The sequence below is a fragment of the Tursiops truncatus genome, chromosome 3 (assembly GCF_011762595.2).
Source record: "Tursiops truncatus isolate mTurTru1 chromosome 3, mTurTru1.mat.Y, whole genome shotgun sequence".
In the NCBI taxonomy this organism is placed as follows: Eukaryota; Metazoa; Chordata; class Mammalia; order Artiodactyla; family Delphinidae; genus Tursiops; species Tursiops truncatus.
Window position 1 is genome coordinate 114,635,691 of NC_047036.1, and position 237,017 is coordinate 114,872,707.

General features: G+C 38.4%; 4 protein-coding genes, 3 long non-coding RNA genes and 1 other non-coding gene across 23 annotated transcripts; 5 read left to right on the forward strand and 3 right to left on the reverse strand.

Moving 5' to 3' along the window:
* Window positions 1-31,472: 31,472 nt before the first annotated feature.
* LOC109548233 (uncharacterized) lies at window positions 31,473-56,851 on the reverse strand. Its single transcript, XR_002174271.2, has 3 exons — window positions 56,560-56,851; window positions 44,191-44,215; window positions 31,473-31,625 (listed from the first exon to the last, which is right to left on the reverse strand). It is a non-coding gene; the product is annotated as an uncharacterized lncRNA (long non-coding RNA).
* On the forward strand, window positions 38,897-55,311 carry MYOT (myotilin). Of its 2 annotated transcripts, none has more exons than XM_019924895.2 (10): window positions 38,897-38,980; window positions 41,693-42,253; window positions 46,230-46,404; window positions 47,287-47,391; window positions 49,727-49,776; window positions 50,716-50,848; window positions 51,882-52,089; window positions 53,687-53,852; window positions 54,338-54,471; window positions 54,697-55,311. In XM_019924895.2, exons 2-10 carry the CDS (start codon window positions 41,898-41,900, stop codon window positions 54,867-54,869), a joined length of 1,500 nt encoding a protein of 499 aa, XP_019780454.1. In that variant the 5' UTR covers window positions 38,897-38,980; window positions 41,693-41,897; the 3' UTR covers window positions 54,870-55,311. The 2 variants fall into 2 exon arrangements, with proteins under 2 accessions (XP_019780454.1, XP_073658667.1); XM_073802566.1 differs by having other exon boundaries at window positions 49,730-49,776.
* A 2-nt stretch (window positions 56,852-56,853) lies between the features above and the next one.
* PKD2L2 (polycystin 2 like 2, transient receptor potential cation channel) lies at window positions 56,854-95,632 on the forward strand. The gene is made up of 14 exons (XM_019924477.2): window positions 56,854-56,940; window positions 57,637-57,738; window positions 59,360-59,493; window positions 61,191-61,447; window positions 63,982-64,203; window positions 72,626-72,854; window positions 74,181-74,351; window positions 74,654-74,835; window positions 80,822-80,942; window positions 81,983-82,084; window positions 83,548-83,612; window positions 84,206-84,260; window positions 91,496-91,608; window positions 95,581-95,632. Exons 1-14 carry the CDS (start codon window positions 56,910-56,912, stop codon window positions 95,630-95,632), a joined length of 1,836 nt encoding a protein of 611 aa, XP_019780036.1. The 5' UTR covers window positions 56,854-56,909.
* FAM13B (family with sequence similarity 13 member B) lies at window positions 93,369-182,672 on the reverse strand. Of its 14 annotated transcripts, none has more exons than XM_033853207.2 (25): window positions 182,373-182,671; window positions 166,296-166,462; window positions 164,705-164,896; window positions 164,057-164,269; window positions 158,574-158,751; window positions 158,124-158,265; window positions 152,249-152,344; window positions 150,277-150,437; window positions 137,285-137,326; window positions 136,172-136,327; window positions 134,252-134,384; window positions 115,737-115,801; window positions 113,276-113,324; window positions 112,691-112,838; window positions 109,879-109,944; window positions 108,266-108,476; window positions 107,501-107,630; window positions 106,229-106,310; window positions 104,327-104,556; window positions 101,835-101,918; window positions 101,510-101,605; window positions 98,992-99,075; window positions 98,732-98,829; window positions 97,874-97,975; window positions 93,369-95,835 (listed from the first exon to the last, which is right to left on the reverse strand). In XM_033853207.2, exons 3-25 carry the CDS (start codon window positions 164,859-164,861, stop codon window positions 95,712-95,714), a joined length of 2,847 nt encoding a protein of 948 aa, XP_033709098.1. In that variant the 5' UTR covers window positions 164,862-164,896; window positions 166,296-166,462; window positions 182,373-182,671; the 3' UTR covers window positions 93,369-95,711. The 14 variants fall into 14 exon arrangements, with proteins under 14 accessions (XP_033709098.1, XP_033709096.1, XP_033709102.1 ...); XM_033853205.2 differs by having other exon boundaries at window positions 98,732-98,898; XM_033853211.2 differs by lacking the exon at window positions 101,510-101,605 and having other exon boundaries at window positions 182,373-182,672.
* An 85-nt stretch (window positions 182,673-182,757) lies between these two features.
* LOC141278326 (uncharacterized) lies at window positions 182,758-189,610 on the forward strand. Its single transcript, XR_012330866.1, has 2 exons — window positions 182,758-182,876; window positions 183,076-189,610. It is a non-coding gene; the product is annotated as an uncharacterized lncRNA (long non-coding RNA).
* An 18,059-nt stretch (window positions 189,611-207,669) lies between these two features.
* LOC109548234 (uncharacterized) lies at window positions 207,670-225,246 on the reverse strand. Its single transcript, XR_002174272.2, has 3 exons — window positions 224,988-225,246; window positions 208,538-208,614; window positions 207,670-207,859 (listed from the first exon to the last, which is right to left on the reverse strand). It is a non-coding gene; the product is annotated as an uncharacterized lncRNA (long non-coding RNA).
* Window positions 217,384-217,499, forward strand: LOC117312025 (small Cajal body-specific RNA 11). Its single transcript, XR_004526203.1, has one exon.
* A 298-nt stretch (window positions 225,247-225,544) lies between the features above and the next one.
* WNT8A (Wnt family member 8A) lies at window positions 225,545-231,922 on the forward strand. Of its 2 annotated transcripts, XM_004325149.4 has the most exons (6): window positions 225,545-225,722; window positions 225,827-225,860; window positions 226,091-226,229; window positions 227,374-227,499; window positions 228,355-228,497; window positions 229,646-231,922. In XM_004325149.4, the coding sequence occupies exons 1-6, from the start codon at window positions 225,655-225,657 to the stop codon at window positions 230,192-230,194; spliced, it is 1,059 nt and encodes a 352-aa protein (XP_004325197.3). In that variant the 5' UTR covers window positions 225,545-225,654; the 3' UTR covers window positions 230,195-231,922. The 2 variants fall into 2 exon arrangements, with proteins under 2 accessions (XP_004325197.3, XP_073658028.1); XM_073801927.1 differs by having other exon boundaries at window positions 225,678-225,860.
* The last annotated feature ends 5,095 nt before the right edge of the window (window positions 231,923-237,017 follow it).

The following is a 237,017-nucleotide window of genomic DNA, read 5'->3' on the forward strand; positions in this document are numbered from 1 at the left end:
CCATTCCAATATATTTTCCATTATATCCACTTATGAGCTATGTGACACAGGAAAGTTACTTAATCTTTTTAAGCCTGTTTCCTTATCTGTAAAGAGTGATGAAAACAGTAGCTGGTTTTCATGACTACTGTGTGAGTTAAATTGGGTACTGTATGTTAAAGCCCTCATCATAGTGCTTGGCACAAAGTAAGCACTCAATAAATATTATCTATCATTATTATTACCATCTCTTGCTACATTAAGAAATACTATAGATGAAAGGACTCTATACTTTATTACTCCCTTATCCCTTCCTTCTCCATATCGCCTTTCTTTAGGACAAAGGTAGGAAAATGTGAAACTTCCCCTCTAAAATCTTTGCAACAATGTGCCCACCAGCACAAGCCAGGAGAGAAAGAGCTTGGCTCTCCTCAGAGTCATTGCTCTGGGTCTGGAAAAACAGAGGCGTCACTTTCATCATTTTCAGAATATAGTATGCAGCTGTTCTTCTGGTATGCCACACATCCTGAGGTTGCTCCCAAGGGCTAAAAACAGAGCTCAGGCGATTAGCCCAGGGCAGCCAAGATCATTCTTTTTCAAGGTGGCCCCATTTCAAATATAATGAGCACTTTGTATGTACTCCCTTTTTAACCAAGAGTTGGTCTTCCCCACCAGACTGTGAGCTCCTTGAGGGCAGGACTGTGTCTAGTTTATCTTTATAGCTTATGCTCCTAACATAACACCTGGGACAGAGCAAGTACTCAACAAATATTTGCTGAATGAAAGAATTAACTGTTTATTCTTTTGTTTTATTTAGTGTGGGACAGGAATGGGAAAGAAACATTGATAGGCATACAAAGAGCCAACTGTTGGAAGAATCTTTCTAACAGTATTTGTCAGGGTGTACAAACTTGTTCACAACTTCTAATTCATTTCTTCTCCCTATTTCCCACTACTTCCCACTATGCATCTTTTATAACTTCCCTCCACTCCCATAAACTACCAAATACACCCTGAATATTCTTCCTCCTGAGCCCATTATCATACTATTCCCTCCATCTGTTAATATTTCTCTCTCTCCATCTCTCTCTCTTACTCTCATCTTAATATATGCATCCTTCAAGACTTGGCTCCAGTATCTCCCCTTCCAAGAAGCCTTTCTAAACCACTACAACTTAAAGGGATATCTTCTTGATTTCCTATAACACTTTAGATTAGCTTCAGGCACTCATAATATTACATCATATGCTGTGGTTAGTTGTAAAGGTTTCAAAACTTTTACAAGATTGAGGGAAAGAGTCATCTTTGAATTTCTTAGGCATCCAGTGTAGTGCTTTGTACACACCAGGAATCTGATGAGCGTTTAGTGCATTTACTGGCTAAACTTTGCAGAGGAAGTAATATAATCATTCGACCCAATTTAAAGTATAAAACAACAAGTGAGGGCTTCCCTGGTGGCGCAGTGGTTGAGAGTCCGCCTGCCGATGCAGGGGACACGAGTTCGTGCCCCAGTCCGGGAAGATTCCACATACCGCAGCGTGGCTGGGCCCATGAGCCATGGCCACTGAGCCTGCGCGTCCGGAGTCTGTGCTCCACAACGGGAGAGGCCACAACAGTGAGAGGCCCGCGTACCACAAAAAAAAAAAAAAAAAAAGTGAGCCTTTAAAAGGGTGTTTTGTCTATAAGATCTTTTTCCTTAAAAAGTTAACACATTGTTTTGGAAGTTTTGGTACCCTATTATTACCTGTTCTATTAGGCAATATCCTCTACTTTTAGAAATCAAAGGGAAAAGCGTCACACGGCATATATTTTTTTTTAATCAAGTGAATTTAAAAGAAAAATTCATATCATTAAAAAATAGTAATTTCACATTTTCTTCAAACCCCAGGATGACAGCCTGGAGTATCAAAAACCCAAGATTGAGAATCATTAGACAACTGTATAAGCTTGGCTAGGCCCTTGGTTTTCCCAACTATCATCCCCAAACTACTTCTCAGCAAAGTTACAGGGCACAAAGGAAAGAAAAGCATGGAGAAACTGTAAAATACTAAAATCGTAGGCTATTATGCTTCTCAAAGGTAAGGGTTAGGATAGAAACAAATCTCATTTCTTAAAATTAAGGGTGAGCTGAGGCTTCCTTGTTACTTGGATAGTTGCTTTATTATCTCTTCTAGAAGATGCACTCTACCACTGCCATCATATATTTACCACCTTGTTGCCTTTCCTTTTTTTTTCATTTCTTCTAGATTAAAGATTTATATAACCAATTACATTCCCCACCACCACTATCCTCAGCAAACAACTTCATTGTGGCCTTATCGGTGCTGTTTCTTAAACTTATCATATTTTATTGCAGGAGCATACTTAGATTATTTAGTCTAACTTTTCCATTTTCCACATGAGGAATCCAAAGTCTAGAAAGAGTACATGACTTGTTCAAGGTAGTGTCAAAATCCATAATAGAAACTCATTTTCTTAATTCCCAGTTCTCAACATTACACCCAACAAATGTCTGGGCACACAGATGGCCATTAATAAATATTTTCTTGAACTGAAATGAATTACTGCTTTCTCTTTGTTTGACAAAACTACCTGGCCACCCTGCAGAATGTGGAAGGAAGAGGTGAAAGTGGTGTTCTGAATACTATGGCTTAAAAGGCAACTTAGTATAGACTGGAGTAGGCTGCCCAAGTTCTGATTTAGGCTCCACCACTGCCCATCTGTACGATCTCGGGAAAATTGCTTTACATTTCTTAGCCTCAGCTTCCTCATTTGCAAAATGAAGGTAATCACAGAAACTACCTCAAAGGGTTGTTTATTCATTCAATGACATTTGTTGAACACCTGCTCTGTAACAGATACTCTGTTAGATGGTGGAGATACAATGCACAAGAAAAAAAAGAATCTACCCTTAGGAGCTAATATTCTACTAGGATTACAGGATATAATGTACATAAAATGCCTAGTAGAGAGCTAATAAATATTCAACAAATGTTAGTTGTTGTTATCATTATTATTAAAAACTGTACTATGTATCCACGTTTAAAAAGCAAATCAGCAAATAAATCTTACAAAGAGACAGCTCCAAGCAAGACTTTAATACATGAAACAGCTCACACAGTAGCGTTTCACAAGGACAGATATTATCACCATGGAAACATTTCTCTGAGTTCCTTAAGAGTACTTGCTGGATACTGTGGAAGGTTCAGGCATGGTCTGTGAAGACACCTTATAAAGAGCATCACTTAGGGAGTGGAGAAAATCCTAATTTTGTCCAAAAAAGATAACTTTTTCTATAGAATCATTTAATAAACTTAATGTATAAAATCTTAAATTAAGAAACATAAATTAAGGGATAATTACCTGTATTACAGTGGGAGTTATCAAAGATATCTTTTTAATAGCCAGCTTCCCTAGCATATTCAAAACATGTTACTGTTCAAAATTCTACATGATTAACAAGAACATGAAAAGACAGGCAACATCTTCAGTCATTAGAGAAATGCAAGTCAAAACCACAATGAGATACCACTTCACACCCAGTAGGGTGGCAATACTTTTTTTTTTTTTTTGCGGTACGCGGGCCTCTCACTGTTGTGGCCTCTCCCGTTGCAGAGCACAGGCTCCGGACGCACAGGCTCAGCGGCCATGGCTCACGGGCCCAGCCGCTCTGCGGCACGTGGGATCCTCCTGGACCGGGGCACGAACCCACGTCCCCTGCATCGGCAGGTGGACTCTCAACCACTGCGCCACCAGGGAAGCCCGGCAATACTTTTAAAAATGGAAAATAACAGGGGTCGTTGAGGATGCAGAGAAATTGGAACCCTCATACATTGCTGATGGGGATATATAATAAAATAGTTGTCTCTGTGGAAAACAATTTGGTGGTTCCTCTCAAAAAGCTAAACAGAGAATTACCATATGATGTTGCAATTTTGCTCCATGATACATACCCAAAAGAATAAAACACAGGTACTTAAACAAGTAGATGTTCATGCATGTTCATAGTAACACTATTCACAGTAGCCAAAAGGTAGAAACAGCCCAGATGTCCATCAACAAACACATGGACAAACTGTGGTACATACATACAATGGAGTATTATTCAGCCATAAAAAAAGAACGGATTACAGATATATGCTACAATATGGATAGATATTATGCTAAGTGAAAGAAGTCAGATACAAAAGGTCACATATTGTATGATTACATTTATATGAAACATCCAGAACAGATAAATCCATAGACACAGAATGCAGATGTGTGGATGCCAGGGGTAATGGGGAAGGAAGAGTAGGGAGAAACTGTTTAATAGATAAGGCGTTCTGCTTGGAGTGATGGAAACGTTTTGGAACTAGATAGAGGTGTGGTTGTACAACACTGTGAATGTACTAAATGCCACTGAATTGTTCATTTTTAATATTTATTTATTTATTTGGTTGGTTGGTTGGTTGCACCAGGTCTTAGTTGTGGCAGGCCGGCTCCTTAGTTGCAGCTCACCAACTTCTTAGTTGTGGCACATGGGCTCCTTAGCTGCAGCAGGCAGGCTCCTTTTTTTTAGTTGCAGCTCGTGGGCTCCTTAGTTGCAGCTTGCTGGCTTCTTAGTTGTGGCACACAGCTCCTTATTTCTGGCATGTGAACTCTTAGTTGCAGCATGCATGTGGGATCTAGTTCCCCAGCCAGGGATCGAACCCAGGCCCCCTACATTGGGAGCACGGAGTCTTAACCACTGCACCACCAGGGAAGTTCCCTGAACTGTTCATTTTAAAATGGTTAGTTTTATAACAAAAATTCTAAAAAAGAAAAAAAAGTTTTATGTTACATGAAATTCATCTCAGTGAGTTTTTAAGATGTTATCCACATGGCCTATAAACACAAAAATGTGACCAAAAAAAAATTACAAGTGATGGCTTAGCCATCTCAGAAACCCATGTAAACAGGGCCTATACCTATTCACAATGAAGGAAGAACAGAGAGCTCTTACTAAAATCCTAGTTCCTTCCTGTTAAAGGATAATTATTTAAGGTAAAATTATGACTGTCATATAAATATAAAACAAACACATGTCAACATTTTATCTAACTAATTAATTAAAGACAGAATCAGAAGATGTTAAAAACTGGTTCTAGAGGTAGCCATAAATGCTGAAATTAATTTGTTAACAGATGCAAAACTAGCCTCTTGGAAGAGGTGGTCAACTGCACTTCCACAAAACAAAATTGGTTTGCTTTTTTATAAACAAGAATAATTTGCATTACCCTCAGTTTTCTACAACTTTATAGAGTTTAAAACAGTTCAAAGACACTGAAAGGTACAGATCACTACAGAATCAGATAACTTGGAAGAACACACTAGTCAATGCCTAGCATTCTAAAGGATTCTCAGTAATTTTTTTTTCAAATTTCACAATTTTTCCTGACATTCTCTGGCATTCAAGGTAATTCACTACATTGGCAAATGGCTTCTCTTCTTTGACTTGAGGTCCTTGTCTGTTTTAAAGAAGTTTTTTAAGGAGTAGTTGGCTTGGATGACCTGAAGCTTGCCTTGATCTTTGACAGCCTGGTAAGAACCAACTTCCAGGGGCCAGATGCTCAGTCACAGATTCCTACAGCTAACAGAGCCTTTTAGGCCATCAGCACTCATCATTACATCACATAAATTACTTCCCTTCTGATGGGACATGCCATCCCTTGATGAGGGAGACCGTATTTCTAATGAATCATTCCAAAACAACTTGCCTTTTTGCACTGCTACTGGAAATAGGATTATACTGAATTCCCCCAGCTTCTGTCATGACCAAGAAGCATCATTTAATTTTTAAGCAACTGACTGAAACTAGAGAGAGAAGTAGTCTGGAGCTATGGAAAAAAACAAGAGAAAGTAGTTGGCCTACATGAGATGCTCAAAAAATACTGGCTGAGTGGAATGGCTTTGGAAATTTTTATACCATGTATGTGGAGTTGTGATCAATTGTACTTAGTTTACTGTACTGTAGTAATGCTGTATTACTTACTTATGGATTACTTACTCAGTGACACTAAGGACTGCACTTAGGACACACTTAGTGTAAATGTAGCATGACATTGTTTCTTCCTTTTGTTAGCTCTTCCATAGCACTCTCCAGCTGCTCAGTACTGGGCATACAGTAGGTTCTCAATCAAAGCTTGCTGCTAAATCATAATTTACAACAGTGGAAGTCTATACTTATCACAGAAATTTTCAGCTTACTCATGATAACAAGAAGTTTCTCTATTTATTGGACCTACATTCTTTATATTTTAGGTGTATTGATCAATCCAGCACAATCAAAAGCACATCTACCAACAGCACGTAAAACAGAAGTCTTAAGCTTCAAAGAAAAAATGTGCTGTTCCACATACCTCTCCACAAAGATCTACAACCCTGCATAGATCCACCACCAAAGTCAATGCTGATATTATATGACACTTCTGAAATCAGTAAAATTATAATCCTGACCCAAGCAACCGTGAGCTATCTCCTGTCTTCTGGATTGAGAGGAAGGGCAGCTTGAATTTCCTTGAAATGCCAATACCAAAATTCTTTGCATTCCAGCTAAAAAAACGCTTTGCTCACCATGAGACTTTCTTCTGCCCTGCCTTTTATCTCCTGGTTTCCATTCAGATTTGATGTATAACTATTAGTGGTTAACTCATGGTCACATATTTTTTGGTCTTCTGTTGCAAGGCTGTGCACTCCCCAAGTGTCATTAATACAAAGTTGGGGCTGCACCAAATACAGTGGAATAGATAGACCCTTCCCCAGTCCTTCCAGTTGATACCCTAGCCTCTTTGCCGACAGCTGTCGTTACAGTTTATGCCCCTCCTTGACAGACAACAGGGATCTACCTCAAACAAACCCAGCCCTGAGGGGCTCTTCCTGTGAGGACAACAGGAGAAGAAAAGCACACAGACAACGTGGAGGCTGTGAGTACCTTTGAAACCAAGGCTGCTGTCTGGGTTTTCTCATATCACAGTGATCCTACAGATGAGGAAAATCAAATATTTCTAATTCCTTGGGCTCAGGACAGAGAATACAATCCAGATGCTTTTAATTTATAGGAAGTCAGTACAGTGACTTCCCACCTCTACTCACAGGACCAAATATATTCACTCACTCACTCACTCACACAGTCATCAATATACACTTACCTAATGGCTATTATTAAAGCACTAAGAAAAATGCAAGAAGGGGTTCGAAGATATATTGGAATTCAGCATTTCCTGGCTCCAAACATCTGGAGCTGCTAAAGTCCCTGCACTTCCCAGCACTCCTCTTGGTCAGATGTACCTTCTGAGTGCCAAGGTGCAGGTGTAGCATACTAGAGAAAGAGCAGCCCTTCCATTGTTTCAATGTTACATGGTCCTTGACTCTACATCGGGGAAGCCAGACAGAATTTGAAGAAAGGACTGCAAAAATACTGCTGGTGACTTTAAGACTGGAAATGACAACTTGCCGGGAAAGATGAAGAGAGGTTGTACTGATATAGCCAGAAGGAAAGGAAGAAGGTTGTGTAGAGGAAACAAACAAACAAAAAAAGAGTAATGAAAGGAGGACAGTGAATAGTTGGTCTCTACCAGGGATGCCACCGTTTATAGCTCAGCTCAAAAGGTCCAGAGTCAACATCTACCTGTAAAGGCTCCCTGGAGGCAGCTTAACTAAAATGTCTATAATGTACATTATGCTAAATGCAGGGAAATGGGTAGATACACAATGAGCATTACTGAATACCTATTTCATCTCTCCTTCCAGCCCACAGATTTAGTCAAAAACCTAAGGAAACCCAAGGAATTTGTTTTTGTGTACTGGGTCTGTGGTTGATTTTTTTCTCTCACTTCTCTGCCATACTTTCCAAGTTTTCTAAAATGAAAATGCATTTTTATAGAAACATTTAAATAAATTATTTTATAAAAATAGAACAAACCTCCAGACTTGGAGAGAGGGCCCTGGGTCAGACTGCACATTGCTTAGTGGACCAAGACATTCCAGAGCTCCCAGGGCTCTTAACACCAATTGTTGTCAACATCTGAATCTGTTGGGTTTTCTAAGTTCAGCAGTTAAGAAGAGGATAATAACATCTGCCTTCCTTAAAGACTTGTTCTGAAGGTCACAAGATAAATGTGTGAAAGCGTTTTGTGAGTATCAAGTACTGAATCAGTGTGACACAGTATTATTCCAGTTAAAGGCAACTTTCTATAAAATGAAAAGAGGGTAGGGATAAATATAAAGAAGGTAGTGATTTATATGAATTTCCCCTCCATCTGAGTTTAAACGAAATCCACAGAGTAATTCTGACTGGCAAAGGCTCTCTGCTCAGGACATCCAAAGCAACAACAGAAACAGAAATTCAGCAATAAGAATATTTCTTTACTCCATATCAGGTGACTTGGATGATTGTGAAGTCTTCAAGTCCTAGAAATGAATACCTGAGAGGTCTTACCACTTTTCTAACTCCGGTGGACTCTGACCACTTGGAGGAAACACTGAAACCCAACTGACATGGAAAAGACCTAGCAAAATTATATTTAAATTATATTTGTTTCGAGTTCTCACCTGCATGTATTTAGCTCTCTCCCACAGGAGCTGGAGGGACTAATTAATTGAGTCTGACAAGAAGCAACAAGTACAGGGCTACAGACTTTTACTAACACTAGTCCATGGCCAAATATGTTTCTCATTCTGGCTCCTATTTGCGGTGTGCATTAGAATAGATGATGTCAACACCAGACGAGAAGACAAGTTATCTCAATACTCAACCCCTGGCAGGAGAATTTGTGCCCTGATTTATTTTTAGTGTTTTCTACCTTAGTAATCCAGTCAGCTGAAGAAAAGCTAGCAACCAGACTGTTCTCTGAGCTCACCACCCTTATTTATCCCTTAGCAACTAGCAAGACATTCAGTCACCTGGGGGAGAATCTACTAGGAGTTTGGGGTCCCATCATTTGCAAATTTTTAGAGGCCACAGAGGATTATTATCCTAACCAAAGTGGAAATGTGGGCTTCACTATTTCATTGGTAGCAACTTTTTACTCAAAAGAGAAAGACAAAGAAAGAGAGGTTCCTAACAAAAACAGGTATGTATAGCCTATCGCTTTTATCAGCAGGGTGGAAGATGGGATGAAAAGCAAGAATTGTGCTTTACCTTTTATGAAATGTTCGAACTTAAACTAGAGCACACATTATTCTCCTTATCTTAAGCTTCAAACTGGACTGTTACTAGGAGTTCACAATGAATAAGTGCCTGTTCACCAAGATGCAGAAAGGGAAGATTAATCAATACTTTCCATGTTTTTGTATTTGGATTTAACCCCAAATATTTAACTTTATTTCAATCTTATACAGCTTGTGAGGACAGATTTATCCAACACCAGCTGTCCTCATATTTAAAAGCTGCTCCACAAAGATAAAATTAGAATCAAGGGAGGATCATATTCCTCAGCAAGAATTCTGCTCTATGCCCCACTGATGCCCTGAGCCACAAATGACAAACCAAATACCAGCATTATTGTTGTTTTTCTTGGACATTTCCTAAGAAGCTACAGTGTGGTAGAAACAGTCTACACTGCACAAAAAAGGCATGAGCCCTAAACTCAGAATTGTACCCATGGGTATATATAAATTTATTCCCAAGGTTATTTCTCAGCAAAGTGGGAGGAAGGCATGTACTGTTTTGACAGAGCAGGGAGTGAAGTCAACTATCACACATACCCCCGCCCCTTTTTTTTCTGGAGCTTTCCACTCCAGGAATTTTCCAAACTTGTATGAGGCTCAAATTAGACTGAAGTCTGGGGAAGATACTACTGTTCATTAAATCAAATAGAAAGACCAAATGTCATCACCTTGATATTAAATATTTGGTGTGACAATATATTGTGTAAAAAAAAACAAAAAGAAAAATCATCTCAAGATTCTAAAAGACTATTAAATATTTTCTTTGAATGATGTCTAACTGTAAAAGTATAGCTGTAAAAATACATCGTTAATGTTCTATGTGCAGTTTGGAAGAACATATTTCTCAACAGGCATTTTACAAGAGCAGAAAGCAAAAGTGACCAATAAACACACAAAAGATGTACAACCTCATCCCAGATTAAAGAAATGCAAGTCTACAAAACAATGAGATGCCCAATTATGAGGATTACAAGGAAGTGATTCTCAAATAATTATTGAGAATGTGCCATTTTACAAAAGGGCCATGTGGCCATAACTATTAAACTTCAAAATGCATATGCTTTTTTCCGCTGTAATTCCACTGCTATAGATATACTTTAAAAAGCATGCAAAGGTGTATTTATAAAGATGCTCACTTAAGTATTGTTTTTAACAACCCAGATATTTTTCAATAGGGAACTGATTAACTATTATAAACCATATAAAAATTCTATGTAGGAATTTAGAAGAAAAAATTAGATTTTTATGTGTTATTATCAAATAATGACCCAGATATATTAAGTGGAAAGGCAAGATGTAGAATAATATAAATAGTATGATTACATTTATGAAAAAAGAAAATTAAATTATATACATAGCTATATATATGATTAAATATCAGAAAGAATATTAAAAATTGTTAATAACAGAAATTAGAGACTAGAAAGGGTCAGTTTTAATTTTTATTTTTTATTGAAGTACAGTTGATTTACAATGTTTCAGGTTTACAGCAAGGTGATTCAGTTTCTTTTTCAGATTCTTTTTCATTATAGGTCAGTATAAGATACTGAATATAGTTCCCTGTGCTATATAGTAGGTCCTTGTTGTTTATCTATTTTATATATAATAGTGTGTATCTGTTAATCCCAAATTCCAAATTTAGCCCTCCCCCCCACTTTCCCCCTTGATAACCATAAGTTTGTTCCCTATGTCTGTGAGTCCATTTCTGTTTTGTAAATAAATTCATTTGGATCATTATTTTAGATTCCACATATAAGTGGTATCACCTGATATTTCTCTTTCTGTATCTGACTTACTTCACTTAGTATGATAATCTGTAGATCCACCCATGTTGCCGAAAATGGCATTATTTCATTCTTTTATAGCTGAGTAATATTTCATTGTGTGTGTGTGTGTGTGTGTGTGTGTGTGTGTGTGTGTGTGTGTATCACATCTTCTTTATCCATTCCTCTGTTGACATTTAGGTTGCTTCCATGTCTTGGCTATTGTAAGTAGTGCTGCTATGAACACTGGAGTGCATGTATCTTTTCAAATTAGAGTTTTCATCTTTTCCAGATGTATGCCCAGGAGTGGCATTACTGGATCATACGGTAGTTCTATTTTTAGTTTAAGAAACCTCCATACGTTCTCCATAATGGCTACACCAATTTACATTCCCACCAACAGTGTAGGAGGGTTCCCTTTTCTCCACACCCTCTCCAGAATTTATTATCTGTAGACTTTTTGATGATGGCCATTCTAACTGGTGTGAGGTGATACCTTATTGTGGTTTTGATTTGCATTTCTCTAATAATTAGCAATGTTGAGCATCTTTTCATGTGCCTTTGGCCATCTGAGTATCTTCTTTGGAGAAATGTCTATTTAGATCTTCTGCCCATTTTTTGATTGGGTTGTTTGTTTTTTATATTGAGCTGTATGAGCTGTTGGTATATTTTGGATTATTAATCCCTTGTCAGTCACATCATTTGCAAGTATTTTCTCCCATTCTGTAGGTTGTCTTTTCGTTTTGTTATGGTTTCCTTCGCTGTGCCGAGGCTTATAAGTTTGATTAGGTCCCATTTGTTTATTTTTGGTTTTGTTTCCATTACTCTAGGAGACGGATCCAAAAAAAATATTGCTGAGATATATGTCAAAGAGCAACCTGCCTATGTTTTCCTCTAGAAGTTTTATAGTGTCCAGTCTTACATTTAGGTCTTTGATCCATTTTGAGTTTATTTTTGTATATGGTATTAGAGAATGTTCCAACTTCATTCTTTTACATGTAGCTATCCAGTTTTCCCAGCACCAATTATTGAAGAGACTGTCTTTTCTTCACTGTATATTCTTGCCTTCTTTTTCGTAGACCAATTGACCATATGTGTGTGGATTTTTTCTGGGCTTTCTATCCTGTTCCATTGATCTATGTGTCTGTTTTTGTGCCAGTGCCATACTGTTTTGATTACTGTAGCTTTTTAGTATAGTCTGAAGTCAGGATGCATGATTCCTCCAGCTCCATTCTTTCTCAAGATTGTTTCAGCTCTTTGGAGTCTTTTGTGTTTCTACACAAATTTAAAAATATTTTTGTTCCAGTTTTGTGAAAAATGCCATTGGTAATTTGATAGGGATTGCACTGAATCTATAGACTGCCTTGGGTAGTATGGTCATTTTAACAATATTGATCCTTCCAATCCATGAACACGGTATATCTTTCCATCTGTTTGTATGGTCATCAGTTTCTTTCATCAGCGTCTTACAGTTTTCAGAGTGCAGGTCTTCTGCCTCCTTAGGTAGGTTTATTCCTAGATATTTTACCCTTTTTGATGCAATGGTAAATGGGATTGTTTCCTTAATTTCTCTTTCTGATATCTCATTGTTAGAGTACAGAAATGCAACAGATTTCTGTATATTAATTTTGTGTTCAGCAACTTCACCGAATTCATTCATGAGTAGTTTTCTGGTGGTGCCTTTAGGATTTTCTATGTATAGTATCATGTCATCTGCAAACAGTGACAGTTTTACTTCTTCCTTTCCAATTTGGATTCCTTTTATTTCCTTTTCTTCTCTGATTGCTGTGGCTAGGACTTCCAAAACTATGTTGAATAAAAGTGTCAAGAGTGGGAATCCTTGTCTTGTTCCTGATCTTAGAGGGAATTCTTTCAGCTTTTTACTACTGAGTATGATGTTAGCTCTGGGTTTGTCATATATGGTCTTTATTATGTTGAGGTAGGCCCTCTATGCCCAGTTTCTGGAGAGTTTCTATCATAAATAGATGTTGAATTTTCTCAAACGCTTTTTCTGCATCTAATGAGATGATCATATGGTTTTTATTCTTCAATTTGTTAATGTGGTGTATCCCATTGATTGATTTGCAGATATTGAGAAATCCTCACATCCCTGGGATAAATCCCACTTGATTATCATGTACAATCCTTTTAATACATTGTTGGAATTGATTTGCTAGTATTTTGTTGAGGATTTTTGCATCTATGTTCATCAGTGATATTGGCCTGTAATTTTCTGTTTTTCTGATATCTTTGCCTGGCTTTGTTATCGGGGTGATGGCAGCCTCACAGAATGAGTTTGGAAGTGTTTCTTCCTCTGCAATTTTTTGGAACAGTTTCAGAAGGACAGGTGTTAACTCTTCTCTAAATGTTTGGTAGAATTCACCTGTAAAGCCATCTGATCCTGGACTTACATTTGCTGGGAATTTTTAAATTACTGATTCAATTCCAGTACTGGTAATTGGCCTGTTCATATTTTCTATTTCTTCGTGGTTCGGTCTTGGGACATTGCACCTTTCTAAGGATTTGTCCATTTCTTCTAGATTGTCCATTTGATTGGCATATAGTTGCTCATAGCAGTCTTTTATGTTCCTTTGTATTTCTGTGGTGTCAGTTATAACTTCTTTTTAATTTCTGATTTTATTGATTTGGGCCTAATGAGTCTCACTAAAGGTTTATCAGTTTTGTTTATATTTTCAAAGAACCAGCTTTTAGTTTCATTGATCTTTTGTATTGTTTTTTTAGTCTCTATTTCATTTATTTCTGCTCTGATCTTTATTTTATTTTATTTTATTATTTTTTTTAATTTTTGGCTGCATTGGGTCTTCACTGCTGCGTGCGGGCTTTCTCTAGTTGCGGTGAGCGGGGGCTACTCTTCATTGCGGTGCATGGGCTTCAGTAGTTGTGGCTCGCAGGCTCCAGAGCGCAGGCTCAGTAGTTGTGGCACATGGGCTTCGTTGCTCCGCGGCATGTGAGATCTTCCTGGACCAGGGCTCGAACCCGTGTCCCCTGCAGTGGCAGGCGGATTCTTAACCACTGTGCCACCAGGGAAGTCCCTCTGATCTTTATGAGTTCTTTCCTTCTAATAACTTTGGGTCTTGTTAGTTCTTCTTTCTCTAGTTGCTTTAGGAGGAAAGGGTTAACTTTTATTTTTCACTTTATACCTTCCGTACTCTGCATTTTTAGAATTTTTGCCCTAAGCATCTACGACTTTTTAAAATCTTTTGGCACTCACAAGTTTGTTTCAATTTTCTGGAAGATTCAGTTGCACAGAACATCCCAAGTTCCTAAAAATACATTATGAATCAAAGAATTAAATTATACTCAGGATAGTTTTAGTGCTGACTGTATTTTACGGTACTCTACTTCTCTAAAATTTGGTTATTCCTATAGCTTGGTAGAACTGGCCAGAATTCCAAGGGATGGGCAGGGATCTCTTGGAATCTGGGCAGAGAAAAGAGATTTATGATCCAAACAACTTCCAGCCCCCAAACCCAGGGTCAGTCTTTAAGCAGGTAGCTTCCTTATTGCCAATCTTCTCCTCTCTTTTCTGCAAGTTTCCTCACCTGGCATTAAGGGCCAGGAGTTGAGTCTCTGCTACTTGATACCTAATACGAAACTTCTACCCCATATGTTCTGTACATGATGACAAATAAATCTCCCTTAAGTCCTATCAGGTCACTCTATACCCAGTACAGACCTGCAATGATTCCTTAACCCATATCATCTAAAACCTTACCCTGGCATTCAAAGCTCCTGGGGATTTGATCCTAACCAATCTTTCCAACTTTCTGTCTCCGTTAAAATGACTTATTTGTATTTCCTATGCATGCCTCACATTTTAACCAATGTTAAGACACTTTGCCATGCTATTTGTCAAAGTGTGGTCTGTGGACCAACAGCAGCAGTTTTATCTGGGAGCTTGTGAGAAAAGCATGATCTCAGGCTCCCACCCAGACCTACTTAATTAGAATCTGCATTTTAACGAGATTTTCAGGTGCTACGTATGTACATTAAATTTTGAGAACCACTGTAAAACTATTAAGTGTCTTTCTTTTTTTTTATTAGCTTGTTAAAATATTTATTTATTTATTTTTGGCTGTGTTGGGTCTTCATTGCTGTGCACAGGCATTTTCTAGTTGTGGCAAACGGGGGTTACTCTTCCTTGCAGTGCGCAGGCTTCTCATTGTGGTGGTTTCTCTTGTTGCAGAGCACGGGCTCTAGGAGCAGGGGCTTCAGTAGTTGTGGCACGTGGGCTCAGTACTTGTGGCTCGTGGGCTCTAGAGCGCAGGCTCAGTAGTTGCGGCACACAGGCTTACTTGCTCCGCAGCATGTGGGATCTTCCTGGACCAGGGCTCGAACCCGTGTCCCCTGCGTTAGCAGGCAGATTCTTAACCACTGCGCCACTAGGGAAGCCCTCAAGTGCTTTGCTGTGGTGCCTGAGGGACTATTATCATCATTATTTATTTCCCTGTAGAATATGTAAGCACCTAGAAAGCAAAGGGTTATCCAAATTATGTGCCTAAGATATGCTGTCCAGCCCTCAGAAACAAAGGACTACACTGAGCAGATACTCACTAAATATCTATGGATCGACTAATTTGGTTTCAGTTCTGCAGCTAAAAAAGTAACTAGAATCACCATCCTTCACTCTGTTGTCTGACAAACCAGACCCAACATAGACAACGTATGCACACAAACACACAAGGACATACACACACAGGGTCTTTTATAAACAGGATTTTTCACGGGAGAGGAAACTGCAGAAGAAAGGCATGTTAAAGCCTGACATGAATATCAAAATTGTTTCGAGATCAACTAGACAGTCACTGTAAGTCCCCTTTAAACTAAAACTGAGGGGTTAGATTTACTTGATGGACTCCAAGGTCATATGGAGCTCTAAGAGTCCATGATTCTATGATTCCAAGGGACATCACTTTTGTACTGTCCCAGAAGCTACTGTAGGGACCAGGGACAGCCCTGAGATTAAGTTTGACGCTGCAAAGCCTGACTTCCTCTCTCAGTCCTCTCTAAGCCCCAGCTTCTCTATTACCTCCTCGAAAAGCTCCTGCTCTACACGTGTGTCTACTATCCTAACACTTCCATCTCCTGGCACTTCCAACTGCCCTTGCCTCTACGAGCTTGTCACTGTCACACTTCTCTCTCCTACTCTGTATTCAGCTTCTTGGTCTCTCACGCAGTTCAACATTGCCAAGGTGACAATGAGCTAATTAAACTGTGCTAAAAGAAGAAAGTTAGGGAAGAAAGATGTCCTGATAAGCTGTCCTAATTACCCTTGCCCACTCCCCTTGTGTATTCTTTGGTAACTTTATTTTTTTTTAATTTATTTTTTATTGAAGTATAGTTGAATTACAATGTCGTATTAATTACTGCAGTACAGCAAAGGACTCAGATATACATATATATACCTTCTTTTTCATATTCTTTTCCATTATGGTGAATCGCAGGATATTGAATATAGATCCCTATGCTATACAGTAGGACCTTGTTTATCCATTTTATACATACCAGTTTGCATCAGCTAATCCCAAACTCCAAATCCAACCCTCTCCCACCCCTCTCCCCCTTAGCAACCACCAGTCTATTCTCTATGTCCCTGATTCTGTTTCTGTTTCATAGATAGGTTAATTTGTGTCATATTTTAAATTCCACCCATAAGTGATATAATATGGTATTTGTCTTTCTCTTTCTGACTTACTTCACTTAGTGTGATCATCTCTACTTGCATCTATGTTGCTGCAAATGGCATTATTTTGTTCCTTTTTATGGCTGAGTAGTATTCCACTACATATATGTACCTCATCTTCTTTATCCATTGTATCTTTCGATGGACATTTAGGTTGTTTCCATGTCTTGGCCATTATAAATAGTGCTGCTATGAAGACAGGGGTGCATTATCTTTTTTAATTATACTTTTGGGCTTCCCTGGTGGCGCAGTGGTTAAGAATCTGCCTGCCAGCACAAGGGATATGGGTTCAATCCCCAGTCTGGGAAGATCTCACATGCCGCAGAGCAACTAAGCTCGTGCACCACAGCTACTGAGCCTGCACTCTAGAGTGCTCAAGCCACAACTACTGAAGCCCGTGTGCCTAGAGCCTGTGCTCCGCAACAAGAGAAGCCACTGCAATGAGAAGCCCGTGCACCACAACAAAGGGTAGCCCCTGCTTGCCGCAACCAGAGAAAAGCCTGCGCACAGCAACGAAGACCCAATGCAGCCAAAAATAAAATAAATTAAAAATAAAAATTATAGTTTTGTCTGGATATATGCCCAGGAGTGGGATTGCTGGAGCATATGGTAATTCTATTTTCAGTTTTCTGAGGAACCTCCATACTGTTTTCCACAGTTGGCTGCACCAATTTACATTCCAACAGTGTAGGAGGGTTCCCTCTTCTCCACACCCCCTCCAGCATTTATTATTTGTAGACTTTTTAATGAAGGCCATTCTGACCAGCATGAGGTGGTACCTCATTGTAGTTTTGATTTGCATTTCTCTAATAATTAGCAATGTTGAGTATCTTTTCATGTGCCTATTGGCCATCTGTATTTCTTCTTTGGAGAAATGTCTCTTTAAGTCTTCTGCCCATTTTTCGATTGGGTTGCTTGTTTTTTTGTTGTCGAGTTGTATGGGCTGTTAGTATATTTTGGAAATTAAGCCCTGTCAGTCGCACTGTTTGCAAATATTTTTGGCAACTTTCTTGAGAGAAATGAAGTGGGGTATCATTACACCATATTCTGTAGTGAGGGGGGCTGGACCTAGTAAGAATTTGCCCTTGGGACTCAATATTTTAATTTACTGAACACATTTTCAGTTCTGCCTCTCCCAAGCTCTCTGATACGGGTCTTTGGAGCTTTAACCCAAAGCTATTTCATATCCCCAAAATGGGATCAATATAGTCACCACACATCTCTCTCACACTTTGCAAACAGCTTTTTACACATTGTCCAGTTTGATTTAGCTCAACACCACATCTAATTTCTTACACATCTAAGCAATAAAGAGAGACCACTGTCAGAATTAAGTTTCTGACCCAGTGTCCTGTATATGAGAAGATTATTAATGGACATCTCTGTTCATATCCTTATAAGGTCTCTCCTAAACCCAAAGCTTTAGAGCTACAGTAGGCAAGACAGTGGGGTATTAGAAGAGGGACAGAAACACAGAACAGAAGACAGAATCAAGAAATAGATCCATACAAGAGTAACTAACTGAATTTTGACAAAGGCTAGGCTTTTCATTGGAATTTAGATCCCCTTTCCTCCCATTTCCTAAGGAGTACACAGGTCAAGAAGTATATTTCTTATAGTAGAAGTTAAAAGCCCTCTGCTCTAGATATGGACTGTGCAGATTTTATTCCTGGCTTCACCACTTACCAGCTATGCGTGTTTGGGCAATTTGTATAACCTCTCTAAGCTTATGTTTCCTTATTTGTAAAATGAGAACAATAATATCTCTGTAGCTTGGGGGTTTTATGGGAGTGAATGAGATAATGCATACAAAGTGATTAGTACAGTGCTGGTGATTAACCTCATTTTAAGTTTTTAAAATCAAGCTCAGAGAGGATCATTGTACGTGATCTTTCTTTTTTTTTTAATCTGCGAAGCCTGCTTAATGCTACAGATTCCCCTCTCTAGGACTCTTCTAGTTACACATAGCTCTAGCACATGCCACTGTCCATGTGCTGGGTAACCTGACTCCCAGCTAATGACAGTATGTGGTCTTAGCTGTCCTTGTGCACATAGCATTCCTCTTGGCAATAACTCTGTATGTGTGTGAGGAGGACAAACAGAAATGGAACAGCCTCTTTTAAAAATCGAGCATGATCTTATAACATAGAAACTTATGTACTTAAGCCAGTAGCATCAAAAAGGACAAACATCCTCTTTCTATTTTAGGCTAAATATCAAAGGAAATAAAAATTCTAGGGTTAAATATCAGTCTCTTCTGAATTTAGCAGGATGTGAAAGACATTAGAAGGAATCTAACCTCCCCCACCTCTAAGATGACTTGACAACTGGCTTGTCTGCTTCAGAGTGTCACCACTGGGGAGGGTGTCATTTGTGTTAAAATAATGGCTCTTCCTGTTTAAAGACAAACGGAGGACTGGAATGTCTTCATGGAGAAATCTGTGTCTTTGTCTGAACCAGTCTATCAGAAGATTGGTATAAAACAAGTCAGTACTGATGTGGCCTTGAGGGTGTGATAACTTTGGAGGGCTACATCTAAAGGAAGAAATCACTATAAAGTGTGTGCAAGAAAGGGCTGCAGGGCTGAGGAGAGTTTGCAAAATACAAACTTTGTCAACTTGCCAAAAGTTGGACTGAAAGTTGCTGACTGTTTCCAAGACAGTAAGACTCTTAACTCGAGGCAACTTTTCTCCTAACATCTCTGACCAGCAGTCACTGCAGGTGCTGGAAAATGAGACCAGAAGTGTTGCAGATTATTCTTCTGGAGTCTAGGTCTCTGCCACCACTGCTCCTTTGCCCCAGAGCTGGTTTGGTTTCAGTATTTTATCCTCAAATAAGAAAAAAAAAATCTTAAACCCAATCTTTCACTAAACTTGAAAGTTCTCTAACAAAACAAAGTACAAAGTGGCTTGCCATATAATTCAAACCAAACATCTGTTTATCTTAGTATTTGAGCCCTAAGGTCTGAATTTATTGTATAGAAGGACTCTACAAACTGAGTCTTTTAAAGCTAGTTCCTGTACTGCCATAAATGAGGGACCAAGAAATAACAACAAAACAAAGTGGGGAAAGTTTTTCTTTAAAAGAGAGAGAGATTCTTAGAACACTTGCTCTTAGAGCCTTAAGCCTGCATGTAAGAAATCCAATTACCCTGAGGTCACCATGCTGTGAAAAGCCCAAGCCATATGGAAAGGCCCTGGAGGAAGAGACATCACATGGAAAGAGAGAGAGAGAGGCCAAGTAGCACCAACGTGCCGCACTTGTGAGTGAAGAAACCATCTTGGATTATTGCACTCTCTAGGCCCAGCTGCCCCAGTTGAAAACACATGGATCGGAAATGAACTGCCCAGCTAATGCTTCTTGAATTCCTGACCTAAAACATCAAGTAACAGTAGAAAGATCACATGCCCCAAAGAGCCCCTCAGTGAGCAAGAGTTTCAAGATATGTCCCAGTCGTTTCCAAGCCTACTAGGATCTTAGCATCAGGGGGAGGAAGTAGTGACATTCCTAACTCATGATCAGGCATCATATCCTTTGATGGAGAAGCAGTCTGAGAGAGGCCATGAACAATGTAGACCTTGACAATAGGAAAACAAGTATGGTATAGGTTCAGCCACAGAGATATCCAAATAGAAATCTGTATGCTAGTTAGAGCATAATAGATATCCTTTAAAACAGTTTTATATCAAAACACCATTTAGCTACTGGAGAAACCATGAGAACCAGGACAGTGAGTATTTAACATGGAAAGACATAATTGATAATCTCCTTGGCACTGTATAAAATCAAGAAATTTGACAAAACATTAGGAAGAGGCAAAACATTGAATATAATTAAGTAAAATTTCTAGTCATCTAGAAAATAGCAACCCACCCTTGACATTAGTTTAACTGTGTTGAAAATAAAAAGAAGTGGTTTCTTTTTCTAAAAAGCAAGAGAGAGGGAATTCCCTGGCAGTCCAGTGGTTAGGACTAGGCACTTTCACTGCCATGGCCCATGTTTAATCCCTGGAACTAATATCCCGCAAGCCACGTGGCATGGCCAAAATAAATAAGTAAATAAATAAATATAAATAAATAAAAAGCAATAGAGAGAGAACAAAAGACAGAGAAACATGATCAAACGTGAAGGCAGGGGCTTCCCTGGTGGCACAGTGGTTGAGAATCTGCCTGCCAATGCAGGGGACACGGGTCCGAGCCCTGGTCTGGGAAGATCCCACATGCCGCAGAGCAACTAAATCAGTGTGCCACAACTACTGAGCCTGCGCTCTAGAGCTCACGAGCCACAACTACTGAGCCCACGTGCCACAACTACTGAAGCCCATGTGCCTAGAGCCCGTGCTCCACAACAAGAGAAGCCACCGCAATGAGAAGCCCGCGCACCACAACGAAGAGTAGCCCCCGCTGCATGCAACTAGAGAAAGCCCACGCAGAGCAACAAAGACCCAATGCAGCCAAAAATAAATAAATAAATTTATAAAAGTAAAAAAATAAAATTAAAAATAAAAAGAATGCACCAAATTTGGCTTATTGTGTGAATTTTCACTAAGTATTCTAAGGTGACATTTTGAAACATCTGAAATATTGTACGTTGCTAACCTGCCTTACCTCTCTCTCCTTCCCCAATTTTGCCTAATATAGCTACTATGTGAGTCTTCTTTTGTTCACTTTTAAATAGACTTGATGTTCTATTTCTCAAACCACTGAACCTACATTACATCCATGAAGCCGGTATAACTCTGCAGACATTCTATTCAGGCAGTGTTATAAGGGCCTCACCATTGTTCATGATCTCTATGTATCTTGTCATCTTTCCAGGGTAAGACTGCCAAGGTCTTAGACTCTTCATTTGGTGGAGTCTAATTCTGTTCTCTTTTCAAAGAGCTAGGGTTACACTCAGCAAAGGTTACAATTTACGTGAGACATGAAGCCTGCTAGCGTAACTCATCACCAAAGTAAAATCCCTAGCTATTTTTTCTCTCAAGGACATCCCCAGTGCTACCTAAAGTCAAGAAGGAACACTTCAGGACAGGTCGCATGTAGGGCCTACACATATTCTGAATCCACATTTTCATTTTGATACTCTAGAGGGTGGTATTATTTCATAGCAGTCAAGCAAAAGGGTTTTTTCTTTCTGAAAACCTCCTTTTCTATCCCCTAGAGGGAAATACATGAGAACCAAATGTAATGACTGCAGTGGCTTTAGCCAGAGAAGTCAATATTTAAGAGTGAGCTATTTAAAGAAATATTCCTTTTCTGGAAGGAAGAGGGATGCTCTCATGTTTGGTTTGGTTTTATCACTAACCCAAATGAGTTCTGAAAGATTTGTTTTCATAAATAAATCACATTTTAAACTGTTTAAGTAATTCCTAAAGCGCAGCTCATTTTTCAAACCTCTGCATTCTGGAGTGGCAGTTTAAGCCACAGACCTAAGTGCTGACTGGTTTTGCCTTTAGCGCCAATGTTCATCTTTCTTTCCCTTATGCTCTGATGGAAGTTCATCTACTCCAGTAATTATGAAAATCAGAGATTTTAAAGCAGGATCAAATATTTTAAATATTTAAAAAGAAACCTTCTCACTTCTCATTAGATATAACTGAGACTCTAAAGGGTCTTGCCCAAGTCATGTAACTAATTAATGATAGATCTAGAATCAAAATCTAGATTTCCTCAATCCTGAATTAGTACCCTCTCTCCCATACTATCTGGCCTCTCTATATTTTTATCCATTTCTATATCATCTTCAGACAAAGACTATTTAACTCATGCTAACCAGTTGCATATCCCAAAGTAAGATTCAGGACATTTCATGGTTCTATTATTTATCACTGTCTCCTTTCATTGGCTGGATGATCATGGACAGAAGATGGGAAATCCTGCCTGGCCTGTTCACCGCACTGATTAAATGACAACATGGGCTCTCTGGTGCCTTGCTCATAAAGTTTGATTGTTCATGCTTAGAACAGGAAGCATATGGAATGTTAGGGGGCCTTACCTTCATAAGAACTGGATTTTCTCTTTCTTTTCTCATTAGCCTGGGGGCATAGGACAATTTCAAGGTGGACAAAAACCTGAATCTCATCCACCACTGAAACTATTCTGCTGATGTTTTCTAGCTTCTCCTTCAAGATGTGCCAAGGAGCTTAAAGGAAATTCTAGCTTCTTGAACCAACTGACCTTAATATTTATTTATAACATATGTTTCTTCCAAGAAGTTCCAAATGTTTCATATACACTTTTACTTAATTCTGCTCCTCCCGTAAGGGGAAGAATTTCATTTTTATTTTCCTGCCACAGCCAGAGTTTCCCTGCTGTTTATAAGGGTTTCTTTCCGGGGTCTGATACTTAAAGGTTAGAATCTCTAGAAGCCACAAACATTCTCAACTGATGTCTCAGCCAATATTGCTAACAAATTCATTCATTCAACCAATATTTATTGAGTATCTCCTATGTGCCTGGCACTATTCTAGGCACTAGGGATACAAGAGTAAACAAAACAAACTATGTCTCTGCCCTCAAGGAGCTCATATACAAAGTAAAAAGACTGTTCCATTACCCAGTGAATTCAGAACCGTAAAAATGCTCTATCCTGATAAAAGAAAAAATCACTACAGTTTTAACTACTCAGACTAATATCTGCAGTTTTACATTTATCTGGTAATACAGAGTCAATTTGCTAGAGGCCCATATGGATTGCACTAGAAAACAGGAGATTTTGATTCTAATCCTGACTCTTCAACCAACAGACTGCATGACCTTGAGCAAATACATAACCTCTATGACCCTTAGAGTTTTGTTCTCTGAAGATGTTAGACAAGACTTCCCATGTCTTCTCTTGGTCTGCAATTCTTTTTTGAATTTTTTTTTTTTTTTTAACCGGTACGCGGGCCTCTCACTGTTGTGGCCTCTCCCGTTAAGGAGCACAGGCTCCGGACGCGCAGGCTCTGGACGCACAGGCTCAGCAGCCGTGGCTCACGGGCCCAGCCGCTCTGCGGCATGTGGGATCTTCCCGGACCGGGGCACGAACCCGCGTCCCCTGCATCGGCAGGCGGACTCTCAACCACTGCGCCACCAGGGAAGCCCTTTTTTGAATTTTTAAAAATATTTTTATTTATTTATTTGGCCATGCCGGGTCTTAGTTGCAGCATGCGGGATCTTCATTGTCGTGTGTGTGGGATCTTCCTTGTGGCATGCAGGATCTTTAGTTGCAGCATGCAGGATCTTTAGCTGTGGCATGCAGGATCCTTTAGTTGTGGCATGTGGAACCTTTAGTTGCAGCATGCGAACTCTTAGTTGCGGCATGTAGGATCTAGTTCCCTGACCAGGGATCGAACACAGGCCCCCTGCATTGGGAGCACGGAGTCTTAGCCACTGGACCACCATGGAAGTCCCTGCAATTCTGTGATTGGTTAAATTCACCTAAGATGGCTGGTGTGGTGTGAGGACTTACTTCCAAGGTTAGAAGAGGAGGAATCTTTCTTTTCTTTTTAATTAATTTTTTTCATTGGAGTATAGTTGATTTACAGTGTTGTATTAGTTTCTGCTGTACAGCAAAGTGAATCAGTTATACATATACATATATCCACTCTTTTTTAGATTCTATTCCCATATAGGTCATTACAGAGTACTGAATAGAGTTCCCTATGCTACACAGTAGGCTCTTATTAGTTATCAATTTTATATACAGTAGCGTGTATAGGTCAATCCCAATCTCCCAATTTAGCCCTCCCCCACCTTTCCCCCTTGGTAACCATAAGTTTGTTTTCTACATCTGTGACTCAATTTCTGTTTTTTAAATAGGTTCATTTGTACCTTTTTCTAGATTCCACATATAAGTGATATCATATGATATCCGTCTTTGTCTGACTTAATTCACTCAGTATGACAATGTCTAGGTCCATTCATGTCGCTGCATGAACGAAATAATGGCATTATTTTGTTCTCTTTTATGGCTGAGTAATATTCCATAGTATATGGAATATACCACATCTTCTTTATCCATTTCTCCGTCGATGGACATTTAGGTTGATTCCATGTCCCAGCTGTTGTAAATAATGCCCCAATGAACACTGGGGTGCATGTATTCTTTCAAATTATGGTTTTCTCCGGATATATGCCCAGGAGTGGGATTGCTGGATCATATGGTAGCTCTATTTTTAGTTTTTTAAAGAATCTACATACTGTTCTCCATAGCAGCTGTACCAATTTACATTCCCACCAATGGTGTAGGAGGGTTCCCTTTTCTGGAAGAGGAGGAATCTTTCCATATCAGCTGTTATTATTTGTGGGATGGGGTTGAGGGAAATGGCACAAACCAACACATACCTCCTAGGACAACTATTCACAGCATCTCCTTATGCAATAATCTATAAAATCAATCAGCTCCACGCCTACCATCTGGACTAGATACTTTGGGGATGGGAAACATACGAAAAGACCCCTGATCTTAAGGAACTTCCAGATGAAAGTATGCAATAGTAAATAATTAAAAACAGAAGTGTATTGTAAGGAGTTCCCTGGTGGCCAAGTGGTTAGGATTCCGGGCTTTCACTGCCATGGCCCAGGTTCAATCCCTGGTTAGGGAACTGAGATCCTACAGTTCTATGCCATTGAATGGTTATGGAATGCTTTCCCCACACGAGATAAAGAGAAAAGCATAGTACTGACACACCAGTTAGTGTTCCATGAATGTTACTTCGTTTTTCTACCCATCCCCCACCACTATTCACCGGCTAACTCCCGTCCCCAACTCACACACATATGCACTTTGTCTTTTCCAATTTTAACATTCTTCAAAACCGAAGGTCCACCCTGGGCAGGAAGTTTTCCTATGCTGGTCAAGCTTCTGTCTCCTTTGAAGTCATAGCACTTATTTCCAACAGCCTGTGGGGTGATTACATGCTGTCTTGTGATGTCACTGGCACTATTTAATATCTTATGAGTTCAGTGTTTCTGATGTCTTATGGTATTAATAAGATAGTACCTGTATTATTATTATCATACATCTTTTGCATTAGTGAGCTTTTCATATACTTTCATTGTACCAGCTAACTCTAAACTCCTTTGTGTTTCTCCTGGGGTCTTGGCATAGGAGACATCAGGAAGTATTCACTAATTCAAAAGTTTGAGGTGTTTGTGAAGTTTTCATTCATTACAAAAATGATCCAAGTCAAATAAATACAGCTAACACTTCATGGTTTGATTCTACTCTGTTTAGAGAGTCCATAGTTATAAACTCTTTTTGTGCCCAATTTTGGACATAAAGGTAATCTGTGCATGTTTTCAATCCCTTTAGGTCACAGAACTAAAGCTATCTTCTTCTGAACTACCAAAGAAAAATTCTATCTGTTCTTTGAAAATTAAAAAACAACCAACTAACCCTTTTAAAAAAAGCAGTTCCAGTTCACAGATTTTTTTTTTTAATGTTTATTTATTTATTTTGGCTGTTGCCAAGTCTTAGTTGCGGCACATGGGATCTTCGTTGCGGCATGCAGGATCTAGTTCTCCGACCAGGGATCGAACCCGGACTCCCTGCATTGGGAGTGTGGAGTCTTACCCACTGGACCACCAGGGAAGTCCCCACAGATTTATTTTAATCTTACAAATGTATTATAAAATACTGTATGCTTAGAAAGGAGTAAACATAATATATAAGTAAAATTTAAATAATAATAAAATGTACACTCTGTAGCCATTATCCATCACAGGAAATAAAACATGAAATAGTAAAGCTTTTATATCACCAAAATTTTAGTCTAAAGCAAACTAAGTCCAAAATGGTTATAAGGGGACTGCCCTGGCGGTCCAGTGGTTAAGACTCCCCGCTTCCAATGCAGGGGGCACGGGTTCAATCCCTGGTCAGGGAACTAAGATCCCACATGCCACGCAGTGTGGCCAATAAATAAATAAATAAGTAAAATTTTAAAATGGTTATAAAGCTTCGAGATGATAAAGGGGTTTTTAAAGACTAAAAAAAGACACCAACTATTACAGGATTATACATTGAGATTAGAAGGAGATTAGGTAAATCTTGTCCTAATGACAGTATCAAATACAAGACTTTTTAAGTTGGAACTACTTTATTTTCATTGACTACATAGCCTGGATTTTTGGAATAGTTACAATTTCATTCCATTTCCATAAACCAATGGCTTTTTGGAAATTACAATATTCTGTTATTCAAACTAGGCTACATCTGCCAAACTACCTCTTCTATCTGGAAATAAAAGTTCTTTGTGGGGTCATGTGATCTAAATGTTGGTTTCTGTAAATAAATCAGCATAGATAAAATGAAAAAAAAAAGGCATCAGGTTACAGATTTAGGAAATCCTGACTCTAGTCTCTGTTGAATTACTGGCTTTCATGAAGTGAGCACTAGACTTTCAAGTAGCTAATACAGAAAGAAATACAACCAATATTAAGATCCACAGTATCTATGAGGAAAAACGAAACCAGTAGCACAGGAGAAGCCCAATTATTCCTGATTCTAAGAATTGAGATATATTTCTCTATTAAAGCCTCAAAGAGATAATATGAACATTGACATCCCTTCCTTATAGTAAGCACAGGAATGTGTTTCAATGGGTTTCTTTTTTTTTAATTGAGTTATAGGTGAAGCAGAATATTATATAAGTTATAGGTGTACAATATAGTGACTCACAATTTTTAAAGGTTATACTCCATTTATAGTTGTTGTAAAACACTGGCTATATTCCCTGTATTGTACAATATATACTTGTAGTTTATTTTATACATAATAGTTTGTATCTCTTAATCCCCTATTCCTATATTGCCCCTCCCCCCTTCCTCTCCTCACTGGTAACCACTAGTTTGTTCTCTATATCTGTGAGTTTGCTTCTTTTTTGTTATATTCACTAGTTTGTTGCAATTTTTAAATTCCACATATAAGTGATATCATACAGTATTTGTCTTTCTCTGACTTATTTCACTTAGCATAATATCCTCCAAGTCCATCCATGTTGTTGCAAATGGTAAACTTTCATTCCTTTTTATGGCTGAGTAGTATTCCATATATATATATACACACCATATCTTCATTATCCATTCATCTATTATGGACACTTTGGTTGCTTCCATATCTTGGTAACTATAAATAATGCTGCTGTGAACACTGGGTTGCATGTATCTTTTCGAATTAGTGTTTTTGTTTTTTCCAAATACATATCCAGCAGTGGAATTCCTAGGTCATATGGTAGTTCTATTTTTAGTTTTTTGAGGAATTTCCATACTATTTTCCATAGTGTCTGCACCAATTCACATTTCCACCAACAGGGTATAAAGGTTTCCTTTTCTCCACATCCTTGCCAACATTTGGTGTTTCTGTTCTTTTTGATGATAGCCATTCTGACAGGTGTGAGGTGATATCTCATTGTGGTTTTGATTTGCATTTCCTTGATGATTAGCAATGTTGAGCATCTTTTCATATGTCTGTTGGCCATCTGCGTTTCCTCTTTGGAAAAGTACCTATTCAGATCTTCTGCCCATTTTTTAATCAAGTTGTTTTTTTGATGTTGAGTTGTATGAGTTGTTTATATATTTTGGATATTAACCCCTTATTGGTCATATCATTTGCAAATATTTTCTCCCATTCAGTAGGTTGTCTTTTAGTTTCGTCAACTGTTTCCTGGGCTGTGCAAAAGCTTTTAAGTTTATAGGTTCAATGGATTTCTTATAACAAATATGCTGAAGACTTGAAATCAAAATGCAAATTCAGAGACACTAACATATGCCCTCTGAAATGATGTTTTTGGGAAATAACTCAGCACTTCTTTTGGGTGCAAGCATAACTCCGTAAAGGTAAACATCTGGAATTTTTACACTGCAAACATTAAAGAAGTTCCATCCTTAGTCAAGAATTCAGATGTTCTGGATTGATCTGCTATTTGTAATTAATTTGCTGGTCCTAGTGTGAATACAGTATACTTGAACTAAATTTCATTAAATTTCCATCAGATTTAGATAGAATTTCGTTTTCTCTTTCTTTTAGGTAAGTACCCAGAGAAGTAAGAAAACATTTTCTCTCTGGGATTATGCTTGGAACATGCAACAGAAATGTCAGAGTAAGTACAAAATGTGAATGTGCATTTGTTGCATATGAATATAGGGAGAATTCTACTTTTAAAAAAATATACCAATTATCAACTTCCCTAAGTGCAAAGTGATTATTTGCTTTATAAGTTATTTTTTCTGCACAATAGTGACAGCCCACTGATTACGGGACTAAGACAAAGGAAATTTAAAGCAAAACTACTAGGAGGCATAATCCACTAATACTTGCTCAAAAACAAAAATTACTTGAATTATTATGCAAATCAAAAGAAAAATAAGGACTAAAGGTAAAAAATGTCAAACATTCGAATGTATTTTCAGTGAGGCACTTCTATCAAAGCCACCTCTAACCTTTCTTTAACTGGATTGTGTTTGGTTTTGTTTCCCCCACAGGATAAAGAAGAAAACCACTAGAGTTTCTCTGACCATCAGTTCCCCTGTTAATGAAACCTCCAATATCAGATCAAGTTATTCTACCTTAGTTCAACCACTGTGTATTGACCCCCAGAGGGTAGGTTCAGTTTTAAAAGCTTTCTGAGGGGTTCCAGTAATGGAGGCACAGGCCCAGAGAGGAAGGAATCAATGCAACTTTCTTGAAAAGCACACATAGGGAGAGCCTCCAGGTGCATGACCTCAGAAAGAACAAGAGAGAAATCTATGGGTCTCAAAAATAACTCCACGGTAGTTCTGTGGGTTGGCCATTTGTCTGTGTGCCAGGCCATAAGGGACAGTTGGTTTCTAGGAGCTCAGTCCCATAATAGAATATTCCAACTATCCAAGGAATGAATTCCCTTTTAATTAAAAAAAGGGGGAAATGCTTTTTCAAAAATCTAAAAGATACAACAAGAACAACTGTATGGAGAAAGGAAAAAAATCTAATCAGTAAAATTTAGAAGTTATTTAAACCTTTAATACACAGTCTCTAAATACTCATTTCTCAAATGTAATCTCCCAGTGTTGTATTTCACCATCTCAGCTAATGGAATGCTGGAGGAGAGAGAAAAAAGGGTGGCATTGGAGCAGACATTCAAACTGACATTTACATTAGGAGCATCATCCTTTTCAGAAAGTAAACTTAGGGTGTGGTCGGTAACAGCTAAAAATGATCCAGTTAGTCCATGCCCACCATGCACCTACGTTTTGGGGCCTTGACAATATGGATGATAGTGTCTCTTCTATTTCTTAAACCAGATGCAGAGTCCCTGCAGCAGCCTGTCGGGATCCACTTGTGTAGTAGCCCCTGTGTTTACCAAGGTAACCTATCCACACTGCATGACGCAGTTTGGATTTTATAGATAAATTGTGGGGATTATCAAAGGTGAAAGAAGAAGGAAAGAAAACTAGAAAAGGACCTCAGAGATTATAATTATTTTATATATGAGAAAACTGAGTCCCAGAAAGCATAAAATTATTGTTCAGTGTCACAGAGCAGCTCATGGTTTATCCTACGCTCTTTAGATTTTTGCTCTGTGTCAGTCCTCCAGCTCTGGAAGGAAATGCTTAGACTGTCCTTTCCAAGCAGACAATGCTCTGCCTGACCTCAAGATTCATCAGGTTCTCTTAACTGGCCATAAGATGCCCTTCTGAAGTAGTCAACAAGCAAAGCCATATCTACTTCCTGCTTGGGTCACAGTCAGAGATCAGGATTGAGAAGCCTCCTCTATCACTCACTGGAAACAGCAGGATTCAGTCAGTTAGGTCAAACCAAGCTAAGATTGATATCTTCTCTGGGCTCTCTGTTCCAAACCTAACAGAACTGAAACTATTGCCATTGCTGGCCCAAGGTATGAGAAGCATGGCAGGGACTTAACCAGATACAGGATGGGAGACACAGAAAACAATGTCATTAAGAGTAAGGAGCACTACTATCAATTCTGGAAGCCCACTTTCAGCAGATGCCACCAGGCACAAGCGTCTATTATTTCCACAAGTCTCCTGCTGCATTCCTTCCCTGTAATATGCAGCCCTGGGCATCAGGCTCAAGGGTGGGGTTGGTGGTCATTATGTCTTAACTAGGTCTCACCTGATAGAAGGGCCTCTGAGCCTCTCTCTCTCTGGTCTGAGGGCCAAGTTATAATCTGAAATGTAATTCTAGATTCTAGAGGACCCTGGAGCTAAGAATAGGAGAGGAGAGAGATTAGGATTTAAATTTAAGGGGTAAATTTACAACAAATGCCACTCGTTCATATGCATTATGAGACTATACTAGCGTGTTAATAAACACTTCTTATATATATATAACTCTTCATTCTTTAAAGAAAGTTTTCAGACTATTTCTCTGAAATGAGCCTCAAAACCTCAAGTTGGCTGAGCATTTTACTAGCCCTATTTCACAGACAAAGAACATGAGTTCTACAAAGGTTAAGAGTCTTCCAAGTTCCTATGATAAGCTTCAACCAGCTAGTGGCAAAGTTGTGATTTTGGCCCAATCCCTCAAAGTCATGAATCAGAATCCTTAACAAATTACAATACTGCCCATGCTGCTTGACCAATAATAAAGATTAAATCTGTGACTTCACAGGTACTCAATAAAATAACACAACAAAGTGAAGACTTTTCAAGTAATTGGTTTTCTATCTTGAAAAATGGCTCTTGGGGAAGTAAAGAGCCAACTTTCTCATTAAACTCCATGAAACTGAGATTAAAGACTTATACCCGACTGTAAAGCACACTATAAAGCACAAAAGATGCCCAGCAAGCTCCTTATTTTGATTAAGGTACAGTCAGTAGTCAATAATTATGATGAAAAGCATGCACACTTACTGCAATTGGCACCCCAAATCATTGTATATGGTGAAACAGTTTCTTCCATTCCGTGAATTCTGTGTTTATTCTTCAGCATCTTCAAGACATCTCTACAACCAGAGGTCAGTGTGTCGTGTTTGAATGCCGAGTCCAGGCCACAGCCACAGTTCAAGTTCACTGGTACAGAGAGAAAGAGCAGATAGCAGACTCAGATGACTTCCGAATTCTGAGAAAAAGTACAGTGATAAGCTTTTGAATTTACTTTTCATTCTGATTAACCTTGAAATATAATTCATGTTTTAATGTTTAACAGCTGATTCGTTACAGGCTCAAATATTGCTACTGCTAAACAATTACTTAAAATCCAAATGATTCCTCAACATAAACAGCCAAAAAAGAAAACAAAACAACTGTTTTGTTCTGATTAAACAATAGTTTTAATAGCTGTAAAAAGACTAGTTTGTTTTCAGAGATTAACCTTATCTTCCTAAACAGTTCTTAGTATACAAACAAGAAAAAAATGTGAGAATAAACATATTTTTTAAAGAGCAAAACAAATGAAAACTGGTGCGTAACTTTCTAAATACTTTATTGTGTAAGTTTCCTACCAAATAATTAATTTAGGGAAGGGTAACAAGTATGACAATCTACCTCATGCTAAACACTGAGTTTATACTTTATAAACAATTTCTCATTTAATCCTCACATCAATATTTTGAGGTATGCGTTATCATCTGCATTTCATAAGCAAGAAAACTGAAATAAGAAATATGAAACACCTTGCTGAAGGTCACAAAGCTAGTAAATGCTGCAGCCAAGGTTCAAGCCAAGGTATTTCTTGCATCAAGTGAAGAAAATATACTCACTTAAATATTAATTCAAAACAAGTGAACATTTGCACATCACATTTAGAAAGAAACACCTCTATTACACAACGTGGTATTTCTCTTAAAAATAACATTTATTGCATTTTCTGAACCTAAAGTAATACATATTTATTATAATAAATCTAGAAAAATATAAAATATACAAGAAGGGCTTCCCTGGTGGCGCAGTGGTTGAGAGTCCGCCTGCTGATACAGGGGACACGGGTTAGTGCCCCAGTCCGGGAAGATCCCACATGCCGCGGAGCGGCTAGGCCCGTGAGCCATGGCCGCTGAGCCTGCGCGTCTGGAGCCTGTGCTCCGCAATAGGAGAGGCCACAACAGTGAAAGGCCCGCGTACCACAAAAAAAAAAAAAAGTACAAGAAATTTAAAGTTACATTCTTACCACCCAGAGAAAACTATTAACCTTTTGTGTAGTTTTCTACAGTAGTACTACAGTATTTTTATGATGTAATATTCAACTTTATTTTAATTAGAAAGAGTAAAAGAAAAGGATTTTCTCAGGAGAAAAAGGCCACCTCAGGATTAATGTTTCAGCAACAGTTCACATTCAGAGAAGAGATATATCTGGTCTTACTTCCTATTAGAAATGAAGAACTAAAGCCCAGAGAAGTAAAGTAATTTTCAAAAAGTCACAGAGCAATCTAGTGGTAGAACATGGCTAAAATACAGTTTTTTTTTCTAGCACCTTGCCAAGTGTTCATTCCATTATGTACCTTTTCTGAGTTTCTAGAGAATTTACAGCCTGTGACTCAAGATTTCAGTCAATGTTGTATTTGCTTCAAGTTATTTCACACATGGCTCCTTCTCCCAACTAAATTGTCATCATTTAAATTCTCTCTCTATTCTTTTGTTTTATCTTTCAGAAGCTTGTTTATCATCCATTCCTGGTAAGCACAATTTTTCAACATCTTGATAATAAATAATTAAACCAAATTTAGCATCAGAAGACTTTGGCTCCTAAGCCACTTTTGCCTTCAGGAGCAGTTTTGAGGCTAACCTATGCCAACTCTTGAACTGATACAACAGAAGAAGCAAGATAACTGGGATCTATCAGTGTATTTATTCGTTTATTCATTCATTCAACATGTATTTACTAGACACAGGCTATGTCCTGTTCTGTTCTTCACACTGAGGAGTCCCTGCCCTCACAGGGTACAAATTCTTCCTCTAATTCCATTTGGGATATTATTTGTGCCTCATGAGCAACATACAGAGGCAGTAAGGAGGTGTCCTGACATCATACATCCAAATTGTTGACTGTCCAAGAAGTATGTGTGGTGCCCATCACACAGTGGCCATCACTGTCTAACTACCATGGCAATAATAATTTTTAGGTCAGTTCAGAAAATCTTTCTATAGGACCTTTATGCTAAGCGCTAAAGCTACAGAAATCTAGAATTCAAGAGATAAAATATAATCCCTGCTTTTAAGAATCTCACAGTCTAGTAGAGAAAACAGATGTGTCTAAGAAGTAGGTGTTAGGGACCAAGATGGGATTATTTTAGGTTGTATTTTTAAGATTTATCTTCATGAGCCCACTCAAAGACAAAAAAACTAATCAGATGGATTTTTTTAAATCTTAGGAATACAGTATTTATTCCTAGTACGTACTCTCCTTGACATCCTCCCACACTGTTTGTTAACCTGAGGGATCCAAATACTCTGGTCAAGTTGACTCTCTCCCCTTTCCAGAGGAAGTGTGCAGCTTAATTATCGCAGAAGCATTTCCTGAAGATTCTGGGGAATTCAAGTGCATTGCAGAAAATGAGGCTGGGACTGTTGTCTCCACAGCAAGACTCTTTGTTTCTCCAGGTAACTCCTCAGGATCACCCTGCTCAAATTCAGCCCTGAGCCAAGAGGAAGATTCTGTTTCTATCTGAACTGGTGACTAATTATATTTTTCAGAAGGAAAAGAAGTGGAGAAATCAGACAGTTCTCCAAAGTCACTCATGAGGACATTTTCTCCAAAACTGGCCTCCTTTCCCTGGAGCAGTGAGAGCTACACAAAGGGCAAAAATCCAGACAATACTCCAATAAACCTTATGCCAACTATTCCTGAAACAGCCAGTCACCATGAACATGAGATCCAGGTTCCAAAGGAGGATTTCTGTACCATCAATGAAAATTCCTCTGAGCTACAACCACAATGGTAAGGGCAGACAGACCTAACATTCACTCAATCAACAAATGTTCTTGGCTCTATATATAGAACAGTGAACATGACAAAGCTCCTGCCCTCAGTGAGCTTGCATTCTGAGATGACTCACTTTACCTGTGTCATTTCTCCCTTGCCCTCCATCATGCATTTCACCAGGGCCGAAATAGTAAGTCATGTGCTTAGATCCACATTTAAGGGTTTGGTACAGAAACTTAGTAAAAAAAGAAAAAAACACCAACAATGTTGAAATGGCAAAAGATTCTGAAGAATGGGATCTTTTCCTGAAACAGAATTCAATGTCCTATCTCAATACAAATTGGTAAAACATTTTGTGATACAGGTTTCTTCACAGTTAGTCTTAGAATACAGACACAATTGTCCTTGCATTTAGAGGACAAATTGTAAATGGAAAGATAATTCAGTAAGCGAATTTGCCAACCAGGCTATGTTTAAAAACAACATAATCCACCACCATTCCCAGCCCCCAAAGACAAACCTCAAACGAAAATATTGATTTTTTAAAAACCTAAAAATTGATACTTGGAGACTCCAAGTCATTGGAGGGACTTCCCTGGTGGTCTATTGGCTAAGACTCTGCATTTCCAATGCAGGGGGCCCGGGTTCAATCCCTGGTCAGGGAACTAGATCCCACATGCCGCAACTAAGAGTTCGCATGCCGCAACTAAAGATTCCGCATGCCACAACTAAAAGATTCCCGCATGCCGCCAAGTAAAAGATCCCGCATGCCGCAACTAAGACCCAGCGCTGCCAAATAAATAAACATTTCTTTTTTTTTAAGTTATTGAAGACTAACAGACCTGGAACAGTGCGTGAAGTACATAGTAGGAATTCAATAAATAGTAGCTATTACTTCACTGCATTGTTCTTTTATCGAGATCAGTGTTATCTCCAACAACAGCCTATGACTGTGATTTCTCAGTTGGTCTCCTGGAATCCCTTTAGCTTATAGGATCACTAGTCACCTGGGCAGTAGCCACCCCTATAAATAAAGATTCCTCATGGGATCAAGGAAGAACGGGTGTGTGGAAAAATAAATAAGACTGCAATTTATTGAACAAACATCTATTAAGCACATTGTATGTGTTTTGTCAGTTTCTGTGCCTTGGGAAAATAGCCAATACTCATATCCAAAATTTTTCTCCATGAGTACCTGTGTTTATCAGTGAGCCTTTAGGACTTAAAAAGGCCTTGAATTTATAATATAATATCTTTCATATGAGACTACTATCTTTTTCATTAATAAAACCATTTGTGGGGACACTTATCGGGCAAAAAAGTTCCATGAACGTTAACAAGTTTTTTACTGAATGTCTACCATGAGCTAAATTGTCCTAGACAAGATAGATATATAAGCAATAAAGAATCCCTCCCTCAGAAAAAAAACTTAACCTAGTTGAGGAGATACATTATACCACATAATAGTCCACTGTATGATTTCCTGTTTCATTTGAGTCTCTCAGCAACCCTGATTTAGGTTCGTAAAACTGATACTATCTTTGTTTTTTCAGTTAATTATTAAAGCTCAGAGAGTTGAAGCAACTTGTCTAAGGTTACACAGCAAGTATGTGGTAGAGTGGGCACTCACACTCAGGTCTCCAAAATAGATAATAAAAAGGTTAATGTCTAGAAAGCTGTAGAAGATCAACCAAATTAATGTTATCATTTTTACTGTTTGACTCCAAACCCAGTGTCCATTATTATTTCTTGCTTGAGAAGCATAAGATTGAGTCAACTACTACAATGGGACTCCCTTTTGCTATAGGTCTATGCAGAACTTCAGTAATCATAGTGATTAATGCATAACCTGAAAATGAATAAAACATTCTTCATTTTTTAGTCCTTTCATCTTCAATATGACATTTTCCTTCTCAGTTGAGACAGCAGAAATTAGCCTCATCACACACATCTGACCTCTGATTTTAGAAGCAGCTCACAGCACCATTTTTACAATCGCATATATACTTCACATTTTAAAAAACAACATGGGATGAATGAGTGACAGTTAAACAGCTACCCTTCCACTGATGATGAGACAAGAAGGAATTCCCTGGACATGCAGCAAGAAACATTTCAGTAGGAAACATGTGAGATAGTAGGGAGTTACCTACATCTTGTGAGGCATTAGAATGATTTACCAGAGGCCCTTACTGATAATTTAGAGATAGAAATGGAAAAGGCTGTCTCTGGGGCTTCCCTGGTGGCGCAGTGGTTGAGAGTCCGCCTGCCGATGCAGGGGACACGGGTTCGTGCCCCGGTCTGGGAAGATCCCACATACCGCGGAGCAGCTAGGCCCGTGAGCCATGGCCGCTGAGCCTGCGCGTCCGGAGCCTGCGCGTCCGGAGCTTGTGCTCCGCAACGGGAGAGGCCACAACAGTGAGAGGCCCGCGTAAAGCAAAAAAAAAAAAAAAAAAAAAAAAAGGCTGTCTCTGGGGGGCAGGCTGGAATATGGTCCACCCACCTGACATCTTAATATTTCATTCAGTTTTAGGATTATTTTTCTCAAATAAGCAACTAAACCATTCAAATAGCCATATTTGTGACAAAACATAAAACACCACTCAAAAAAGCAAACCAAATATTAAAAAGTAGAAAAACAGATTCATGGTAAATTACTGAATACAGACCCTTAACTTTTGAGAATGGTGTTACAAGTGATCTTACTTACCTTTCCTAAACTATCCCTTGATCCCCTAATTGTAGCAAGAACCTTAGCCTAGATGTACCGTGGGGCTACCGCACTGTAACAAACGTTGTACCTTACAAAAGTCTAGGGAAAAGAAGAGGCAAAGCTTAAAGGATAAAGAGTAAATAAAACTAAAATTCTTCCTCAACTATGGAACATTTAGAATCTGCCCTAGGCAAAATTGGGGATTTCAGTTTGTCCTGAGCATCTTCCCTACTTGGCTGGTAGGGTGTATCTCAATCAAACCCTGTTCTTGGGAAGAACTAAATATCAGTCACATACACCACATTTAAAGTGCTCAGAATAGGGCCATACTCAAAGTAAATGCTGTATGTATCAGTTATTCTTGTTATTTTTATTGTCACTTGCACTTACATTTTAGGTCTCTCTAATTTAGATTGAAAGGCTTTGTCCCTATTAATGGAATCTGAAATATCAGTGAGCAGATGTGGAGAAATATTTTGGGTGATTCCTGAAATAAAACTTTGTAAGCGAACGCCTACTCAACAAGTCTAGTATGCTTTTTCTACTAAGTAACGGCTGTGTGCCCAGGTGGCAGTTATCAAACTTTCTCTGAACACCAAAGGAAGGTACACCTACATGGTCAGCTGTGAAGAATTTTAAACAGCTCACATGTGCTCAAACATCTATTTGTTGGATCCTAACGTACATGATAATGACATCAAGACTGGAGTACGCATGAGGGAGGGGAATAAACAGATATGCTTTAAGCAATAATACCATACCAAAGTTAAAGCCACTAAATAGGGATAATTCCACCTGATTAGCCTGATCCTCATGCCACCTACCCCTCTTCACCACCTCTTGTCGATTTGAAGGTTTCTTCCTCTGTAATTATTTACTTCCCTGCACAAAAATGGAAACTTAAATGCTAAGATGGTCTCCTTGATGAAAAGAGAAAGGAAGCTGTGTAACTGTAAGGAGTAAGGGAAATAAAGAGAGCTAACAACACAGAGCCCTAACTGTAAACACTGCTCGTTTGGTAGTTTCTGAAGTGTTTCAAACTCTTTTAGAATGAAAGTATAAAGTCAAGGAGGCATATGCTATACAGATTCAGAGAACTTGCTAAAGAAAGCAAATCACATTTTTCCACTTCCCCACCTTCCCAGTGACATAACACCATCATCCTGCTCTCCTGCCTTTGCCCAGACACACTCCCTCTCTTGAAACAAACTGCTTGAACCCCACTCCATTCCCCCTCCCATTTGGCAAGAGAAAAAAAAAGGCCTTCAGATGAACAACTATCCAATACAAATCAGTTTGGAGCCCATCCATCACTGGTCTTATTTCTGGAGAAGTCTTAGCAGTTAGAATGTCAGTCTTAGAATACTACTTCCCTTTTAGTCCTTTCTTCAACAGGGAAGATCAAAGCCCCCACCACAAAAAAGAAAATAAGTTTTCTTTATATTTTTTCCCATTTCCCAATTCTTTGCTCTTCCCCCTATATGAGCTTGCTAAAGCTCATAGTCAAAGCTCACATCTAAAATAAAGAGGCTTGCAAGAGAAGCTCATGTAATCCCACTCCTTAAATATCACTAAGACATCTGAGATATTGTTTAGATTGTGGACTCTTACTTTGACATGCCAGCATAGGTAGATGGACAGGCAAGCACATCAGATGTCACTGTTTGGCAGCTGATAAAAGTCAGTGGTGCTATAATACTAAGCACAGAGCCACTAGATTAGTCTGTGAGGGAAGGGGATGCCTCTTCCTTCCCTTTAGTAGTAGGTTAAACCGAGCAGGCACTCTCTGGAACTCGGGTAAGTCCCTTCTTTATTCCTGCTTCAGTTTGGGGTTTTGTTTTTGTTTTTTGTCCAAATCAGAACAGTATGTAAAAGGTGATCTTCAGATAAAAAGTTCAAAAGCCAGAAGATCATAATGGCATTATACAAGATTTGAAAAGAATGTAACCTGTTCATTCCACTGAAATTGGAAGGCATTACAGAAAGGATAAAAGGAAAGATAGTTGTGTGTCATTATTTTTAAATCATCATTTTTCTTTGAAAAGGGACACTTGATCTAACTGTAATTGTGGTAATGTCCTACAGCTTCAAAATATCCTCAGTTTTTTGTGCAAGTCTGTGCTATATTAGACATGAGGGGGAAAGTCAAGATTTTTCTAAATAGGAGACTTAATAGTACTTTATTCATAAAATCTTTGAAATTTATTTAACATTATTTGGAATAAATTGATACTGTCATATAATAGAAGGCATTATAGAATTGAATTGTTGAACAGTAACTACTACACATGAAGAAAAACCTTTCAGAGTTACCTGTGTGAACATCTGTGTAAAATTTTGTTGAGACATGAATAAAATGAAACTTTTGAAAGAACATATTTTTAATTGAATTTTTTTTAAATAACAGTAATTGTTAACTATGTAGGCTGATACCAAAATGTACAAGATAGTTGACCTTCTAAAAATATATGTAAAGAAAAATAGGGAATTTTCTGGAAAATATCTACTGGCTATTTGTTAAACAGTTTATTCCTTCCTTGGTATTTGAAATTAATCTGAATGATTTGCCTGCCCCAAAAGGAATTTAAAACCAAACACTGGATTCAATTCTGCAATGGAAAAAATAAACCCATAAATATGAAACTATTTGCCTTGAAACAGAGTCTTTTTTCGTTTTTTTTAGAGTATCTAATTAAAGCCTCCTTCTGGATGTTTTTCTCCAATAATTTAAAGGCCTAATATAGTTAATTACTAAAATGCACTCTAGTTGAATGTGCTTGTATTCATAAACTCAAAATTAAGAAATGTATGACTTTTTAAGTGCCTTTTTCAATAGAATCTTTCTCTTGGCTGTTTAGTTGCATTTTTGTTCTTTCCTAAAACTGCTAATTTTAATATAACTCTAAACTACATGCACAACCTGAGGATCAAGTTATCTGGTTTAGAAGTTTTTCATTAAAAATGATACTTTCTTCAAGATAGGAAACTGAATAATTATAAGACTATGCTTCAATGATGACAAACAATTTGGTTAATTTTATTAGTTAAAAGTTTGATTTATCATTACCTCAGAGTTGGTTTATATTATATGAAACAAACTAAATGTATTTTGAACTAAATTACTTGATATTTTAAATAAAGACAAAAGCAGTATTACAACAATTTATGGCGCTAGTTTTTGTGTATAAAGTCTATATACAGTCCTGCCCAGATTTACCTTACTAATGGAAGAAATCAGAAGCAAATATAATTCTCTCACTTCGCTATATAGTAGAAACTAACACAACATTGTAAAACAACTATGCCCCAATTAAAAACAAAAGAAGCAAATATAATTCTTTAAGGTTGATTATAGTGACAAATGATTTATCAAAGGAAAAATGGGGAACTACTGTCGGAAGTCAGGACTGCCAATGCAGAGCTAAGTAAGAAAAATGGCACCCTTCTTTTCTTGGGAAACTATAGGCTAGCTTCACAGTTGCCTTACTTCCCTTCTGTACATCCTGTTTGCCATTTCAAAAGGAAAAATGATATAGGAACTAAAGCAATTTCAAAATTAGTCTGAAATACATATTAAACATGTAAAAATAATTTAAAGTGAAACTAAATAACTAAGAGACCATCGAGACCAATAACTAGATAATACAATCTAAAAATAACAAAAAATTACAAAGGGCTCTGGAATACTGTCGGTAACATATATTATATACACACACAGAGACACACGAATACAGTCACTCCTTAATATCATCTAGTTTGGTACTATGGTCAATTGGGAATCAAAGGGAGAAAAAGAAGCAGTGAATTATAAGGTAAAACAAAATCCACTCAAGGTTGACAATAGTGAAGAACAGATGTTTGCTCTACTTTGTGAAACTGTAAAAGGGTGAAGGAGCAAATACGGACAGTAATGTTCTTTACCAAAGAAGCACATTGCTCCCCTTGATTCACCACATCATTCATCACAGATCACCAGGGCATGAATTAACTGGAGTATCAGAAGAGCTGTTCATCGGTTTTGATGAGCAAGGGGAAGAATTCAGACTGAATAGAAGCTGACATGTTATATATTTACCTGCTAATAATTTTAAACCATTAACTCTCTGTGGTTAATGAAACTGTAGCCTCTGGGCAAAAGCTAAACATGAAACCATAAAATTATCACATTGAGCAACATCACAGGTTTTCTTTTCATAAATAACCACTTGGCAAACTTAAACTTTTCCTACATCTTGAAGGCCCTGGGCGTGCTTTAAGAATCACCCAGAGGCAAACAAACACTAATGAATTCTTTTTTCTTATTCTCAAGGGGAAAGTCACTTGTGCAAAGACAACAGATAAAGGAATGGGAAGTCTAGAAGCCAGGAAAGTTCCACCTTGAGGTGACTTTGAAAGCACATAAGCTTTAAAAAAACAAGGAAAAAAACAAAGCACAAAAACTCTTAAAGATCTTAAACGGTACTGTTTTTTATGCAAATACTGTAACTGAATCATCTTCTTCTTTTGAAGGAACAATATTCTTCAAGAGAAGGCCACTCTATCAAAGCCAGGAGCACAGTATCCCCAGGATATCAACAACGAGGTGCAGACCAAGGTTGCTTCTGATTCACTGCAACCTTGTATAATTCCAGGCTTGCAGCCCCAGATTCGGGACCCCACCCTTCCAGGAGCAAATCATTATAAGTTGCCTTCAACTTCCATAAACCAGCTAAGCATGTTTAACTACGAACGTCCAAAACACTTCATCCAATCCCAAAACCCATGTGGCTCCAGACTGCAGCCTCCTGGACCGGAAACCTCCAGCTACTCTAGCCAGACCAAACAGTCTTCTATTATAATCCAGCCCCGCCAGTGCAAAGAGCAAAGATATTCTGCCTCCTCAACAGTGAGCTCTCACATCACTATGTCCTCCTCTGCTTTCCCTGGTTCTCCTCAGCAGCTTGCTGGCTCCAACCCAGGCCAAAGGGTTACAGCCACTTATAACCAGTCCCCAGCCAACTTCCTCAGCTCCATATTACCATCACAGCCTGATTACAATAGCAGTAACATCCCTTCCACTGTGGACTCCAAGTAAGTGAATTTTTAAAATATATAGAGAGAGACAGACAGATAGAACTGTGTATACCGTGAGCTTGTATCTGGGGGAGAAGGGAAGATAGGTTATGTACGTCATTCTTCACTATCTAAAAAGTCAACGTGATATCAGAGTCTCATTCCATATTTCTCCTAGAACACCTTAAACCAGGGTACTGGCAATAAGTCATCTGACCCATTCTCCAGTGTCCAGGTTGAGCTGAACCCAAATCACCTATTACATAACACAATTACTTACCTACTATTTTCCATCTTCAAAAAAAATATTTCTAACATACCCAGGAACAGTGAACTATTCCCCCACCTCTAAGTTACGTTCCTCATGCTGTAAATTTAATTGCTCTGGTTCTGAGCTTAGCTGAGGTGAACACCTGTCTGCTCTTCTTCAGATAGGATTTCCTCTCACATAAGCAGAGGCTATTAAGTTTCTTCTCAGTCTTAGTCTTTTCTTCCTATCCATTTTCCCCTCTGATCCTGAACAACCACTTGGCTAAAAAGAAAATATGGGATTCAAACACTGAAGTATATGAATTTTCCCTATGATCAGAAGGAAAGACTGAATAGGTAAAGGCTCATGATCTTAAGGTTTCCTCTGGTAATTAAAACTACACTTTGTTCAAATTGGTTAGACCAACCTAAATACAGGGAAGAATAACTGAAGCCTTATGCAAGCATGTACTATTTCCACAGCCCTAAAACTGTCCTAGGAGAACCTGATATGAAGAAGGACAAAGTGGTTGTGCTTTTTTTAAAACATGAACTGAATACTTTGTGCTTATGCAAACTCTGGGCTATCAGTTTTCCTATTCCTTGGCTGGCTAGAACATCAGAGAATTAATCAGAGGCATCTGAAAAACTGTGTGATGAAATATATTTTGTTGGTTACAGACTTATCAACAGATTTGCTGAAATTCTTGCTAATTTCTCTCAGTTTTCTCTAGAGGCTAATTTTTCTAGAGATTCCTATTTTTGGTGACAACTCTGGAAACCTAGGTGAACTCACCAGAGCAATTCAACTTGCAAAGAAACCTTTTCAATATTTTTAAAAATAAAAACGAGGAAAACCAAAAACATTTGTTAGAATCCTATAGATACTAGGTTGAACCATTTGAAATGGCTGATAGTTAAAAATTTTTGACTGACAAAAAAGGCATTCTCATAGGTTTGGCCTAATGATTTTAAAAGATGCCTTCAAGAATTAAGAGCCCACTCTTTCTCTTCTATCTCAAATTCCCATTATACCCATTATCACATATTGTAGATTTTTCTTACTTACATTTTACCCACATAATCTTTTTCCATCTAGCTTTCAATTATTTACAAATTTCCTGTATAAGCATGTTTAAATCTAAAATAACTCTTTCTCACTAAAATATTTTTCTTAGTAAAGGCTCTAATCCTATTCCAAATTCCTGCCCAGAAAAGAAAGCCACCAAATAAATACTAGTGAGCCTCAACCATGTACCTAGCTCTCTGCACAGAACTAAGAGAGGAAGGAAGGAAAAAATAGAGAGGATAAGAAATAAAGCACAGAAGGACCCCAAACCAGAGATCAAAGATCCAGCTTTAGCTGCTCCATTTTCAGCAACCATAGATAACTCTTTTAATCTTCCCACAGCCACTTGATACCAGTTCAGTGTCCAGCTGCACAGGTGGAAAGCTCTGGCCCTTTGAACATTTGTGCACAACTCCCTCATTTTTATGATGGGCTGAAGTTTGCCCTGTCTTCTATAATAATCCCTTGGATTCTGACCTAGAGAGGTTTGAAAGCTTTATTTAGCTTTTCATCAGTAGAAAACCCTTAAGCAAATGTTTTATTCAGTTTATCAAACCACAGACTAGAAATTCAGGGGAACTCTTTAACTATTCCTTTCAAAAAGCTTGCTGTGTGACATTCCTCAAGTTTTCCTTACCTGCTCAGTGATTCAGTTTTCTGATCTGTAATAAAAGTAAGGATTTAGGTGATTAATGATAGGGGGAGAAAAAAAAACCTATAAAGCATTGTGCAAGTATAATATTAGTTTCTAATTACGAACAGATATCAAGTCCTAACACTTAAACCATCTAAACTGGTAATAATGCAGGTATTCAGTAAATAAAAAGGTGACTGAGATTACATATATATCAGTGATTCTCAGGCTTGGTTTTGATAGTCCTTCAGGATTTCTCAGATATATTACATCATATTATGACAGTCTGACAAAAGAATTATTTAATGCTAATTCACTTTAACCAAACACATATGACTGGTTTTTTTTTAGCTGGAAAAACAAAAAAACAAATGGGCTATTCTAACTTCATACAGTTGGAGACATAGTAGATCTATGAAACCAAAGACATTTTACCACTTTGACCTGGGAATTCAATCTTAAAACAAAACAAAAACATCTCACTATTTATTTAAACACTTGGTTTGGCTATTTGCTTCACTGAACAAATCAGATACAGACAATCCTGAATATCTGAAATACAAGGAGGGAAAATGTATATAATCAACTTTCAATACAGAGCATCTTGAATACAATGGAAAATATTCATTCACTGAACTGATAGTGAGTATTACCTCACTATTTTGCAGGCTTTGTGTTAGTGGATACAAATAATACAACAGTGAGTAATAAAACATCTTTTTTTTCTTCAGTGTATTTACAATCTAGAGATTACTAACCAAGACCCCAAAGCCTGCAAAAATTAAAACTCTGGCTCCACTCAGAGGAAATGCATTTCCACTTAGCTTACAAGTTCTTTTAATGATCCCTGCGAATTTTTGAACAGGGACATGTCAAAGAACAGACCAAGGCTGCCTCATCTGGATATCTGGATTTATTATGATAATGGTAAAATATTCATTGAGGGCAGTGGCCAGTTTTCCCACATTAAGTAGATATAAGCTAGCACCTTCAGAGCCCTAAATAAATAAACTAGGTAAAATCTGAATAAACCCTGTGAAAAGTGTGAGCTACCTAACAGATCTAAAAATATAGGACTCCCTAAATACCACCCCTGTCCTCTATCAGAATCAGCAGGGGAACACCAGGAGGGGGCAAGGACATCTTGGAAGAAAATTTAGGGTTGGAATTTGAAATAAGGATTTAAACCAAACTCTTCAACTGCCGATCAAATTTGCTTTTTTTCCCCAAAACTCCTTTTTTTCTCAGTTTACATTTCTTTCTCCTTCCTCCTCTAATCACCCCTTTCTCTAAAAATCACTTATGCAATATTGAAGAAACTGTTATTACTGTACAAGTTGTTATATAGTGCCATACTTGGATTGTCTAGAATATGAATAGGAAGTAGAAATTAAAATGTAAACTGTAGACTCCATTCAAAGCAAGAGAATATTCACTAAATACCAGTGGTTATGCTGATAAATGTTTAACAATCAGCTCTGGAGGAAAGAGCCATGATTTGTGGTATTTACCAATTTCCCTGGTATAGATACTCCCACCACCACCAATTTCAAACTTTCAGCATGAGATCACAGTGAGCTGGGAAGAGACACTAAAAATCAGTTCTCTTAAGCCCATATGAGTCAGCTCCAGCACATCGCTGCTTACTATCCACCCATAAATCAAACTCAGGAAATTCAGTTGGAATATTGGAAGAACTCTCAAGCTGCCAGTAACTAGACTTACTCTCACTTCTTTAGGGAAGATCTTCAAGGAAGGACATTTCTCCTTATGTCTAATCTAAATTGCTCCTCCTGCTACTTAATTTTCATTTGCCAAGATGAAAAGAAACAAAAACAAAAATAAAAAACAGCTAGTAACCATTCTTATAAAATCCTTCTTGACTGTTATTAGGGCAATTGGTGTTTTAATAACACCAGCAGTACTAAATGGTAAATTCAACCTACCTAAACGTGACTGACAAAATGATGCCAATTCTATTTTACATACCACACCTTACTTTAAAGATCTTCTTTTTAAAAAATCTTTTTTTCTTTTTAAAGCTATCAACAACCCTCAGTTGGCCAACCTGTAAATGCTAAGCCATCCCAAAATGCAAATACTAAGCCCACACCAAGGACTCCTGACCATGAAATACAAGGATCAAAAGAAGCTCTGATTCAAGATTTGGAGAGAAAGCTAAAATGCAAGGACAACCTTCTTCATAATGGAAACCAAGTGAGCAAGATGTCTATTTTGTATTAAAAAAAAAAAAAACCAATAAAACTATAAAATCTAATCTCAATAAGAATGTTGTTTCTGTCTCACAGATCTATGTCCATATAATCAGCAAGGGAGAGGAGTATCTAAAAAAAGGGAATATTTGGATCCTATTCTGTATTTCTCTGCATGAAATCCCCTCTAGGAGTTCAGTAGTAAAAGAATGAAGCAAATGAAAAAAAAAAAAAAAACCCAATCTGAATGATTCAATTTTGTTTTAAGCATTACCATAAAAATACGTCTGATGACCAAATAACTAATGGGAAATGCTGTCAACCTGACTTCTTCATGTACTTTGGTATATATTATTGATGGAAAAATAGCTATAATTCTTATTATACACATTGTATTAGTCACTGATCTCTGAAAGAGTACTACTATATGCCTTTAATCCAAATACATTTAACATACAAGTTGCACTGCTCTTAACCAGAAGTTAGTAAATCAAATATAGTGTTCACTTAATAAAAGTTATTTCTGAATCTGAGGACATACGGTACTATATTCAAAGACAGAGCCAACAGGAACATGCAGAACAAGGAGGAAGACAAAGAATTTCCCTTTATTGGGGAGAGAGAGCCTTATTTAAGGGTGATTATGCTTGCCTTTACTAGGAGAAGAAAGAAAACAGAGATGAATATTACAGATGAGGGAAGTGGCACTAGAACGAAAGGAAATTGCTTTGAATGAAAGAATGTTTTTTTATGAACATAGTATCTATCATTCAATAGGCGTAACTATACTTGTTTGGTATAATTCTTGGTGGTTTTAAGGTAAAGCTATACAAATAACTTTTATTAAATCTCATTACTATCTCCTTTATGATTTATTTCTTTAAAGCGGCTAACATATGAGGAGAAGATGGCTCGCAGATTGCTAGGACCACAGAATGCAGCTGCTGTGTTTCAAGCTCAAAATGACAGTGAGGCACAAGATCCAGCACAGGTAAATTAAAATAATCTTTATCTAACTGGAGCACTTTTCTTTTGTGTGATTTTTAAATATCTGCTTTTCTAAATGCTTATAAATAGCATTTGAAGCAAAAGTCAATTACTTCCATACTCCATTACATATAAAAAGTAGAGGCCATGATGGGTTGAATATATACACAAAAATTTTTAATTTTACCTCATTTTCTGGTGGTTCTAGTATCTGCATATGAAATGTTATAAAGTCAAAACACCAGAAGACTAATGGTGTCACTTTTCATCTGGACATTTAGGGGTCAGTTAAACCGAGGACTCTCCCTACAATGTCTACATGGACAGAAAATTTATGAGTTGTAAATCTTTCACAGGACAAAAGTTAAAACTCTAAACCAAAGTAATTATAACCTTTTCTCATAAGCTGTTTATCATTTCAATGTTTTAAAATAAACTCATGTACTAATGAAACATCCAATTTCTTCTGTCATGTTCCTGTATCTTAAAATGATTCTTATTAAAAACAAAACAAAATAAACAACAAAAACCTTATGAGTAATAGCTCCAGGATTAAGAACAGCATCCTTTCCAAGGGATTAACTTTATCCAGAACATAAAGTGAATATCCCACAGGCTTGTTCCTGATCAACTTCATTTTAACAAGTTAACCTCAAAGAGAAGTGTACAGCTGGAGAGGCAAAATGAACTGCTATTGCTCTTCTATCTTGCTTCTGTAGTTACCTCTCATTCCTTCCTAAAAACTCCACAAGAAACTGGAAGCCAAACCGAGCATTCAAGAATTCCAACCTTCTACAGTATAGGAAGATGAAAATAAGACTTTTGTTTCTGTTAAATGTAACTAGATCTACTGAAAAGGATAGAGCAGGGTCTAGCACAGCAAGTAACTAGAACCTGAGAACAGAACTTAAATCTCTTTCGGCTACTGAGGAGTTCACACACTCATTTATTCAACTAATTTATATGAAGTACCTACTGTGTGTTGGGCTCTGGAGTTGGTACAGGAGATTACAGCAAGAATAAGACACAAATATATCTCTATTAGAAGAAATAACCCAAAGTAACATTAGATTGATGATGGTTTATGTTATAAATTCACAGTGTATGATTTCAAGGTCAAGGGTGTATTGTTTTTCTCATTCATTCTTTAAAAACTTTAAAATGAAGGTGAAGGTACCAAGAAAAGAGATAGCAGCAAAACATATTATGAAATCAGAAAAGAAAAATCTTACGTTTTTTGGTACACTTCAAACAGTCTACTTAAATAATACAAAATGTCATCAAATTACATATAACTGAAATATCACACCTATGAATATGAATACATACATGTTCAAACCACTACAGGAAAAGGTGAAAAACTTAATTTAGATATTATGAGTTTAAGTGGATTATTCTTATTTTTTACCAAAAAATTCACTGATCTTTTGACATTTGGCTTAGAGAAACTCAAAGCCCAGCCAAAAATTATTACAGAGTTGTAAGAATTTTGTTTTAGAATGACAAAATACATTAAAGTTCATCCCAAAATAAATTATTTGTACTGATTTGCTATGTTGTTTTTCATATACTTGGGTAAGGACTATATTTTCTACTTCTTTGTATCTCTCACTATACCAAGCACAATGAAATATATGGAATAGGCACTAAATATTTAATCAGTTAATTCTATTATAAATTCATCAATTCCTGATTTTATCCTCAAATATGAATAATTTTCTGGTGCTCAGATATAAATTCTAAAAGATGACTGCTTAAATTAAATACACCCTTATTAGGCAGGAAGTAAGTAATGTTGTTTTTCAAAGGCTTTTCATAACTCTACACATAGCTTCCACAGTGTCCATCAGGATTTTGTGCCATGAGCTAAAAAGAAAAGTATTTTCCAGTCTAGTATGTGTTTACTGCTGTTGGTGCCACTTATGAGCAGTAGGCATAATACCCTGTATCTACTGCCAACACAAATGACTTCATAACTATTCCTGTTTTACCAAAGGACAATCTGTACTATGTGCTCCCATTTCAAATACACCAGGGGGACTCATCATCCTTTGTCATAAAATCGTCATCTAAAAAATGAACCACCACCAATTCAAAGTCTAGTTAATTTTCATAAATCGTATCTATTGAATAGTCTTAATTCTGGGTATTTCTTGCTAGAGTATTAGAAGGTTAGTGTACTATATTTTAAATGCTTAACAGCTAAATATATAGAACTATCCATGACAGTACAAATACAGCCACAACAGAAATGTTCCTTTCAACTACGACTACTAAATTCTGCTTCATTTCAAGCTAACAACAGCATGTTAACATTATCACTTTGTTTTAACTTCAAGCAGCACAATTCAGAACATGCACGACTGCAACTTCCTACATCACAAGTAAGGTAAAAAAAAATTTTTTTTAATTTTAAAGAAATATACATTTTGCTACCTAAAATGTTTGCAGCTTAAAAAAAATGTAATATTTACAAAGCCCTCAAGCTTCTTACATACTTCTTATACAAAGCAATGTGACCAGAGGGGATAGCAGGTTAGAAGGGATAAATCAGGAGTTTGGGATTAACAGATACACGCTACTATGTGTAAAATAGATAAACAACAAGGACCTAGCATATAGCACAGGGAACTATTTTCAATGTCTTATAATAACCTATAATGGAAAAGAATCTGAAGAATCTATATATATTTAATATATATGTTATATATATATAACTGAATCACTTTATTGTACACCTGAAGCTAACACAACATTGTAAATTAACTATACTGCAATAAAAAAATATGGTTATAAAAAAAGAAAATAATGTTTATACTGCTTTAGAACCAATTGAAAAAAAATAATGTGAATTTTCTAATGTCAAAGATGACAATAAAAATTTTTATCTGTTAATTATCACAACTATCTCAGAGGAAACTGTTTTTAATGTTTTGGTGAAATAAGCCAGGACCATGTTTCCATGCTAAACAACTTTTTCATAACAATGGAAACCTGATTCTAATTATACAATCTTTGCATGTGACTACAATTGTCCATGGGGTACTCTGCATTTTAATAGATCAGTTTCTTCATCAATTCATGGCACTGAAAAAAGAAACAAAGATGTATAATTTGTATCAGGTGTTTCTAAATTGCTACCACTTCTAATAGTCATCAAATATGCCACAGCTAAATACAGCTCTGCAGCCTCTCTCCATTGTTACTACACTATCAGATCAAACAGCATAGACTCTAGGGTTTCAAATTTGATGGCTAAACTATATTTGCATGAAAGGAAGAGCAATGACGACTCTTCTGCATAGTGATTATTAAAATATTTTTGTAGAAGTAGATCATCTTCAAGGGGAGATGTGAATGATCAGGATGCAATCCAGGAGAAATTTTACCCGCCTCGTTTCATTCAAGTGCCAGAGAACATGTCAATTGAAGAAGGAAGATTCTGCAGAATGGACTTCAAAGTAAGAGAAAAGTTCAAATATACTGGAGAAAAATTAACAATGGGATACTAAGTTTTGAAAAATGTCCTCCTCCTCTTCATAACTTTCTACACAGCTTGACAAGAAATATGTATAATAGATAAGAACACAAACTCTGGAGCTAAGTTTACCTGGGTTAGAATCCTGGCCCTGCCACTTTACAGCTGTGTAACCTGAGACAAGTCACTTAACAACTCTATGCTTTTGTTTCTTTGGGAATAACAAATATATCTACCTCAAAGCTGTGTGAGGATTAACTAAGTAAACAGGTATAAGGTACTCAAAATAGTGCCTACCACCTAATACTCTATATAAATGAAGCTTTCATAGCAATAGGATTTCTAAAGTAGAACGCCTCTTTAAAGAAATTCAAGTCACCCTGCTCTCTCTTGGCCTAGAAGAATTCTTCAGGCTAAAATAACTTATTAGAAAGGCCTACATTTTTATTATCCTCATTTGGGAGAACTTTTTCTTATAAATGTTTTTTCAGATTCCTTATGAATGAAAGTCAGTGTATGGATTTAATTGTCAAGACTTACGAAAACACTTAACAAAATGCCATTTATACACCAGAACTACAGCTCAAGAACACTCAGTTTTGGAAAGGTTATTTGGAATGGTTATCAGCAAGTCTCATATATATGGGCCTCTGGGACTTCATTCACACTTGCCATTAGCCAGAAAAGCCATATGACTTCCATATTCCTTGTGGAGACCAATATAAGATAACTTAACGTCCTTAATATAGTAATTAAGAGATCTTAAGGAGCCTGAGGTTGTTTACAAAAGAGCTAGATGTGTTTTCAGATAGTATGAAAATACTGTATTAATTTCAAGTGTTATAGTTTTTACTATTTTGTTAAAATTTATTGAAAGAAAATATCTTTTAAGCTCTTGTTTTGCATTTTCAATCACAAACCCACTCAGATACTGAACTGTTAAAATTCATAAATGGACAAATGGGTCCCAGTGATCTATAATGTAAAATTCTATCTCCTTGTGTTTTCATTTCTAGGTTAGTGGACTACCAGCTCCTGATGTGTCATGGTATCTAAATGGACAACCAGTTCAATCAGATGATTTTCACAAAATGATAGTGTCTGAAAAGGGTTTTCATTCACTCATCTTCGAAGTGGTCAGAGCTTCAGATGCAGGGGCTTATACATGTGTTGCCAAGAACAGAGCAGGAGAAGCCACCTTTACTGTGCAGCTGGACGTCCTGGGTAAGCTTTCAAAGAGATCCTACAGAGCTCCTTAAAATTTTGTAGAATCAAATAAGAAAGCGTTAAAAAAGAAAAACCCCAAGGACTTTATATTTAAGGTTAACGTCTATACTATACAACCCAGTAGAACACGAATTTTTATGTAAAAGCCACGGTGGGCAGGGGTTAGTGCTCTTGAGGGAAACTCAGTGAAACTAGAATGACAGATCTACCACTAAAGCTTTTCTGGAAGAGAAATAAAGGTAAAATTTCAGACAGACCAAAGGAGGTAGTATATTCTAGGTATATTTCTAGATGTACAGTAGATGTACAGTATTTGTAGATATGATTAAAGGGTCTTAATATGAAAATTTTTAGTCTAATCATTTATCTGGTCTACAGTCTAAAATAATCAATCTGACTCACATTTTCACAGAATTGCTATAATCACACATAGTTTAAAACTGAAGGGTAAATGTCAACTTTTAGCCTTAGACTATGCACTGTTTACCAGGAAACCAGTCTCTAATTATGACAACAAAAACATGCTTACTTGCTTTAGAAAACAAGTATGGTAAAACTCTTATCTCATATTTGTCTTTAGTAGGGCAGTTGTCATAAAACTAATGTCCTGTCTTAAAATATTACAATTCAAGTGCTCTAAATATATCACATTTGCAATGACTTAAGCCACAATATACTGCATAAGCAATATTTTGCTATAATTCACTGCTTATTATATAAAAACTTAATCAAGTTCAAGGATGGGCAATCTTGAGTTTGTATTCTACCCAGATGAATGAAAAATCTTTAAGATCATTCTATGATATAATAAGGGCCCTCAGACTAAGGGAAAAACTAGTGATCTGGGAATTTATACACACACACACACAAAATCCAAGTGATTAAGCTTATGGCAAATCCTTTCTGTGCCAATAGCTCCAAAAATACTATAATGTTAGAGCTGAAAAAGACTTTGACAGGCATCCGTCCAATCTCCTCCTTACTCCTTCAGAAAAGTTAGGGTTATAGTATTATAGTATCAGTTCCTCTTTTCCCTCAGGTATTTGAAGAAAACTAAAGAGATAATTATTATTGGCATTTGTATATTATTTTATAGTTTACAAAGTGCGTCTTCATTCATTATCGCAATTGATCCTCACAATAATTTTGTGCTTTGGTGGGCACAGCAGTAACTATTTCTTGGGTATCATTTTACAATAGATAAAATTTAGCCTCAGAGAAACTAAACAAAATTTTCCCCAATGTGGCATGGCTGGTGGGGCAAACAGAATTCGAACCCAAGTTGCTGGTACTCTTTCCACCACTCATGCTGCCTCTCTATAGCTGAGATGATCTCAACTTGACTTAAATTCTTCCAATGAAACATGATTATAAATTCAACGCATCATTACATTACTGTTTTAGAACTATAAATAGTATACAATATACAACAGTATTGCATATTATTTTAACTACAGCTGAAACATAAAGCTTCCAATCCTGTCGTTAGTACTTTTTTAAACTTTTACATCAGCATACAAACTTCATAATACTTTGGTTTGACTTAATATTGTTTATAATATTTCAAATACGTGATTTTTTTATTAATATGTAGCAAAAGAACATAGAAGAGCACCAATGTTCATCTACAAACCACAGAGTAAAAAAGTTTTTGAGGGAGACTCAGTGAAGCTAGAATGCCAAATCTCAGCTATACCACCACCAAAGCTTTTCTGGAAAAGAAATAATGAAATGGTACAATTCAACACTGATCGAATAAGGTAGGATAAGTATTTCTAGACTTAACTATACTGTACTTGGGTGAATCCAGTTATACTTTTAAATGTATTATAAATGGCATGCATCTGTGACCTCAATTTGTCTAATTTTAAAAACATATAGATGAAACTAACACAATATTGTAAATCAACTATACTTCAACTTTTAAAATATATATATATAGAAATATAATAAGCCTCATTAAGCCAGATCCCACTAATGAGAAATTTAAGGGATAAAGTAGGCTAGGATTTACTTTTTTACTAACAATAAAAGAAGATGGCTCAAGGAAATATGATACAAACAAGACTGGGGGGATGTTTAATTCAAAAAAACCCATAGCTATTTGGCAATGACTAGCTACAGACTCAGAATTTCCAAATGCTTTTTTTCTTCCTATTAGTCTGACTCTGTAGGTCACAGGCATCATAAATAAATTCTCACAGGAAAACTAATTCCTTTACTTTCAATTTTTGTTTCTTTCCAGTTTATATCATGATAACTCTGGAAGAGTTACTTTACTGATAAAAGATGTAAACAAGAAAGACGCTGGGTGGTATACTGTGTCTGCAGTTAATGAAGCTGGAGTGACCACATGTAACACGAGATTAGATGTTACAGGTATCTCACGCTGTTATACAGTGCTATGTCAAGTGTTATAAAGAACTTAACTGGAAAGATTTAATAAGAAACATAAATTCCAGCATAGCATAAATTCTGAAGGATTCTCCCCATACATAATCAGTTTTGATTTTTTTTTCTCTCCCTGTCCAATAATGACTACCTAGTGCAACCCATTTGTTTAGGACAAGTTTTCTAAATTAACGTTTATTTGATCCATTTCAGCCCGTCCAAACCAAACTCCTCCAGCTCCTAAGCAGTTACGTGTCCGACCAACTTTCAGCAAATATTTAGCACTTAACGGGAAAGGTTTGGATGTGAAACAAGCTTTTAACCCTGAAGGAGAGTTTCAGCGTCTGGCAGCTCAATCTGGACTCTATGAAAGTGAAGAACTTTAATAACTCTACCAACATTGGAAAACACAACAACTACACTATTAGCAATATTTTCAATTAAATTTTTGCAATAAATCCATAGCTGTATTAACAGATTATGGTTTTAATTAGGTAATACAACTAATATATATTTATAATGCGTTTATCCTTTGACTCTTGCACATTCTGTTTACCTCTCTGGTTTGTGAAGCCTACAGAAAATCTGGGTTTGCAACTGTAGATGAAGATCTTAAAAAATGTGGGATTTTAATATTTAAGTCATACACATTTTACGACTACAGGTTATAAATGAATATCAACGTTTTAAACACATCTAATGCGTAATAAGATTTACTGGTACTGCTTTCTAAATACTGTTTTACCCGTTTTCTCTGATAGGAATACTAACATGGTATAGATTATCTGAGTGTTCCTTAGTTTTATGTCAAAAGAGAATAAAATTTCAAATATTTAAAACAGACTGTCTCATCTTCACAAAAGTCTAGATCTTTAAGATAAAACTGCTGGTTTGTATCTATTAAGCGACACACAGCAAAACCTATGAATAACAAGTTCCAAGAGACCAACAATATTATACTCTAGAACAGCCTGTCTTGGTGAAGCTCACTTACAGCTAATTTCTCCAGAGAGGGAACTAAACTTTTTACGGTTTGCACTTCGAAGGCAACCAGAATAACTTAAACCATGACAGAATCTCTCCTGAAATTGTGATTTTGTTTTAACCAAACAGGTTTCTAATTCTTTAAGATCTTTGAGTCTACTGAGCTCAATGGATTAAGAATAGACTGCAGAGTCATCTACCTAATTCTTATATTTAATGTAAATTTGAATACCTGTATTTTGGGCTTTTTTCCTCCTACATTTCTAGTTCAGATAACCTACTACTTTAGAAAACAATTTTGCCAGCCTCTGAGAGTCCAAGTACAGGAAAGGGCAAATCCTTGTATTAAACTATTCTTAAGCTAGGCCAGTAGCCCTTTCTTCTCAGGTCTCATCTCCACTGGCTGCTGGCCTTTCGCTACACCTCTCCTATTCGTTTTATCATTGGTAGTCTTTGACCCTCGCTGCTGTGTGGCCTAGTTTTCCTTTTTACCTGACATGAAACAGCATTTATCAACATCACCCTACATCTCTTTCCGAGAAATAACAGAAGTGGCTTTATCTTTTACTTTCAAAACAGCTTGAAGGGTTTCTTAGCTGGCTACCCTGGGGCTTTCCACTGAATTCCTTTTTTATTTGCCTTTTTACCAACCTAAGAATCCCTGCCCCCCTCCCCCCCTCATATTCTGGCGGGCTTATGGATGCCTTAATTTACAACCAAATTTGGCCTTTTCTATAGCTGGTTTACAAACCTTCTCACTTTTGCAAAGCTGCTGGGTCAGATGTGAGTCTGGGCTCCCAAAGACTACTGTTTTGGGCTACGCTTTTACCTTATCACTGCAGAACTTTTTTTTTTTTTTTAATCTATTTCAACGTTCTCTTAAGCCATATTGGGTGGAAAGAGGGGTGAAAGCTATTTCCAGCAACAGCTCTCGATTACTAATAATCAGTATCTAAAAGCTGCAGCGGCGGAGTGGGGTCTTGGTTACAAATTCGGGCTTTGGCGTCGAGCAAACCTTGCCCCAACGAGCCTTTGGTAAGTAATTTATTCTCCTCAGTCTCTTCAGGTCTAAAACGAGGACAAAACACATACCTTTCAGGAAAGGGCGGTGTGAAGACTAAACAAGCCAAAAGATGTTAAAAGTGAAGAATGGGTAGCCCATTATAATTAATTACTACGATTTTTATGATTAACCCCAGGCCTAAAGCCAGGTTTGCCCTAGAAGTTGGTCCTCCGCCGGAGACAAACGCCACCACGCTCAGGCCCGCCTCACGCAAAGCCTTTCCGTAAAGGCCTCGGTGCGCAGGCGCGCTGGCATCTTCTAGCGCCGCTTGTTCCCATCGTGGAGCCTGGGGCTCGCGCAGGCGCATGAGCAAGGCGCGCACCGTGTGAGTATCGCGCAGGCACCGCCGGCGGAACGGGCGTTGTCGTCCAAGTTTGCCATGGCTGAGGCGTCCCGGTGGCACCTAGGCGGTGAGGGGTTCCTCTAGGGAGTGGGTGGGGCAGAGCAGAATGGGCTATTGCAAATATCCTGCAAGGAAGTCTGTAGCCCCACGTGTATTCACGTGAGAGATGACCTCCAGAACGGTTAGCCGTCGCAGACTCCCCTTGAGAAGCGGAGAGGAACTGTGGACCCATTTCACAGACAGGAAAAGTGAAGCCCTGAGGGAACATCTCGCCCCTTGCCGGAAGCTGGAGCTGGGCGCTGCCACATGCTATATAGTAGCCTTCTCTAGGCCGGCCTTAGAAAGCCTTTGTTGATCTAGGGAGTAGTGGCCTTGGCAGAACCCCAGGCTAAGTCCTTTTACCCCCTCCAGCAGGAGCCAGCCATCCCAAGAAGCAGAGTTAACAGGAGGAGAAAACGATTAGGGACAGAGGAGGGGGTTTTGTTTGCTTTGTATTTTGCTTTTTCATTTTAAAACAAGACTGGTGAGGAAACATCCGGGTTATAAAATTCATTATATACGGTCATAAAATGATTGCCCACTATCACCATGGGAAAATGTTAGTAATTAGTCCTTCTTCATAAAAGTGAGAGTAAAAACATAACCAGAAGCCATTGGAGCTTTCCTTCACACAGTGTAAACAGCTAAAAGCGCCTGTGTTTTTCCATCCCTATTAGTTATATATATTATAAATTAAGGAAAATTTTTGTTTTATATCTCACAGGAACTCCAAAACATAAGCTGCATTACAGAAAGGAAGTAGAAATGAGAACCACACTTCAGGAGGTCTTACTCTACCTTATTTTTTTAATAAACTTATGTATATGTAAGTACACAGATGTAGATGAAGACACTGTTTGAACTAAGAAGTTATGTGCAGATGAAAAACAAAACATATGGATTTTATAAAACCATACGCTTTCAGACTACTGAAACCCCTCAAAAAATAGTGACACATTTTAAACATCTTAAATTCATTTAGGTTGACATTATTTCCAATTCTTAAGGGGCACAACTTTAGGTCACAGAAGTAATAAAAAGCTTTCATAGTCAACACTGATTTAATTAATTATTCCTTTCTGTTGGCAGTTCTGTCTTGAATATAATTATTCCCTTGAGTTGCCAATTCTTGATTTCTTTTAGAGCGATACAGATACATTAGCTTTGCTCTAGTTTCATAGGTCAAACTACAAATGAGGCCTAAGAAGTTAGTCTTGATGTCTGCTTTGTTCTTTTCCCTGGCCTGTTGCAGAGTTAATAGTAAAATATGCTAGTTCTGAGTCACAGAAGATATGAATCAATGCAGATCTTTAGGGAGAACCAGGAAAACATCTCAACCTACATTCCTCCTATCTGTGGGTCAATATCATTGACTTAATCAGTATTAAAGAGCATTTTGTCTTTACAGCACCCAACATATAGTAGATGCAAGCTCACTGACTGGACTTATGTTGGTACAGCATACATAGTGGCAATTATATATCGCTTAACTAATTAATTGATATTGTAGGGGTGAGCTTGAGTCAGATCTGGATTAAAAAGACAGCTTTAACCAACCTTATAAATTAAGATATTTTAGATTGCTTTTTAACTGCTTATTACAAACCATTTGGGGAGTGGAAAAATATTTAAAGATTACTCATAATCCCATTATTCAGGGATTTTTTTAAAAAAACACCTTTTCATAATTAGGAAAAATTGGAAACAAATCTCGAACAGGATTTGTTTAATTTTCGGTATATACAGTGAAATACTATGCAACGTTAAAGAATGGCATAGGCTCATGTGTGCCATGGAATGATGTTGAAGATATATTATTTCTAAAAATAAAGGCCTTCTAGCAAAAAAAAAAAAAGACATATTTAGTATATACCCTGCTCTAAAACGCACCCACCCACCCCTAGGAAGAGTGAGAAAGAATACTAGTTAATGTTCTTCTCAATCTTATCATGTGCCAAAACATAGTTTTAAATGTTCCACATGAATTATCTCACTTACTTCTCATAACAAAACTATGAGGTAGGAGATATTATCCCTATGGTGGGACTCAAACCATTATCTGTTTGATTTTAAAGTTCATAGCCTAAACTACTCACTATATTATGTTGCCTACTCTCAATATTGGAAAAAAAACCCATCTTGCAGAATAGTATGTATAATGTGATCTCAGTTTTATAAAAATAAAGTTATTTTCTCTGTAAGTGTCTATGCATTTAGAAAAATCTGAAGAATATATGCCAAACCTAATTCTAGCAGTGGGATTACAGGAAACTTCTTCCTGTTTTGTATATTTCTATTTTAGGTTTTTTTATTATTGCTCTTATAATTAGAAAAATAAAATTGAATTTTCAAAACAAAATTGAGAACAAATTACAAGTACATTTTTAATCCTGATAAAAATTGTGTTTTTAAATGTAAATTTTTAAACAAAAAATTCTTCTCCTTAGTGACTTTTGGGATGGTAAACCCACATATGTATTACTTAAACAAAGTTATGTCATCTCTATTTTTGGACACGTCTGTGCATGGTGAAGAAAGAATCAACTTTAAGTCTATTCGCAGCATAACTGACTTTTGGAAGGTAAGATGTCATGTGACTGTGGATGAAGTAGCTTTAGGCATTGCATAAACAAGCCCTTGGCACACATAGTAGGCACTTGATACATATTTATTGAAGGAATGAATAAAAATGTCATTTCTTTAAACTATTAGAATCAATCAACCACTAAGTGTTTATTGAGAACCTGTGTTCTCAGTGTGATAGAGTTCTTGTAACTTTAAAAAAGTGATATTTGTTTTTTTAACATTATCGTTGCATTTGGGAAATAGATTTCTTATGTGGGAGTTAGGATCCAAAGTCAGTCTAAAATTGTATACAGTGAAAATTACCGTTAAAAATTCCTTAAATTGGGCTTCCCTGGTGGCTCAGTGGTTGAGAATATGCCTGCCGATGTAGGGGACACAGGTTCGTGCCCCGGTCCGGGAAGATCCCACATGCCATGGAGCAGCTAGGCCCGTGAGCCATGGCCGCTGAGCCTGCGCGTCTGGAGCCTGTGCGCCACAACAGGAAAGGCTACAACAGTGAGAGGTCGCATACCACGCAAAAAAAAAAAAAAAATTCCTTAAATTGCCCATAAATTAAAATATATGTGATTTTGGTATACAGGCCTATACTCTTGTGTGTGTGTTACAGTAATGTACAGTATATAATAAAGAGTACATTTACAAAATATAATTTTATAGTGTTTTTAATTGCATAAGAGTATCATTCCTTTAGCATTAGAACAGACTTGTTTTTTTTGTTACACTTAACTTAGCAAGATGTTCACATTATGAGGAAAGAACAATTAAGGGAACAGCAGTTTCAGGTATCCTATGTCACAAACATTGGGACATACAAGGAAGAGGTAGGGAAGGCTTTCCAGAGGTGATCACAATTCAGTTGAGTTTTAAAGGATGAGTAACAGAAGACCATCCTAGGAAGAAAAAACAATATGTACTATAAGTAATGCATCATGTGGAACTATGTTTTGGCATTATAGGAATATAGGAGATGAGGTGGAAAAGACCAAACTATGAATTGAACAGAGGTCTAATCATGAATGCCATGCTAGGAATTTGAAACTTATCAAGGAGACAATGTCATTTCCTGAGAGTGAGAGAAGTGTGAGATAAGGCAAATGATTAGAAGTCATTGGCTTAGGCCAAGTGAAATATGAAAGAATGATAGGAAATTTTCCCTGAGACAAGAAGTGGAGCCCAACTGCTTCTTTTTTACTGTGCTGTCTTGAGGTATGTATGTGGCCAATGGCAAATAAGACAAAGGCAGGAAAGAAAAAAAATGAACCCTAGGCTTAGGATCTCTTAGAAGGAGCACATAGTGACAGAGACAGAAGAAGCAGTCACCACCGCCAGAGTTGGAGAGGAAAGGGGGGACACAGATAACTTCGAGGTGAAGCCATGAATTGTGGCTATGACCAGTCCTGATATTCATGTATTGGGGGAGAGTTTTCAGTATACCTCTCGGAGAAGAAGGGTTATGGAACTAAATGAGTTAATACCCGTAAAGTGCTTAGAGCAGTACATAGTTAGTACTCAAGAAATGTTAACCATTTTCGTTATCATCATCAACATCATCATTTACCATTACCATTATTAATGGTAGCTTGGCTAAAATCACTGATTTTTATATTCTTATGGATAACATTATGAATGTAGATTCTGTTATACACTTGACATGAAATATTTTTCCCATAACATTTATTTTTCTATATGAAGTTTATGGAAGGACCCCTTTTGGAAGGCCTGTACTGGGACTCATGGTACAATAACAAGAGTTTGTATGACTTAAAGAACAGCAGTCGCATCTACTATGAGAACATACTTTTAGGAGTCCCCAGAGTCCGTCAACTAAAAGTCCGCAACAACACGTGCAAGGTCCATTCATCCTTTCAGTCCTTGATGAATGAATGTTATGACAAATACACTTCTGAAAATGAAGATCTGTCTGATTTTGGCCTTAAATATGATACTGAGTAAGTAGTATAAAATTACATGTAACTTTTTCTAGCAGTTACCATTGTATCTTCAAACAATTGTGAAAACATATTTATTTTCCAAATAATACCAACAGGGGCCTGGCAGGTAAGGAGACTGTTTCAGTAATAGTATCAAAAGAAGACTCCGAGATGCAGTGTTTAGAAAAGGAAGAGTAAACCTGGTTTTTTTGTTTTTTTTTTTTTTTGCGGTACGCGGGCCTCTCACTGTTGTGGCCTCTCCCGTTGCGGAGCACAGGCTCAGGACGCACAGGCTCAGTGGCCATGGCTCACGGGCCCAGCCGCTCCGCGGCATGTGGGATCTTCCCGGACCGGGGCACGAACCTGTGTCCCCTGCATCGGCAGGCAGATTCTCAACCACTGCGCCACCAGGGAAGTCCATAACCTGTTATTGTTTTTGTTTACCAAAGGATGTGAAGTGTTTTTTTTTCCAACTGTGGTAAATGAAGTGCTAAGTCATATTGGACACAGGGCAAAGCGCCCATTTTTGCTTTTACAAAACTCAATCAGCTTTTCTGGCTCTGGCAAGATGCCCTCAAACACATTCCAAATGCTTCTTGGGATCCCTAGGGAGTGTCTTTGGTGTACTCTGTTGCTTTCTCACTCTGGCTTACTTCAGTGATATCTTCTATTGTCGCCAATGTTGAAAAGGGGCAGTTATGTTTTACAGACACTGCATCTGATGATACCCGCCAAAGATCTTATGGCCTTTGTTCTCCAAAGTGGCTGAGGCTACTGCTAGTGTAGACTCATGTCTACACTTTATATTGAAAATGTAAAAGCCCAAAGCCACTGACACTACCCCCACTTAACACAGAAGCTGCTGGTATCATTGCTTTTAGGGTCATATGAAAATCATAGAGGCAAAAAATATATCTTTTTTAAAATTTGATATTTATCAGTGATGAAATATTTACAAAGTCCACCCTTTCCTACTCATAATTCCCACTCCAGAAGCAGCCACTTTTAGTTGTTTCTTCTTGTATATACTTCCTATTTCTGAATAATATGCTTATACTATTTCTTGATTTTATAGTTTTATATATCTATTGTCTCTGTCATGGAAAGTGTCTGTCATATATCCCTCTTATGCCACTCCCTCCACATACACACTTCCTGTTCCTCTTAGCCTGTAGTTATACTGTAATTTTTGTTAATCATTAGTCGATGTTTATTTTATAAATATGAACAGTGATTACATTTCCTTTCTTGAACAACTACCTCTCTACCCCTAGGATTGATCATTGCTTTGTGGGTTTTGTTGACTTATTTTTTCTTTCTATGAGTTTTGGGTGTTCTTGAGGGCAACAAAGTGCTTGTATAATTCTTATAAACCTAATAAATTCATAAGTATGGTGACACATTCTCTTAAATATTATACTATTATAACAGTACTACACACTATTTCCCTTTCAATGAAAAATTACAAGATAAGTCAACTATTAATTACACATTTAAATTTGATCTCAAGACTAATCTGTTAGGTATTCTAATATTCCAAATTTTCATAACAACTACAAATAATTTAAATACCAAAATTAACATTATGGATTTAGAATTTTAATGTGTCATTTCCTGACAAACAAAATAAGAATCAATTTGTGCTTGTTTTTCTTTCTAAAATGTAACATTCATTAATTAAAACCAGTATAAAAAATTGGAAGTAGGAGAGGGTTGGTGTAATAAATGTTCTTGTTTCAATTTAACAATCATATGGAAAATGCTCAAACATACAACTATGGAATTTTCATTAAAAATGAGTATTTTATCTTAGTGTTGTCACTTTTCTCTGCTGAAAACAAACATGGTGTTACTAACAGAAAAACAAGTTTAAGCAGAGGATCTTTGGATAATTGTTCAGGTCTGTTTTAGGAGACTGAATAGGGACTAAAATGAAGAATCAAAGCTTTACTTTTTGATATTGCATAACTAAGTTAAAAGTAGAAAGAATGGAAACAAAATTTAGTTATACAGATTTTCCTTTGTGTTCTTTCATTAAAATAAGATACCTATATAACAATATAGACATTGTAACAAAGTTTTTATTTATTGGGCATTTATAAATGGTATATGATCGTTAAAACACAGACTGTGAAGCATCTTTTTCCCCATACTGAGACAGATATTTCTGAATCAAAACCCTGGATATTTTTGTCCTACTCAAAGACTAAAGATCTCGTCAGATAACAGAGACAACATGTTAAAGAAAAAATCCGTCATTATTTTCTAGATTTCAAGTTCCCTGAGGCAACAGATGGATTAAAAAAATTTTTTTCTCATAGTATGTAGTCCAGTGTGTTGCCCACAATAAGCACTAAACAATGAAAACATACTCAATCTTAATCCTTTTAGCTTAATCCTTAACTCACCATCTTACTTCAAAATTACTATAATACTTATGAACTTAGTACTTTTTTTTTAACTACTACTTTCAACCAAAGGTTAACTTAAATTCTTAGATACTTCTCCGTCAGGCTTTCTCATCTCTCCATTATTCTTTTTATATCTAACAGATGGAAGTACTCTGCTCCTATTATCAACTCCCCTTGGCATTGGGGATTTACTGGTGTTTACCGAAATGGGGGATATATTTTCACTTTATCAAAATCAAAATCTGAAACCCTAAACAAGTTCATTAATCTTCGAATGAACAGCTGGATCACAAGAAGCACTAGAGTTATTTTTATTGATTTTTCATTATACAATGCTAATGTAAATCTGTTTTGCGTCATCAGGTGAGTTACTCAAAACCTCTCATTAGTATACTGAATTTAAAAGGCACCCAGAGCCCTCATTAAGGTTTCCAGTTTGTGCATGTTTGTACTGAGATTAAAATCATAAGCTCCAAAATAAATATAATGTAATTCTTCCAATAATGATAAAGAAGAAAGAGCAACATCATATTCATTGTTTCAGGATATGTTCCGAAACATGGAGAATTACATACAATAGGTTAGTTTTATATTGCTTAAGAATATGTAGTCTTATTTATTGCCATTCTGCAGTTGGACATATCTAACATTTAGTCCTAATGATTTCTTCCTTTAAATCAGATCATTCAAATCTGTTGATTTCCTTTCAGAATAAGCTTCTTTATTAAGTTACTCATTTTTGTCTCAAGAATGAACAATTTAAAATTCAAACAATATATAACAGTAGCCAGCATCCCAGAAATGATTACAGCCAATGGTGATTTGCAAAAATAGCCCCAATTCTTCACATCTTTGCCATGTAAATTTGCAGTGACCTGTCACCCAGGGCAGGGTGCACTGCCCCAGAACTTGATTCTGGGTTCAACCAGGTGACTTTCTTTGGTCAATGGAATGTCAGCAGATATGATACAAGCAGAAGCTTGAAAAGGGTTTGTAAATTAAAACGTGCCCTCTTGCACTTCTGCTATTGCATGAGAAGGACATGCCTGGGCTAACCTGTTGGACCCAAGAAAAAGATGACAGACATCCCCTCTCACAAGGAAGAGGACAGAGAACCAACCAAAGAGAAAAAATTATTTCTGTAGGTCTGATTACCTTAGGTAATCTGCCTAACCTGGACCATGCTATTTGGCTTAGGCCTGGGTTCTAGAATCAAACACTGTCAAAGCAAATAGGATTACTATGATTGAATCTGCCTGGGGATTGAATTGGCTTCTGCAAAGGGATCTGAGAATGAGTGAATGCCTGATACAATTAGGGTTCTGTTAGAAAGGAGGAATGGGATAATGAACGCTAGGCAGGCAAACAATAGTGTCCACTAAGTCTCAGTGAGCCACTTTTTTCTCATGAGTCTTACATTTTTACTCTGGAATATGGAATTGGCATTTACTCTGATAGGGGAATTTTTCCCCTGTGCAACAGTGATGGTGAAACATAATCATGGCCTTTAAAATTTGTAAAAATGAAAACAAATGAATTACCATCAGCAGCCAATGGACATTTTACCTTTTATGTTATAGTATTTTCTTTCAGGGAATCAGCTTCTTACCAACATTTCCACCCTTCCCGATAGTCCTGGTTAGGGATAAAGTGAAGAATACAAATCACTTCTATGTCCTAAATAAGAATAGAAACAGTGGGGTAATTGGCTTAAAGTCAAATGAAGAACTCCTTGTAATACTAGATTAAGTCCATATTTTCTGTCTCTAGGTTTTGTGCTTATTCTATGTTACCTTTAATTTTTTTGCATATTTATTTATTTATTTGTCTCTGCTGGGTCTTAGTTGTGGCATGCAGACTCCTTAGTTGCAGCATGCATGTGGGATCTAGTTCCCCCACCAGGGATCGAACCCAGGCCCCCTGCATTGGGAGCACAGAGTCTTACCCACTGGACCACAAGGGAAGTCCCATCTATGTTACCTTTTAAAATGTTATTTCTTAGAAACTTTAGCAGATTTTGAAACTTTTAACTGGTAGTATATCTAATCAGTAGTTGTATGGGAGCATATTGCTTACACTAAGACTTTATCCACTTATTTTCCCTTTGTACACATATCTGGCAAACTAAACTGAATACTCATCATTTTTTGCTTTTTGTTTACTAGTCTACACTTCAGATCAAAATACTGAGTTTCTTTCACTTCACTCACTTACCCAACATTGCGCACATACTATACGCAAGGTATAAAAACAAATTCCTGTTTTCTATTTGTTAACTGGTTGTTTTGTTCTTGGTTTTGGTGGTTTTTTGCTTTTGGGGCCACACCTTATTCCAGTACCAATAAGATTTGCTAATATCTTTAGGTAGGAATAATTACATCATGGCATTGTGATAGAGATGCTGGTTCCTTAAATTACTGTCAATTCTTAATTATCTGCAGTTGTGGGAACACTAGAAATACAGAGAACTGCCTCAAAATCTTTTTATATTTAGTATTGGAATTAATTTTTATATTTCTATTTGCATATAGATCTTTGTATCCAACATCCAGTGCCTAAAGTTAAACAGAAAACGTTTGCTTTAGTAAAATATGTTATCTTGACATTTAGAAGCAAGAAGTATCTCTGATAAGCTAAAGGGGGAGAGTGTATTTCCCTCCTCTGAAATATTAAAAAATTATATATTTTGTGGGGGGAGTCCTGACTAATAACAGTAACTAACAGTATAGCATGTTCTTGAACATCATCTTGTTCTCCTGTAGGGATAAATTAGTATCCCAGTTATGAATGAGCAATCAAAACACAGAGTAAAATGAATGTCTAGCTAAAAATCACATCTTTCTTTCTCATTTACATTGGTCTTTGACCACTGGGAATTTTCAGAGTACCAAAAAAAAGTGGAGCATTAAAAAAGAAGTAATGGAGAAAGTGACGTCACGCCAAGGGCACTGGCTCCCAGAGGCGCAGGCAGGAGTTGAGGGGCTAGGGCTCTTTGGCACCTAGGTTGAAACTAGTTTTGTGTGTCTGAGGTCTCAGCTGGGAGACTTGAAGACTGGGTCTGTGATCATCTGAAGGCTCATCCACTCACAAGTTGAGTGGTTGATGCTGACGGGTGCTGAGGAACTCCATGTGATATTTTCACGTGGACTAGTTTGCACTTCCAAAGAGCATGGTAGATGAATTTGAAAGGGTGAAGACTAGAAGTAGATTTGCAATATTTTCCTTTGGCAGAACAATTCCATTAGAGCAACTTTCATTGTTAGAGAGAGGAGAGAGAGAGAAGCCTCGTTTGTTGACGTCACTTGGTTCATGAAGCCTTCACCTAGAAGTGAAGCTGCTGAACAAACCCTGAGAAGAATCATCTCCTGCTTCAATCTGCTGCTGGATAGGAACTAATCAGAGAGACAGAGAGGCAGAAGACGGAGAGGACGGCGTCCAAGGCTTTCGTGATCACAAATCTCGCCTCCACTCCAACTCCCTTTATACTTTTCTTGCAAAAATAATAATATAAATAAGGAGGTGGTGGGGTTTCCAAAAACAAAAATCATAACCTTCAACCATCTGGGGAAGGCAAAAATCCCATCCACCTCAACTCTCAGTTCGAAAGTAAAGTTGTACCGCACGCAATCAGGATGTTACTTAAGAGTGCTCTTAAAAGAACATATGGGGCTTCCCTGGTGGCGCAGTGGTTGAAAGTCCACCTGGTGCAGTGGTTGAGAGTCTGCCTGCCGATGCAGGGGACACGGGTTCGTGCCCCGGTCTGGGAAGATCCCACATGCCGCGGAGCGGCTAGGCCCGTGAAACATGGCTGATGAGTCTGCGCGTCCGGAGCCTGTGCTCCGCAACAGGAGAGGCCACAACAGTGAGAGGCCCGCATACCACAAAAAAAAAAAAAAAAAAAAAAAAGAACATGTGTGTGGCTGAGAGGGTCATGGTGCTCTGGGGTGGAAGAGCCGAGTTCAGGACATTGGTCCACCAGAGACCTCCTGGCTCCACATAATATCAAACGGCAAGAGCCCTCCCAGAGATCTCCATCTCAATGCTAAGACCCAGCTCCACTCAACGACCAGCAAGCTACAGTGCTGGACACCCTGTGCCAAACAACTAGCAAGACAGGAACACAATCCCACCCATTAGCAGAGAGGCTGCCTAAAATCATAATAAGGTCACAGACACCCCAAAACACACCACCAGACGTGGACCTGCCCACCAGAAAGACAAGATCCAGCCTCATCCATCAGAACACAGACACCAGTCCCCTCTACCAGAAAGCCTATACAACACACTGAAATAACCTTAGCCACTGGGAGCAGACACCAAAAACAACGGGAACTACGAACTTGCAGCCTGCGAAAAGGAGACCCCAAATACAATAAGTTAAGCAAAATGTGAAGAAGGAGAAACACACAGCATATGAAGGAGCAAGGCAAAAACCCACCAGACCAAACAAAGGAAGAGGAAATAGGCAGTCTACCTTTAAAAGAATTCAGAGTAATGATACAAAAGATGATCCAAAATCTTGGAAATAGAATGGAGAACATACAAGAAATGTTTAACAAGGAACTAGAAGAACTAAAGAGCAGACAAACAATGATGAACAATACAATAAATGAAATTTAAAATTCTCCAGAAGGAATGAATAGCAGAATGAGGCAGAATGGATAAGTGACCTGGAAGATAAAATAGTGGAAATAACTACTGCAGAGCAGAATAAAGAAAAAAGGATGAAAAGAATTGAGGACAGTCTCAGAGACCTCTGGGACAACATTAAATGCAACAACATTCAAATTATAGGGGCCCCAGAAGAAGAAGAGAAAAAGAAGGAACTGAGAAAATATTTGAAGAGATTATAGTTGAAAACTTTCCTAATATGGGAAAGGAAATTGTCAGTCAGGTCCAGGAAGTGGAGAGAGTCCCATACAGGATAAATCCAAGGAGAAACACGCCAAGACACATATTAATCAAACTATCAAAAATTAAATACAAACAAAAACTATTAAAAGCAGCAAGGGAAAAATAACATACTAGGGAATCCCCATAAGGTTCACAGCTGATCTTTCAGCAGAAACTCTGCAAGCCAGAAGGGAGTGGCATGACATATTTAAAGTGATGAAAGGGAAAAACCTACAACCAAGAAACAAGAAACATCTCAAATAAACAACCTAACCTTACACCTAAAGCAATTAGAGAAAGAAGAACAACAACCAAAAAAAACCCCGCAGTTAGCAGAGGAAAGAAATCATAAAGATCAGATCAGAAATAAATGAAAAAGAAATGAAGGGAACAATAGCAAAGATCAATAAAACTAAAAGTTGGTTCTTTGAGAAGATAAACAAAATTGATAAACCATTAGCCACACTCATCAAGAAAAAAAGGGAGAAGACTCAAATCAATAGAATTAGAAATGAAAAAGAAGAAGTAGCAACTGACACTGCAGAAATACAAAGGATCATGAGAGATTACTACAAGCAACTATATGCCAATAAAATGGACAACCTGGAAGAAATGGACAAATTCTTAGAAAAGCACAACCTCCAAGACTGAACCAGAAAGAAACAGGAAATATAAACAGACCATTCACAAGCTCACTGACCACTCACTGTAATTGAGACTGTGATTAAAAATCTTCCAACAAACAAAAGCCCAGGACCAGAATGATTTACAGGCGAATTCTATCAAACACATAGAGAAGAGCTAACACCTATCTTTCTCACACTCTTCCAAAATATAGCAGAGAGAGGAAGACTCCCAAACTCATTCTACGATGCCACCATCACCCTAATACCAAAACCAGACAAAGATGTCACAAAGAAAGAAAACTACAGGCCAATATCACTGATGAACATAGATGCAAAAATCCTCAACAAAATAATAGCAAACAGAATCCAACAGCACATTAAAGGATCATATACCATGATCAAGTGCGGTTTATCCCAGGAATGCAAGGATTCTGCAATATATGCAAATCAATCAATGTGATAAACCATATTAACAAATTGAAGGAGAAAAACCATATGATCATCTCAGTAGATGCAGAAAAAGCTTTCAACAAAATCAACACCCATTTATGGTAAAAACCCTCCAGAAAGTAGGCATAGAGGGAACTTTCCTCAACATAATAAAGGCCATATATGACAAACCCACAGCCAACATCATTCTCAATGGTGAAAAACTGAAACCATTTCCTCTAAGATCAGGAACAAGACAAGGTTGTCCACTCTCACCACTATTATTCAACATAGTTTTGGAAGTTTTAGCGATAGCACTCAGAGAAAAAAAAGAAATAAGAGGAATCCAAAACAGAAAAGAAGAAGTAAAGCTGTCACTGTTTGTAGATGACATGATACTATACACAGAGAACCCTAAAGATGGTACTAGAAAACTACTAGAGCTAATCAATGAATTTCGTAAAGTAGCAGGATACAAATTTAATGCACAGAAATCTCTTGCATTTCTATACATTAATGATGAAAAATCTGAAAGAGAAATTAAGGAAACACTCCCATTTACCATTGCAACAAAAAGAATAAAATACCAGGAATAAACCTACCTAAGGAGACAAAAGACCTGTATGCAGAAAACTATAAGGCACTGATGAAAGAAATTAAAGATGATACAAATAGACGGAGAGATATACCATGTTCTTGGATTGGAAGAATCAACACTGTGAAAATGACTATACTACCCAAAGCAATCTACAGACTCAATGTAATCCCTATCAAACTACCAATGGCATTTTCACAGAACTAGAACAAAAAATTTCACAATTTGTATGGAAACACAACAGACCCCGAATAGCCAAAGCAATCTTGAGAAAGAAAAACGGAGCTGGAGGAATCAGGCTCCTGGACTTCAGCCTATACTACAAAGCTACAGTAATCAAGATAATATGTACTGGCACAAAAACAGAAATATAGATCAATGCAACAGTATAGAAAGCCCAGAAATAAACCCACGCACATATGGTCACCTTATTTTTGATAAAGGAGCAAAGAATATACAATGGAGAAAAGACAGCCTCTTCAATAGGGGTGCTGGGAAAACTGGACAGCTACATGTAAAAGAATGAAATTAGAACACTCCCTAACACGATACACAAAAATAAACTCAAAATGGATTAAAGACCTAAATGTAAAGCCAGACACTGTAAAACTCTTAGAGGAAAACATAGGCAGAACACTCTATGACATAAATCACAGCATGATCCTTTTTGACCCACCTCCTAGAGAAATGAAAATAAAAACAAAAATAAACAAATGGGACCTAGTGAAACTTAAAAGCTTTTGCACAGCAAAGGAAAACATAAACAAGACGAAAAGAGAACCCTCAGAATGGGAGAAAATATTTGCAAATGAAGCAACTGACAAAGGATTAATCTCCAAAATATACAAGCAGCTCATGCCGCTCGATATCAAAAAAAACAAAAACCCAATCCAAAAATGGGCAGAAGACCTAAATAGACATTTCTCCAAAGAAGATACACAGACTGCCAACAAACACGTGAAACGATGCTCAACATCACTAATCATTAGAGAAATGCAAATCAAAACTAAATGAGGTATCACCTCACACCAGTCAGAATGGCCATCATCAAAAATCTACAAACAATAAATGCTGGAGAGGGTGTGGAGAAAGGGGAACCCTCTTGCACTGTTGATGGGAATGTAAATTGATACAGACACTATGGAGAACAGTATGGAAGTTCATTAAAAAACTAAAAATAGAACTACCATATGACCCAGCAATTCCACTCTTGGGCATATACCCTGAGAAGACCATAATACAAAGAGTCATGTACCACAATGTTCATTGCAGCTCTATTTAAAATAGCCAGGACATGGAAGCAACCTAAGTGTCCATTGACAGATGAGTGGATAAAGAAGATGTGGCACAGGGCTTCCCTGGTGGCACAGTGGTTGAGAGTCCGCCTGCCGATGCAGGGAACACAGGTTCGTGCCCCGGTCCGAGAAGATCCCACATGCTGCAGAGTGGCTAGGCCCGTGAGCCATGGCCGCTGAGCCTGCGCGTCCGGAGCTTGTGCTCCACAATAGGAGAGGCCACAACAGTGAGAGGCCCACGTACCGAAAAAAAAAAAAAAAAGATGTGGCACATATATACAATGGAATATTACTCAGCCATAAAAAGAAACAAAATTGAATTATTCAATTCAATTGAGGTAGATGGACCTAGAATCTGTCATACAGAGTGAAGTAAGTCAAAAAGAGAAAAACAAATTCCGTATGCTAACACATATATATGGAATCTAAAAAAAAAAAAAATTGTTCTGAAGAACCTAGGGGCAGGACAGGAATAAGGACGCAGACGTAGAGAATGGACTTGAGGACACAGGGAGGGGGAAGGGTAAGCTGGGACGAAGTGAGAGAGTGGCATGGACATATATACACTACCAAATGTAAAATAGCTAGTGGGAAGCAGCTGCATCGCACAGGGAGTTCAAAGTGGTGCTTTGTGACCACCTAGAGGGGTGGTTTAGGGAGGGTGGGAGGGAGACACCAGAAGGAGGGGAATTGGGGATATATGTATATGTATAGCTGATTCACTTTGTTATACAGCAGAAACTAACACAACATTGTAAAGCAATTACACTCCAGTAAAGATGTTTAAAAAAATAGTAATGAATTGAGCCCATAACCCTGAGAAAACATATTTTGTACAAAATAAGTGATTAAAGTACACAACATCACTGACTAGAAATATCAATCGCGTTAGGTACTGAAATATAAATCCTTGAAATGCAGTGACTTTCACAAACCTCATTTTACAGATTGGTGGCAGAATTCCCTGCAACTGGAGGAATACTTACTTCATGGCAGTTTTACTCTGTGAAGCTCCTTAGATATGTTAGCTACTATGATTATTTTATTGCTTCCTGTGAAATCACATTTTGTATTTTTCTTATTGTCTTCACAACACAAGAAGTCCTAAAAATAAAAGAATTTAAATCTGCCTATTTCAAAAGTAGTTGGAACTGGCTAGAATTACTACTTTTGGTGGTAAGTATATATTCACAGATATGGTTGAAGGGAATCACATCTGAACCCACCAGTGAGAGAGGTTTAAAAAGCACCTCCCTCATCCAGGACTTATTTTAAAAGCTTTAAGTATCAATAATAAAATGAACTGTCATAGTACATACTAATGGTGTGCCTCCAAAAGGGAGAAATCTATTTTTTTCTCTCTGATTTGGTCCTTGGCAGGACTAGCATAAATCTAGAGGAATAAGTGATTCCATGCGTATTATGATTTAGGGGGCACAGTAGGTCTCCCTACTCCCACTCAAAAAAATGTATTCCTCTCAGGGCCTCATGTTGAAAATAATGATTCTTTTGGGACAAGGTCCTTTAAAATGTACTCTTGTATGTTGCCTAAATCTGCTTTCCTCTTTACACTGGATTTTTAAATAGGCAAAAGACAAGCCTAGGCAGAATACAGAAGGGGGGATAAGGTTTGAGCAGCCAGAGCATAGCTTGTAGGCACAGAGGATGCCACCAGGATTGGGGAAATAATCCTTGAAGAAACTCCAAAGACTGCCAGTTCTTATCACTGGAAACTACTAAAATAAACATAGAGGTGTGGGTAGGGTGGAACAAATCGTAAGAGCTTGGTTTTAGGAACAATGAACAAATATTCTGGCTTATACAACCTGATCTTTCACTCTTATTAGCCCTTAGTTATAGCCAATCCAGTATCTATATATATTTGTTTCTCAAAACCAAATTGAAAGTTTCTCAGAGTCAGAAAGTGTGCCATCTACCTCTCTGGTAACCACAGTAATGCTTAACATAGGGTACAGCATTAAATGTTTAACTGAGTATTTTAGGGAAGAGAAATCAAAGGAAAATTTTCATGACAGAAAACTCTGATACCTAAAATAATCTGGTTCTAAAATCCTCTTCTAAAAGAGTTGTTAAGAAGATCTAAAGGGGTTTATTTTTTTGGAGCTGTAAAAAATTTTTTCTTGGAGTGTTACATAGTGAAAAATATTAAACTCTTAGGTATCATGTAGTTATATGGAGCAGAAACCCTTACAGTCTAGTCAGAATTATATAATCATTTTATACATTTGTGTTTTATGACTCAAAGAAACAAAAAGTCATATAGATTAGGATAGCCAGGCAGTCAGTATTTTGCTACTTTTATGATAATTATGCTACCTTAAACCTCTATAAATTAAGGCTTACTTTCATTTAAGTAAAAACCTGTCTTATCTCTCCCTCCCTTTTTGTTGAATTTTGATGAACTTTTTCATGTGTTTATTCATAAGCTGCAGGAGCTTTAGAGGTAATCTCTAATTTAACCCTTCTTATTTTCCCATTTAGTTGTGTTTTGTGGCCGTTTTCTTCAACTCATACTGTAATATACAAACTTCTCTCTTGCTTGGACAACTGTTAAAAAGTACTGAAAAATATTCAGACTTCTATTTTCTTGCACACTGGCACATTTATTACAACAATATAATTGCCATAACCATCTTCTTTGCATGGATAAAGGTATTTATATTTTATCAGATATAACAGATTAGATATATTTTATTATATTAGATAATAAAATGGGAACTTAAACTACAAAGTTATGAAAAAACAAAAGGATATTCTTACCTATACAGTAATTTTTTTATACAGTAAATTTTAAAGTAGTTTGGCTTTGTAATGATTGCCAGCGAATCCTCAAACACCCCAACTGTCATGAAGCATCTCTTTTAATTTCAAGCAGATTTCTTCTGAAATTAATTTACTCTAATCATTATAATTTTTAATATTCTCCTATTTCAATTAACTTTGTTCTTTTTCAGATATTCAAATTCATAAGCTTTAATAAGACAATGTCTCAGCTGTCATCAACCTTGTCCCGCTGTATCAACGACATAGTAGGATTTGCCATCATGTTTTTTATAATATTCTTTGCTTACGCTCAGTTAGGATTTCTTGTTTTTGGATCACAAGTTGACGACTTTTCCACTTTTCAAAATTCCATGTAAGCTCTTAGCATAAATGTAATTTATGCAGTTTTATCCAGTTTATAACAAAAAAAGCATGAAAAGGCCTATAAGTACTGACATAAGCTTTAATAAATTAAAAAATGGTTTGATATTTTCACTGATGGCTAAATATCTGTCACACTCAAAGTACAGTTAGGCATTGAAAGATCCAAATGGATGGTGTTATCCACTTTTCAAGTGTTACCAGGTCAAGCTAGAAAAATATTTTTTTACTTTTCAATAGAAGTGAAAATTTTACCTAAGATAAAAGGAACTGGCTCCATGTCTCTGTAGCATTTATTCTCTGGGCAAAAGAAATCTTAAGCGTTTTCTTTAGAGGGCTCTACCTTTAGAATCCTTTTATTGATATTGACCTGATTATCCTTTGCTGATCTGGCAAAGCTGAATTTTAAAAATAGCTTTATACACGTAAAACAATCAGCAGATAACTAACTTATAGAACCGATTAGGTAGAATCCCTAGAAAAATATTGTCTTTAAAAGTGAATAATTTTATTAAATTTACTTTCGTTTTTGAGTAGGTAAAACAAGTTCTGTCTGTGTAAAAAAATTATGATAGTCTAAAATATCAGTTCTCAAAATGTGTCCTGTGCAGTCTAGACCAAGAAAGACCGTCTGGGGGAAATGGCTTCACTTTGCATCACTCTTGGAAATTCGTAGTGCATGGTAACATATGGCTCTGAGAAAAACTGCAATAACTTTCCCTTTAGTTAAGAATTCCTCAAACTTGTCCATGGCCCTTTTACTCAATTTGGGGTAAATTCTGGTCTGAAAAATTACTTAGGTTGCCCTCTTTTCATCATCCACATGTAAATACTGTATTATCTAAGTACCAATTAATTGCATGAAATTTAGTAATATTTTTCTGAATAACCCTTTACTAAATTAGTAGTGGAAAGAGTGGACTAGCAACCAAGAGGATATAATTCTACTTTCCAATTCTGCCACTAGCTATTTAACTTTTCTAGACCTTAATTTCTTTATCTGTAAATGAAGGGGCTGGACTAAATCACTCCCAAAGGTCCTTTCCAACTTCAAATGACCTATAATTTGAGAAGTCTAATTACCTTATCCAGAGTGAATAATGTTTGCAGTTCCAACAATTTCTTGGTCCTTTCCTAGGATCTTAATTCAAGTGTTAATAATAAAACTAAGTAGTATTGGACATTAAATATAAATGTAGTTATTTACAGAACCTTGGAAATTTGTGTTACTTTGGATAATGGGAGGAAAGAAAGTATAAGGCACAAAGTAAACAGATAGAAAAATTTGAAATGGATTAATGAGGGGGCTTCTGCTTTTGGTAATGATGTGCTAGGTTATTCAAATCAACCTCTTCACAATTTAAAAAGCTGGATGAAATATAGGAAACATTTAAGAACTAACAAAAAATTGAGTGGCCAAAATCAGAAAGCAAGAACCCGGAAAAGTAAACTCAGCATCCGAAGCTACTTCTGCCCTGAAGGCTTTTTTTTAAAAACTGATAAAAATTTTAAATTGTGTATAACATAACATAAAATTTACCATCTTAACCATGTCTTTTTTTTTAACCGTTTCTAACTGTACAGTGAAGTACATTCATATTGTTCAATCATCACCATCATTCATCTCCAGAAATCTTTTTATCTTGCAAAACTGAAACTCTATACTCATTAAACAGGAACTCTCCATTTCCCTCCCTACCCCTGCCCCTGGCAACCATCATTCTACTTTTTGTCTCTATGATTTTGATTACTCAAGGTACATAGTGGAATCATACAGTATTTGTCCTTTTGTGACTGATTTATTCCACTTAGCATAATGTCTTCAAGATTCAACAATGTTGTAGGATATGTCAGAATTTCCTTTTTGAAGCTGAATAATATTCCATTGTATGTACATACCACATTTTGTTTATCCATTAATCTCTCAATGACACTTGGGTTGCTTCCACGTTTTAGCTATTATGAATAATGCTATGAGAACATGGTATACAAATATCTCTTTGAGATCCTACTTCGAATTCTTTTGGGTACATACCCAGAAGTAGAATTGCAGGATCATATGGTAATTGCATTTTGAATTTTTGAGGAACTGCTATACTGTTTTCCACAGTGGCTATTCCATTTTACCTTTCCACTAACGGTGCGTGTTTCAATTTCTCCACATCCGTATCAAAAATTGTTATTTTCTGGGTTTTTTTTTTTGACAGTAGCCATCCTAATGGATGTGAGGTGATATCTCATTGTGTTTTTGATTTGCATCTCCCTACTGATTAGCAATCTTGAGCATCTTTTCATGTGCTTATGCATATGTTGGTTCACTTGATGGTATCCCACAGGTCCCTTAGGCTCTGTTCACTTTTCTTGAAACTTTTTTCTTTCTGTTCCTCAGACTCAATAATTTCAATTGCCCTATCTTCAAGTTCACTGATTTTTTTTCTTCCGCCTATTCAAATTTACCTTTGAATCTCTCTAATGAATTTTCATTTATTGTACTTTGCAGCTCTAGAATTTTTTTGGTTTCTTTTTAGGTTTTCTATCTTTTTATTGCTTTTCCATTTTGTTCATACATAGTTTTCTTGACTTACTCCATGTCTTCTTTTAGTACTTTGAGGATCAGCCTGAGGTGTAAACTTAAGGTCTTCTCAGGTCTTTTCTGAGCCCGTGCCATTCCTTGGGCATGCATGGTGACTGTCTAATTTCCTCCATATATGCAGTTGTTGTTTTTTTTTAATGTCCTAGTCTTTTTTTTTTTTTTTTTTGGCTGTGTTGGTTCTTTGTTGCTGCGCGTGGGCTCTCTCTAGTTGCGGTGAGCGGGGGCTACTCTTCCTTGTGGTGCATGGGCTTCTCATTGTGGTGGCTTCTCTTGTTGTGGAGTACGGGCTCTAGGCATGCGGGCTTCAGTAGTTGTGGCTCGCAGGCTCCAGAGTGCAGGCTCAGTAGTTGTGGTGCACGGGCTTAGTTGCTCCGTGGCATGTGGGATCTTCCTGGACCAGGGCACAAACCCGTGCCCCCTGCATTGGCAGGCGGATTCTTAACCACTACGCCACCAGGGAAGCCCCATGAATGTCCTAGTCTTTAATATCTGGCTCCCAAAGGGGAAAAAGAGAAAAATGAAGGAGGCAAGAGCATTGGGCCTCTCAATCCCAAGGACATTGCTTCAGCCGGAGAGGGAGGGGCTTGCAACAATGCAGGGAGATGCCTGCCTCTGTGATCAGAAGCAGCAATCAGCAATCAGAACACAGACCCTGATGTCTGGACAACAGGGTCCTTCTTGTCCACCCTGGCTCCCACAAGCTGTGTACAAGCTGCTCTAGAAATACATGCAGGGCTACCTGCCATAGGCTGGGGGGTAGGAGATGGGTAGCTGCTGCCAAACTAAAAGTTTAAATTGACCCAAACTGCCCAATCCTTTCCTGGAAGTTGTAAGCCTTCAACAGACTCCAGAGTTCCAAAATAGTTTCATCAGAAAGATTGTGCCACTGTGATTGTTGTCTAGGTGGTGAGACAGATTCCTAGTGCTTCTTACTCCGTCTTCCCCAAAACCTCCACCATGAAGGCATTTTTGTTGATCCAGAAGAAACAGTTGAGAAATTGTGTTTCTAGTTACCTCTCAAGGATGAGACAGAAGACAAACCCAAGGCCTGTGTGTGTGTGCTGGGGAGTGGGGTTGGGGGAGAGGAGGAGTGTCTGATAACCTCTCCACACATAAAGTAGGGAGCCTGAAGTGCTACAGCCTCAAGTTAAAAGTAAATCCCTCAGTGACTTGACTTGAAGTCTGGGTTTAGTCACCTAGGTATCCAGGGAACCTCATGTCTTGAATTTGGATTAAGATGGTCCCAGGCTGGAATGCCCATATGCACCTGCAGACACACACACAAAAATACCTCTCTGGAGAAATATATTTCATCCTAAGCCCTTCAAGTATAATTTACTGCTCATGGTCAAAGATAACTTGGTACATAAGGAGGAAAAATTCGTAAGCAAGAACCAGCAGATACAACAGACAACAGAAACGGACTCAAAGACTTCAAATATTGGAATAATCAATAAATACTATATTTAGAGAAATAAAACACAAGTCAGAAAATATCTTTAGAGAGAGAACAGGATAGTGTAAAAAGTGACATACTTGAAAAAGTATCAAACAGAATTCTAGAACTGAAAATTAAAGCAACTGAGAATAAAAGCCCAGTTGACAAGTTTGATAGCAAATGAGACATAGATGAAGAGAGAATGAGTAAAATGAAAAATAGGTGAGAAAAAATTTTAAAGTGGCACAGAGAGGCAAAATGTTCAGAAAATGACAGAAAGGGTAGAATGAGAAGGCCTAATATATGTTTAACCTGAATTACAGAAGACGACACAGTGGAATAGAGGCAATATTTGGAGAAGGCTTAGGAATACCTACCACCCAGTCATGCCTGCAAGTGAGACTGGGAAGTCAGATTAAGCATAAATGGTACATTATTATGAAACCGTCTGTAAGCTATTTTAATTCAACAAGAGAGAACTGTAGAAAGTTAACAGGGGTATCAAGAAGTTAAAAAAGTGTTTTCATTCAGTATAATCTGTATCCTGAAGAGTCATGGTGTTCCTTTTAGCTTGGGGAGGGGGAGGGGAAAGGCATTTGTAAGTCTCCAGTTCCTATGTGATTATAACCATTCAGTAATTGCTTAGGTTTTTGTTATTCACACTATTTACAGAGCAGAGGTATGTGGACACTTTCTGGAGAGGAGAAATGCTGACTTGAACTTATATAAACACAACTTAAGGATAAAAAATTAAGTTAAAAACACTAAAACAGAACCTCATATTCTCCTATGCCAGAGAGGAAAAAAAATTTTTTTGATGTGCTGAGAAACTTTGGTCTCCTAATTCAGCATTTCTCCTTCTATCTTGTGTAGAAGAGCATTAGAATCCAGTATTAGAAGCTGGATAAACACTGTATGTAAGATTTAGTCAGGTCTCAGGTACTGAGGATGAAATTCCAGAAAACTCTGAGTCCTAGGACTCCAAAAAGCTGATTTCTTTGAATACATTTTCTTCCTTCATTGTACATAGTCCTATGCTCCCTTCATGTGATTGGCAAAAGCAACAAGGAACAAGAAACATTCTGCCCTTTGACCAATCATGCAAAGTGTCTACATACTATTAAAAACTCCTTCCCAGATCTCCCCTTAAAATAAAGAACTCATATATATATAATTTATAATATATCCGTGGTGTGTATGACAATACCACTGCAAACTAATGATGAGAAAACAAAATAAAACTTCAGGTTATGAAATCCTAATTCTACCTCTGCTACTACTATGCTCATTCAAAGCCTTAATTTCTTAATTTTTCCATCTTTAAAGTTAATAAAATGAAGATTTATAGTATTTTCAATGCTATTTCACTTCAAAGCCAAGCTTTTATACTTATTGGAGAAAATAAAATAAACCTCGGGATCATATTTGAGGATCACTACCAGCACTTGTTTGAGACCTAGCAAGTGACAAATTGTTGCCATTTTTATTTCAGCAGAAGAGATGCAAAAATTAAGCATACCATTGATATTAGAAATTGTAGGGCTCTTGGGTCTATGTACAAGTTGAAAATCATTTATTGGAAAAGGTCAAAGTATTCTAAGTTTTATAAGGGCACAGGAATGGCTAAGGAGGCCACTGTCAAGACAAGCTGGTAAGCAGGCATCTCAAGGTTCAAATCTTGGAGGTGAACATTGGGTTCATATTGATTGAATAAATTGAAGCCCATCATTTCCTGAACTATCTGTTCAGCTATTAAGTCTTGGCTTTCTTTAGGGGAATATTCTACATCCAATTTTATAGAACTCTGTGCTAACAAAACTAAAGCCAGAGAACATATGCCATATGCAGCTAGGTACTTTCCTAGGCACATTAGTAACCCCCATCTGTTGTCATGTATGTATGAAGAGATATAGTATTTTCTAATGGTTTTCTTTTTTCCCATAAAAGATTCACACAATTTCGTATTGTTCTTGGAGATTTTAATTTTGCTGGTATTCAGCAAGCCAGTCGTATCTTGGGACCCATTTACTTCATCACTTTCATCTTCTTCGTGTTCTTTGTCCTGCTGGTAAGAATGACCATATATGTTCCCCTTTTTTGCTTACATTTTTCAGAATAAAAAATACAATTACCAATTTAGAAGAAATTATAGTATCACTGCTTAGCTGTCAGAACACTTTACATTTATTAAGAATGGTGTAGATTCCTAGTAATCCAGGGGGTCCAAATGTTTTCAGGCTGTCCAATGGAGAATGTGATCATAATAGTTACCATCTGGGTGGTTATTGTGTGCCAAGAGTGTACTAAATCTTTTACACGTATAACTTGAAAGTTCCAGGTCTCTCCAGCCTGGGACATTTCATACCAGTAGGTATGAATTAGGCCATTCATATTCTGCCCATATTGCAACAGCTTTTGGCCCTTATGGATGAAAGCTCACACCCTGGTAATTTTTAGGAGTCCCCAGGATGGGTCTCTCACATGTGCTCAGGACAAATCTATTTGGCCTTCCTAATCAAGGAACCTTGCCTTTCTACTCAAGGCACTGCTACTGTCCTCCATGAAAACATTTTTTTGTCACACACAGCAGTTATCCCGATTGTGGGCAACAGTCCTCACAGTGACAGATCTGAGCCACAGTGAAAGGTGGAGAGGTGGGCTGGGAGTTGGAATACCCTCTCCACAGTTCTGTTTGTGTTATCTGGACATTAATAGTTGTAAGAGCCCTAGTAAAACTGTGCATTTAAACAGCTCTATAGAATTTTAAAGAAAAAAAAGAAATACCCTTATGAACATATATTATTCTAAGTTTTCTTCTGATATGTAACATTAATACATTTTTATATATATATATAATTAACCAATGTATATGCACTATTTTACATTCTGCTTTTCCCATTTACCATAAACATACTTGCCCATATCCACACACTACACATTTCCCATTCTACTATATTATATATAGTCTGCATAGTCATATCTCTTATTGAGCACGAGTTACGTTTAAAATTTAAATCTAATTTTACAAATCCCAGCACTTGTCAAAGTCATTAACAACATTTAAACTAAATTTTTATTGAAATACTTCATTTGAATATTTCTCCCCAGAACATGTTCTTGGCAATAATTAATGATACCTATTCTGAAGTGAAAGCTGACTATTCAATAGGCAGAAGGCCAGATTTTGAACTTGGTAAAATGATTAAAAAGGTATGTCAAATTCTTCTAATCAGAATTCTAAGACCAATCTTGTTCAGTTTATACTCTTGTAGTTTGAATAACACCTAAACCCCAAGTGGTAGTGCAGGGAGGACATTTGGGGTTTTTTGTTTTGGTCCACGGTTACTTATATTTGTATTATTTCAGTACCAGGAGAAATGTTCTCTGGCTTCAAAAATGTGACCAAAATTATTTCAGAGTTCAATGTATCAAAAAGCTACTGAGCACTAAATGCAAAGCACTTACTCTCTTCCCTCCCAAAGTTTTCAATTTAGATGCTGGTAAATTCCTATGAACAATCTGAACTCAGAACTCCTTTTGCCTTACCTTCCTCACTTTCTGTAGTGGCAACACTCTCCTCAGTCACCCCTGGCTCAGAACCCTTGAACTTTTTCTTTGTCCCTTATAATGGTCTGTTGCCAAGGCTTGTGTGTAAAGTTCACCTCTGTAGTTTTTGCTCACATTTGTGGAACTCAAAGACACTTTGAATTCTAACTGCCACCACTACATCAGGTACTCAGTACTTTTCACCCAGACTTCTGTATGGTAACATCTTCTTAACTGTTATAGCCTCCTTCCTGTGCCAGCCCAGTTTTGATCATATCACTTCTCTGCTCAAAATTCTTCAAAGTTTCCCTGGGCTTGTCAAAATAAGTCCAAATTCTTTATTCAAACATTCAAGGGCCTTTTCTAGTCTCACAGTCTCAACCTATCTTTATTCACTATCATTGAACTAACTATACAATTTTTACCTTCTATGCCTCCATTCACAGCACTGTATGCCCCAGCTGTTTTGAGCACAGTGCTGTTTACCATGCTTGCTCTCATTGTCTCCTCTGGGCCTCTGCTCATGTCATTCCCTGACTCCCCAGGAATTCCCTCTGCTCTCTTCGCTGACATTCTGTTCTCCCTGTCAGAGCAATCTTCCTTGTCCTCTCAATACCGACCTCACTGTGAACTGTAGCAGAGTCATGTGTGTACCATCTTGCCCATCTCTGCATACCCACAGCTCTAACCATAGCATTTCACACAGAAAAGGTCCTATAAGCTGTGGGGTTAGTGGGGCTTAAGAACTCTGTCCAAGAACTTATCTGTAAACTACTAATATGTCCCCCAATGAACTTAACTGTGGGTTTTTTCATCTTTTATCTCTTGATTATGATGTTGGTTATGTGCATTAAAGTGTTAATATCATTAATGCAATAAATGTTAATAATATTTTTTAAAGATTTTTTTTTCCAAGTTCAAGTGTGATGCCTTCCAGCTTTTTCACCAGCAGGCAGAAACCATAAGTAGTGACAAGGTGAAAAAAAATAATCATAGTATTTGCCTCTACATTTCTTTAGGGCAGCAGTCCCTAAAGTCAAGCATTCCCTATTTCCTTTACCTTGATCAAAAATTGACAAGACAGAATATTATTTTTATGAACTTTTAAACTTTTAAATTATGCTCAGAGTTACCACAATGCTCTCGAAAAACTCAAACTAAAGAAACCTGAAACAGATGAAGACAAGAAAAGGTAAGATGAATTTTCTTCAATTTTTAACTTACCATTTTAAAGCTCTGTATTATATTAGAAACTTACAGTGAGAGTAAGGTTTTGATTGCAAAACAACCACCATTCAATGTGCTGATTCTAAATAAACTGTCAAAACATCCAGTAGCACCTCATAATTTCTGAGAGTGTCATGAAACTCTAAGCTAATTTAAAATTAATATAAGGCATGCCATGCCACTCAGAAAAAGGTTTAACATAAAGCTGCACAGGATAGTAAAGTCCCTCTAAAAAAGTAGGAAATGATTTTAGTCTACATTAAGTGCATACTTTTAGCTATCAAAGTAAAACAATTTTTAAACAAAATATTTAAGAATGTATTTACATTTATTGCATAATTTTAGTGTCAAAATCTGGCAGTGGGACATAATAGAAACATGTTTTATAGCTAGAGATATGATATAGAGAACTTATTAATGACCACATTTTCCAAATAATTAGTGTTATTAGAAAGAACAGAAATTAATTCAGATCCTTAATACAGATCTGGTTATATTTTATACTGTCATTTTCCTTTTTACTGTCATATACCTCTGATTTTTATTTTATATTCTCAGTAGGAAAAGCAGAGATTTGGCTGAACAAGCCAGAAGAGAAGGCTTTGATGAAAAAGTAAGATTTTAATTTTCTCGTAAAGAAGTGATAGCTTTATTAGAAAAAGTTCTGATTTAAGAACTGAATGATTTGCTTTTTTCAGAGCAGTAGTTGCCACCTCCAAATTTCTCCCAGAATCTAGATCCTTTCTTATTTAGGACAAATTGTTTGGATTCCAGATGCTCTGTCTCTCTTATTGGTGCTCTTAGCCAGATACCCTTGTCCTACAGCTGTACCTTCACTGTGGGATTAGCACACAGGGTTTAGTGAGTATACTCTATTGAGATGATTATATAATTGTTCTCTTGTAATCATTAATGTGCTGAATCACTTAAATGATTTTTCTTATATTTCAAAACTGTAACATATATTCAAATGACTAAACATATATGTTTAATAAATAATTATGAAGCAAACCTCCACATACCACTACCACCCAAGTGAAAAAATAGAACATTGCTCTACTTCTGGATGCCTCCCACCCCCCAATATATTGAGAAAGAGGACAGCAGGGTCAAGAGATTGGAATAAGCAAACAAGTATGTATAATGGAGTGAGGTTTCTCATTATCAGACAATGGAATTGCAAAAATGGAAAGGCTGAAGGTTAAAATGAACCTTGTGGTGTTGGATTAGAATTGCAACTGTGTGTGTGTGTGTGTGTGTGCGCGCGCGAATGTATCTTCTAACTCTGTCCACTGAGAAAGCTAGAGTGACATCCTAGTAGCAATGACACAACGAGCGTCCAGATCTTGGTTTCCAAATACCATTCTCCTCTAAAAGGAACCCGGGCTCCTTGGAAATACAGTTAATTCCAGGACTGGAAAGTATAGGTGCTTCATACTGTACTCCATATAGAATGATGGAGATCTGTTAAAAGGACACAAAAGTCAGCTTGAGTGGGGATCCCGCTGGCCAAGTGTGGGATTTTAAGCACTTATTTAAGCACTTAATGAATATTAATTTAAACCCACGGAATAAAATAGGATTCCATGAGTCCACACTGATCTAAACATATACATGAATGAAAGTCTGAGGAAGAACAGAACATTTCCATACCTCTCCACAAAATACTTACTAATTACAAAAAGAAAAAGAATAACATTACGGTGAAAAAGTCTAGAAAACAGAACCTTAATCAGTACTGGAACAAGCTGAAATTATATGCCACCTGACAAGACACTAAGAGAACACAGGATCCCTTCTGTAAAATTTCTGCCGAAGATGCATAACGCAACGAACCATCACACAATAAGAAACTGAGGGACATTCTATGAAATACTGGCCTATAGACTTCAGAAGTTTCAAGGTCATGAAAGTCAAGGTAAAGCTGAGGAACTACACCAGACTGAGATTAAAAGATGGGTAAATACAATGCATAATCATGGACTGGATCTTTTTACAATAAAGGGCATCATTGGGACACTGGTAAATTTGAATAGGGGACTGAGGATTTAGATGGTAATAATCTATCAATATTAATTTTCTGATTCTGATGATTATACTGTGCTTATATAAAGGAGAATGTCCTTGTATGCAGGAAATACACACTGAAGTATTCAGGGACAATAAGGCATTCATGTTGGCAACTTCAAATACTTCAGAGGATAAAAACTATTTGTATTGTTCTTATAACTTTTCTGTAAGTTTGAGATTCTTTTAAAAAACAAAACTATAATTCAATAAACCATTTCTGAAATAAAAGACAATGTATATTGAAAGACATACTATGTACCTGGGAAAAATTACCTAAAATGAACATGAGACTTATCCAAGCAAAATTTGGATTTACTTACAAGGAAAAGAGAATTAGGTTAGCATAACACCATTCAACACCATAAATCAACAGAACAACACCTACAATATAGCAAGGAAAGAAAATGTAAGCCAAGGCTTTTTTATATGCAGCAAAGCTGTGTTTCAAGTATAAAGGCTCTAACAGTTTTGAACATGTAAGAACTTGGGGAATCCCACTGTATTCCTGAGGATTCCACGTGAGGATCATCTTCAGCCAAACAAGAGATGACTGAGAAATTTTAGAAAAAAGAAGGAAGAGAGAAGGTATAAAGTAAAAAAAGCTGACTGATTATTTCATATGTAATAGCTAAAAAGTTGAAGAATTATCATTTAGAGTTAATAGCCCAAAAGAAGAAACTTTAGCATATTTAAGAGCACAGTAGTAAATTTAAAAGATATTGTTTTATTAATTTTAAAACACATTTTTCCACATTTTAATATCTCTGAAATCAAGATGTGCCTTATATTTGACAATGTGCCATATTTTAACTGGTGGCATTTTTTTTCCTAAGTGGTACATAAAATAATGGTGTAATGGTCTTACGATAGACTCCATCTCTCAGATACAACAAAATACAGTAATATGATTAAATATACTTGGGTAGTAGAGGGAAAAGAAATGAGGAGGAAGAAATTATAACCTAATTTTTTTGTTGAACTTGTTTGGTTCTTGTTGAGGGAACCAAAACGAGAAAGAGATGATGGAGGATGTATAAAAAGATACGTGAATAAAAACAGACCACTAAAACAAAAATACATACATTCTTAAAGGGAAGCAGTACCAAATCAAAAAAGAAAACTGATAATATGCCACATGGTAGAAGACTGTAAATATACCTTAAAACAATATAACTGTGACCAGATATATCTGACATATCAGTAAAGACAAATAAGCTTAATTTACTTAAAAAGAAAAAGAAAATATTTTCAGATTGAATCACAGAGTAACACCCAATTCTACGATATAGCCTAAAATATATACCTAAAACAAAGTGATTTAGAAAAGTATAAAAGCATGAGCCAAGGTATAAAAGGCAAGGAAAAGTTATCAGAGGACACAATATAAGTCAAGGTAGAATTCTAGAAAAAAGTTCTAAATGAGATGAAGGGCACTTTATAAGGCTAAGATCAATTTTAATAGTTATGATTATCTATGCAACAAATAATATGGCATAAACTTCCATAAAGTAAAGACTACTAGACTTATAAAAGGAAAAACATACAAGAATACACTAAAGAACAGATCAAGAAAAATGAAAGGATTAAAAATATATATATAATGAAGTGATCTTACAATTATGTATTAAACTCTGTACTCCCAGAAGATACACCTGTTTTTCAAAACCCCTTCATGAAAATAGATATATTGGGCCAAAAAGAAAACCTCAATAAACTGAAAATAAAATTTATCAAAACTGAGCCCAAAAGAGATTTTTAAAAGCTTAAACAAATCCATTCTGTAGAAGAAATGAAGCCATCAAAGAGCTACCTCTGAAATAAATCAGGCCCAGATGGTTTCATATGGAAATTTTACCAGATTTTTAAAGAATAAATAATTTCAAGCTATTTGAGCTGTTCCAGAGCAAAGAGAAAATTGAAAATTTCCAAATTATTTTTATAAAATAATTTTAGAATCACTATATAGTGATTCTAAAACCTAGTAAAGATTGTATCCTCCTCAATAAAAATAAAAAAAAAAACAGAAAAAGAAAATATCACTTATAGGGACTTTCCTGGTGGCGCAGTGGTTAAGAATCCGCCTGCCAATGGAAGGGACACGGGTTCAATCCCTGGTCCGGGAAGATCCCACATGCTGTGGAGCAATGAAGCCTGTGTGCCACAACTACTGAAGCCAGCGTGCCTGGAGCATGTGCTCCGCAACAAGAGAAGCCACCGCAATGAGAAGCCCGCGCACCACAACAAAGAGCAGTCCCCGCTCACTGCAACTCGAGAAAACCCACGCGCAGCAATGAAGACCCAATGCAGCCAAAATTTAATTAATTAATTTTAAAAAACAAAATATCACTTATAAATCTTGAAGCAAAAATCCTAAATATTAGCAAACAGAATCCAACAGAACACAATACCATGATTCAGATAGGGCTTATTCAAAGAATGAGAAGATGATTCAAAACTGTATAATCAACTAATTACCATAATCCGTTCTATTTATAGATCAAAAAAAGGAAAACTATTATTTTCCATAGATGCTGGGTATTTGATAAGATTCAACATCCAACTTTGAGGGGGAAAACAAAACAGCAATCAATGGACTCCTCCTTGACATGATAAAAACAAATTTATCTCACCCCAAAGCTAGCACCTGATCTAATAGGGAAACATTGGACATGTCAAGGACAAGACAAGGATGTATTGGAGAGATCAGACAAAAGAATTAAGCAAGAGGGCTTCCCTGGTGGTGCAGTGGTTGAGAGTCCACCTGCTGATGCAGGGGACACAGGTTCGTGCCCCGGTCCGGGAAGATCCCACATGCCGCGGAGCGGCTAGGCCCGTGAGCCATGGCTGCAGAGCCTGCGCATCCCGAGCCTGTGCTCCGCAACGGGAGAGGCCACAACAGTGAGAGGCCCATGTACCGCAAAAAAAAAAAAAAAAAAAAAAAAAAAGAATTAAGCAAGAGAAATACATGAGAAGTACAAAAGTAGAAAAGGAAGAGGTAAAAACTACCTCTGTTTGAGATATGATTCTCTTTCTCAGGTATACAATGAACTGAAAAATTATGACAAAAAGAGATTAAGTAGTAGGAAAAAATAATTTACATAGTCATGTCATATATGCAAACATCAACCAGCTCATTAAAAATTATAATAGAAGAAACTACAATAGCAACAAAATAGAAAATGCCCAGGGACTAATTTTTAAATGTTTAAAACCAAGATATGGAAAAATTTAAAACATTCCTTAAAGGCAAACATACATCTGACCAAATGACATACTTATTACATGTATGAGGACCTAGTCAGGAAAATGGAAACCATACTATACATTTCAAACAGAGAAAATTTATTACAGGGAATTGGTTACACAGATATTGGAAAATAGAAAAAGTAAAAACACTGAAGCAACTCATAAGTAATAACTGTAGGAGGATGCTACCACTCCCATGGCTAAGGTTACAAAAGGTGGGTTTATTGGAACCTAAGACACCTAAGGGGCCTGAAGCTGCTGCTCAGACCTCTGAGGTCACCCTCATCCCACCCCTGCTGCTCCTGATACTTCTGAGGGAGTATGATGAAGCTGGTGCTGGGTATGCCAAAAGAAGCTGGACAACTGCAGCCTGGAGCCAACTACCATTCTATCAGCAATGCTGATAGAAAGAAAACAAGAAGAACCTTCTCCCCTCCATCATCCAGTGAGGCAGAACCCAACAAATCTGGTAGCAAGACAGTCTAGGGAATGAGGTTTGCAAAGCCTGAGATCCAGCATAAAGAGCATAAAACAGCATAAGAGTTTAGGAGGGCAAATTTTGAGTTGAGAGATATTAGCTAAACAGTCAGCTGAATTCACCCGCTTTGGCTATTTAGTACACATCTGTACTTCCATAAAATGACAATAACTATTTCTAGCTTCCATCTAATAAGACAGAACTATCCTCTATGAAAATGGAGGCCCTCTTATTCTCTCCCCAAAAGTGGAGAAGTAAAGTCCCAAGAGTAATTGTATCCATCTCTGGGTGACGTTAAGACCTTTTCTACTCGAATCACAATTCCTTAAGAATTTAATGTTTAAACTACAGAGTTTTAGACATGGAAGTATTAAGAGGCACCCCTCAGAGAATTCCCTGGGTTCCAAACAGAGCCCTCTCTGAACCCATTTTGTAGCAGCACCAATTTCCCCTTGGTAATTGGGATCAGTCACCTCAATCACTTCTTAGCCTGCTGGTTCGGTAGCCTGAGGAATCCCAAATAGCCAGGCGGTGGTCTCAAACTTTAAGTCAATTGTTGTGTCCCTTGGTGGAGGCACGCTGTCTATAAGGGTCTGTTTCTTTGGACCTTCTCTGCTACCAACCAGTCATCAGTTAGGGGCCAGTCAGAAAAACAGAAACACACGAGGTAGCTCAAAAAGAGGGGGTTTACTTCACAGAATTCATTTCTGAGGCATGAGAGGTCTGTAAGAAACATTGCAGAACACTGAATTAATCCAGAAACAATTATAAGCAGCAGCTACCACCTGCAGGGAAGAGGTGGGTTGACTAGAACCTAGGAGCTTGAGCAAATGCCCCCACATAGTTGCTGCTCTATGAGGAAAGGTATTACTTTCCTGTGAATGTCAAGGAAGGCTTCATAGAAAAAGCGATGGTTGAGATGGGTTTTTTGAAGGATGCATCGTTTACCAGGCAGTCTATTCAATGCATATTACTAATGCATCCGCATTTTAATAGACCTGGTCATTTAGAAATATTTGTGGGGCCCACCACTTTTTTAACATCACATTATAAGTACTGGTAAATATGTCAAAACATAGGTGCTGTAATGTGGCTGAAATAAAACTAGAAAGATTGAAAACCACCCTTTCCTACTTCGGATATGTTGGTTTAAAGACAAACACTTTCTGATATATAGCACAGCTCCTCTGGCCAGAACAGCATCCATTTATCAGGTAAACAATGTATGAACTTGGGCATCACCATTCTCTCTGAGGAAGGTAATCAGAACCCTTATACAGGGATCCACTTTGCTACTTAACATTACTGTTGGAGCAGGGCAATAGCATACCGATTTACTGAAAAGTCTTTGCGTCGTATCTGGGTGCACTGTCTCTTCTTTCCCTCTTTTTCTAGGGCTGTTTCTATTTTCCATAACATAACAGAGCATTTTTTCTAAAGTTGGGAAAAAGGTATTTGGACACTAAAAGGAAAATGGGTGGGTAGTGAGCACAAAGCACAGAAAGGGCTCTTTAGGATCAGAGAAGGATACAGCAAGAATCTTCTGGTATGAGGAGCTTATTCTGGGGTATGTGGACAGATTGGAGTACACAGATTGATGCAGTAATTATGAAGAGGAGATTGGGAATTGTTAGGAGTCTGGCTGAGAAGCAGCTGGGAGGGCAAATAATACCCACAAATGTACTTTGATGTACACTTGCTTCATTATAGAACAGAGGTACAGAAAAGAACATCCCAGCTTTGGCCAAGTGAAGAATGGAGAATATCAGCTGGAGATGCAGAGGGGAAGAGGCAGTGAAAAGGGAATAAGAAGATATTCATAATTTAAAAATCCCCTAACTCTGCTAAACAGTTTTAACACCAAGTTCTCTGAGGTGACTCTGCTAATGCATAGACCCAAAAATCAGGCAGGGCAAAAAGCCAGTGGGGCTCAAAATCACAGCCCTGGAGAGTAAAGTTTAAGATTCTCAACCCTGTGATGCTTGTGTGCCATGGGCCTGCAACAGAGAAAAATTTAAAGATTGCAGCTTATGCTTTTTCCTCTAACTTTACAGGAGATTCAAAGTGCAGAGCAGATGAAAAAATGGAAAGAGAGGCTTGAGAAAAAGTATTATTCTACAGAAATTCAAGATGACTACCAGCCTGTCACTCAACAAGAATTTCGAGAGTAAGCATTTGTTCTAACCAAGGTGCTATGGGATATCGTGATATGGGGACTGGGGACATTCCACAATTTTCCTGAACCCAGAATCTCATTCTGTTAAGATGCCACTTTTTTCCCCCAATTTTTTACCCAACTTTAAAATGACACAGAAAGCACAAAACTCCATTTGTTTAAATGCAAGGTGAGAGCAAGACCAACTGCTTTTGTCCTTACATCTCTAAATAATAGACTGCCATTTATACTTGACACGCATAGCAGATACTGTGCTCCACACAGCTTTAGAATATTAGATCCATAACTGGCCATACTAGGCATATTTTGGGAGCTTAAAATACTATCTTCCCACTCAAAGTATTTCACAATAGGTGTTAATAACCTGCTGTCTCTTTATGTACAAAAATGTTACTGACTCATTCTCTACTTCCTTCTAAATTATCCTCTAGCCTCTTTTTATATGCTGTGGAGCTGGAGAAAGAATTACACTACGTCAGTTTAAAACTAAACCGAGTGATGAGAAAGGTTTCAGCTCTACAATATTGAGGCAAGTGGAGGTGAGAATCTGTGATACAATCATGGAACATTTCTAACGATTTATTCCTGTACTGAATTATTTCCTAAATTTGTCCCCATTTGGGGTACATTTTAAAAGCACAAAACTAGCTACCATCAAACTATCATCAGGGTCAATGATAATCATCAAATGATTTCTAGGAATGGGACCCAATATATAATCCATGTGTATTACAACACGCCTCCACAGTATACACACACAGGTACACATGAAGACTTTTATAATGAGATTTATTATTAAAATCTAGGAATGTGAACGGAAAGTATAAAATAATATTGCTTTTAGTTCTTAGGGCAGGTCTCTAATTAATAGTTCGATAAGTCAGTAAAGATAGTTTTCTCAATGCTACACAGAGTATTAGAACTGTTGGTATTCTCATCATGTGCCATGTTCTAATTTCTCTAGCCAAAGGTAAATTAATAAATGCTTAGGATTCTAGAAAACCATTATATAAGACCCCAAGTAAAATAATCTCACCTCCACTCTTCCCAGTTGGAAGTCTCCTGGAAAAAGGCAAAGTGTAGAAGAACAAACTTCCCAACCACCTACAGAAATTTCACTAATATCTTCAAACTAGAACTTCATCTAGACAGTTTCTAAAGTAACACATTTGAAGTTTCCCAAAAGTGCTTCCTCGACTACTTTAAAAGTAAACTATCCTTTAAAACATAAAATAAAAGAGCCAGGTAGGAGTATCAAGGTTATAAGAAGTTATGTTTGAAAAGTGTAAATGAGGGTGTTGCAAAAGCCCTGTATGGATGGCTGGCATTTTGGAAATTGGAAGGAAACTCTTCTAATATAGGTTACATAAGCCCTCCTAGAAGAGCCATATGTTATACGTTCTCTTAGCCCAAGTAACATCATTTGACCATAGACTTCCACATTGTGCTCAACAGTCCCTGGACTGTAAAACTCAAATAAAGGAATTGTTAAATATACCCACCTTCCTTAAGCCAAGCTCTTCTCTTAGAGACTGCATGTCAAGTTTTCTTAATAAGATAATTCACTGCAACAAGAAATGCTGACTATTCTCTCTGCATCTTCTCCCTAGATTTCCAAAGAGAATCAACAACATGGCCTTTCCTTGTCTTACCACTCCCTAGAGCTGTAGACAGTCACAGTTTAGTAACCTTGCTGTCTCCCCACATGGTCCCTGGTTGGGGTAATTCAAACAAAGCCTGAGAACATTAAGGCAAGGGAACACTTGAGGGTTTTATTTCTTCTTTTTAAACATCTAGTGAAAAAAGCAAAAAACATTTACAATGACTTAGAACATTAAAGTTCTTTTATTACAAAAGTCTATACAATGAAGTGCCAAACACAGCAATGCAATTATACTTGTAGTCGTATATATCTATATACTGTTTGTATATAGATATACAGTTTTTACTTGTACCAAAGTAAAATTATCACAAACTGCCTAATTCTACCACTTACTACTGAACTATGACACACAATACTGTCACATAGCATAAGTGCTGCCATGCCACTTTTTATCTATTCTACTCACAGCCAAACATTAACAGTGAATAACCAACATCATGAAGCAGCTGTTAATTCTAAAATGAAACCAGTCAGGCCACTGACTTATAAAAATATGGTACTCATATAGATTTAGCATTATAAAGAAGGAATATATTATTTAAAACATTTAAATAGTGCATATGGACATTTTTGCATGTGGTATATAAAATAAAACATTCATATAAAACAATATACAGTGCACATTAAATAAGATGTTTGGATATACTCCTGTTGGAGACTGAAAGAAATTAACTAAATGTACACTGCATGATGAATTCAAATCAAAATGATAACATCTTTTGGTGTTCTCAATTTCACGTTTCTAGGTGTACATTATGAATAACCTAGCTGTATCAAAAGGAAACCACACGAAAAGGGCTGGATTTAGTGCTTTATTCCCCAATGACACGTTCACTACCAAGGAACATTCCCTCCCCCCAAAAAAGGCATTGCACACACAGGTGAAATGTGAAGTACTAGAAATGTGAAGTACTAGAAATGCTACTTATTATCAAGCTACTTCATGTGCTATGTAATAGTGCCAGAAGTCTGAGGTTCATGCTTCCCTCACCTTATTAAAGGATGCTGCAAAAGTCCATTTTTGTATGGAACAAATTATGAATATTAGCTAGTTAAGAAAACCATGCATGAGTCACTGCATGCAAAACATGGGCACAAAGTGAGACACTCATCAATCCAAAAAAGCACCAGGAAAAAAATGAACACTTAGATTAAGCCTGATCAGAATATGCTGTTAATGACTATCATATTGTTAGCACAAATAAAGTCACCATTCTGTGAAAATAATTAGCAGAATTATACCAGGAAAGAACCTGAAGAAAAGCCATGCAAAGCCAGAGAAAAAAAGATATGCTTAGAGTGTATGACAAGGGGCATACCACAATACACCTATAACCAGCTGCTTTAAACAGCTTGTGATTGAGCAAAAGGTGATCCCTCTAGAGGATGTTTTCTTTATGGATTTTGCTGATTAAAAAAGAAAAAAAAAATGATGCAACCCCTTGAAGGTACATGTAAAAATGCAGTGGTATAGCCCTTGTTAAGAATAGATTTACTTCAGGCATAATGATTCTTTTGTCAATTTAAGCCCATTTGATTGAACACACAAATCTGAGCACCATCAGAGTTCCTACATACTGACATGGCTATTTTCTCACATTATCTGGAGGTGGGTAGGGGGAAAAAATGCAGGATCTAATCCAGACAAATCACATCATCACCAACTGATAAACTGTAACTGAGGAAACAAACAGTAACTTAAGTCCCAAAGGCAGCATGTGATATTAATTCAGTTCTGTGTGTGATGTGTGCTGTGTGTTTTCACTATACTAATAAGCAAGGTCACTTTTTGGTCTACCCGCTGTTATCTTCATCCAGGAGCTGTGTGACCACTGAATTGCAAAATTCTGCTAACATACTACCTGTGAGAAAGTGTCACTTTGGGAATTTAACAGAAATATGTTCCACAGTAGGACTTGAAATTTCACTTGATTTTGGTTTTCTAAGAAAACAGAGAACATAGTTGCATATGTGCACATTTATAGGCTTTTCTTTCAAATTTTCAGTCATTCTGTAAGAAAAAGGCAACTGAAGAAGAATTCAATGTGAAGATTTTCCTCTCAATTTTCTTGAGTAATGAAAAACAAAATAATAAAGTTGGTAATAACAAAAAGCTTCTATCTCCAAAGTTCTTAAAGTTGAAAAGATAAAATATTAGTCTTCTACTAACACGATGTATCTGTAGTACAAAACAATGAAGAAAAGTGGATGTTTGCTAAAGGTAGAGGGGCAGTCTGTGGTTAACATGGAACATCGCACTCCCTAGACAGGGTCTACTTACCCTCCCATCATTTCTCTAGTGGCACCACCAGCAAGTACAAAATGAGACTCTGTGAGTGCCTGACAAAATGAACTTAAGTACCAGCCAAGCACACATGATGATAGCTTCAGGGAATACAACTGATTTTATGATGTTTTCAAGGACCATATTTTATATGGATTTTGAAGAATCTTGTTTGCTGATAAGAACTTCAAGAAGCCTAAGCTTGGCTTTAATTTTCTTGTACTCCCTGTACTCCTCAAGCACTGGAACACGATCCTCTTTCTGGGCATTCCTAGGGGAGAAAATAAAACCTAGAGATCATCTGGAAAATAAAGTCCCAGAAGTTGTCGTAATGAGAGACAGAATATTACCCAATACAAACTCAAATAAAAAACTGTTCTGCAAGAAAAAAGAAGATTATTGGACGAATTCCCTTCATCCCAATGGAATATTCCTAGAACACTTCTAATTTTGATGTATTTCTCTACTGACAGATTAATTGATGATATTAGTATCAATGATGATTGCAGGTAACTACAGATAATCAAATGTTTTAATAAAACATGAGCTACTAGACTCTGTCAGGTCTGTGAGTGTATACTAAGTGCTAGAGGCTACGCTGAGTCATTTCATACATTCCATACATTACTTAACTCTGGCTTCAGTGAATTAAGATGTAAAAATATAACATCTTAGTGGTAGCGAAAAAATCATTTTTCTCACTTTATATTACTGACCCAAAGCAATTCAGTTTAATAACCAGGTAAAGCATCAAACTACCCTAACTACAAGCAAAGTTTTTTTCCAATAAGACAAAGAATTAGAAGGTACTTGGAAAACACACTTGAGATTTTTTTAACCATATATGCCAACCTACGTAGAAGACTCTCAAACACAGTAGTCCCCCTCCTTATCCGTGGGGATACATTCCAAGACCCCAGTGGATGCCTGAAACCAAACCCTATATATACTATACATACATACCTATGATAAAGTTTAATTTATAAATTAGACACAGTAAGAGATTAACAATAACTAATAATAAAATAGAATAATTATAACAATACTCTGTAATAAAAGTTATGTGAATGCGGGCTCTCTCAAAATATCTTACAGTACAAGTTTAAAGCCTTTTCCATACTAACTAAGCACTTATCATGCACTGTGGCCATAACTTCTGCAGTTTGAGGTATGACAGCAAAACTAGTAGGAATTTCCTTTTCCTTCTTCAAAATTTCATGGATAGATTCGTTATTATAGATCGGAGCACCTCAGCACATGATTTTTTTCGTAGCCTCACTGAGTAAAGAACTTTCCCCTTTTCACCTGAAGTACTCTGTGGCTTCTCTTTGGCATATCTGAATTGCTAGCATCACTACTCTTGCGCTTTGGGGCATTAACTAAAGTAAGGGTTACTTGAGCACAAGCACTGAGATACTGTGACGACGGATCTGACAAACAAGATGGATACTAACTGACTAAAGGGCAGGATATGCTGGACAAAGGGATGCTTCACGTCCTGGGTGGGCCAGCACGAGATTTCATCACACTACTCAGGACAGTGCACAGTTTAAACTTTATGAATTGTTTATTTCTAGAACTTTCCGTTTAATATTTCTGGACCGCAATTAACCATGGAGTAATTGAAACTGCAAAGAGAAACTGAAGAGGGGGGACTACTATAGAGCTATTGGCTTGGTAAGACCGTCTGGTAACATGGAAAAACTTTTCTGAGGCCTGAGGTAAATAATCCTCATTTCTGGCCACAATCTGAATTAGAATGTATTTTTCTTACTTTTAAAAGAGTCCCACTGGGTCAACTGTGTATTACCCAGTTAGATAAAGGCACTTGCCATATTGTATTATAGGGGAGCCACATGACTGCCACACTGACACACACCTTGGAAATACGTGCCCTAGAATGACCCAACATGCAGCCTAAGCAGCAATGGTCTCAGTATAAGAATCCAAACTAGTTAGGATACCACTCATATTTGGGACCCTTTCTAAAAGGAGATCTCGTTTCACAAACACTTCCAAAAGGATGAGGATACTGAATTAAGGAACATAAAATAACTGCCACTCAACCAAGCATTCTCTAGGACAATCCTGAAATATTTTGTCAGATGTTGTTTACTCCAGCTCTGACTTTTTCTTTCCATTAAGAGCAGGGCTGCACAGTATAAAGGAATGTTTTTTACCGTTATTTTCAATGCTAACATCCTTATACGCACAATTTATTTCTATTCTTATATATTTCTTTATTTCAACATATGGGCACTTGGGAGTTTAAGAAGAAAGAAGATTCAATTTTGTGATGCTCAACAAACCTTCCATTTTGTTGATAAAATGCTTCTTCAAATTCCCGTAACGTTTTACGTAGTTTCTTTTTTTCAGCTCTGGCTTTCCAAAGTTGTTCCAGTAATTCGGGCCTAAAATTGAAATGGGAAGAAAACATTTCAAAGGGCACTTTTGATTCATTATGTTCTTAACAGTGTTTCTAACCCTGGCTGCAAAATCAAGCCAGCTGGGGAGCTTTTAGAATATACCAATGTCTTAGGTTTCACCTTGGAGCGACTAAATCAGAATAGCTGCTGGTAGGGCTCTGCATAAGTATTTAAAACAAAAACAAAAACAAAACAACTTCCCACACGATCCTAAAGTGACGCCAGGGCTAACAACTAGAACCAAAGGCCACATCAGGTAAAGAAGCTCAAAGAGCACAAACTAACAGACGACTCTCAGCTGGCTCCAGCACTTTGTCATACAGCAAACGTAGGATTTTAGGTTTGTTTATTTATTTATTTTTTGCGGTACGCGGACCTCTCACTGTTGTGGTCTCTCCCATTGCGGAGCACAGGCTCCGGACGCACAGGCTCAGCGGCCATGGCTCATGGGCCCAGCCGTTCTGCGTCACGTGGGACCTTCCCAGACCGGGGCACGAACCCGTGTCCCCTGCATCAGCAGGCGGACTCTCAACCACTGCGCCACCAGGGAAGCCCGTTTTTTTTAATTTTTAAAACACACTAATTTTCAATAAAGAAAATGTGAATCACAACATGTATTTGTAAAGCACACTTTTCAAAATGGGTGTATTTCTTTTCTTTACTCAATTATTTAACACTGAATTTCTTTGCATATAAATTTTATTACATGAATAGGCTAAAATCACAAACCAGGATACATACATAGAAGCTGCTCGAGTACTTGACAATCGGAGATCTAGAGCCAGTTTTTCTTGATTTTCTTCCATATCAGATTCTGAGTTTTCCAATGAAGACTGTGCCTGTACAGCAGTTTTCAAGATATCAGTTAACTCAGAGGACAGACTAACACCATCTTCTTCTTCTTCTTCCTAAAAATATATCCAAACAGAGAATCAAACATGCCATGATTTCAATTTTTCCTTTAGGAAAAAGATCAGAGAATAATTTCTCTTAAGGATTACCTTGATTTCTTCAAAAAAATGTGCAGTTTCTCCTTCTATGATTGGCTGTAACATCTGACCCCTTCGCTTGGTGGATGGAGATCCCTGTAACAATAAACATATAAGTGGGTTACATTTTAAGTATTTAAAATGTTCAATGAAGATTCACTTCACTATTACAGTTAAAATAAAGTTTAATAGATCTTAAAACTTTATTTTCAAAATTCTAACCATATGCTTTAAAATTTTTTAGGAATTCTTTACTAAATTTATTTTTGCTTTTTTCTTGTTATGTATCCATAAGAGTGACAAATGATAATTTATGTCTAGGTAATTCTAAGAGCTCATTCAATAAATGTTTTTAAAATTCTAAATAATAATGTGTGACATATTATTTATTTAATTGGGAGCATTTTTCTTTTTAACCAAGCTGTCAACTTTTTTGGTCTGAGGACCCCTTTATACTCCTTTTTAAAAAATAACAGCTTCATTAAGATATAATTCATATACCATAGGTACTTCCCTGGTGGTTCAGTAGCTAAGACTCCATGCTCCCAATGCAGGGGGCCCGGGTTCGATCTCTGATCAGGGAACTAGATCCCACATGCCGCAACTAAGAATTTGCATGCTGCAACTAAAGATCCTGCATGCCGCAACTAGAAGATCCCACATGCCACAACGTAGATCCCGCCCGTGTGCCACAACTAAGGACCAGCACTGCTAGCTAAATAAATAAATAAATAAATAAATATTTTTAAAAAGATATAATTCATATACCATAAAATTCACTCTTTTAAAGTGTACAATTTAGTGGTTTTTAGTATATGCACAAAGTTGTACAACCATCACCACTATGTGATTCTAGAACATTTCATCACCCCAAAAGGAAACCCTGTACTCATGAGCCCTCTCTCCCCAGCCCATGGCAAACAACAATCTACTTTCTGTCTCAATGGGCTGGTCTATTCTGGATATTTCATATAAATGGAATCATACAATATGTGGCCTTTTGTGTCTGGCTTTTTTCACTTAGCATAAATGTTTTTAAGGTTTATCCGGGTTGTAGTGTGTACCAGTACTTCATCCCTTTTCATGGCTGAATAATATTCCACTATACAGATATACCCCATTATGTTTATCTATCAGTTGGCTGAACATCTGGACTGTTTTTACACTTTGGCTATTATGAACAATGCTACTCTGAAGACCTGTCTACAAATTTTTGTGCGGACATGTTTTCAATTCTCTTGGGTATATACCTAGGAAGAGAACTGCTAGGTCATATGGTAACTCTATGTTTAAACTTTTGAGGAACTGCTAGCGCCATCTGTTGGAAAAACGATTCTTTCCTATTGTCTTGGCTTAATTTTTAGATTCCCAGTTTCTCTTTACGACAGTCATATTTAGGCATCCATAAGATCTAGAAATGCTTCCTATAGACCCAGTTTTTAAAAACAAATGTGTGGAATTCTAAGATGGTTTTCATAAATAAATTCAAAGACTATTTATACTATTATGGAATTATGAAAATGTCAGTGACACACAAAAAATACCTTGTAATCAAAAGATAAAATCTGTATTAAACTATCTTATGTGTGAAAAGAATATAAACTATACAGGATTCACTGTTCAAAGAAAACTGATTATATCTAAATACTGTTAAGAGATGGCCAACTAAAAAAACAGCCAGTTAAAAAAGAATGTTTATATAAGGGCTAAATAAAAGGTGCTCAGAAGGCCACTGTGAACATTCTAATAATGAGTAGCCAGAGAGTCGAAGCCTAAAGGGAACCCTTATTTCAAGAGGCCATCAACATAAAAATGGCCTGCAAGCTTAAGCAAACCATAAGCTCCAGAGAATTAATTCCTAGGAGATGATGCAGAACGGGCACATGCTGTTTTCTATTTGAGCCTGAGAGACATCTAGAGCCATACTATCTAATGGTTAATTTGGAGACAGCACTTAATATGCACGTAAGCATTTGAGTTTTCATTTTTTCTCAAAAAAAATGCACATATATATGAATAAGTATTATTTTAATAGACTTTTTTGTTAAAAAAGATGAACTTGAAAAAAAAATCAGTTTACATTATTGTGCAATTAAGTGAACATCATCATGATGGCCATCACAAAAGTAATGTAGTTTCAAAGGCATGAATTTAAATGGAAAGAAATAGGCAAGGGTCTGAAATATGAGTTTTTAATTCTACAAGTAGGTAACCCTGGGTACATCACTCCTGAGTTTCAGGTTCATCAACTGTGAAATGAGGCTACCGTCCTCTCTACCTGTTGTGACTTAACTTGTCAGGACTTAATGACATAATCATAAGTAAAAATGCTTATAAGAGTGCCTGGGAAGTAATAGTAGGCATTTATTATTAACTTCCTATTCTTTTAAAGCAGTAACCTCACCTTACATACACAATTCTTGTTACCTTGGCTGTGTATTTCTCTAATATACCACCATAATAATAATTTTTTTTTAAAGAGTAGGTTTTGGTAAAATGAACTATATAAATATTCGCATGTTTTACTTACAAGGACAGGAGTGATGCTAGCTCTTGTCAGCATCTGTTTTACAAGTCTGTATCTATCATAAAGAGGTTTAACAATATGCCTTTCTTCCCTGGTTACCTGAAGCAAGAAAAATGGAAATCACCTAGTCATCAGAAATCTAAAATTTCTAAAACATTGAGCAATATCACTTTCCCTGCAATTTTTAAAAAGTAATTTTAAGTAAGTAGGCAATCTCCCAAATGTAGGAAACAATGCTCTATGAAACATCTCTGAAGATGTGGGCCACAAAAGTGATTCATGTTCTTGAAGACAGAAAATCAAATCTTTTCAGCAAGAGAGACATTACCGGCCTTCCATGTTGACTTTCATAATAAAGAAGACTTTTCTGGAGAGAAGTTTTCTCTTCTACCAAATGATCTTTTGTCATTTTCTAGAATAAAAACAAACAAACAAAAAAACCCTTCCATTAGCAGCATCATTCCCTTCCCCAGCACAATGTAAATAATTTGGCTGAAAGGGCAGCCCATTACCACTCTTGCTTAGGTTAATAAGAACACATCTTTTGCTTATGGATTTGCAGGCAACATTTTTCAGTCTCTTGGAGAATCTGGTCTTCTAAAACTAGGTACCAACTGCCTTTGGTGGTTTGATTTATTATATTTTATCTGAATAAGTGATGAATACCAGAGCTTAGTACCTTGGGTAAGTTACTTAACCTCTTTTTGTTCAACATCCTGATCTGTAAATGGGGATACTTCACCTACCTCACAGAGCTCTAATGAGGACTAAATGAGTTAATACGTTGTAAAGGCATTTACACAGTGCCTACTCAGCACACAATAAAGAAAATAAATGCCTATTAGTTTATTTAATTTTGCACATAATCTTTTTTTTTTTTTTTGCGGTACGCGGGCCTCTCACCACTGCGGCCTCTCCCGTTGCAGAGCACAGGCTCCGGACGCGCAGGCTCAGCGGCCACGGCTCACGGGCCCAGACGCTCCGCGGCATGTGGGATCCCCCCGGACCGGGACACAAACCCGTGCCCCCCGCATCGGCAGGCGGACTCCCAACCACTGCACCACCAGGGAAGCCCTGCACATAATCTTTTATTAGCATTATAACTATAATTTTGTTGTGTGTGGGCACATACACAAAACACAGGCACACAACAAGCACAGGTCTTAAACCTGGTGTTTCTCCTAAACTGTTAAAATCTGGCAGCAGTATAGTGGAAAGATCCTGAAAAAAGCTCAACAATGTCAATTTGTGACCCTAGCCTTCTACTCTATGACTTCAGTTCCCCTTCATCTGGCACTTTCTTTATACTGAAAGTAAGATACTCTTCTCCCATCTTTCAGTACTCTAATGGTAGTAGGCAGGAATCCCAAATTTATTTGCCCATAACTCCTTCTCCCTTTGTTCCACAGCACGACCTTTTAACATACCAATGAACCAATGTTCCACAGAATACACTTTAACCCAAATAAAACTCTCCAATTACTCCTAGGACTAATTAAAATTACCCTGTTTGTCATCAGAATGAAAACTAGAGGTACAAAAAAAACTTCAGTGGATATGTACTTCCTATAACAAGCATTTTAGATTATGTACGTTCAGTAGAGGACAGCCAGGTGAAGACTCTGTAAAACATTGTGATTTCAACCTCAAGCTTGTACCTTAAACCTAGGAAAAGGAATTTGAATAAAGCTAATCCAATCAAAATCATTTATAGGAAAGGGGTTGAGGAGGAGAGGAGGCTGGTATAACATAAAAGTAAAACCAAGAAAAATTGGGGGAACTTCTCTGGTGGCACAGTGGTTAAGAATCCGCCTGCCAATGCAGGGGACACGGGTTCGATCCCTAGTCTGGGAAGATCCCACATGCCGCAGAGCAACTAAGCCTGTGTGCCACAACTACTGAGCCTGTGCTCTAGAGACTGTGAGCCACAACTACTGAGCCCGCGAGCCACAACCACTGAAGCCCAGATGCCTAAAGCCCATGCTCTGCAACAAGAGAAGCCACCGCAATGAGAAGCCTGTGCACTGCAACGAAGAGTAGCCCCCACTTGCCACAACTAGAGAAAGCCTGCATGTAGCAATGAAGACCCAATGCAGCCAAAAATAAAGAAAGAAAGAATGAAAGAAAAACTGGGGAGGGGAGCAACTAGAATTTCTAATCCAGCTCTGTTTGAAGGGAGAAAGACTCCACTATTTCGATCATGAGGTATACTCTGTTGTCAAGATAGGAATGCACATCAGGATTCATCACTGCCTGGACAAAAGTTCACCTAAGACCATCTACCTCTGTAGTCTCCCAGCAAATTTCATCTGATAAATGATCTTGGTTGCCAAGTGCTTTGACCAGGACTGCCCTAGGCATAGGCTATACTAAGTAATGGTTCTTCATAAAAATGCATTCAATTAGTCCTCTTAACCATATTGTGTTAGTACTTTAACGGACATAATCGCAGTCACATGGCTGTTGAAGGGACTCAGCAGCAGAATGCATATAATATAACCAGTCAGGAACTGGCATAAGCTAAGAATTGAATACATACAACTACTAAGACACAAGGCCAAGATTGAAACTCTGGTATATTTCGTGCTCCTAACACACTCATCTTGCTAACTGCCTCCAATATAAGTGAACAGACCACATTCTAGTTTTTTTAGTTTTATTATTTCAACTCAAGCACTTCTGTTGTGCTGATAAAAACATGCTTCTATAACTACAAACCTGGAGAGTAAACTACCTAGACATCTTTATGCCACTATTGTAATTATTTTATTTCAGGTATTCTAAAGGCTAGTCTGGGCAAAAACCATAGCTCAAGATTACTTTGATATCTTCTGGAAGACACCTCTCAACACGTTTTTCTTTCAGTCTTTTCAGAATAAGTTCAAGTGTTGCTTCCTTAGATGGCTTCTTCTCCTTCTGAATGACCCGGGATTCATCTTCATTCTCTTCATCTTCATGGTCTAGAGAAGAGCCAAAGCTTTTTGGAAGAGTGTTACTACGTGGACGTGTCTGAGGTACAAACTCTCCATCAGAGGTTTTGTGTTTTGCATCTACATTTCAGAACCAAGAGGGTAGATCAGTAATACTGATTTTAGCTAAAATGAAGTTAGGTCAAAAAAGGTGCAAGAGATGCAAAAGCAAAGTATACATCAACAACACACAGGCTCAGATATTTCAAAGTCACATGAAATATTTAAATTATATATATACACTGAGAGAATTATATGGTTTTCCTTTCAACCAATATTCATAGAAAGCCGACTAAAGTGATGCTCTGATGAGCATACAGTAGTAAACAAACAAACATGGTCTCCGTTGTCATGGAGCATGTATTCAGGAAGTAAAAAAACAAAAACTAAGTAATCAGATTAATAAACAAAATAATTTCAATGATTGCTAAGTGCTATAAAGAAGATAAAGTAGAATGATGTCACAATGTTAAAGAAGTGTGCTTTTTGGAAGAGCAACTCCTTTGGATGGAATTGACAAAGAAGGCCTTTCTGAGATGGTAACGTCCTAGTTGAACATGGATTTAAAAGGAGCTAACCTAGCATAGAAGATTTAAGGGAAGAACATTTCTCCCCAGTTGAGGCAATAGCCAGGGCAAGGTCCCTAAATCATGACATATTTAAGGGACAGAAAATGAGGAAAAGTGATAAAATGGGCAAAGGGCAGAGTATAAAGGGCCTTGAAAGCCTGGGTAAGGGGTTTGGACTTTATTCTAAGTGGAAAGGGAAGTCCACTGAACAGCTATGAACAAGATAGTAACATAGTTTTTATAAAAGATAATTTTGGCTGCTATGCAGAGAAGGCACTGTAGGACAGTAAGAGTGGAAGAAAATTGGGAAATTAGTTAGGAGGCTAATAATTTAACGGCACTCATTAGTAATATATTCAAGGTAGTGATTCTCACTGATGGTTGGAAACTGGTGTTACACGAGGAAATTTTTGACAGAATTTTAAGGGAAAATTCTAAAGAAGTAGGAGAACTTATTTAACCATAAGAATGTAAATAAACTCAATGACAATAGGGACCCTGTTTGTCTTGTTCACTGCTACAACCTCAGATGTCTTCAAGTACTTGGTATTTACAGACACTAAAATTTCTGTTGAATAAATTCAAATGAATAAACCAAAATGTGATGCTCCAGATTACAAACCCACACTCGGTACAGATAATTTTTTAGGTATTAACAATTATTAAAAAGCATGTTCACTGAACAGCCACAAAGGAAATAAACCTTAGCAGGTGCTATACTGGACTGACACCCAGTAACACACGACCTAGTTTTTGATTCAAGACGACTTACAATTTAGTCTTTGTAGTATAAAAGGCTGATGATTATGCTTAGCCTTGGATGAAATACCCACCAAAAATTCTTAATACCTACCCAAACCCAAAACTGCTTAATATTTGAAATATGTTTCATATAAACTTCATAATACAATACCACCTGTGAATATATAATCTAGGGTACCCTTCAAAAGACTATTACTAATAAAAACACATGAAAGACATTTGGAAGAATGTAATATAGTATTGCAACTTTGACTACTACTATAGTATTGCAACCATAACTACTAAAAGAACAAGAGAACTTTTATTTTGCCAGATAGTGTCCAAGATTTAAAATTATCAAAAATTATAACTATAATTCTCAGATATTATTATAAAGAATATTTTAAAATGCAATTATATTAGAAAAATGGCACATTTTATACCTTTGATTTGCTTTCGCAGTTTGGTGAGCTCTGTCATCCATTTTAATACCTTTGGATTGGCTGCTATATCACTGTAGGAGGGCTGAAAATTAAGAAAACAGAATCACTGATTAGGCACTCATCAACCCCCTACCTGCGCTAAGTCCCTCTCTGATAATTGCCTTTGCCCAAAGGAGCTGCCTGGCCCAAGGTTACAACCCCTCCTCCAGAGCAGCCAGCATCCATGACTGGTTATGCGGGATTAAAAAGGCCTGGCGCCCTCATCTCAATTCAGGTCAATCCTGAGCAGCCATCCTAGCTTGAGACCCCATGGAACCTCCTCTACTAAACCATGCTGGCCTCACTCCTTACAGCTGCGATTCTCCCTAAACACTCTCTTGGAAATCGCATGCACTGAAATCTCTGTCTCAGAATGTTTCCCAGATGATCCAACCTAAAACAACTCTACCACTATAAATCTACTCATAGATAGACGCTGTTCTTTCATAAAGATAGTATTTTAAGAGATTTGTTAACACATCAATAAAATTAAGATATGAAATTCTAAAAAAAGAAAGAGAATCCATTTAAACCTTTGTGGGTAAGCAATGGTTTTTGTTTTTTGTTTTTTTTGCCATGCCGCACGGCATGCAGGATCTTAGTTCCCCGACCAGGGATTGAACCTATGCCCACTGCAGTGGAAGCGTGGAGTCTTAACAACTGGACTGCCAGGAAGTCCCAATGGTTATTTTAATTTATGCCCAGATAGTATTTTATAGTTCTCCTGGCAGAGATTTCACTCAATCCTCATTTCATCTTATTTTAAGTAGACAGGGCAAGATATTAAGTAAAGCTCTCTTGGAGGAGGGCCTATCAACTGGCAGAAGCCAGATTTGAATATGGGTCTTCTGACTCCAAGTATAGGGCTTTTTCCACTTCACATGTTCTAATTATTAAACATCTCATCCCTCCACCCCCACATCCCCTGGCTACCTGTGGTTTTTCAGAGAGCACAGCATTAACGTGATTTGTCAATGTAAAGTATTTGCTTTAAGAATTCTACAAGCTGTTTTCCAATAGAAATATAAAAATGCAATGGTGCAATGGCAAGAATACTGGTCTGGAATCAGAAGGCTAAGGACCTATATAATCTCAGATCTACATGATCACTATTTCTCTGGGCATCTTAGATTCGTTCTCTCTCGCAGGAAAGAGATGGAGGACTTTCTTGGAGAGCATTAGTCTCCAAGTTCCAACAGATCTACCTCACAGTGGACAATGCTACAAACTTACCTTGCTATTTCTTTCCCTTTCAAACTGTTCCTCAAATTGTCTGATTTTTTTCTGAAGTTTCTTGACTAAGTGGTATGGTGTTCTGTCTTCTCTTTTTTCATCTTTTGAACTAAAAGATGATCTTCGAGTCCTGAATGAAAACAAGAGGCAAATACTGTTAGTTAAATCTTTAAGTTATCGACACCATCTCTCTTATTATCCTGATAAAACATGATACTATTACCAAGAAGTATATTTTTAAAGTGAAATTAAGTCCCTAACACTAAAGGACAGGTAGTAAAAAGAAACTTAAACTATGTTAGAGACCACAAAATTAGCTAACACAAGTAGCAATGAAAACAATTGGGAATCATTCAAAAGTTGTCTGGGCAAAGGTAGAAGAGAAACAAAGACATCTAGCAGCTCAGAGCTCTTTTGGTGTTCAAACTGCAAAGGAAAGGTTCTAACTTTCAGGATCAATTTTAAGTTTTGGTTATAAAAACATCTAGGATTGGTGAGCTCCACTTGCAGCTTCCCTTCCAGAGTTCTACATTTCAGTCACAAGTGAATAAAAACACCATGGAAAGATGTCTTATTGGACAGCAAGCCCCCAAAATACCTCAGTGAACTCAGAATTTAGGGGCAGCCAAAATAAAAAATTACAAAAGCATGCTTCATGAAATAGGGGAGAAAGCTCTCAACTGCAGGTCTGGAGGATTAAAATCTCTCAAAGGACCTGGGTATGTGATAGGATTCACCTCCCATAAGAACATAAAAGTCATATACCTAGCAAAAGAAAGTGCTTTCGATGAGGAATCCAATGTTTCTGGATCATGTAGGAAACGCTGGCTTTGCCCAAAATCTAAACTCCGGTGTGATAATACTGGAGGACAGTCCTCTTCCAGAGGATGATGATTCATTCTTCCAGCTTGTGGAGAGAGTTGAGCTTCTCCAGACTCAGAGTCTTCCTGCCAAGACTTAAAAGCAGGAAATGGCTCTGCAAAACAAACACAAAGAATAGTACCATGGGTCTCTTGGTTCCACATGGAAAAAAAGTCACGCAATATCAGCTATATATTCTTTAAACCTTTATCACTATGTAGTGGTTCATATAATAATTATGGGTTACTAGGGTCTTCATAAAGCCTAATATAGTTTAAAATTGTCTGAGCTTCATTTTTCAGCTCAGAGTTCTAATTTCACATAAGGAGTTACACTTTAAATTTCTGAACCCAGTCACAAAGTAAGAAGGGACACTGTCAAGCTCTTTAAAATTAAAATGTTATTTTTCAAGTAGGGAAAAGTCTTCTTTTAGAAACAGTAAACACTTAACAGTCATCAGTTAGGAATTTAACTTAGCCAAATGCTGCCAGGTGAATAAATCATCCCTCACTGTAAAATTACTGTGTTAAGAACTGGAAGCTATTCCCCATGCTATTCAGAACACTTACCAAATGGAGTTCTTGGACTCCGAAAGAATTCTAACCTTCCCAAACAAAAGCAGCTAACTCACCTGACAGTACCTGGCCTCTAACATTAAACTGTGGTGATTATTTTCTGCTACAGGATTCCTGTGTATAATACATATTTTAATAATTAAACACCCCAAAGTATGACCAAGACAAAATTTAAAAGCACTACTCCCTCTTAAGCACATCTATTTTATTGGAGTTATCCTGTATGTTCTCAAATGAAGCCATGTTAAGATATTTGATGTCTTTGCACAAATAAGGTTTGATTACATACAGAACACATATAGATAAACACACAATCCACAAATATACTCCAAATACAAAATTATCTTCAAGTATCACTGGATTCAGGGTGGGGATTGGGACTTTTCCATCTACACGTTAACTTTATAACTACAGCGTAAAACGTTGATACTGTGGCTTTTAACAGCAAAAAATAGTTAAGTATTTCTGGATGCAAAAATGGCTTGACAGTGTCAGAAATCAAGAATGATGTTTTCTTTTTCTTCACACAATACCTACGCATTGCTACTAATTTAGTTTAACTTTATGCATTAGCAATTTAAAGCATTACTTTTTTTCAGGGTAATAACATAATTAATTTAGTTTTTAAAGCCCAGATCAATCTGATAACTAAAAATTGAGTACTAAGCGTGCAATCCCATAATAAACCCAGCAATAAAGTGATTTTCAAAACAACCCTTGTACCTGCTTCCCAGAAAATAAGTAACTGGTAATAAACATTTTATGAGAAATCTCCTGTTTTAAGAAAAGAAGGAACTAACAAAAACAATATTTTCTGGGTATCATCTTTAACCCAGAATAGTTTTCCTAATATATGGGGACAGCAGGAGAAGGGCTAATAAAAAGGCAAACAAAGTGAACCATAAAAAGGCAAAAAGCTAAACTATGGCGAACCATACTTACCCTCCCCATCTCTCTGCAGATGCATTGTTTTGAAATCAATGAGGGGAAAAGTGATAGGGCATGACGCTAATAAAATGGAAAAAATGGCAAAAAATACTAAAGTGAACACACAGCACAGTCAGAACAAACCATACACATAACTAACACAAAGCCAAAGATACCAAAAACATTTCCCTAAAACCAGTTAGGCATTCTGCTCAAAAACTTTATTCAAAGAAATTACTACTAACCAAACTTTAAAAACAAACACAAACATACATTTCTGTTTCAGCAAGCAAGGCAAAAAAAAAAAAATCAAAGTAGTGCTGTTCTATTAAAACTCAAACATAAAACTGAAGAAATGGAAACTTAATCAGGTACTGTTGAAACTTTTCAGTATAAATGATTTGACAGAAAAATATCTCCTTTAGTTTGCTCTTTGAAAAGATCTTACTGTATTTCATTCAAGAGTCAGCAGGAAAGAATCTGAAGTAAAGATGTTGTCTACTTCCATTAAAAACCAAGATCTTTGGATGGCTGCTACAAATGCATACTGGTGGCAGACATGTGCTACCTGCTTGCTAACTGCATTCTGCGGACTACCATTTGAACAATACAAAAAAACAAAACCCACATACTTAGGAAGAGTGAGGTGGTCCTCCATTTGAAGTCACCCTACTTCTCTATTAAGAGTCATTTCAAATGGGGTATGTCTCTGATTCCAAGGTATGTAGGGTCTAAAGTAATTTGGTCTCTTAAGGAAGACTATTATTTAGAATATCTTGACTCCCAGTTGTAGAAAATCAGTCTCTGTATTATGGGGCACAGTTGGAAAGAACATGGTCTGCTAATAGCTACTCTCCCAAGCACATGCAGAGTTCATGACTGAGAAGTTTACTCAGATGTCTACTGCTCTTGGCTCTCTGAAAGTCACTGACCCTTACTCCTGGAGGAGCCAGAAGGAGGTCTACGAGGACTTGTCACAGCCAGGTAGCTAACAGGGCAGTTCAGACACTGAAAATCAGGGATCAGGAGTACATAGTGACCTACTTTCCCTACCACCACAAGTTGTAAAGGATGGATTCTGACAAAGCAACAAAAGAGAGCCTACCATCAGGGGATGGTCTCTTTGGGGAAGCCTCCAGAAAGCTGAAGCTGGACAGAGAATGTCCTATCTCCTCAGACAATGGAAAACAAATGGTCTTCTATGCTTAAAACTTAAGATCAGAACCCTTAGGACAAAGATTGTAAAGGGCTATTTATCTGCATCCTCCAAAAAGAAGGATTAAATCCTCTGTCAGAATCCCAGCTTTATCTTTCACAGACTCTTTTCCTACTACAGCTCAAGGGATGCTCTATTGACCACCACTCCTTTTCAGTGACCATGCCAGGATAAATAACTAAAATGGACATCTGATCTTCACTGCCACCAGAATGCTAACGTATCCCTAACTCTGGGGAGCATCTTCATAAATTCCAAACATCCTGAATAACCCAGAACAAAGTAAATGGAAGACAACTTCCTGATTTAGTCTAAGTTAAGACACATAATATGCCATTAGGCATGCCAAACACCTAGACCAAAAAAGGGGTAGGAGGGGGAGGAGGAAAGACAGCAATAAAGATTGGCACAATGATTTGTTTGGGGCTTTTAGAAAATTGGCTATACCTTAAAAATAAATAAATAAAAATGCTCCTACTGTGATCAGGTACATAGACTTGAGGTGGCAAAAGGAGTCCGTGGTATTGGCATTACAATTCGTCTTGTTATTGCTACTGTATGTCACTGGCTAACTTGCCAAAGGTGAGATTACCAAGGGATCTTCATCCAAGTGAACAAATATACAACTTTAAGATTTCTGAGTGGTCTCCTTGTCTCTTTACATAGGAAGGTGTATGATCCAGAGGCCTCCTGGATCCAAATTTGCTTCTTACTTCCACTCCCAACCGCAACATTTTATTTGAAAGTTTACAAACACACAGCAAAGTTGAGAGAATTTTAAAGTGGACTTCTATATACCAATCACCTAGATTCTACCATTAACATTTTACTATACTTGCTTTATAACATTCCCATTCCATTAACCATCTTATTTTCTTCATGGATTTCAAAGTAAACTGTAGATACCTGTATACTTCCCCATAAACACTTCTGCATGCAAATCATTCACTGAAGTTCAGTATTTATTTATACTTTTTGCTTCTTTTGATTAAAAAAAACCTTACATACAATGAAACGCAAGTCTTAAGTATATATCTGCTGAGTTTTGACAAATACATATACCCATGTGGCTTGCCTTTTTAAATTAAAATTAAAATTTCTCTCCTTTGTAAAATTTGTTAGGACCCTGCTCCCATACCTTCATAACCTAATACAGAGATACAGGGATACAGTACAATATGTGCTTACAAATAACCTTGAAGACAATTTCTTTTTAAATGTATTCCTGATGATTATAAAGAAAAGGTAGCTATATATAAGCCCTCTGTTTAAAGTGGTGAGATCCCCAAGCCCTAACATACCAGACTTTCAAAAACTGGGAGACAGCACCTGGTTTAACAATTAACAAAATCCTATCCTTGATTTTATTTTTTTCATCAGTAAACATCCATCTTCAGAGCTAATGGATAAAATAAGAACTTCTAGTTCAAATGAGATAGTTGCCCCATAATTTCATTAGTGCATTTGAGTAAAAATAGTCACTCACTCTTACATGAACCAAATAAAAATGAATAATGTTGCTAAGAAAAGGGCAGTAATCTCATTACTGCCTTGGGTAATTTCAGTTACAAATAACATTATCAGGAAAATAATGTGTGTGGGTAAAATTACCTTCCCATTTATCACCGTCAGAAACATTCTTCAGATCTAAATGTGGAATTTGGACACATGCTGCCTCCCCTTGAACACCAACACTTTGACCTCCTGGCACTTCTGATTCAGTGTTGGCATTCAAATCACATATCTTGCTACTAGAATCCTGTATTTTAAAATAAAGAATACATTTCACAACAAAGAAGCTTTTCACACCCAGCTTAAAGACAACCAGCATATATCCTTGTGTAGTCTTCATTAGTTTACTGTGCCTACAGTTAACTGTCCCACTCCCACCATTCAAACTATTTTCAAATACAAATGTGCAGTTTTATAATACATCTTACTGGAACACAAAGTTTGGACCCCAAATTGAGAAAACTGTTTTCATAACTAAGTTTCTTGTAACCAAAAGTGGCAAATAACACAAAAACAAACAAAAAAACTAAAGTGGCAAATCAAGTTGCTGCTTAACTGTAAAACATTTGGTAAGAGTATTTACATTTCAACCTATTAAACCCAAGAGTTAAAGGTCAGATACAATAACTGGTAGATTAAACCTAGTCGAACTTTTAAGAACCATAAGAGAAAAATAATTCTTACCAGAATGAAGTGTGACAATTTATCACTGTCAAATGACAAACATTCTTTCCTAAAAATCAAGTGAAGTTATTAGTCTTTTAAGAATAAATTGGTTCCTATCATTGCATATTTCTTACCTAGATTCCTCTCTTCCTCATACAGTTAGGATTTACAGGGTGAGAGCATAAAACAACAACTGGACATATGCCCATTCTTTGGAGCCTTATTATCTGAAAATCACACACTACTGAAAAGATCCACAGAATCAGTTCAGGTGTAGAAAAATTAAGTAACATTTACCACCCCTTTACACAGCCACTACCCCAAAAGAAAAACACTTTAAAAGGAAAAATATAATCCACAATAAATAAAAGCCAAAAGAACTGAATATATAATGGAAAAGATTTTATAAAAATAAATATTAGTTTTAACCAAATAACTTTATTCTCTCCCACTCTGGGACACTTTTTTCCTTTTTAAAGACTTCTTAAAGGTATAGCTATGTGTGTGTGTGTATATATATATATATATATATATATATTTTTTTTTTTTTTTTTTTGCGGTACGCGGGCCTCTCACTGTTGTGGCCTCTCCCATTGCAGAACACAGGCTCTGGGCACGCAGGCTCAGCGGCCATGGCTCACGGGCCCAGCCGCTCCGTGGCATGTGGGATCTTCCCGGACCGGGGCACGAACCCGTGTCCCCTGCATCGGCAGGCGGACTCTCAACCACTGCGCCACCAGGGAAGCCCTATGTACCTATATTTTAAATCTGATGGTATTCTATTACAATCAAAACAAGGTTACTACTTCTAAACCTCTCCTTCCTAAAAACATAATGGTAACATGTAAAAAGGAAATTTATAAAATCTCAATTCACTTCTTATTCCCCCATAAAAACTAACCCCCATCTAGAACAAGTGTTAAAGCAAGCTGTCACAAATGATCTCTACCTATTTGACCAGTCAACACAGTATCTAGTATCACAGTAGGTTATCAATATGCCGACTGCGGGAAAGTTCTCCTCCCCAAAGACACTGTGGCAATTTACAAAGATACTCACTGGTGCTGCTCCTACCCTGCCATAAAAGAGTGTGCATAAAAGAACTGCAAGAAGACAGGTCTTGATCTAAATATGGATTCTTGCTGAGCATGAGAAACAAACTAAATTCCCTGGGAAGCAAAAGCCCTCTTTTGCTTAGAGTGGGAGCAAATGGGGGGATGAGCTAAATTCTACCCTAACAGACTAAAAGACCTAATCACCTAAATTTGAGAAACATTGAGTGTTAAACATGCAAAATGTAATCCACTTAACCAAGGAAATCTTTGGGTCTAAAAACAAGTTTGCTAACCTATACATAAGTTGAAGGGGAAAGAGCTTTCTTGAAAAGATTGAGTCCTCACTAAATGGATCCTTATTGTTCTACCAAATCCAGATGTCATCATTCTGGGGATGCCTGTTAATGCTGTTAATCTTTTATCTTCAGCCCATAGCTCCAATATTCCCTGGGCTGGAAGAAGATCATTCCTGCCTCCTGAAAGGAAGCACAAGGAACTGCTGTAAGCAGGAAATCTGTGGACCTTCAGAGTATGGGGACGCTCCAGAGACATGGCTCCAAAGAATTTACGTGCCCTCAGAGAACAGGTTTCCTACCCACAATTAAGAGAGACAATGGCATTAATGCAGGTTTACCCCTGCCAACAGGCTATCACCAAATTAGTAATGCTGTATGGGACTTCTCAGTATTTACAATCTAGTCTCCAACTTCATTACTAATGTGTTTTTAGAATATCGAATCATCATTCTGAAGAAAATTATAACACACTTCTTAGCAATGTCTTAAAGAATCATAAGAAGAGTAACGACACCCACAACCTACTTTAAAACATTCTAGAAAGCTTCTGTTTAAAGGGACTTTATGTATCGAGTAACTATGGGGACTACATATGGCTGAAATACTCATTGCCTCAGGGATCCCCCTTCCATTACTGCTGGCCAAGGACATAAACAAGCACCAACGGCATAGGACTGTACTGGGACACATGGAGGAGTGGTTAGAAGGGGAACAAAAACATCCCTACATATTTGTTGATGCAACTATGTTACAAACTTTCAGTTAGCTATCCATAGTTCCAAGACTATGAATTAACTCACTGAAATGTATTCAAAATATCAATAAACTCCCAAATTGTTCTACAAATCAGCTGAAAGTTTTAAGTGTCTCCAAGAAGGCTGTGTTCTTCCTTCTGAACGTTTTCCAAGTTATAACTAATGTCTGTCTGAACCTGCATCTACTTTCAATATTTATGGACATTTAATATGCTTTATACTTACCATCAAAACAAAACATTTGGTTTTTTAGATCATCTAAAATGTATGTTATAATGGATAGCTTCATCTAAAACATTCACCCCAGAATCTGTAAAGAACTCCAATTCTCAAAATGAATAATTAATTAGCAACAACAAGAGAAAATGCTTACCTCTCAAGACAGCCATCTTCACCATCACCATGATCACCGCATGGCTCTAACAGTATACCTACAGTCTGACAAAAAGAACACACCACCGTATTAATGGAGTTCCCATCACTTACATATGAGACGAAGTTTCCGATCTAAATTAGGATATTAGATTATAAGTTAGTCAAATGCCCCTCTTTAACTACTACTTATAATAGTCTATAGATGTTAGCATCTCTTTTTACAGAGAGTAATTTATCTTCCTCAAAACCTGAGTCTTATGTGTGTTTGTGTGTGTGTGTATAAAATGAGGACCCTGCATTTCTTGCTACCCCAGTGGGCAATAGGTACTGCTACTACTATCACATTCTTTTTCCTTCCTTAGACTTCTCTCCTCTGAAAATGATGGTCTGCTACTTCTCTTTCTCCTCAGCCATGAACATACAGGTTGGTTAACTTCCTAGCAGGTAACAGAGGAGTCATGTAGTTCACCAGATCCCTTTATTACATATAATTGAAATAACACCTCTGAACCTCAGAAACACATGAGAAGGCTCCTGCATTTTCCAATGGGCTTAGTGACATCATCCCATGCTTATTCCTCCCTTAAAATAAATACCTCCCAAGTCTAATACAAATGTCTTGTGCATTACTTCAAACTATGTAAACTTTTTAGTGTCTTTGATGATCACCTCTGAAATCAACAAAAGCTTTGATCTTCTAAGATTCTTCTTAAGAAACTACCACTTGTGCAGTTTTGTTTAATATGAAAGACAGTCTGTAAGGAGCTATTAAAATACTTCTCTCTTTTCCAACTAGATATCTCTGTGAAGCTAAACTGGCCTCATGCACTAGAAACAAAAGAACCTATAGAACAGAGAGAATGCAGAAGCAGGTATGAGAATCCAGCTGACTTCTGTTAAGTCAGACAGACATTAACCAGATTTGTAGATATGTATAACAATGCCGTACCTCAAATTAACTATTTTTAAAAATAGCTGCTTTTGAGCAGAAGTAAGAAGCACTACAATCTTGCAGCCTGTGGAACAAAAACCACATTCACAGAAAGATAGACAAGATGAAAAGGCAGAGGACTATGTACCAGATGAAGGAACAAGATAAAACCCCAGAAAAACAACTAAATGAAGTGGAGATAGGCAACCTTCGAGAAAAAGAATTCAGAATAATGATAGTGAAGATGATCCAGGACCCTGGAAAAAGAATGGAGGCAAAGATCAAGAAGATGCAAGAAATGCTTAACAAAGACTTAGAAAAATTAAAGAACAAACAAACAGAGATGCACAATACAATAACTGCAATGAAAAATACACTAGAAGGAATCAATAGCAGAATAACTGAGGCAGAAGAACAGACAGAATGGTGGAATTCACTGCTGCGGAACAGAATAAAGAAAAAAGAATGAAAAGAAATGAAGACAGCCTAAGAGACCTCTGGGACAACATTAAATGCAACAACATTCACATTATAGGGGTCCCAGAAAGAGAAGAGAGAGAGAAAGGACCCGGAAAATATTTGAAGAGATTATAGTTGAAAACTTCCCTAACACGGGAAAGGAAATAGCCACCCAAGTCCAGGAAGCACAGAGAGTTCCATACAGGATAAACCCAAGGAGAAACATGCCAAGAAACATAGTAATCAAATTGGCAAAAATTAAAGACAAAGAAAAATTATTGAAAGCAGCAAGGGAAAAACGACAAATAACATACAAGGGAACACCCATAAGGTTAACAGCTGATTTCTCAGCAGGAACTCTACAAACGAGAAGGAAGTTGCATGATATACTTAAAGTGATGAAAGGGAAGAACCTACAACCAAGATTACTCTACCTGGCAAGGATCTCATTCAGATTCGATGGAGAAATCAAAAGCTTTACAGACAAGCACAAGCTAAGAGAATTCAGCACCACCAAACCAGCTCTACAACAAATGCTAAACGAACTTCTCTAAGTGGGAAACACAAGAGAAGAAAAGGACCTACAAAAACAAAACCAAAACAATTAAGAAAATGATAATAGGAACATACATATCGATAATTACCTTAAATGTGAATGGATTAAATGCTCCAACGAAAACAGGCTTGCTGAATGGATACAAAAACAAGACCTGTATATATGCTGTCTACAAGAGACCCACTTCAGACCTAGGGACACATACAGACTGAAAGTGAGGGGATGGAAAAAGATATTCCATGAAAATGGAAATCAAAAGAAAGCTGGAGTAGCAATACACATATCAGATAAAATAGACTTTAAAATAAAGAATGTTACAAGAGACAAGGAAGGACACTACATAATGATCAAGGGATTAATCCAAGAAGAAGATATAACAATTATAAATATATATGCACCCAACATAGGAACACCTCAATACATAAGGCAACTGCTAACAGCTATATAACAGGAAATCAACAGTAACACAATAATAGTGGGGGACTTTAACACCTCACTTACACCAATGGACAGATCATCCAAAATGAAAATAAATAAGGAAACAGAAGCTTTAAATGACACAATAGACCAGATAGATTTAATTGATATTTATAGGACATTCCATCCAAAAACGGCAGACTACACTTTCTTCTCAAGTGCGCACGGAACATTCTCCAGGATAGATCACATCTTGGGTCACAAATCAAGCCTCAGTAAATTTAAGAAAATTGAAATCATATCAAGCATCTTTTCTGACTACAATGCTATGAGATCAGAAATGAATTACAGGGAAAAAACGTAAAAAAACACAAACACATGAAGGCTAAACAATACGTTACTAAACAACCAAGAGATTACTGAAGAAATCAAAGAGGAAATCAAAAAATACCTAGAGACAAATGACAATGAAAACACGACAATCCAAAACCTATGGGATGCAGCAAAAGCAGTTCTAAGAGGGAAGTTTATAGCTATACAAGCCTACCTCAAGAAACAAGAAAAATCTCAAATAAACAATCTAACCTTATACCTAAAGGAAATAGAGAAAGAAGAACAAACAAAACCCAAAGTTAGCAGAAGGAAAGAAATCATAAAGATCAGGGCAGAAATAAATGAAACAGAAACAAAGAAAACAATAGCAAACATCAATAAAACTAAAAGCTGGTTCTTTGAGAAGATAAATAAAATTTGTAAACCATTAGCCAGACTCATCAAGAAAAAGAGGGAGGGGCTTCCCTGGTGGCGCAGTGGTTGAGTCTGCCTGCCGATGCAGGGGACATGGCTTCGTGCCCCGGTCCGGGAAGATCCCACATGTCGCAGAGCGGCTAGACCCGTGAGCCATGGCCGCTGAGCCTGCATGTCCGGAGCCTGTGCTCCGCAACGGGAGAGGCCACAACAGTGAGAGGCCCGCGTACCGCAAAAAAAAAGAGGGGGAGGACTCAAATCAATAAAGTTAGAAATGAAAAAGGAGAAGTTACAACAGACACCACAGAAATACAAAGTATCCTAAGAGACTACTACAAGCAACTCCATGCCAATAAAAGAGACAACTTGGAAGAAATGGACAAATTCTTAGATAGGTATAACCTTCCACGACTGAACCAGGAAGAAAGAGAAAATATGAACACACCAATCACAAGCAATGAAATTGAAACTGTGAATGAAGATCTTCCAGCAAGGGCTTCCCTGGTGGCGCAGTGGTTGAGAGTCCGCCTGCCGATGCAGGGGACACGGGTTCGTGCCCCGGTCTGAGAAGATCCCACATGCCGCGGAGCGGCTAGGCCTGTGAGCCATGGCCGCTAAGCCTGCGAATCCGGAGCCTGTGCTCCGCAAGGGGAGAGGCCACAACAGTGAGAGGCCCACGTACTGCAAAAAAATAAATAAATATATAAATAAATGCTGGAGATGGTGTGGAGAAGAGGGAACCCTCTTGTACTGTTGGTGGGAATGTAAATACAGCCACTATGGAGAACAGCATGGAGGTTCCTTAAAAAACTAAAAATAGAACTACCATATGACCCAGCAATCCCACTACTGGGCATATATCCTGAGAAAACCATAATTCAAAAACACACATGTACCCAAATGTTCACTGCAGCACTATTTACAATAGCCAGGACATGGAGGCAACCTAAATGTCCGACAACAGATGAATGCATAAAGAAGATGTGGTACATATATACAATGGAATATTACTCAGCCATAAAAAGGAACGAAATTGGGTCATTTGTAGAGATGTGGATGGACCTAGAGTCTGTCATACAGAGTGAATTAAGTTAGGAAGAGAAAAACAAATATCGTATATTAACACATATATGTGGAATCTAGAGAAATAGTACAGATGAACCTATTGCAGGGCAGGAATAGAGATGCAGACGTAGAGAACAGACTTGTGATGTGGACACAGGGAGGGAATTGGGAGATTAGGATTGACATATATACACTACCATGTATAAAATAGATAACTAGTGGGAACCTGCTGTATAGCTCAGTGCTCTGTGATGACTTAAATGGGGGGATGGGGGTGGAGAGGTGGGAGGGAGGTCCAAAGTGAAGGAATATATGTATACATATAGCTGATTCACTTCATTGTACAGCAGAAACTAACACAACATTGTAAAGCAACTATACTCCAATAAAAAGAAAAAATATATAGATGCAAAAATCCTCAACTAAATATTAGCTAATCAGGGCTTCCCTGGTGGCGCAGTGGTTGAGAGTCCGCCTGCCGATGCAGGAGACACGGGTTCGTGCCCCAGTTCGGGAAGATCCCACATGCCGTGGAGCGGCTGGGCCCGTGAGCCATGGCCGCTGAGCCTGCGCGTCCGGAGCCTGTGCTCCGCAACAGGAGAGGTCACAACAATGAGAGGCCCGCGTACCGCAAAAAAAAAAAAAAGAAAGAAAGGAATATTAGCTAATCAAGCACCTAAAAAACTACTAAAAAGAACTATACACAACAACCAAGTAGGATCTATCCCAGGTATGTAAGGCTGGTTCAGAATTTGAAAATCATATAATGTAAGCTATCATCAATAGGCTGAAAAAGAAAAATCACATGATCTTATCAAGAAATGCAGAAAAAGCATGTGACAAAATCTAACACTCACTCATGATAAAAACTCTTAGTAAACTAGGAACAGAGGGGACTTTTTCAACTTGATAATGCCTGTCTACAAAAAACCTACACCTAACATCATACTTATTGGTGAGAAACTCTATAAACTTTCTGAGTTCAGGTACAAGGCAAGGATGTCCCCTCTCACCACTCCCTTTCAACACTGTATTAGAAGTCCTTGCTAATACAGTAAGGCAAGAGAAGGGAAAAAAGGTTAGCAGATTGGGAAGGCAGACATAAAACTATCTTTGTTCACATATGACATGATTGTCTACGTAATGTAGAAAATCTGAAAGCATTAACAAAAACAATCTCCTGGAACTAATAAGTGATTATTAGGTCACAGGATACAAGGTTAATAAACAAAAGTCAATTGCTTTTCTATACACCAACTGCATTCTGAAATTAAAACACAATACCATTTACATTAGCACCCAAAAAAGTGAAATATTTGGGTATAACATTTACATGAGGGGGACTTCCCTAGTGGTACAGTGGTTAAGAATCCACCTGCCAATGCAGGGGACACAGGTTTGAGCCCTGGTCCAGGAAGATCTCACATGCCGCAGAGCAACTAAGCCCATGCGCCGCAGCTACTCAGCCTGCGCTCCAGAGCCCGTGAGCCACAACTACTGAGCCCATGCACCACAACTACTGAAGCCCACGCACCCTAGAGCCTGAGCACTGCAACTACTGAGCCCACACGCCACAACTACTGAAGCCCGAGCACCCTAGGGCCGACGTGCCACAACTACTGAGCCTGCGCTCTGCAACCACTGAAGCCCATGCACCTAGAGCCTGTGCTCTGCAACAAGAGACGCCACCGCAACGAGCAGCCCACGCACCACAACAAAGAGTAGCGCTTGCTCGCTGCAACTAGAGAAAGCCCGCACACAGCAACAAAGACCCAAAGCAGCCAAAAAAATTTTAATTAATTAATTTTTTAAAAAACATCTATATGAGAAAAACTACAGAACTCTGAGGCACCAAGTCAAAGAAGAACTAAATAAATACAGAGATATCCCATTTTCATGGATTGAACACTCAATATTGTCGAGATGTCAGTTCCTCCCAATTTGATGTACAGATTCAATGCAATCCCAATCAAAATCCCAGCAAGTTGTTTATGGATATTAACAAACTGCTTCTAATCTTTATTGGGGGAGGTAAAAGACCTAGAACAGCCAACACAATACTGAAGGAGAAGTACAAAGTTGGAGGACTGATACTACCTGACTTCAAGACTTATTATAAAGGAATAGTAGTCAAGACAGTGTGGTACTGATGAAAGAATAGACAAAGAGATCAATGCAACAGAATAGAGGTCCCAGAAATAGACCCCCATAAGTATAGCCAACTGATCTTTGACCAAAAAGCAAAGGCAATATAATGGAGCAATGATAGTCTCTTCAACGAACGGAATTGGAACAAATGGACACCCACATGGAGAAAAATGGATCTAGGCAGAGATCTTACACCGTTCACAAAAATTAATTCAAAATGGATCATAGACCTAAATGTAAAACACAAACTATAAAACTCCTAGAATATAACACAGGAGAAAACCTAGATGACCTTGGGAATGGTGATGCCTTTTTAGATACACCTCCAAAAACACAATCCATAAAACAAGTAACTGATAAGCTGGACTTCATTAAAATTAAAATCTTCTGCTCTGCAAAATCTGATATCAAGAGAATTAGAAGACAAGCCACAGACTGGAAGAAAATACTTGCAAAAGACACACCTGATAAAGGACTATTATACAAAAAAGCAAAGAACTCTTAAAACTCAATAATAAGAAACAACCCTTGAGACACAGATGTAGAGAATAAACATATGGACACCAAGGGGGGAAAGCGGTGGGTGGTGGGGGGAGGTGGGGGGGTGGGATGAATTGAGAGATTGGGATTGACATATATACACTAATATGTATAAAATGGATGACTAGTAAGAACCTGCTGTATAAAAAAATAAATAAAATAAAATTCAAGAATTCAAAAAAAAAAAGAAACAACCCAATTGAAAACTGGGCCAAAGACCTTAAAATACTTCTCAACCAGGGAACTCCCTGGCGGTCCAGAGGTTAGGACTTGGCACTTTCACTGCAGGGGCCGGGGTTCGATCCCTGGTTGGGGAACTAAGATTCCGCAAGCGGCAAGGCACAGCCAAAAGAAAGAAAGAACTAAAACTCAATAACAAGAATACAAAACCCAATTAAAAAAAAAGACTTCTCACCAAAGAAGATACACTTCTTTATACAGGAGATGGCAAAGAAGCATATGAAAAGATGCCCCCACATCATATGTCATCAGGGAAATGCAAATTAAAACAATGAGATACAACTACCTACCTATCAGAATGGCCAAAATCTGGAACACTGACAACACCAAATGCTGGTGAGGTTAGAGAGCATTAGGTACGCTAATACAATGCTGGTATGAATGCAAATTGGTACAGCCATTTCAGAAGACAGTTGGCAGTTTCTTACAAAATTCATACTGTATGATCCATCAATTGCGCTCCTTGGTATTTACCCAAAGTAGTTAAAAACTTAAGTCTACACAAAAACCTGCACACAGATGTTTATACCAGCATTATTCATAATTGCCAAAACTTGGAAGCAACCAAGACGTCCTTCAGTAGGTAAATGGAGAAATAAACTGTGGTACATACAGACAATGGAATACAGTTCAGCACTAAAAAGAAATGATCTATCAAGCCACAAAAAACACACAGAGGAACCTTAAATGCACATAACTAAGTAAAAGAAGACAATCTGGAGCTACATACTATGTGATTCCAACTATATGACATTCTGGAAAAGGCAAAACTATAAAGACAATAGAAACATCAGTGGTTGCTGGTGGGATGGGGTATGAACAGGCAGAGCACAGTTAAAAAAACCGGTATATTATATATTTTTCCAAACCCATGAAATGGACAACACCAAGAATGAACCCTAAGGTAAACTAGACTTTGAGTGATTATGGTATGTCAGTGTAAGTTCACTCTTGGTAAGAAATGTACCATTCTGGTGAGTGATGTTGATAATGGGGGAGGCTATGCATATGTGGGGGCAGGGAACATATGGGAAATCTCTGTACCTCCCTCTCAATTTTGTTTGTAAACCTAAAACACCTCTAAAAATAGTCTCTTAAAAAAGAAAAAGAATTCCTGCTTTCTTAAAGTAACTAATACACCAACTTCATTCAGCAAATCTACTGAGTTGCCTACTATCTGCCAGGTGACATTTATTTGTTTGGTCATATATTCCACAAATACTTAATGAATACATACTATGTGTTCTAGATAAATGGGGATGTAATAATAAACAAAACAGATGAAGATCTCAGCCCTCATGAAGTTTACAGTCTAATGATGGGAAACAAACTAACAATAGATATGTGCAATGGTGACAGAACTATTAAGGGGTAAGAGGGGCAGACAGTGAAGGACAAAAAGTTCAGAGACTGGATAGAGGCAGGTCAGTGAGAGGGCCTGTTAATACATACATACAGAGTAATGAGGTTTGGCCTGAGAAGGTAAAATTGAGGAAAAATCTGCAGGATCAGATGAGGAAACAAGCCATAGGGATATCTAGGCAAACAGCAATCCAGACAGCACCTTAAGACTGAACTGTCTCAGTCCATGTTTCCCTACTGCCTATTGCTATATTTTTATACCTAGATGGCACTGGAAGGTTCTGAGATGAGAACTGACATTATGTAATTTTCATTTTAAAAGGATCACTCTAGCTGCTGCTCAGAACAAACCATAGGGCGGAAAAGATAAGATCAGTTAGGAGGCTGTATTAATCTAAGTGAAATGATTGGACCTGTGTGGTGGCAACGGAAACATTAAAAATGGTCAGATTCTATACAAACTTCGAAGGTACAATCAATAGGTCTTTGTAACGGACTAGATGTGCAGTAAAAGAAATCAAGGACGACCCAAGGCTTTTGGCCTATGCATGTGGAAGGAAAAACTGCCGTTTACTGAGATTTTAAAGACAAAAGGAAGAACACATGTGTCAACAAGATTACAAGTACAGTTTGGTGCATGTTAAGATGGATATAAAATGTTTATATGATGTTTATGAGATATTAAGATGTTTATAAGATATTCAATGTTGGGTACAACAGCTGGGTATAGGAATCTATAAAGTTCAAGAGAGAGATCTGGACTAGAGATAGAAACCTGGGAGCCTTTAGCATAGTTGTAATCACATAGCCAGTCTTTTCAGATTGGCTTCTTTTACTTAGTAATGTGCATTTAAGGTTCCCCCATATTTTCTTTGTGGCTTGATAGCTCATTTCCTTTTAGTGCTGAACAGTATTCCATTGTCTGTATGGTATTTAAAACCATTAGACTAAATGAGATTACCAAGCGAGTGAATGAAATAGAGACCTGAGAACTGGGCCCTGGGCCATACTAAATTTGAGAACATGAAAAGCAATCAGCAAAGGGATAGAGCAGCCAGTCAAGGAGAAAAAAAAACCCAGAGGAATGCGATATCCTAAAAGCCAAGTGAAGAAAATGTATCCAGGTAGTAGGCATAATTAATTGAATCAAATTGTGCTCTTAGGTCAAGTAAAATGTGCAAAAGACATAATCAGTGATTTGCAAGAACAGTTTCAGAGGAACGTTAAGGGTAAAGGTTGCCTGGAGGGGATTCAAGCCAGAATGTGAGAAGAGAAATTAAACAGACACAGACAATTCATTCAAGTAATTTTATTATAAAGGAAAGCAGAAAAATGGTGGTGTGGCTAGAGTGGGAAGAAGGGTCAAGAGAGGGTTTTTTCCTAAACATGGGAAAAGTAACAGCCAAAATATTCTACACTGATGGGAATGATCCAGTAGACAGGCAGAAACCAATAAACCAGGAAAGAGCAAAGAGACAACAACAGAAGCAATAACCAAGAATAGATGAAAAGAGATTAATCGAATACACCAGTGGAAGTAAGAATATTAATACACAAGTAAAATACAAGTCCAGTAAAAGTAACAACAGCAGCTTAACTTCTGTAAAATGTTCTCCAGCTTATAAAATAACTTTATACTTTTACTTCTTTGGATATTTATAACAATCCTCTAACAGAGTTATTACCTCCCACTTATATAAAGAAAAGCAAAGAACAACTCAGAGAAGTTAGGTAACTTGGTCAAAGTCACACTGCTATTAACAGGCAAAGCCAGAATACAAATCTCTATAAATTCCTTATTACAGGTATGTTAGCTTATGATTTAGAATGAAAACATGCTGAAGAAAATTTCCTCATTCATTAAGTATATTATCTTAAAAAGTGTTAACAAGGGACTTCCCTGGTGGTCCAATGGCTAAGACTCCATGCTCCCAACGCAAGGAGCCCGAGTTCGATCCCTGGTCAGGGAACTAGATCCCACATGCCACAACTAAGAGCTCACAAGCTGCAACTAAAGATCCCGCATGCCACAATGAAATCCCGTGTGCCACAATTAAGACCTGGCATAGCCAAATAAATAAATACTTTTTAAAAATAAGAATAAAAAGTGTTAACAAAACTAAACTTTGAAACATGTCTTAGAAAAAGGTTGTTTTGTACATCTATTGAAATTATTTTAAAAACAACGTTACTACTAAAAATTGTGACAGTGAAAATTTACTTTTTAAATGATGTTCATGGGTTTTCCATAATTATGAAAAGATCTCATGTTCTTCAGGAAAAAATCTGGGACATACAGGGCTTTTAAAAAGAACAGGATCTAGGGCTTCCCTGGTGGCGCAGCGGTTGAGAGTCCGCCTGCCGATGCAGGGGACACGGGTTCGTGCCCCGGTCTGAGAAGATCCCACATGCCGCGGAGCAGCTGGGCCCGTGAGCCATGGCCGCTGAGCCTGCGTGTCTGGAGCCTGTGCTCCGCAACGGGAGAGGCCACAGCAGTGAGAGGCCCGCGTACCGCAAAAAAAAAAAGAACAGGATCTAGGGGAAGATGGCGGAAGGGTAAGACGTGGAGATCACCTTCCTCCCTGCAGATACATCAGAAATACATCTACACGTGGACCAACTCCTACAGAACACCTACTAAACGCTGGCAGAAGACCTCAGACCTCCCAAAAGGCAAGAAGCTCCCCATGTACCTGGGTAGGGCAAAAGAAAAAACAGAGACAAAAGAATAGGGACAGGACCTGCACCAGTGGGAGGGAGCCATGAAGGAGGAAAGGTTTCCACACACTAGAAGCCCTTTCGTGGGCGGAGACTGTGGGTGGTGGAGGGGGGAAGCTTTGGAGCCGCGGAGGAGAGCGCAGCAACAGGGGTGCAGAGGGCAAAGTGGAGAGATTCCCGCACAGAGGATCGGTGCCGATCAGCACTCACCAACCCGAGAGGCTTGTCTGCTCACCCGCCGGGACGGGCAGGGCTGGGAGCTGAGGCTCGGGCTTCAGTCGGAGCGCAGGGAGAGGACTGGGGTTGGCGGCGTGAACACAGCCTGCAGGAGGTTAGTGCACCACGGCTAGCCGGGAGGGAGTCCGGGGGAAAAAGTCTGGACCTGCCGAAGAGGCAAGAGACTTTTTCTTCCCTTTTCGTTTCCTGGTGCGCGAGGAGAGTGGATTAAGAGCGCTGCTTAAAGGAGCTCCAGAGACGGGTGCGAGCCGCAGCTAACAGCGCGGACCCCAGAGATGGTCATGAGACGCTAAGGCTGCTGCTGCCACCACCAAGAATCCTGTGTGCAAGCGTAAGTCACTATCCACACCTCCCTTCTGGGGAGACTGTGCAGCCCGCCACTGCCAGGGTCCCGGGATCCAGGGACAACTTCCCCGGGAGAACGCACGGTGCGCCTCAGACTGGTGCAATGTCACGCTGGCCTCTGCCGCCGCAGGATCCGCACCCCCGCACTCCATACCCCTCCCTTCCCCCGGCCTGAGTGAGCCAGAGCCCCCGAATCAGCAGCTCCTTTAACCCCGTCCTGTCTGAGCGAAGAACAGACACCCTCAGTCGACCTACACGCAGAGGCGGGGCCAAATCCAAAGCTGAACCCCAGGAGCTGTGCGAACAAAGAAGAGAAAGGGAAATCTCTCCCAGCAGCCTCAGGAGCAGCAGATTAAATCTCCACAATCAACTTGATGTACCCTGCATCTGTGCAATACCTGAATAGACAACGAATCATCCCAAATTGAGGAGGTGGACTTTGAGAGCAAGATTTATTATTTTTTCCCCTTTTCCTCTTTTTGTGAGTGTGTATGTGTATGCTTCTGTGTGAGATTTTGTCTGTATAGCTTTGCTTTCACCATTTGTCCTAGGGTTCTATCCATCCGTTTTTCTGTCTGTTTTTACTTTTTAAAAAAAATTTTTTTAATAATTATTTTTTTATTTTAATAACTTTATTTTATTTTACCTTACTTTATTTTCTTTTCTTTTATCCTCTTCCTTCCTTCCTCCCTCCCTCCCCCCTCCCTCCCTCCCTTCCTCTCTTCCTCTCTTTCTCTTTCTCTCTCTCTTTCTTTCTTTCTACTTTTTCTCCCTTTTATTCTGAGCCATGTGGATGAAAGGCTCTTGGTGCTGCAGCCAGGAGTCAGTGCTGTGCCTCTGATGTGGGAGAGCCAACTTCAGGACACTGGTCCACAAGAGACCTCCCAGCTCCACGTAATATCAACGGCAAAAATCTCCCAGAGATATCCATCTCAACACCAGCCCCCAGCTTCACTCAACGACCAGCAAGCTACAGTGCTGGACACCCTATTTCAAACAACTAGCAAGACAGGAACACAACCCCACCCATTAGCAGAGAGGCTGCCTAAAATCATAATAAGTCCACAGACACCCCAAAACACACCACCAGATGTGGACCTGCCCACCAGAAAGACAAGATCAAGCCTGATCCACCAGAACATAGGCACTAGTCCCCTCCACCAGGAAGCCTACACAACCCACTGAACCAACTTTAGCCACTAGGGACAGACACCAAAAACAACGGGAACTACGAACCTGCAGCCTGCAAAAAGGAAACCCCAAACACAGTAAGATAAGCAAAATGAGAAGACAGAAAAACACACAGCAGATGAAGGAGCAAGATAAAAACCCACTAGACCTAACAAATGAAGAGGAAATAGGCAATCTACCTGAAAAAGAATTCAGAATAATGATAGTAAACATGATCCAAAATCTTGGAAAAGAATAGAGAAAATGCAAGAAACATTTAACAAGGACCTAGAAGAACTAAAGAGGAAACAAGCAATGATGAACAACACAATAAAGGAAATTAAAAATACTCTAGAAGGGATCAATAGCAGAATAACTGAGGCAGAAGAACGGATAAGTGACCTGGAAGATAAAATAGTGGAAATAACTACTGCAGAGAAGAATAAAGAAAAAAGAATGAAAAGAACTGAGGACAGTCTCAGAGACCTCTGGGACAACATTAAACGCACCAACATTCGAATTATAGGGGTTCCAGAAGAAGAAGAGAAAAAGAAAGGGACTGAGAAAATATTTGAAGAGATTATAGTTGAAAACGTCCCTAATATTGGAAAGAAAATAGTTAATCAAGTCCAGGAAGCACAGAGAGTCCCATACAGGATAAATCCAAGGAGAAACACGCCAAGACACATATTAATCAAACTGTCAAAAATTAAATACAAAGAAAATATATTAAAAGCAGCAAGGGAAAAACAACAAATAACACACAAGGGAATCCCCATAAGGTTAACAGCTGATCTTTCAACAGAAACTCTGCAAGCCAGAAGGGACTGGCAGGACATATTTAAAGTGATGAAAGAGAAAAACCTACAACCAAGATTACTCTACCCAGCAAGGATCTCATTCATATTTGATGGAGAAATTAAAATCTTTACAGACAGGCAAAAGCTGAGAGAGTTCAGCACCACCAAACCAGCTTCACAACAAATGCTAAAGGATCTTCTCTAGGCAAGAAACACAAGAGAAGGAAAAGACCTACAATAACAGACCCAAAACAATGAAGAAAATGGGAATAGGAACATACATATCGATAATTACCTTAAATGTAAATGGATTAAATGCTCCCACCAAAAGACACAGAATGGCTGAATGGATACAAAAACAAGACCCATATATATATGCTGTCTAGAAGAGACCCACTTCAGACCTAGAGACACATACAGACTGAAAGTGAGGGGATGGAAAAAGATATTCCATGCAAATGGAAACCAAAAGAAAGCTGGAGTAGCAATTCTCATATCAGACAAAATAGACTTTAAAATAAAGACTATTAGAAGAGACAAAGAAGGACACTACGTAATGATCAAGGGATCGATCCAAGAAGAAGATATAACAATTGTAAATATTTATGCACCCAACATAGGAGCACCTCAGTACATAAGGCAAATACTAACAGCCATAAAAGGGGAAATCGACAGTAACACATTCATAGTAGGGGACTTTAACATCCCATTTTCACCAATGGACAGATCATCCAAAATGAAAATAAATAAGGAAACAAAAGCTTTAAATGATACATTAAACAAGACGGACTTAATTGATATTTATAGGACATTCCATCCAAAAATAACAGAATACACATTTTTTTCAAGTTCTCATGGAATATTCTCCAGGATAGATCATATCTTGGGTCACAAATCAAGCCTTGGCAAATTTAACAAAACTGAAATTGTATCAAGTATCTTTTCCGACCACAACGCTATGAGACTAGATATCAATTACAGGAGAAGATCTGTAAAAAATACAAACACATGGAGGCTAAACAATACACTACTTAATAACGAAGTGATCACTGAAGAAATCAAAGGGGAAATAAAAAAATATCTAGAAACAAATGACAATGGAGACACGATGACCCAAAACCTATGGGATGCAGCAAAAGCAGTTCTAAGAGGGAAGTTTATAGCAATACAAGCCCACCTTAAGAAACAGGAAACATCTCGAATAAACAACCTAAACTTGCACCTAAAGCAATTAGAGAAAGAAGAACAAAAAAACCCCAAAGTTAGCAGAAGGAAAGAAATCATAAAAATCAGATCAGAAATATATGAAAAAGAAATAAAGGAAACGATAGCAAAGATCAATAAAACTAAAAGCTGGTTCTTTGAGAAGATAAACATAATAGATAAACCATTAGCCACACTCATCAAGAAAAAAAGGGAGAAGACTCAAATCAATAGAATTAGAAATGAAAAAGGAGAAGTAACAACTGACACTGTAGAAATACAAAAGATCATGAGAGATTACTACAAGCAGCTCTATGCCAATAAAATGGACAATCTGGAAGAAATGGACAAATTCTTAGAAATGCACAACCTGCCAAGACTGAATCAGGAAGAAGTAGAAAATATGAACAGACCAATCACAAGCACTGAAATTGAAACTGTGATTAAAAAATTTTCCAACAAACAAAAGCCCAGGATCAGATGGCTTCACAGGCGAATTCTATCAAACACATAGAGAAGAGCTAACACCTACCCTTCTCAAACTCTTCCAAAGTATAGCAGAGGGAGAAACATTCCCAAACTCATTCTACGAGGCCACCATCACCCTGATATGAAAACCAGACAAGGATGTCACAAAGAAGGAAAACTACAAGCCAATATCACTGATGAACATAGATGCAAAACTCCTCAACAAAATACTAGCCAACAGAATCCAACAGCACATTAAAAGGATCATACACCATGATCAAGTGGGGTTTATTCCAGTAATGCAAGGATTCTTCAATATACACAAATCAATCAATGTGATACACCATATTAACAAATCGAAGGAGAAAAACCATATGGTCATCTCAATAGATGCAGAGAAAGCTTTTGACAAAATTCAACACCCATTTATGATAAAAACCCTCCAGAAAGTAGGCATAGAGGGAACTTTCCTCAACATAATAAAGGCCATATATGACAAACCCACAGCCAACATTGTCCTCAATGGTGAAAAACTGAAAGCATTTCCACTAAGATCAGGAACAAGACAAGGTTGCCCATTTTCACCACTCTTATTCAACATAGTTTTGGAAGTTTTAGCCACAGCAATCAGAGAAGAAAAGGAAATAAAAGGAATCCAAATCGGAAAAGAAGAAGTAAAGCTGTCACTGTTTGTAGATGACATGATACTATGCAGAGAGAATCCTAAAGATGCTACCAGAAAACTACTAGAGCTAATCAATGAATTTGGTAAAGTAGCAGGATACAAAATTAATGCACAGAAATCTCTGGCATTCTTACACACTAATGATGAAAAATCTGAAAGTAAAATCAAGAAAACAATCCCATTTACTACTTTAACAAAAAGAATAAAATATCTAGGAATAAACCTACCTAAGGAGACAAAAGACCTGTATGCAGAAAATTATAAGACACTGATGAAAGAAATTAAAGATGATACAAATAGATAGAGAGATATACCATGCTCTTGGATTGGAAGAATCAACGTTGTGAAAATGACTCTACTACCCAAAGCAATCTACAGATTCAATGCAATCCATATCAAACTACCACTGGCATTTTTCACAGAAGTAGAACAAAAAATTTCACAATTTGTATGGAAACACAAAAGACCCTGAATAGCCAAAGCAATCTTGAGAACGAAAAACGGAGCTGGAGGAATCAGGCTACCTGACTTCAGACTATACTACAAAGCTACAGTAATCAAGACAGTATGGTACTGGCACAAAAACAGAAATACAGATCAATGGAACAGGATAGAAAGCCCAGAGATAAACCCACGCACATATGGTCACCTTATATTTGATAAAGGAGGCAGGAATGTACAGTGGAGAAAGGACAGCCTCTTCAAAAAGTGGTGCTGGGAAAACTGGACAGCTACATGTAAAAATATGAGATTAGATCACTCCTTAACACCATACACAAAAATAAGCTCAAAATGGATTAAAGACCTAAACGTAAGGCCAGAAACTATCAAACTCTTCGAGGAAAACATAGGCAGAACACTCTATGACATAAATCACAGCATGATCCTTTTTGACCCACCTCCTAGAGAAATGGAAATAAAACCAAAAACAAACAAATGGGACCTAATGAAACTTCAAAGCTTTTGCACAGCAAGGAAACCATAAACAAGACCAAAAGACAACCCTCAGAATGGGAGAAAATATTTGCAAATGAAGTTACTGACAAAGGATTTATCTCCAAAATTTACAAGCAGCTCATGCAGCTCAATAACAAAAAAACAAACAACTCAATCCAAAAATGGGCAGAAGACCTAAATAGACATTTCTCCAAAGAAGTTATACAGACTGCCAACAAACACATGAAAGAATGCTCAACATCATTAATCATTAGAGAAATTCAAGTTAAAACTACAATGAGATATCATCTCATACCAGTCAGAATGGCCATCATCAAAAAATCTAGAAACAATAAATGCTGGAGAGGGTGTGGAGAAAAGGGAACACTCTAGCACTGCTGGTGGGAATGTGAATTGGTACAGCCACTATGGAGAACAGTATGGAGGTTCCGTAAAAAACTACAAATAGAACTACCATATGACCCAGCAATCCCACTACTGGGCATATACCCTGAGAAAACCATAATTCAAAAATATTCATGTACTAAAATGTTCATTGCAGCTCTATTTACAATAGCCAGGAGATGGAAACAACCTACAGGAGATGGAAACAACCTAAGTGTCCATCATCGGCTGAATGGATAAAGAAGATGTGGCACATATATACAATGGAATATTACTCAGCCATAAAAAGAAACGAAATTGAGCTATTTGTAATGAGGTGGATGGACCTAGAGTCTGTCATACAGAGTGAAGTAAGTCAGAAAGAGAAAGACAAATACCGTATGCTAACACATATATATGGAATTTAAGGGGAAAAAAATGTCATGAAGAACCTAGGGGTAAGACAGGAATAAAGACACCGACGTACTAGAGAATGGACTTGAGGATATGGGGAGGGGGAAGGGTAAGCTGTGACTAAGCGAGAGAGTGGCATGGACATATATACACTACCAAACGTAAAACAGATAGCTAGTGGGAAGCAGCCGCATAGCATAGGGAGATCAGCTCAGTGCTTTGTGACCACCTAGAGGGGTGGGATAGGGAGGATGGGAGGGAGGGAGACGCAAGAGCGAAGAGATATGGGAACATATGTATATGTATAACTGATTCACTTTGTTATAAAGCAGAAACTAACACACCATTGTAAAGCAATTATACTCCAATAAAGATGTAAAAAAAAAATTAATAAAAAGAACAAAATTCGTCCATAATACCACCAACCACCTTAGCTGACAAGGTAATTTGTTTCCTTCCAGAAAAGTATTTTAATATAAGGTGTTTTATATTTACTTCTCTACTCAATGATGGTTCCTGACCTCTACTGAGAGTATGTATGTTCCTGGGACTTATAATCAAGGCAAACATGTGTAACAGCAAAGATATTGAACTATGGCTTCTGGTATCAAAGGAACACATGAAGCAATCAGAATTGTAATCTAGTACACCTAACACAGAGATTTTTTTAAGTCTTAGCATTTCTTACCTGGTTATTTTCTTCATCCTCAAATACAAAATCTTGCTGCATAACTTCATTGTCTAAATTAGTGCTAGCCACAGGTTCTGAACAGTCTCTGTTACATTCACTGGCATTAATAATACCATCAGCAATATCAACCCTAGTAATGAAGATTAAAAAGTCAGATCAGGCCACATGTTGAATACGTAATGCTTTAAAATAAATAAATAAAAGTAACAATCTGAAACTTTTCCTTGTCAAAGAAAATTTGTCTTTTTCATAAAGAACCACAGTTTCTTTATCTTGCCAAGTTAGATTATTAAGTGTACAAAGTTTATTTTTGTCTCTCCATGGGATGTTGTGAGGAACCTACCTGGTTTGCTATCCACTTTGAATATTTTCAAAAGCAAATAAATGGTTTTAAAAATAATTTATGTGCCAAAATAATGATTTCCCTTATAAATGCATACTCTAAATCATAATAATGACCTGTTTACTGATTTAAGAAAAGTCTAGCACTAGGTACCAGAGTGTCCAACACCTTATCAAGTACAACAGGAATAGCTTCCTACTGCATATTTTTTCATCTTATATAATTTAGAATATGCACAACACTGCAGGTTTTTGTTTACAAAGATGATACCACTATTAATGAGAATATGAGTTATTTCCATAATACTGTCTGAGTATGGGCATAGGTTTTCAGGATCTCTAGCTAACTTAAGGGCAAACTCCAAGGAATCTGCTTATATTATATCCTTTGAAACATTTTCCTACTACTTCCAACTTTTAGATACTGCTTCTTTCCTTCATATTCAACTCAAATACTCCCTAGATCCACTTGTATAGTTCAAATCATGCCTTCAAAGCACATAAATCGGGGCCATCATATCGAGCTGCACAGGCTGGTGATGCCATCTATGCAGACTACATGGCACACCTGCAGTTGTACAATACGGTATTCCATAAACATATTCCAAGCATTGGTTTTTATATCCATTAATTTTTCAGTTTTATTTCATACTATTTGATAGCTAGTCTAGTATACTTGACACATTTGGCCTTTTAAAAATCTAATTCTTAACAACAAAAACAGAATTCTACCCAGTCATCAATTTTTTTTGCCTTCCTATGAATTCTCCAAATTTGGGTACATCTTTCTTAAGATCATGATCGATGCTGCTCTGTAGATCTGTCCCCAGAACAAAAACTGATCAACGCAAACTATGAAATCATTGCACTGTGGTCTCAGAGAAAGGAACCTATATATCCTAAAGTGCAGGGCTGAGGTAACAGGAAAGGAGATGAAGTTTTTGTCATTTAAAGGTAACAAGTCAGATGAAAAGTGGATTAAAGGTAACAAGTCAGATGAAAAGTGGAGTAACATCACACATCACACAGTACATAGAGTACTTTTAACTTACACAAATTCAATTATTAACAGCTAACCTAAAACAAAGGCATGTAGGGAGGGCAAAGGCTGGAGGCAGGTGATAAGTTAAATAGCAAAGGATGATTCCATCTACCATTTCACTCAATGACCATGTGCACTAGGAGTGATGTCAATCTGCTGTCCCTGTACCTATCTGTCTAGATAACTGCATGTCATGGTGTGACCATTTGGAGAACAGACTACAGTTCTACTTTTTTAAAAGTTATTTTTCATATAACATGGATCCTAAAAGTAAGCTTGCTACTTCATCTGGTGTTCACAGGCTGTGTTGGACTTAATGCCTACTACCTTAATGGAAGACTTATGAGATTTTCAATGTTAAGAAGTATACACAATTTATATGCAAATATATACAAAGTCACTTTTCACACTGACTTTCAGAAATGCTCAAGTAAGATGACACCCCATCATTTAAGAAAAAATACAGTTTTTTAAAAGAAAAAACAATTTTATAACTCAATAAATAACAGTAAAATGTTTTAAAAGTTTCTTACTGGTTATTAGATCCTTCCCCATCACAATTAACACTTCCTGCTTCATTATTACACACCAGACTTTGCTGTTGTAAATTCTTAAGATCATGATCTATGCTGCTCTGCAGATCAAAAAGGTGCTGTTCCACAGCTGCTCTAATTGTTCTTTCTAAAATGCTATAAAACAGAACACATTTTAGTGAGAAGCAGTCACCCTAACTAGTTATTTGGTCACATAAACACAAACTTTAAAATATACAACCAGTTTAAAAAAAAAATGTATAATGGTATATAAATGAACAGGCTAGAGGGGAAAAAGAAATAGGAAAACATAATATTGGCTTAAATTTTTAAATGAAATTTGCCCAAATAAGATATACAAATCAATCATAATGTCACTATTACTACTGAGGCATGAATGATCACTTGGCCCAGTAATTCACTCCTCACCTCAATACATATAAAGCCATTTAAAAAGACTTCAGGGAATTCCCTGGCGGTCCAGTGATTAGGACTCCGCGCTTCCACTGCAAGGAGCACGGGTTCGATCCCTGGTCAGGGAACTAGGATCCCGCATGTTGTGTGCCACGGCATGCATGCATGCATGCATACATACATACATAAATAAAGCAGCCATTAAAAAAAAAACTTCATAAAAAAGCTCTTTTGACATTTTCAATCATTTCAGAAGATCAAAAAAAATCAACTGAGGGGCTTCCCTGGTGGCGCAGTGGTTGAGAGTCCGCCTGCCGATGCAGGGCACACGGGTTCGTGCCCCGGTCCGGGAAGATCCCACATGCCGCGGAGCGGCTGGGCCCATGAGCCATGGCCGCTGAGCCTGCGCGTCTGGAGCCTGTGCTCCGCAACAGGAGAGGCCACAACAGTGAGAGGCCCGCGTACCGCAAAAAAAAAAAAAAAAAATCAAGTGAAAAAAAGTTCATCTTTATTCTGTATGTGAGTGTAATTCATTCCTTCTTCATTTGTTCTGACTGAAGTACATAAAATACTGGTTTCACTGCCTTATGTACAATCCTTCCTCTAAAGTAAGTAAAATAAATACATGATTTTAATTTCTACAGTTTAGTAATATTTTTTTTTAATTTTTAAATTGTCTTCTGTAAGTATACTACTTACTCCACAGAGGCTGGTAAGATGCTGATAGGAGATATATGGGCACTGTAATCAAAGAAATAAATCAGCTATAAAATTTTCAATACTAAATGACTATAAAATGTGGTGAAAACTGCCACATTTACACTACCCTTGATACACCCAGGAGAACATGCACTAAGTTTATTATTCTAATTTTCTAAAGAAATTATTTTTCACATAAGAAGACCCTTAAAATACATACTGTGTGTGTGTGTGTGTGTGTGTGTGTGTGTGTGTGTGTGTGTGTGTGTGTGTGTGGAGGGGAGGGGGGGGGGCCGCAACTACTTCATCTGGCGCTTACCTGGAAGGAACAGTGACCTATTCCAAGCCTGAAGGGAAAAAAACTGACTACTGGGCCAAACAAAAGTACCCATCTAGGATAGTATGGAGGCCTCAATGTTGGCCCTGTACTCCTTGCCAGAAGTAATAGCACATGCTCCTACTCAGAGGATATTCTCAGGCTACAAAAATAAAAGGCAAAATAGAAACTAAAATTCAGGCCACATCATTCATTGCGCTGGTAACAGACTTTCCCTAGCAAATTTTGTACCACAATATCTACTGATACTTATAAAAACAGACAAATAGACTCGTTTTTACCACAGTTATCGAAAGTACAACTCAAAACCCACAAAATGTATACTAAAATATTTAAAATTAAAGTGTTGGTGAGGATGTGAAGCAAATAGAACATTCACATAATGCTGGTGGGAATGTAAATGTTCCAACCACTTTGAAAGTTTTCTTATAAAACCTACCAAGTGACCCAGCAATGGTACTCCTGGGTATTTACACAAGAGAAATGAAAGTTTAAGTCCATAGGAAGACTTCCACAAGCATAGCAGCTTTATTCATAATAGCCAAAAACGGCAATCAACCCCAACAGGTGAATGGATAAACAAAGTGTGGAATATCCCTATGGATATCCCATGGAATATACTTAGCATTTTTCTATAAAAGTCTTGAACAACTGATACATACAATAACATGAATCTCAAAAAAAATTACACAAGCAAAAGAAGCCAGACACAGAGTACCTATTCTATGAGATTCCATTTATAAGAAATTCTAAAACAGGCAACATTCATCTATATAGTGACAGAATGCAGATCAGTAATTGCCTGGGACCAGAAACTGCGGGGGTCAGGGGGTGAATTACTGTAAAGAAGCACATGAAGTGATGGAAACAGTCTCTATCTTGACTGCCATGGTTGTTAACAGATATATATGTACAGGTGTTCATCATTCATAAAATGAATACATTTTATTGTGTGAAAAATACATCTCAGTATGATTTTCAAAGGAAAAAAATCAGTAAGAGAAAAAAACTAATCTACAATAATCAAAGTCAGATAGTGGCTACTTTTGGGGAACAGAGAGATTGGTAGCATTTGAGAAGGGACAGGAGCAGGGACCCAGGTGGGGGTTATACAAGTTGAGTTCATTTTTTGATAATTCAATGGCCTTATGATTTGTGAACTTTTCTCTATGCAAATGATTCTTCATAAGAAGAATCATTTTTAAAAAGTAAATTTAGTTTTATGAAGATCCTCTGTAAAATGTGCCAACACATACTCTAACCAACATGAGGAAGAAGGTCTATCAGGTTAATAGTCTCAGGATTGTCTGTAGGAAACCAAGTGAACACCATTTACTATTCATCCAACAATCTTCAGGTCTCCCTTAAGCAAACACATCGGTAGCAAATTGCACCACTGCTTTATCAGACAACAGTAAGCCATCCTGGTTTGGCACACATAACTTCTCTAGCTTTAAAAAAAATTTTTTTTAACTGTCAATATTATACTAGTTTTCATGAATGAATTAGTCTTAGCTAAATGCTTTCATGATGATACCCTCAAGGAAAGTACTTAAATTTTTTTTCATATTTAAATGAAATCCTTTAATCATTTTCATTTCTGAAATCAGGAAAAGCTGGGGAGAAAAATCACATATATGTGCACAAAAAACAGTGTAGCCATCAGTCTATTTCTAGCAGTTTCAGATGAGCTGAAAGTTAAATATTTAGTGACTTTTGCAGAAAAAAACAAAATACCAAAAATGATAAATGAGGCTTTCCCCAAAGGGTGTTTAAATGTCAACTAGGATATTAGATCTTTTTCTGATATTTTGCTACAATGATTTGTTGATTATATTTTTAATTTTGGTTATAGGTTGCTATTTCATTATAAAAGTTAAATCTGGTATATTTTCCTTAGTAACTTAGCAGTCTCTAAGTTTAGATAATTTGTTACCTATTTAGAAACATTCATTTTACTTTTAATACTGTTATCCACTGACAGTGCAGTATGTTGAATGGTGTGAAGAAAAAATATATATCTAACATCACATTCTTGTCACCATTTAATTTGTGATTTCTGGTGAGCTTTTACTGTATCTTACAACAAATTCTCAAAAAGTTCCAATTCTCAACTACATAGTCCATCAGTCTGTTACTAAAGCCTTCTATCATGTTTTAACTTTTCATAGGGTTTACATCATCTCTCTGTTCTTTTTCAAATTTGCCATTGTTAGCCATCTACTCATTCTCCCAGAGGGATTTTCTCACCCTTTTTTATTAGATTAGATTATCAATAAAATGCTAGTGGATACATGGACACAAGACACTTTACAAAGAATCAAATAAACAAACAGAAGAAAAATAATCACTCAACATCACTAATCATCAGGGAAATGCAAATCAAAACCACGAGAAACCTCATATCTGTCAGAATGGCCATGATCAAAAAGAATACAAATAACAAATGTTGGTGAGGATGTGGAGAAAAGGGAAACCTTGTACTCCGTTGGTGGGAATGTAAATTGGTGCAGTCACTATGGAAAACAGTATGGAGGTTTCCAAATACACTCAAAATAGAACTACCAGCAATTCCACTCCTGGGTATATATCCAAAAAAAAACCCACTAATTCGAAAAGATACATTAACTCCAATGTTCATAACAGCATTATTTAGAATTGCCAAGATATGGAAGCAACCTAAGGGTCCATGAACAGATGAATGGATAAAGAAGATGTGGTGTATGTGTTTACACACACACACACACACACACACACACAAATGGAATACTACTCAACCATAAAAAATAACAAAATTTTCCATTTGCAACAGCATGGATGGACTTGGAGGGCATTATGCTAAGTGAAATAAGTCATACAGAGAAAGACAAATACTGTTATGATATCACATATGTGGAATCTAAAAAAATAACACAAGTGAACTTATTTACAAAACAGAAACAGACTCACAGACACAGAAGACAAACTTATGGTTATGAAAGGGGAAAAGGGGAGGAGGGGAGAGATGAATTAGAGCCACCTGTATCAGACTCTCCTGAAGTAACAGTGTTATTTTATTGGAGATCCGGACCCTACTCTAGACCTCAAATACCATAAAACCAAAGTAAATAAGATAGTATGGTACTGGCACAAGAATAGACATACAAAACAGAAACAGACCCATGCTTGATTTAGAACAAAGATGCTACTATGGAAAGCAGGGAAAGAACAGTCTTTTCAAAAATGAGTACTGCAACAATTTGGTATCCATACTGAAAAAGGTAACTTGGCAACCTCTGTCATACACTACAGACAAAAATCAATTCCAGGTAGATTACAGACCTAAACAAGGAAGGTGAAATGAAACAAGTTTCAGAAGATAATACAGGGGTGTGTATTTAGGAAAAGATTTCTTAAACAGGACACAAAAAGCATTAATCACAAAGTGAAAAGAATGATAAGCTTGATTAAAATTGGGAATTATTCATCAGAAGACACAATACGAGAAGGAAAAGGCATAACACACAATGAGGAAAATACAATTACAACATATATTTTTAAAGGGCTCCTAAAAAAGGGCTTCATGTTCAATAAGAAAAAGATAACCCAACAAAAAATAGGAAACAGACTTGAACAGGCATCTCACAAAAGAAGAAATTGGTCCATACACATATGAAAAAGGGATGGACCTTATTAAAATGACAATGAAGTACTCAAGAATGTGAAGCAATGGGAAGGCTCACACACTGTCAGAATGAGAACTGGAGAAAGCACTATGGAAAACAATTTAGCAATAGTTACTTAAGTTGAAAGACAGTAAATGTGCATGCATGTGTGCACCAGAAGATGTGTACAACAATGTACACAGCAATGTTACTCACAATAGTCAAAAATAAAAATAATCCAATTTTCCAGCAACAGTAAATTGGATCATTGTGGTACAATCATATAATGGAATACTTTACAGCAGTGAAATGAACAAACCACAGTAACATGTGACCACATGGATAAAATTCTCATACCATGTTTATTGAAAGAAACTGGATCAAAAAATACATATAGCAAGTTTAATTTTCATAAAGCTCAGAAATATATAAGAAAGTGATTGCCATAAAAGTCAGCATAGTTGTTACCTTTAGTGGAGAGGGAGATCAGGATTGTGAGAGCTACCAGGGTGTTTTCAGTGCTTAGTTCTAGATTTGGGATATTTGGATATTTGCTTTGTACTAACCTGTTTTGATATACATTTGTTTTATGCCCGTTTCTGTATGTATAATTTCTTTCCCAGTTAAAAAAAAAAAAAAAAAACTTTAAGAAAGTAGATTCCTTGGTCCCTCCCCAAACCTCTGAGGTAGGACCCAAGAGTTTACATTTTTAATAAGCACCAGTGATGATTCTTATCCATACTAATAAACTTAAGAAACACTGGCCGAGATCTATACCTAGGCTCCCAAAAGATTAAACTTTAATAATATTTTCCAGGGACTTCCCTGGTGGTCCAGTGGTAAACAATCTGCCTTCCAATGCAGGGGACGCGGGTTCTATCCCTGGTCAGGAAACTAAGATCCCACATGTCACAGGACAACTAAGCCCGCGCGTCACAACTACTGAGCTCGAGCGCCTCAATGAGAGAGCCTGCGTGCCGCAAAATACAGGGCCCACACTCTCTGGAGCTCCCGTGCCACAACCAGAGAGAAGTCCGAGTGCTGCAACAAAGAGACCATGTGCTACAATGAAAGATCCTGCATGCCTCAACGAAGATCCTGTGTACTGCAACTAAGACCCAACGCAGCCAAAAAAATAAAGAAATAAGATAAATAAGTATTAAAAAAATAATAATAATATTTTCCAGTTATCTAAAGGAGCCAAACAGAACAAAAGTTCTAATGGTCTTAAATTCAATAGGTAGAGACTTCCCTGGTGGTCCAGTGGGTAATACTCCGCGCTCCCAACACAGGGGGCCTGGGTTCAAATCCTGGTCGGGGAACTAGATGTCACATGCTGCAACGAAGATCCTATGTGCTGCAACTAAGACCCGGTGCAGCCAAAATAAATAAATAAACAAATATTAAAAAAAAAATTCGATGGGTAGGCAGAGGACTTGATCTTTCAGTTTCCTATCCCTTTTAAGTGCTATGGGAATTAAATTTAAAATATATAAAAGTAGTCATCAGCAAGCTAGATTATTAGTATGAAAGTAAAGATTCCCTACCCCAAAAAGCTATAGTAAACAAATCAAATAAATAGATTTTGTACTTTATGAGTCACACCGAGGCTACAAAGTTGACTGTAAAACTGTTCTCTGAATTTCTGAAGGAAAAAGGACTGATTTAGTTTTCCAATTTCAAGGAATTTAATTATTCTTTATTTTCAGACTTTTGCCAAGTTCTGTGGGGAATAAAGCACTTATGTACAAACCAAGGCTAACATACACCTACAGCTATAAAAAAGATTTATCAATATAGTTATGCATCTGCAGAAGCAAAATAACATAAGTATCATAAGAATGTGAGTTCTGATTAACAAAGTCACACAAAAAATAAATGCTGACAAATTCAAGGTCAAATTACTTAGGTACTATAGACAGATCCCATAAAGGCCACTTAAAAATCCTGTTTTCATTAAACCACCAGACGAAAAGGGCAAACAATAAATCACAAGGGTCACATGTATTTTAGGCTTCAATCAAGTATAACGTTAAAGACTGTAGTCATTCTGACCTTCTTCTCCCTTCTGCTGTTAACTCTATTTCTAAATCTGTGTAGAATCACATAATCTTCTTGAGAACACAAAATCAATCTTGCAGCCATTTATTCAAATTACTATTTTTTTATAATTCAAATACAATTATCATAGGGAACTACTACTATTTTAATCTCCCAATTGCAAATATTTAATATTACAAATAATACTTCAATAAAAGTACTGTAGCTCTGCTTCAATTAAATCTGATAAGGATCATTTTACCTGTGTAACAGAGCCTTGCAAGCCATTCTAGGCACTGTGTCATATCCTAACAAAAACATAAGGTAAAGTGACTTCAAATATCATAAAGGATGGTGACAGGCTTATAAAAACTGCTGAGCAATCAGAACTGCAGTCTAAACGGAAGCAGGCTGCAACATGAGGTCACTACTGACAAGGAGGAACCCAATCAACAGTCCACAAATTTTTTCCCAAGTACTAAATAAGCAACTTGGTGGGAGACAGGGAAAGGGGGACAAAATTTTGAATCTGGCTGGAACACCTATAAAAATATTTAAGCCTAACCCAGTGTAAAGCAGAAAAAAAGTCTGTTTGTTTTCATTAATCACACTATATCAAGAGTTATAAATTATGACAAATATGACATTGCTGAAACAGCTGCACAATAGGTAGAGAACTATTGTTCACTCATCATCCATTTTCAGAAAAGCATTAATGGTTAGTTTTTCAAATCTAAAATTAGGATAATTTCCAGATAATTCATGCAAGAGCCCCACTAAAACGACCATTTAAAAAACTGTGGTTTCGAAAAATAAATATATACAACAGGGACTTCTCTGACAGTCCAGGGGTTAAGACTCAGCACTTCCAACGCAGGGGCAAGGGCGCAGGTTTGATCCCTGGTCAGGGAACTAAGATCCCACATGCCACGCAGCACGGACAAAACAAACAAACAAACAAACAAAAACAACCCAAAACCATGTATCCCCTTCCAGTCAAAAGCAAAACGCATTTCTTCACTTTCCCCATCAACTTGGGAATACCCTATACCTATGACAAGAGCAAGAGTAAACTGGAAAGATGCCTCACTATTATAAAGTTAGTCAATAAGTTATAACAACCACAAGTCTTTAAAATGTCAAATGCATAATTTTCAGGGCAATAGGAAGGAGGAAGAGAGCCTGTCAATATCTATTATGCTCTGATACTTCAAAAAATGTTTAACTTTAATAAAATCATCTTATGACCCAAAGCATAAATTCTACTTTTTCCCACCCAACATTTCTGATACTCCCACCAAAGCACGTTTTCCTCCTCTTTGCACTTTTAAGTGGAATCTAGCTAGCGAAAATGTGGTGAATTGATTGTCAACTGAAATATTCTGCAAACTGCTTATTTAATAGATTTAAAGGAAAAAGTTACTACTACATTTCTCTCACCCCTATAGTCAGCTGAAGGCATATTTCTTCAACAATAAGGTATCCACAGAATGAAGTGCAAACCAATTTGCCTCAACTAAGAGCTCTTTCTTAATCACTACACCTTTCCTGCATCACACCTAAAATCGAACCATCATAAGCTAATGAACTCACCAAAATGAAGCCCTAGCATCAACAGTACATAAAAGATAGTATCAAATTCTTCATTCTTTCTAAATTCCAAGTTTTAGCAAGGCATTAAATTAGAAGCACAACTTTAAATGAACTTTATAATAATGTCAGTGAGCTGGTTTTTTATTTGTAGTTCTGGAAGCAATATAAATTAAAAATTAACTAACCTCAAGCCAAAATAAACCTTTCCAATACAGCCTAGGAAAAAGACTGAAAAGCAGAGGGAAAATAAAGAACTCTTTCAGAACTCTTCAATCTCCCTTTAAATTTTTAAAAGGTAAAGATTCCCCTAATATTTGTATATGTAAATAAGGCCAAATACTAGATAAACATGTGAACATAAAGCAATAATTTTTCATCTACAGATACAAGGCACTTTAGAAGCAAGCTTGAGATTTCCAAGAACTTCATGGATAAGACTGAGCCTCAGAAGCAACCAAAACTTCTGCCTTTTATGCACCCTAGGCTACCCACACTCTAAATCCCACCATTTTCTCCACTCAACTCAGCTCAAATCTTAACAACATATGGTTAATGGCAAACAACGTACAGAAATAACAGATGTATAAATAAGTCAATCAATACAACTCATACATGAATATTTAAACCACTGGTTCTCAAAGGGTGTTCCATGAAACAAAAGATCAAAACTGTTTTCATAACACTTGCTTTTTTCACTGTGCTGATATTTGATGATACAAAATCAATGGTAGAAAAAGATTCCTTGGGGTCTTAGCATAAGTCCAGGCAAGTGGTATCAAACTATACCATGGCCATTGCATTCTTCATCACTACCCAGTTGTGATCTTTTTAAAAAGGGAGCCAATCCTTGATGAAGAATACATATTATTAATTTTATCTCAGCCCTTGAGTATACTTCTTTTTAATATTTGGTGTGACAAATAGGAAGTACACACAAAGCAACTCTGCTGCACAGCTTAGTACAATGCTTGTCTTGTTTGAGTTGAGAAATGAACTTTTACCATGGAATACCCATTTTTACTTGAAAGACTGACTGACAGACTATGGTTATTCCAACTTGAATATCTGGAAGAAATTTTCTCAAAAATGAGCAAGACTAACAGTACTGATAAAATTTGGGATTTCAAGCAAAAATTAGAATTCTGGAAAACCTGTATCCTCTACCATAAAAGCTCAATAGCATCCCAATACTTAAAGATATTTTGACACAATCAATGATGATATTAAAGAATATACATTTTGATATTATATAACAGAATATATCACTATTTGGAAGCTCTGAATAACTCAGTAAGGCAGTATTTTCCAAATAACCAATATACCATATCACAAAATTAAGCATGGCTAAAAGATTCTCTCAAAGTACAAAACAGACTCACGGATCAGAGTACGAAAAATTCAGATATGCTTTCAGGTTCCACATTACAAATAACCTTTAAGAAACTACCACTTACCAAGTTTTGGTGTATTGTCAAAGAAGAATATCCACAATTATCTGAAAAGGCTATAAAAATTCTCTACCTTTTTCCAACTACATACTTGTGTAATGCTAGACTGTCTTCACATTACTTCAACCAAAATAACATATGGCAACACATTAAATGCAAAAGAAAATGTGAGAATCTAGCTACCATCTTTTAAGCCAGACATTAAAGAGATTTGTACAAATGTAAAACAATGCCACTAAAAAACTTCTCACTAAAAATTTTTGAGAGATTCTGGAAAAGTTACTTTTGATTAAAAAATTTTACATTAACATGTAATGAGTTCATAACTACTTTAAAAAATTTCTCAGTTTTGGTTCCTAATAGAGTAAACACCAATAGCTATAACCCACAGTAACAAAAGTTCTTTGTAGTCCTCAAATTAAACCAAAAAGTTCGAGAATCGATGAATTAAAACTATAGAGGAGGAGAAATCTACCAACAAAAAAACCTGTTAGATCATAAATAGCTGTATTTCAGCTACAAATACTAAGCGTCTTCCAAAGTACAACTCAACAAAGAACACTCCCAGCAGTTTAAATATGCTGCTTTAATTTATAATGTGGTAAATAACCAGAGGTATAAAATCAACATAACAAAAGTCTTCGGAGTCCTCAATAATTTGTAAGAGTATAACATTTGAGACCAAAATGTTTGAGAACTGCTAAACTGTCACTTAATGTTTATTTCCCTTAGGTTTCTAATATATCTTCCCACAGAAATACAAAGTAGGCTACCTAATAATTCCGTAAAATGTTTGCGAACAACCTGAAAGAAAAACTCAAAGAGACAAAACATTAAGTTAGCAAAAGTTCAATCTCTAGTTTCATGTAATACAGTATCCACTAATTCCCTAAAATGAATTTATTAAGCACTCCCTATTTTCTAGACCCTGTGCATTCTAGGATATGTCTCCCCTACCTTTCTTTCATCAAAGGTGGATATCAAAGAATGTATTTTTTACCTTTATGCAACCAATCAGCCAAAATTAAAATAAAATGTTAATGTATAAATATTAACTGAAATTTACAGATATCAACACTAAATCTAGAAGAGCACTGTGACATACACATCTATTTTTGTTGCCTCATATCCCTATCCTTTTCTTTTGGTATTAGCCCCATTTTTCTATGGCAAACTAGCTCCTCCCTCCATCCAATGCTCTTGGTACATGCATAAATTACAATGACCCAGCTCTACCCTGGTCAGGAATGGGCACATGACCCAATTTAGGCCAGACCTTCTCCTCTGCTACCCCACAGGAATCTGGTCTTGAGCAGAATGACAGATGAAAAGAAGTAACTGGAAACCTCACAGCAACAGCCACATGCTGAAGAGATTCTTCCATGACCCTCTGTTACTAAATTCTCCAAAGCTGCCATGTTCTTCTCTCTGCTTTTCCTTTCAACTCTGGGACCTATCCAGCATTCTTCTAATAAATTACCTTTTTTCTTTCCATTAACCAAGATCTGTTTCTACAACTTTCAATTAAGGAATCCTGATTACCACCAATCTCTAATGATTCCATCTAAAAATGACTGTGTTTGGGACTCCCCTGGTGGCACAGTGGTTGAGAATCTGCCTGCCAATGCAGGGGACACAGGTTCGAGCTCTGGTCTGGGAAGATCCCACATGCCACGGAGCAACTAAGCCCATGCGCCACAACTACTGAGCCTGCACTCTAGAGCCTGTGAGCCACAACTACTGAGCCCTGCACGCCTAGAGCCTGAGCTCTGCAACAAGAGAAGCCACCACAACAAAGAGTAGCCCCCACTAGCCCAACTTGAGAAAGCCGTGTGCAGCAATGAAGACCCAAAAACAAAGACCCAATGCAGCCAAAAATAAATTTAAAAATTAAAAAAAAAAAAATGATTGTGTTGGAGGGAAGGAGGATCCTCTACAAAGCTAGACAGATGATCAAAAAGAAGAAACTATTGTAATCATGCGTTTGAAACAATATTTAACCTTGCTGGTAATTAAATATATAAAAATAGTTAATGAATTTGCTCTCTAAATCAGCACTATCCAAAAGAAATTTTTACAACGATAGAATTGCTCTATATCTGCATTGTCCAATATGGTAACCACAAATCATATATGGCTATACTGAGCACTTGAAATGTGGCTAGTACAACTGTGGAAGTGATTTTTTTTTTAAATAAACTTATTTATTTATTTGGGGCTGCATTGGGTCTTTGTTGCTGCATGGGCTTTCTCTAGCTGCAGTGAGCGGGGGCTCGTTGTGGTGCACAGGCTTCTCATTGTGGTTGCTTCTCTTGTTGCAGAGCATGGGCTCTAGGTGCACAGGCTTTAGTAGTTGTGGCTCGCAGGCTCTAGAGCGTAGGCTCAGTAGTTGTTGCGCACGGGCTTAGTTGCTCCGTGGCATGTGGGATCTTCCTTGACCAGGGATCGAACCAGTGTCCCCTGCACTGGCAGGCGGATTCTTAACCACTGCGCCACCAGTGAAGTCCCTGGAAGTGATTTTTAAATTTTATTTAATTTTAATTGTTTTAAGTTTAAATTTAAATAGCCACATGTAGCTAGCTAATGGTTACCTTATTGGAGGGCATAACTCTATAAATTAACAAAATAAAGAACACCAATTTAAATCTATTGTTTTCAAGTGCTCAAGAAAATATTGCTAATGGTAATGCAAAATGGGCCAAGTCTTTTAAGTAGTCTGGAAATACTTATCAAAAGCCATAGAAAAATTTACTCTTTGAGCCTAATAAATTTATGTAAGTCAAAAGAAGGAAAAAAGGACCCAAGAACAAAGGTTGTATAGTAGTATAGCAATGACAAGGTAGCTGGAATAACTCAAAGTTCAGAAAAAAGAATGACAGTAAATATATAATTAAGATACAGTTAAATAATTTAACATATAGATTATAAATATTGTAATATGTAACTAAAATATAGTAAAGAATGTCATGTAAACATAGAAAAGCACAAACAAAAAGCTAAATCGGGGCAAAAGAGTGAATAAACTTGTTAATATACCATAACTATAATCACGTCTGAAGAAACTATACATAATATAAAAATCTAGAGGGCCACAGAGAAATGTAATAGTTGTATTTAGAAGTATACATTTTAAACTACTTTATAATTTTTCTAAATGACACTGAATAGTTCTTCCCTTAAATTACTACTTATTTTAAAATGACATTTTGCTGTCTGACTCTTAAATTATTTCCTCTGCTTTTTTAACCACCGTTCTGTTGAACACAAATTTAATGAAAAATATCTAGTGGCCTAAACAAATAACTGTCCCCCTAGTTAGAAAACCATGGAGCTTTACAGAAAAGTAAGGACAGAATTCAGCAAACCTAGAGCTACCTACGGAGAGTTCTTAAATTCTCTAATGCTTCCTAAACAGTGTCCAATAGTCCCAGCTATATGCTAGGACAGTGCCTCCAGCTTACCACATTTACCAAGTTTACCCAGTATGCCCTATAAATATCACTTTATACATGGAAAGGATTGGAAAGCACTATCTTAAAGGATCACAGAGTTCTCTCTTTACAGCCTAGTTCAATCTAGTTCTAGACTAGGACCTGGAAATATAGTCAACTCAACCACTGTATCTTTCTCTAGCAATTCTACTTCCAAAGGTTCTGAAATTTTACCCAACCCAACTAATACACTAATAATACAAAAACAAATAAACTTTAAGAGGAAATATACATAAGAGGTTATAGTTTTAAAGAAAGGTATAAATGCTAGTAACTGAAAACTCCTTAACAAGGTTGCTTCTTTAAAATTTTCTTATTGTTCTTTTTCATACAAACTAATCTTTCATATACCATTACAATCTGTGTGATTTAGTGCTTGAGTGAACTTACATCTAGAATGAAATGCTCAAAACTAAAGTCCTTTCAACTGAAATACTACCTTGTTGATGCTGTAACACTATTTGGTTCCAGGATGTTTTCAGTCATCCTTAACTGTACCACCTCTGGCATGTCATCTGATTTTTCTGCACCCTCTTCTGGAAGTTCTTCTGTATGTTCCAGCTTTTCATCTTCCTCTTCTTCCTCAGAAAGTTCATTAATCTATACAGATAGAATTAAATGAGAATTAAAATTTAATGAAACTGTTAACTGACATACTATTCTAAGAAAGACATAACTATTCTAAGAAAAACTTAAATACAACTCATTTTTCACTTCATTTCCTAGGACCAATTTCTCCTACAAAGTAAACAGCTGCCAACTTCTCCATATTAGAGTAAAATATCAAACCAAACATAACATTTTAAAGCAGGAAGTAACGATTACATTACTATATCACTAGGAATATGAATAAGACTGCAAACTATGAAAAAGTCTGCACGCTGTAGTTAATTAACATTAAGAAAGCTTCATTTTCTAACCAATCAGATTTGTAAACCTATCAGCTACAACAAAGACTTCAACTGATCTCTCCAATTTCCAAGTGCACTGAACAAGTGATTTTAATATAGAATAAGTGTGAAAAAAGAAGGGCACAGAAATTTTGCCTTACGGTCTTAACTATGCATTAGAAAATGACAGCTAACTTCTAAATGATTCAGACTGAATTCTTCATGAAGAGACTGGACCTTACAACAAGAAAGAACTCACTGTTTTGACCATTAAGCACAACTCAAGGTTATAATTCTCTTTCTGGCAGGGGCTATAAAACATTTTCTATTATCAAATTGGCTACATAAGTAAACAATCACTCTAATAAAAAGACACAAATATCTGAGAACGAAAACCAATAAAATATTTTCAAATGAGAAACATTTGTTAAGCTATACCATAGAAGAAACTAGCCATAAATGGTCTTAACATTTTTTATAAATTAACACTAGTCATTAAAAACATTAAGCAGTAAATATGTACTTTTGTCCATCCTAGCCAAATGTGCTGGCAATACCTAGAATAAATTTACTGCTACATGTAACAGTGGTGTTTTTCCTATACACAGGCAAATACAGTTGCTAGAGGACTCTCAGAAATGAAAACTTCAACCAGAAGAAAGGTAATTACACTGTGATACTCTACCAATTCCTAATCAACGAGTACTGAAAATCATTAGCCTAAGTGGTTATTTACTGAGAGGTAAGATTTATACACAAAGGTGAAAATTTCAAATGATAGGTCAGTTTTTAAACGGGATCAAATGGAAAATTACTCTCTCTCTATCTATGTATTTAATAAATTAGTGAAAATCAAGAATGTATTTAATTAATAGCTATCTGGTAATCCAAGCCAAAAAAAAAAACTGGCAAGAAAATATCATTTTCAGGTTTGGGCGCAAGAGTAGAATATTAAAAAAAAAAAATTAAGATGGCTATTTAAACTGAGAATAGATGAATATTCAGTACACAAATATTTCGTAAAGAAGTACTGCAATTTTAACATGTTACATTACACATTTTAAAATCAGTTTATGCCTACAGTCAATAGCTCTTAGTAACTACAAAAGCTTTATACTCAATTATACTTAACATATTATATTCGATTCAATAAGCTTTATGTAAATTAATTGACATTCCCTAGTATTTTCACCAGAAACCATCAACTAAGATACGACATGAACAAAGTCTATGGCCTATGGATTTTTCTTCCCACCCCCACCTCCCATCCCCCCAGGCCTTCCAGTTTAACTTCCTGAAGTAAGAATTGACTAAATTGGTTTGGATAAGAGTAAAAATTATAAACTTATATAAAAATGCTCTCCCTCTCACCCCACACTTATCTTCAAAAATTCTTCTTGATCTTTTTCTTGTCAACTTGACCTTTTGCTTATCAACACTCTATTCTGTTCATAAATTATTCTGAACCTGCCCTATATATGCAGCTGCCTCAACTTACGGAAAACCCTCAGCCATACTTACATCTCTTCTTTCTTTGACTGCTGTAATTCCCTTCTCTAGGGCCTCGTGAAATGCCTGCTCTCCAGACTCCAGCTTGTGGAGAACGCTGCTACCTGCCTTCTCAAACGTATAAAGAAACATAATTATCACCTACATCTTCAAACCACTCTACTGGATTCGCAATCATTCAAGGATGCCATACAAAGAACCTATTCTCTAACTCTGGGTCATTTCTCAAACACTCCCTATTCAACATCTCCAGTCATCTCTCAAACTATTAAAAAAAAAAAATCTACTACCTTGAAAATGATCTAACGACCAAATACTTGCATTAATGGGATGAAACTCTAAAAGTAGAGAGTGCTAAATAAACTTTGCTTCCTTCGAGTATCAAAATCAGGGGAAAAATCAAAGCACTGCCATGATAGACCAGGTCTGCCTACCTTTTTAAATACGTGGATAACAAATTAGCAGCATTTAAGTTATGTCAACTTTAAAATACAACCAAATTGTGTTGAGTTTGAGATTTTACTTTCACTCAATATCTGATCAATTCAGCTTCACAAGTCAAATTTTGACTTGTGAAGTTATGAAATGTTTTAACTTGTGAAGTTATGAAGTTACGAAATCTGCTTTTAAAAATAATACTTTCAGAAATCTGTTCTTCTATTACTTGCAAGCCAGTTATAATTCAAAAAAGTAATAAAATAGATAAGAAAATAGTTACTGGCAATTAGCAACATGAGCCAAGGTAATTAATATACATCACTGTCTCTCAGGACTCACTGCACTACCATGTTTATTGAGAATATTCTGTTCAATATGCTAACATCCTCTTTTCTATTCACAGGCAAATCTGCAGAATTCAACATTATTTCCTGGTGTTAATTAACCACCATTCTATTTAATGTAAAGCACAATATATTTTAAGTCAGTTTTTGTAGTGCTTAAAAAATACAGAAATATAAATGCAATATATGTGAGATATGAATATATTTCAGTTTACATAAGGAAGCTGCAGGATAATACAAATATCAGAGAATTAAACCACAATGTAAAACATAATCAAGATATACCCTGAAGACTAGAGGAGTCAAGATATAAACATTAGATCAAATTGGCGTCATCAGTTTCTTACAAGTCAAATCATCTTGGAAAAGTAGAAAATGAATAACACAAACATATGTATATTATTTCACTTTCAGCAGCCATTAATTTTATTAAAAAAAATAAACTGCTGAACTAAAATATAAAGGAAAGAAAGATGGCACACAGAATTCCCCAAAGATGGGATTTCTTATGGGTATCAAAAAGCATTAAAGGTTTAAGGCATATATATCTACTTGTCCTCTTCTTGTCATTTTCTTTTAAGCAAAAATACTTTTGAACAGCTATGTCAGTTCTTTATTTTAACCAAGTTTTTTAAGTCAGGTACTGTATATGATAGTTGGAAACCTTCAAAAAATATGCCAGAAGTTTCATGGATCACTGATTCAGGTTACAAATTCTACTCACTTGATTTACCTCACACTCACACACACACACACACACACACACACACACACACATTTGATTTCATCTTCATTTCATAAACTGTAAGTTACAATTTGGCATCTTTTACTGTTTTATTAAAAGTTTCTGATACTTGAGAGAGAAGAGAAGAAGGAAGGTAAGGAGGGAAGAAGAAAAAGAGGGAAGGAAAGTCAGACAAAGATAAAAATGCTTACATGAAGAAAATATAAAAAACTTAAGGAACTGACCTATAGTCAACTAATCTATGACAGAGACTTCCCCGGTAGTCCGGGGTAAAGAATTCACCTTCCATTGCAGGGGACACAGGTTCGATCCCTGGTCAGGGAACTAAGATCCCACATGCCACATGTGAACTAAGCCTGCACACCACAACTACTGAGCTCACATGCCTCAACTAGAGAGCCTGAGCACGCAAACTACAGAGCCCACATGCCCTGGAGCCTATGCGCCACAACTACAGAGTCCACGTGCCCTGGAACCTGTGCGCCACAACTAGAGAGAGAAAACCCACACACCACAACTAGAGAGAAGCCCGCACGCCATAACAAAAGATCCCACGTGCCACAACGAAGATCCCCGGTGCCGCAACCAAGGCCCGACACAGCCAAAAGAAACAAAAAAAAATCTATGACAAAGGGGGCAAGGCTATACAATGGAGAAAAGACAGTCTCTTCAATAAGTAGTGCTGAGAAAACTGGACAGCTACATGTAAAAGAATGAAATTAGAACATTCTCTAACACCACACACAAAAATAAACTCAAAATGCATTAAAGACCTAAATGTTAAGACCGGTACTATAAAACTCTTAGAGGAAAACATAGGCAGAACACTCTCTGACACAAATCGCAGCAGTATCTTTTTGGTTTCATCTCCTACAATAATGGAAATAAAACAAAAATAAATAAATGGGACCTAATTAAACTTAAACTTACCATAAACAAAACATAAAGACAACCTTCAGAATAGGAGAAAATATTTACAACCAATGCAACCGACAAGGGATTAATTTCCAAACTATACAAACAGCTCATACAGTGCAATATCAAAAAAAAAAAAAAAAACCAATGGGCAGAAGATCTAAATAGGCATTTCTCCAAAGAATACATACAGATGGCCAACAGGCACATGAAAAAATGCTCAACATTGCTAATTATTAGAGAAATGCAAATCAAAACCACAGTGAGGTATTACTTCACTGCAGTCAGAATGGCCATCATCAAAAAGTCTGCAAGAAATAAATGCTGGAGAGGGTGTGGAGAAAAAGGAACCCTCCTACAATGTTGGTGGGAATGTAAATTGGTACAGCCACTATGGAGAACAGTATGGAGGTTCCTTAAAAACTAAAAATAGTTACCATATGATCCAGCAGTCCCACTCTTGGGCATGTATCTGGAAAAGATGAAAACTCTAATTCGAAAAGATACATGCACCCTAATGTTCATAGCAGCACTATTTATAATAGCCAAAACATGGAAGCAATCTAAATGTCCATTGACAGATGAATGGATAAAGATGTGATAAGCACACACACACACACACACACACACACACACACACACACACACACACACAGAGGAATATTACTCAGCCATAAAAAAGAATGAAATAATGCCATTTGCAGGAACATGGATGGACTTGGAGATTATCATAAGTGAAGTAAGCCAGAGAAAAACAAGTATCATGTGATATCGCTTCTATGTAGAATCTTGAAAAAAAAAAGATACAAATGAATGTATTTACAAAACAGATATAGACGCACAGACACAGAAAACAAACTTATGGTTACCAATGAGGGGGGATGTGCAATAAATTAGGAGTTTGGGATTAACATGTACACACTACTACACATAAAATAGATAACCAACAAGGACCTACTGTATAGCACAGGGAACTATACTCAATATTTTGTAATGACCTATAAGGGAAAAGAATCTGAAAAAGAATAGCTACATAAATATATGTATAACTGAATCACTATGCTGTACATCTGAAACTAACACAATATTGTAAATCAACTATACTTCAATAAAAAACAAAACCAACCAACCAACCTAAGGAAGGTATAATCCCCAAATATTAAAAACACTTATCTATAAAAGTTCACAATAGTATAGAAACCCTTTTAAATAAAAGCTGGGCTACCCAGGAAATAAAACTCCTAATTCACATAATCTGAGCCAACACCTATGAGAATGAATGAAAATCTGTATGATAAACTTTCAAGAGATGCTACTTTATAGTTTAAGAACAAATGAAGGGATGTAATCCACTGTCCATCAATAAATAGCATAACCATATAATTAATCATCTAAACCTGGATACATTTGAGTGAAAAGAGGAGCAACTAATAATTACAATAGAAAGCAAATATAAACTAGGACGGGCTTCCCTGGTGGCGCAGTGGTTGAGAGTCTGCCTGCCGATACAGGGGACACAGGTTCGGGCCCCGGTCCGGGAAGATCCCACATGCCGCGGAGCGGCTGGGCCCGTGAGCCATGGCCGCTGAGCCTGCGCGTCCGGAGCCTATGCTCCGCAACAGGAGAGGCCACAACAGTGAGAGGCCTGCGTACCGCTAAAAAAAAACTAGGACTACTCTGAGAAAACTGGGATATACTATCACCTTTTCAAGTGGATACAGGTACTATGAATCAAATAAATTATATGTTACATCCATACAATAGGGAACTATACAGATGTTTAAAAAAACTAATATGTTCTCTACATTCCAATAAAACATCACCATGGGGCTTCCCTGGTGGCGCAGTGGTTGAGAGTCCGCCTGCCGATGCAGGGGACACGGGTTCGTGCCCCGGTCCGGGAAGATCCCACATACCGCGGAGTAGCTGGGCCCGTGAGCCATGGCCGCTGAGCCTGTGCTCCGCAACGGGAGAGGCCGCAACAGTGAGAGGCCCGCGTACCACAAAAAAAAAAAAAAAAAAAACTCACCATGATACACTGTTAACTGATTTTAAAAAATAAGGTGCAGAATAGTGTGTATGGTATGCTACTTTCCTGTTATAAAATACTTAGAGGAAATATCTACTTATATTTGCATAAAGAAATTCTGGAAAAACACATAAAAAAACAATGAGAGGAAGAGGGTGGGCATGGGTAAGAATAGGACATTTTACTGTGTATTTTACCTTGCTTATTTTTAACCAGGTGAATTATTAGTCATTAAAAAGAGGTAGCAGCCCCACCCCACACTCAAAATATAACATCAAAGGTTTTAATATAAAAGTTTGCTTGACAAATCATTTCACATAAGCACAAAAGAAAAACCTCTAGATCTATATCACGAATTCTAAACCTGAGAAGTCTGAATTAATGTGGCTTTACAGTCACTTACAATTAGTCAGAATCAATATTATCACTTCTTATAAAGAAGAAATTAGGGGCTTCCCTGGTGGAGCAGTGGTTAAGAATCTGCCTGCCGATGCAGGGGACACAGGTTCGAGCCCTGGTCCGGGAAGATCCCACATGCTGCAGAGCAACTAAGCCCGTGCGCCACAACTACTGAGCCTGCACTCTAGAGCCCGTGTGCCACAACTACCGAAGCCCGCATGCCTAGAGCCCATGCTCTTCAACAAGAGAAGCCACCACAGTGAGAAGCCCACGCACCGCAAAGAAGAGTAGCCCCCGCTCGCCACAACTAGAGAAAGCCCGCGCGCAGCAACGAAGTCCCAACACAGCCAAAAATTAATTAATTAATTAATTTTAAAAAAGAAGAAACTAACTAAGATCCTTCTGCAGTCTCAACCATCAAGGCATAGCAGTAACAACAAAATATAATGTTGTTTGAGAAATGGGTTTAAATTCGAGAGTCACAAGATTTAAAACATTATCTGTAACCTAAACTATTACTCTTTTGATGCTTCCCATTAAGGACAATGTTTGCACTGCTATACTGACTTGGTACTTCAATCAAGAAAAACATTTTTAAGTTTCTGTCAACTTTGTATTCAACCTTTCTCTCTACCTTCTAATTCTCAACCTTTGCCTGCATTCCTCTATGCAAGCAGTTTCTTTGCAAAAACAAAAGCACACTATTCTTACAAAATAAACAATGCTTAATTTAACAGAAGAAAAACACAAAAACGTCCACAAAAGCTCTACCATACACTCTGGTTTCAATTACTTTTCCATATCCAAATTGACGACAAGAAGTTGTTCAGAAAAAAGATCACACTCATATACTACATGGATATATATCACCTATGATTACATATAATAATCAAGAAAATTACTTCCAATTTAGTACTTAAAAATTCCACCTAAGTTTGGGCCAAGCCCTTAAGAGCAAATTCTTTATAAAGCAAAAACAACAAAAACTCCCTCCAAGTATATTTTAAATATTCTCACCTGTTCAGTAATTGAACTCAAATCATTAGATGAAAAATCTTCCTCTTCATTCTCAAAAAACTCATAGTAATTTTCCAGAAGTCCAGCCATTATCCTGCTCACTATTTCTTGTTCTTTCAGATCTTCCACATCTGTGTAAATACTAAGAATAAAAGTCCAAACTGAATTTAGAGTTCTTAAATCAATCACAGGTAAAGTTTGAAGACAACCAATGAGTCACTTTATAGATCTGAGCGATTTATGCCATCATTCTGTGCCTCAGTTTTCCCATCTGTAAAGCCTACCTAACTTGTACCCTGTTCACAGAAATGCTGGAAGGATTAATCAGATCTACTATAAAAAATAATGGTTCATCAAGCAACCTATGACCCTTGGAAGACAGTACAATGATTCTATTTCACAAATATATATATATTTTTTAATCAAACAAAAATTTGTGAAAAAACTTACTGGAAGACATCTGGACCAAAGACAGCAGCCAAAGAGTTTGCAGACCAAATTTCTTCATGATGTGATGCTACATTGGCTAAAAATCTACACAGAAACTTTAACAAACTGTAATTAACAGGTGGAAGCTGTTGCAAGAGGAACCTCAACTTTCTTCCAAATTCATCTTCGTTATTATAATCTACAAAACATAATGACGGGTTTCTTTAATGAAGTAAAAGCAAAGCTCAGATATTTTGCCAGGTTCACATTGTTACACCCATATAACCATTTTACTATAACAATTACAAAACCTCTTCACTTTCTCTACTAGAGGCCAAATGCCTTAGGGCTTTGCATTTCACTTATTAAGTGGAAGAATTTGAGAAGGTACACAACCCCTCAACTGTTGAAGGATGTTTTCCTCATCTATTACTCACTGGCCCCAATACTCTATTTTTTTAAATTCTCATCATACTGTCTCTTGCATGACCGTACCTGTGTTTCCAAATTAGTTTCAACTCTAAGAAGTCAAAATGCACTAGCCAATATCAGTCAACACCAACCACTAATAAGCAAAGATGAGAAGCAATTTAAACAGCTAATAGTATTAGAATGGAAGAAAAAACAAGGAAGGAACAGAATAAGAGACACACTTTCTTCTTTTAACATTCTGAAAAGAACAATTAATTTCAGCAATATCAACACAACTAAATAAGAACGAATTCCATTTCTAAGTTGTTTTTCTCCTCTAAGTTGACATTGTTTTCTGTTTACCAAGTGAATTTTCAACTACCAGAAGCTAGGCCCTGTGTTTAGGTCAGTGAGTTTTCATTAACAGAAATTAGGCCTGTATCAACTCCCTGACTGGTGAGGGCCCCACTTAGGAGAAGTAATTTCTCAGAGTTACCCTCAAAATAAAGTAATTTATTGCTCCAATAGAGAAAGTTAACCCAATTATATTTCATTCTTTATTTTTCTCGAGGTTCTTAAAATTAATTTAAAAATTAATTCTTGGGGGAAAAAAATTGTTGATAAAAGGTTATGATCATAATATTGGCCATCTCTGCAAAATAACACAACTCTAGGATGTTTACAGGAAAGGCTACAGTCACATGAGTTTTACTTAAAATTTAAAATGCAACCAATAAGAACTCTTCGATATTTCATAATATTACCAACTGCCCAGGTACTTTGACTTTATAATTGGTTGGAACAGTCCTTGAATTAATGTTTTTTAGATTACTGTGACTACAATTGGTGGAAATTTTTAACAACCTAAATTTAGCAGAAAAGGATTATTTAAGAAAAATCACGTATATCAACTCAAAAAAAATATGCAAGCAATTAATATTATCAAAATGATCACTACATCAACACTGACAAATTCTACATAACATCTTCTCTAGCTACATAGCACTTATCATCTAACATACCCTTGTATTTATTTTGCTTATCATCTATTTTTCATCCAACTCTCCTTACGCCCTTTTAGAATTTTTAGCTCTATGATGGCAGAGATTTTTAGCCGGTTTGTTCACTTCTGCATTCCCATAATTTAGAACAGTGCCTGGCGCACAGCAGGAGTTCTATAAAAGTTAGCTGAAGAAGCTGAATAAATACACAATAACTGAAAAAAGATGCTGCCTTGATGAGGTGGTAAGATCGTGGGCTATACTGGTTTTACTTGAAATACTGTTCATGCTGCTTTACTTTTGTTAGTAAACATTTCTAGTATTCAAAAATATTTATACCTACCAGCCTCCTTCTAAAATATTTATGTCTACCAGTCTTCAAATAAGGCAGAGGAGCATTTCCATGTGTGTGTTTGTATTAAAAACACACCTACTTAAATTTTTTTTTCCTTTTGAGCCTACTTCCTAGTTAGATCATAACCAGGAAAAATATATGTACGTATCAAAGAAGATTCCCCTAAGAATTCTTTCAAGCATTTTAACAGTTTTTGTAAATATTACAACAAATTCACAGAACTGTGAACTGTGTTTTCTACCAAAACATAATGTATAAGTAATTGGACAAACTATCATGGGCTAAACCAATGGTTGGTAACATCTGACAATGAATGGAATGGCTGTCATAACTTGCGGGAAAGGGGTACTAGTGCTATCTAGTGGACAGAGGCCAGGGATTCTACTAAATATCTTAAAATTCAAGAATAGCCCCTATACTAAAGAATTATCCAGCCCCAAATATCAGGAGTGCCAACGTTGTGAAATTCTGGTCTAAATAAAGGATCAAACCACACCAGAAATGCCACTTTGCAATGTCCGGCTACCATAGAAAATGAAAACCACTTTTTAAAGAACACTAACTCGGGGCCTTCCCTGGTGGTCCAGTGGTTGGGAATCCGCCTTCCAATGCAGGGGACGTGGGTTCCAGTCCTGGTCAGGGAACTTAGGATCCCACATGCTGCAGAGCAACTAAGCCTGCACGACGCAACTAAGACCTGATGCAGCCAAATAAACAAATAAATTTTAAAAAAATAATAAAAAAGGGGCTTCCCTGGTGGCGCAGTGGTTGAGAGTCCGCCTGCCAATGCCGGGGACACGGGTTCATGCCCCGGTCCGGGAAGATCCCACATGCCGCGGAGTGGCTAGGCCCGTGAGCCATGGCCGCTGAGCCTGCGCATCCGGAGCCTGTGCTCCGCAACGGGAGAGGCCACAACAGTGAGAGGCCTGCGTACCGCAAAAAAAAAAAAAAAAAATATATATATATATATATAAAAAAATAAAGAACACTAACTCAAATGCAACTACATGCTGCCTCCATGATCTTAAAAGCATTAATCTCATATATTTGTGAACGTCAATTAAAATATTAACATAATAGTTGCCTACAATAAATGGAGAGAGGAACTTTTCCAGAGACCTAGACACCTTCCCAAAAGAATTACTGAAGGATGAGGAAATAGATTTTATCACAACAGGAATGCAAATATCACCTCAAGTACCGCCACACCTATCTGCATAGCTATTAAAGAAACAGGTGTATATATGGGTGTGTGTGCATGCATACATACCCATGCTAATGGTTATATAAGTGGGGAATGGAGGAGAATGGTGGATTTCTTATAACAAATGGGCCACAAGCATTTTGCTTGCCTAAATTCCTTCACAGGTGAATGCTGACATAAGAATAATTAATTAGCAAGATATATATTGCAATTCCATAAATAACACAGTGCATGATGCTGTCATACTTTTAAATGAATACCAATCAAAATGACAATCCTACTGACAAAACAGCTTCTGATTGGTAGCATCAGTGAGAGGCAGTAAATTTATCATCATTAAATCTTATCCCACTTATTCATTTATAAATTTTCAATCAAAACTGAAAGATTATCTGATTCTTGGAACTTTAAAAGACTTGTCTACAATTCGCTAACACAGGGAAAATGGAACCCTAACACTATAAAAACAAAACGAATGTCTCTAGAGACACAAAAAGGGCTCAAAAAACTCTAACACATCAGTTTCATTATATATTTAATGACTGCAAAGTGCTTATTAGGTGACTAAATATAAACATTTGAAAAAATTCCTACTCCTAAGAAAAGAAATTTGAAATGGATTCAGAAATTCAGAACAAAAAAATATAGTATTTGTTGAGAGAAAAAAAGAGAAAAAGGTGACATTATTGATGACACTTCATTTTGAAGTCCAGGTGGCACAATAAAAAAACAAAACTGGGCTTCCCTGGTGGCGCAGCAGTTGAGAGTCCGCCTGCCGATGCAGGGGACACGGGTTCGTGCCCCGGTTCAGGAAGATCCCACATGCCGCGGAGCGGCTGGGCCCGTGAGCCATGGCCGCTGAGCCTGCGCGTCCAGAGCCTGTGCTCCACAACAGGAGAGGCCACAACAGTGAGAGGCCCGTGTACCGCAAAAAAAAAAAAAAAAAAACTGAATCAGACTAACCATTCCTGAATAGAGCAAGTACAAAGTGAGCCCTATCGTCTAGCTGTACAGAGGAAAACGTACATAAGAGGATCATAAAATATCTTTGTATTGACCTTTACACACAAATAAGAGGCATCCACTAATTCAGGCTCGTGTTTAAATTTAAGAAAAAGATGGATAAATACTCTCAAAAGGCAATCCCCCTTCTCTGCCCATATACTGCTTAAGGATACACACAAACATACAAAAAGTCCAGCTCTGACAGCGATAGGGATTAAGGAAGTAGTTATAATTTTTTTAACATCACTGAATTTCTGTAGAAGCCCCAATTCAAAAAATTAAAGAGATTCCATAACACAAACAAAAGCCAGAAAAAATAATTTAAAAATCCAAGAAATGTATTATACAGCTGACCCTTGAACACAGGGGTTAGGCATGCCGACCTTCCACACCACTGAAAATCTGTGTATAACATTACAGCAGGCCCTCCATATCCACAGTTCTGCATGTGTGGATTCAACCAATTGCAGATCATGTAGTACTGTAGTACAAATTTATTGAAAAAATATGTATGTAAGTTCAAACCCATGTTTTTCAAAAGTCAACTGTATTATATGCCAACTTCATAAATTCTCCTATATAACGAAGCATGTCAATCCATTATGTACACATGAATACCAGTGAATACCATCTGGTTCCATCTGGTTCAAGGAAAAGAAGCATCTCCTCACTTTTTGGTTCTTTTACCTTTCTGCATACCTCTACCTTTATTTTTCTTGTCCATCCCAGCTAAGTCCTATTTTTAGTCACCACCAAAAAACTAACCCAACAGAAACAAACCAATTTTTTTCTTTATTTGGCTTGTAGTCTGATGTCCAATTTGATATTTTATTTCCTTCAGGCAGGTGTCCAAGAACAAGCTTTAGGTATATTCCAAACTTAGAATCAAAGCTGTCTTCCGGTTTTTGCTAGGATGTTCTATCAAACCAAGGATAAACACAGTAACATTACCACTAACCAACAACACTGACTATTATGGGTCATTCTGCCACACATATATTTTTTCTTCTTCCTTTTCCCTCCTACTCTTTTTTTTTTTTTTTGCGGTACGCGGGCCTCTCACTGTTGTGGCGTCTCCCATTGCGGAGCACAGGCTCCGGACGCTCAGGCTCAGTGGCCATGGCTCACGGGCCCAGCCGCTCCGCGGCATGTGGGGTCTTCCCGGACTGGGGCACGAACCCGTGTCCCCTGCATCGGCAGGCGGACTCTCAAACCACTGCGCCACCAAGGAAGCCCTCCCTCCTATTCTTTGTTCTTGTCTCCTGCCTTTCCTCCTTCTCCTTATCACTAGGTATCTTAGGCTTACTAAGACCAATCATAAAAAGTAAATAGCACTACAGGAATCTAAGAGGTTGCAATTCCCTTAACTAGATAATACAACCCCAAAGAGCATATGTCCCCAAATGGGAACTTAAGAAATTAATCTCAGAATTACTATAATTACTGCTTACATGTCAAGATTTCTAAAAGGTAAAGACTTTGAAATTAAATGTTAAGTGACTGACTGATAAGATTCAAATTATGTTACCTTGAGAAAGCTGCATCAAGTGAATATGCAAACTGCCAGGGATAACAGGTTCAGGAAGTTCTTGAAGGAAAAACCTAAGAAGACTAATAGCCGAGGGAACATCTGCTTCCTTAACCAAATCCACCTCTTCTCCGCTGTCGTATCTCTGCCGAAGCCACTCCACTGTCTCAGCATTTCCATTGACTTGAAAAAGTCCTTGTTGCTCCAGACCTCCTACATTAGTTCAAGGCAAAAATTAAATTAGCTTCAACTTCAACTACCATATATATTCATTCTCCAATCAACTTAAAATATTCATACTTTGGGAAAGCCATTCTTGGCTCCCCTGCTTGTGCTAACCACCTTCAAACTACACATCTAGAAACATATACTATCTCTGTCCTGAGGGATATTCTATTTTATCCCACCCCCTTATATCCATTAAAAATATTACTATCACCCCTCCCACTAAGATATGCTCTAAACTGGGCATTTCTGAGTATATGATTTTTAAGTAATAAAGACACACTAAAATGTTAAAAAGAATGTCCATTGTTTTTCCTCACTATATTTTGGACATTGAATACCGAAAAAAAAATCCAAGGTCAAAAATGGATAAGTTGTGTTTATTAAAACAAAGGCTAGCCCTCAAAGTAAGGAAATGTATACCATGTTCCTCAATATAGTCCACTACGTGGCGGACTATGAACGGAACCTCATTGTCTGGATGTCCTCCCTGCTGCAGCTCATCAAGTGGAATTCCAAATATTTTGTTAGCAAGAACGGAGTTGCAGTTATTCAAGGAAGGGGAGGAGCTCTTCCTCATATCTTTTTTGCAGCCAGAAATCAAAGCTGTCTTTTCTGCCAAATAAAAGAAAAAAAAAAAAAGACTATAATGATTAACAGGTGGCAATATGACTAAATACATTAAAGAAAAAGGCTTTACACCTGAATGTGTTCTCGTCTATTAAATATGTTCCAGTTACCAGGCCCATAGTGTGTTCTACAAATGAAGCTCAATACAATCATCTAAGCATTTTCTCTACCATGTGAAGTTAGTTCTGAGTGTTCCCTTTAGTGTTTGTATATTTACCAAACAATGGCAAAACCAAAACTGATCATTAAACTTCGCAGAGGACGTTAATATCTCAAAGACAAAGAAAGGGGCAAATTTTGCTCCAACAGGACCTTACTGACCAAGCTTATTAACGACATGAGTAAAAAGCCAAACCTAATCATTTCTGGACTCTGCTCTATGAAGGTCATCTAACCACTCAATTCATAAGCACCCAAAGAGGAGAGAATCATTTTTTAAAAAATGATGGGCTAATAAGGACAAGATTAACCAGTTCTTATTTCTACATGACAGAGCAGCCATAATATGTTTTTATAAACAAAGGAAATTTTTCAGTTCTAGGCATCAACCTTCAAGGAAAATGTTCTTTTATCAATCCTGCTGTTTCATAATTATTCAAAAGAAAAACTTCCATAGCCCGGCTAGTTCAGAAGAAATAAATAATTTGTCTTTGCAGAAATTGTGATCAATAAAGAAGCAGTGGGAGAAAACAATGTTTCCAATTTATGACGCATGAAAGAACAAGTACAGTAATCTCAAAAAAAATGCATTTTCTAAAATAATCATTTATGGGAATTCCCTGGAGATTCAGTGGTTAGGACTCCATGCTTCCACTGCAGGGGGCACAGGTTTGATCCTTGGTCAGGGAACTAAGATCCCACAAGCTGTGCGGCATGGCCAAAAAAAAATTTTTAATAAATAAATAAAAATAAAATAATCATTTATTATTTTATGTGGGGAAAGGAGTATTTTTAAAGGAAAGGAAAACTTTTTTCAAAGTTGATAATGAATAAAATGGGCTTTTTTCATCACCTCAGAGAAACAATTCCTTTCATACTACAAGAGAAAGGTAACAGAGCAGAAAAAAAAAAAAACAAGCTCAATATTCTAGAGTTTATACAAATAAGGTCCATATGTATAACAGGTGTATCCACTGGATCAAGAGACATCGTGACTGGAAAACAAATCCATCTAACTTATAGAAACAGTAGAAATTAACTTAGGGGCAGCAAATGCCATAAATTTAAATAGTTTTAGACAAGCAAAATCCATTCTTTAACACACCTGATGCCAGCTAATAACTACAAAACCTTAAGTTAATAATCCAATAGCAGCAATAGTAGATAAACTCCAAAATCTCTGTGGATATATAAGTATGGGATAGTTACCATTGTGGAAACTTACCTTTGAGTACTTAAACACCTAAGTTTAAAAAATGGTTTCTGCACCAGCTACCCTCACTGAGCAAGCATTCTTTTGTCATTTATGGCTGTTTGAGATTATGGCAGAAGATCAGCCTGTAGTTCCTCATTGAAGAAACACAGAACTCGATCAGTACTTCAGCAGTTAATCTAGGAAAAAAAAAACAGTTCTTTTAATTTCCCACAACATCTTTAACTGTGAGAAGAGACTAGAATAAGCAGTGAAGTCCATTTAGGAAGGTCCCTATAATGAAAAGCATTCTTCTGCCTAAAAGATCTGTCTGTGACCTAGTTAGAGGCAAAACCTTGCACAAGCTTTCAAATTATGATGGCTAACCTGGGTATGAATCTTTCTGCTAAAGATAAACAAATAAAGGAACTGCATCTTCAGGGACTACACCATTCTAATAATCCATTTTTCCTCAATGGACCCTTCATTTGTACACACACACACATCCCATCCAGTTCTATTCCATCCTCATATACTCAGAACTAAACATGGAAGCATTTTTAGGTCAAAGAGTGGAAGACATGAGTTTAAGCTTGGAACTACACTTATATACTTTACTCTTTTCTCTGTATACAACAAATATTTTGTTAACAAGAACATAGTTGTCTGAGCTTTCTAATTTGGAGAGGCAATAGCACATGATGGAAAAGAACTAGAAAGGCACATATTCAAGTATCACCTCCATCATTCTATAGATGTGATCCTGAACAGCTTCCATGTCTCTAAGCCTAGGTTTCCTTATATAAAATAACACCTAAACACATGTTACATTTCACTGAGAAAATACATGCATGCATTAGAAAGAGAATCAGTTTCCTTCTCTTCTTTATATAATGTTAAAAGACCAGCAAAACAGGCTGGGAAGAGACAGGAGAGAGGTGAAAACCTGTTCGGCGGTATGTTTAATATTTGGTCTCATCTTCTGTAAGTTCTAATAATCTATTTAAAATCTAACAAGCTCAGTAAACTGCAAGATTCTGCTCAAGAGGCTTCAGGTAAGCAGAAGAGTATTATCATTCAGTGTGGTTTTCAAAAATGTCTTAATAGTTACATACACCTCTAGGAGGAACATTAAAAACCAAGGGGAAGGAAAACCACATTCCCACAACAAATCTTTAGTAGATGATTACTTCCAAAACATCCTGAAATGCCTGCTAAAACATGTAGTCTATTCATGTGAAAAACAACTTCAAAGTTTATATAAGATCCTTTAGGGAGGTTAACTTCAGGGATAAGACGTTTAATGAACTTACATTAAAAGTCAGGTTGATTACCTCATGACATAAAGGAAAGGGGATCTGCTTGATGTACAATAAATGAAGACTCATTAGAAGACTTTGTCAAAGGCAAGTTCTAGGGACTTCCCTAGTGGCCCAGTAGCTAAGACTCTGCGCTCTCAATGCAGGGGGCCTGGGTTCGATCCTTGGTCAGGGAACTAGATCCCACATGCCGCAACTAAAGATCCCGCATGCCTTCAATGACGATCCCATGTGCTGCAACTAAGACCCCACGCAGCCAAATAAATATATTTTTTTAAATGGCAAGTTCTATATCACGAAAATGGCTACTCAGGTTTAGTGTACTTGTTAGTGAAACCAGAACCAGTTATCTCATCCTGTGTTTTCTACTACTCCCAACCTCTAAGCAAACAATCTGAAAAGCACATCTTTCCTAAGGCAATGCTGGGTAGGAATCCGTGAGTTCATCAGTACAAATTCATCCTTACTACTGGAAAAACAAAGGGCATCATCATGATGATGAAAACAGCAGCAGCGAACATTAAATGAGCAATTACTGATACTATGTGCCAGGCATTTCTATGCACTTTACACGTATTGATACGGTATTATGACTTATTTTAATGAGACACTGCATAGAGGCTCAACAATTTAACCACAGTTCACCCAGCTAATAAGGGTCAGAGGCAGAATCTGAATCCAGGAAGTGTAACTCCTAAAGTCCTTGCTCTTTATTACTATACTATACTATCACTCCGTGTAAATTCTGACGATTTAAAGTACCACAGACTCTCACATTTTATCACTCAAACTGACCACAGAGTCTTATATATATTTTAGGAGGCCATTCATTCATAGCTTGCTAAAAGGTACTTTTGTTTTGTTTTGTTTGTTTTGTTGTTATTGTTGTTGTTGTTTTGCTAAAAAGCACTTTTAAAGCATGCCTATGGTCCGAGCCCTTGCAGCCAACGACTATTCACTTCAGACCTCTATCCAGAGAACACTGCTGAAGGCATTCAGACTACAGTGGCCCAAAATAACATTCCTGCAAAATGCAAAGCTGTTTCTGACATGATTTAGTACTGCTTCCTGTCCCTTTTCAGAGCTTAAATCATGTAAATATTTCCTTTATATGTGTACTAGGTTGAATGAAGTGTCTCCCCAAAACTCATGTCCACCTGTAACATCAAAATGTGACCTTATTTGAAAATAGGATCTTTGCGAGTGTAATTAGTTAAGGATATCAAGATGAAATCACCTTGATTTAGGGGAGTCCTTAATCCAATCACTAGTGTGCTTATAAGAAGGAGACAGGACACACAGAGGGGAAGAAGGCCATGTGAAGACAAAGGCGGAAATTGAGTTATGCTGTCAAAAGACAAGAAATGCCAGGAGCCACCAAAAGATGGAAGAGTCAAGGAAGAATTCTCCCTTCAGAGGGAGCATGACCCTGCCCACACCTTGATTTTAGACTTCTGGCCCCCTGATCTGTGAGAGAAATTTTTCTACTATTCTAGAGTCACTTCATTTTTAGTAATTTATCATGGAAGCCCTAGAAAACTAATACAACATCTAAACTACAAGATCCCATTTTTGAAGAAAAGAAAAATGGAAAAGAAAATAGCAGCAGGTCAGGTACCACAGAAAAATATGCCAAAGAGATCTGATGAAATGTCTGAACAGATACAGTCGATAATATGCAAACAAAGCAGTTAATTAAAGGCTTGACACAAGAGAATACAATGTGCAGACTTTCAAAATAACCAAGGATTTCTGAAAGCATAATGTTATTATAAATCAAAACAGCAAAATCATTTTAAATACAAGTGACGGTTGCCTAGCATGGTGGTACTGACAACAAATAAGAAACCATTTTGAATTTTATATCATATACTTTACCATGAGACAAGAGTGATAAAAAATAATGCAATTAAATACCAATTATCAATAAGCTGACTAATGGGAACATTCAGGAAAGTGTACCTTCGTATACTAGCTATCAACCTGAGTTCTGCGAAGGCTCAAAATACTTCTACACTCCATTCATATACATATGGTTACATATACATATATATCAGGGGTCCCCAACCCTGGTTAGGAACCGGGCCACACAGCAGGAGGTGAGTGGCAGTCGAGCGAGCGAAGCTTCATCTGCCGCTCCCCACTGCTCCCCATTGCTCACATTACCGCCTGAACCATACGCACCCCCGCACCATGGAAAAATTGTCTTCCACGAAACCGGTCCCTGGTGCCATAAAGGTTGGGGACCGCTGATATACATGACAGCAACAAACACACCTTTCTTAACAGCAAAGAATCTTTAAGTCTTAAGTATCAGGACTTCCTGGTGGTGCAGTGGTTAAGAATCTGCCTGCCAATGCAGGGGACATGGGTTCGAGCCCTAATTCCAGAAGATTCAACGTGCCGCGGAGCAACAAAGCCCGTGCGCCACAACTACTGAGCCTGCACTCTAGAGCCTGTGAGCCACAACTACTGAGCCCAGGCACCACAACTACTGAAGCCCTTGAACTCTAGGGCCCGTGCTCCGCAACAAGAGAAGCCACAGCAATGAGAAGCCCACACACCGCAACGAAGAGTAGCCCCCACTCACTGCAACTAGAGAAAGCCCACATGCAGCAACGAAGACCCAACACAGCCAAAAACAAACAAATAAAATAAATTTTAAAATGTGTTTAAAAAGAAAAGTCTTAAGTATCTAATAAAATTAGTAGTGACAGTTTTTTTTAAAGGATATAACACCAACATCAAAACCACGGATAACAGTAGATAGCATTAACTGAGCTATTACTGAGCCAGGAACTACCTTAAGGGCTTTAAATATACTAATTCATTTAATCCTTACAACAATCCTATGGAAGTACATACTTTCATTATATTCATTTCACTGATGAGAAAATTTAAAAGCACTGAGGACTTTTGGGGGTGATGGAAATGTTCTATGTCATGATTGTGGTAGTGGTGGTTACATGCTTAATACACTTGTCAAAACTTATTAAACTAAACATTTTAAATTGGTGAATGTGATTATATATAAATTACACTTCAATAAAGCGGAAAAAATTAAAAAGAGAAAACTCACATAAATAAAGGCATAGCATCAGTTTAATAGATTAACTATTGAATATTAAACTATTTTTATTATAAAATATATTTTAAAATATGCTTTTCCATCCACAAAAGGAAAATAAAATATTTCTTTTTTTTTAAATGTATTTGTTGTGGTTTTTTTAACTATTTATTTATTTATTTATAGTTGCAGTACACGGGATTTGTTTGCTGCACACGGGATCCTTTAGTTGCAGCACGCAGGATCTTTAGTTGCGGCACATGAGATCTAGTTTCCTGATCCGGGATCAAACCCGGGCCCCCTGCATTGGGAGGCGGAGTCTTAGCCACTGGACCACCAGGGAAGTCCCCAAAGATATAATATTTTTTTAACCACATTTCAAGAACCAATCCTGTTTGGCCCTTCTATGCTATCTAGCACATCCAGAAATTACTACAATTTCTATACAGCATAATTAAAAAAAAAAAACGAATAAAACGCTGAAGACTTTATAAATTTTAACACTAGCTGAAAGTCTTCTCAGAGCAAATAATTTTACAAAACAGTATAATGGTAATAAGAGTAGATCTGGGGCTTCCCTGGTGGCGCAATGGTTGAGAGTCCGCCTGCCGATGCAGGAGACACGGGTTTGTGCCCCGGTCCGGGAGGATCCCACATGCCGCGGAGCGGCTGGGCCCGTGAGCCATGGCCACTGGGCCTGTGCGTCCGGAGCCTGTGCTCCGCAATGAGAGAGGCCACAACATGAGAGGCCCACGTAAAGCAAAAAAAAAAAAAAAAAGAAAAGAGTAGATCTGCACTATACTAGTAAACTTTGATCATTTTACAAATAAAACAACCTGTGGTAAGAGGGGTACCTGCAAAAATAAATTATCACTTTCATGTAAAATTGTTCTACCTTCAAACTGAATAGAATGGAAAAAGAAAAGTCACTTTTGCCCAAAATGCTTTTGACAAAATAGGGATACAATTCACACAGAAAAGTTTAAAAGAGCTACCTCAATCATCTTCAATGATCGCTAAAACAGGACTTCCCTGGTAGTCCAGTGGCTAAGACTCCACACTCCCAATGCTGGGGGCCTGGGTTTGATCCCCGGTCAGAGAACTAGATCCCACATGCTGCAACTAATGGAGTTCACATGCCACGACTAAGAGTTCGCAGGCCGCAACTAAGACCCAGCACAGCCAAATAAATAAATACTTTTTTAAAAATTGCTAAAACAAAACAAAAACAAAAAAAGCTCTATCACTAGTATAAAAAGAGGGAAAAGCCAAGAGGGAGCTGAGTCTCAATAAAGATGGTAAACTTTGGGAACAGAGATAATGTACCCCTGCTCCATACATTCATCTTTTCATTAATAAGCTCTAAGCAATTTATCAAACAAAGGAAAAGGCACTTCTTTCATTCTGACTGAACAAGGATGGTACTACAAAATTTGCCAGTATGCTAAATCTGTGGTTCCCTCCTGGCCTGAGAAACTGACAAGGCATCAATCTGTCTGAATCCTTAACAGTACCAAGCAAACAGAAAAGTTAAACAAACATCTCAACAGCATATAAACTTATCTGTCAAATGTCCGTAGATGCTACTATGATCAGGAAAATACCAAGTCATTTACATCAACTATTAAATTCATTTGAAAAAGAATAGATACATGTATATGTATAAGTGAATCACTTTGCTGTACACCTGAAACTAACACAACAGTGTTAACTATACTGCAACATAAAATTAAAAGTTAAAAAATAAATAAATTCATATTGACTTTGGCCTTAAGTAATTTATCAAAGTATATATAACTAAAAGAGAATTCAGGACCAGAAAGTTTGCTTGCTTGCTTATTTATTTATATATGTATGTATGTATGTATTTATGGCTGCATTGGTATTTATGTATGTATGTATGTATTTATGGCTACGTTGGTATGTATGTATGTACGTATGTGTGTATGTATTTATGGCTGCGTTTGGTCTTCATTGCTGCGCACGGGCCCTCTCTAGTTGCAGCAAGCGGGGGCCACTCTTCGTTGCAGTGCGCGGGCTTCTCCTTGCGGTGGTTTCTCTTGCTATGGAGCACAGGCTCTAGGGCATGCAGGCTTCAGTAGTTGTGGCATGCAGGCTCACCAGTTGTGGCCCGCGGGCTCTAGAGTATAGGCTCAGTAGTTGCAGCGCACGGGCTTAACTGCTCCATGGCATGTGGGATCCTCCCAGACCAGGGCTCGAACCTGTATCCCCTGCACTGGCAGGTGGATTCTTAACCACTGCGCCACCAGGGAAGTCCCAGGACTAGAAAGTTTTTAAAGCGAGCTCTAATACTCAAAAGTTGAGGAATTTCTTTGCCTTAAAAAACAAAAAAAAGATTATAAAGTATTTATCGCAACAATTATTACCCCTGTGCCTGAGGATTTGTTCATCTGTGCGCACTTTAACATACTTCTTGAGGGACCAATCCTCCCCCATGGTGATTCCACAAAACTACAATGAGCAATGAATCAAGTATATTTTGTATAACTACACTCCCCAAATCATGGTACTAGATACAGCACATATATTTTGCAGATTGCAACTCACTAAACAAAACATTTCACCTTGAGACAGCTCACTTATCCCTCTTTTATGCAAAGTATTCAGGCAAGGGTTTCATGGCCACAGTCAATTATTTTATAAACTCCCATGATTTCAAGCTTTCAAAGCAAAACAAAAGTAATAAAGCCAAAGAGAGATAAAATCCCCTGTAACTAAGTCCCTTCATCTATTCTCCTCACTGATATCCTCATCAAATCTAACCTGAATTCCCCTGCACAAAATTCCTCAACTGTTTTCCAATGCCTAGAGCCCTGGGCTCTAAATTTTTTGAACAGGAAAAAGATTATGCACATACCTGTCATATATGTATGTTAAATCTAAAGCAGAATAGCGAATACCCTAGTATATTATGCACATAATAAACATACAGAAAAATAACATTTTAACAAATCCCTGGCAGTCCAGTGATTAGGGCTCCACTGCAAGGGGCACGGGTTGGATCCCTGGTTGGAGAACTAAGATCCCACACGCCTCATGGCGTGGCAAAAGAAAAAAAAAATGAACATTAAAAATAAACAGAAACAGGGCTTCCCTGGTGGCACAACGGTTAAGAATCCGCCTGCCAATGCAAGTGACACAGGTTCGAGCCCTGGTCCGGGAAGATCTCACATGCCACGGAGCAACTAAGCCCATGCGCCACAACTACTGAGTCTGTGCTCTAGAGCCCGTAAGCCACAACTACTGAAGCCCACACGCCTTGAGCCCGTGCTCCATAACAAGAGAAGTCACTGCAATGAGAAGCCTGCACAGCACAACGAAGAGTAGCCCCCACTCGCCAGAACTAGAGAAAGCCCGCGTGCAGCAACAAAGACCCAACTCAGCCAAAAATATATAAATAAATAAATTTATTTTAAAAATAAATAAAATAAAAAATAAGTAGAAACATAAATTTTATTCCTCCACCTACACACACATTTTAATAGGTCATCCTGCCCATTCAAAGTGCCAGCACCTCACTTTTGAGACCAGTGACCTACAGCACTGGTTTCCTAACTTCATCTGGGGATGGGGAAGTTTTGTTCAATATACAGATATTCAATATACAGCCACAACCCCAATCTAGCATCCATGAGAGCCTGGCCTGGGCTCTCTGTATGTTTAATAAGCTCTTTGGGTGATTACAATACATACAAAGTTTTAAGAACCTCTGACGTACACAGTAAACTGCAAACTCTTACGTGGTGTACAAGTACTTCACCTACCAGTAAAATCTTCTTCCCTGCCACTCCTACACCTCACTCTACTCTCCAACAATACTTAACTACTTGAAATTCACAATCCACATCTCCCAAGCTGTGCACATTGTTTTCTGTCTTGGAGTCCTAACTCAACACCATGTCCAATTCCATCTTGTTCACCAAACTTCCATCCACCATCAAGTCTCAACTCCAGCTTCCTCTGTCAAACCTTCCCTGACTTCCTGAAGCAGACAGTTCTCCTTCCTTTTGCTCCTAAGTTATCTCTTACCTTTTTAGCAAACATCCCATAGAATCTAAAAATATGTCTGTCTCTTTTTCAAAAGAGAGGATCCTTGTAGGTAGGAACCCTGTCATTTCATCTTTGTAACACCTCTGTATCATCTTTGTATTGCCTCATACAATCCCTAACACATAATTTAATGTTTAAAATATATGTTGAGGGACTTCCCTGGTGGCACAGTGGTTAAGACACTGTGCTCCCAATGCAGGCGGCATGGGTTAGATCCCACATGCATGCCGCAACTAAGGAGCCCAGTTGTCGCAACTAAGACCCGACACAACAAAATAAATAAATAAAATAAAATATGTTGATTAAAGACATAAATAAGAAGCAAATAATACTGACTATTCAAATTTAAGAAGATTAACAAGAGGAGAACACCTCCTTAAAAACTAAATAAATACACTTCTATATATACATGGTACATATATACACTACCAAATGTAAAATAGCTAGCTAACGGGAAGCAGCCGCATAGCACAGGGAGATCAGCTCCGTGCTTTGTGACCACCTAGAGGGGTGGGATAGGGAGTGGGAGGGAGATGCAAGAGGGAGGGGATATGGGGATATATGTATATGTATAGCGGATTCACTTTGTTACACAGCAGAAACTAACACAACATTGTAAAACAATTATACTCCAATAAAGATGTTTAAAAAAAACAAAAAACATCAAAAGTGGCTGCCATATCTACTCCCAGCAATAACCAAAGATAATCAAATCAAGAAAGGAAAGCACTTTATAACAACTTTATTTATTTATTTATTTATTTTTGGCTGCATTGGGTCTTCGTTGCTGCACGCATGCTTTCTCTGGTTGCTTCAAGCTGGGGCTACTCTTCATTGCAGTGCACGGGCTTCTCACTGAAGTGGCTTCTCTTGTTGCGGAGCACAGTCTCTAGGCGTGTGGGCTTCAGTAGTTGCAGCACATGGGCTCAGTAGTTGTGTCTCGCGGGCTCTAGAGCACAGGCTCAGTAGTTGTGGCGCACAGGCTTAGTTGCTCTGCGGCATGTGGGATCTTCCCAGACCAGAGCTCGAACCCACGTCCCCTGCATTAGCAGGCGGCAGATTCTTAACCACTGCACCACCAGGGAAGCCCCTATAACAACTTTAAATGGAGTATAATCTATAAAAATATTGAAACACTATGTTGTACATCTGGAATGTATAATAATAATATTGTAAATAATATTAAAAACAAATCATATTGTAAATCAACTATAATTTTTTAAAAATTATGGAAAGGAACTATGATTTATGGAATACCTGTAAGTACTTCACAAGTTATTTCTCATACCTACAAGAATGCTATGAGGCAGGCACTATTCCCGTTTTACATGTACTGTGAGCCTCAAGTCACTGAGCTAAACGTCAATATTTGTAAATGGTGATGCTAGAATGTGCTGCTGGATCTAACTGCAAATCTTTCTAATGACAGTAACTTAAGTCTTAAGAAACCAGAACAATAAAAAGCAGTATTACAAAGGCAAAAAGAACTCCTCTCACATTTACTTGTAAATCAGCCACAATTCTGATTCAAATAGCCAAGGAGGGCTTCCCTGGTGGCATGGTGGTTGAGAGTCCACCTGCCGACGCAGGGGACACGGGTTCATGCCCCAGTCCGGGAAGATCCCACATGCCACGGAGGGGCTAGGCCCATGAGCCATGGCCGCTGAGCCTGCGCGTCCGGGGCCTGCGCTCCACAACGGAAGAGGCCACAACAGTGAGAGGCCCGCATACTGCAAAAAAATTTAAAAAAGCCAAGGAAACCATAACGTACCTAAAGTTAGTCTCCAAACTTCCCCAAAGGATGAAGGATGACCTTTTGAGATATTTATCGGTCAGATGTAGAGTTTTAGAAGGTTCACATATCAGTGCATGAAAAACAGGTAAGAGTGGTAGAGGGATGTTTAATCTTACTCATGAAAGTATGAGAAAAGGTGACACTTTAAATGCTGTCTCCTGATGAAAGGGTAAGCCTGTAATGTGCTGGAGCAAGCTGGCTCCCAACAGGTTCCTTTACCCCACATTCACTCCAAGGTCACTGATCACTACTCTAGCATGATCTTCTATTAAGTCAAAGTGAGTTATGTGTTAAATTAGCTCTTCCCACTAAGCACCAACACAATGACTGGCCCCCCCAAAAATACCAGCTCTACAATTTAGAGGGCAACACAAAATACCTGAGAAAGCATATATATGTAAAGAGAGCACATATTCCAGTCAATTATATGCATGCATATAATCTCAATTTTGACAAATGTTGACTCTTCAAGACTCCTCTATTCTGGTAACTTTTCAACTTTCATGTTTCTCCATTGAAAACGTGCTCACCTAGGGCCTACTAATGAGTACAGTCTTAAGAAGACTAGCATATCATTTCTTATTGTTCTTTAATACAAAACTACAATACACTTTTTTTTTCTTTTTTCTTTTTACCATTGGAGGTAATTCCACAACTTGTTCTAGCCAAATGGGTCCCTTGAGAGAACAACATTCTCTTTCTGCACTGACTGTGTAAAAACTGTGCTGGGGGGAAAAAAAAGGAACCTGGGAAATGAACAAAAAAGCACTGACTATACTTATTTTTTGTATCTGTCTTTTCCACTTGATTATAAACTTTGAGAGCAAAAAATATGATTTCATCTTTATTTCCTGTGTTGAGAACACTACACAACAGCAGAACTCCAGTATCTGAAATGATGCTATCACTTCTGGTATACTTTCCAGTTCACTATCCAACTGAATCCTCACAACCATCCCCTGTGAGATAAGCATGGCAGATTATCACTTTTTCTCAGAAAAGAAACAAAAAAAATCTCAGAGAGCTGAAGAAACTGGTTTAAAGTCACTTAACTAGTGAGTAGGTCACTAAACTAGTGAGTAGAACTCTAAGTCTGCTGCCCTTTAGGCTGATGCTCTTTCAGGCAACAATGACTACAACCAAAACTGAAAATATTGTTTGAAATTTCACTGAAATGTATGAAACGATACTTCGTAAAGGTGATTCATAAAACACTTAAATATTCTGTACTTGCTAATCAAAAATCATTATTCAAACACTAGAATACTCCTTAACATAAAAAATATATATCTTTTGAAATCATTAGTTTCAAAAGTGATTCTATAATGAACCACTATATGGTCTGCTTTTCCTATAAAAATTCTCTCACCTTATCTGATCCTAAATTTGAGCCCTTTCACCTTTCCAAATTTTTAATCCACTATGACTGGTGTCCAAAAAGAACCTCCTCTCATCCTTCCCCCTAAATATTAAGCACCTACTATGTCAATCAACAAGTGTTTTTCAGTTTTATTTTTACTTTTACTTTTCAATTGATACATAAAAGCAAAAATACATATTTTAAGAATAAGTAAACAACTCAAGTTTTTCTATTTTCTATTTTTCTATTCCAGAAAAGGGCAATAGAAACCAGACAGACATCTCTCTGAAAACTGTTTAAAACCAAAAATATAAGAATTATTATACATCATATACAAAAGAAAAAGAAAATATACACTAAAACTAGGTAAAAACCTGTCTGAAAAGATTCAGGGTATTTCCTTCTCTAGTAGAAATCCAATAAATTTCATTAAATTATCTTGTCAAGCCACTGCATCTTCCTCAACCTAAGACTTTTATACATGCTGGTTCATTTGCCTCAAACACTCTCCCCCTCACTTCCTCCTACTCATCTTCCGCTCTTACTTAAGTCCCATTCTTGGAGGGGCCTTCTCCAACCCATCCAACCTAATGATATCCCCTGTCAGTTTTTCTTAGGACATGTTATTCCTTGGCTCCAAAACATTCATCACAAGTTTTATTATATAGTCCTTTCTGTGTTTGTTTAAAGTTTCTTTCTCCCAACAGAGTATAAGTTCCTTAAAGTCCACTAATGGGTTCTGTTTCTTTTTTAAGCAGCTTTATTAAGGTATAATTTACATATCATAAAATTCACTCTTTTCAAGTGTATAATTTAATGTCTAGTAAATTTACAATTATGCAACCATCACCAAGTAACTGCTTGGGTTTTGCTCCTTCATGTATCTCTGACATTTAGAAGGAGAAAAATATCCAGTGAATGAATAAATAAATCTGATAATGAGTTACTCTTAATGCCATTACCATTAATATCTCATGTGAGTATGATTTGGTGCATTAAACCTGCCTTTATTACATTCCATTCCAAAAATCCTTCATTATTTCCATGTCCAATCAAATTGGCTCTTCTATAAGGCCCCAAAGTAAACCTCCTCACATATTGGCCTTCTGCGCCACTTGGGGAACACTGATTCAGGTCAAGTTCATGTGTACATACTACACTTCCTTTTTCTCCATCCAGTAATCCCCTCCTCTGCTCCTAGCCATGTTAACAAAATACTTTATAAACAAAGGAAAGTTTAGGAGCATTAATCTTACTCATTAGTGAGGATAGGATCTTCATTTAATGCGTGCCCCTTTGTAATGCTGAGGTTATGGAAATAAGTTCTCGGTATTGATATATACCTAATTGAGAGCTTAATATACTGTGACTTACTAAATAATTGGAAACCTTTTTCAGATGTAAAATCTCTGTTGTTTACCTATGTGTAAAACAGAAATTTTCAATTTCTATTTATTTATTTATTTGTTTATTTATTTTAATTTTTTTAGCCGCACTGCATGGCATGCGGGTAGTTCCCAACCAGGGATCGAACCCATACCCCCTGTAATGGAAGTGCGGAGTCCTAACCACTGAACTGCCAGGGAATTTACCCCAATTTCTATTTTTTAAATTTCAGTATTGCATTCATTTTAAGAACCAATAAGGTTTTCAGATAAAAGATTTAATGCACGTACAAAATAACTTTTTAAAGTAACTTTTTTTTAAAGTAATTCAACAACAAAGAAACAAAAACCAATTTAAAAAATGAGCAAAGGGCTTAAACAGACATTTCTCCAAAGAAGATACACAAATGAAAGATGTGCAGCATCACTCTTAGGGACATGCAAATCAAAACCACAATGAGATATCTGTTCACCCCCATTAGGATGCCTATTATCAAACAAACCAACAAACAAAGAGAAGTAACAATTGTTGGGGAGATGTAGAGAAACTGGAACCCTCGTGCATTGCTAATGGAAATGTAAAATGCAGCACACCTAATGGAAATGTAAAATGCAGCACACCTGGAAAACAGTTTAGATGTTCCTCGAAAAGTTAAGCACAGAATTACCAGCAATTCCACTCCTAGGTTATGTACCCAAAAGAATCCAAAGCAAGGACTCAAACAGATACCTGTACACCAAAGTTCATAGCGGCATTATTCACAAAAGCCAAAATGTGGAAACATCCAAATATCCATCAAGAGATGAACGGATAAACTAAATGTTGTATATACACACAATGGAATACATTATTCAATCTTAAAAAGGAAGGAAATTCTGATACACGCTACAATATGAATGAACCCTGAAAATGAACTAAATGAAATATGCCAAACACAAAAGGACAAATGCTATACGATTCCACCTATATGAGGTACCTAGAATAGGCAAATTATAGAGACAGAAAGTAGAATAGAGGTTACCACGTGCTAGGAGGAAGAGGGAATGGGGAATTGCTGTCTATGAGTTTCTGTTTGGGATGATGAAAAAGTTCTGGAAATGGACAGTGCCAACGGTTGCACAACACGGTGAATGTACTTAATGCCACTGAACTGTACACTTAAAAATGGTTAAAATGGTAAATTTTACGTTATGTATATTTATCACAATTTTTTTCAAAGTATAGCTACAATTTATCCTATTATGTTTCCCAATACTAAAGTCAGGGTACAACAAAGGGGAGCCATGCACAGACTGAGGTTATTCAGAAATGATAATAACAGTAGCTGTCATTTTATTGATGGGGAAAAACTGACAAGTCACAATATATCCATTTCAGTCATTTTCTCTGTCCTAAAACAATGGCATTCTAATAAAAACACACTTAATACTAATACAAGATATAAAAAAGAGGGAAAATTGCATGCAGTGGGGGAGGAGATATGTAGCAACTCTGTACTTCCTGATGTTTTTGTGAACCTAAAACTTCTCTAAAAATTGCCTAGGGCTTCCTTGGTAGTGCAGTGGTTGAGAGTCCGCCTGCCGATGCGTGTGACACGGGTTCGTGCCCCGGTCCGGGAAGATCCCACATGCCGCGGAGCGGCTAGGCCCGTGAGCCATGGCCGCTGAGCCTGCGCGTCCGGAGCCTGTGCTCCGCAACGGGAGAGGCCACAACAGTGAGAGGCCCGCGAACGGCAAAAAATAAAAATTAAAAAAAATTGCCTATTAATTTTTTAAATAAATACAAATTTTAAAGATAGAAAAAATAACAGAACTCTATACACTCATATTAATAAATAAAACACTACATATACAGTTAAAAACACACAATGTAACATTTACTTCACCTAAGGAAGAATTTTGTAACACTGATAAGCCTTTCTACATCTTTCCAAGCATTTAAGATGTGTTCCAGATCCCTAACTGGTAACACAATTAAATTATTTAAAATACTGCCCAAATTTTAAAAGCAGCAGAGATTAAGAAAGTAAGAAGGAGCTCCCGATAGATATACAAATAATAACCAGTTCATTCAATTCCATTCAGCTAGTACGCACTTACTAAATGCAGTACCTGAGAGACAACCAGGCCAACAAGTATTGCATGCAAGGTTACAAAAAGGAAAGTTGAAGACACAGCCTCACATTAACCCAGAAAGTCAATAATTCAAAACCATCCTTTAATGTCCACTTTTAAAAGTAAGTGCATCTCAGCTATTTAATGTTCATAATCTATCTGCATTACTGTGGTTCCAGTTGCCATTTTTAGATTATCATCAACTTGAAAATAAGGTAAGTGCCCAATCTTAGGTACTTTTTTCATTGATTAGACGGCATAATGGGGAGCCAAATGAAATGCCTTTCTAAAAGTCAGTTTGATTTTTAATTGATTTTTTAATTGAAGTTTACCAATTTCCCACTGGGCAAGTGTGCCAACTGATTCAATTTCCTAATACCTTATCTTGGAAACCAGGCGCCTCATCTGAAACAGCGCTGTACCCTCTCTAGCCTGGCCTATGCAGAATGCATTCTAGACAAGTCCCCAGTGCACCAACAGCCCAATTTTGGCTATATTTTCTGAACGATCTAAGGAAGTCAGCAACCACTCATCTCACGTGATCTTAAAAAGGGGCGCAGTTGAGCCCAGATTAAACCACACTTTTTTTTTTCTGCATCAACTTCACTGCCCAGCTTTAAGGAAAAGGGCAGGGAGGCGGCGCAGGTCCGGGGTGCAGGGGAGGCTAGCAAACCAGGGTGGGGAGCTGTGCCTTCTACTTTGGGGGAGCTAGGTGAGAAGGCACACCCGCTCACGCGCACTGCAGCGGCTGAAAAATCGAAGACTGCCACACCCCCTGGCTGCCAGGGGCACATCTTCACCTTCTCTTGCTCTAGGAGAAAGGGGGCCCTCTCTATGGAATGCCGCACTTGCAACGGCACTGCCCGGGATCCCCCGCACCCCGAGGTGCAAAGCCCTTGAAGCCGGCGCGGGTGGGACACGGAGCTGGGGGGAGGCAGAAGGGGGAGGGCCGCGGCTACAGGGACCAGCGCATGCGCAGTACCCGCCCGTTCACCTACCGTTGGAACCTCGATGCCCAGTTCCCCGGCCGCGGCCGCTTCTCCAGAACCCGCGGCAACTGAAAGAGGGCGAGAACTGAGGCCCCAAGTGGCTCCGCGGCCAGCGAGCTTCTTCTTGTGGCCGCCACTGGCGGGAGGCTGAAGCGACGACTGTGGCGCAGGGCCAGCCCGTTAGGCGACCCCCGGATGCCCCCGGCGGTGGCGGCGGCAGAGACACGGAGGATGCGGCTGGAGCGGAGACGGAGGCTGTAGCTGAGGCGCAGAGCCTCCTTAACGGCGAGCGAGAGGAGAGCGGAGGGCGGAGGGCGGAGGGCGGAGGGCTGGCAGGGGCTGGGCCGGACGTGACGTACATGGGAGGGGAGGGGCGGGCCCGCGGGCGGGGGCGGGGCGAGCGCGTAGCTAGGGCGGGCCTCCCCCAAAGCCCCGGGGCCGCAGCCCTGGAGTCCGTGGGCTTTAGAGACGCCGGGCTTCTCCCACCCCAAATTTGGTCCCTTGAGTTAGGATGTGAGAAGCAGGGCGCGGGCCGGAGGGAGGTGTCTGGGGGTCCTCAGTCTGGGGATGTTGAAAAGAAGATAGAGGAAAGTGGGGAGAGGGCGTAGGTGTCATGAAGGTCAAATCCGGCAGCCCGAGGTCACTCCTGGTCTCTGCGGAGGGAGCATGCCCACCTGCAGGACGCCAGAAAAACCCGGGTGCCGTTATCTAGGTGAGGAGCCCGAGATCTTAACAGAAACCTCCGGGCAGACTGAAGCGGTGAGTCACGTTCCCATTCTCAGCGACGGAGGTTAGATGGGGGACCCTGTCCGCCCCCACCCTTCCTCTTCACCTAAGGACAAGACCTAGACTCCAGAGAGAACATAGATGGCTCTGGTGCCGAAAGCATCTGGGAAAATGTAAGTCAACGGGCTATATGCTTACAGAGAGCTTCCTATACAAAACCAGAATTTCAGAGGCAGAGCTGAAAGGCAGAAAGAATGAGGAGCTCTCTGAGCCTGGGGTGTCTGTACTTGCTTGCATAGCCACCCAGACCGACCGTGCAGCTCCCACGCGTTCACAAAGGTATGAATATTCATACAATCTCGTTTTTTGCTTTAGTTTGTTAAGGGCTTTGAGATCTTCCATTGAGTAAAACGCAGTGTTCTGCCTTTAGACTCCTTGATGGAGGGTAGATAGATCCACACCTGCACAAAGAACTCTGGGTGTCTGTAAAAATATAAACTACCACAGTTCAGTTGTCCCCTACCTGCCCGAGCTGGAAGTCAGAAACCCGGAAAATGTAAGACAAGAACCCTCATAGAACTTGGGACAAAATTTACCCCCCCCCAAAAAAAAAGAAAGAAAGAAAGAAAAGAAAAGAAAAGTCACCTTATGAGATGATCTGTAAATGTGTTACAGAGGTCAGGGTGGCTCCCAAATTTCATCAGAGAGAGTAAAATAAATCATCTGTAACTTAAGTATCACATGCCCAGTTGATGCTGTCATAAGAGACGGATGGGGTCCATTAAGAGTCTAGAACCAGCAGAATCTGAATAAGAATGTACTGTGGGCTCGCATTCTGTCTAGGAGAAGGGCTACTGATTCTAATGACCGGGACCAATACCCATCCATTATCAGAACAGTTTAAAAAAACTTAGTTCAGATTCAGTCCCTCACTCAACAAATACTTATTGAATGCTTACCATGTTCTAGTCTCTTAGGACATATCAGCAAATAAGATCCCTGTCAGTGAGTTTATATCCTAGTAAACTTAAATTCTAGATATCATTTAAGAACATACAAAGACCCATGCTCTGATTCCACACTTATCAGGTAGTCTTCCCATCGCTCAAGGGCTCTCAATTAAATCAACACATGCAGTAAGAAGCAATTGTCCAAAGCACATGACTGGTACCAGTTATACTAGCAATACGGTTTTTCTCAGTAAATTCACATCATGGTTCATAAATCAGCTTCTGTTCATTGGGTTGAATTATAAAGTTGTTTTACCCAAATTAAATTCTCAGAGCCTGATTAAGCCTGAATAAAGTGAAATGTAAGTGTCTGAATCTGCCAAACTGAGGACCAGACAGACTCTGGTTTCAAAGCAGCCCAATCAAGACGCAACCTATGCATTTAGCCTTGCACCTCTCTTTAAACGTCTTAAATGGAAGCTTTACCTGTGATTCCATGCTTGAAGAACAGGGGCAACATGTCGCTTCTAAAGCTTAATCATAAGCGAGTAAAAATATCATGAGAGGAAATCATTAGAGTAAAAACCCTTCTGAACCTGCCCTGCCTATTCAACACAGGCTCTTGCTGACATAACTGACAGTAATAGTTACATTACTCTGAGTATGAAACCCAAGACTGTAAGCACCCAGACGACAGAGACTCCCTTGCATTTATGTGCCCTACTCCCAAAGTATGGGCTCTCAACAAATGAATTGATTCAAATAACATTTTCCCCTGTAAAACTCAAAAACATATCCTTGGAAGATATCTTTTCCAGATCCTGCTTTATAATATTTAACCAGTATGTTCAACATACAGGATTCAGGGGTATAATTTTAAAAAACAAAACAAAAAACCTTTATTTTTTAATTTCCTCATCCCTTTAAACCTATACAGTGGAGCCAATGTGTCATGTACCTGACTCAGATAGATTCCATGAATTCTGTGGTCTCTATTAGGAATAGAAAGTCCTATGGTTGTTGAATCAGAAAGAGTGAAACTTCCCTCTTCACCAGCTTGGGACAGTTGGCTAACTGCTTGCCCTGGAGAGGCATCATGCCTGGTCTTTCTTGTTCTCTCCCAGCTTACCAACCAGAGCCAAATGGGTGGAGAGAGAGGAAAAGAAAGGGGAGCAGGAAAATTTGTAACTTTTACTTCCATGTGATGGTTTCACACTCGGCCTGGTAGATGTTTAAAGCTGCCTTTTTTTCAGATGGATGCTTTTAAGGTTTTCAGAAACACCACCATCCCCATTCTTTGGTGGTTTCTCACCCATAGTAACCTTGGTTGGTCTGAGCAAAAGCATTTTATTCTGGCAGTTTTTTTACTCTTTCAGTCCCTAAGAATCTGGTGGTCCACTTCCAACTTCTTACCTCTTGAAACCTGTTTTTCTCAGTAAGGACCTGTCAGATAGAATCTAAGGTAGCTCTCACAGTGGCCCATTTGTAAGTGGCTCTGGGACCACCCCACATTGTGCAAGGTTATGCACTCCATACCCTAGGGAGTGCCTGCCATGCACATCACCCATGTGGATTTGTATATTTATTTTGACAGTATTCCAGCAGGTGGCAGTAAAGTGTTTTGTCCAAACTAAATTAGTGAGATTATTTTCCAACAGACGGAAGTGAAGTGTCTGGCCGAGGGAGAGCTTTTTTTCTGATGGTGTTTAGGCTAACGGCAGCTCTATATTATCCACACCTGGTCGACACGAAGCTCTCATCCACTTCTTGCCCAAAGAAACTTGGGAATATAGGCCAATCCCAGTGCAGGCAGCTTCAGCATTCCTCTGCTCTGCTGCCAGAACAGCTGCCAGCCTGTCTTGTCTTCTTTATTTTTCAGGCAGGAGACAGACACAAGTCCTCTGTGCCCCTTTAACTGCAAGAGACACATCCCAAGTACAAGTACTCTGAGTAGTTCCACTGAAGGTTCCTCTCACTAGGCTTGAGGTAAGAGGCAGGCAAGTGGCTGTGGTAAGAATCACAGCATACCAGCAACAGTCTCCAAAGAAATACTCCTCAGTAATTCTCACCTGACCTTTTATAACTTGTGAGTTTTTAGAGTTAGTTATCTACCTGATTTTGCCTAAATTCTCTCATTTCTAGGGATAGTCCATTTCAGAACTCACTTTACTTAGAGTTTTTTTGTTTTTGTTTTTGTTTTTGCTGTACACGGGCCTCTCACTGTTGTGGCCTCTCCCGTTGCGGAGCACAGGCTCCGGACACGCAGGCTCAGCGGCCATGGCTCACGGGCCCAGCCGCTCCGCGGCATGTGGGATCTTCCCGGACTGGGGCACGAACCCGTGTCCCCTGCATTGGCAGGTGGACTCTCAACCACTGAGCCACCAGGGAAGCCCTAGAGTTTTTTTGGGGGGCAGAGGGGGTGGAGTCTTTTTTTTCTGTAATATCTTGGTGCTTTGGTTAAAACATAGTTCTCAACTGGAGATAATTTTTATGGCCAAGTCTGAAGACATTTTTGGTTGTCAAAACTCAGGAGGTACTATTGGCATCCAGCGGGTAGGGGTCAAGGATGCTGCTAAACATCCTGCAATGTACAGGGCAGCCCTCCCCACGACAAAGAATTATCTGGCTGATAGTGTAACTTCAGATTTAGTATCTTGTAACAAATAGAATTTCTACATTTGGGAGTCACTAAGAGAATACTTTAAAATTACATCACTTTTTCTTCATTCTTCCTACAAATGCTTTACCAGTAGATGTAGAGGTCACAATTTAATATATAACTATGTGTTAGAAACAGCATTTCAGATAGCTGTTTGGGCAGGATGAGAAGTGACTGGTATATTTCTAAGACTTCTGGAGGTGAGGCCTGCCAGGAAAATTATTACTTGAGGTGAGATTTTTTAGTTATTTCTTTGCAAGATGACTTTCATAGCCCAGGAAACAAACATTTTACCCAGTTTGAGCAGAGGCTTTATGCTTCTCAGAAGTCAAGTCCTAGGTCAAATCACCATAAAAGAAATATCTTTGCTACAACCCCATACCATGTCCTAGATACTAGGGAAGACTTCAGCACGTGTGCCTCCCCAGGGTCACCAGTGTCACTGGGATGAGACTTGAAGTCAGGGAGTAGCTGTCTCTGTAGTCACTTTACAACAGATACCCTTATTATTCAAAGAGAATGCAAATGGACTTCTTTCCTGCCCACCCCGCCCCCCAACCCTACCTAGATTAGTTTGATTGAATTCAGCTCTTTCAGATGTAGTAGAATGTTGGGCCCATCTCTTGTGCCATCAATAAGGAAACTTTCATTATTTAGCTGTCCTCCTCACCCTTACTGATCTCATCTCTGACCAAGGCTATTTAAGTACTAGCATAGATTAATTTTTGTTCAGTCAAGGCTGCTATTATCTTTTTTAGTACAATGTTCATAAGACACTGGAGCCACAGTAGCCAGCAAGAGCCAAAAAGACATATCCCATCACCTCCCCCACATCCCATGAACACTATTACTTAGAAAGGAAAATAGACACAACAAACATTTAAAACTTATGAATGTTGGGCTTGGAATAAGAACACTGAACTTGTAATAAGAAAACCTACATTTGAGTTCTAGCCCTGTCACATACTAGTTATGTGACTCTGGTCAAGGTACTTAACCTAAATGTACCTTAGAGTCCCCATTGGAGAAATAGGGAAAATAATACTGAAATGAATTGGCATGTATAAAGTGTTTTATAACCTGTATACTATAATTTTTTACTCCTCTCTCCTATACTGCTTTCAGAGACCTAAAGAAGTATCTGGAAATGTTTTGCTGCCATATCTGGGTTTTTATTGCTAGGGATGAGGCCCTATGTGGAAATTTTTCTTGGCAGAAGTTGCTAAATACTTGTCTATTTATTTTTAAGTGAAAACTAAGAACCACCAAAAACCCCCAAACTCTTGATACTATTTTTAACATCTTTTGTACCTTGGGAATTACAATAAACACAAGCATACCTCCTCCCTAATTAGAAATATATTTACAGTGCCCACTAATAGAATTAGACATAAATGTAGATAAGGATGAGAAGATACTTGCAGTTTTGTGTGTGGGAAAAACTGCTGCACAGGGAGATGAGGTTGTAACTACCCTGACTCCTGCAGAGCAGTAAAATGCTATCAAATTCAATCAAACTTGGCCAATTCATTTTTTTGTTCTTGAAGTACTCACCACTACTGGCAAAAAAGAAAAGACTAAACCCCTCAAATTTAAATCTTCTGATAAAGAGACACTCACCATCAGAGAGTGGTATTGCTGGGTCTTCTGAGGAATGCAGTGGAAATCTGTCTGTGTCACTTTCCCCAGGACCATTGTGCCAGTGTGCAAGAATGCTTGTTCTTCATAAACAAAAAAAATAATACTAGCTGCAAAGAGAAGAAACTGTTCCAGGGTGTGCGAATCCCACGCCAACCTCCAAAATAATGGCAAATACTGTTCTGATCTTTGCAACCCAGGGTAACCTTTGTGCATTTATTTATTCACCACATATTTCCTGAGCAACTATTAAGGACCAGGCACTGTATTAGGGGATGTAACCATGATCTCTGCCCTAAAAAAGCTTCATCTTACATATCTCTGGAATAGAATGTTTTCGGAATGGAACCAAAGTTAACATGACGTTGATTTCAACTTCTGTATTCAGTCACACAGCCACTGGTGCCATCCAGCTTGGGGAGCTGGAACAATTGACAGTAACTCTCATCTTTGCCAAGTCCACATTTTTGGCCTGATAACTCAGAATTCAGTGTATGACAATGGGATAAGCCAATGAGATCATCAGCTATAAGGCTAAGTTGTTTTGGTTTCTTAATTAAATTTCTATAGTTAAATAAATATTTTTTCCACAGTGGGAACTTTTACTGTTTGTTTTTAAAAAAAGAATTAATATCCCTTTCTCCTCTTCCCTCTCCCTATATCCATGTAAAGGAAACAGAAAAGACTATGGCCTTTACAATACCATGGGCTGCCCCTTTAGCCAGAAATTCAGGTAGGAAGGTCTTCTCATTCTGCATACCCCACCTCTTCCTTAGAGGCCTTATGCTTTTGAGCCTTCATACCATTTGACTAGCCAGGTTCCTCAGAGTCCTTTCATGAGGACCACACCTTCTGTGGCAAACTGACAGCACAAATATTTGCAGATTGCAATCAAACTACAACCACATTTTGCCAAACATTCACACCTGACTACTCTTTTCCACTAAAGACAAGGGTATAATGATTTGCAGAAGCATTTAGTGTTTTCCCAATCCCCAGGCTCATCAGCAGAGAGGCTATGAAGCATGAAGCCTCATACCCTTATTTTAGCCTTTCATAGTGAGACAGAAACTAAACTGTGTACACAGGGGAGAAGTATTATAGTTATTATGCATGTGTCTTATTATCCCTATTAGAGTGTGGCACTGTCTGTATCCTAAATAAGGGTCTTACCAAAGACAACTATTGTAAAAACACTTGTTGAAAAAAGAAATGGCCCTTGGTTTAACCAAATTTGTTATTTTTAATAAAGTTTTGTTATTTGTTTCTTCTTATTTGCTTTATATGCATTGTTTCCCTCCATTTGGAATACTCTGATACTTCTTACTCATTGATACACTTAAGTACATTAATTGAGCACCTAGTATGTGCAAAGTACTATGCTAAGTTCTAGAGACACAGCAGTGTACACATTGGACATGATTCTTGCCTTGTGGTGAACACAGTGTAATTATGCCCATTGCATGGCAAACTCCCATTTATTGTTTAATAAGCCTGAGTTCAGTTTAAGTGTCCTAAGTGTCACCTTACCTAGGCAGCCTCTGTGACCTCATCTGGATTGAATAAGACATCCCCATTCTCTGGGCCCCTGTCATCTTGCCCATATATCACACTGGCAACCTCCCCTAAACTAAGACCTCCCCAAAACTGAAGGGCTACATCCTCAGTAGTAGATTAAGGAAAAAACCTGACCTACAGAGGGAAAAGGTAAGGATACCTGACTGTCTCCACATTATCTGTGGATGGAATAGAAAAAAAAGAAAACAACTCCCCTCTGAGAATTCCTAAACAAGTTTGCAAGCATATTGTGGGGGGCTAGAATTTCACACTACCTGTGTGACCCAGAAAACCTTGAGCTGAAAACCATAAAGGTGATCACTTTAGTGCCCCAGGCACCTTGTGTAAGCAAAAGTAAATCTTCTCTAAAAATCCTACAGGTAAGGTTCCTATAGAAATATGATCTCATATTAAAATATCACTAAAAACACAAGGAAATAATGAACTTCAGAATAATACCTGCAGCGACTGCAAGTAGTCTAGTTATCAAATATCATATATAAAGAAAGTGTATTTGTGGGCTTCCCTGGTGGCGCAGTGGTTGAGAATCCGCCTGCCGATGCAGAGGACGCGGGTTCGTGACCCGGTCCGGGAAGAAGCCACATGCCGCGGAGTGGCTAGACCCGTGAGCCATGGCCGCTGGGCCTGTGTGTCCGGAGCCTGTGCTCTGCAACGGGAGAGACCACAACAGTGAGAGGGCCGCATACCGCAAAAAAAAAAAAGTGTATTTGTGATATTGTGACATAAGAAGAAATATATATTTGGTCTTTGTCCACAGTTTCTGGCACAGAGCTTCTAAAACCCTTGTAATTTCCTAAGTGGTAGGGATAAGAGAATTGTATTATGTTATTCATAACAAGTCCCTTTCCATCATCGCTGAGTTTATGCTAATTAGGTGATTTATGGTGGGGCCCTATAGCCTCTGGATGGGGCTGATGCCAGAAAGACCAAAGGATTAGAAGGTTACAATTTTCAACCCTACACCTGAGCTCTTGTGAAGGGAAGAGAGTTGGAAATTAAGCTCTATAAAAGCTCTGAACAACAAGATTTGATGAACTTCTGGATTGGTGAATGCATCAATGAGCTGGGACAATGGTACACCCCAGACTTCTCAGGGACAAAATCTCTTAAGTTCAGGACACTTCTGGATCCCACCCTAGGTACCTCATTTGGCTGTTCATTTGCATCCTTTATAATATCCTTTATAATAAACCAGTAATAGAAAATAAAGTGTTTCCCTGGGTTATGTGAGCCATTATAGAAAATTATCAAACTTAAGAAGAGGGTCATGGGAACCCCTGATGTGTACCCAATTAAGACAAAAGTGTGGGTAACTTGAGGACCCACTACGTGATTGGTATCTTAAGGGAGGGGAGCAGTCTTGTGGGACTGAGCCTTTAACCTATGGAGTCTGTGTTAACTCCAGGTAGTGTTAGAATTGACTAAAATTGTAGGACACCCAGTTGATGTCTGCAGAGAATTAGAGAGTTGTTTTGTGTGGAAAACCCACACTTTTGGTGTCAAAAGTGTTATGAGTATAGAAACAGTTTTTCCATTAGAATGTTTAATATTTTTAAAGGAATTAGAGGAAATAAAGATAATGAAGAAATAAGAAACTATCAAAATTGATCAGGCAGATTTGAAAAAGAGCCAGATGAACCTACAGTAATTTTAAAAATATGATAATTGAGATTAGAAACCCAAAGGACAAGTTAACCATCAGATTTGACAGCTGAAGGGAAAATTCGTGTTCTGAAAGATCATCTGAAGAATTTGCAAGATATAACACAGAGAGACAAAGAAGTGGAAAATATAAGAGGTTGAGGTGCATGAAGGATAGGGTAAGATTCAACAAATATCTAATTAAAATTCAAGAAGGAGATAATAGAGAGAATGGAGGAAGGCAGTATTCAAAGAAATAATGGCTGAACATTTTCCAGAATTGATGATAAATATTCTAAATTCTGGAAGATCAAAAATTTCTATGCCAAAAAATTTAAATGAAATCCACACTTAGTCACCTCATAGTGAAAGTTCATGACATCAGAGAAGGAGGGGATCTTAAAATTAGGCAGAAGAAAAGACAAATTAATCTTCAAAGAAATGACAATTAGCTGACAGCTGATTTTTCAACAGCAACAACAGAAGTCAGAAGACATTGGAATGTATCTTCAAAATGTTAAATCAACTCCAAATCCAGTGAAACAGTTTAAGGATAAGAGCAAAACAAAAACATTTTCAGATAAACAATATAAGAACTGAAAAAATTAGATAAAATTCAGATTTAAAAAAAGAATGTACTACCAATAGATATTCATTAAGGACATGCCAAAGGATGTACATATGGAAAAAGAAAAGTCATCCAAGAAGGAAGCTCCAAAATGCAAGAAGTAATGGTGACCAAAGAAAATTGTAAACATTCTGTAAATTTAAACAAACACTAACTGTCCAAAATAATAGCAATATGGGACTTCCCTGGTGGCACAGTGGTTAAGAATCCACCTGCCAATGCAGGGGACATGGGTTCGATCCCTGGTCCGGGAAGATCCCACGAGCAACTTAAGCCCATGCACCACAACTACTGAGCCTATGCTCTAGAGCTCGTGCGCCACAACTACTGAAGCCTGCATGCCATAACTACTGAAGCCTGCACGCCTAGAGCCTGTGCTCCGCAACAAAAGCCACCACAATGAGAAACCCACACACCGCAACAAAGAGTAGCCCCCGCTTGCTGCGACTAGAGAAAGCCCGCACGCAGCAACAAAAACCCAATGCAGCAAAAAATAATAATAATAATAAAATAATAGCAATAATGTCTAAATTCAACTATTACTGAATAATTGTACATATACTGGAAGAGGATGAAAGGAGTTAAAGTATTATAAGGCTTTGGGTTGTTGAGAGGAGGCCAAATGTATTAAATTTATAATTTGTTGTGTTAGATATGCATGTCAAAATTTCTATGTAATCACTAAAATAAATAAGACAGTATGTATAACTTCTAGTTGATTACAGGGGATAAAATGAAATGGAGGGAACTTAATTCAAAAAAAGGATAAGAAGTTTTAAAAGCAGGACAAATAGTAAAAAACTAGCAGAAACAAATCCAAATATTTGAGTGATTACAATTAATGTAACTATATTAACTTCTCAAAAGGCAAAAAATGTCAAACTAAATTTTTTTAATGGAGTTAAGTGCTGTTTACTGAAAACATAATTAAAACATAAGAACACAGAAAAGTTAAACTTTTTTAAAAAGATTAAAAGTATATATATTATATATATATACATACATATAATATATATACACACACACATATATATAATATATATATTCAGACTAGTTAAATATACATGTACTCTAAACTTCATCAATGTCACACATACCCAATAAAATATGTGCACATAGGCATTGAAAGACATACTTAGAAATGTGCATATATGCTTTTTTCATAATGGCAAAAAAATGGAAACTCAAGTAGCTGTCAATGATAGAATAATGAATGATAGATTCTTGTGTATTTATACCATATGATACTACACAACAATGAAAATGAACAAACTATAGCTACAAGCAACAACATGATGAATTCCACAAAAATAATTTAAATGAAAAGAGCCAGACACAAATGCAGACTGTATGATTTCATTTAAAAAATTCTCAAAAGCAGGGAAACTAAACTATGGTTTTAGAATTCAGGATTTTGTTTAAGGAAGGAAACCTTTTGGGGGAAGGAAGGAGTCAGTAATTGGGAGAGGAGTTATGAGGAAATATTCTATGTCTTAGGAGGTGATTATATGGGTATATTCACTTAGGGACAATTTATCCAGCTGTCTTATGATTTGTATGCTTCTCTATATGTACTTTATACTTGAAAAAAATCTTAAGTAAAAATTAGCTCCCTATATTTTTTTAAATTAAAGCTAAATATAACAGTGTTTTTCCAAAAAGAAAAAAACTAAATGATCATATTTAGGGATACATACTGAGGTGGAAAAGCTATTTATTTTAAAAAGGCCAAAAAGTGATTAACATGGAGGTCACGGTAGTGGTTCCTTTGGGAGGGAGGAGCAAGAATGTTTTATCTGGGTTGTAAACAATGTTCTATTTCTTGATTTGAGTGGTAGTTACATGGGTGTCTGTACTAAATTATTATTGAGCTCTGTATATCTTAAGTTTGGGCATTTTTCTATATGAATATTTCACAATAAAAATACTTTAAAACAAGCTTCAGAAAAAGTAATTATAGGAGAATGTCTTCATGATTCTTAAAACAGAAATTCTGATACCATAGATAAAGGAGTAATAAATTCAACTACATTTTATTTGACACCATAAAGAGAGTGAAAACACTAGCCAAAGAACTGGAAAAGTTAATTACAAAGAATTCAACCCAAAAAGGAGTATTATCCATGTTATATAAAGAACTCCCAGAAATCAAATAAAAAGTTTTAAATGCAGACAATCCAATATAAAATTGCACCAAAAGAAACCTTTTTTTATAGGTTCTGCACATACGAGGAAATTCAAATGGCCAATAAATATATGAATAATATTCAACCATATTAGTAACCGGGGAAAGCAAACTAAAATGAAATACAACTGTACATCCACCACAATATACCCATCAGAATGGCTGAAATTAATAAGTCTGACAATACCAAGTATTAGCAAGGATGTGGAGCAATAGATTCTGTCATTCACTAACAGCAGGAAAACAATTTAGCATGATCCACTAAAGTTGAAGACCAAAAAACTCTGACTAAGCCTTTCTACTCCTGAGTATATACCCTGGATAATTATGTGCATGTAGTACCAGAATACATATGCAAAAATGTTCACAGCTACAGTGATTGTGATAGCCCCAAAATGGAAACAACACAAAATTCCAGCAACAGAAGAATGGACCATGCAATGAAATACATACAGCAATGAAAAAATGAGTGAACTAGACTTAAACCTACAGATAAGAACATGGCTGAATTTTATAATACCCAAGGTTAATAAATACAAAAGAAACATACACTATGGCTCTTTTATATAATTTAAAATGAGACAAGACTCAACTATATTGTTTGGAGGTACATACTTTGGTGGTAAAGCTATAAAGAAAAGGCAAGCAACTTATTACCATAAAAGTCAGGGTAGTGGTTTATCTCTAAGAGGAAGCAAAATGGTAAGTGATAGACAAGGACCACGAGGGGAACTTTGGGGAAGGGGTGCTGTCTATGTGCTATTTCTTGAACTGGGCACTGTTTACACAGATGTTTGCTTTAGAATTCTTTTCACACTGTACATTTATGGTTTCTGCTTTTTTTTTTAAACGTGTTCATTTTACAACTTAAAAGGTTGGAAACAACAGGGAGCTTAACTGGTAATATCTGAATTACTTTACTTGCTCCTCAAGTTCAACTTGAAGGTATTGATAAATGCCCAGAGTCTAACATCCAAAGAATATATTTAATGTTACTTTGTGTCCAAACTCTGTCACTAGATCAAACTAAGAGTATTTATTCTTTTCACTTGTTCAGAAAACAACTCAGACAAATATGGAGTGAGGTATTTGTAAAAAAGAACCAAAAGAATAAAAGTGTTTTAGATGGTGGGCAGGACAAGCATGTGACAAAGGTGTGCACAAAGGTGGTTGTAGGAGGCAGAAGAACAATGTCTCAAAGGTGTCTACACTCTACTCCCTGGAACCTGTGAATATGTTAGGTTACACGGCAGAGAGGAATAAAGGGTGCTAATCAACTAACCCAGAGACGTGGAGGTTATCCTGGATTATCTGGGTGGGCCCAGTGTAATCACAGGGTCTTTATAAATGGAAGAGGAAGGCAGAAGAGACAGATTGGAATGATTAAATGTGGGACTGACTCAACCCACCATTGCTGCCTTTGAGGAGGGAAGGGGCCCTCGAGCCAAGAATGTGGGCAGCTTCTAGAAGCTGAGAAAGGCAAAGAAAATAATTCTCCTCTAGAGGCCCCTAGGTTTTCCCCTAGAGCCATGATTTTAACTCAGCGAGACCCAAGTCAGACTTCTGACCCACAGAACTGTAAGATAGTGGTTGGTTGTTTTTGTTTTTGTTTTTATAAGAAAACTTTTTATTTCATAATAATTTTAGATTTACATAAAAAGTTGCAAAGACTGAACAGAGAGTTCCCAGCTCCCCTTATGCTAGTAATTAATGCCCTTTTAAAATATATATATACTTTAAAGCAGTTTTAGGTTCACAGCAAAACTGAGTGGAAGGTGCAGAGGCATCCCATATACCCGCTGCCCTCACATATGAATTGTGTCGTTTTAAGCTACTAAGTTCGTAGCAATTTGTTAGAGCAATACTCAAAAATGAATACAATGGCGAATGGCATTTTTAGGAGAAAAAGAAGAGAGGTAGACAATTTAGGGATACATACACATATGGTAAAATGATAAAGAAAAATAAGAGAACAATTAATCCAAAATTCAGTGTAATTGTTCCTTCTAGTAGAGGGTACGGAGCACATAGGTGGAATGCCCCCCAGGAACAGGGCTGCAGAAGGCTGTAAGTAGCCTCTTTGGGAAAGAGAAAAAGGATCATTCTCTGTGGGCCAACAGCCTAGCAGCAGCCAAGAGCTTTTGTACCCAAGGGAAAGGCCCCCATCCTCCAGGAGGAAATCTACCCCACCTTGGCAAAAACCTTTGTGCAGTGCTCAGTTTGTACCACAGTGCTGGCAGCCCTACCATGGACCTTCCAAAGTTTTATAATATTCTACTTCTCAATCTGGGTGAAGGGTACATGGGATTTGCTTTTCATAATTACTCTTCAAATTGTTTTTATATTTATATATTATATATTTGTTATACACTCTCTTTTATATAGATGTTGTTTGCAGTTTTTTAAATGTTAAAATATTTAGCCATGTAATGAAATGTAGTACAATCACACCCTGTGCAGACCTTTGCCAGTACTTTGGTGCCATTCCTCCTCTGTGTACAATCTAAAATCAGGGAGTTCTGAAGGATATTAGAGTGATGCTTTTCTTAACCCCGAGTACCTCTTTTCAGAGTTGGGGCAACTTACTGATGAGCAGGAAAACAGGATTCCCTTTCTTTCAGTTCCTATCCCTATCTTAAATAAGAGGTTTTATCTGTTTTCTCACTCAGGTATTTCACACAGTGGTAGGAACTAAATGTGCAACCACAGAGAAATTGGTGGGCACCTGTAATCCAAGAAAGCTCCCTAAGACCTGAAGAGAAATTTCATCATTCAGGATCTGGCATGTCTGATAAAATCTGACACGCTGACCTGTGAGGAAGCAGAGAGACAGATGAACTTGGAAGGTTCTCTGCCAGCCCAGGAGTCTTGGATTCTGAGGTGCTGTAATTATGAGGTTGCCTTGACTCTTCCAAAGAGTCCAAGACCTTTCTTTGTTTCTTTTCTTTCTTTCTTTCTTCCTTCCTTCCTTCCTTCCTTTCTTCCTTCCTTTCTTTCTTTCTTTTCTTTTTTTTTAAACAGAGCACCTTGTGTAGGACAGAAGATTCCTGAAACACCTCTCCTCACTCCCATGCAGTCCTGCTGTCTTCAGAAGGGGTCACTTGGGTTCAATGGTCCAACAATCCAAACCCCAAACCATAAAGAGGAAGTTTTGCTTCTTAAATACAAGCTCTGCCCACCCTTCCAGATCTAAGAAGTGCTTGGCTGTACCCAACTATAAACTTGGCACTAAACAAGTACTCACCATGGGGCTGAGGGATGGTCTAACTCACACCACCACCATTTTTTAAAATTGTTTTTTCAAATAAAAAATAATAGTTGTTGGGAAAATTCAAAACATTTAGAAGAGTAAAGAATAAAAAGTAAAAATTTCTCTTTATCCCTTAATCTTACTCCATTCCCTAAAAGTAATCCTATGAAGTATATCCTCCCAGACCTCTTTTTATACATTTATAAAATGCACACACTCAGTTATCTTTCTTAACATAAATAGGATCATACTATAATGTTCTATAATATATTGTTCCAGTTCTCTCTATTAAAAACAATAGTTCAATAATTGTATACTCATGTGTATATTTATATATAACAGATACCTAGAAACAAAATTGCTGAGTTAAAGAGCAATGCAGGGGCTTCCCTGGTGGCTCAGTGGTTGAGAATCCGCCTGCCAATGCAGGGGATGCGGGTTCGAGCCCTGGTCCGGGAGGATCCCACATGCCGCGGAACAACTGGGCCCGTGTGCCACAACTACTGAGCCTGCGCTCTGGAGCCCGTGAGCCACAACAACCGAGCCCACGTGCCACAGCTACTGAGGCCCGCGCGCCTGGAGCCCGTGCTCCGCAGCAGGAGATGCCACCGCAGTGAGAAGCCTGCGCACAGCAATGAAGAGTAGCCCCTGCTCGCCACAACTAGAGAAAGCCTGCGCAGCAACGAAGACCCAACACGGCCAAAAATAAATAAAATAAATTTTTAAAAAAAGAGCAATGCATTTAAAATTTGATAGATATTACCAAAACTACCTCAGAAGAGGCTTTATGAACAGTATAGGAGAATGCCCATTTGCTTAAACTTTCACCAATGGATATTATGTATATTTTTATGTTTGTCAATTTGATGAGCAAAAACAGTGGTACAAGTGAGGTTGAGTATACGCTTCCTGGCCAGTTATATTTCTTAGTGAGTGAATTACCTATCCATTTCCCTTGCCTATTTTTCTGCTTGCAGCTTCCTCATTTTGATCATAAGAGTAGCCACAATATATTGAGCACTTGGCTATGTGCCAGCCACTGCACTCGGTGCTTTAAAATAATTCTTTTCTTGAAACAACCCATTTTACAGGTGAGAAATATAAAAAACATGGAGAGGAAATTCAAACACTGGTCTTTTTTACTGGTCTCTTCTACTCTAAAGGCTGCACTTTCTCCACTATATCACTACACCAAAAAGCCTCATTTTACTGAAACAGAAACCCCAAAGGGAAGAAACCCACCCAAACACTCACAGTCTTGTAGCTAGGATGTCCACCTCAATCCGGATCACTGGTGGCCTTTTTTCTGGTCTTCCCAGAAAACTAAGTTGAAAACTGCCAAAAGGCTGTTCAAGCAAACATATTAGACTCCAGTGGCCTGTTATCTGTGTCCTTCAAGATAAAGAACCCACAGAACAAGGGTGGAAGATAAGTAAAATAGAAACACCAAGAAACATGGAGACTTTAGCCCCATTCCAACCATATCACAGTCAAAGCAGAGAGCTGATGACCCTACAAGTCAGTCCTGGTATGGGTTTCAGTCACATCCCATGCCAAAATGTTTTTTAAAACTCTGAAGCTGGACGAACTATTAATCACAAGCATGAGTAGCAGATAGTTTGAGGTTCTGCTCTTTATAAAATCAAGATGTTTGTTTTATAATCCTTTTATCAGATAACCCAGAATGAAAAGTGTTCCTAAGACTTTCGCCCTTTTTTTTCTCAGATGTGATTAACGTAATGAGAACTACTACAGGAAATATGATTTTCTGATATTATTGTTCATACTGATCATAAACTTCTAAAGAAAAAGAGGATGGGACAAATTAAGTCTAAGAAATTTCCAAAATCCCTTCCTTCAAGATCATTAACTAGGGCTTCCCTGGTGGTGCAGTGGTTGAGAGTCCGCCTGCCGATGCAGGGGACACAGGTTCGTGCCCCAGTCCAGGAAGATCCCACATGCCGCAGAGCGGCTGGGCCCGTGAGCCATGGCCGCTGAGCCTGCGCGTCCGGAGCCTGTGCTCCGCAACGGGAGAGGCCACAACAATGAGAGGCCCACGTACCGCCAAAAAAAAAAAAAAAAAAAAATCATTAACTAAATGTCTATCTAATGAATTGATAACAGTTTTAAACTGGATACATGGAGATGCATTAAACCATTCTTTCTACCTTTGTGTAACTAAAATTTTCCAATAATAAAAAATTAAAAAAAAAAAGACCTATGTGTCAGAGACTGGGCTGGGCACTGAAGGTTTAGCAATGAGTAGAACATAGTTCCTATTCTTCTGAGGAGCAGTAATCCCTTCCATTACCATGTTAACGTGTTACGTGTTACAAAGCACTTTCACATGTATTCGCTGATTTATCCTGTAAACATACTATAGTTGCAAATTCAACGTGGAAGCCTCCTACTTTTTATACTTCTTTTTCTTCCTGGTCTTTGTTCTCTGCGATAAGAGGGCCAGATCTCTAACAGGTTGGATAGTGGTTGGGGGTGGGAGAGGTGAGTGAGATAAGGAAAAGACCTTTATCCTATGGTTAAGGACCTGGGTGGAGTTAGTTTCAGGATGCTTCAGACAATATTATCAGAATCTTAAATGCCATCTCCACCCTTTTAAATACTTAGGGTGAGCCTTTCACTCACAAAATCTTTCCTTGAATTCAGGTTGATACTCCTATTTGAAGACTATTAAAATGGGTCACAGAAAAAGAGCTACTCTCCCAGGATTAGATAACAAAATGGAGTAAAATTTCATTCCCTTTGACTCCAAGAATCTCATTCCGTGAAGCTCAACCACGAAGGGCAGAGGACTGATGCTTACAACTAAATTATGTTTAAAATCAGATTGATTACCTGCTCCACAGAGCTCCCCAAGTAACGCATTTACCTTTGGAATGCTGTCACCCTCAGCTCTCAGAGTCCACAGAATGTGTTCCAGTTCAATTCTCTTTTAGAAGTTTCTCCCCACTAATTTTCCTCCATGTGGTTGTAGCATTCTATACATGTGTACAAATGTCTCCTTCTTTAACCAGTTAGCCCTGAAAAACTTCAGAGAGTTCAGCCATACTGGGTATACCCTCTTGCTTTTTTGTTGTCTAATTCTTAAGTGTATGAAAAGGAGCACAAATTTATGCACAAAGACTAGCCTGGTTGTCAGAGACAAGCACTCACCTATGATCCCTACTGCATCCACAATTACTTCATCCTGTAGCCTCAGTTTCCCTATTTGCACACAGCCTAGAATCAGATGCTTCTTCCCTCCTTCCCAGGAAGTTTAGACAAATTTTGATACCAAAGCAGAGCCAAGGGCTCTCCAAGCTCTTCCAGAGACACAGGTAGACAATTGTTTCCTTGTAAAAAGATCTACACCAGCTACTATAATGCAGACAACACAATTTCCCAGAACGGAGGTAGACAGAGTAAAAGGCAACACAAAGAGATGAGATGGCTGGAAAGAAGCCCCAGTTCCCCTAATCTCATCCCTCCAGCTTTGTGCGGGAGCTATAGAGGCAATCAGCCTGACTCACAGACAGCACTACTGTTCCCAGGCCAAAGAGCATTAAGAAGTGAAGCACTGCTGGGCCCCATAGTCGGGGCGTGACAAGCATTATGGGATATATATGTCCCAGGACTGGCTGGCTTTTCTCTCAGCTCCTCATAGTCTAGCATCATCCTCATCTCACTCATGTTCTCATTGCTGAGAAAGGGCCAGACTAGAAGACACCCCTGCGGCCCCAGGTAGAAGAGCTGGCTCAAGTTGCAGGATATCTAATTGCTTGAGAAGGGGAACCTGAGATTTTCCCCAGTGGCTCTAAGCATTTCTGTAAGCAACGCCTGTTTTCAGCAACTCCCTGCACCAGCCATGCTACAGAAAGATTTAGTGGAGCTGAGTGAATGGCCAGAGAGAAAAGCTGGCATTATCCCTAAAACAAGCCCACTTCACTTCTCAGCCTCTGGGAGAACACCAAGTAAGGAGAAGAGCAACCAACCAATCAAGTGTGGGATGAAAGCATTACCTCATCAGGGTGAGCTCCCATTAGCTGAAATTACTTCGGATAAAGCTTTCATGGGAGTAAATGAACCCTTGTCAGGAACTCACACCCCACCCAGGGACCATTTTCCTCCCCTATTGCTTCTTATTTTTAAATTAAGAAAAGGGGTGGATGGGGAACAACAGACCATTCCCTAACATTTTTCATAAGCATACATGGTCATGAGAAGGTTTAGATCTTCTCTCCCCCAAAATTATTATTCAGTGCCTTTTGGACAAAAAAAGGGGGCCACCTGCAACAGATTGGTAAGGGAAGTTGGAGAGGAGGAGGCAAAAAGGGTGAATTATCAGTCATGTTCTGGACCTGCAGTGGAACTGTCAGAGGGACAAAGAAACAAAAAGAATAATAAAAATCAAAACACATTGGAGCAGATGGCAAGACACTGACTTGTTTTTGCAACTTAAAGTTATCCTCATAGCTACAGCTTCTGTTTTTAATGAAAACTGCCAAAAGTTATCCTGGTTTTTTTTAAAGCAAATAAATATAAGCAGCAAATTTCTAGTTTGTGACTTAAATCCAGTAATGAATAAAGCTCTCAGTAAACCTGTCTTCCTGCTATCAAAACCCCATATCTGACAGAACCAAGAACAAAAGTTTGTTTTATGTGTGCTTCAGAAACTGTTTGCATTTAGTGATTAAAGGAAAAGGAAGGCACATCTCCTAAGATAGACTTGTTTCTATCACACAGAAGTTAGCTGTCTAGGCGGCTTCCCCGGTGGCTCAGTAGTTAAGAATCCTCCGGCCAATGCAGGGGACACGGGTTCAAGCCCTGGTCCAGGAAGATCCCACATGCCGCGGAGCAACTAAGCCCGTGTGCCACAACTACTGAGCCTGTGCTCTAGAGCCTGCAAGCCACAACTACTGAGCCCACGTGCCACAACTACTGAAGCCTGCGCACCTAGAGCCCGTGCTCCACAACAAGACAAGCCACCGCAATGAGAAGCCCATGCACCACACCGAAGACCCGATGCAGCCAAAAATAAATAAATAAAATAAATATAATTTTTTTTAATTTTTGAAAAAAAAAGAAGTTAGCTGTCACCTAAGAACTGATTTGCAAAAAAAGGCATGAAAACAAGTCTAATTTCAAATATAGAGAGTTGACTATTTGAGAAGGGAGTTCTGTTCCCATATTAGAGGCAGAGGCTATTTGGGAACATAATTATATCTTTTATTCTAAATTGATTTAAACTTAAAATTGACAGAATATAGGGAGCAGATTTGTTGTGGTTTGTTGTTGCTTTCCAAAGGGCTTTAAAACAGCTATTTTAAAAAAAACAGCTATTTTTTAGTGAAGTAGTCTAAACCAAAGAGTAGTTTACTATTGCTACAATGTAATTCACATTCAAGATTCCTTCTGCTTTGTAGCCAGGCCTACTCTGAGCCCAGCCCAGACTGCAATCATCAGGTTCCAAACGTGTTGGAATCTGTGGCAAAGTCTTCAAACTGGAACTCTACAGCAGCAATTTAACCATGTTTAAAGACCAAAATTCTCTGGAGAGAATGGATTCTGACTTGGGGATATCCTTGGGGATAAATTATGCAGGGTATAGGCCATGAGGAGGACCCAAAAGAACACTGAAAAAATGATTATTCACTTTGGTAGTCATGTCCCAGGTGCCTTGTAAAACCTTTTATCTTTGACACCTTCACTCATTCAGCTGACCTTTATTCAGTGCCTCCTACGTGCTGTTATTATAAAGGTGTGTCAGACTCCTCTTGATTCAAGTTTGGCTCCCACCACCACCAGAAATAAACTATAAAAGATAGCTCAGTGTTCCCTTATACAAGCTTCCTTAATAGTTTTTACCATCTACTGAGCACCTACTGTGTGCCAAATACCTTTCCATATGTCAGAGGTTCCCAAACTTTCTCTTTTCTCAGAGCCCACCGTGTCTCAGCAAGTTTTCCACCATTCCCTTAAGCCAAAAGAAATACCTAACAGCTCCATTTATTAAATAATTTGATCGAAACAAGAAGCATTTATATACTAAGGATTTAGTAGTTGTTTGAAAAAAATGATACATGTAAATTGAAAGGAAACTATTATTTCTATTTTATTCTTAAATAATCACAATTACTTATTAATGAGATGTGTGCACCTATTTCACACTGCTCAACTTCTTAATCACATTGGACACCACCACCGTTACTTAGTGTCCCATGTTGATTTTTACATGGTACTTGCTTTTTATCACACTGAAAACCCAGCTTTGTGAAGATACAAACATAAGGCATGACAGAAGGTAGCACAATCTAATTTTGAAACTCTTAACTACCTCTGGTACCCAATGTACATCACTGTGTTTCCCTCAAATTTTTGAAATATCCAACTGTGGTAACCATGTGAGTTCACCGCAGAGCCTTAGGGTGCCTCAACACACAGTTTGGGAACCATGGACATATGCCGTTTCATTTTATCTTCACAACATTTCTGCATTGCAGGTACTACTCCAAGTTTTAGATGTGGGAGTTGAGGCTGAGGACAGTTAAATAATTTACAAAGTTCACATAACTAGTAGGTGGTAGCACTGGGATCTAGGTCTGCCTGACTTAAAACACACATGCTCTTCCTGTTAGCCATGCTGCCTTTCTCCTCTCTCACTAGCTTTGCAGGATATTAGAATTACAGACTTTCAGAGCTGGAAGGATCTCAGGGATGACCTAGTCCCAGAACTCTGGTTTTACAGATGACCAAGACACACACTGCGTAAAGGCAGAGCTGGAGCCCAGGCCCCCAGACTCCTGGTCTAGAGTTCTTTCCATTGCATCAGGCTGATTCCCTAATAGATGAGTGTAAGAGGAGGGAAAAAGTGTCCCCAAGACATATCTGCCCCATAAGAGGTTTCCATGTTGGGGTTCACGTTTGGTCAGAGGCAAAGGATGTGCCCTTCAAAGATCAGAGGCTGCTGTTGGGAAAGCAGAAGGTAACTCTTCCCAACCTACTGCCCACTTGACAGCTATAGAAGAAGCAGGGGAAATAGAAAATATCTTAATTTTCTCTCTGCTAGTGATATGTTTTCAGAACAGGAAGCTCTGGATTCAATTTTTTTGTCACTGCAAACATAAAACTATTTCCAGGCCAAATATTAATCCTCCCCCCTTTTGCATGCTCTTCTGGAATATGTCTCACACCCTCCTTCTCTAGAAACCAAAAACTGAAAGTACTTGCTCAGGAGTGGATGGCAGGGTCAGAATGATGATGATGATGATGATGATGATGATGATGATGATGATATTCAACTAACACTCACTGGACTTGTACTATGTGCTCCAGGCCAGTCACTGTGTTGAGAGCTTTACACTTATTATTTATTTTCTTATAATATTTTAAAATAAGTTATTTTAAAATATAATATATAGGGCTTCCCTGGTGGCGCAGTGGTTGAGAGTCCGCCTGCCGATGCAGGGGACACGGGTTCGTGCCCCGGTCTGGGAAGATCCCACATGCCGCGGAGCGGCTGGGCCCGTGAGCCATGACCGCTGAACCTCAGCGTCCGGAGCCTGTGCTCCGCAACGGGAGAGGCCACAACAGTGAGAGGCCCGCGCACCGCAAAAATAATAATAATAATAAAATATAATATAATATATACATAGTAAATGGCATAGGGCTTCCCCAGTGGTGCAGTGGTTAAGAATCCACCTGCCAATGCAGGGGACACAGGTTCGAGCCCTGGTCCAGGAAGATCCCACATGCCACAGAGCAACTAAGCCCATGCGCCACAACTACTGAGCCTGCGTTCTAGAGCCCGCGAGCCACAACTACTGAAGCCCGCGCACCTAGAGCCCGTGCTCTGCAACAAGAGAAGCCACCGCAATGAGAACCCCGCGCACTGCAGCGAAGAGTAGCCCCCGTTCACCACAACTGGAGAAAGCCTGCGTGTAGCAACAAAGACCCAATGCAGCCAAAAATATATAAATAAAACAAATTAATTTATTTTAAAAAAAGAAAATGGCATAAAGCATATATATAAAGTATATATGTATATGTGTCTGTAGTTATACGAATAATTATAAAGCAAATACCCATGTAACCATCACCCAGATCAAAAAATGAAACATTGCCACCTCGGAAGCTCCTCCCCTAGTCACAGCCCTCACTTTCCTTTTTAGAGGTGAACTATATCTTGACTTTTATAATCATCATTTCTTCATTTTTCTTTACAAATTTACCAACTGTTGACAGAGCCATAAATAAAATGTGTTTTCGACCATTAACAGCTTCCCTCCAGGGCCCTGCCTCCCACTCCAGGCTCCCCTGTTTTCTCTAGGCTGTGGCTCAGCGTTTCTACTTAGACTGCCCTGCACGTCTTCTTGGAAGATCCTCTACTTCCTGAATCACTTATTCAATTCCTCCTTCTTAAGGAACAGTGCATGGGAAGTCAAAATCAAAACTGCATGTCTGAAATGTCTTTGTTGTATCCTCAAATTTGATAGATAGGTTGGCTCAGAATTGAATTCTAGTTTAGAAATTGATTTCTATGAAATGTTTGAAGGCACTCCTCCACTGCCTTTTCTAATGGTGCTTTTGAGACTTCTGATGTCATTCTTATTCCTGTCCCTTTGTGGATGCCCTGTGTTTCCCATTGGGAAGCTTTCAGGATCTTTTCTTTATGCCTGGTTCTGGAGTTTGGGAGTGACAGATGCTGTGCAGCACCAACCAGATGCCCCTTCAGGAATGCAGTTACTCCCCCAACTTCTGGGAATGCTGCCATGACCCTCGGTTGTCAGCCCTCTTTGGAGAATGCCTTGGCTGAAGGTAACTTCCAGGACCAGCCTGTATAGAATAACTGACAACACGGTCAGGGGAGGGGTGAAGGCCCAGCTTCCCCACCTCAGCTGGCAACAATTCTGCACACACATCCCAGCTCTAGAGCTCCCCATGAGAGGTCAGCTGAGGTCTTCACTGGGCCGGCACCACTGCCCAACTTCTTCCTCTGCCCTTTCCTTCCCCTTCCTTCCACATGTGTTGATCCCAAGAGCACTCTCCTAAGTGTCCTGCCTGCTACCCTTCATCAGAGAGTTTCTTCCCAGAGAACCCAACTTGCAACTACAACATGTCTTGCTGTGGGTCTTGTTTGCATTCATCATGTTGAACAAATCTGTAGGCCCCATATTCTTGCTAACATTTACCTCCACTATGAGTATGTTGGCATACCCATTTTAGAGATGCACAAACTCAGACTACGGAAGTGAAAAAATTTGCAGAACAAGGTCACAGGTAGTAACAGGTAGTACAATAGGTAGGAAGTAGCAGAAATGGGATTTGAAACCAGGTTTGTCTTAGTGCAAAACCAGTGCAGTGTTCATTTCTGGAGTGACTGTGGGAGTTTGGGCTACACACACCGAGTCCCAAGCTTGTTGAAGAGAAAAGAGGAGCAGGCAGAAGCCAGGAACACAGCATGAACATAGTTACCTTTATTCTTTCAGTACAAGTCACTTTGTTCCCATGGGAGAAAGCCGATTCTGCCTGCTGCAATGGACATTGTGCCTTCAGCTACCATGGCATCCATTCAGATGAAAGCTTAGTGTCTCTACATAAGCAGCTCTGATAAATGTTGGGACAGGAGCACATGTAAGAAAGATAAAATGAAGTCGGGAAACAGAGGTTCTGCCTAGTGTGTTTCTCTTACGACAAATATTTGGTATTTAATTTTATTGCCATCAAAGCTCATGTGACATTGGGAAGATTCCTTCTCTCTGGGCCTCAGTTTTCCTTTGTATAAATTAAAGGTTTACAACAGATAAATCCCATGGACTTTAAAAACTTCATGAATAAACCACAAATTGAATACCTATTACCAAGACATATACTTTCATTCAACAAATATTTATTGAATGCTTGTTACGAGCCAGGCACAGTTCTAGGCACACATAGAACACACAGTTCTAGGGATATATAAGTGAACAAAACAAATGAAAATCCCTGGTCTGAAGGATCTTATGTTGTAATGGGACACTTACTTAGTGCTTACCTTGTGCCAAGCAGAGGTCTGAGCACTTGTAGACATATCAACTCATTTAATCCTCATGACAGCATTTTGAGGTAGGTACTATTAACATCATTCCCATTTTATAGCTGAAGACAGAGGTGTAGAAACATCAAGTTGTACTTGTTACAAATCTGCGATGTGAACCCAGGCATTCTGGCTTCAGGGGCTAGGCTCTTATGTTATGCCACCACTGACTCTGGAAAAGTCCAATGGAACTACTTTCAAACTTATTGGCTTTGAAATTCTTGCCAAAACATGATGACCTTGTAAAGCTAACATAAAAGGCCACTTTCAGAACAGTATGTACTTAGAAGATTTACAAAAGAAACATTTTCTATTTTATGTTAATAGAAATTCAAAGACAAATCACTCTTTCAGTAGCCAAGTGAAATTCTAAATAGAAATGATAACCACATTTCATTCCAGCATGATTGTATAGACTATAACTTAAGTGAATATAGTGCCAGCTGGGAGCTTTAAGAAATTTATTTTTCTTCCTAAGTTTCTTATTTTTGGTTTACATATTCCTTGAAACAATCTGACAACTAGAATAATCACCTACGCTTTATTTTGTAGGTGACAACTAATAATTATAATACAGATGTTCCTCAACTTATAATGGGGTTACATCCCAATAAGTTGAAAATATTGTAAGTCAAAGATGCACTTAATACACCGAGCCTACCTAACATCACATCTTAGCCTAGCCTACCCTAAACATGCTCAGGACACAACATTAGCCTACAGTTGGGCAAAATCATCTAACACAAAGCCTATATCATAAAGTGTTGAATATCTCATGTAATGTATTGACTACCGTACTGAAAGTGAACAGAATGCTTGTATGGGTATAGAATGGTTGTAAGTTGTTTACCCTTGTGATCACATGGCTGACTTGGGGCTGTGGCTCACTGCCGCTGCTCAGCATCATGAGACGCGTTATCACTAGCCCTGGAAGAGACCAAAACTCAAAATTCAAGGTACAGTTTCTACTGAATGCATATCACTTTCACACCATAGTAAAATCGGAAAATCTTAAGTTGAACTAGTCAGGGATGTACATTGTACGCTGATACTCACTTATGTCACTGACAGAAGGATCTGTAAGAAAGAAGAGTCTGTATAGGAACTTGCTGGTTCCTGAGCCTTCAGATGCACTCTCTGTGGTGAGATTTGTTCTGCCCAAGCTCAGGGCAAGTTCCAAGAGAAAGTCTGGATGTCAGGGCAGCCTCGGCAAATTTCCAGATTGCTCCATCAGGTTTGGAGGGGCTCTTTGATATCGTCTTGTTAAGGTACCTTACTTTACCATTTCAGGAGGAAACTGAGGCTCAGAGGGGTATGAAATTAATGGCAGATACAAAGTTAGAGCCCAGGTGTCCTGATGGGATGATCAACTGTCCCAAATTTCCCAAAAATGTGGGACTTCCAGTGTTAAAATAGGGCAACTTGAGGGAGAAACAGAATGAATTGGTCACTCTGACTCTTAGTTCTGGTTATCCACTGCTTTTAAAAATATTTTCAGGATGCTGCATCATTCCCTGCTGGTCCCAAGCTCGGGAAGACCCTTTGTCTGTTTCCTTTGACTTCCCTTTAGAGTTTCATACAGAATTTTTAAGACTGTATCCTCCTGCCTATTGCCCATTTCTCTTCATCCCCTCTCTCTTGTTTTCTCTGGGCAAGTGGAGTTTGCGGGGCAAGCAGGGTGATAGTCATTTAGGAACTAAGAAGGAATGATTTCATCTCTAGAAATCTAAGAACACCTGAATGGTCCAAATGATACCCAGAGAATGAAGCAATATCCCTCACAACCCATGGAAGGTAAGAGCTGGCCTCTGTGTAGGTAGACAGCTCCTGAAAGGTGGGATTTCACAGCCAGGGATGGCTCTGACTGACCTCTCTCCACTAAACACCTCTTCTTCCTAATGACTCAAGCCAGTAATTCCATCATCAGACTTTCATTCCTGCAGCTTAAGCCAAACAAAGCCTTATTAAATGAATTCCCCTTGCAAAGGTTAATAAATCAGTGATCAATCTCTCCAAATGAACAACGTCCTCAGAAACTCTGACCACTTCTCTGTTTTCTAATGCACTCTTCCTGGTCTGCGTGTATACAGTTCAGGCTCACATGCTCATGAAGTTGTGGAAGACCCAGCCCTCCAACAGTCTGCATTTCCTCTGCATACACTCCCTTCTATGTCCCCCACAGGCTGGGGATGTCTCTCCATCCAGCTCCCATTATAGGGCCACATGAGAGCAGTGGCCCATAGGATAAAGTCTAAGCTCCTCTGCTTACTTGTGAAGACCTGTCTGATTTGCTAAAAAGGTATGCTCTAGAGGACAGGGCCTTGGTAAGGTAAGTAGTTTCATGGCTATATTCCCAGCACCTAATCTGGTGCCTGGTACACAGAGGTGCTCAAAAAATACTTATGTTGATCAACTAACTGATTCAACTCTTTCTACATGTATTTATCACCCCAGACTTCCTGGCTAGAACCCTTCACTCACAAACTTCAACTCCCCCCGAACTTGCACATACACTCAGGGGTCAGAATTGCCTGTTGCACCTTGGTTCTTGTACTGCTTACTCTGGAAGTCCCCTGCCTTCATCTCCATCCACCTAGTCTATCCATCTTTCAAGTCCTATTTCTGCCAGGAGCCTTCCTGAGTACTACACCCCATCATGATTCCTCCCATGCCACACAGCTACTACACTCATCATTCAACTGGCATTCCACCCCTCAACTTAAATTGTCCTGGTATTCCACACTGCCCTGGTACAGCAATCTTACTCTCTTCATCCCCTTGCTTCCTTTGTTGGTGTCGCTTTGCTGAGAATCTGTCTTTGGCCCTCTGCTCTCTTCTCTCAGTTTCCTCTCTCTGATGCCTCATACAATCTCACAGCTTCAACTATTTCCTCTCCACAGTAGAATCCCAAATCTAGACCTTCAAAATTCTGTCCTCTCTCCCCAGCTCCTGAGTCAAATTTCCAACTACCAATGAAACATTGGTAGTTGGAAATGGGCTCTGCTGCCATCACCTTTCTCACCAAATGAAGCCCTGACTTCCCAGGTGTTACTATCACCCTTCTCCCCAGTCACACAGGGTGGAAAATGCAGCCATTAGGGATGAGGGAGAAAGGTAAGTACTATCAACAACAATAACAAAATTAATCAATAGGCAATCTTAGAAATGGAGGGACTTCCCTGGTGGTCCAGTGATTAAGACTCCACACTCCCAATGCAGGGGGCCTGGGTTCGATCCCTGGTTGGGGAACTAGATACTGCATACTGCAACTAAGAGCCCACATGCCGCAACTAAATGTCCCACATGCCGCAACTAAAGATCCCACATGCCGCAACTAAAGATCCGCATGCCGCAATGAAGATCCTGCATGCCGCAGTTAAGACCCAGCACAGTCAAATAAATAAATAAATTTTTTTAAAGAATGGAAAATTTTATTTGAGCCATACTGAGGATTATAACCCAGGAGAGAGTCTCTCAGAGAGTTATGAGGATGGTTCCAAACAATAAGGGAGGAGGTCAGTACACATGCGACAGGCAAAAGTTACCTGTAATCAAGCACACATCTCTTGTAATTTCGACCAAGGTTTGGGAGGCATTTCATGATCAATTTGTCCCACGGCACTAGGAATGCTAGGCAAGGATTCCCAGGTCAGGCAAGGATTTCATTGACAGTCCATCCAACGTGCTATTACTGGACTAGGCCCTGTTAACAGTAACCAAAAGCCTCTGAACTGCCTATCTCACTAGTTTGTTATGGTCCAGGAAATGGTTCCCTCTTGTTGCTTCTTCACATATCTAGAGTTACACTATCACGCTCACTGATCTTATAGAACCATATATTTATAGTGGTCAATTGTTTGTAGTCACCTAATCATCATTAATTTCATCTGAGGCTCAGTCACACATTTGGTAATGCAAGAAACAATAATCTTATAAAATAGGCAGAATACAAGTAATATAGCTAGTAACATTAATAAGGTCATAAGTAGTATTTCAGCTAAGAACTTCCTTTAGGTGTGGCCCAGTATCTACCCAGGTCATCTGAACAGTCTCTGAACTGTTCTACCCTGAACAGTATCTACCCTGAACTGTTCTACCCTGAACAGTATCTACCCAGGTCATCTGCACCAATTGCTATCTTTAAGGGAAATGATATATTGGCATTGTACATAAAGATCCCTAAAGCTGTCTGCATGTACAAGACAAGTGGTAGGTCATCGTGACCCCTTCAAGAATTGAGAAAGGAATGTTACCTTCTAAGGAATTACATGGCTGGCACCAGAAGGAGAAAAATTGATCTTTACAGTTGAGTCAGTTGAATAGGCATTTCTGTCATTGGGGAGGTCTGGTTAACTCATAATGCAGATGTACAACACACACTGGAGGGGAAGCAGGAGGTCCAAAGGAGCAGGAAAAAATTTTATGTTTAAACTTTTCTTGTCTTGCCTTAAAATGTGAATTTTATTTCATCAATACAAAGACATAGTCAATTCTTCTTGAGAAGATCTCTCAATCTTTCTCCCCACCCGCCCCCAATTCATTGTCCACACAACAACCAGAGTAATCTTTTTAAAAAGTGAGTCAGATTCCCCTCACTCCCATACATACACTTAAAGTCCTGCATTGACTTCCCATTGCACCTAAAATAAAGGGTCCAGGTTATCTGGCTCCTGCTGCTCCCTTCACCCCTCAGCTTTCTCTCTCCTGGACTCCAACAAGATCTCAGAGCATGTGCCCTTGGGGGTCCTCTGCTGCTAGGGACTCTTCTCCCTCTACTCTCTGCATGGCTGACTTCTTGTCTTTAAAAACCTGCTGCAGGGGCTTCCCTGGTGGCGCAGTGGTTGAGAGTCCGCCTGCTGATGCAGGGGACACGGGTTCATGCCCCGGTCTGGGAAGATCCCACGTGCCGCAGAGCGGCTGGGCCCGTGGGCCATGGCCGCTGGGCCTGCGCGTCCAGAGCCTGTGCTCCGCAACGGGAGAGGCCACAGCGGTGAGAGGCCCGCGTACCACAAAAAAAAAACAACAACAAAAAAAAAACCTGCTGCAGGACTTCCCTGGTGGTCCAGTGGTTAAGACTCCACACTTCCACTGCAGGTGGTGCAGGCAGAAGTTCCACATGCCTCACGGTGCAGCCAAAATACATAAATAAATAAAAATCTGCTTCACTTTTAACCCAACCCCTAAGCGCTTTGAGAAATATCAGAGGGCTACTTATTGTCTCCCAAATACAAGGTTACACTTGCATTTGTGTCTGGAGACCTGTGTCCTCCTCTCTACCCACTTCCTGTTTGTCCTTCAAAGCTCTGCCAATATCACCTCCTCTTTGAGACCGAGCCCAGTGAAATCACTCCTGCCATGAATGCCACAGAATTTAGGGTCAGAGCCATCATTCAGTACTTATCAGATCCTCTCCTTATTTCAGTATTGTCAATTTTTTAAAATGTTTTATGCATATTGTTTTATTTTCCAGATATAAAGTTTCTTCTGAGAGCAAGGACCATTCTTTATATCCTGAATTGCAGCAAGCTCACTAGACCAATTTACATGTGTACAACCTTTTAAAATACCTTTTATTTATTTATTTATTTTAATAAATTTATGTATTTATTTTTGGCTGCATTAGGTCTTTGTTGCTGGGCGCGGGCTTCTCATTGCAGTGGCTTCTCTTGTTGCGGAGCACGGGCTCTAGGCACACGGGCTTCAGTAGTTGTGGTGCGTGGGCTTAGTAGTTGTGGCGCACAGGCTTAGTTGGTCTGCGGCATGTGGGATCTTCCCGGACCAGGGCTGGAACCCATGTCCCCTGCATTGGCAGGTGGATTTTTAACCACTGTGCCACCAGGGAAGTCCCTAAAATACCTTTTAAAAAGCTAATGAATATATTCTTAAAATTGTAATACTTTTTAATGATAATTCACATTTGAAAATCAAAACAATAGGGCTTCCCTGGTGGCGCAGTGGTTGAGAGTCCGCCTGCTGATGCAGGGGACACGGGTTCATGCTCTGATCTGGGAAGATCCCACGTGCCGCGGAGCGGCTGGGCCCGTGAGCCATGGCCACTGAGCCTGCGCGTCCGGAGCCTGTGCTCCACAACGGGAGAGGCCACAACAGTGAGAGGTCCGTGTACCACAAAAAAAAAAAAAAAAAATCAAAACAATATAAAAAGATCTGAAAAATCTTCCTTACATCTTGTTCACATCTATCCATATACTACCTATCTCATTTTTGAGTCTACAGGAAACAACTTTTATTAGTTTCTTATATATTATTCCTGTTTCTTTATGATAATGTGGAAAAATATTAATATATATTCTTCTTACTCCCTGTACTAATACAAAAGAGGCACACTCTCCACATGGCTATGTACCTCACTTTTTTCACTTAGCAGTGTATCCTGGAAGTCTCTCCAAAACAGTACACAGAGAGGAGATATTACTATTCTAAGGCTACAGAGTATACCATTGGGTGGATAGTTTATTTTACTCATTCCCTGTTACTGATTTGTTTCTATGTTTTGCTATTATAAATAATAGTCCAATGAATAATCTTGTACACGCATCATTTAATACTTCTGAAGTTGTGTCTGCAGATGGATTCCCAGAAGCAGAATTCTGGATCAAAGGGTAAATGCATCTATAATTTTTGCCAATATCTTCAGATTCCTTTCTCAAGGGTTATGGCATTTTGCATTCCCTTCAGCAACGCAAATGACTCTTACTATTTCTCCACAGCCATGCTAACATAGAATGTTATCAAACTCTTGGATTTTTGCTAGTCTGACTGGTGAACAATGGAGTAGTTTCTACCTGCATTCCTCTTATGATGACTGAGCTTGAGCATCTTTTCATAGTTTGAAGGGCCATGTTTGTTTCTTGGCCTATGAATGGTCTATCCATGTTCTTGGTCAATTTCTCTATTGAGTTATGATCTTTTCTCAGTTTCTAGGCTTACTCTATATTAGGTAGATTAATCTTTCTCTGTAATATTAATTGTTAATCTTTTCCCCCAATTTTTCATTTGTCTTTTAATTTTATTTACGGCATAATCAATTATTCTTGAGGAATAAGTAAATTACCAAAACTGAAGAAGTAGAAAACCTTTATAAGATCAATTACCATAGAAGAAACTAAGAGTTTTCAAATCTCTATATTATTTTTTTAATATTTATTTATTTATTTACTTGGCTGCATTGGGTCTTAGTTGTGGCATGTGGGATCTTTGTTGTGGCATGAGGGATCTTTTGTTGCAGTGTGCCAGCTTCTCTCTAGTTGTGGCGTGTGGGCTCTAGAGTGCATGGGCTCAGTAGATGTGGCGTGCAGGCTCTCTAATTGTGGTGCACGGGCTCTAGAGCGTGCGGGCTCAGTAGTTGCGGTGCACAGGCTTAGCTGTCCCCTGGCACGTGGGATCTTAGTTCCCCGACCAGGGATCGAACTTGCATCCCCTGTATTGGAAGGCAGATTCTTAACCACTGGACCATGAGGGAAGTCCCTCAAATCTCTATTTTAAAGAGGGTACCACGTTCAGAGAGTTTTACTGGTGAGTTCTATCAAACTTTCGTGGAACAAATAATCACTACATTATTATTAACTGTGGTTGAAAAAAACACATAATATCAAGGAAATGAGAAGACAAGTCACAGACTGGAAGAAATATTTGCAAAAGACAAACCCGATAAATGACTGTTATCCAAAATATACAAAGAACTCTTAAACTCAACAATGAGAAAACAAAAACCCAATTAAAACCTGGGCCAAAGACCTTAACAGACACCTCATTAAAGAAGATATACAGATGGCAAATAAACACATGAAAACATGCTCCACATCAATATGTTAACAGAGAATTGCAAATCAAAACAACAGTGAGGGGACTTCTTTGGTGGTCCAGTGGTTAGAATGGACCTTCTAATAACAATCTGCCTTCCAATGTGGGAGATGTGGGTTTGATCCCTGGGTGGGGAACTAAGATCCCACATGCCACCAAGGCAACTAAGCCTGCGTGCTCTAGAACCCACACGGCACAACTAGAGAGCCTGCGTGTCACAACTGCTGAGCCCACGCACCACAACTAGAGAGAATAGCCTGCACACCGCAATGAAAGATCCCGCATGCCTCATTGAATATCCCACATGCCACAACTAAGACCCGATGTAGCCAAATAAATAAATAAATAAATATTTTAAAAATAAATAAATAAAACAACAGTGAGGTACCACTACACATCTGTTAGAAGGGCCAAAATCCAAAACACTGACAACACCAAATACTGTCAAGGATGTGGAGCAACAGGAACTCTCATTCACTCCTGGAGGAAATGCAAAATGGTACAGCCACTTTAGAAGACAGTTCGGCTGTTTCTTACAAAACAGGCTGAATACCTATGTCCTCACAAAAATCTGGACTGCTTTATTCATAATTGCCAAAACTTGGAAGCAACCAAGATGTTCTTCAGCAGGTGAATGGATAAATTGTGGTATGTCCAGACAATGAAATATTATTCAGTGCTAAAAAGAAATGAGCTATCAAGCCATGAAAAGACATGGAGGAATATTCCTAAGTGAAAGAAGCCAATCTGAAAAGGCCACATGCTGTATGATTCCAACTACATGACATTCTGGAAAAGGCAAAACTATGGAGACAGTAAAAAGATCAGTGGTTGCCAGCATTGGGTGGGAGGGTCAGGAAGGAAGAAGGAGTGAAGAGGTGGAGCACAGAAGATTTTTAGGGCAGTGAAAATACTCCATATGATACCATAATGATGGATACATGTCATTATACATTTGTCCAAATACGTAGAATGTACATCAAGAGTGAACCCTAATGTAAACTATGGACTTTGAGTGATTATGATGGGTCAGTGTAGGTAGAAATGTACCATTCTGGTGAGTAATGCTGATAACAGGGGAGGTTACACATGTATGGGGACAGGGGGTATATGGGAAATCTCTGTACCTCCTTTTCAATTTTGTTGTAAACTTAAAACTGCTCTAAGAAAAAGCTTTATATATACACACACACACACACACACACATATACACACACAGAAATCAGATCGGGGTTGCCAGGAGTTGCGATGGGGGAGGGGTTGATTATAAAAGAGCACAAAAGAACTTGGGGTAATGAAAATGTTCTGTGTGTTGATTGTGGTGGTTACTACATAACTGTATATATTTGTCAAAATTTTTATATACTTAAAAAGGATAAAGTTTACTGTATGTAAGTTATGCCTCACTAAACCTTTAAACATTTCTAAGAATGTATATCTTTTCAAATTCATTCAACAAATATTTACTACATGTCAACTATGTGCCTGGTACTATTGTAGGCCCTGAGGATACAACAGTGACTAAAATTGACAAAATTCTGTTTTCATGGTGTTTATGTTCTGTTGGGAGAAACAGACAATAAACAAGATTAATATGTAAAATATCTAGCATGTTAGTGTTGGTAAGATTTGCTATCAGAGTAGATATGGGGTGTGAGGAAGAGGAGCCTAGAACTGCCCTTAACAATTGAAAGACAGAGTTGCCATTTATTGAGATGGGAAGACTGGTTAGAGGATCAGATTGAGAGTGAAGAGGAAGAGAATGGGAAGCTCTGTTTTGGACATGTCACATTTGAAATGCCTGCTAGATAGCCAATTAGGCCTTCCTGGAGGATGCCCAGCAGACAGCTGGATATACAAGTTTGGAGCATAGGTGAGGTCTGACTAAAGATATAATTTTGGAGTCTGGCAGGACATGCAGCAATCTCCCTCTCATTTTAGGAGGGCCATCCCAAGAATAGGGTTGGCTCTTAAAGGCACAAGAGGACAATTTAAGAAAAAAGATATAATTTTGGGATAGCCACCATATGGGAGTAAATACAGACCAAAAAATAGAAGATGTCTGAGGAATGAGCCTCAGTGCTCTCCAATATTAACAGGTCTGAGAATTGAAGAGGAACCAGCAGACTGAGACAGAGTGGCCAGAGGTAAAAGGGAAACCAATCATCTCTGGAGTCCTGGAAGCTGAAAGAAGTGAAGGTTACAAGATGGAGACTGAATGATCTACAACAACTCTGGATTCGGCAATGTGGAGATCACTGGTAATCTAAAGTAGTTTCAATGGAACAGTGAGCGTGAAAGAAAAAGTTAGAGAAGTTTGTAAACATTTAGAAAGAAGCACTGTTCACTATAATGTTAAAACTAAAATGTTAAATCTGCTCTTCCATTTTTTAATAGTTCCAAGTACTTAAGAATGGTCCTTTCATTATCTGTCCTGATTTTTCCTTGGTTTTATTTCCTGGGTTGGGCAGGGAGAGATCAAGTCAGCTGCTGGAAGACAGTCCCTGCTAAGCACTGGCAGAAATTGATCTTACTCAGACCATCCCAGTTGCATTTCACTTCCCCAATTTAAATTTTATTTTTAAGAAATCTGACATAAAACAACAAGTATGTGTATTCTAGTTAAACACTGCAGGTTGAATACATGCACTTATTGTCCCTTCCTCACAAAACAGTAAAGGGATTTTTTTTAAGCACAAAACTCCAAAGTCAAAGAGGAGCCAAAAGTAGAGGGAAAACAAAATTTGGAAAGGTGGAAAGCAACTGAATTTACAAGTCTTGAGAAACCAGGAAAAAAAAGTCTTGAGAAACATTTTTTTATTGCGATCATGAAACAAGAACAAAGAATATGAGAAAACTCTTATTTTCTCCTAGAAAATAAAACAACGAAAAAAATGGAAAACAGGAAAGAAGAGATAAAATGAGAGGATCAGTCCAGGAGGCTCAATAACTCCGCCTCCCCAAACACACACACACAAAAATAATTGTAGAAAAAGAAAACATAGAAAATGAAAGAAATTATCAAAGAAATAATATAAGAAAGTTTACCAGTCCAAAAAGACATGTTTACAGATTGAAAGAGTTCATGAGTACTAAACACGAAAAATGAAAAAGTTCTACACCAATGCCACATCATTGCGAAACTTCAGTGTGCTGGGGATAAAGAAAAGTTTCTAAAAGCTTCTAAGGAGGGTGGGGAGAAGAAGAACAGGTAACCTACAAAAGACTAGCATTCAATACAGCATAAGATTTCTCAACAGCAACCTTGGAAACTAGAAGACATTGGAACACTTACCTCAACATTCTTTAGGAAAATTATTTCCAATCTACAATTCTATACCTTACCAAAAGAGTAATTTAAAAATTTTAAATATCAATCAAGTGAGAGTAGAATAAAACATTGGATATGTGAGGTCTCAAAAAATTTGCTTCCTATGCACCCTTTCTCAGGAAGCTACTGAAATGTTATCTACCAAAATGAGGGAGTAAACTGAGATAAAAAGACATAAGATTTAAGAAACAGGATGTGCAACAAAGTGGAGAAGCAAAGTGAACCCTCATGCTGATGGTGAAAGAAGACACTAGGATGACAGCTATGCAGTATGCAGAGAAGTAACTAGGCCAGATTGGAGCAAGTCTGAGAGTTAAATGAGAGGTCTTTTGGGTAAGGGCAGAATTTACATAGAAAACTAAGCAAACAAAAACAGATAATTATTAATTCCAGGGAAAACAAAAAGACATGTAGGGAAAGAAAAGTAAGCCTGATTTATTACATGACTGTCCTCTAAATAGTATACATGATCATAATGTAAACATTCAATATTGACCTAAGTAAATTTAACTATAAGAGGAGATGGAAAGATGAGAAAGATGCATTTGTATTTGGTAAATGGGAAAAGAAAAGAAAGGCCAATCCTCATCATCCATGGTGGGAAGTCAACAAATAATACCTAAAATTGAAAAAAAAAAACAATAAATAGGACACGAATAGGCTTTTTAGAAACATGGAGATAACACTAATAGCAGCAGATAAAAGAATTGAAAGTTGCTGCTTCTTGAGAGGACGGTGTGGGTGTAGTTGAGGCTGCTGTTTTTCCTAACAAACCTTATAGACTACTTACTCATATTAACATGCTTAATTTTTTATTTAATATAAAAATTAAGAGAAAACAAGTTAGATTAATATGTAGTATCACAGAAAGGGGTCCATGATATAAAAGTTTAAAAACAAAATTGAGGAATAACAACACAATTCTATTTTTTAAATTATGTATGTATTTACCAACATTTGTACATGCAAAGAATCCACACTAAACTGTTCATAATGGTTACTCACAGGGAGTGGGATGGGGGAGACTCTCTTTTTTTTTTGAGACTCTCATTTTTTACTTTACATATTTCCATTTTGTTTACTTTTTGGTAACAATTATTAATCATTTACATATTTTTAATGTATATTTGTTCATGTGTGTATATCAAATATAATGTTGTTTGCTTGATAACTTTTTCAATTATGCTTTATATCCACAAGCACACTGCAAGTTTTTTAAGGACCAATGTCATCTTAGAAGCTTTAATGTATATGCATCGCATTGCCAACCACTGGTTTGGCTACCCATTGGGCAGGTGCTCAATGAAGGCTGAAATTTGCAATACTGAATCCCACATCAGAGCAACAAAGAGCGTGTTGTACCATTCATCGCCACCAGATGGCAGGTCTCTATCAGAAGTCCTTGTCTATGGAGATTTACTCATTATCCTTACTCCCCCTCCAACTTTTCCAGAGTACTTTATCTCACTGTATTGTTATAAATTATTTAAGCTTTTCTCTCTCAGACCAGACTAAGAGCTCCTCCAGGATAAAAACAAATAATGATAATTCATCTTAGACCCATAAGTGTTGAATACTAGCCTGAACTAAGTAGGTAAATATTTTTAGAATAAATAAGTGGATAGATGGATGCATATTTCTCTGAAAACTAATAAAATTCCACAATCATCTCCGTACTTTCTTCAACAACAATCAATCAAGAAACATTAACTTGGAACTTCTGTGTTCTATCTAATGTCCAGAGATGGGAGTTTTGAACAGTGAGAGAATAAAAAATATAATAAAGGGGTTTTAGCCAACTGAAATCTCTCCTTGGATGAGCCCCTCCAACTCCAAACCTTTCTAGGCTAATGATGATGCAGCTTCTGCCACCTGGGCACCTCAGCTGATGGGAGAATATGCTGCTATCCTTGGAGAGATTCCTGTGTGGTTGGGATTGACAAGGGCAAGCCCTAAGGAGCTTCCCAACTGATGAAGGAAATATACCTTCAAGCAAGAAACAGCTAGTCATGGCTTGCAGATTTATCCCCTCTAATGTACCCCAGGCCTCACAGGCCCATGTGTTCCAGGAACTGCTCCAATTTTCCACACAGGAAGGCCTATTTTCTTCCCCACACTTGGAAACATAGATCTCAAAGGGAAAATTGAAGTATTCTCCTCTTCCTTCCCTGGGTATATTGTTGAGGAACTTTGCAAGTCATTGAGGCTAAATTGGGGGTCAAAGGGAGGGTCAGGGGCTCAAGCAGCTGTGGCATTTGGACTGGGAGTCACCAGGGGGTGGGAAGAGACAAGCTTCCAAGGAGGAGGGGTGGAGACCAGAGATTAAAAATTCCTGAGCTCTGCTCAGTGTCACTGCTCAGAAGAATATGCATGGAGGCTCATTCTCTCTACCCCCCATCTCCACCCCTTATCTAATTAGCAGAGGAGTGTTAAAAGTCAGAAATCCTATCTCTTTCTCTTCTGGCATTCTCCAGCCATCTCCATCCTCTCTCCACCCTCTCACTCAACTCCCACACCCCCCAACTTGCTCCATAGTCTAAGCAGCCCCTCTAGTCTCAGAGCCCTGAAAAAGGAGCCTGGAAAAGAAATGTGGAGGAATCAGGGATCTGGGGAGTTTAGTGAGAATGCACATCTGGAAGAAGCATTAGCTTAGGATGCACACCACCATTACCGCAGAGTGACCAACCATCCTGGTTTGCCCAAGACTGTTCTGGTTTAAGCACTGAAAGTCCCATACCACGGGAAACACCTCAGTCCTGGGCAAACCAGGATGGTAGCATCAAGGCTCTCTTGGCCCCAACTCACTGTAACACTAAGTAAATCCTCTCTCTCTGGGCCTCAGTTATATCCTTGTAAAAATGGGAGCCTCTAGCTTAGACACTCTATGCCACTATAAATGGCCTCTAGATTTCCTGAAGCTGGGCACAGCAAGGGTGACTCTGGCTTACTCCTCACTGATTACTGCCCCCAGTGTTCCCCTAAGACTCCTGGTATCTCAACATCCTGGAACATGAGGTGGAAGGGGCCTTCAGGATTAGCCCGTCCTACTCCTCTCTAGCTCTATGAATACCATTCCAGTGGAATACAGTGCATTTATTCATTGCATTCCATCTACCACTCGATGCCCTACATTATAGTTAGATACAGACCTTATCTCCTTTTTACTAGATACTAAGCTCCTTGAGGGCAGGTAGCAAGACTTTGGCTCAGCAAAGGTTAAAGCCTTGCACATAACTGGAACAAACAAATATTTGGTGTTAAATTCTACAGAGAAATCTTTTGCACTTTACCTCCCAGTGGCCTAGAGGGAGGATACAGGGATCCAGCAGTGTGGTGGGAGGCAGCTTGTCCAGTCTCAGAGAACCTATTGTGAAATTTTTAGGAATTTTGCAAACTGGTTGTTAAACACAGCTGTTATTAAAATTAAATTATATAAACTTACAATTAAACTTATAAATAAATTAATTATATTAAAAACAAAGGGGAAAATAAAAAGGAATTCCCTGATGTGCAGTGGTTAGGACTCAGTGCTCTCACTGCCGGGGCCTGGGGTTCGATCCTTGGTCAGGGAACTAAAATCCCATAAGCTGCATGACACGGCCAAACAAAAACAAAGATAAGTAGTCAAAATTTATCACTTCCTTATTATTTTACTAGATTTTACTATTATCTATACCCTTAAGGTTAATTACATCTATCATACCTACGATAAAAATACTGTATAATGATGTGCCACTATTTGTCTCTTCCCAAGTCCACACTGGTAGTTTGAAATCAGCCATGGTGGAAGTATTTACACCATGCAAATCAGCAAACACTACCAATCATGTCTCCTATCACACTGAAACTGGTTGTTGAATATCTACCAGCACACCACTAGCTCAGATATACTACTATTCTGTCTGTCTGGTCATAGGCCCACTCTGCTCCACTATTGTCATCTACTCTGGTCTTCAGTTCCTGATTTCCATTCCCAAAAGAGAGAAACCAACAGTTGAAAGAGTTGAATCGTCACTTAAAAACTAATGAGATAGGGACTTCCCTGGTGGCATGGTGGTTAAGAATCTGCCTGCCAATGCAGGGGACACAGGTTCTAAGCCCTGGCCTGGGAAGATCCCACATGCCCTGGCAACGAACAGTGGCTTCTGCTCGCCACAGCTAGAGAGAGCCCGCATGCAGCAGGGAAGGCCCAACACAGCCATAAATAAATAAATAAATAAATAAAAACTAATGAGATAATAGAGCTGAGGTTAAGGAAATGGATGCACAAGCTGGCTATAAATGATGTGTAAACTTCAGTGTGGAGCACCAATCTCTGGCTCTTCTCTCCCTCCAGGAGACCCTCTACCACAATGAATGACTATCATCAGTCCAGCACCACGGTCTTATGTAGACAGAGTCCCAAAGCACTCTGAAGAAGCCATTGGTTGCCCTCCAGGTATCCATCTCACAGGCTTATCCAGATGGCCAACTGAAGGATTTAAAGATACATAAGATTTCCATGCTGACAGCTGGAGAAGACAAGACTTTCCCATCTCTGGCCTACAATCACCTCTGGGGTTAATAAATTTTGTAAATCATAAAATTAGGATTATAGCATGTAAGAGAGCTGGTAGAATCCTTAGAGGTTATTCAACACTCAACATCTTCCCAACTCTCTCATTTTTCAAATGAAGTAATTGAGTCCACATGACAGTAAATAGCTTGCCCAGGGTCACATAATAAATTAATGGCCAACATCCAAGGCTCCTAATACCTGGAGCAGAGGCCTTTCTTTAACATCCTAAATTCCTTTTAGAGAATTTATATGATCTTTAGAGAATGTGAGCAGGAGCAAGCACAAAGTTTACATGCAAAAAGCTCACCACCTTCCCCTCTCCTTCCTAGAAAATTAAAGAATGCTTTTATAGAGTACCAACTAAATGCCAAGTGCTATGGGGAGCACAGAAGAATAAGACCCAGTCACTCATACACAGGAAGTGAATGTGGGATCACTCCTAAAACTCTTTCAAGGGGTGTGGGAGATTCCTTGGGTCTAATGTGACCCCTGTTCTGAACACACAGTCAGTGGCATGGAAATCAACCCTGCTGTCTTAAGAAGTGAAAATTAAACAATAGATTTTTTTAAAGTATCATTCAGTTACAATATTAAATCAGTTTCAGGTGTAAATATTAGATTCTTGATTGGGAAAAGTAGGAAAGAGAGAAAAGGCCACTGAGGCAAAACTCAGTGTGCTTTTCCCAAGTAACTCAGTGTGGGACACCTCTCTTCCCCAAGGAGAGAATCCCACAAGCAAGGAAAGGAAGAGAGCTTGCTGGGCTGAGAGCCAGAGCTTTAGTCCATTAAGGACATTTTGCATTTGAGACATTCATACCCATCCTCCTAGAAAAATGAAACAGAAAAAAAGACACAGAATAGGAGCCCAAATTTCTTATTAGATTTCAACATATCTAAAATCACTCTGTCAAACTGCTATAAAAATTTCTAAACATTTTCATTTCTGTACTTATCTTCTCACATAAAGATAATAGTTTGCAGGCTGACACTAATCCCAGCCCACACTTTGAGTTCACTGCTCTAAAAAGGCCTGGGGAACTCCTTGGCCCCTGGAACTCCTTTGGTGGGGGGATTTCTGAGCTCCCTTTCTCATCTAAATCCAGTCCAGGGTGCTGTGAAGTGATCTGGATTGTGGTCACAGAGTAATGAGTTAGGACTGTAACTTCCTGTTTGTACTTCCTTCTGCATCTCTTTAGCCTGCCTTCCCCAGCCTTAGAAAAGAGTTTCACCAACCAAGGAAGGTCTCCACCCCTTCATTGCAGTCCCCGACCCTACCTAATATTGTTTCGGGTTCTTCCTAGGGGCCACAAGTTCTTTTATTCATTCATTCCTTCACTCATTTGTTCATTCATCCAGGCATCTTCTTCAGCACTAAGAATACAAAGTGAATCTTAAAGACAGATTCCTGCCTAAGGAGCTTATGTCCTAGCAACAAAGTGCTATCAGAAAGAAAGGCATCAGTCTTCTGAAATATAGCCCTGGGTGGCCCAAAGGTTGATTCTCACATATACAAGCAGTTAACAAACTAGAGCTCTAACAAATATAAAATGGTAGACCTACTAGGAATGAAGGAAATTTACCAGAACTTACTTTGGTAGAATATGGTAGAAGGGACTGTTGAGAGGTGGCCTCTGAAGTGTGTCTGCTCCAGGGTCCCACGTGACTTTACAGTCACCAAGGGAGGAGGTAGGAATGGTGCACTTGGTTGCTTGGGTAAAATGAGTAGGAGAGGGCCCCAAGTAGAGTTCCTCTATAATTATTAACACCTTGAGGAGGAAGGCAGGGTAAGGAGTGGGGTCTTATTAACGGGTGAGGACACCGTAACTTTGAGGGATAGATGACCTATCTTTAGAATTAGCAGAGCTAGGAAACTTGCTTGCTCTGGGCTACAAGATTCTGAAAAATGAGCCCTCAAGCAGGAAGAGACAAAAGTCTGACTTATAGAGGGTAGAAACCTCCTGGGTAGGGAAAGGCCTCAGCCCATCTGTCAGCCTGGGAGGGAAGAAGGGCTGGCAGGGCGGGGCAGGGCGGGGCTTCCCTTGGAGGCTTTGGGCTGAGTCCCTCCTCCCTGGTCCCCCATTGGGTCAGTGGCTCCTACAGCCCTGCCAGTGAGGGACAAATGAGAAGAGCTGTTGATTTTTTCCCCCTTGGCCATTCAGCATTTCCCTACATAAATACTGAGAAAGATCCTGCCTTCTCCTCACTTCTCTGGACTTGGCCCTGGGCTAGACTTGGTCCCCTGGGGGTGGGAAGGGCCATGGGGGACTTGTTTATGCTCAGGGTGGCTGTGGGCATATGCTATGCAACCTTCAGTGCCTCTGCCTGGTAAGTCCTTCCCTCTCCCTCCCCCCCACCCCCCCTCCTCACCAAGGAAGCTTCTACTACCTCATCCCCATTCACCATTACCTCACTTTTTCTCTTTTTGGTAGGTCAGTGAACAATTTCCTGATAACAGGTCCCAAGGTAGGATGATCTTCTGCTCCTGTTTTTACCCATCCAGGTTCCTAAGGGAACTCTTTTGGGGAAGGAAAAGAGGGGAAGGGAGATAGTGCCAGAAGTCACCCACCCAGAGGAACCTATGATTGATTATTCCCTAATGGAGAGCTAACCCATTTGAGTCTTGCTTGCACCCTCTGACCCAGATGACCTGACTAGAGCCAGGGTTGAAGCTCACATCCTTTCCCCTCTGCCAGGCCTATCTGACCTACACCACCAGTGTGGCCCTGGGTGCCCAGAGTGGCATTGAGGAGTGTAAGTTCCAATTTGCTTGGGAACGCTGGAACTGCCCTGAAAATGCTCTCCAGCTTTCCACTCACAACAGGCTGAGAAGTGGTAAGTTTGTGCACCTGTACAAAGGGGTGTATGTCCATGAAGTTGGGCTTGAAGTATATATGTATGTGTAACATGTATGTGTACAGTGCAATGAAAAATTTAGCAGTGATCTGCCACTTCCTTGTTGTGTGACCTCAAGTGAGTTACTTCCTCTCTCAACCTCAGTGTTGTCATTTGGGTCAATAAGGTCAGCTGTTTAGCTCACCAGGAGTGTTGTGAGGGTTGAATGAGGTGAATACAAAGGTATCTCTATAGAAATGTAATTACTCTATTTTTTAATGCATGTCTGTATTTGTGTTTGTACACACTTATCTTGTACTGATTTGCATGAAACAAAAATGGGGAAAGGGCTCTGTGTTTGCAGCCCCTGAGAGAGTTTCAACTGTCATAAAATCCCAACAACAGAGAAACAGAGATCACACATTGAGCTATGCTTCAACTTGAGTGTGTGTGTGTGTGTGTGTGTGTGTGTGTGTGTGTGTGTGAGCAGTTGTTTGTAACTATGTATAGTAGTTTGCATGAAAGTTGTTTATGTAGAAACTATTAATGAAGAGTTGCCTGAGAAAAGCTAGGGGGAAGGGAGTAAAGAAGATAGGAAAAAAAGTATCTTCCTGTGGGGTATACAAATAGGATGAGAAGTAAAATGGGACAACGTTTATAAAGAGTTAGGAAGATACAAGCTCAGTAAGTGGTAGGTATTATCATGATGACTATTACATGGCTCCAACTCCATGTCAGAGAGAAGAAAATACCCTTCTCTCTTTCATGAGCCAGCCTCATAGCTCTGAGTCCTCACTGCCTAAGGACAAGAAGCAATGGCTAATGAACAGAGGCCTAGGCTGGATATCAGGGGGATAGTGTCCTGGTCCCAACACCATAACTGGTGAGGAGAGTGGCCTTGGTCTCATCACTTTATCTCTGGGTTTTACTTTCCCCATCTGTAGCATGGGGATGCTCATTCCTGCCTGGATGAAGTAAGGATGCTGGAAAGGCATGCACTGTTCTCTCAAGTAGAAGAGCATTCTCTTAATAAACCCAAAGAGGGAGGGGGACAGGAGAGAGAAATGAAATGGCATTTCTTTTCCAAAAACTCTTCTTTGGGTCATCAGGGTCCTAGTTTCCAGCCCCCTCTTTCTTTCCAAAGCCACCAGGGAGACTTCCTTCATTCATGCTATCAGCTCTGCTGGAGTCATGTACACCATCACCAAGAACTGTAGCATGGGCGATTTTGAAAACTGTGGCTGTGATGAGTCAAAAAATGGAAAAACAGGTAAGTTGTGCTCTCTGATGGGGGTGGGAAGAGGTGAAGGGTATAGAGCTGAGCGTAGGCTAAACTCTTCCAGGGAAAGGCTGAGGGACACAGCTTCTTCAAACCCCTAGACTCTAGCAGCAGCTTCATTGGTGGGAGCTCCTAGATCTAGACCCTCCTAAGAACTGAGCTGGATCCATGATTCTAGGACCAGCAAGTAGCACCAAGCTCTAAAGCCAACAAGGCATCTAGGAAGGAGGAGGCCAAAGAGAGTTTAAAGCTAACCCTTTTATTTCAGGCTTAGAATGACTTGTGCATAATCCAGAGCTACCCAATTATCTGCAGACAGCCTAAGAGACTTGGATTTGTCACTAATGAGGGAGGAGGTGGCTCTAACAAGACTACTGTAGCATAATGGTACAGAATTCTAGAATGTTTGAACTGCAGTGAACATTTGAGATCCTCTAGGCCAGCCCCAGCGTGCCTACCTTTACTTTGGGTATAGAGTTGAACTGTCTAGAGTTGGGGAGTACCTGAAGGGTGGGCAGTTGGCTTTGGGAATAGGACTCCCCCCGACCCCCACCAAAAATACCTCCATTTCCCTGTTTCACCTTTTTCCTTTTTCTTTGGCCGCCCTGCGTGGTTTGCAGGATCTTAGTTCCCTGACCAGGGATTGAACCCCGGCCTTGGCACTGAGAGTGCGGAGTCCTAACCACTGGACTACCAGGGAATTCCCTCCCTGTCTCACCGTTAGCTATAGCTTTACACACTTCTAGGACTCTTGGGGATGGTCTATGTCAGCTAAAATGACCTTGACTCTTCTCCAGGGACTTAGCAGGAAGCTATACACAGAACTTATTCTTTCCTTATGCGTAGGAGGCCATGGCTGGATCTGGGGAGGCTGCAGCGACAATGTAGAGTTTGGGGAAAGAATCTCCAAACTCTTCGTGGACAGTCTGGAGAAGGGGAAGGATGCCAGAGCCCTGATGAATCTTCATAACAACAGGGCAGGCAGGCTGGTACGTATAAGAGTTGACCAATGAGCCAACAGGCTCAGTATTTACAAAAGCCTCACATCCATACAGACCTTCACAACTTACCAAGAGCTGTCTCATACATGTTTCATCCTCACACCACCCAGCAGGACTGGGATAGCTACCCCCATTCTCTGGATGACAAAGCCAGTTAAGGCAGAGCCGTGGCTTGGCCAAGGCAATACATCTAATAAGTATCAGAACCAGACAATGAACACAGATCTTTTAGCCTAGTCCTTTTATCACTAAACCTTATATGCTAGCTCCTTCTACAGGCAGGTTTCTGAGAACACAGAACAAAGGCCTTGCTTTCATGACTTAAAATTTCAACCATTTCAACTGCATTTCTAGGAAATTAACAGGGGTTTATCATACAACCTATGTCCTAATGTCTTTCTGGGCTTGGAGGGGTTGGGACTGATCTAAGCTTCTCTGGAAGGTCTAATCTCCCCCAAGACTTTTGGTGGGGTAGCAATCCTTGGAGTGTTCTGAACTGAAATCTGGAGTCTAGTTGTATTAGAAGCTAAGAGCATAGAAATTTCCCTTTGAACCTATACCTAGATGTCCTGGTTGCCCATGGCAAAGGGAAGAGGTTTTCAAGGCAATTACAACCATGGGTAATCGCCTTGGGGGTAGGGGTTCAGAGCTTCCTTCCCTCTGGGAGAGGGCCCAAAAGACAAATCCAAATACCCACAAATACTCTAGCCCCCAGCTTCAACACAATAACAGTGCCAATGATCATGTTTTTCATTTTTAATTTACAAATTACTTTCTTGATCATTCTTATTCTTATGGGCAGAAAAAGAAACAAGCTCACAAGTGATGAAGTTAGGCCTTCAGCCTAGGTTACCTGACTTCAGTAACCTCCTCAACACTTGCCTCACTTCTTCCATAAGAATCACTCAGGGGAATGTTAAAATCACCAATACCATGGCCTTTAAACCTCTGAACTTCCTAATTGAGAAGATATGAGGTAGGGCCCAGATCTTCTTATGGGCCTCCCTCATAATTCTAATGTACTCTAAAGTTAAGAAGCACAAATCTAAAATATTCCATTAATTGCTAGCCTTTGGTCTTCTCTACTCAGAGCCAATCTCCTTTTGTCCTCCCTCTCTCTTTCTCTCTCTGTGAAGGCAGTGAGAGCCACCATGAAAAGGACTTGCAAATGTCATGGCATCTCGGGGAGCTGTAGCATCCAGACATGCTGGCTGCAGCTGGCTAACTTCCGGGAGATGGGCAACTACCTAAAGGCCAAGTATGACCAGGCACTGAAAATTGAGATGGATAAGCGGCGGCTAAGGGCTGGGAACAGTGCCGAGGGCCACTGGGCACCCACTGAGGCCTTCCTTCCTAGTGCAGAAGCTGAGCTGATCTTTTTAGAGGAATCGCCTGATTACTGTACACGCAATTCCAGCTTGGGCATCTATGGCACAGAGGGTCGCGAGTGTCTGCAGAACAGCCACAATACATCCAGGTGGGAGCAATGCAGCTGCGGGCGCTTGTGTACAGAGTGTGGCCTGCAGGTGGAAGAGAAGAGAACTGAGGCTATAAGCAGCTGTAACTGCAAATTCCAGTGGTGCTGCACGGTCAAGTGTGACCAGTGTAGGCATGTGGTGAGCAAGTACTACTGCACGCGCTCCCCAGGCAGTGCTTGGTCCCAGGGCAAGGGCAGCACACGATAGCACCCCACAGGAACTTACTTGCTCAGTTGCATGACAATGGAGGGGGGACACAGCTTTTCTCTGGGAGAGAAGAGATAAGAAAAACAATTGGAAAGTCACAGGGTTGATCTGTAGTCCTCTTGATATCTGCTGTACATGGGAAAATGGAGGCCTAAGATTATACAGCATGTTCTTGACAGAGCTGAAATGGGAATCTGGGCCTCCTAACTTGGGTAGACCCCGTTTCATCTTTCCTACAAGTTACTTCCTGGTCTTTCTGCCTGTAATTTTGCAGTTTGCTAAAGGGGGAGTTTTGGTTTGGGGTCCATATCCAAAAAGACCTTCAAAGTACTTGCCCCTGGAGTTTCAGACCATGTCCAACCCAGCTGTATGGCTGAGAATCAGAGAATGGAAGCCAAAAATGAGAGTTCTGTCCAGAGTCCTGAAGAAGCAACCTTCCCCTACTCTGGCAAGCTCCAGAAAGACCAACTACAAGTTCATACAGATAAGTGGGGCAGAGGCTACATACCTGCCTAGAGGGAGGTATATACGGTGTTGGGTTTTTTACCTCAATATGCACTTTTGAAAAGTTCACCCCACCCAACCCTGGGGAAACCAGTACCCAATATAACCTGATGACTTTTCCAGCTCAGAAACTATCTCTGGAGCCATGGAGAAGGGATGGTTACAGTAAGTGGACAGATGACTACAACTTACCTGCTCAAGGCCCCCCAAGAGGGATTTTCCCCCAAAGAGCTGTAGAACAACTCTCTTTTGTTATTTTCCCAGATTGGGAACTCATCTTCATTCTGCAATAAATGCTTCTAGAATATATATTTAATTGAGACCTTTTATTTCTCTCCTTGGAAACCTTAGAATCAGAAAGGGAATGAGAAACCCTGCTTCTATATCCCAATTATACACAAGGCTAAAAGGAGAAACTGGAAATATCCAAGCCCCTTGATATCAGTGTTTGACAGATAATAAAATTGAGACCCAAGAACTGGCCTATAGGAAAAGAATCCAGATTTCTGAATTTGGAAAGTATTATTTTAATGCAACCTAAGCAACTTGAGGAACAAGCAAGCCCTTCGAACTTGAATCATATTCAAAGTGTGTTTGCTCTCTTAACTTGGGCTTCCTGGGGTGTCTGTACACCAAGGACCTGGGCCCCAAGGCAAGAGACTAGGAAAGTTGTGGATTCTACCTTCCTCATTTACACTTCTACATCTTCTACTGGTAAGCTTTGGCGGAGGAGTAGTTTCCATAAAGAGAGCCCTAGGGGCTCAACCACTGGTCTCCTAAATCTGAGCATCCTGGCCTTTGGAGTCTCCCCTCTCTGCAAAGGTCAAGCACCCTGCAGGGGGGACGTATTTCAAATATGTTGAATAAACAAGTAAAATGACTGGTCACCAAGAGTGGGGAAACATTCTTAGCTTAATGTTTTAAATTAAAAAACAATTTAAACGTTCAACATCAGGGCAAACTAGTTAAGTCATGGCTATACAATGGAATATTAGCCATTAAAATAATATTCTGAAAAATATTTAGTAACATGAAAAACATGCATGATATAATTAAGTGAATAAAGTAAATTACAAAACAGCATGTTCAGGATGAACCCAATTTTGTTTTAAAAATAGGAAAATATTAGCTATCATGTAATACCAAAGTAGAGTGGTTTGTTTTCCTTTTTGTGTTTTTCTGTATTTTTATATTTGTCTACAATAAACAAATATTTTTGTCATCAAAAAAATTAATAGTAAGTTATTTTTTTAATGTCAGCAGGGAATAACCAATCCATTTTTTTGTTTGAGTGAAAAAAAGGTGAAATGTTCATTAAGGAAGTTGGCATCTCAGGAGGAAACATAAGCAGGTGCCTTGAAAGTCTACCCTGGTATCTATTACTTCTGTGCATTTAAAACTACCACAGATGCCAGAAGCCAGAGATAAAGAGAAATCCATAAAAATGCAGCCTATGTCAAGGAAATGGAAGATTTCCTCTACCTCCCTCCTTCTAAGGAAGGTTAAAAAAAACACACTACAGTTAGCAACGAAGAAGTGTGTATGTGTGTGTGTGTGTGTGTGTGTGTGTGTGTGTGTGTATGTGATGGTAGTGGTGGCAGTGGTAGAAGGGAGAATGGGAGAGATACCATCCAAGCACAAAAATTGTGGTGAAGCAATAGGCAACCAAAAGAAAAGATTATTTCCCTGGGGCTCAGACAAAAAAAAAAAATTATCTAGCTTGATGTTGAACCCTCAAAACCCTCAATAAACATAGACAATAAACACAGATGCCAAATTACTCATGAAACCTGAGTTGTAACACTGCCAAGGAACTGAACAAATTAGACTTTTCTCTTTATTCGTAACTGAATCTCCATCCAAAGACCCCAGGTATCTGATGCTTTGACATTTCCCCAGGACCTTGTTGACATTCCCAAATAATCTTATGGGAGAACAATTGGGAATTCCATGAAAAGTTTGCCTACTTCCCCAAAAAGCTCATAGTCCCACTCCTCCCAAGCCTCTTCCAACCTCATTCATTTTACCCTCATGGCAATCAATCACATCAACCAATCTTCCCACATGGATCCTGGGCCAGAAACTAAAGGAATTTGGATTTCTCTGCATCCATCACCTTCCTGTCAAGGACTCATTCCAAGGCATTACAGTGGCATTCAGATTCATTAGTTACAACCCTACACTCCTTCCCTTTTGGCTCATCCTTAACAAGCTGGCTATCATTAAGGTGACAGAACAGTAAAACCCCCATGTTTGATAGGTCCAGGGCCCAAGACAGGCAGGTTGGCAGCCACAATCTGATAGTAGATCTTGAAAAGCTGCTGAAAAAGGAATTGACTCAATGAGAGAAACCTGTCCATGAGCCTAGTCCCACATTTCAGTAAATCCAGGCACTGATTCACATTGCCTGGAGAACAGAAGCCTGTATTTTCTCAGTCTATGCTTGCCAGGCCCCTACAAAACTTTTTCTCCTCCTCCTCCACCTCCTCTTCCTTCTCCTTTTTCTTCCTGTCTGATCTTTGCCATGGGCAGAATTAAGAAAACCCTAAGGCCTATTCCCAGAGTTTCCCATGGTCCCCTGCCAGTCTCCTCAGGGCTTGCTGGTGGGTGATCACAAGGGTGGAAAGGGAGTAACTGAGGACCTACTAAGTGTCAGATGCTTAATATATACTATCTCCTTCAATCCTCAGAACAATCCAGTTAAAGAAAGAGTTACAATTATTCCCCTCTTACTACTGAGGAAACTGTGGCTCAGAGAAGTTAAGCACCCAACCTAAAATTAAACACATGGAGGTAGATTTGAATTCGGACCTATTACCGCATAAATCTATACTCTTCCTTTATACCACTTACACTCTGGGACCCCAGGGATCTCTTGCGACATTCTCCAGCTGTCATGACAGCTTTGTAGAATGACTCCATTTATATGCAGTGAAAGGTGTCCTTTTCCTCCCTCTTCTACAAGTAGAAGAGTCACATTTCTCAGCCCTTCTCCAGAAAGAAGAAACCTAACTTTTGACTTGCAAAGGCCTTCCTTAGAATGATAAAGCAGATAGCCTGGCTCCTGCTGACTTGGGAGGGCAGAATCCTGGTTCTCCAGGGGGTACTCAAAGAAAAAGGCTAACCATTGTGGTCTACATTAGAGGTCAAAGTTTCAAAGGAATGTCAAAAGAGGGGTGTTTATTTTAGAGGCTAGAGGAAAAAAATACAGGAAAGACAGAAAGACAAATTTCTAGCCCCAGATCACATACCACTCATATCATTGATCACAAAAGACAGTGACCAAGGGCCCAGATAATGAGGTTTGAAGTGTGGGGGATGAAACGAAAAGAAAGACCAGAGCAAAGACTTCCAGAAGAAGTTAAAGACCTTCGGGTAGGACTAGTGTTCTACACCATTTTAATTCGGTTGCATTCCCTACCAGAGGAGGTAAGCTAGGTTTAGAGGAGGAAAGTTCCCCCCGCACCCAGTATCACCAAGTGAGATAGCTGAACGTTAGACTCCAGGGCCCTGCACACTCTCCATGGCTGGTGCCCTGCCCACCCTGCCAGGCTGCCCTTTTTATCAGGAAATGAATGTATGATGACCAATGAAGGCACTGAAGAAATTAGGCCCAGGCTCTGGGAAGCCTCAAACTGCACTTGGTCAGTGAGGGAGGAAGGAGGCTGTGGGTAAGAGAAGTGGAATATGGGTAGGGGGTGGGTGGGATGTGGGTAAGGGAAAGGTGGTGCGCATTCCTCTCAGATTCTCAGATACCTGCCTAGACCTATGATAGGACTAGGGGATCCTAAAATGGCCACTTCTTCATCAGGAGCTTCTTGCAATCTATAAGAGATCACTTGATTCAGCTACCTGCTTCTTAATAGGAGAGCTCCTAATCTAAGGCCTAAGGAAGAGAAGCACATTTTACACTCTGTGTTGAAAGACCATCAGAGAGGGAGGGAGAAGCTAGTACTTCCCTCCCTGGGATAAAGTGCCTATTAGGAAATTTGCTGCATGCCTAACTGAATCAGCACTGCTATATTTTATTTTATTATTTATTTATTTATTACATCTTTATTGGAATATAATTGCTTTACAATTGTGTGTTAAGTTTCTGCTGTACAACCAAGTGAATCAGCTATAAGTATACATATACCCCCATATTCCCTCCCTCTTGAGCCTCCCTCCCACCCTCCCTTTCCCACCCCTCTAGGTCGCCACAAAGCACTGAGCTGATCTCCCTGTGCTATGTGGCTGCTTCCCACTAGCCATCCATTTTACGTTTGGTAGTGTGTATATGTCAGTGCTACTCTCTCACTTCGTCCCAGCTTTCCCTTCCCCACCCCACCCCCGTGTCCTCAAGTCCATTCTCTATGTCTGCATCTTTATTCGTGTCCTGCCACTAGGTTCATCAGTACCGGTTTTTTAGATTCCATATATAGGCATTAGCGTATGGTATTTGTTTTTCTCTTTCTGACTTACTTCACTCTGTATGACAGACTCTAGGTCCATCCACCTCATTACAAACAACTCAATTTCGTTGCTTTTTATGGTTGAGTAAGCACTGATATATTTTAAGTCTACGAAATCTTCTAGGACCTCTCATTATGGATTGAGGCCTTCAAAATACTCCTTTTCTCCAAGCCGAATAACCCTAATTACTTCAGTTTTTCACTAATTCTCTCTCACACACTTTTTCTTAGACCCTCTTCAAATGCACACCAGCTTTGGGTTTCTGTGAGGGGTTAGGTGAGGGTGTGAGCCAGAAACCCTTCTCAAACCTCAATTGCCATCACCTCTTTGCCCTCAAGTATCTGAAGAATCTGCCTATGCTTGGCTGTCACAGAGCTTTGATTGCCCCATCAGGCCCCACTTGCATTTCTCCATGGCCCAAGTTCATTTCTAACCCCTCCATTTCAGCCAAGTAGCCTTGATTCCCAGCTGCATCAGCTGGAACCTCAGTCATCAGGGTCCTCCTGTGCTAGAGGCTTGCAGGCAGTGTGGGGCAAGAACATGAAACTGACAGGACACACTTCCTTCTCTGCTCTCACCCGTGAAGCATTTAGCTACTTTAAAAGTCCAGTTTTATTTCTGTGCTGATGATTCCAAAATCTCCACTTCTGTGCAAGGTCTAGGCACCACAGCTCTAATATTCCACAGGATGTTTCAACTTGAGTGACAGAATTGATTTTCTCTATGATTCCTCTGCTTCCATCAGTAATCCAATGAAACTTTGAGTGACTAAGGCTTACTAATGAGTCACCCCTCACTCGTCCCTCTGCTCAACTCTTCATATTGTACCTGAATTTTGCACTAACTCAATAACTGATATTTTGCCCCTCAACTCTCCACCTAACACAATGCTACTATACTTATCTTACTAGTACACTACATTCAATTCATCATTACCTGATTAAAAACAAAAAGCCTGCAATGTCCTAGAGAATACAATTCCAGTTCTTTGGCCTGACATTTCAAGTCTCCTAAACTTGACACTATCTTATTGTAAACATTAAAAATTTTTTTCTATGAATATAATCTCATAAAAATCCAAAAAATTTAGAAGTAAACAGACCAAAAAGTGAATAATACCTTCACTCCCTTCTTCCCCCAGCTCACTGCCCTCCCCAGAGGTAACTGTTCCTATTTTGCTTTTCCAGTTTTATTCCTTGCTTCCTTAGTTCCAGCTAGACCAGGTTATGACAATTCTCTGTATATGCCATTCCCATGCAATTTCTGTATCTCAGTTGAGACCATTTCCCTCCCTGAGATACCTTTGCCTCCTCAACTTCAAATACTCCCTCCTTAAGGTCTATCTGCTCTTTGAAATGACCTGCCATTTATTTGAAAGAATCTAAATTTCACTGCCTATGATATCTAGGCATTATGTATTTCTCTATGCCTCAACAATAGAGCTGACAAGTCTCCTCCTTGGAGGTAGGGCCATGTTACCCACCTTCGTGCCTCTGCAAGCCTCTCACGACACTCTGCATTTGGTGGGTGATTACTGCTCTCCAGACACTAGCCAGTCTTGCTCAAAGGTGATGTTAAGTGTACAGGTCATGGAATTTCAGAGATGGAAGAGACCATCTCCTACAAACCTCTCACTTTACAGAAGAGGAAAGACATTTGCCCAAGGTCATTTGCCTAGTTAAAGGTCAAGTTGAGGATAGACCTCAGGTCTCCTAATTCCAAGTTCAAGCAATTGCTAGGACCTCTGCTCTTGGGGGTGGGGGAGGTGGCCCAAAATACTCTCAGGACCAATCAGCTAGGCAGTAACTCAGACAGGTAACTGATGGGGGAGGTCTTGTATATGGTATGTGATATTAAAAAATTT

Excerpts from the sequence above, each read along its gene's own strand:
- PKD2L2 (XM_019924477.2), top strand. The coding sequence starts at position 56,910 with ATGGCTGAGGCGTCCCGGTGGCACCTAGGCG. Across the intron at positions 82,085-83,547 it reads TTGGTAAAATGATTAAAAAG|AGTTACCACAATGCTCTCGA; the intron begins GTATGTCAAATT and ends AATTATGCTCAG. Across the intron at positions 91,609-95,580 it reads ACTCAACAAGAATTTCGAGA|TGGCACCACCAGCAAGTACA; the intron begins GTAAGCATTTGT and ends TCATTTCTCTAG.
- FAM13B (XM_033853205.2), bottom strand. The coding sequence starts at position 164,861 with ATGAGGAAGAGCTCCTCCCCTTCCTTGAATAACTGCAACTCCGTTCTT. Across the intron at positions 113,325-115,736 it reads GAAGATGGCTGTCTTGAGAG|GAAAGAATGTTTGTCATTTG; the intron begins GTAAGCATTTTC and ends CTTGATTTTTAG. Across the intron at positions 108,477-109,878 it reads TCTGCAGAGAGATGGGGAGG|AGCCATTTCCTGCTTTTAAG; the intron begins GTAAGTATGGTT and ends TTTGTTTTGCAG.
- WNT8A (XM_073801927.1), top strand. The coding sequence starts at position 225,693 with ATGCTATGCAACCTTCAGTGCCTCTGCCTGGTAAGTCCTTCCCTCTCC. Across the intron at positions 225,861-226,090 it reads TCCTGATAACAGGTCCCAAG|GCCTATCTGACCTACACCAC; the intron begins GTAGGATGATCT and ends CCCCTCTGCCAG. Across the intron at positions 228,498-229,645 it reads ACAACAGGGCAGGCAGGCTG|GCAGTGAGAGCCACCATGAA; the intron begins GTACGTATAAGA and ends CTCTCTGTGAAG.
- MYOT (XM_019924895.2), top strand. The coding sequence starts at position 41,898 with ATGTTTAACTACGAACGTCCAAAACACTTCATCCAATCCCAAAACCCA. Across the intron at positions 46,405-47,286 it reads TTCTTCATAATGGAAACCAA|CGGCTAACATATGAGGAGAA; the intron begins GTGAGCAAGATG and ends ATTTCTTTAAAG. Across the intron at positions 53,853-54,337 it reads TTCAACACTGATCGAATAAG|TTTATATCATGATAACTCTG; the intron begins GTAGGATAAGTA and ends GTTTCTTTCCAG.